Raw genomic sequence first — 288,358 nt, forward strand, 5'->3', positions numbered from 1 at the left:
TACATATGTATAGAAATGAACACACATACATATACGTATGTATACATGCCCACATATTATGCATATGTCAAACAATAGGCTATATGATATATATATAAATGACTTTTAACTTTTTTAAATTTCTTGCCTGCTAGAATGGGATTTTCAGGAGAACAGGGATTTTGCCTTGTTCACCTTAGAGCCTCAGTACTCAGAACATCATCTAGAAGAATGTACTCAATAAATATAAGAAGTTTGGCGTTGCTGGGTGCTGAGTGTTCCCAAGGTGGGAGATGAGGCTGGGAACCAATAGTAGCAGAGGTGGTGGGAGCCTCGGATAAGGGCAGGGAGCTTGGACCTCCCCCTGGAGATCAGGAAGCAGGCGGGGGCGATGAACGGTCATAGTTATGCCTTGGAATGGTCGTCCTGCCCATTGGGAGGGCTCTGGACTGGAGGGGGTGAGACTGAAAATCAACCAGGGTGAGTTACGCCAGTGCAGGCTAGAGATATGGTGAAGGGTTGCTTGTGAGGGTGGGAGGCAAGACTGATGGCCAGGGTTCTGGGGGTGAAGATGCCATTCACTGAGCTGGAGAGTCCCAGAGGGGGGATTCTGTTCTGAAGGTGTCAGTTCAAGGGGCTGTTGGGCATCCTAGTGGAGGTGTTCAGGAAGCTGGGGCCAGATGGGTCTGGAGCTTAGGAGAGAGCCTTGGGCTGGAGAGCGAGGTTGGGGTGGGGGCATGGGGAACATGACATCGTTGGCACTGGAGCCATCCTCCTCACTCATAATCTTCTTCAAAGCAACTTTGAGTGCTTAGTATGTACTAGGCACTGGGCTCAGAGCTCTAGGTAGATATTTTTATTGATGCTTCTCTGTAATTCAGGGTGTGCTGGCACAGGCCTCATAACCAGCTCTCTGGAGAAAAATCAAACCAACCCTGATTTGTAGTTTGTCAATTTCCATGGTATAAATACTCCAGTCATGGTTGATTTCAAGCTGCCAACATGTCACCGAATGTGGAGTTGGGAAGCAATGCACAGCAGCACACCATCATACAGTATTTCCACCACTCAGGTACTGTAGACACAGATGACCTCAAGAGTGTTGGTGATAGTAAAATGATGTAAACTTATAAGAATTGATGAGTTTGGAGTATTTATTACCGTTAAGTTGAATATCATTGTCGTGCGGGAGACCCTGCTCGCTGCACCATTTTTCAGGCGGGGCGGCCTGCGGGGTCTCTGCTCCCGTTCCCCACACAAGAACGCAGGATATGGTGAGGCCAAAAAGGAACACCCACGGAGCCATAGGTAGGGGAGTCATACCACTATAGTCTCACTGGAGGCTGGGCCCACCGGACACGCGACCTGCTGTCCGCCTTTCCGCCAACCGACTGACGACTCTCCTCCACTCTCCTCGACTCTGTTCCTCTACTCTCTTCCGCTCTCCTCCGCTCCTCGGCAATCCTCGGCTCTCCTCTGTAGCCGCAGCAGTTATACTAGCGGCCAATCGGCTAACCGGCAACAGCCGACGGCCAATCAGCCACAGCCGACGGCCATCCACCACTTGAGCCACCACCTTTCCACGTGAGGCCGAGAGCCTGTAAACTACTTTCTGGGGCTCTGTCCCCACAATTATTTATTTAATTGTAAGTTTATATAATTCCGTTTTTCACAATGGCTATTTTAACAACCAGCCCACAAAGTAAACTCCTGAACTTTAACAGGCACCTCTAGGGAGCTGGTATGAACTCATTCCAGCATCACATGGTGCAGATGCTGTCCTCAGGGATGTCACCCAGCTGTTAAGTGGGAGAGATGTGTATTCCTGCCCTTGAGCCTCAGTTTCCTCATCTGTAAAATGGGGACAATAAAACATATGTCCTGGGGTGCTGTGGAGATTTAGTGGCTAATGCTTGTAAAGCACCTGGCATACAGTAAGTGCTTGACAAGTGGGAACCACTGGTGTGTTATAGTTATTTTAATAATAGTAATGAACATGCACCCTGCCTTCAAGGTAGTCATTGTCGAGTGGAGTGAGGGGGCCAGTGATACAACATATACACATTCATAGGGTTCTGACCCAGGCAGAAAAGGAAGGCTTCTTGGAGGAGGCTGTATTTGAACTGCATTTGGCAGGTTGGGGAGAAGGGGCGGTTTATGAGGGTTGGGGGAGACATTCCTGCCTGATGGTCCACAACAAGCAGAGGAGAGACCCAGGATGCACGAAGATGAGCGTGACAGAGGAGGCTGGAGGTGACAGGACAGAGGCTGAACTTTCTTCTGAAGTCAGGGGGCAGCTACAGGATGGCAGGCTGTTCAGCAGGGCCTGATGGGATCACATTGGCCTCCGTGTGACTGCAGTGGGGAGGAGGGCCAGCAGGGGGCAGGAGTGGAGGAGGTAATGACCATGGTGGTGGCGGGGGATGGAAGCCCACCCATCTGGGCTCCTTCACTGTGCCTGGGTGGGGCTGGGGGTGTCCAAAGACACAGGCTCCCTTGACCCCTCCTCTCCTGCAGCTACTGGGGTGGAGCAGCAGAGTCCCCAACCCCAAACTGCTATTGTCCCCAGCCCTGCCCAGGCTCAGGTCCAGCTCCAGCCCCAGCAGCTAATCCTGGTGACACTGGGTCCCGAGGCCGGGGAGGAGCAGCCGGGCAGCTGGCCTCAATTAGCTGGGGAGCCGGGTCTGGACAGTGTCATTAGGAGAAAACCAGAGCCCGGCCATAAACTCTAATGAATGCATTAATGGAAGGCTTGTGTGCCTCAAAGGGAAAAAAAAAGCGGGTCTAAATAAAGTTATTAACACAGCCCACCTGTGTTCGGCTCTTGGCCTATATTGTTCAAATAGCCCATTAACTCCTGAAGCATCCAGTCTTGAAAGTGAGCCCTGCCTCTCTGAAGCAGACGTTTAACTGCGTTCATATAATTCAATTAGATTCCGCAGTCGTGGTCTAAAGGCATTTTCTGGGCTTTCATCTTGGTAATGGCCTGCAGGCCGAAGTGGGGAACAGGGGGTTAAAAAGAGCGGCTTGGAACCTGCCTTTTGGCCTGACTCACCCCATCATCTGGAGGGGCCTGCAAATGAGTTTCCTGGGGCAGAATGCATTCACCACATGCCCAAGCTCTCGAATGGTCTTTCGGGCCTGGAATTTGAACCCAGACCCTTCTGGTGTGTTCTCCGTCCAGGATCCAAGCCCCTGCTCCCCCCATTCAGCTCCATCCCCCTTGTCCCGTGGTCCAGCCGTCCAAAGACCCCTGACCCCACTCAGCTGACCCTATTAATAAAGAGTTAAGAAAATTCATTAGGAAGTGGGCCTTTTATAGATTCCGTTAAAGCCTTCTTCCTACTTCTGTCACTGAAAAAGGATAAAAATCCTTTTATCACTCTACAACTTGTTAATGCTCCACCCCGGGAGCACTTCATCTGTAATAAACATCTTCACAAAATATGCATCCCCAGGGAGGAGCCGTTAATTTCCTCAAGGCCTCACACATGTAAGGGGTTTTATTGCCTGCAGGTGCCTCATGATATTGCGTGGGCTTCTAATAAACGTCCAGTAAACCGCAGGTAGCGCCTCTGAGAGGGATGGGCCGGTGCACCTGTCCACAAAGGGCCTCCACACACAGCACCTCCACCTTCTGTGGCCCAGCCTGGCGCGGTCAGCTCCGGAGACCAGCCTGCCCCTCGGGACGCCTGCAGGTAAGTTCTTACAGCTCTCAGCTCTATGCGACCCACTCAGACAGGGTGGGCGAGCCAGGAAAATTCTGCCCTGGAACCCACACACCTTGGCGGGAATGGCAAACACACACAAAGGCGTTGCAGGCGTGTTCTCTGCTGTATTTCTTGGTTTCCTCTCCTTGTTCGCTGTGGGGGAGTCACACCCATTAGAATCTGCTGTGGAAATGTGATTAGCGACAAATTTGACTTCCCATTTTCTTAATAACTGAGATGGAGGGGAAAGAGAGCTTGCCTCTCTTAAGTGCGAGTCATAGGAAATGTGTTTTGCATATCTTCAGGGCAATTTTCGGGATGTTAAAAATAATTGCTAGAAAAATACATTGGCGCTCAGTCACTAGAAAAAAAAAGATTACTTAAGGAGCAGTTTTCATCAGCATTCCGCAAAGTAATTAGAAGTTTGCATTTAATAAATATCTCTCTAGTCTCCGGGATTCTTTCCAAGTTGTGGAAATTAATCGTGAGGTATGTGCTGGGTGTCTGTTTGCAGATAACATGACATGTGGCAGGGGGAGCTGGCGATGCCACCTCTGCTTTCGATGAGCACCCCCAGGCTCCTGGGGGTTCACAGAGGCCCAGTGGGAGGAGACTGGAGGGAAACATGGCTCTGAAGCCCCTTCCAGGACGAGGTGCCTCTGAGAACTAGAGGTTGGGGTGCTGTGGTCCTCCATCAAAAACAGAGTATGCTGCTTCTGGACACTTCCATGGTGGTGAGTCTGTGAAGTGTATGAGCCGAGGTCCATAAGGTGACTGGAAGCTTCGGTGAACTTGGTTTTTGTTCAGATCTGTCAATGCTGCACGTTGGAGTCCAGCTGCATGGACCTTGCTGCCTCAGCCAGGCTGCTTGGGGCCCGCATACTCCACCCCAGGGAAGCCGCCCAAACTAGGGAGAGAAAGGGGAGGACCACTGGAGTCCCCTCCTGTGACCCCGTGTTCTGCAGAAACACTGTACTGGGGCCAGGGAGGCTCCTGGAAAGAGGGGGTTCCCCAAATCTTTCTGGGAGCACCGAGGATGAAAATGGAGCTCAACTGTGTTTGCAGGCCTGGGGCTGTGGCAGGATCCAGAAGGCCCAGAATCCAGGCCATGGTGGGAGGTGGAGCAGGGCCTATGCAGCTGAGCCTTCAGGATGTCTGGGATGATAAATAACGACACCGTCATCGTGAACAGCACCTGTGATAATAGGTGTCCTAATACTCCTGAACTCTCACTTTGGGTCAGGGCCGAGCACATTAGGGTCAATCTCTGGAATCTTCCTAACTACCCCTTTATAGGTGAGTCAGCTCAGGTTTAAGAGGTGAGATTACTGGCCCAAAGTCACCCAGTGGAGGCAGGGGAGTTCAGGGTGGCCTGGAGCAGAAGCAGAGGGCTCTACCCATATCACCCCCTGGCATCCTCCTACCAAACCTTTGAGGGAAGGCATAGGGTCCCCAGGTTTCTGACGACAAGCTGAGGCTCACCTGGCCATGGGGAACCTGGCATGGTCCTGACATCTGCCTCCTTCCCTAGACCGGCTGTCCCCACCCCCCACATCTCTGGCTGGGAGGAGACAGGGGTCATTCACCCCCTGCCCCCACCCCTGCTGGTCAGCCTGGCTCGGCCCAGCAGAAGCCATAGAAGGGCCAGGGAGCCTGGAGTGGCTTCAGAGGCCTGAGGGACATGATGAAAGCCCTGGAGCACAGGACCCAGCCGAAAGGTTAGAGGAAGCGGGATTATTCCTCCCGGGGAGCGGAAGGCCCAGGGGGCAGGGGCCCTGGCTAATGGGGAGCACCAGATGCTGGCCAGCTGTTCTCTGTCTCCCTGGAGGCCCAGCAGGACCAGAAGGGCTTCTACAGCAGGAAGGGATTAGGGGGGATAGGAGAAAGAACTGGCTGAGGGAGTGCTTGGGGCAGAAAGAGTGTGGGAACTGACCTCTTAGGAGCTATAAGAAGAAGGATGACAACTAATGGGGCCTGGGGGCCACAGAGAGAGAGAGAGAGAGAACTTGGAAAGTTAGCCTTGAGCAACTGTGCCCTCCTCCTCTGTGATCATGATTTGAATTAACCCACTGCTCTCACCTACCTGGCCCTGCCTCATGGACCAGAGAGCCCACTACCCTCGCAAGGCTGGGGGTCTGAAGTCTCAAGCCTTGGACAGAAGCCCCTGAAGCCACTTCTGCAAGCTCACTGAGCGGTCGTGGGTCTGGCCCCATGCAGGCGCGGGACAGCCAAATCCAGAAATCAGTGGCCAAAGCCCCTAAAATGTCACGATGCCCCCACTCCCACACCTCATCAAAATAAACAGCACTAAACTGCAAAGTAAGTGTTAGGAAGGCGGGCAAAGTCCCAAGACGAATTCTTTGGTGCTTTAAAACAATCCAACTAAAATGTCTGGGTGTCCATGCTCAGCTGGTGCCCTAGCTGGTAACCCAGTCTGCTGCTGCTTCCGCCCTCAGATCACGGGACAGGATCACGGCCCTGGGGGGCTGGTGAAGGGAGGAGTGGGTGAGACCCTGGAAAGCCCTGCTCAGGGCTGGCATGGAGCTGGCCGGGCGGCTTCTTCCTTCTTGCAGACCTCAGACCCCACCCCACCCCACAGCACTGTTTTCTTGGTGGACTGGGTTCTGCTTCTGGATGGACATACTAGGACGTCCCTGCTCAGCTTCCTCCACCCTTTTCGGAACCCAGGGCTAGGGCTGTTGGATAAAACACAGGATGCTCCATTCCGTTGTAATATCAGATAACTGAGAATCATGTTTTAGTGAAACTATGTAACTACAATATTTGGGGCATACTTATACTAAAAAAAAAAAAAATTGTTGTTTATCTGAAATTCCAATTGAATGGCACATCCTGTACATTTATTTGTGACATCTCTACCCAGGGCCCCTTCCCAGGCAGTTGGGGGTGCCTGTTCCCTTCCAGATAGAACCTCCCGGGCTTTTCTCTGGCAGGAGGAACCCTGTTTGGAGGTATTGCTCTCCACATCTAGAGATGCCGTAATCACCCTTTGCAGTTGCAAAGGATAGAAAATGAATTTCCTTGTGCTATTTTTATTTCAGTATATATTTTTGGAGGGGGCTTGGGAGTTCCCTCCCAATGGGAATTATTTATCAGGGAAATGAGGCATTTTTGAGTTTGTTTGTAGTGAACACGGCAGTGCCTGCGGGCGGCCTCTGATCTTTGGTTTCTTTGGAAGAATATCGAAAACAGCCGATACCATAAGGGGAACTTTTTCCTCTGATGCTTCTGCTTTACGTAAAACTTGTTAGGACACAGGTGGATTTTTAAGGGTAAAATGCACGGGGGGAAAAAAAAAAGACAAAGTGCCAGCAAAAGTTCTTGGGGCACTCCTGGAATATGATTCCCTGGATCAATGGTATTTCATTTTTCAAATTGTCGCGGGCTTTTCCAAAAAATTATTTCCCAAAGGGCCATTGCATTTGCAAATGCAGAGACTTAGACAGGGCTTTGTGTTTCTTTCTCCCTCTCCATCTCTTAAGCAAAGACACAGTTGTTATAGACAAATTATTAAGCAGTCAGGGAAAAAAAGATGGACAGAACACGAAAAAGGGAAACAGATAAAAAGTAAGTAAAACGCATGCTAGGAAAAATCTTTATATTCGATAAAAATTTTTAGCATTTGACTTTATACCTTGGCATGCTATCCTAATCACAGTTAGTTTCAAAATGCCATAATTAAGACTTCAAATCTTGACGGCTTTTTCTCAATCTTTCCAAATATTTGATGGCATTTTCTCTTTCTCTCCTCTTCTCTCTCTCTCTCTCTCTCTCTCTCTCTCTCTCTCTCTCTCTCTCTCTCTCTCTCTCTCTCTCTCCATTTTGCTGAACTAGGAGAAATATTCCAATGTGGGAAAAGAATTCCAATGTGGGGAAATTCAATGCATTTCCTTTCTAGAACGGTATTTAAATGCAGTCAGGCCCTGCTCTTCAGATGGCAACATTTTTCAAAGATGAAATCCTAGCCCCAATTCACACCAGAACGACAGCAGAGGAGTTTACCAGCGTTCAGCCAAGCTTGAACGAGGGAGTGAGTCCTGTGTCACTGAGCGAAGAGGGGCCCAAACCTCAGCCTGTACCCCGTTTCCAGCTCCCATCCATCTTTTCCCCTCTAGGAGCATAGGCCCCAGATTGGAATCTTGGCCCCGAGCCTGGAGCTGGGAGGTGCGGCTTGATATCAATTACGGCCCAATTCCCGAGGTGCCATCAAAGAGTTAACTAGGATGTCCCAGTGCGCAAATGTGGGATAATTGGGAAACAAATTCTACAAACATCTTGAAAGGGGCAAAAGACCTTTGATCTTTCTATAGAAAGGCAGACATTACAGACGTTACTGCTTTTTGGGGTCTGCACACATCTCATACCAGGTTAGAGGATGCCATCTTTCTGAAAAATCAACCGACACCTAATTCCATCATACCTTAATTATCCTAACTGGTTTCGTATGTCCAAAGGCATTTTCCCCAAAGATTAGAGGAGAAAGAGGGACTGACAAAATAATTAAATATGCAATTTGCCAAGCGTGGGCAATATGGCTTTGAAATCACCTTTTCAGGAAGTTTTACCGCTTGTTCATGGACATGTATATTGCAGGCTTCAGACTTTATTTAAGCTCTTTTGATTGCTTTAATGGATTAATACCCGAGTGCCATCAGCCAGGAGCTGAGACCCAGGCTGTTTTTAATTTTGCAAATATTATGCCTGCTTCTTCTGGTGTTATGACAAAAAGAAGTATCTAGAATTTGCCTTCTCACTTAAAGCAACATGCTGGTCCCCTCAAATAATGGCCTGATGTCAGAATCTGCGTCTCAGAAGTGGTGTTGTCGGTTACAGGAAATGTCCATGGTGCCAGGGGTCTGTGCGGCGGGTGGCAGCGTTGGCGGGACTGGGCAGGCCTGTGTTGTGTGTGGGGCGTAGATCCATTTTGGGTGGCACTCCCCAAATGTGTCCCCGTCTCCGGACAGCAGGGCGCCTCTCAAAGCACGTAGGGGTGCAGAAGAATGTGCTGCCGCTCATGCCTCCTGACATGGGTAAGAAACATTCCATGGGGAAGGGGCGGTGCTCGCTGGGATTTGGAGAAGGTCTGGGCTTAGACTGCAGCGGCATCCGAGTGAGGCATCCGGAAACCGGAGTCAGCGTTTGCTCTGGGGGAATAGTTTGCATTCTGTAGTCATGATGGGAGAACTGCAGTTCCGAAAAACTTGGCCACGGTCATTGCACCGGTCCCATCTTTTGGCCAAGCTGGGTGCCCAGGGGGCAACGTCTTAGATCCTGGTCCAAGGACATGAAGGCAGGGTCTCCTGAGCAGCGGGTGGAGGGGGGGGAGTTGTCTGGTCTGGGACATCTGTGGGTACCCGGCAGGCAGGAGATGGCTCATTAAAGAGATGCAGAGTAGCTCGGTGCTGAGAGGGGTGAAAGGATAGGTGGAGAGAGAGAGGATAGGAAAACAAAGAGCCAAAAAGAAACACAAAAAGACAAAAAGAAAGAAGAGACTCGCATAGGGGCTCTCAGACACACACACACACACACACACACACACACACACACACACACACACCTACATTGCCTTTGAAGGCAGAGGGACAAGGCCTAATTGTCCTGGGGATGTGCATGGCGGCCAGGCGTTTTCATCGTTCCCAGAGCTCCCTAATGAGGCTGTGGCCTCTCCTGGTGGGAACGCAGCTCCCTGAAGTCAGCTTTGATAAAGCGGACGGACCGTCTGGGACGAGTTACCAGGTTTTCCTTTTTTTCCTTTTGAACCCTGCGGTGGTTTTGCTCTTTCATGGTAAACAGAGCGCGGCCAAAGTGGCCTCTGTCCTTGGGGGACACAGGCCATCCCACCTCCTGGGGGGCAGGGAGATGGAGGCCCTGGATTGGGGATGCTGGCCCAGGCCACAGGCAGTGGAGGAGGAGGCACTTTGCTGGCTTCCATGTTTAGATCTACCTGTCAGTCACGCTGGGTCCGCGGTTCCGTGTCAGAATTACCTAGAACACACCTCAGCAGCCCCAGTATGGCTGGCATCACGAGCGCACAGAGGCCTGTGACAGTGGTGACGATGACAATGCTGACCGCCCAGTGAGCACTCACTCTCTGCCAGGCCCCGAGCCCAGTGTTTGACAAGGACAATTAAGTGTAATAGCAGCAGTGTGCCCCTTTTACAGAAGAGAGAATGGAGGCTCCGGGAGTTAGGTGGCCGAGCAGTCAGAGGCAGGATGGGACCGGGTCTGTCCCCCCACAGCCCAGCACTTACCCACTGGCCTTCCTGAAGGAGCTGGAGCCTGCTGGCCCTCAAAGCCCCAGACACACCAGTTTTTCAGCTGCACAGTCCCTCCCGCATTTCTTGTTTCCCGTGTCTGGGCTTTCTGTAAGGCCACGGCCAGGAAGTCAGCACAACCCCAGTGCTGAGGTCCTTGTACCCCAAATGCAAAGTCCTGATTGTCCTGGGTAGCAGCTATGGGAGGGAAGGGGCATGGAGCCAGGTACTGTGGGGCAGGAGAGGAAAGGGCCTGGAACCTACAGCAGCCATAGTTGGCTGCCTGCTGGCCTCCAGGGACCCCTGGCGGATCCCCAACCCAGTGGGACTTGTCTTTGATCTTTGATGATTAAAACAAAACACCCTCTCAGGTGGTTCCTCCTAGTCAGAGGGGGAGGCCCCCTTTTCTGGTCGGCAGACGCTGAGCTGCCAGCGAGAGGCTGTCCCATCCCAGGGCCTTCACACGGGAGAGATCCTGGTTTCAAAGGCTGCCTCGGAGAGGGTCACCTGGACACCTGGCTCTGACCGGGTCAGTCTTGTTCTTGGCCTGGTGGCCTGCCTGCCCCACCCCCATCTGCTGGCCCTAGCTGCCTTCCTCCTGCCCCATCCCAGCCGTCTGCTCTGTAGGCTGTTCCCTGGGGCTGTTCAGCCTGCTCACCCTCTGCGCAGCTGCCCAGAAAGGCAGGCGGCTGGTATGCCCAGTGGCCACGTCACTGCTGGCCATTCACCCCTGATCAATGTGGTCAGCTTGGCTGCGAGGAAGGACCTTACCTTTATCCTAACTTGTGAAAAGAGAACCTCGATTAGAAGCTTTCACTCATTCCATCAAATGCCTGCTTCGTGCCAGGCCTTGGGCTGGTGCCGGTCAGAGAGACAGCTACGAGTGAGATAGATGTGGTTCCTGTGCTTGTGGAGGGGTTTCTGATTCTGATTAGCAATGGATTCTGTGCCACACGCTTCACAGCTGATTGGGACACCCCAGAGTGCGGCCCTGCCATGAAAGAGAGCTGAGGATAGGACCTCACACTGGTGTCTGGTGATAGCTCTGCCTGTGGGCCTTAGGGGTCCCGAGGACACTGGATGTTAGAGCAGTTGCATTCCCACTCCTTCACGCTCACGTCTGAACTGGCTCTTCCAGAAACTTGTGGGCAGAGCCACATGACGCCCCCGTTAGGAGCTGGAAAGTCAAGTATTCCTGTTTGTGTAGCTGGCAGAATGTCCTTCCCTTGTCCTAGCATTGACGTGCCCCTTGGACCTCTGGGCACATTTGTACAGCGTGAAATAGCAACAAAGGGTGGGGCACGTTCAGAGTGAAGGATTTCCCCCCCAACTTTTCATTACAAAAATATTCAAACTCATAGAAGAGTTGAAAGAAGAGTATACTGAATGCCCACATCCCCACGTCGTAGATTCCACACATGGAAACGCTTTACCACACTTGCTTTATCTAGGTATACACTCATCTATACCTCTGTATTTTTTGCTGTAAGTCTAAAAGTACGTTCCAGCTGTCATCCCTAAATATTTCAGCGGGCATTTCCTAAGAATAAGGATATTCTCCTCCTCAATGACCATAACACCACTACCCTTTGAAGAAAATTAACAGTAATTCTAGAGGGCGGGATTTTGATAATTGCTCAGGACGTAAATACTGGCATGTCACAGCAGAGCACTACTGTTTTAAGCTTCCTTTCTTTTCAGTGTCTGTAGGGGGCAGCTGGAGGAGGACGGAATGACGCTGTGCTTGCAAAGTCTGAGTTCTGAGGCAGCTGAGTGCTGGTGCACAGTAGGTGCTCAAGAGGTGTTTGTTGATTGAATGATCTCAGGCCACAACCCACCTTCCTGGGTCCTCCCTCAGGCTCCTGGGCCCAGAGGGGTCTGTTCTGACTCTGCCCCTGCCCAGCGGAGAGGGGCATGTGGGGAGAGTAGAGGCTTGAGACCTGGGCTGATTGGGGTACCCCCAAATCTCCAGCTCCCCTTGGGGCCATTGAAGCCGAGCTGGGATGAGGGTGACATATAGGGCCTCTTCAGGCACTGTGCAGCCCCTTCTTTCCCCCTGTTAAGGTGGAGTATTTTGATGTGTATCTGAGTATGTGATCACATACCCTCTGTGTGATGCTAGAAGTAGAGTTTGGTACAAAGGAATAGTATTCAGCCTTAAAAAGGAAGGACATTCTGGCACCACTATAACATGCATGGACCTGGAAGACATATGCTAAGTGAAATAAGCCATATACGAAAAGACAAATCCTGCATCATGTCACTTACATGAGGTACCAAGAGAAATCAGATTCACAGAGACAGAAAGTATAACAGTAGTTGCTGGCGGGGGATGGGGATAGGAGTTGTTGTTCAATGGGCATGAAGTTTTAGTTTTGCAAAATGAAAGGGTTCTGGAGATGGATGGTGATGATGTTTGCACAACAAGGTGAATGTACTTCACGCCACTGAACTGCACACGTAAAGTAGCTAAGACGGTAAGTGTTACGAGTGGGGTTTTGGTGCCTGTGACTGGTCTCGTGACAAGGTTCCATTTCAGAATGATGGTGCCCCCACTGCCAGGTGTCATGCCTGCTCACTGGCGCTTGCTAGAAAAGCTAGAATATTGTCAATCAGAGCAAATCTAAGAGCCAACGATACTTGGGAATATCAGACCCAAGACCCGTTTCTGAAATGCTGCTGCATTTGAAGTGAATCTCGTCAGCCTGAAAATAAATGGAGGCATTTTGTCAAAGGAAAGAACTTGATGAAAAATTGTTTTATGAAACCTGAATTTTGGCATATTTTCACATTTTGGTTTGTCAGAAGGCAGAGTAATAAATGTTAAACATGTTGTTTATTATTCACAGTTGATTTCTTTATGATGACAATTTTATTTTAAAGTTCGTCATAGAGTCCCTGTAAGAAGGGGTGGGGATTCTAGAAGAGAAGGGAGAGATATTTTACAGTTTATCCCAGCAGGACTATTGGGAGAGCAGTTTTTATTATAACAACAAAACAGAAAGGGGGGCCCAGGCCCAAAGCCCCCTCCCACGGTCCAGTCAGGGGGTTAGCTGGCATGCCGGCGCCTGTCCTCGGGCCCCTGGTTGTAGAGCTTGGGATGGCTGGCTGTGGTGGGAGCCTCTGGCTGTGCAGGCCCCGGCTTGCTGAGCCCCTGGGCACTGCTCCTGCAGGCTTTGTTCCCCAGGCTGATATCCAAGTCAGCCTGGGTTGCAAATTAAGGGAGCCGGGACCAATGGACCAAGAGCCCATGAGTTAGGCCTCCCTTCCTGCAAACCTACCACAAAAGCCATCCTAGGGAGAGAGGGGCCGATTGCATGAGTTTCCTCTTCTCTTACCTCATCTCCATGGTCAGTGGATGGAGAAAAGGGGTTGGGTTCCAGCTCCTGGTGAGCTGAGGGTGGTGGGACCCAGGAGGACACCGTCAGCTGTCACACAGCTGGCCCTGCCATGTATAGGCTGGGCAAGGTGCCTTCACTCCCAAAACCTCAGTTTCTTCAACTGTAAAGTGGGGTTTCCGTGTCCACTGTTGTGGGGTGTTGTGAGCTCCCATTTCCTGGGTGCCTACCCAGGTCTGGTGCTTTGGAGGTAATATTCTACCCAACCCCCTGCGTCCCGTTCTGATCCCCATTTTCAGATAGGGAATCTAGGATCAGAGAGAGGGAGCCCTGTTACCCAAATGGCTCAGCAGTGAGGGTGGCACTAGGCTCGAGTCCTGGATCTGTTTGCTCAGGACCTGTGCAGGAAATAGAGTGACTGCCCTGCTGTGGCCAGCTCCAGGTGGGCGTTCACTCCCCGTGAGGTGACCTGACACCTGGTCTCAGGACAGAGGAGGAAATGCCGGCTACCGTGGATCAGAGAGCCCAGCTCTGAGCAGAGCCTGAGGTCCAGGCCAAATGTAGGGATTTCCATGCAGGTTCTGAGAGGAGGGCAGAGAGACGGGCCCTGGTCTGGTGTCACACAGCATGCTTGCAGAGGGCCACCTGCCCACACCTTCCTGAGGCCATTGTGGGGCACAGGAGTCTGAGGCTGGGGCTGGGGTTGGGTGGGACTGGGGCGAGGCTCTCCCAACCCAGTAGTCTGCTCCCACTTTGGTCTCCACCTGCTCTGCTCCCTTTGGCATATGGTGGTGGTGAGGTGGGGGTGGTCGGAGGGGGGAAATGTGCCTACAACCTCTCCCCCACCCCCAGGGTATGTTGCCTTTTCACACTCTGCTTTAGCCCCCAGGCCTGGGCCAGTGGGTTTGAACACAGATACTGGCCAAGGCAAGCTGAGGGGAGTTGGTCAGGGGCTAGTTTGAGGTTTTTTTCTTAGATTTGGCCCAGAAACACATCTTGTCAACCCTCTGGGGACCTCAGTCACCACCCCTGCCGTAGGAAACACTTTTAAGTAAGTTGAAGTGGGGGGATCCGAGAGCACTGGGGTGGGGGCAGCTGACTATCCCTACCCCTCCTCACTCTGGCTGTTGGCAGAAGGGGGGGCAGCTCCTTCCCCTTCTGACCCGAAGCCTCTCCAGCCACCGAGAGGCCTCCAGCGGCAGCCGGATCCTCTATGAAAGGATAAGAATCACATTCTTCACTTTTTAAGTCGCACAAAAGCTGTATGCATAATTAATGTGCAATAAACGTGAGCGGCTGGAAATTAACTAAATGAAAAAAAAAAAGAATATGCTTAATTGTAAAAATTTAATTTTGCTTTTGTTCTTTTTCTTTCTTTCCCTCTCTCTCTCTCCCCATTCCCCCACCCTTTCCGATGTGTTATATTCTTCTCGGAGCCCTTCAGATCTCGCCGGAGATCATATTCTGAAGGGCTCGCCTCCTGACCTCTTGCCAGGGAGCTGAGGACGAGATTAGTTTTAAGCTGCAGCCCAGTCAGTTACTTTCAACAGAGGGCTGGAGAGTGCCCACGAGCGGGGTGTTATTGTGTGACACAAAGGAATGTTGTAATCATCCCTCAAGACCTTGCTTGGGGGACCTCTGTGCCTGGTTTTAAGAGCTTTGGTGGATGCAATTTTGAGAGTTGCCTTTTGAAACTCGGAGAGCAAGCCCATCATGGTATTTAAAATTCCGAATCATGAATCCGGTGGTTAAAAAGCCAAAGGACTAAAGACATTTCCATATATTCAAACAGAGGATTTTAAGCAATAACATCTAAGGCTCCCTTTCTTCTCCTGCTAACTTTTTAAAGGACAAGACCTTTTCTAGAGCATAAGATTGGGTGGCGAAATTTCCCAGTGGAAAAATTTATTGAACATTCTTATTTATTGTCACATCTCTTAATAAAACCCAAGGATTCAGCTTCAAGAAACAACCCATCCACTTGAAAGAGAGAAAAAAAAGAGTTACTATTTTTAAGAATAAAACACTCTATTAACAGATGCTTTAAAATATGATTTATTGCCCACACATAACAACAACAATAACTTAAAATATCAAATCCCTACAAATAAATCACTGCCGATCCCATCTCCTTACACGCCAGCTGTTTTCCTGTTTCTGCCGTCTTTCTCAGCCCTGGTCTATATCAGCAGATAATTTAAAAAGAGGCAGAAGAATCAAGAGACAGAACCCAGAGGCATCGAAGTTCTTCGGGCAAGAATTGTGTTTTCAGAACCTCCCAGTTTGTCTCGGACAGTTCGAAGCTGGCCCTTCTCAAGTCTTTCCAAATAGTAACCAACTCAGGGTTTTCCTTTGAGTCACTCCGTTATCAGATTAATTTATAACAAGGAAAGAGGCTATCAGTATGGTCACTCATGCTCGCTGCCACCTCTGCCCAGGTACCTGGTCCTGTTTAAGGAGAATTGCCGTCATCCCGGAGATGCCTGGTCGTCAGGGACCATGGGTAAGCCGTAAATAACCAGGTCCGTGGCTGCAGATCACGGGGGCTCCACCGAAGCCCAGCTGGCAAAGGCGGCTGCCTTTGGGAACAGGTGGCCCGCAGGGGCTGAGGCCAGACGGTGGGCCGCGGCAGCGGGCTGGTTTCTGTAGCAGCCTTTAAGCAGCAGCCTGGTTCCAGTCCGAGACACCCACCCAGCACTCAGCCGGGCCCCAGCCACAGACCTTAGCATTAAACAGGTTCTGACACTCCAAATCAAGGCCTGGTGGCCGTTGTCATAGGAATGCAATATCCTCTGGAGGTCTCCTTATTAAAAAGCCAAGTCTTGCTGCTGCTGTCTGGAATAGAGTTTTATTCCATTTGTATTGATCACGGGGAAATGTCTCATTCCCTGGCCGACAAATCTAGCCAGCAGGGAGGGACTTGGTGTTTGTTTCCACAGTGATTTGGGGGACCCTGTGCCGGAGATGCAGTTATGTTCATGAGGTGGTGGTGGGTAGTTTCTAGCTATGATGTGGAATTACAAATGTGGGATTGCCATGTGCAGAATAGAGCCTGCCAGGGGTTTCAGAAATTATCCAGGACTTTGGGCCAAGGGAAGAGACGTGACTTACCCACATAATAGGTAGTGGCACCTCTAGGAATCTGTCCTATAGGTAACACCTGTCTGTGTGGGAAAGGAAAGTCAACACAGCACTGTCTATAGGTGCAAATGTGGGAAACCATCTACACGTCCATTACAGAAGATCGGGTAAAAAAACATATTAGGCAGAAGCACGTTAAGTTGCCGTTTTTGTTGGTTGGTTAGAAGTGATTGGATATTGACAATCTCATATGGTTCAGTCTACTACATTTATTGAATGGAATAGCATGGAGTCTTAAAATAAATGAAGTAGAGAATGATCCAAATGTATCAGGAACTGAAAAAAGCAAGCTGCAGAATAGCGTACCTGTTATGCCACATGTGTGTTTTTAAAAAAGGAAATAGACACACATTTTGCCCGTATAAGGCTGACTCTGGAAAGAGACACTAGAAATTGTCCAAATTGGCTGCTTTGGGAAGAGGAACGGGGGTGGGGGTAGGGGCGAGGAAGGGTGAGAGCAAGGCTGGCTTTTCCCTTTATCGCCTCTATGCCTTTTAGATTTTATACTCTCTGTGTGTAGGGCAGATATAAAATAAGTTAATTAAAATTTCAAACAAAGATCAAAATACCAAGAAAGCCTTCATGACTAGGGGTGAAGAGTTCAGACTCTGGTCCGAGAATTCTGGGCTTCAAGTCACTTCACCTCGCGAAGCCTCAGTTTTGTCATCTGTTAAGGGGGATTATAATGGTGTTTACTTCATAGAGTGGAAGTGACAATTTCCTTGAGACGTGAATGGGAAAGGCTAGGCATAGTGGCACAGAGAATTTGGTAAATGTTATACGTTATGATAAGTGATATAGAAGTCATAACAGACAAACTTAAATCCTGACAATGACTTGCTTGGCATTTTCGTTTTCTTGGACAAACGATAAAAAAATAGCTATGTGTGTTGAGTTGGGAGTTGAGACCCTGAGTGTCATGTGGAACTCTGTTCGGGGGACCTTACACTGAATTTACAGGGTGGGTCTGATGATTTTTTTTTCTGAACGGGTAAATGGTCTTCCGCATCTCTGTGTACACAGGCAGGTGAACTAATAGAATTAAGCTTATTGGTTTAATTCCTCTGGGCCCCCTTGGCGAGGGGAGAGCAGCTGGATGAATATTTTAATTAAGCTCTGACACCCAGAAGTCAAAGTCCCCGAGTGGTCCCAGTGGGCAAGGTCGTACAGTTTGGGGTTTAATCAAGTTCGGTTTCAGAGTTCAAATTTCTTCCCGGACAGAAATATGTCATTAGGCGTCCAAGATTTCCACTGGAAAAAAAAAATACAAGTTGACTGTATTTTCTCTAGAGAATGACACCATGATTCGATTAGCCCCCTTTCCTTGACATTTTGCCCACTTTATTAACTTCTGCTTTGCTTTTAAGCAGGCAACTACTGTTTTACTTCCCTGAAGAAGCTCATAATATTATAATTCAAGTGTCAGGACAGATTAGGTTAAACGAACTGTGTAATTCCCGAAGGAAAACAAACTTCAAAACGGACGTGGTTCTCCTTGTAACATGTCATGGATTGCATTAGCGTTGAATGGGCGATTCTATCACCTAATGTGCTAAAGTTGGCTCAAATGTTCCCCACTCTGCAAGGTGAGAAATTACTTAGCTAACAAAACATTTCGTTTTCCTCCCTTTGCATTCTTTCTTTATGAGATCCTGAAAGTGACATTTTCACCAAAAAATCTCTGCGCTTATTTGTGAAAAATGTATATTAAAACCAAAGCCCATCAAATGGAAAGAAATCACAGATGGTTTTATTCACAAGCAGTAGAATTAATGGCCTCTCTTCTCTTTATAAATATTAGAAGCAGATGAGTTCATTACGATTTCACCCTAATAAAGAAAACCTGCTTGATTTTGACAAGACATCGACTTATCTAATACATCTCCTAAATAACAAAGCTACTTCCCGCCCGTAAAACACGGCTCGAAAACACCAGCTTTACCTGGACTGCTTCTAAATTAATGAAAAACACTCGAGTCCAAGGAGAGCAAAAGAAAGGGGGGGGGGGGAGTGGAGAGATGGAATTTAAGGGATTTTTGAAAATGGGACGGATTCTGAAAAGAGCGAGTTTTGAAATGTTTACTTTGCGGTGGTTTGAAATTTTTACATCTTTCAACAAAGCGCGGCAGAGAAGTGAAACCATCTGAAAGGGCTTTTGCAAAGAGCGATTCAGTACACGTTGGGTGAAGCTGCGGTTCTTTATCGCCGGCAATCTGCGCCCATCGAGCAGGGGAGCCCAGCCCTTTCCCCCTGGGCTGCTCCGAGCTCCGCGGCGGCCTCGCCTGGGCTTCAAAGCGCGGCTGGTGGAGGTCTGGGAGGGAACTGGACACCTCACTCCGGGGACAAGGGCACGGCTGCCTGATGTGGTCATCTTGTTAGTCATGGAAAGCCCGGGGTCTTTCTGTTTGTGCCTCTTTCAGCACTTATTAAGGAAGAAGTGGGAGGCTTTACGCAAAACTGCAAAAGATGTTTTTTCTCCCCAGGGCCCCAGCAGTTGGGGCCACGGTTTATCCATCATTGCAGAGATCTCACTGAGAAATGGAACGCGTCAGCCCTGCCCAGAGGGGGAGGATAATGAGCGGCACATGGGGCCTCTGTCCCAGGACCTTCCTGGCTTGGCTCCCATGCAAGGGCGTGGGTTCCTTGTCTGCAAACTGCCAAGGCAACGCCTTTGGGGAGGCGAGCCACATGGCTTAAGAAAAATGGCCCATCTCCGTGGTTTTGGTGTCCATTTCCACCATTCAGGACTCTCAACTCACAGTCCCAAACTTCCCCAGCCCTAGGACCAATAGGGGGCTTACACACCACAGAGATCCAGACACCTGCACAAACGTGTCAGTGCTGGGGGAGGGGGTGGTGAAGGTGGAGATACTCTTTCTAAGCATCTCCTTAAAAGTGAATGAATTCCAGTACCTCCACCTCCTCTCAGGAAACTGCATCTTTCTCGCTGTCTGTGTTCCCGTCCTCCCGGTGAGGGGCTGTGAATTCTCTGTCAGGCCCAGGTGCAATTCTGAGTTCTGAGATCATCAGAGTCCCTCCTTCAAGCCTCAGTTCCACAAGCATCAAACTTGTGGGGAGATTTTGGAGAAGCAACAAGTTTGAGCCAGGAGCCTATGATTGAAAGTCTCCGATAAATCCCTCCCAGCTGAGCCTGAAGGGTCTGTATTTGGTTCAAGCATGCAGGGACGGCAGGAAGGGGGGAGGTTTGCAAACTTCAAACAGGACTTGGAGTTGGGGGGGGGGGGGTGTTGAGTAGAGGTAGGAGGCCACCGACAGAGGGTTCAGAGTTAATTAAAGGTACTGCGTTCTAGCGCCTATAAACTCAGTTCAGCCCTCTCCATATTAAAGCACCAGCAACTCTGTGCAGGGGTGCCCTCTCACCTGGGGGTGAGCCTGGAAGGGGGAGATTTGAGCCGCATTTAGGATGGATATTTGCAGCCATCTGGAAGGCCCCAACCAGGGGGACTGTGCCTTTTCACCAGGAGTTTCAAGGGAGTCAAGACTGTGTTCAAAAGCCTCATTAAACATGGAGGGTCTACTGTCTTTCAGGCACTGGGCTGGGCACATCACGTGGGAGATGGGCCATCATTTCTCCCATTTTACAGATGAGGAAAGTAAGGCTCAGAGAGGCAAAATCAGCAGCTCCAGGGTATATGACTGGTATTTGGGAAAGGCAAGGTTGGAGCCAGTGTTCTTCAGCTTATGCCACTAGCCGGGGACTGGGGAGACACCAGCAAAGGACAGGTTATCGCTGCTTACATCCTGTCCTCACCTCAGCCCTGGCCCCTCGCACTGTCCTTGACATTCAATCAGGTGCCGGTGATGTCTAGCCCAGCAATTGGGGCTGGGCTTCCCCGGCTTCTCTGCGACAAATGGTTCTCATTTGAAAGAGAGGTTATAAAAACACAGGCCCAAGGACACTGTCAGGGAACTGAGGATTAATCTCACTTCAGTCAAAGACCATTTCAAATATTTTTAGGGGGATGGGGGTGAGCAGCCGCCCTGGTATTGGGAAGGAAGTCAGGGTTCGCGGGGTGCCCCTCAGGTTGGGGTTTGGAGGCACATTGTGATGTGGGCTGGTGGCGGTCGGGGGTCACCCCGTACCTGGTGAGGCCCAGTCTGACCCCAGGCGTTGCCTTGCTCCCCAAGTCCCTGAGGTGGGCCGCCACTCCAGCGTGGACGTTCACACAGTTTTCGATGCCTTGATTATGTTTCAGGGCGGTTTAAGTTGCCAAAAGGAAGGGAAGGATTAGACGCCTGGGACATTTTCATTTTCTGGATGGTGTCAAAAAGCTGAGTGTTTTTGCCTGGTGACTCAACCAGAGAGGGCCCTGAAGACCAGCGGGGGTGGGGTGGGGGGGCGGGGCCGCTGCTTCCTTGCCCATCCCTCCCATCCCCCCAGATGCTTGTGGGCTGCGCAACTGAGCCCCCATTCCAGCCAGGAACGAGAGGGTGCACCAGCTGTGCTCTAAGCCAGCAGCTTCCAAACCAGGTGGCCTGGGTCCCTAAAAGATAACGGGTTCTGGGGTACAGGTTGGGTCTGTGGACTCAGTGCCCTCTGCTGAGCTTTCCTAATAACCCCAATAGCTCTGTTGACTGAGAGCTCAAGGGGTGCCAGGTAGCTGCTGCCCTCTCATCTGTACATTGATACTGTGAGGTAAGGACTCTTATCCCCATTATATGACTGGGGAAACTGAGGCTCAGGGAGATGTAGGTGGCTGCCTCCGGCCTGGACAACAGTGATATGTGTCCTTTAACCTTCTCAGAGTCTTTTCAAAGGAGGGACTGTGGACTTCCCCCATTTTATGGATGTGTAAGTTGAGGCTCGGACCTGAGGCTCGGTGATATGACTTGCCCAAGCGTATGGGGAAGGGTAGGTGGAGTTGGGGGCTTGTGGTCCAATAGCCGAGGCTCAGGCCCCTCCAGCTGATCCAGATTCCAGAGTACTGCGAGTGTGGCTGGGCGCTGCCTGTCCTCCTGGGCTGTTCCCCAAGAGTTGGCCGGCACAGCAGGGTGGGACCCCCGAGGGCCTTGGAGGGGGTTCGCTGTGGGTTGGACTCTGTCCAAACAAACGCCCGCAGCGGGAAACCGTGGATTTATTTTTCCGACTGTAGGAGGAGTTTGCCGAGCTTCGTTTTCTCTTTGCAAGGTGGGAGAACCGCCAGCACGCGGTGGGGTCTCCCAGAGCCCAGGGAGGGCCGGCGCCAGGCCGAGCGCAGCAGAGCGCCCCCGCGCGGCCAGACGCCGTGTGAGCACCGGCGGCCTGGGCTGTGGGCAGAGAGGGGTCTCCTGCCTAATTGGCACTTTACAGCGACTCTGCAACGTTGAAAGGAGCTAGTAGGACAGTCCCCATTTCAGAGGAGAAAATAGGCAAAAGAAAGTGCAAGAGACCTCCTGGGTTCCCCCAACTTGGAAATTATTCAAAAGGGATTTGCCTCCCTGCAAAGTGCCTCCTCCTTTGGGAGCTGCAAGTGGCTGTCCCAGCCCCTGCAGGGGTGCACCCTAAGGAGCCCTGCCAGTCAGGGGAGTGGGGGGTGGGGTTGGCACCCAGTCCTGCAGCTCTGGCCAAGCCCACAGCAGACTCCTACCCCAGCAGGAAGCTCATGGATGCAGTGGGGCTGAAGCTTACTAGCTTGGAAGCAAATTCCCAGCACTTCAATTTTCTGGCAAATTCCAGACAAGGAGCACGGATTAAGCACCAGCGTGCACTAGGCCAGGGGCTCCCACTCTGGGTGGACAGGTCACCTTAGATCCTGTGTCGCTCTCCCTGCCCACAATGAAGGGGCCTTCTGGGGCCTCCTCATGGCCAAATGCCCTCTGCTGGGTGTCACCGGCTCTGTCCCGCACCCTGAGCCAAGCATGTTGGGGGCCTGACCTCCATTTCTCCTCTGGAAAGCCCTGGGTAGCTGGTTGCTGTGATCGCGGAGCCCCAGGGTCACACTCAGGGGAGGTGTCTGACCTCCGGCGTACCACCCTAGCACAGGACACTTCCTCCGGGGAGACATAATCCAGCTGCCTTCAGGCCCAGAAAGCACTGGAGCGGGCCGTACTTGGATTGGACGCCCTGAGGTCCTCTGGTTGGCTGTGTGCTTCTGAGCACTCTCTGGAGCCTCAGTTTCCACATCTGCTAAGTGGGGGAATCCCTGAGTGCAAGCCTGTGGTGATAACACACGTAAGGTATACAGCTGTTGTCCTCCACAAATGTTTGCTGGTGCCGTATAAACAAGTACAATACTCCTCCCCCTCCATTTGTTTACCCCTCACTGGGAACATCATTCACCCCAGTCCAACCCCCTCTAGAGCTCAGTGCACACCTTGTCTCCTCCGGGAACCCTTCTGTCACCTCCCAGGACGCCTCTCCAAGGGAAGGTACTGAGGGATATAAAAGCCATTTTTAAAGGATTTGGGACGATAGACAAAGATTCTTAAACAGGACACAGAAAGCACTAACCATAAAGGAAAAGACTGATAATTGGACTCTATTAATAACTTCTTTTTTTAATTGAAAAAATGTTTTTATTGAGGTGTAGTTGACGTGTAACATTAGTTTCAGGTGTGTAACGTAATGATTCAATATTTGTATATTGTGAGTTGATCACCACAATAAGTCTAGTTAATGTCTGTCACCATACAGTTACAAAACCTTTCTTCTTGTGATGAGACTTTTTACATCTACTCTCTTAGCAACTTTCGAATATGCAATACAATATTATTAATTAGAGTCGCCGTGCTGTAGACTACACCCCACGACTTCATTATTTTATACCTGGAAGTTTGTACCTTTTGATCCCCTTCACCCATGTTGTCCCCTCTCTACCTCCTGCCCTCCCCAACTCTGGCAATCACCAACCTATTTGTATCTAGGAGCTGATGTTGTTGTTGTAGTAGTTGTTGTTTTCAGTTCCACATATAAATGAGATCATGGTATCTGTCTCTGTCTGACTTATTTCACTTAGCATAATGCCCTCAAGGTCCATCCATGTTGTCGCAAATGGCAAGATATCATTTTTTTGGCTGAATAATTTTCTGTGTGTGTGTGTGTGTGTGTGTGTGTGTGTACACATTTTCTTTTCTCATTCATCCATCAATGGGCACTTAGGTTGTTTCCATATCTCGGCTATCGAAAGTCATGACAAGGTGTGTCAGCCCTCAGGAGCAGGAAGGGCACCTGTCATCTGGAGACTTACTTCCTGTATTTACAGGGACAGGAGAGTCAGGGATGCTTCCTGCTTCTGCTGCTTCTCAAGCGATGTTAACTCGAAATAATCCATATACCATGTGGGGATCCAGGGCAACCTGACAATATAAAAATAGACAACTACTATATACAGCGGGGGCCCCAAAAATGTATACACATTTTAAGAAAGGAAAAAACTGTATAAAAATTACGCTGATGGGAACTACTTTGAGCACCTCTTATAATTGCAGAAGTCAAACGTCACTTGTATTCATCTTTTGTATTGGTATATATTGAGTATTATAATTTTAATTGTGCTCGCTTTGGCAGCACATATACTAAAATAATTTTAATACAGTTTTTTCCTTTCTTAAAATGTGTGTACTTTTTTTGGCACCCTCCATGTTGAGGCTGTACTATGTGTAAGGCACATGCCAGCCCCTTCCATCATATGTTAATAAGAGCATTTAATTCTGTGAGATAGGTGCTGTTGTACCCATTTTACATGTGAGAGAGTTAAGGTTTTGGGGAGCTTGATAGTCACCAAAATAACCTAATTAGTAGAGGTCAGAATCAAAGTTCACGCTTTTATATTTTGGAATTGAAAGGCCACACACTCAGAGCTTGAATTATTCTGTTTACATCATAGAAAACAAATTATGATGTATCTGGTAGCATAGTTTTTTAAGATTTTATTTATTTACTCTCTACAAATAAAGAGAACAGTATGAAGTAAAAAAGTATAAATCCCTCATTCCACGTCTTCTTATTCCGCTCCCAGGAACATAGCTTCTGTGGAATTCCCTGACATTTTCTATGCACATATAATTATGTGGTGTTAATCATAGAAATCATAATAATAGCTCCACGTGTGCCAAAAAAGAGAAAAGAATGTGAACATGGGGGTGCATATGTTTTTTCGAATTAGTGTTTTGTCTTCTTTGGATAAATACCCGGAAGTGGGATTGCTGGGTCATGTGGTAGTTCTATATGAATTTTTTGAGGAACCTCCATAATGTTTTCCATAGTGGCTGCACCAGTTTACACCCTCACCACCAGTGCACGAGGGTTCCCTTTTCTCCACAGCCTCACCAACACTTATTTCTTGTCTTTTTGATAATAGCCATTCTAACAGGTGAGACGTGATACCTCATGGTGGTTTGGATTTGCATGTCCTTGATAATTAGTGACGGGGAGCATCTTTTCCTGTGGCTATGGTCATCTGTGTGTCTTCTTTGGAAAAATGCCTATTCAGATCCTGTGCCCATTTTTAAATTGGATTTTTTTTTGCTTTTGAGTTGTATGAGTTCTTTATATAGTTTGGATATTAATCCCTTCTCAGATGTATGATTTGCAAATATTTTCTCCTATTCAGTAGATTGCCATTTCATTTTGTTGATGATTTCCTTTGCTGTACAGAAGTTTTTTGTTTGATGTTGCCCCACTTGTTTTTTTTTGCTTTTGGAGTCGGATCCAAAAACTCATTGCCAAGACCAATGTCAAAGTGCTTATTGCCTATGTTTTCTTCTAGGAGTTTTATGGTTTCGGATCTTACATTTAAGTCTCCAATCCATTTTGAGTTCATTTTTGTATATGGTGTAAGATAGTGGTCCAGTTTCATTCTTTTGCATGTCCAGTTTTCCCGGCACCATTTATTGAAGAGATGGTCCTTACCCCATTGTATATTCTTGGCCCCTTTGTTGTACATTAATTGAATCACATCTGCATGGGTTTATTTCTGGGCTCTTTATTCTGTTCCATTTACCCATGTGTCTGTTTTTATGCCAACAACCTACTGTCACATAGTTCTGATTACTGTAGCTTTGTAACAGAATTTGATCGAAATCAGGGAGCATGATGCCTCCAGCTTTGTTCTCCTTTCTCAAAATTGCTTTGGCTATTTGGGGTCTTTTGTGGTTCCATACAAATTTTAGGATTGCTTGTTCTATTTCTGTGAAAAATTCCACTGGCATTTTGATAGGGATTGCACTGAGTCTGTAGATTGCTTTGGGTGGTATGGACTTTTTAACAATATGAATTTTTCCAGTGTTAATTCTAAGCGTTTATGAACATGGCATATCGTGTTGGGCACCATGGCTTCAGAGATGAGCTGGATGACGGCTCAGCTGTCACCCTTGTCTCTTTGTGGCCAGCATCAGGACTTGTTCAGGTAGGACTGCTGCTGGCCATCATGGTCCCTGGGGTGGTCACAGGCCTCACAGCACGAGCCACTGGGGTCCAATTTTCTTGGGCTCCTCAGCAATTGAGTCCAGTCCACTTGTCTCCCCACCTGCTTCGAGAAATTCATTGAGTATTTGCTCATGCTTGCTATTTTTCTAGGCCGGTGCTGGGTGCTCAGATTGAGTATACGTGTGGCTGGGGAGGAGGGTATAATAAATGAGACATATCCCCCTTCCTCCGGGAGCAGATGATAATCTAATGAGAGGATCAAATGACTCCAGTACCACCAATGGAGCAATGGCTCTAATGTTCAAGGTATGGAGTGGCTTGAAGGGGAGGATCATTACCTTTGCCTCCAAGGGTCAAGTAGGACATGACAGAGGAGGAGTATGAAGGGGGTCTTGATGGACGAACAGGAGTTTGCCAGGCAGAAAATGAGGGAAAAGCATTCTAAGCAGAGGGAATGACATATGCAAAGGCAAGGAAGCACAGAGTTTAGGGTTTGTGAAACCACAGGTAATTCAGCAGGGAGATTCATGGAAGGAGAGGCTGGGATGGGACATGGGGGTCAGACATAGGAGGGTGGTGTGCAGACACCTGAGGGACTTGGACTTCATTCTTAGGATGAGGGCAAAGCATTGTAAGTGGGGGAGTCTTGTTAGATGGATCTTGTTAGATGGCTGTGTGGAAGATGGATGAGAGGGGAAGATATTGGAGGCCGTGGGAATGGCTAAGGCGCTGATGATATAATCCAGGTAAAAAATGTTGACGGCCAGAACTAAAAAAGAAAGGAACAGCAAAAAGAGAAAATAGTGACTGAGTTTGAAAACAAATTTAGGTGAGAGAACTGTCCAGCAGGCAATGGGGTGATCATAGATGGCTCCAGGTGTGGGCGGGTAGATGACTCTGGTAGGGGCGATGGTGGAGAAGTCAGAAGGGGAGCAGTTTGGGGCTTGGGGAAGATGGCACATTCAGCTCGGGATACACTGAGGTCAAGGTGGGCCATCCAGGGGGCTGTTGGAACTATGTGGCTGGAGCTCAGGGAGATTGGCCAGCGACAGAGCTAGACGTAGCTAAAGACACAGGCTGCTCCCAGCTGCTGGGAGGTTGCAGAAGAGGGAGAGAAAGGGAAGGGTTGGGTTCAGGGAGCCCCAGAGTTTTAGGGATGAGCCAGTTTGTCTGGAAAAAAACAGGCAGAAGCAGGGGGAGAAGTAGGAGAGACAAGGCTAGGGTGCGTACGTGTGGGGTGGAGTGGGACTGGCTAGACTGTCAGCTCCTCGAGGACAGGGATGTCAGTGGGGTTGTCACTGCTCAGGGCCTGCATGTGGGAGGTGCTCACACAACGTGACTTGAATGGATGGACAGACGGATGCGTGATGTATCACCTACCTCACCATCCTCTCCTCACATCACAGAACTGCTGGTGGGATACTTTTCTGTCTCCCCGGGAAGGCCTTCCACCCCTTTGCCCACAGTCTCACCCTCTGTAGCAGATGCCTCTTGAGGGTCTAAACCTAAACCTGCTCCAGGTATTCTGTGATCACATACTTCCCTTCCCACCTGGGTCCGAGCTACCAGGGCAGAAGGGGTCACCTGACCCAAGCTGGCCAATCAGAGTCTATCCTGGAAATCTTGCCTCTGGATCTTCTGAACTGAGACTGTACACGTGGGTGGCTGTGTGCCACGTATGCTGGTGTGCAGAACACATGAGAAGGAGAGCCAGAGTGTGAGAGAAGGAGAAGCAAGCAGACACCCAGGCAGAGGCAGACGAGGCAGCGTGGGCAAGATAGAGGAGAAATAGGTGCTGCCTGTCTCTGGCCTCTTTGAGGCTTGGCTACGACCTGTTGGGCTCTGAGTGTCCTCCGGTTCTGGCCACTAACCCCACCTTGACCTAGGCTGCTGTGTGTGGATTTCGGTTTCTTGCTGCCCAAAGGCCCATGTGTGAGGTACCTACCCCTGGGCCCTGGGCATCCATCTGTCTGCCTTCCGAGTGGTGCTTTAGGCCTCTTGCAAACAGACTCTGGGTGCTAGATGTCACAGGCCACCACTTTACTTGCTTGGTGACTCAGCACTGGGAGGGACTCAGCACACGCTATGGGTCGCAACACAGAACCCGGGCCCAAAGACCCGCGTGTCACTCCGTCTCTGCTTGTGCTAAACGCCTGTGAACTTCCTCATTCCATCTTCCTGGGGTAAGTCACTGAGGGAGGCACTGTCACCATTCTGACAGGTGTTGGGTAATGAGCTGAAGGCACGTGGTCAGGAAGTGGCCGAGTCAAACCGAATCCGGCTCCTCAGACTCCATATTGAGTGTTTTGGGCAGGTTTCTCATGAAATTAATTCTCCATTTTTATTTATTTTTTTCTCCTGCTATGGGAAAAACACCTGAGAGATGCCAGAGGTGGGGGCCTGGGCCAGAGCCACTGACACTCTTTTGGGGACCCTCGTGGTCCTAATGAGATGAGCTGAGGGTTGTCCCGTTCTTGCCCAAGTCTGGCATGACAGGGCTGGAGGCAGTGACAGCTCAGACCGTGATGTCTAGCCCAAAAATGCAAAGGTCACTTATAAAGGAGGCAAAAGCTTTGATAGTGAAACCTGAACGAACGCGTCCTCACAGGAGCCGGCTGTGTGTCCTGGGGCCCTGCAGCCCCTTCCCCGGCGTCTGAAGTGGTGTCTTGCAAGCAGGTGCAGTGAGGACAGGGCTGAAGCCATGGGCGGCGTGTCCTCCAGCCGGCAGCCAGACGCTCTGAACCCTGCCCAGACACGGCTTGGGGGCAGGCCGCAGATGAAAGAGCCCCCTACATTCCTGCTGGTGACCCGCTGAAACGCATGCATTTCACATGCTTTTATGGCAACTGGGATTTTCTTCTCCAAGGAGCATTCCTGGGGGTTGGTGCAGGAGAAGGCAGGGCTTTCTTCGCCCCTCATGAATTGTTCTGGCTTGTAATCAGGCCATCTACACTAAACAGGGCAGAGGAGCCTAATAGGTCTTTCTAGAAGGGTGAAAGTTCTGACACTCTTTTGGGGACCCACTGGGGGGTTGCAGCTATCTGCTCCTTAAGCCTGTGGCTGGCTCGGCCAGCATCTGGGACGAACTGGAGACAAAGCTAGAGGCCAGAGCCTGGGGCATCCCTGAGGGACGCTTTCTCGGGTGGTTCAGAGACGGCAGCAAGCCAGGAAAAGGTTAAAACAAACATTTATTTAACAAATTATATTAAGAAGACAGACAATTACACAGTGAAACTTCCCTTTGCCAAGTACAAGAGTCACCTCAAATAAATACAGGCAGTGGACGCCGTCCCTGCGCGAGTGCACAGTGGCCTGTCCGAGGCCCCACACGGTGGCACGGCAGCTCACGCACCCTTTGCTGGGAGAACACTTGAGGGTCTCATGGTGGTGACAGCCGCAGCCACCACAGGGCTGCATTCAGAACAGGTGAAGAACGCTGGGCTGACCCAAGGGCCCAGGCGGCTGAGGGGGCGAGAGCGGGGGTGCCCGGCCTCCGCCAGGCCCCAGGGGTACAGTAGACAGTGAACCGAGTCAGATGAGCTCAGCTTTTGTGCACCTTGCAGGCATGCGGCTGCTTTATCAAGGCCCTTCTCTGCCCTCATGCGCAGGCTCCCTAGTTCTCAGAGGAGCTGCAGGCTGGGCTTCCCCACAAATGGCAAATGATGGGGCAGCCAGCAGACCCAGGGAGCCCTCGTCTGGGTAGAGTGAGCCGGGCAGGCGGGCTCAGGGCCGATGGCGCGGTGGTGTGGCGGCCCCAGCAGGACTGGTGGCAGCTGGGGTGTCCATTGCTGGACTTGAAACAGTAAGGTCATCGTGAGGCATGTGCTTATGTTGGGATGGCTGGCACCATGGGGCCAGATGGGACTTGGGTCCGAATCCTGTCTCTGCCACTTAACCAGCCTGTGCCTTTGGACAAATCTCAGATTCTCCATCTGTAACAAGGAACAAATAACATCCACTTCAGGGTATCTGTTTGTTTTCGGAGGGGCGTGACAGGAGACAACTGTGCTTAAGGTGCTGGCCTGGTGCCTGGCAAGTACGGTCTTATTCATGTTACTTGTCCCCTTGCTGCCTTTCTGAATGACACGAGGGGGGGACAGGTAGAGAAGCTGGCCCTCAACCAATGTCACTGGCTCCTCCCCACCTGCCACGCAATAATCAGGACGTCCCAACAGGGCGATGGGGGGCAGCTTGGGGTCTAACCTGCTATTTTGTCCCGCCTGCTGCCGCCAGGGTTCTCATCTCTCCAAGTAGAGAAGGACTGTGGCTGATATTAGTTCTTGGACTGGGGTGGGGAAGAAAGCCTTCTTGTGAATTTGCAAGTGAGCCTGGAGCAAGGTACTTACTCCTTACACCGTTGTGCCATTTCCAAGTCCTTTGGAGAGAGGTTTTGAATTTTTAGTGGGAAGAGAAGGCAAGGGGCTGCTGTGCTCTGGTTAGTCTTTTTGGGGGCGGCAGACAGCCGCTGCACTGGGGAGAGCTGGGGGCCGAGGGCGAGGCCGCTGCCCTTCACATTTCCAAGAGAAGCTGGTCCTTCCCTCCCCACCTGGCCAGAGGGTTCTTCCCAGAAAGAAACAAAAGGTCTCTCAAATCCTAGGTGTCAGTGAGAGCCCCACACAGGCAGGGTGTGTGCCCTTACACACACACACACACACACACACACACACACACCCCTAGCCTACTGTCACCCACACACTTGCTCATCCTCACGCCCCTCTCCCAAGGCAAAGACAGAGGGTTGGTTAGGAGCAGCCTAAAATCTACCACAGCCAACTTAACAGTCACCGCTGGGTTGTCTTAAGCTGCCGTTTATTGCCATGTTCACAGCCGATGTTACACCTCGGCTCAGCCTGCAATGCTGCGGAGGCCTCAGCTTGCCTGAGTCCACACAGGTTTGCCCTCCTGCAGGTGGCCTCCCGGGGATGTGAGTGAGTGGCTATGGACACCCTCCTTTCAGGGACAGCCACTCTCCCTACTGGGGCCATACCTTCTTGCTCCCTGACTAGGGTCCCACATCGTCATATTTGGACCTTCCAGAGCCCATCAGTCCTGCTGATTTCTGGTTGTCTGTCCAGGGAGAAGGGCTGTCGGGCGTTACCAGTCAGAAATAGTCACACAGGCGGGATGTGAAAAAAGGTCGGAGGAAAAAGTGCACAAACCAAATGAACAGAAGTCATCAGAGCTCTGCCCCCCAAGCCTGCTGGATGTCACCCCTCTCTGTTGGGACTTCAAGTTACACAGGTCACTTGGTTTTGAACCAGCCGTCCATCCAAAAAGCAGCAGTAGACACAGTTTCTCTGGGCCCACGGGCTCCCTCAATTCCCCAGAAACACAACGAGCTTATTTCAGTGGGTACATTTGGGACCAGTTGGTCAGCTCCCGCCTGGGTAAGCACCAATCCCTCACAGGGACCGCTGTCTCGACCTGAAGCCTCTTGGCCCTGGTGGGTTCCACAAACTGCCTTTTCCTGCCATCTTGCCGCATGGGAGGCACGGGAAGGCCAGTCTCACCAGGGACGTCCTCAGGTGTCGGGGAAGGTGGAGAAAGCGACCACCACCCTAATGCACAGAAATCAGGAGGTATCAAAATGAAGACCAAGGGGCGACCGAGGCAGGAGAACTGAGGCTCTGGAGACGGCAGGGCTGACGCAGGTCATGAGGTATTTTCTGCCCTGCCCCAGGTAGCCAGCAGCCACCCTCCTCACTGTGTTGGCTGGTTCCTCTTGCACCCCAGCCGCCCAGCTAACCACATGCCACCCTGGGAACTACAGAGAGGAGGGGCCAGTCTCCTGTGCTGCCTTCCTGGCGGGGGGACCTCCCTGCTCTCCATGGCCCACCCACATGCCAGCCTCCAGACACACATCAAACCTCCCATCCAAGACTCCAACCATCTGGTGACCACCAAGATGGGACACCGACATTCTGTGGAATCAGAACAACCCCCAACAGCCAGACAAGGCAGGCCACTGGGGCGAGTGCCCAAGCCTCAAGCAGGGGCAGCAACCCTGTTCTCATGGCAAACGTGCGTGGAGTTGAACTTGGCAGCCGGCACTGTGTCCGTTGGCCATTTGTGGCAGAAATGTCAGTTCTGGCCCCAGTTGGGTGACCTGGGTCAGATGGACTTTTCAAAACAACTGTTCCTGTTAGCAAAAGCCATCAAGACACAGCCTGGCTCTGAGAAGCTGGGTGACCACGCGTCCGTGTCCCTCTGGCGCTGGGTACTGGCTCACAGAGCCTCTTCACCTGACGCCCCAGGAGGGCCTGTTGCTGTGGTCACCGGATCAGGGCCCTGGGCCAAGGCAGTTGGCAGAGCTGTTGGCACGTGGGTGTTACAGAGACGAGCCCTTTGGGAGGAAGGGGATGACCACAGCATCCTGGGCGGCAAAACTCACATCCAAGCAAGAGCAGGTCGTTCTGCCCTCTCGCCCAGACGGCAAGTCCTCTCTGCGCCCACAGCCGGGGCGTGCTGCTCCCCGACGTCAGGACGTCCAGTGTGTGATCGAGTGATGAGTCCAAGCCAGGGAAATCCACAGTAGGGCAGGGACCCATGCGCGGGGCCACCTGGGCCATCAGCTTCTTCCTCCCGTGTTTCCTCAGGGTCTCCATGTAATGCTGGGGGCACTTGATGACACTGGCGTGAGGACTGCTCTGTGGCAGCCCCGGGTCTCGGGCCATCGGTGAGCCCTGGAGGGTCCTGTGCAAAGCCACTGCCCCCTCAAGGTCTCCCAGGAAGAAAGCAATGGCTTGGTGGCAGGCGACAATCAGTGAAGGGAGCCGATGGCGTCACTGGGCGGCCTGAGCAATTGTCTGGGGCCCTCAGGTGTGACTCCCGTGCTGGGTAGGGGTTTTTATAGGACGACTGGTCATCACACACATACGTTGGGAGCCGCTGGTCACTACAGCACACAGATTAGTTGAGGTTATGAACAGCGTCCCCAGGGAGGTGGGGTCATGTCAGGCAAGCCAGTGACTGAGGATGGAAGAGCTCAGCTGCCCGGAGCAGCCCCGCCGGGGTGCTCAGCCGTCTGGGCAGATGATGCGCCTTCTCCCCGCTGGTGGAGGCTGGGTCCTCAGGATTGGGGGATCTGCTGACACCGGGTGGGGCTGGGCGGGAGCCTGGCAGCGGCGCTCTGCTCCGTGCGAAAGCTGTACTCGTACTGCAGGAGGGACAGAGAAGCACAGTCAGCGCGTGAGGACACCAGGGAGGGCTACTCCACGCCTCAGGCCGAGCCCACACAGAGGCCCTGACGGCACCTCACTGGGCACCCCCGTGTGGAAATGGCTGCCCCGCAGGTGTGCACGGACTGTGCGTGTGAGCTGGGCAACTGCACGTGTGCAGACACGCCTCTGCAGGTAGCTGGCTAGTGTGACGATTTGTACCTTTCACAGTCTCTGCCCTGCCTCCCGCAAGGTGAGACCTCAGTACCAGCGGCAAACATGCTTGAGCTGACCGCGTGCCGGCTGCACGTCCAGCGCCTTCCTACCTCCCATGACCCAGCAGCCAGTCCTCATCGTCCTACGGTGACAGGAGTCGCACACTGGTAAGGGGCAGGTCTGGGACTCCACCCCAAACCTGACCAGAGGCTGGCTGCAGCCACCAGGCTAGGGGACCCTCTGACTTGCCGCTCCACTCAAGTGCCTCTGGAGCCCTTGATGAAAGACACTGGGCGACACAGGACATGGCCGCCCATGCTTTCCTCACTAAGTTCCCCGAACCACGCCCTGAAGGGCATGTGAACATGCTGCTAGCTGACGCGGACGGGGGCACCTTGAGGACAGCACCCACAGGCCGCCCGCCTGAGCAGGTGGCGTCCGGCGGAGCACACCTGTGCTCAGCTCGGCCTGCTGCCTGCACCGCGCCGCCGCTCGACCCTCACCCCTGAGGCCTGAGCTACCTAACCGATCCCCATCACGAAAACGAGTAAAGGCAGGTTCTGAGTCTGATGGAAATTCGGAGAAGGGGCAGTACCTCTGTTGGGGGGACGAGGGACCTGAAGTTTGCCTCGAAGGGCAGATGGCATCTCGACACCCATGTGTCGGGCAGGGCAGGCCATGCCAGGGAGAAGAGTGGGCAAAGGGGAGGTGTGGTGAGGAGTGTGGCCTGGGGGACTGCAGGCTACCCGGCTGGGCAGTGGGCACTGCAGGCCTGAGGCAGGGGCCAGGAGTCACGTGGGGGAAACAGCCTGGAACTCCACGCCAAGGCATCCATGTGGTCCTATGGGTTTTAGGACTGAGAAGCTTAGATTAGGTCAGTGGTTGTTAAACATTTAAAATAGTATTTGAAACCTTTTCAGCAGAATTGTAATAAAAAGGGCTCCCCTACGTAAAGCAGCAAAGTGGAGCTGCTTAGTTGCACTCGGCCACCACCTGAAGCCATCTCCTCGGGGGGTGTGGGGAGGCAGGCTGTTAGGAAGATGGTAGAACTATTCCAGCAGGAGGGCAACTACCAGGCGCCCCCTATGGGGAGGGCTGCAGACCGCAACCCTGGGCTCCGGATGCCTCTGCCCACCCCCTCCTGCCAGGTGTGCTGGCAAGGCCTGCCCAGCACTCCGCTTCCAAAGTGGGCTGCCCGCAGCAAGGAGGCACTTCCGGGGCCACGCTGACAGGACAACAGCTAAGGGTTGAAGGGTTTCAAGCTTATCTATGTCTTGAGCTCCCTCTGCCTGCCAGTCCCACAGGACTGAGCCAGGATAGGCAGAAAGATCGGGGCTGGGGTTCAGTACGGGGGTGAGGCCTGGATGGGTCCCTTCTATGTGTGAATAGCAGAAGGCAGCAGCCTCAAGCAGCTGCTGGAGCCACAAGGCCCAGTGAGGCTGATGATAGGACTGGGGTCCTCACAAACAGTATCTGTTTCCAGAAGGGGTGGAGAGGGAAGGCCTTGATGTTGCAGGGTGACCTCAGGCAGGTCTTTTCTACTCTCTGAACCTCAGTGAACTCACCTCTAAAGTAGGGTCACATCAAGAAATCAGTGTTGGTAGGGATGTGGAGAAAGGGGAACTCGCACACACTATTGGTGGGATTGTAAATTTGTGCAGAGAAAACAGTATGGTCCTTAAAAATTAAAAATAGAACTACCTTATGACCCAGCAATTCCACTTCTGGGTATTATCTGAAGGAAACAAAAACACAAACTTGAAAAGATACCTGCACCCTATGTGCACTGCAGTATTATTCACAATGGCAAAGACAAGGCAACAGTGTCCAGGATGATGAGAGGATAAAGAAGACGTGGCACATATACACAGGGGCATATTACTCAGCCATAGAAAGAAGGAAGTCTTGTCATTTGCGTTAATACAGATGGACCTTGAGGGTATTATGATGAGGGAAATACTTAAGTCAGACGGAGAAAGACAAATACCATATGATCTTACTTAGATATAAAATATAAAAAAACAAAAGACACAAAAAACACAACCAAGTTCATAGATACAGAGAACAGACTGGAGGTCGCCAGAGGCAAGGGGTAGGGGGTGGACGAATGGGTGATGGAGGCCAAAAGGTACAAACTTCAAGGTATAAAATAAGCAAATCATGGGGAGATAATGTACAGCATGGTGACTACAGTTAATAATACTATATTGCATATTTGAAAGTTGCTAAATCTTAAGTTCTCATCACAAGAAAAAAAATTCTGTAACTATGGTGACGAATGTTAACTAGAGCGATCATTTTGTAGTATACACAAATGTTGAATCATTATGTTGTATACCTGAAACTAATATAATGTATGTCAATTATACCGCAATTAAAAAAAACCAAAAACAAAAAACTAAAACGGAGATTCTCCTCCCAGGGCCCCCTGAGGGGGGGACGAGCTCCAGCAGGTTAAGGACCCACACACCCCTGGCCTTAGGCAAGCACTCACTGCTCATTTAATGGTTACTTGGGAGAATTAAAGCTGCCCCCAGCCGGCTCACTTTCCTGCTCTCTAGTGACCAGGGCACAGGCCAGGGCTTGGGGACTCCAGTCCCAGGGGGCTGGCAGAGCAGTGCAGCTCCAAAGTAGGCGGCCTTCCGGAAAAGTCCTGGACAATACCGCCACCTGGTGGCTGCTCTGGGGCATCACAGCAGAAACCTGGCTACTTCACTGGCTCCATCAGCACCCACCCCATCCACCCTGTTCTGAAAGCCCCACGAGTGTGTCAGGGCAGGGTACACCTGGGCAGGGCACCCTGGGGCCTCAAATGGGCAACACAGGAGGGAGAGAAGGCTGGGGGAGAGCAGATGAGAGGATTTCTGCCAGAGGCTGAGGGTGGTCACCAAGGAGTACCCAGGGGGACCCAAGGCTGGGGAGACGTGGAACCAGGGATAAAGGGATGGAAATTGGAAGCACTTGGGAAGTAGGGTAGCTGGAGTGACAGATGTGGAGATGTTTCAAGAAAAGCACACAAGGTCAGAAGACAAGAGGTCGGGCCTGGCACTTAGGGTGAGGACCAGAGGGATGGGCCTGGGAGCAGAGGGAGGACCCAGGACCTCAGCAGGAGCAGTTCTGGGTGGGTGAAGGTTCCAGAGAGAGGATGGAACCTAGGGCAGGAAATGCAGGCCTGAAAGAAGCTGTCAACAGCAGGCTGATAGATCCCCTGGGGTCCTGTTAAAATGCATTTTCTGACTCAGGTCTTGGAAGGGGCTCAAGATTCTGAATTTTCAACCAACTTCCAGGTGACATGCTGCTGCTGCTCTGGGGACCAGTTTGGTTCTGTGGCCCAATCAATGGGACCTGGGAGCAGATGTGGAAGGGAGTGAGCAGAAAGTGAAGGGCAGGGGTGGGGAGGTGGCCAGGGTGCATCACTTTGGCTGTTCTGAGAGCACGTCTGGAGCAGCAGAGGTGAGGCACCTCTGAAATGAGGGAGCAAGTCCAGGGCCAGGCCCCCAAACCATTGTGGGCTGTGTCACGTCTCCTTTGGAGGCTTTGCTGTGTCCTGCTATGTAGGGCTCTGGGCCAGGTTCCTGGGGGCCGTGGGGAGTACATGGGGGGGGGTGTCAGGCTTCCTTGATTTGTTGGGGGCTTGTCTGTACAGAGAGCCCATGAAGGGAGATGGTGGTGGTAGCTCCCAGATGGCCACAGCCAGAAGCCCGGGTCTTCTGCAGACCTGGGTGCTGGCAGGAGTGGGCCCAGAAAAGGGCGCTGGGCTTTCTGGATGGCAGGCTGGGCAGGAGACGGAGGGGGAACAGGGCATTTCCTAGCCTGGGCAAGCAAGGGGCTGACCAGGGATTGGGGGGAGGTGTGAGGCCAGCCTTTGTGGCCAGGAGTAGGGACAGGGTCACTGAGGAAGGGGGGCCTTCGACGGGCCTTCAAGGCTGAACTGCTAAATTCCTATTTCTCTCACAGCCTGGGACAGAGGGAGCCAGGGAGAAGTCACAGAACACACATGGCCTTTTCCTGACTCTCAGCCCGAGGAACCACCGCCCCCTGGAAAGGGCCAGGCACCCGCAGCGCACAGATTGCTGTCCCCTCCGCCCCCGCCCTTGGATTTTTCCCTTTTTAGGTTATATTGGCTGGAGAAAAGCATGACTCCCCCCTCTTGTTTTCTCTAACTCCCCAAATGAAATTTCAACATATGTCCCCCGACATAATCCCCCTTAGGCTGCGGATAACCCTTCCCACAGACCTGTCCTCTGCCCGGATTGCTGGCCCCGAAGTGTTTGCCCAAGAGACTAGGGCCGCTTCTGGAAGCCCTTTCACTCCCTTGGGCAAACAGTGAGTACCTTTGAAGGTGGATTTGGGACCATATCTGTTTACTCAAGACATTAGTCTCTTGCATAAGGAAAACCTGCACTCGCGTACAAACAGCAAATCCTTTTTGAATTAAAAAATTTTTCAATTAAAAAGCATTTGGGTTCCAGCGCGGAACCCAGCTGAGTGGCACCGGCCCTCGGCGCCCTCTGGTGGGCACAGGCCGTCATCACAGAAGCCTGGCCTGGGCGGCCTTTCCAGGAAAGAGACATCACTGTCAGGGGCTCCCTCTGGGGTTTTCCCAGGGGCTTGGGGATGGGTGCCTGTGGCGAGGAGACCCTACAACTGACACCTTGCAACTGTCGCATCAGACCTCTTGAACCACAGTGTGCAAGTGCCAACATCCAAGAGCCTTTCATCAGTTGGGGCCAGTGTCCTGGCAGTGGGAGATGCTGACCATGGCTTTCAGCTGCACCTTGGAGGCCGAGTCACGTTATCCCAACCTCAGTGGCAAAACGGTGACGATCAAACACCGTCCCCACCCCCACCAGGCCCAGTCACAAGGGTGTTGTAGGAGTCACCTAAGACAATTCATGTGAGGCACCTTGAGACTGAAAAAAACCAGTCTCGATGCATCAGAACCAAGGGTTTTAACCAAAGGCAGGGATGCCTGGGCCCTGCCCTGGGTGGGGGTGGCCTGGTCTAACTGGCACGGCGGGGCAGGCATCAGCGTTTGCCTGAAAACTTTCACCAAATACAATGGACGGAAACAGACAAGCCTTTGCCCTCCCATCCCTACTTCACTAGTCCAGTGACCAAATCCATCAGATGCCCCAACGAGAAAGGAGGGCGGTAAGAGATTGTTTCCTGCACCCATGCTTTCAGAGGCGGAAGCTGAGGCCAGGGGAGGCCTCAGACGTCCCAAGGTCACAGAGGGAGCCAGCGCAGGGCTGCACTGGGCCCACGGGCTCAGCACTGGCTCAGCAACAGGCATCAGGCAAGTGTGTGCATCGCCCTGTCAAGCAGGTGCAATTTGGAGGCAGGGGCAGAATGACAGATGTGTGCCAACACAGACTGGCACTTCGGTGGGTCACAGAAGAGCCTGGAAGGGCGAGGCAAGAGCAGGCCTGTAGAGGCCCACACTGGGCCTCAGGGGCCCAGCCAGGTGAGGACAGGTGGAGGGGTAAGACTCAGGCCAATGAGAAGAGCCTGATTCAGGCGTTGATTGACACTGAAGGGTGGGCTCCGACAGTCATGGAGGGTCCCCGCACAGTCAGAGGGAGGTGGGCGAGGCTCTGAGCAGTGGCCCCGCCTACCCCATAGCCTGCCTCTCCCAAGCCTGCCCTGCTTGGCACCTGCTCTGGCCCCCCATGACACCTGCTCTGCTCACCACCCGTGGTTCAAACTCCTCTGGGAATCGTGCCTACAGGCCGCTTCCTCTCCTCACTCGAGGGCTCTGTGTCCTTCCACCCGTCTCTGAAGCCTGGCTGCTGGAACTCAGGCCCCTGGGGGAGGAAAGAGGCAGGTGGCCCTGTGAGGAGTGGGCTTAGAAGGGCCCCAGGCCACCACTGTGCAGGCCAACTCCACATGCTGGGGGAGGGGCCGTCCAGCAGATTTCGAATACATCCACCCTCTGAAACCACAAGCTCCTGAAGGGAGACTGAGGACCACAGGGGGGGACAAGCCTGGGGCACATGACACCTGTGGTCTGAGTCGTCTTGTGCTTTCCCGTGGGAATCCTTTTTCATACTTGGCTTATGAGTCCACAAAGACACCTGAACAATTGGGAAAGGACGAAAACACCGGGGGCCTGACACACATGTAGAACCTCTTTGCTTGGAGGAGGGCTCTCGGAGCCAGAACTGCCCTCCCTCTCCCTCAAGGAGGTTCTAGAATTCCCCTGAGCTCAGGAGGATGCCTTGTGCAACTCATTTGGTGAGAATGGGCCTGAAGCTCAAGGCTCGTGGATGACAGCCCATGACCCCTGTGGTCACTAACAAGGTGACAGCGGTGGCAGAAACCTCTAGGTCCTGAGTCAGAGTGTCAGGACCAGATCCTCACGCCCTGTGAAGCTGGTACTGCTCTCCTTCTCACTACAGGTGAGCAAACCGGGGCTGAGAAGCTGAGCGGCCTGACCAAGGCCTCCAGGTGTTGGGACACAGCTGGGAGGCACCTTTAACCACCAGTCAGTAAGGATGCTCCCGCTTGTCCCATAATGCCACCACAGAGGGACCAGGCGGCTCCCACACACCCTTTGGGAAGCCCCTTCTGCTGCTGTGCTGGCTCTCCCGCTTGGGTTCATGAGCTGTAATCTGAGCAGCAGCCCAGGGGTCGTGAGCCCGGAGCCCCGCCCAGGCCCACTGCTGGGTCTCACCCTAAGTGAGGGGTTGAACAAAGGCCCTTCTGAGGCCCACCTGCCAGGGGCAGGAACCACGTCTCTCTGGGCACAGCCCCTGGCATGGAGCGGGCCCAGAGAAGGGCTCCCGAGCAGCTGCTGCATGAGTGCAGGACCATTGCCGATTCACTCAATACTGAGGCACCCACGTCATTTTGTCCATCCTCATCAGTGCACCCCCCCTTTCCTGCTCTAAACCTGGTACTCCCAGGAGGGATGGTGACACCTGCTGCCCCACTCTCAGGGCATCCTCGGCTTACCTGGGATTTGGATGGAGCATCAGGGAGTGGTGACATGACTCCTACGTCCACACCCTGTGGCAGAGCCCCCTCCTTGTCCCTGGAGGTGGGAATGACTTCTGCAGAAACCTTTCCTGTGCATGGTTTCTAGAATCCCCCTGCTAACCACTGTTTCCTAAATGTGCAGGGGCCAGTCCCCTCTTTGTGTCTTTCCTCATGCTGTTCCCTCAGGGGCACTCTTCCTGCACTGAGTAGCTAGGCCCTATTGTCCCTTAAGGCCCAGCTAAGGGGCACTTGTTCTGGGAAGTGGTCCACCTCCCTAATGACCCCCCCCCCGGGAGAATTAATCACAATTCCCTCTGGGTCCCAATAGCACTTTCCAGATCCTCCTCAAGTGCAGGGTAGGGAAGGGGTTTAGCCATTTCTGTAGCTCCAGAGCCTGGCAGAGGTTGTGGCCCAGAAGAGATAGATGAATGAATAAACGAATGAATGGATGGGTGGATGGACGGTGCAGGATAGGTGGAGGGGTGAGTGGATGGAAGAGTGAAGGGACAGGTCAGGCTCCGAGCATCGCTTAATGCAAAGGGGAGAAGGTGGCTAACGTAGCGACTCAGTTCTTAGGCAGGTGGGAGGTCATCCTAGTTCTCAGTCTTTTGCAGAAGCAGCAGTGTGTCCGTCCAGCCCTGGGTCCCCTGAATTCACACAGCGCTCTGTGCAGGACAGTGTGATTGCCTCTATCCTGGGTCCTTAACTCATGCATGTAAAGTACTGAGTCCGGGGCTCGTCCACGCCACCCCGAGAATGGTGAAATTATGAGTCTAGGTGTGATTTGTATTAGTGTCTCTCTGTACAGACCGTGTGCAAGCTGGAGGGTCACACTTTGTTGGACTGAGTGGTGTTTAAAAATAGTTATAAACATTGAAAAGTTTAGAGACTGTGCATAAAATACTAACATTTTCCAGCTTTTATTTAAAAAGCAGGGAGATACGGCACTTCTGGGCCTTCATTCTTACACAGCAACCACCGGCCTCGCACAAGTACACCGAGGCTGCCGTCTTTACAGAGGCTCCCTGGTTAGCCACAGTCCCCACCCCTCCCTATCAATTGCCCAACCAGGCTGAGTGCCAACTGCCATTTTATTACTGCGATTGTATTTTGTGTGTGAATGTGTGAGGTGAGGTAGACCAGGTAAGCAAGACAGTGACATCTTTCTTGTACCCATGGCTATTAGAAGTAGGAAAATGAAAGACAGGCTGAGGAGGCAACACATTTTAAGGGAAATGGGGCACAGCACCTGGTAGCATTTATCTTGACTTCAGTTTTGCATGAGCAGCTATACACCTCATGATGGTGTCCAGGACTGAAGACTGCTGCGTGACTGACAAGGATCCAGAAGGTGTCTTGCTATCCCTGGCCCCTCCCTATTGCAGGGTTGGCCGGTCCTGTGGGCACCTGCGTGTCCAGCCTGTCTGCTCTGTGTGAGGGCTCTGGGCAGGGCTGGGGACTGATGGATGCCTTTGCTGCTAAAACATTTCTTTGTCCGTAAAACAGCGTGGGGCTCACCCCTCCCTGAGTCAGCATTTCAGAACTTCCCTGAATATCACCTTAAAGAATGGATATTTGCATTTTCCCTCTCCCAGCTTAGGTGCAGAAAATACTTAAAACAACACCACTTCCTGGCACTGATTTCTGGGTGGAAAATCAGAAGCTGCAGGGTCACTCTGGGAAGGTGCCCTCCCCATTCTTTATCTCACCTTGATGCTTAGTTTTTACCTACATGCCAGGTAACCTTCTAAGAGTTCCATTTTGGGGAATATTGCTTTAAAAACTGGGGGATGAATGTTCCGAAAACTATAAGAATAGAAAAACCCTTTTATGAAGGACTTGCCTAAGGCCGAGTATTTATCTTAACTTCAGTTTTGCATGAGCAGGTATACACCTCATGATGGTGTCCAGGCCAGGTAATTCTGTCTGCCAAACATCCTCTTTGCCTCAGCTTCATTTCCACGGGCCCAGCCTGGTTCTCTCATTTGTATGATGAATGCCCTAGGCCACTGTGGGAGCAACCTGTGTGGTGGCTGCCGCTTGGCCGACGTCGCTGCTGACAGAACCAAAAAGCGTGGATGGGAGCGGGGCCTCTGAGACTCTCAGAATTAGGAACTCTATTAATATAATCTCCCCTAGTAATATGTCTGTGGAGGAAAAATACGATCATCTCAATAGATGATTAAAAGACATTTATCAAAAGCCACCATCCACTCCTGATAAAAACATTTAGGAAAAGAAAGATCGATGGCTAATTCTTTAACATGATAAAAAAAAAAAAGAGGCACGTCTATATATAGCAAGCCAAAATGTAGCATTATGGGTTAATAGCGAAATTAGAAACTTCCATTAAAAACATGGATAAGACAAGGAGGCCCAGTGACCTGAAAGTGCTGGCCAGGCGCAGGCACCAGTAAGAGGGACAAACACTGGAAAAAAGGAGGCTGGCATCGGTGTCTGCAGATGGCACAACTGCCTGCCTGGGAAATAGAAGAAAAGCAACTGAAAAATCTGTCAGAAACAATAAATCAGTGAGAGAGCCAACTCCAAAAATAAAATGCAAAAGTCAACAGATTCTTGATATATAAATGACAGAAAATAAAATGGAAGAAAAGATTCCATTTACAAGAGCCACAAAAACATAAAACACCTAGGAATAACCTAAAAAAAAAAGTGCAGGATCTCTACAAAGAACACCAACCCATTCTGCTGAGTGACATAAACAAAGACCCTTCATCTAAAATGCCAATCAGTTCCCTATTAACCTATATGCGCAACACAGTTACAATAAACATCTAAAATGGAATTTCTGGAACCCTCTTCCCCCAAAAAAGATTCTAAAGTTCAGCTGGAAGAATAATCATGTGACTATAATTAGAAAAATTTGGGGGGAAAGGAAGAATCCTTTTGCTGCTAAGAACCCTATCATATAATAAAGCTTATTATAAACCTGTGAATCAAAACAATGTGGTAATAACAAAAAGAGCAGAGTCAAGAAAAATGTCCATTGATCTACTTACATATGGAACTACACCATCCTGCGCCACTTAACAATTGGAAGACATTCTGAGAAACGAGTCACTGGGTGATTTCATTGTGCGAACATCATGGAGTGCCACTCAAACCTAGATGGTACAGCCTGCTACACACCTAGGCTGCATGGTACAGCCTACTGCTCCTCGGCTACAAGTCTATACAGCACATTACTGTACAAAACAGCACGAGATTAAATTAAACACAAGAGAAAATGATGCAATCAAGAGACACGGTAAACCTGAGCTGTATGAGGAAGCTGGTATAACACAGCACACTGTTTGACAGCAAACTTCATAAGTAGAAAGAGCACACGCTAAAATAACGATTAGTAGTAAATACGCAAAGCAGTAACACAATCACTTATTATCATTACCAAGCCCTATGCACTGCACAGAACTGTATGTGCTGCACGTTTATACGACCGACCGTCAGAGCGGTAGGTTAGCTTACACAGCATCACCACAGACACGTGACTGATGCCTTGTGCTATGACTTAGGACAGCTATGACGTCACTGCGCCGATAGGAATTTGTCAGCTCTGTTATAATCTATGGGACCATCGTTGTATATGTGGCCTGCCGTTGACCAGGAAGTCATTATGTGGTGCGTGGCTGTATATGATAAAGGTAGCATTTAAAATTCACTGAAGAAAGTATCAATGTTAAGAAGACAGGCTGATACTTTAGGATAAAATAAATATAGTTCTAGTTCCTACCTTCTAATAAATTTGAGATGGATTAAGTAATTAAAACAAATTTAATATTTTAACATATTAAAATACAGAAAGGTAGGAGAAAATAGGAATGAATATTTTCTTTCATCTTTTAAGTATGATACGAAGCCCAAAATGAACAAAACTGCCCATGAAAATTTTTAAGCTGTTGTAAAACTGGAACACATCATTAACAAGGTGAAAAGCCATTGGTTAGTGCGTGTATGTGTTTGCATTTGAATATGGGACACAGAGAAGATTGTTATAAAGAGCATAAAGAACAATTAAAAATGAATAAAAAAGCTAAGGAAGCCAATAGAAGAAATTGGGCAAAGGGCACAAACATAAGAGATTCACAAAAGAAATACAAAAGGACAAAGCATATGAAAAGACGTTACCTTTAAATACCAGGGAAGCTTAGCCAGAGTGAGGAGGTGGGAAATAGGTGTCCTCACATGCGGAAGGTTGGGAGTGTTATGTAGGCACACCTTTTTTTGGAAGGCAAAATGGTATAATAATATTTTTTTAAAGAAAGACCCAGCGGAGCAAAGACACATGTACAAGGAAATATACTGCAGCAGTGTAATAAGGAGTAACTGGAAACAACTCAAAAGTCAATCAATAGTGGATTGCTTAGTAAATTATAGCCTAATCATAAACGGGAACAGCGTCTAAGTCATCAAAAGGAATAGATCAGTGCGAACTGACATGGAAGGACGTGCAAGATATACTGGTAAGTGCAGAAGTAAGGTACAGATTATGTATGGTGTGAGCTGTGAAACGTTTGTTTGGACGTGTGTGTGCGTGTGTGTGTGTGTCCCAGGAGTGGACAGTGGGGAGCTTGCACATTTCTGAAATGTCTGCATTTTTATAAACATGTACAACCTTTGAACTCAGGGGGGAAACACTAAATATTAAAAAAAAAACACTGATTCTGATTGGCAGGGTAGCTGCTTAAGATGACAAACTGCCCAAGAGATCTGCCACAACTTACAGGGAGAGGACTAATCTTGTCGGTGGCATAAATGGTGGCCCCTAAGCTGTGGTCAGACTCCTGAAGAGCGTCTGGATGAAATGGGGGCCCCAAAGCTACTTCCCATATTTAAAAATCAGGTTAACACTTCTTTTGTTCCTTCAGAAAGGCCATCCATAAAAGTAATTCACTAGGTTTCTCTGTTTTTGACTGAAATTATCTCAACGTTGTGTTAGCTCTGTAAGAATCTGGATGTCTTTCAGCAATATAAAGAAGGGAAGCACAACGGGTTAACTTCTATTTATTTAACTAACTTTTACTTAATAAGCTAAGCATGCAGATTTCTTTCCTAAAACATTTCAGCTTCCTTACTGAAAAATAAAGATAAAGGGGTCTGGGTGGTGAAAATAAATCTCACAGGTAGGGAGAAAGCAGCTTATTTCCTGTTGCAGTTTACAATCTGACCACTAGATGGTGCAAAGGGACCGCACTTTTGGTGACAACTCCCTCTATACAATTCTTTAACGGTAATAAGCACAATGAAAGCTTTCCAAAAGTCGAGAGAATGAACAATTGTGCTGGGATATGAACATTTTGCTTTTATAAAATTGGGACTCTGCCATTTCATTACTGATACAAAAATCTTCTGCCTTACTTTCTTCCCACATATGCAGGTCCCAAATCCACTCTAATCTTATATATTTGAAGGGGCCTGCAGAAAGCAGCCCATGAAAAGCGGATGTCCAAAAGTTGAATTCAAAAATTCTTTTTACCTCGAGCTGCCAAATGTGTTTCCATTTATTTCACCTCAATGCCGTGACGTAAATGCTAGTGGAATCGGCCCCAAGCTAAATAAGCAATAAGCCCCATTTTTCAACACACAAACACATAAAGATGTCAGCTCAAACTGTTTACTAATTAACACTTAAAAAGACACAAATTAGATATGCGTGGCTAAGAGCAATTATAATCAAGACGAATTTCTCTAGTCATTTGGGAACTGAAAAAAATGCCTAATTGCTGGAACCAATGTTTTAAAAACTGAAATCACGCCAGTTAGCAAATATGTTCATTTAAAGAACATTCCACGTGACTACACTCTTGAGGATTGACTACAAACATGAGAACAAGGAAAATATTTAGGTATAAAATTAAAATTTTAAGCTTCCTTAGATTTATAACTTCTTCATTAAATACGTCTGCAAACAGCAGCCCATAAAAACCTGTAGCAATTAAGTGGTTAAATGAACTGCCTCCCTTGTCAATTTTAAGGGAGTGATTAATATTAGATCGTCCGTTTACTAATTAGACTCTCCCTTGTCTTTCAGCTTTAAAGTCGAGTGAAAATGGAGGCTGTCTGTTCCACCAGCAAGCGGGGTAGGCTAATGACACTTCCCTTGCTAGGTCTGAGCGCGGCACCCACTGAAGGGAGGTGAGCATGGTGGTTTTCCGCGGGGGGTGGGCAGCCGGTGCGGAAATGGCTGTGCAGGACCTAGAAGGCACTCTGGGTGCCGTTTCATCACAGGAGTTGTTGGCTCCTGTTTTTAAAAGGCTTGCGGGTTGTTATGCACTCAGCATGAGATCTACCACCAGCAAGGCCACTGTCATTCTTTGAGACAAGGGACAGCGATCTGTAAGGGAGGCAGGGTGGGGTGGTGGGCAGGAAGGAGGGTAAACAGGCCCCTGTAAAGGTGAGGAGACGCGGGGATTCTTGCAGAAGCTGCGGCCTGGACTGTGGGGATGGCGAGCTCCCTTCCTGGCTGCGAGGGGGAATCCATCACGCGGAGAAATGCGGCGACTGCTTACAAGGGAAATAAAGAGCGGCAGAGACGGAGAATATTTATATGACCATCTCCTTACTCGGAGAGAAGATGCTTCATCACAGGGGTCGGCTGCAAAATTACACTTTCCCCGACTCCTGAGCAGAGAGAGCCTTTTGTTTGGGCAACCGGGAGGAAAATATGGCCTTCACGGGGACACAGCCCCAGGAGCACCGCCACCCGCAGAGCCAAACCGGCGGCTGCCCAGCCCCCAAAGGGGGCGGGGCCAGAAAACCTCCCCAGAGCTGCCCCAGGGACACTGGCTAGCCCCCTGGTCGCCTCCCTATGGGGAGAAGAGCAAAATCTCACTTTCTCAAGCCTGGGACTAATTTTTCTCAGTAAAGCCCCTGCTCTGAGCCGCGGATGGACATGGGAGGCAGGGGTCATGGCTGCAAGAAGACGGAGCCAGGTGGATGGGGGCCGCTACCACTGTCGAGAGCCAGGCACGGTCAAGTTTGAACTTACTAACCATGGCTTCCCTCATTTTCAACAACCCACACCACCTGAGATTATTTCTGAGTTGTGAGAGGTTTCGCCTTTCCAGTGATTTTTTTTTCCCTTCAAAATCTGTTGGATAGCATGTACATTGATTTTAATCATGATCTTAAAACATGACCTTAAACATGACCTTACTTGGCTACTTCATGAAACTTAACCGAGTGCTGCCTAGGCCACATCTACTGGGGAAATCCTACGACCCGTGGAGCAGCGCTTGGACCTGGGGGTGGGGTCACAGGCCTGCTTGAGGAGGTGGAAGCCAGGGCACCTGCCCAGCGTGGAACTCTGGCGGCAGACTTGGCATGCCACCCCAGCCTCCAGACTGGAAAACTGCCCTCTCCACAGCACCACGTTGCCTCCACTGTCTACAGCCCACACTGTCCCTGCAAACACCTGGTGTCTAAGTGCCTGACGTGGCAGGTGGCTCTGCGCCACGTGCCAGCCACACTGCCAGCGAGCCTTGGCCTCTCTTCCTGCTGCCAGGGCTTAGCCTCACACGCTTCCTGGAGCTCGTCAGGGTTCTGTGGGGCTGGAGGGGCACTGCCCACCCACAACTGGGGTGAGACCTCCTCTCTCTCTGTTATCAGTGGCAGGAAATTCTGGGCGTGACAAGCTGTGGGTCCCTGCTGCGGTGGGGGCACCTGGGACAGCTCTCCTGGGCTGGCTGCTGGAGTTCCCACTGGTCTCAAACTACCGAGCTCAAGGCTGACAGGGTGATAGGCTTCGTTCATGGAGTGACCTGTCCCAGAGGCCAAACGGTGGTGACAGGTGCCGGCTTAACTCAGAAGCCTCCTCAGGCAGTACAGGCAAGTTAAAGCGGGCAGGAAAGCAAACCTCCCCCAGGTCTGGACAGACAACACCATGCTGCCCCTTAGCAGCATGCTTCCTTGACCACTGGGGATCCCCCCCCCCTTCCTGCTATAAACAGTGCAGAGGGATCAAGGAGGGGAAACACTGGACCAGCACAAAGCAGCCTCTACAGATGCTGCTGGGCTCTCCCACTGCTTAGGGAGGCCCTGGGGGGAGTTCCGGATGGGCAAGGAGACATGGTGCGGGTCATGCGTCTGTCCCCTGAACCCAAAGGCACAGGCTCGGGGGGTGGGGGGGAGGAGGCTTGGGTTAATAGTGTAAAATACAATGAAGTAATAGGTTATAGTGAGCAAAGAAAACTGTCCAGCAGAGCTCTCCCTGCCCCCAGGCCTCTCTCCAAGCCCATGGCCCATCCCTGCCTCCACCAAGGGCAGCCAGACCTGCTGGGAATAAAAAGGAAAATCATCCTGACTAAGGAGACAGCAGCTGCTCAGGGCCAACCCACAGGCCTGAGAACCCAGCCAGGGGGCCATGGGCACAGTTTCTCTTCGGCCTCCAGCTCCACCAGCAAGGCTGGGTTCAGAGGCAAAAAGGAGCAAGTTCTGGTTTATTTATGGAGAAAATTCTCTGACGTCGTTGCAGAAGAGGGAACCGGTTCACCAAACTGTATGGATATCAACATACTAATCACCATTAAATGCACGCGGATGGCTGGTGTAAGTAACATGTAAATTCTCAGATTAAATGCGAAACTCCACAGCACTCTTGACTGCTGTGGTATTGGGGATGGTTTACAATATCCCCTGCTTACTGTCTCCAAGCTCTCCCCATTTCCCCACATTTTAATACCACTTCTATTTCCTTCAACAGAGAATACAGATGTGTGGTTTTAACCCATCACTAAAAACAAGAAATAAAGCTAGGCTTGGTCAACCAGGATGTCACTGCTTAGCCACCACACAGAGCAGCAGGCCACACTGAAAAGGGGCTGGCTTTACACTGGTTCACAGCCCTTCCTGTGGACAAGGAGAACAATCATGACAAAGCCCATGACAGCAGCAGCTAACTGGCTGAGCAGCAGCCAGGGCAGACACTGTTCTGAACCATTTACATGACTGTTTCAGTCAAACCCCATAAATGCTACAGGGTAAGCATTTTTATTACGATCCCGATTTTACAGAAGAGGAAACTGAGGCTCAGAAAGGTTAAACAGAAGAGCTTAGATTCACGCCCAGGGTGCCTGACTGCTGAGCCTGTCTGCCCTGCCAGGCTCTGCTCAGAGCATCTGACCTCAAGACAATATAGTCTCACAAAACACATTTTTGGACCAGATTTTAGTCCTCAGAGTGGGGAACAGAATGAAGGTTTCTGGTGGTTTCTACCACAGGCACCAGGCTCTGCACTGGGGCCCTCTCCCACTTTACCCCATCCTGTAACTTGAAGGCCCAGCCAGGGTCAGAACCCAGGTCCACTGACCTCCCGTGCCCTGTTGTCCCCACCAGCCCCTTAGCGGGACACGGAGCCACAGACTGTGAGTCACAATGGAGAGGATTTGGAGTGTGACGTGCTAGGTCTCAGTCTTATGTTGGGCGAGTTACTTTACCTCTCAGCGTTTCCATTTCTGTTCCACGAAATGGGGAGGAATGACGCTCACTTGTTCTGCTTGGGGTGAGCACCAGCGACACTGCAGGTAAAGCCGGGAGCCCAGAGCTGAGCACACAGCAAGCACTTACACAAAAGGGGCTACAGCTATGGCCCAGTGAGCCATTTGCAGGAGCGAGGGGAGAGAAGGCACAAGGCTCAGACAGCTGCGCCGGTCTCCAGCATCTGCCAGCACGCCACACCCAGCCCACGGCAACGGACACTTGTCTGCCAGCGCTTTTTCATATATTCATTTAGTAGTCATGAAAAACCCCAGGTTCTACTGTGATCCCCGCTTTAAACAGAGAGGGGGTGTGACTTGCCCCCTGCACCCCCGGCAGTGTGGAGCTGGGTTAGACATCTGTCTGTATGACCTTGTCCATCCTAAATGGGTCACAGGCCATGCCCCTGCCTTACCACCTGCAACCAGAGCAGGCCACCTTCAGAGGCCTTCCCACACACGCACCGAGTGCCACCCTATGCACCAAGGCGGGTCATGAGCACGTGGCCGTGGGACCATCCCCGACTAACTTGCTTTTGGGAAGGGCTGACATGCAATTCTATGTGCACGTCTCGGTCTTCCTCATGTGGTAGCCAGCCATTCTTTTTCCCGAGTTTGCAAACCCCCCAACCTACAGATGACAATCAGGTTGGTTTTTATGATTTACTGAAAATCAAAGACAAAGGGGGACTTTTTTGTCTTATTTTTGCTGTGACAGGTTTAGAAATTTGTTGTGCTACATTGATTCAATTTTCCTTGATTTCAGCCATCTTTCAATAATGCAACCTGCTTCTGCTGGCTGGATATACAAGAGAAAACCCAAAGGAACTGAGAATATTGAAATGGTTCTACCATTTCCATCTTTGAGACAAATGCTCCTCTCAGAGGAGAGCTGGCTGCAAGCATGTGACTGTTTAACAACCTTCTATACATAAAAGACGACACGCACACTGGAATGCTGTCTTATGAAAACAGGGAAAACACCGGCACATCTGACCTCCAGTTTCATTCCATTATCTCAACTCTCTTTCTTCAGAGTTGTCACATGTACTCCAATCTCGGATTGCTTTCCTTTTTATTCCGAAAACATCCAAACTATTTCGAACCAGGCTGCCAAATGGGGTCTGGCTTATCAAGCACAATAGAATGTAGGACCCGTCCTCTAAATCATGAAGAGGCACAGACATGTGGCAAACCCCTACTGGTGGCAAATAAAACAGAAGGAGGCAGAAAAGTTCACTCCGTGCCCACCCCCCACCTTCCCCCTTCTTTAAGCTAAGACATTTTTTAAAAAAAAAGCAGAATCGATTGTTCCATCTGTCACTGGAAACCTTCTGACTTAGAAAAGATAAGGAGATGTTGATCATATTTATATGACTTGAACTTATAAACACATTAAAAGTGAGTTTCTTTTTCTAAGCAGTAAGTTCGAGTAAAATGAAAGTGCTTTTCTCAGAAGGGTACCCCACACCTAGGACCCTCCTGTTCCTGGAACCGATCCCTAACGGGAATGAGAGAGCCTGGGGTGAGCAAGCGATGGCCCAGACACCCCACCCCCCACCCCCCGCTCCCACTCTGGGTGGCTTGCTTACCTCCTTCTCAATTTCTGCCAGAGATTTGATGGTGATTCCCAAGAGATCAAAAGGCTGCATCTGAAAAGACAGACCAAGTCATCCTTTTAAAGGGCTGGAAACGCTCCTTCATGTTGGCTTTTATGCACAACAACTGTGAAACTCACACCACCCTATGTGACCTAGTGTTTTCTCCACCCCTTTCCATGGAAACCCGTCAGTGTGACCCGTAGTGATTAGTGAGGGTAAATGGACACGTTACCAGGAACACACTTCCAGAAAACCTGGCTGTCAATTGGGCTGGTCCCTTCTGGTGGAGACCCCTGATTACTCATGTCTACAGTGCACAGGAGAGTCACGGTCCTCCTGAAAGACAGTGTGTGTCACCAATAACTTCTAGTCCCCACCCATGTGAAGAGTCGTCTGCTCTCTTCCTGCAGCTGTGGGGCCAGAGCTGCCCAAGGCTTCACCAGAGGACAGACACCCTGACTGCTGCCTGAGGGTGGTGGAATGCGTCTAAGGAATTCCAGAAGGCGAGCGGATCTCTCGTCCGGGACTCTGAAGTATCCAGGGAAGGAGCTGAGGGAATTCCAGGTCTTTGCAAATGCAAGGTGGATGACGTAACTGCCCATCAACTATCATTTGAGAAAACAGTAGTAGTGAAAAATAACACTGCATTTTAATGGGTGTTTCTGTAATTTCATGAAGATGGGGACTTTTTCTTAAAGATGCTAGCTTTTCAACAGACAGAATAAAAAATCAAATACACATGGCAACTAGAGTCAGCGGGAGGCCCACAGATGCCTGGGCTGAAATGCATGGCAAGAGGGCAGCGGAAACCCTGTCTCTGAGGCCCCTGGCCTGAGTCCCCTGTGGGACACTGGCGCTCTGCATGCCCATGAGAGCAGCGGCCCTGCGCCTCCTGTAGCCCAGGCCAGCGGCTGGCAGCTGGATGAACAGGTGAAACCTGACAGTCTCCTACAAAAACACTGCAGGGCCTTCCTGGTTCTCAAGTGCAGCCCAGTGGCGGGCCAATAGGGCTTTCCTGTGAAGCCGGCTCCGAAGTCTGAGGGCCCAGACTGAAAACGGGGTTCGGCCTCCTCATGATGCAGCGGTAGGTTAAATCACATCACTTCCCCTCCTGTTAAAGAGCAGTGTGGGCGGGTCTCCTGGCTGCTGGGAGGATTAAGAGAGAAGCGCAGGGAAGCGCTGGCTTGGCCCGAGTCCGTGCACCTCGAGCACTTGCTGAGTCGGCAGCACCCCGGTAGCAGCGCATCAGTGAGGGCCATCTTGGGACAGGGCCACCAAATTAGGCGCTTGGCTTGCAGGGCTGCGCTGCCAGTAGCCACAAAGCAGTTTGGCTCTCTCCTGCTGCCAGCCCGAGTGGTGTGAGAACGGGGCCGCCTGCCCGCGCTGCCCAGGATCCAGCAGAGGTCCAGCTGTTGTATCATTAGGCTCTCACTGCCCCACTAAACTTTCGCGATTGGAGCTGGTGCGCAGGACAGAACAGCCTCTCCAAGGGAGCAGGCAGGAGAGGCGCCAGCGTCTCCATGGCAACGCAGCCAAGTGGAGTCTGCTGAAGTTACTCATGCCCCGCATGTCACGTCAGGAGCATTTTTCAAGATTAAGCTGCTTACCAGAAGGGTTCAGAGGAGGCCTATTATATTTCATGAAAATGGAAACTACAGAGCAGGTCAAATCGCAAGCCGGGTGGTTTTAAGCTGGATCCAAGAAAAACACTGAAGGATTCTTTAGCTGGTGCCAAACCAGGGCCTTCACGTTTATTAGCTACTCAAAGAAAACTTCTGCAGAAAGGATTTAAAAAAAAACAACAACAAAAAACCAGCAACCAGTCTATTAAGCTGACGTGGGCCAGGCCTGCACAGCTGAGGGAAAGCCACTGCCATGCTGGGGGGCAGGCACCATCTAAGGGGGGGGCCCTGGCGTGCCAGACACGGCCTGCAGCCCCAGTCCACAGCCACCCCACACCCCCTGTGGTGGGTGCCTCCCATGGTCTGAGTTCTGGCCTTCAGGCCCAGCCAGCTTCCTCAGTCCCTCGGTCACTAAAAAGCTGGGGGGCCTGGCTTGGGCCTTGGTTTGCTCGCACGTATCATGGGGTCAACGCTGGCCTGCCGTGAGTGGACGCCCGCCGCTGTGACACACCCTGCACTTGCAGGGTCAGCCCTGCCAGATGTGGGCCTCGGTCGTAGAGCAGAGAACATGGTTATCACGGAATGCGGCAATTAAAATGGGAAAATGAGGCAGCCTCCTTTCTGCAGGACGCTGTCATTGTTACATAGAAAGGAACAAGAATTATTAAGCTGAACTTGGAAACCAAGAACATTTGCAACCAGTGAAGTTCAGTCTAATAAAGCATCACATCTGAAACAAAACGTCTCAGCTGCATCTGAGTTGGTCTCTAGTCTATCTCGCTCCCGCCCTGCTCCTCACCTGTTCTTTTTCTTTCCTTTTCAAGCACCTCCTATGGACAGCACCAGCTGAGGGGCCCAGAGAGGAACACAGTTCCCAGGCAGCCCTGTCACCAGCTGCAGGGCAGAACATGCTGGCAGAAGTGATTCCAGTGGAGGCAGGGGTGGGAGGGCCACCTGGGAGAACCCGGCATGCCAGGCAGAGGGAGCTCAGGCTGGGGGTGGTGGAAGGGAAGGGGAATCATGCATAAAACTTACACTTTCTGGAACACAGGAAAACTTCTCTGAAATCATAAAAGGCACACCATCCATTGCTGCAAAAGAAGAAAAAGAGAGAAAACGGCATTGCAGACACCATCGGTGTTTAGTAATTGAGACGTTGACACACACAGTCCAAACGAGTTTGGTGGCTGGACATAGCTGACCTGCGCACAGGTGAGTGGGGCCTTGGGGGAGGGGTGTGCACAGGTTCCATCCCTGCTCCTGGGACACACACCTGCTAAGGGAGGCAGATGCTTTGCACATCCCTGGAAGAGCAGGCAGTTGTGTAGACAAGAGCTGTGGGAGCAGAGAAGGGCCCGGAGCCCACCCTAGGAGCCTGGCCTCTGACCTGTAAGTGGTAGGAGCCACCGAGGGGCTGATGGCAGGACAGAAGTGCACGAGAGCTGAGAGGGGAGAAAGATGCATTCGGGAGGTGGGCAGTAGCAAGCTCGGTACACATTCTCTCAGCTGAGAATATCACATCCCAGGCAGTCGGGCTCACGAGAAATGTCAGTTTGGAGGAAAGAGTGATTTTGGAGTCAGACGGACTGGATTTGAATCCTGGCCTTGGATCTGGGCAAGGTTAAGTTACATTTAAGAGGATGGCCTGGCCTGCGTGAAAGGGGAGCCTGTGAGCTGGCGGTGCGTGCAGTGCCTGCCCAGCGCCTGGCACAGAGCACGTCCTCGCCCTATGGGGCTGCACAGCCACCACTGTGAACTCGGTCCCAGTTCTGGGCTTCCGGGGCTGACTCAAGGCTCACCAGTCTTCTTGGTTTTAATAGGACACAAGAGAAAGGGTGCAAATGGATCCCCAGCAAATGCAAACATGGGGGTGGTGGGTGTCAGTGGCGCAGTTCCCTTCCATAGCCCTCTACCCACTGTGTCCCCAGCTCATCGCCATCAAAGGCACATGGCAAAAATCACGACCTGGTGATGTCTCTGCTAGCACGTTTTCTCTCAGGACAAGTGTGCTTTATGAATTCTATAATTCAGAGGAGGATTCTAATACCATGTTGGTGCTGGAAACCTTGGCACCGTGAATAGGTCACATCTGACAGAACGCGACGTGGGGCACGCCCAGTGTGAAGGCCTTGCAGCCTTGGGGCCTGGCTTCTGTCAGGTCCATCTGAGCAGTCGGGACCGAGCAGAGGCCAGGCCTGGCCTTGCTGCTCCGAGCCATTTGGGCCGGGACCTGTCACTCAGCAGTTGGCCTGGGGCCTCACCCTGAGGGTAGATGGGTCTTCTGATAAATTGTGGTTTTAGGAAGAAATGGAGTGACAGAACAGAAGCCTTGGTCAGTTCCCTGGGAAATATGTTCTTTGCTTCCCCCAATATCTGAAATGGGGGTTCCTCTGGTACACAAGCAGTGGATAATTTTTTTTTCTCAGTCCTAAGAAAGAAGAGTCACAGAAGCAGAAAAAAGAAAAGCAGCAGGGAAGGAAATAAGAGAAAAGAAATCTGGGACAAATCCTCTCTGATCAGCAAGCTGAGCCAAATGGCTCATTTTAAACTATGTTTCATAATTTACTGCAGGTAAGAAAAGAGGGAAACTTTCGCTGGTAAGTCTGAAGAAAGAGAAACAGCACAGCTGGCCCCAGCTGCTGCAGTGGACACCTCCTCCTTTCTTCAGAAGGCTGCTGTCCAAAGCGTGGCCACCAGCCCAGACACACAGACACGTACCTGTGGTCTCCCGTCACAGGGGCCCCTGCAACCTGCCGGAGTTCCTGGAAGAGGACGGGCTAAGGGCTGGGAACAGTGTCACACTTCCCCAGAAAGAAGGGAGGGAAAAAGCCCAGAATCATCTTACACAGTATGTCACACATTCAAGCGTACTCGTGAAATCTGAGCTCCTCATTTACACGCATGTTCATTTACAGCTGGAAAAGCAGTGAACAGAAGATACTCAAAAGGCCACCACGCCTTCTAGACACGAGCAGGACCAGATCGCACCCAAGATCCAAGAAGAGGCCCTGCCCCCTTCCCAGCTCCTGCCACATGGCTTACCCGCCATGGCACTCTGACTTCGTACCCCCTTCCTAGCGCCACAGACAAAGGCGGGAATGTGGCACTCGCAGCATTTCTGATCATTTCAGATTGGGAACGAGAGGCTCAGAGAGGTCGGGGCCTGCTGAGGCCACACAGGTAACAAGCAGTGACTCCACAGTCCATTAGGTAAAAATGGAATTTCTGAGAACAAATCTGCTGCTCCTTCCACATCAGGGCCCTTCAAGGTTTTGACGACCATTATCACGCCCTCCCTGAGTCTCCTGGTGGCCCTTCTGTAAACTCCTTCTCACCAGACCTGTGGGCCCAGAAGTCTGTGTGTGCTCGGTGTGCTAGAACAGTCCAAAGGCAGACCCACGACTGCCTTCTCCCCGGTCGTCCCTCTCACCGCCAATCTGGGGCCCTCCTCCTGGCCAAACCAAGTCGAGCGCTGGAAGCCACAGCTGCTTTACTTCTCTTTTAAATTCCCAAAGCTGACCCTTCCCCCCTAACTGTTGTCACTTGCCATAGCTGTGTCACTCTCTGCTCTCTGCACACACGCACCTCCTTCCCGGCTTCTCTCTGCCTCCTAGACACATGGCAGGGTCCAGGGCAGGGCTGCCTCACACGCCCCATGGCACTGGGCTCAGGAAGCATGCTGACCGAATGCCTGGTGGGTAGTGCACACATCACCAAGCGGAGAACCCCCGATTGTTCACTCACCAGGCTTTCTGCCTTTGGTGTTTTAAAGACCTTATTAGTGTTTGGGGCTCTCCATTAAGATATGGCGATGAACTCCCCTCTCCCTGGTTACAGCAATTTCTATCTAAATGTCAACATATGTTTAGAGAACTTGTGATTTGAAAAGGTGGTAAGGGGGGCGGCCCGATGCCTCAGTTGGTTAGAGTGTGAGCTCTGAATAACAGGGCTGCCGGTTCGATTCCCACATGGGCCAGTGAGCTGCACCCTCCACAACTAGATTGAAGACAATGAGCCGCCCCTGAGCTCTGGAGGGCTGGCTGGATGGCTTAGTTGGTTAGAGCGTGAGCTCTCAACAACAAGGTTCCTGGTTCAATTCCCACATGGGATGGTGGCTGTGCCCCCTGCAACTAAAGATTGAAAACGGCGACTGGACTTGGAGCTGAGCTGCACCCTCCACAAACTAGATTGAAAGACAACGACTTGGAGCTGATGGGCCCTGGAGAAACACACTGTCCAATATTCCCCAGTAAAAAAAAAAAAAAAAAAAAGAAAAGGTTTAAGATGACCTGCAAAGGCCTAATTTACCCGCAGGAAATGATAACCCGGGAGCCACTAGGGTGGGAGAAAGGGAAGGAGGTGGCTCCTCCCAGCCTGAGGCTGGCAGTCACACCTGTACCCCAAAGGGAGGAGGACAGGAGGGTTTCCATGGTGGGGTCCTCACTGGCATACAAGGCCCCGCACCCCTCACCGTCCCCCTTCACAGGAAGCCCTTTCCCTTCACCCTTTATGTTTACAGCCCAGCCGCCCTTCTGGGGTCTGCTCTGAGTGTGTCTCCTACAGGAAGCCCTCCCTGAGGCCCCTCTCCTTCTCTTCCTCCTCCTGGGTGTGCCCAGGCCATGTCTTCCCTCCTGGCACTCCAGGAGTGAGTCACCTCTGCATTCCTGTGTCCCTGTCACCGGGCACGGCCCAAAGGGGCTCCGTGGTTGTGCTGGAGCATGGAGGTGGCTGCTCCCCACAAGAGCATCCCTGGGGACTGGGTGCTCCAGCCTGGGGCACATGCCTACCCCCCTGCAAGTCTGGTGAGCTGCTGCCTGCCGCCCACCATTCTGGCTGGTGGGGAGAAAAGCCTTGGGTTTCCGGAAGAAGTCTGGGAATCATCTCCAGGAATCGGGAAGATCTAAGCAGGGAGGCGTGTTTTACTTTGTTTTGTAATTCTGGTAATTTATCGAGGTAAAATCCACATAATATAAAGCACAGAGTGCACAGGTCAGTGGCATCTGGTCCTGTCACAATGTTGAACCACCACCACGTCCCTCGAGAGCCCAAACACCTCCCTCACTGCAAGGAACACCCAGTTCCGGTCAGCAGTTCCCCCCAGGAGTATGTGTTTATATCTCGCCTTCCAACTGACAGTCATGTCTTTGAAAAGAAAGATCTAGAAACACAGGACTGGCTTTCTGGACTGTGGCAGCCCGGCCTCCTGGAGTGCTATGCTCCTGCCTCACTGGTTATGACAGGGGCTGGGGAGCAGTGGGTTTGCGCAGGTTGGCTTTAAATATAATTGAGGAGAAAAATAAAAAGACCCAGAAAAAAGTAACTTACAAAACTTGGATATTAGCAAGAATAGCATTTTTTATGTACACATATATATATATAATATAAAAATAAACTTATATAAATTAAATAAATGTACATTGCATCATATAGAAATGTCTGTTTTACATAGTTTTGTAATATTTATTTTTGTATTATATATCTATCTTTACACACGTGTATGCATATATGCACACACAACACACACCCGGGGCATTTTCAAAAGGCCCTCTCTTAGCTTCTACAAGAGACTAAAGGAAGGAGAGTGCACAGCCACCCCCACCACGGCGGGCCTTCCCCCGCCCTCCCTTCCAGAGAAGAAGTCCTTGCTCCCAGACCTGGAGAACCTGGAGAATGGTAGGGGCTGAGTGAGGGCTAATCCCCCAAGTGAACAATCAAAGTGTTTGGTTAAGGCACACCTGATCCTCAAGTAGGCTCAAAGGCAATTGCTTCACGGAAACACTTCTTGAGGAGGCGGAGGAAAGAAGGCAAGACGCGTAATCATTGCAGGACCGTGACAAAGGCAGCCTGTCTGGAGAGAAGGAAGAGGCATCCCCCAGACTGTCTAAGAGGCAGCCTTCAGGACTGTGGCCTTGCTCGGACCCATGCCCAATGCCTTCCTGACGGGGCTCAACGGCAGAGGAGGGGGTGAGGAGAACCCCTGGGACCTAACCCGACCTCAAGAAGGAGCTGCCTGGTGAAGGGAGAGAGAGAGGACCTTTGGGACAGATTACACTTTATCTTAGAGCTCATGGTCGACAGGCTCAGTCAGATGCTCCTCATATTCTTCCAGAAACAGAAGGAAAGAAAGCGAGTCCATAGGATCCTATGGGAATGGGAGCTGGCTCACGAGGAAGAGGACATTTTCATCCATGTGTGGAGTCCCTTAAAGGAGGCCAGAGTCCCCAGGACCCAGTGAGAGTTTGATGAACAGATTATCTGCCAGCCAAATTTCATTTATTTAAAAAAAAAATTTAGTATATCAAAGATTATGGAAGGCTGAAAGAATGTGGATTTTAGCAAAGCATTTGACCCAGTTTATCCTGTCACCCATGTGGGTAAGATGGATAAATGCAACTGGACAACGTTCCGGGTAGGAGAACCCATAACTCGTTGGACTAGATGCCCAAGTAGCTGGTTAACAGAAGGATGTTGGCCAACTAATCACAGAAGGTTGATTAACAGAAGGATGAAGGGTCAGTGACCTCAGTGAAGACGTGTGTAGTCTGCTTACCTAGTATATGGCTTATGGGGAGTCAGGGAGGACAGTCTATAAACTGGGTAACAGAGAAATCCAATAAAGACCTTAAAAAGTTGGGATCGTGGGCTAAATTGAACAGATGGAATTTACTAAAGGTCAATGTGAAGTCCTGTACTTTAGGTCCAAAAACCCCATCTGCATTACACAGAATGCAAGGGATATGGAATAACAGCAGAAGATATGAAAAAGACTTGTTTGTAGTTGAACACATCATAACAGGGGGGGTGGATGCCATCGTACGTCACAGGGCTACAGTCCTGGCGCCGGAGCCCGGGGGTCACACTCAGTCTGCTCTGAGCTTTAGTGTGGAGTTCAGTGCCGGGACCATCCTCAGAGGGCCATCCCAGGGGCCCTCCAAGGAGGCCAGACCACCTGAGGAAAGGAGACAAAGCCATCAGGCCTGATGCTCAGGAAGGCAGGATCCTGTCCATTTTCGTTCGTCATCACCCCCACTCAGGACCCCAGAGTCCAGCACTGTGCCCAGCACATGGGAAGTGTAGCAAGATGGGGGCTCTGGTCCAATAAGAGAAGACCTGAAGGACTGTGACCAAATGTCTGCACATATTCTCAGAGCTGTCACAGGAAGAAAGGCTAGAGGGACGGGGCTTGGTTCAGAGGGAAGACGTGCCCTCCTCCAGGGAAGACGTGAGGAAGGACGAGCAGAGCTGGCTGGGTGGCCACGTGTCGGGGAGCAAGGGAGGGATTCTGTGTTTTGAGTGGAAAGCTGCTCTGTGGAATTGGTAAACCCCTTTCTAATTCCATAAGATCCACTTGTACTCGCCTTATCTAGGCAGCCTTTCCATATTTTCAGATATCTAGAGGTTTGTCAAACATTAAGTCTTAAAATAAATGGCACACATTTTTCATGAGTTCCAAAAGAGGGTTCATAAATCACCTCCACTCGGGCTTCTCGTGGGGGTCGGGGGGGGGGCACGTTTTCTTCCTTCCTTTCTTTCCCTAGCTGAAACAAGTATCTTGTTTTGTCTTCATTACTCTATTAGCGCTGAGACTGACACTCCTTCTAGCATTCAGTTTATTGCCAATTCCTACTACTCAGAGTGACACACGGTGGAGAAGCAGGAAATAGAGCCATGGGTGACAGGCCCCTGCTTTCAGGGAGCCACCATCAGGAGGCACATTTTCATCCTCAACCTGCCTTCCCAGTCAGCCGGGGGTTTGTATGGGGGTTCTCACACAGACACTGCATGACCAATCTGTGGTCACAGCCCAGAAGCAGGGACAGAGCCTGTCCTTTCCTCATTGGTTCCAAAGGGGGCATTCCTGGAGCACACGACAGTCCCCTCCAAGGCCCTTTGACTCCCAGTGTGACATAACAAAGGCTCCCCCAGACCCTGGAGGTAACAAAACTTCTCTCCTAGCCCAGTTTTACAAAAGAGAGAAAAGGAAAGAAAACTGACACTTACTGACCACACATCAAATAACCCTCAAAATGATCACTGGCAGGTTATGCTTAGGGCAACTAAGGCTTCAAGGGGTTATGTAGCTTGAGGGACCCATGACTTGAGCCCAGAGTCCAGCCTGTGGTGACATTGCATAGGGTGGCGGGGAAGGATGGGCCTCAACTCCACCTCTGCAGGTGGCAGATGTGTGGCAGAGCGGCCGCCTCACCTCTCTGAGCCTTAGTGACCCAGTCTGTAAAATGGGATAATACGACACTCTCTCAGGAAGCTGCTCTGAAAGTGAAAGGAAATGCAATCGGACAGGAGAGGCCAAGCGCCTGGCCTGCAGTGAGGGGTGCTCAGCAAGAACTCTGGTTTTCACTCTGACCAAAAGCCACGCGCCAGGCAGGTTTCCTGTTAGTACCAGGACAGAGTTTCCTTTTCTTTCTTTTTTAATTTTATTTTTGGTGGCAGTTTTAACAAAACGCTGATCCGCCAGCAACCTACAGCAGATGAAAGCAAGGAGGTGCCCCAGGCTCCGTAGCGCAATTAGCATTCTCCTAAACAAACGAGCTTCAGCAGAGCTGTAATTAAGCAGGCCTGTAATTAAGTATATGCCCTTTATCATAACGATCATGCTTAAAAACGGCGTGATGCATGGGACTCTGTTATTAATGCTGTAATCCCAAACTCAAGTGTGACTACATAGAAATCAGGGTGTCAGGCCTGTCACCGGAGTGTTTGTAAAATACATTAAAGTGAAAAACCAGGAAACAATGAGCTCATTCAACTGTTCTTTTTACAGTCAGGCACAGCGAGTCAAAAGGACTGTGAATGCTTACAGAATCTGCAAGGTTTAAACAAATAAAGCTCTAATCTGCTACTGTATTAATACCACCCCCCATTTTAAAGGAAAAGGCGGGGGTTGATTTCCTTTTTTCCAGCTGACCCGAATACCTGCCTTTGCTGTTCTTGGGGGAAGTAGCCCACTTTGCATGCTGTATTTGTTTGGACATAAACTTGGACTCTCTCGTGCACAGACAGCTCTGCCATGAATCTGTGGGAACTCTGCCTGGCAATGGGCTAGGGTTATAGCTCCTGCGTCTTCCTTCATACGAGAACTATAATTTTACTTGCCAAGGCAGTCCCTCAGAGCTGTCCCTTGATTCTCCCCTCCAAACACACACCCTCAGGCTTCTGTAGGTTCTACCCAAACCCACTGCTAACCAGCTCCCATGGGCTCTGAACCCAGGGCCACCCCATCTCCTTGGGTACCCATAGTTGCTCAGAGCTGCCAACCCCTTCCCTCACTGACATCTCAACAAGGAAATGCTCCCATCAATGCATGCATTAATTTCAACATGCTTGATAAAGAGAGCCAGAAAACCATGGGGTAAAAAATGTAAAATTAAAAAAAAAAGAACTCCATCACGAGCATCTCGAATGTTATCTGCTTACAGTTGTCAAGCGGTGTTAAGTGAACTTGAGTCATGGTACCTCAGAAGTACTTGCAGAGATGATGGTGAACAAGGCGTTTATTGGCAGGTAGTCATTCTCAGGATAAAATTAAACGCCACTGGAGTGGAGGGAGGCCTTTCTTGCTGTCTGCCTGCTTGGGGCTCGGAGCTGTAAATAACCAACAACCCGGCCCTGCTCCCTTTCCTGCGGCGTTTCAAAAGTCCTTCACAATTTGTATGGGGAAAAATGCCAACAACTCAAGATCTCAAGGCCATTTTTCAAAACTCATTTGCAAACCAAAGCACCAAGCCCGTTCTGCATTCTTGGTGACTTCACTTTGGGGATATTCCTTGGAAGATATTTGTCGACGCCTCCAGAGCTGTCTGCTCAGTGACATTCCAATTGAGTTTACACAAGGCCAACCACTTCCTTCTAGATCCCCAAAGTAATTTGTTTTGCCACGTTATTCATAAGCCGAAAGGAGTGATTTACCAGCATGGTGAGAACCTCCTGAGTCCCATGCATGGGAGGTGGCACCGTGGGGAGGAAGAAACTGGCACCAGGGGCAGATACACGTGAGCACCTGGCTGGGCTCAGCCACTTGCTGGCCGTGGGGCCTTGGGCGAATCACTTAGCTTCTGAGTCAGACTTTCATCTGTCAAAGAAGGATGATCGTGCCCAGTCCACAGCACGGCTGAGGGGTGAACCGGCAACCGAGAACAGACCTGCACAGCCCAGCCTGCAGCACACGGCAGTGACGGCTGCAATTCTTAGGGCAGGCAGGCAGCCGAGGCTTCTTCCAAGCAATGGATTCAGGTCGGGTCCTCTGCCCTCCCCCCAACACCCCCACCCCCGCCCCGACTTAGGACAAGCGTTTAATCTCTGTGCCTCTCTTTCCTCAACTGTAGAAGGAAGGAAATAATAATACCTGGATTGCTATGAATTTAAAATGAGATAAAAAACATAAAGCCTTCAGTGCAAACTATTAATAACTGCTCAATAACAGTGCTCATCATTGTTATTATTATTACTGCACTAGGGGACAATGCTTTTCCAAGACAATAGACCTTTGCCATTTCTAACTGCTTTTACATAAAAACATACATGCAGCCACATTATATTACTTAGCGTGTGGGCTGTGAGTGCCAATCCTGAGGCTTTTGGCGGTACGGGGGCAGGGCCTGCCAAGGAAGACCTCAGTGGGTGCCCTGGGCCACGGCTCTCCCTGCATCTGCCATCTCGGGGGTTACAAGTCAAGCTCACCTGTAGCAGCAAGGCCCCAGCTGGGCCCGGCTGCTTCCTGTCCCCTGGAAAAGAGCCCCAGAAGCAATGTGGAGAAAACTGCCCCTGGTGTCAGAAGTTCATTTGCCAGGTTGGTAGGAGATGCCATATTCTTCAAAAACAAAGGTGACTTCACACCACAGGCGAATAGTCTCAGAGCTTCTATTTGGCATGGGCAATTAGGAAGTCCCCTACCCCCACATTTCTCATTTCTCTGTCTGCCCATCTCTACACAGAACACCTGCCAGCAACTGCCACTTTTGTCCTGTGGGTCTCTTCACCTTTCCACACCCCCAGTATCCTGGGAGGAATCTGAGGGCCCTCCAACCCTCTTACTTGTCCCTCAGAGCAGCCCCCGGGGGTCAGGGGGGCCTTTGCAGCAGACCGCCTCCCACAGGCTCAGGGTGGGTCTCTTACAGCTCTGGACCTGGGAAGGCGGGAGTCCAGAGGGCTGGGCCGCGAGCGGCTGCCCACGTTCTACAGCCACGAGAAACTCCAAATACACGAACAAGAACATTCTCACCCTGCTACAAAAACGCTTTTCTAAACTTCCTGTTATTTAATGGATCGGGGCAGAGAACAGCTGCATTTTGCTCAAAGTAAAAATAAAATCCACTGCCTTCCCACTGTACGAAGGATGAGGTGGAAACACCTTCCCACATGACCTAAAGAAGTCATCTAAAGATGGAAGCAGAAAAATATAATCAGGAGGGACGAGGAAATGGACGGAACTAACGTGGAGTTAGAAGATGTTAAGGAGCGATCACGTGCGGTGTCTTCCGGGCACTTGACCGGGGAGACACCACTCGTGTTCGGGGAAACACCCTTTGCCCACACCCTGCGCCCTGCATCCAGCTACCTCAACCTACTCACCCTGTTCTGACTGAGTTCTGCTTTCTACTCATGATATGCCCCTCTCTTGGCTGTAAGCTCCACCCGGAGAGCCCATTCCTGCTCATGAACCCCGAAACCAGCTGCAACTTCACCCTTTTGGGGAGCTTTCTGAACGACTGCTCACTGAATCAGCGGTCTGTTCTCCCAGGGCTACTGTGCTCTAGTCCCAGCGTCTTTCCCGATTACGAGCTCCCTGCTGGCCTACGGTCTGCAAGGATGAGGTGAAGGAAGACCACGGCCATTCTTTCATTCAAAGGTGAATGAATGGAAGCCACTTTCCAGAAGAAGGCTGTTTTGTAGCGGGAATTCTTTAGGACTCTGTGAAAAAGGGACACTCCAATTCCTTTTCTCTGATTCCATGATCAAGAAGTAAGCTTTTAATTACTTGTTTATTTGCCCAAGTACCTTAGCAATAGGCTACAGGCTTGAGTACCACACAAATTGGGAAGGTATCAACTTGTTATAAATTTCATTTAAGATTTGAAAAGAGACTGTCCACAGGTTAAAAAAAATGGTACGAAATGTGACATTTTGGTACCACATCACAGAGAGCTCCTGACCTTGATCAGTGGAATCACGTTCCCCGGGACCTGGGCATACCCAATTGAACTTGAAAATTTAGCATGAGGGCTTCAGAGGTAAGGCTCGAGCCCTGGGGTCGGGGGTGAGCCCTGGAGGGGCAGCCACTGTGGGAGAAGCTGCTGGAGCTGGCCACGGGCTTCTTCCTGCCTAGAGTTGCCAAGTGATTCCAAAAGACCAGTCACAGTGACAGACAAGCATGGGCCAAATAAACAGAGAGCTGCTATGGAAAGTCTGAAAGCAACCTAAACCCAATTTACGTTTATGTAAGATTGCACTGCTTGTGCGCACTTCAGCCGGGTTACAACTTAATAACAAAACAAATTGAAGAGAAAAAAAGGCATTTCTATGTCTTGTGTTTTCCTTCTTTTACAGAAAGCTCAAATACTGGACTTCGCGGTTCAAAACCAAAGGCCTGGCCACCATCGCCCCTCACAAAGCTAGACTTGTTGTACCTGGTTGAGGTCCGTGGGCTCCAATGGCCCCCATGGAGGGGCGTGGAATGACAGGAGATTACAGAGTTAATGCCGTAGTTGCGCTGTGGCTCAGGAGTGCACACACCAAACATACACACACCAGTACATTTCCTACGAGCAGAATTTTTCAAGAGAACTTTTCCCTGAGAAATAGCTTCTCTTGAAAGCAGTACATCCCCTTCCCAAAACTCGGCTCCAATGGACATGCTCTCTGGACCAGCTTGAGACAGAACTGAGGCCTCACCTGACACCCACTTTGATTCGGAAACACCATGGGGCGTGCTCATTTTTATCTAGTTGCCGTGTCTGTGAAGTACAATGCCACAAATTACCCAGATTTCAGATTTAATATTAACCTTTAAAGGGCACGTCACAAAAAAGTATTCTCTAAATATTGGTTGTTAGTTCACTTTGTAAGTCTATCGTGGGAAATAGGTGCGAGGCTGCCACCCATCCCTGACTGTACCTGTCATCTGACAGTAACTCCTGCCACCTGACAGTAACTCCAACTGAACTCAGCAGTCCCACAAGTGAACAATTCAGCCATCCACTCTAACCGGGCGCTAAGCTCAACCTTAAGATTTAATAATAGAGCCTGCTAATATCACTCTAATTTCTAGAGCTGATGAACTTTCAGAGGCAACATGAGCTGAAATAATGAGCGCAGAGATGACAAGGAATTTTAATCCAAGGTTCTTTGAACTATCCAGTATAATAAGCACTTGTTCCTGTCTACAATGGGCATATAAAAAGGAGAAATCTAAATAATAATTGCTGTAATTATCTTAAAAAATATGCAGAGATTAAGGGTGATTATGAAAAGCTGTGTAATTGTTCCCTGAAATCATCACTGATCAAGTGGCATCTTGAAATGGCCGCTGCCAGGGAACTTTTAACACTGAACTCTATGCGGGCACGGAAATGTGACACTTTGGCTTTCTCCGTGTAAAATATTACCCTGTGTTTACGAAATTGTTTTTCATCATTTCCAGCACCCTGGCCTGCATTTTAAGTCCCCATACCAGTGCCCTGAAAAGGTTCCAAGACGCCCTTAATGGGATGTGTACGTCATTGTGGTTCAGAGCCCCAAGTTCAACTTGTTATTTATTCAAATAATTAATTACTCTTGTATCCATCGAGCAGTTTGTCATGACACATTAATGACTTGATAGACTTCTATGAACTGGTGAACACAGAACAGCAGAGCGTTTTTATCGTCATTTAATTTTAAAACGATCCTGTGTGAAATTATCTAGTCGTGAGTGATGGGAGCATAAAGAACAGACTCAGCAAAGCCCCTTTTGGATCATTGCTTTATTAATGGTAACGTCAGGGAAATGAAAAATGCTAACATTGTCATATTCCGCTGCTGGGTGGAGATGAATGGCTGGGGGAGTGGGCGAGGGTTCCAGGAGCTCACTGCCAGGACCATGCAGCTCGTCCTGGCGCCCCTCCGGGCGGGCTCAAGCTCTGCACACCCACGGGCTCCAAGAAATCACCTCCACGCCCAGGCTCCCTTTTGAGTTTATGGCTCTCGACGTCTATTACTTTGTGTGTGTGGTCTTTTTTTTTAGCTTGAATTTTCCACTAGTGATATAAAGCACCCTCACGAAAACATTTCGCTTTATTGCTTTGAACATTAAACGTTATTAATCCAATAGAAAAACGTTAAAGATATTGCTGTCACCTTTAAATGTGAAATGATATTAGGCGCTAAAAAACGCTGGGTTAGTAGAAAAGACGTTCCCTTAGTTTCTTTCAAGTCTTGAGATAACTGTGCTGGGTTGATGATAAAATAATATTTCTACATGGCTCACAGCACAACATCTGCTTAAAAGAGACTTCCTGTTCAGCTATTCTTTTATATATATATATATATATATATATATATATATATATATATATATATACAGCGAAAATTGTTTCTCGATTGTTTTAATTACAAACTTGGGACTCAATACAAAGGACTCCCCAGCAGTGTGATTCAGAGACAATAGATGGCAGGAGATCCCTGGAGAGTCACAGCCAGGCCTGCAGGCGGAACCGTGGGGGTGCCTGCCAGCCCCCACTCAGGAGGATACAAAAGGCAGCAAGGCCTTGTGCCCGCCCTCTTTGGAAAGGAGAAAGGTGGATTTCTCCTCCCTTCCTCGCTTCCTGTGTCTGTTTCCCTGATCCCAATGCGTAGCTCTGCCACCCGCTTGGATGTCCAATCTGGGGACCTGGAGCAATGGGGACTTGCCCAGGGCTGTCATTGGTCTCCAGGCCTTTACATCCCAGAGAGGAGGGTTGGTGGTGGTAGCTCACACTTACTTAAACTTCTGCTCTGTGCCAGGCCCTGGTCTAGGTGCTTTCTCTGTGTTGACTGACTTCTCATACGACCCCTTGAGGGAGGTATGTACCACCACCACCACCACCACCACCACCATCATGCCCATTTTACAGAGGACCCTCAGGCAAAGAGCAGCTAAGCGACCTGCCCAGGAGCACACAGCTGCAAGAAGCAGAGGCAGAATCGAACCCAGGGAGCCTGACTTTCCTACGACTCCATGGTGCCTCTTAACTCCATCCAGAGATCTCTCCAGAACCTGGCCCTCCTCCCCTCTGCACTGCCCTAGCCTCCAGGGGGGATGCCCATCCCTCTGGCCCTGACATTAACTGCTCTGCTCGGGGCTCCACACCCCTCCAATCACTCTCTCCTCCAGAAGGGGATGTGGAATGTAATGGAGCGGAAGCAGCTGCTTCCACAGGAGATGGAAAGCACAGCAGCAACATAGAGCATCGAGGGCCTATACTGGCACAAATGAAAACACACCTGATGCGCTGACATAGGGGTGTTAGAATTTTGAGGATAATCAGATCAAAGGACATGGGCAGGTGAAGCCAGAGGTTTGGTGGTCCATTTGGTGGAATGCCTTCCTTTTTCAGGTGGAGAAACCTGGGCCGGACTGCCCATGGCTTTCACAGGGACATCTCCAGCAAGGTGGCAGCAAAGTCGGAGCTCAAACTGCTTCTGCCCAGGGCCTGCCTCATTATGCCGTGAGAGTGGGTCCCCACCCAGTGGCAGGAAGAGCCTTGGCAAGCCAATGAGACCAGGTGGAATTCTGCCATATTTAGAGGCAGATTAATTTGGGAGAGTACAAGGGGGGGGGTCCCTCAAAGAGACAGGAGGGCACCCTCCAGAGCAGCTGAGACCTAGTACGCGAGACTGCAGATGTCACAGGCAGGGCAAAAACAGTGGTTCCAAATGGGAGCCCCACATGGAAAGTCCAGGCAGATCACCCAAATCACAGGGGACACTGCTTCTCAACCAGGGCAACTCCTCTCAGGAGGCCAGCTCACCGAAAAGAAACTCTGACAAAGAAACTCTGACTGTAGGAGTCCTGTCTCTCTGGACAGCAATCTTGTCCCTCAAGATGACACGCAACCCTGTGGGAGAGCCCAGATGAGGGAGGAAGAGAAGGGTGAGCACCGGTGAGCTCCACCTCAGCGCTTTAAAGATGGATCCTCAAAGCTGGCCCCACCCTCCAGGAGATACACCCTTTCTCTCCAAAACAGGTTCTCAACCTCCCAGGTGTGTCAGAATGACCTGGGATGCTTGTGAAAAATGCAAATACCTAGCCCCAAACCTCTGGATACTTGGGCGGAGGGACTCTGGGACAACAGCGCCACGAGAAACTCTGCTCTAAGCTTCGGTAAGGGTTTCATGGTCCAGATGACTGCAAGGGCCTCAGGGGGACAGTTCTGGGAAGCTTTGTTTGCACAAACAGGACTGTTACCCATGAGGACTAACCACAGCACGGGCAGGCATACTGTCGTCCTGGGCACAGCTGTCACTTGGTGAAAGCCTTGGACTTCGTGCCAGGCCCTGGGTTAGACCCTACCCTGTGTCACGGCCCTGGGAGGCCAGTGGGATCAGACCATCTTATGGATGTGAAGGGCAAGGAAGCCAGGCTTCCGGTCAAAGGGCGGCCAGCACTGGTAACCATGACTGTCTAGCTCAGAAGGCGGCGTCATGACACTCCGACATAATCTCAGACAAGTTGTCAAGAAATATCAGTCCCAAAACACAACCAGCTACTCTCCTCACTAACTGAGTATTTATCACTTATTATATAACCTAACCCTGGGTTTCTCTTCAGTCCAGACATTTCATGGACTGAGCCTCTAACACTCACAAGATGAAAGGAACCCAGATGGGTCCTTTGTCTTTCTCTGTATACGCAGTGAGTTTTCTGAGTACTCAGGGTTTCTATGGCTTCTAACTGCAATAGCAAGACAAAAAGATAACAAATTCAGGTAGCTTGTGACTGTCTTTTCTGGAATCCAGACAGAAGGCTTCTTCTTTTTCTACCTAACTCAAATTGAGCTCTTCATGTTTTGAAGCTAAGGAACATATTTCTAACTTTTACTGGATTCCTGACTTTCTTCCTTAAGTCTTTCTGTGCTCCTCGAGTAATGACTTCTAGCCACTTGAAAATCTGCCCTGAATTTTTTCAGAGGGACCCTTTAGTCAGAATAGTGTGGACACATTTCGATGGAACCTAGCAGCTGAAAAGGACACATAAGTTGTTTCTCTGCCACGAGGCTTTCAGGGCTGCTGCAGTAATGAGGGTGGACAGACTGCAGGCCACAGCTAGAGGGGACCAGCATGAAACACAAGGCCCAATTGGAAACCAGGGGCCTGTTTCTAAAAGTACTTTCTTTAAAGCTCCAGGAGAGGGGGAATATTACATAAAATTAAAACAAACAAAAACAAACCACACCCCTCAGGGGAAATAAACCCTGCAGGGAGGCAACGCTATAGGTCAGTGTGGAGTGAGGATGCTGGCAGGCAGGGAGCAGCTTTGAAATGAGAGGAGACAGAACTCAGAGACCCAAAGTTATACGAACCACAGAGCGAACACCTGTGGCGCTTCGGAACTTTCCTACGGGGCTGTACATCCATTATCTCTCTCCTTCATCCTACTTTCCTCCCTGTGCCCCACGAGGCTGACCCTGTTCCATTTTCACCATGACAACACCCGGGCCCAGAGGTTTACTGGCTTGCTCAATGCGACCCAGCAGGCCAGTAACAGAACCGGGCGTTGAATATGGGTCTCCTGATGGCTATGTAATCATTTATTGGGTCAGTGGAAAAACCATTTGAGCAGAGCCCTGGAAGGGACCCCAGAACCCAAAGTTAAAGGTTGCCTCTCGGTGAGAGAATGCTCAGGGCTGCTGGTCTGGGTTCTCAGAGGACACGGGTCATTAACAGGCTGCCCAGTCTTTATTACGAAAGAATTTCCAAATCCTCTTTTGACAGGCACGCTTTGAAAGCACACCTTTTTTTTTCTTTCTTTGCTTGTTTTTATTGTTTAGTTTTGGCAGAAAGGGGGCCAGCCTGGTGATTGGGGCTCTCAGCTTGATTCCATCCAGGTTGGACACGTGCCAAATCGTGATTTCATTTTTCACTGAAGGTTGTGAAAACACAAGGTGGCTTTCAATGTTCTGCCTGTAAAAGCTCAAATGGCCAGGAGCTAGGGATGCTACTCTAACACACCTCTTTTCCCTCTGTAGAATGAGACGGGACACTTCCACATGTCCCTTAAGTCCACCTGAGGGTCGTCTGGGGTAAGATGAAACGCAGAGAAGGCAGAAGTAGAGGGAGCTGTCCTTAATGCCTGACACAGGCTCTCCTTTGGTACCTGAGAATATAACATCGTGATGCTTACTGCTGAAAATCCCAAAGGTCATGACGCGAAATAATTTGTCACTTTGTCACTTGTCAAGCTGGAGTTCCGTGAGCGGGGTGTTTGGCCAGTCAGTAGGCCTGCCAGCCACTCAGCACGTGAATTTCATCCCAACTGGGCTACTCCCCACTTTCCTCCTGAAAAAGCAGTAACTTCACTGAAGTGATTGTTTCTTTATTTAAAACAAAAACTGACTCCACGAAAGAGCCAACTGCTGGTTCTGGAAGGGAATGGGTCCCAATGGTCTGAAAAATGAAGGGGCCTAGCTGGTGGTGGGGGTGCGGAAAGGAGTCTGGGATCGATTACAGAGTGGAATGTGGCTGGGGGTGCAGCTGGGCTCTGCTCTTGGAGGGGGCGAGGCCCCCGTGTCATGGTGTGGAAATAAGAACGGGGATTCGGGAGCGAGGTGTGGCCAGGGCTGTGACGGCGAGAAAACTGCTCCTCCAGGAAGAGAGGAAACTTCAGTGAGAGTGAAGAGCTGGTTAACTGGTGGTGTGAAGATGTTAGCAGAAAGCACAGGATTCTCGATGCTTCAGGATAAAAGCAGAGAGCCGGGAACACGTCCAAGAGCAAAGATGGTTTGAGAATTTTAAGAGGCCTTCTTTTCCTCTTTTATTTTGTATAAATGGACATTAAAGAGGGACTCTATCACCCAATGCTGCTGCTGGTGAAACAATGACTAACAAGGCTTTAGAAGCTGGTGGAGGAGAATGGTGACTGGATCAACCAATGTTCAGTGCAGACGAACTTGGCCTCTGTGGGAGACAATGGCTTTGCAAACCTCATATTCCAGAAGGAAAGAAAGCTTCCGAGTCAAGGTGGCCTAAGAACAACTGATCCTTCTCCTCCCCAGCTCTGTAATGGTCTTTACTCTTCAGCCGGGCTCATGCCAGCATTTAGGACATCCTGAGGTGGGGAGCGGGGGGGCAAAGATGGCAACCTCGGCCAAGTACACCGACAGCCTGATTAGAAAAACCCCGAGTTTTGGCCCAACTCTTTTTACATAAACTCACAGTTAAAATTATTAACAGTGATGTAATATATGGAGGAATTTATTTTAGTGACAAAATTTATTTAAATAACGTATAAATAATGTTGAATTTTATGTATAGAATCATTAGTTCTAAAGATTCATCAAATTGGTTCACTTTTACATTACTGCATTTTGTGAGAGAAATTATGTGCTAAAGGACTGTTTTTAAATTTGGGCATTTGGAAATATCTTGGGAAAACATTTATGGCCTAATTACCCTATCGGGAAGAGATTTTCAAGATGACTTCTCAAAGTTTATTGTTCTAAATTCACCCACAACAGCAAAGCCATAACATGGAGCATGAGAGGCTCAAAAATTCACCCCACCCCAATTATTTAGTTGGGGGTTTGGGGATCTAATAGTATGCAGGGTGCAAATGAACCATGTCCATATCCCCTGAAAACTTATCTTGACTCTCAAATGCCTTTGGATATGGCCAGGGCCACCGTTCCATTTGCCAGTCCCCGGCCACTGTGGTTTTCACAGTTACAGAGACTGGGGGTTCAGGGGAGCAGCTGCAGAGTTGTGAACAGTGCCCAAACACGGAAATTTCTTCCAGTAATAATAATTTTAAAAACTACTTTGTCCCACTAGGCTTTAACTGACCAAATATCAGCGTGGGGGAGGGAGGAAAGAGGCTGCAGCAACGTGCGACCTGGTGGTGAGTGAGTGGGTACAGAATTTAAGAGAACAAAGTGCCGGCGATCGGGGAGCCTTTGTAGTTGTGGGGACCGAGGGGCGGTGCAAACACGTTTTAACAGCCAAACTCCTCCTTTCACACATGTGTAAAACCTTTGGAATTTCACTGGAAAAACTTTATTTCGAAAGTAATCTTTGAAGTTTGGAAATTAAAGCAGGAAGGCTATTTCTCTAAAGAGAGATAGTTTCAAACTGCTGAAGGGACCAAAGGAAGGTGCTAATGGGTGCTAAGTGGCACCAAGGAAGTTTGAGCTTTACTTTACATGTTCGTCTTTCTCTTTTAGATTTTCCTGGATGGGACGTGGGACATGAGACATTCGTTTCCTCTCTCTTAGGGCCTGATGGACCCTCACCCTGGGCCTGGATGGTAACCAGGTTGGTGATGATTCAGAGATAAAGGGGGCCAGAGGGTGTGCATGTGTGTGTGATGTGTGCAAACATGCATGTGAGGATGTGCATGCATGTGTGATGTGTGCAAACATGCATGTTAGGATATGTGTGTGATGTGTGCAAACATGCATGTGAGGATGTGTGATGTTTGCAAACATGCATGTGAGGATGTGCGTGTGTGCAAACATGCATGTCAGGATGTGCATGTGTGTGATGTGTGCAAACATGCATGTGAGGATGTACGTGTGTGCAAACATGCATGTGAGGGTGTGCATGTGTGTGATGTGTGCAAACATGCATGTCAGGATGTGCATGTGTGTGCAAACATGCACGTGAGGATGTGTGTGTGTGTGTGATGTGTGCAAACATGCATGTGAGGATGTGCGCTGTGCACGTGCGCGCGTGTGTGTGTGAAAATGTGGCATGGCAAAAAGAAACGCATGAACCTTGTAGGTGAGCAGAGGCCAAGCCTCTGTGACTAAACACCCCTTCCACGCAGCTCCAGGGGACACGAGTGCCAGTGCTGTTGGGAACGGGATGTGTTCACAGTCCGAGTCGGAGGAGAGGAAACAGTCACTGAAATTTCTAACCTCAGAGCTGAAAATAAAACTCAAACTTGAGAACACAGCCGGGGCAAACGGTGCCTCCGCTACTCCACCTGAGCACTCGAGTCCCTTTCCTGCCCCCGCCAGGCCCCTGGCCCACCTCCACGCAGCTGGCTTCCTTCTTCCTTCTCCCTTCTCCCCTGCTCATTCACCTGGCCTGCAGGGCTGACCCACCAAGTGGGCAGGGATGCCCGGGGGACCAGCTGTTCTGGGGAGGGCTCATAGGGAGGTGGCACTTCCATGGGGTTTGTATATGTGACACCAGCACAGGCAAAAATGGATGCTCAATAAAAACCTGCTGAGTTGAAGAAATCGGGATTTTTGTCATCCTTGTGTGTCTGACGGCTGACAAGGCACTTTCAGTGTGTCTTTTCTTCAATTAGTCTTTCCCACAATCCCCACTAGACAGAAGAGTGACCTGAAGCTCAAAGAAGGTGAGTGACTTGTCTTAGGGGCAGAGCTGGGACTTGAATCCAGGCCATTTAAAATGAAACCATGTCCGATAGCCACTCCCCCTCTCCCCGCAGTATTAGCAGGTCACTTATCCCAGAGAAAGAACTGGACTGCAATTTGCAGAAATGACTGGAAAAGAAAGATTTGTGAATTTGCTAAGCATTTCACAGTTCCTTTATTTTTGGCATCAGTTAGCAATTATCCTTGAACTTCCCTTCTTCCCCTCTCCCCAAGATATTTTAATTACTATTCCAATGACTTCAGCCAAGAAACTCACCCAAACCCAATGCACCTTGGCCCCTGCACCCCACACCCAAACATACGTGTCAGACAGAAAGGCATGGGGGAAATGGGCTCCGACAACGCTTTCTTTCCTCCGCTGATTGAAGCACTTTCCACTTATTAACCCAGCACAGAGAGGCTGAACAGAGGCCTTGTTATTTCCAGCAACATTCGGAACATAACCAATTTCCAGTACAGCCAAACAACCTGGAGGCCCCGTGGAGGTTGGCTGCCCCAAAATCACCAAACAGACTGTGCTCCAACGGGGAACATGCCTCTCTGGCTCCCAGGCCAACTCCGAGGGCCCATCCGCCTGTGCACACATGAAGCTGAGCGCTGGCCGGAGTAGATGCACTAGCGGGAAAGCATCCCAAGGCCAAGGGCAGGGCCTGTTTTCTTCGCCTTTTATGGCCCAGAATCAAGCAGAGTGACCAGCGGGGAGGAGGGCTCAGGGTTTAACAAATGACTGGCTGAAAAGCCTGAGCCTGAATACCGGGAACTGTGCCGGGTCCATTTTTTACAATGCAAATTCTACTTGGGAGCCCTGCTTGTGGGTACATGTGCAAACCTGCATGTGTGCGTGGCCACATGGGTGTGCATCTGTGTGCACATTCGTGACGTGGAGATCCTCTGGGGCACTCTCCTTTTTTCATCTACCAGAAAAAAGGAGGGACCTCTGTTGGTCACTGATACCCCAAGCACCTGAAGAAGCCTTTGACAAGTTGAGCCCCCCCCCGCCTCCCACTCGTCCTGGGGCTGCTGGGAATGGGGTCTTTCCACACAACTTCCGCACGACCAGTAAGGGGGGCTGAGGAATGACTTTTATAACCGCCAAGCCCACGACATTCCAGGTGTCCACAATCAACCAAGCTGCATGGAATTTACACAGAGACTCAGCAAACAGCTTGGGATCAATCACACGACTCACGTAATCTGCTCTTTATATGCACCTGGCTTTTCATTGCTTACCTGTCACCACAGGCTGTGAGTTCCTGCTCATCTCTAAAGCTAAATCCCAAAGATAAATAAATGCTTTCAAAGGACAATGTCCTGGGCACCCAGCCCAGGCCCTCCAGAGTTTTGTCTCTTCCCACCTCTCTGAGGGAGAGGGCAGTCCCACCCTGGAGGTCCCCTTTCCGCCGCCTGCCCCCAGCGTGTTTGAACTACTGCTGCCTGTGAGGCTGGGGGTATAGGCGTGATTGAATCCACTTCTCTCAGAGCCTTGCTGCGGTCTGGTCTCCATGCTCCTCCTTGTAGCACTAAAGGACTGACGGGTGCAGCCAGTTCTCAGAATCACCCCCTCAACAGTGCCCACTCCCTCACCGGAAGCAGAGGGGTGGGTCCCTTTAAACAAGTCCCCTCACTGTTCTGCAGTGGGAGCACCTCCTGTGGGCCAGGCCACTTGACAAGCTTCAGCTCATTGAATCTTCACTGTATCCTCTGAGGAGGCTTTTCCTGCCTCCATTGCTGTTTCTACAATGGAGGAAACTGAGGCCCAGAGGGTGAAGGGCCTGGCTCCTGGTCATAGTTTGGGGGGGGAAGGCAGAGCTGGGGGCCACTAGGCCTCCCAGGCCTCATGCTCCTCCTCTGACCCCTGCCCTTCCAGAGAAGCAAAGATGTCACCAATGAGGACTAGGCCACACCCTGTGGTAGACACAGGCATTTACGCCCAGCAGCACCATAGCCTGTCACCATGGCGCCTAGTCACCGGTGGGAGAAGGCCAGAGAGCTGAGATGCCCGTGCCTTATGGTCCCCACCCCCACCCCCACCCCTCACTTCCTGTTTCATGTCTGCAACTACAAGGCCTGCAGGGTGTCCCTGGGATCGTTCAGCTGCCCTAGTGACCTCGATTCCAGGTGCCATTTCTCTGCTTGGGTACCAGCCCTGAGCAAGGGACAAATGCCCTTCCAACCTCAACCACACCCAGGACAACAGAGTGTGGAAGTTAAGAGTAGATGCTGGACCAGCCTGCCTGAGCTGTGTGACTGTGGGTAAATCAACTAAGCTCTCTGTGCTTTCATTTCTGCATCTGTAAGCTGGGATTAATGACCTATACCTCTTAGGGATGTTTTGAGAGTAGAAGAGATGGTTTGGGTAAAGTGCTCAGAACAGGGGCTGACACTCCATAAATGCCAGCTAAGTGTTATTGTTATTATTATTCGCTTCCCAATCACGAAAGAAAACGACCAATGTCTGTTCTGGAAACCCTGTCTCTACCCCACCCCCAACCCTATAATAAGCGGTTTCCTGTAACTAATCTTCACCCAGGGGAGGGAGCAGGACCGGGAGGGAGGGCGTCCTAGATCCAGGAGACTGCCATGACATGACAAATAAGCTGCAGGCTGACAGTGTCTCCAAGACATATTGGAGTTTACTTTGTCATTTGGGCTTGCCATCTGTGCCGCCGCGATGGGGGCTGGCTTCCCAGGCTGCTCTGGGAGCAAGAGGAGAGTCCACTGGTCCCTGGACAGATCTGCAAGCTCAGGCGGCCATTAGTTAGGCTGTATAATGAGAGGACAGGAAACTCGCCCCTCGCCTCCCTGGGAGCCAGGCCTCCCTTCCCAGGGAGGGCCCTGGGTCGCTGCTGTACATGCTGCACGTCCCCAGCAGAGCCCGTCGCCTAATGAGCCTTCCTGCCCGCGCTTCTCCGCAGCCTCTGCTGGGGCCCAGGCCCAGGCTGTCAGCCAGAGGGGAGACCGGATGGTGACATGAACTTGACGGCAGAGCCCTCACAGTCAACTCTGATGTTACACACGCCAGGAGGCCGGGGGTACATACTGATAGAGCCAAGCACTGCCCTCATGGAGTGTGCAGTCTAGGAAATGAGAAAGAAACTTAACACTAAGAGCAGCAGAGTGTGAAAGGTGATGACAGAATTCTGTGGAAGGCACAACGGAGGCACCCTGGGGGTGATTTACTGTGTGACGTTGGGAAACTCACTAAACCTCTCTGAACCTCAGGTCCTCGTTTATAATACCATGTGCTTCCCAGGGTGGTTGTGAGGATTAAATAAGTTCATACAATGGAAGTGATTTCACTCAATAAATACTAACTGTTATTGCTAAAACCAAATAGACACAGGTGTCACTTGCTTCTCCATGGCAAGATTGGTCAAGAGAGGACAGAAGCCAGTTGTTCTCATTGCAGGTAACGCCACACAACTCACCCCAACCTGAGCACAGCTGCCCGTGGGACTCAGGGCAGGAAAGGTAGGAAGTGGCTAAATTTGCCTAAATTACAGGCTGTCCTTACTTTTAACCATGAAGAATGACTCTCTGCCTTCCTCTGGAAATGAGCCTTAGCAAGGAGGTACTATGGGCATATTCACTCTCATCCGAAACCACGTTAATGACAGGAAACCAGGGAGGCCGGGCCTGTCTGTCAGACAGACAGCCTGAAAGAGAACGGCCCGCGGATCTCTGTGGTCCCATCTGCCAGGATCGCTCTGTGGACGTCTGCGTTGTGTGCCTGCGGTCACCCAGCCTTCGCCAATGACCCACTTCAACAAACTGAAGAGCGCATCTGATTTCCACAGTTTGTATTTCAATTTTCATGGTGGTGGGTCATATCCATCTGGTGTGTGTGGGGCCCCTCACTCTCCAAGCAACCACTGACTGCCCCCAGGCTCTGCCCCACACAGGGCATGTTACCAACCAGACTTGTTCTCTGGGCTGGGCACACAGCAGTTCTCAGTAACTGTTTGCTGCACGACTGATGTCCCTGTTGAATTCTCATTGCCCCTGTGTGAGAGGTATAAGTTTTCTTGCCACAGATAGGAAAGCAGTGAGCCTGAATGAAAGCGTCTGCAATTTATGGGATCGCGCCCAGCCTGGAAGGAGGGGGTCTCCAAAGCCCCTACCCCCTCTCTACGCCATGCTGCCTAGTGTTCTTGTGTGTGTCCCTGGAGTATCACCAGGGAATGGGGGAAAGCTTTCAAAGAGCACCTCCAATGATCAAAGTAATTAAAAGAAAAATGAATTAGTTGGTGTTTCATGATGAACTCTAAGAACAGAAGAGTCTAGTAGCAGCAATCAGCCCCTTTAATAACAAGATAACGATGTAGCAAAGAAAGATTGAACTGAGCTGGACTTGGCCCCATGTGCTGGGACTGGGGAAACTCTGAAAGCAGAGCTCCTGCCCACAAGGAATGGGCAAAGGGGATGCAGGGCAGCTGACGTACCTATGGAGGGCGCTTGAGAGAGGTGTGCTTATACTCAGGTACAAAGGTAGGCTGGAGGTGGTCACAGAAGGAACCAGAGGAAAGCAGGGATGGCTTCCAGGAAGAGGAGGGGTTAGTGCAAGTCCGAGGCTGGGGAGGATCTGGATGGGGAACAGGAAGGCTTTCTGGGGCAGGAGGAAACCAAAAGGCCTGAAGAGGAGCCATGCTTGGCCAGAGCAGAGGGAGGAGCGACAGAGCCCATAGCCAGGGTCTGGTGCCCCTGCAAAGTGCCTGAGAGCCATCATGGGACAAGAACATTATGGAACTTAAGGCCAAAAACACGAAAAGGAACAAAAAGGGATAATTTTACTTTGATGAAGAGTAAAACACACAGTCATAAACCTTCAGGGCCTAACACTACACTAAAAAACAAAATAAAAACAATGCTCAAAAATGATAATGACATAAGAAGAAATTTACAAAACAATAAAAGTTACCATTCTTTGGCCTAGGATGGATGGATGTATATGTGGCTATGGATATGGATATATCCATCCAACCTACTTGATCAAAGAATGGTTTTGTGTGTGTGTGTGTGTGTGTGTGTGTGTGTGTGTATCTCAAACATTGTGCCTTACAGAAAGAAGACATATTTTTCAAGTGTGTATGTGTGCGTGTGTGTGCGCGTGTGTATCTCAAACATTGTGCCTTACGGAAACAAGACATAGTTTCAAATGTCAATGGGACATTTAATAAAACTAAATAGATAGTAGGTGACAAAGAATGTCTAAATACATTCTAAAAAATAAAAAATTATACAGGCCACATTCTGTGACCACCGTGTAATAAAATTAGAAATTAATAAGAAAAGGTTAAACAAATCTCAATAACTCAGAAAAAAGTATTTTGTAATATTTGAGTCAAAGAGGCAATCAAAACTAAAATTACTATACATTTATAAATGTGAATACTATGTATCAAAATAACATCTAAAATACGCAAACATTTATATAGCTTTAAATTCTTGAATTAAAAATAAAAAAGAACTGAAAACAAATGAGGTAGCCAACCCAAGAAGCTATAAAAAACAAAATAAGCAAAACCAAATTAGAAAAAAGGAAATAAAGATAGAATTAAATAATGAAACATAAAGCAAAAGCCTAATGCCTTTATGAATAAATCAAAAACTGGTTACTTGAAAAGATAAATAAAACAAATCCTTAGCAAGAATAACCAAGAAAAAGGGAGAACAAAATAACATTAGGTATATATTTGACTACAGGTATATTAATTTTAAAATCAAAAACTCTTAGGCACAATTCTGTACCACTAAACTTTAAAATTTAGATGAAAGGGATGACTTTTCTTTCAAAGAAAATGTAAATGACAAAATTGACTCAAGAAAAAGCAGAAAACCTGAAAAAATATCAATCACTGTGAAAGAAACTGAAATTGTCCCTTTTCCCAAAATAACCTTAGCTCCCTCAAGGGCTTCCAGGTCCAATTAGTTTTTATAGGGAAATTTCTTTTCATCCCCCCCTGCCCCCACAAGGAACAGAAATTACAATACTTTAAAAATATTCTTATATTTGAAAGAAATAAACTCCAAGTCATAGATCACTGAAAAATAATATCTTCATAAGCACTGAGCCCAATCTCACCTATGTTATAAAACACATAAAATACCAAAATCCTAACTTACATAACAACAGCTCAAATCTGGTACTATACTTAAAGAATAATGCACCACAGTAAAGTAGGATTTATTTCAGAAATATAACAATAATGTCCTAAATGCTAAATTATCAAAATAAAATGATCTGTGTGAAAGTTAAATGAGAATGAATACAATATTGTACTGATAGATTCAGAAGTAATTTTTCTATGAAATTGAAATTAGTGCCTGAATTTAATTAAAAAAACAACAACACAACAACAACTCCCAGGAAAACAGGACTAGAAGAATCACTTCTTTAGCATGATCAAACTGTCTCTTCTAAATTACCAGCCTATCTCAGACTTGATGGCAGAGCACTAGAAACATCCCCACTGAAGTCAGGCTCCAGATAAGAATGCGAGCTATTGCCACTACCGTTTGCTGCTTTGGATGCTCTGGCCAATAATACGAAGCAAGAGAATGAAATGAGGTATTAATGTTATCAAAGAGACAAACTTATATCTGCAGATAATGTTGTTTTCTACTGAGAAAACCCAAGTAAATCAAGGAAGCTACTGGAAATAACAAGTGTACAGAGAGGTGGCCAGATACAAAATGAATATTCAAAATCCAACAGTATTAAAAAAAATTATACACACTCACACACACACACACACACAGACATACACACACACATATACAATTCCTAGTTAAAACAGAATGGGCAAAGCAACAAGAAAAAAATTTTAAACCTAGGAATTAAGTAAACTATAATACTTTACCAAATGACATAAAGGAACAGTTGAATAATTGGAAGAGTTAGATTACATTTCTAGAAGGAAAGATTAAGTATTTTGAACATGACCATCTTCCCTAAATTAGTTATAACTTCAATAATTTCTCAATCAAAATCTTGAAAGTATTTTTCTTTGGAACTTAAAGTGATTCTAAATTTCAACTGGGTAAAAATTCAGCTAGAATTTCCAGAAACATTTTGAAAAACAACTACAAAGAATAATAAGACAGGATATCAAAACATACACATTTATAATAACTAAAAGTGTGATCTTCCCATTAGAATATACATTCAAGTCAGTGGAGCAGGACACAAGCCACAAAATATATCATAGCAGATAACATGAGGGCAATATAAGATTGTTTTCAAATGAAAGATTATTTAGTAAGTGGTGCTGGGACAATGATAAATAATTTGGAAAAACATAGTTAGAGCCTTAGGTCATACGTCAAAACAAATTACAGATGAATATTAGATTTAAATGTTAAAAAAAGAAAAGAAAAAAGAAGGTGTCAGAATATACCATGAGATAGTAAAGTCCTTTCTAAAATGTGATGGTAAATGCATGAAATACAAAGAAAAGCAAAATTGAAGGTCAAACCACAAACTGGAAAAAAAAAGCAGTAGTAATATGAGAGCAAAAACAGACCTTTTTCCATAAGGAGCTGCTACAAGTCAATAAACAAAAGCCAGACTTCAACAGAGAAGAAGCAAGGTTTGAGCAGGTGGGGAGAGGGTACAAATGGCCAATCAACAGAGGGAAGAGAACCCCTCACCAGCAGTCAAGGAGATGGAAACTAACAGTAAGATGCCATCTCATCTTTCCAACTGATAAGGATTTTACAATAACAGCAAGTTAGTAAGGCTGAAGGGGAGGATTTGAAATTCCTTGCATATGTGGAGTGTAAATGGATTCAACTATTTTGGTGGTAAATTTGTCATTACATATCAAAATGCTTCAATGTGCACACTTACCCTAAAGAACAAAGATTTATCTGAAGGAATGTTCACCAAAGTATTAGTTTTAAAAGTGAAGACAATGTAAGTATCCAGTCACAGAAGACTGGTTAGATAAAGGACATTACATACTTTTATACATAAATGTATATGGTATAGGAACAAAGTTGAAAGAATTACCCTAGAATCGTGTTTCTCTAGATAACGGGTTACGAATATTGATTTTCTTCTCTATACTTTTATGTATTTTCCAACTTATCTAGAATGAACACGTTAAACACATTACTTTTATAATTCAGAAAAGTCTGTGTCTGTTTTTTTACTGTTCTGTCTAGCAACAAACTTTTCCTTTAGGTTCTTATACTAGGAACTGCTGAGTCCCACCAGCCCTGAGGCAGAACTTTCTGGAACACCTCTGTTCCACCCGTGGGAAAGGAGAGGAGGGCAGCAAGACAGACCACCTGGCCCAACAGCTTCATTTTGCAGCTGGGAAAACTGAATCTCAGAGAAAGGAAGTGACTTCCTGAAGTTTGGAGGTGGTTCAAATAAGCCGTAAACCCCAAAGAGCAGTGCTGTTTCTACCACACGGGAACACCTGTGAAAATCCCTGAACTGACACCCAACTATCCCAGGAGAATTCAGCTCCTGATGACTTGAAGATTAGCTACAGACACTATAGAGGTCAATGTTTCCCAAACTTTAGGACACAGTGTCTCTTGTCCTAGCTTTACTTACTTTTCCCAGTATAGTCATTGAATTTACATTTTTCTTTACATCTGAAAACTCACTTTTTAAATTTTTTAAAAATTAAAATTCACTTTCACTTTTTAAAATTTCATTTTTTCGGAAACTCATTTTTTTTTTTTTTAAGAGGGCGCAGCTCACAGTGGCCCTTGCGGGGATCAAACTGGCAACCTTGGTGTTCTTAGCACCACGCTCTAACCAACTGAACTAACCAGCCACCCCTGAAACTCACTATTTAAAACTCTAAATTACCATTCCTGAGTATGTGGTCCCACTTCCCTGTGATAGTCTGACCGTCCCCTCCCACTGCCACGGAAAGGCCGCCCTGGGGAAGAGGATGCACCCCTGTGCACCGACGTTGACTGGGCTGGATGCCTTGCCATGTCTGACTAGAAGCCTGCAGAGCCACTGGGCGTTTCTTCCAGGTCTCTTGCTCTTTCTCTCTATCCTAAGACTAGCATGTTGCAGATAGGGGCTGCTCCTTCAGCCTGGGTCCCAGAATGAGAAGACACAGGAGCAAGATCCCACCCATCTGCAATCACCAACTTGGAACTTGAGTGACATACAAAATGGTGGTGTTGTCAGCCACTGTGATTTGGGGACTGATTTGGGGAAATGTGTGTCATTGCAGCAGAACCTAGCAAAGACTGACTTTATTCTTATTCCAAACAAGGCTCTCCTCTGGTAGGCTATTATGGGTGAAATAGGACAAAAAACCCTAAAATGGCCATCCACATCCATGCTCCCTCATGGGCACACGCCCCATCGTTTGGGACACTGCCACAGCCTGAAGAAGCGAGCTGATGGGTAGCAGACGCGACATTGATAAAGCAGCAGCTCTGATGAGAGGAGACCAGGGACATACGGATAAAATCCAGAAAGTTCTGGATTCTCCCTCAAGAGCTGTAAGCTGCACCGTCAATTTCATCATTTGCTGTCCTCATATGTGCGCGTTACTGCTTTAAAAGTACACTTTGCTTTTCAGACAGATCCAATATTCAGAAATGTTAAAATGTGTAGGGAAAGTATGTCTAAGATTCAAGGGATGTTGGAGAAGCTTGAGGTAGTCAAAGTCAAGGAGATGACTGTGCAGCCAGCTGTTTCCCCAAGCAGTTGGCTTCATTATATATTTAACCCTACGGCTATTAATTCTTGAAACAAAATCCACACTGACCTCTTAAATAGAAAAGATCGTACCTACCTTACTGCTTAATAATCTAGATACTTGGTGTAATGGGTACCATTCAGCTATCTGGAACTTTCAGTCAGCTCTATCATGCTCTAATCATTAATGGTATACTTGTTTGGCGCAGGTAAATTACATTTGCATATGTAAATTATTCCTAAAAACTCTGTACTATTAATGTTATCGCTAATTACATAATAATAGTTACCAATTTCCACACGGATCAAACTTACAGTTTTGTAGCTATTAGGGAAATTGTGCTTTGTAATTAAGATAATCCTCATTTCCAGATGCTAATTAACTATATAATAATTAGTCTCATCCACTAATGCAAATTAAGGATTTTCATCTTTATTGATAAAGGAGTTGCTTCTTATCGGTTAAGGAAAGATAGCCCCAGAAATCTTGCAGAGAACTACTTTTCCCCCTCTAAAGGTTAAAAGGTAAATCCATTTTTATCAGTCTCATTTGAGTATGCAAATTAGATCTGATTAATCGAGTCAAAGATAAATGTGCTAGTCTTATTTCAGGACAGAATGTATAGCTTACTGGGTTCATCTCTTTCCCCCTTATAAATACTCAGATAAACGGGGTTCATAAGGCAGGAATCTTCCTAATGGGGGTGATTCGTCCATGGTCAGAGGAGAGTGTTGCGATACACGTGTCTATTACATTGCCTTTTGTTTGCCCTTCAAACATCATGGGAGCATCTTGAAATAGCTGTGTCTTCATGGTTCAGCCACAATGGGAATGAGCGAGAATAAATTTTTGTGAGTAAATACAGAGGAAAAAGGGAAAGCCACCTTCGCCTGGATTATTAAGTTTTCTGTGCTCCAAACAGAATATAAACTGGCACCTCCCATCGTGACTAATGAGGGCTGCCTGGGCGAGAACAGAAGGGCTGACAGCCAGCGAGGCCTAGTTGGCAGGCCCCAGCCCAGGCCGTGCCGCATTCATCATCCCCTAAACCAATCCACCAATTCCGCACCACCATTTGTCATTAATTATGCTAATCAGCCCACCATTACTCTCTGATGACACTGTAGCTGTTATTAGCTAGTTATGGCTTTTCAAAAGCACAACTTATTGTGTATGCACGGGCTGTGCGTGCAGCAGCCTACAGGGAAGAAATGTCCAATTATGAGAAGAAGAAATTTGCTATTATCTTTTTATAACAAACCAATTTGGTAATTAGAAAAGTCTCTGAACTCATAGGTTCTTTTTTCCCCTTAAAATAACTGAAACTCAAAAATCTGCTTTTCAATATTTCTCTGAAAGAAAAAGGAAATACCAACAGAGATGTTTTGTGACACGTTTAAAAGTGGGGCCTGGGGGACAACCACACCCGTGCATGGGGCACACAGAGATTCCTGTTAGGCTGGATTTTTTCTTTCTAGTTTTGAATTAGCAGGGCCACCTTATTACGTATATTTCGGTGGCTACGAATGCCTGAAAGGTGAACGCGCACCCACGTGACCATTACAGGTCACTTATGGCAGATCGAAGCTGTTCCCAGGACGATGCCAGACCGCACACCCTCCTTGGCAGAGGCTTACAAGAGAAGCAGAGCAACAGCCTTCGTCAATCCTCCCATGCCCCACTGCCACCGCCAGGAGCGTCAACGCCAAATGACCTTCGACATGTACAATTTGGCCAAATTAGCACATGTCCTGTACTTGGTTTCAGGGGGAGAGAAAGGATTGGTCTCAATATTGCAGAAAAATGGAACCCTCTGGAGTCAGCAGCCAGACCAAGTCCTAGGAGATCTTTTCCGAAATTTAGGGCTTGTCAGAGGGACTTACACTGACCCTGGGGGGTCAGTGGGGTTGACCCGTGGGCTCTCGTCCAAACCAGGCACGAGTCCCAAGTTGTTGTGTTCAGACTGGAGTCTTTACCACGAGTTTTAGAAGCTTAGTCTGTATTAAGAGCTCATTAATATCATCAGAGTAAATGGGCCTATTAAAACATCTTTAAGCAATATCTGAACATAAATCTCCCTAAACTATATTTAATGACTGTACTTAAGATACATTATATGCAAGTCTTAATGAGACATTAGATAGCATTTTGAAGATTAAAATGAGAGAATCCATATAAAGTCTGTCCACTTAATGTAGCCTTAAGCTATCCTGATGAAAGCATTACTACCAAATTATTACTGCATTAGAACAAATATTTTTAATCATGTCTGATTTACGCATTCTCCTGTTCATAGAATTTTCTTTTTCACAAAAATATATTTTGATTCTACAAAAGAGGGTATGGGAAAAGTTTCAAATTTCTGAAGTACTATGGAGGCCAAGCAAACGGAGAATTTAGTCGATACTGCTTCTTGGAAGTTGCTCTGGGCTCCACATCGCATTTCTTTAGGTTTGGTTTAACTAGTCACCCTAGTTTTATAGGTAGTTAAACATACTGACCTTACCATTACTATTAAACTTCCTTTAAGACTGGACTAGCTAAAAAGTAGAACTTAACCAAAAATACTCTGAAGACCAGAATATAGTCAGTACAATCTGTATGACACTGGTGGCAGTAACACCTGGGCCCTGTGGAAATCTCACATTCCCAGGCAGTAACTGCCGCCCTGCATGTGCCCCACCCCCAGCAGACACAGACGGACAGACACCCTCGGAGCTCGCCCAGGGCTGTGATCTTCTGTCTGTCTGTTTCCACAGTGAAATCCTGCTTCTATGCCAGCGCCCCTCCATGAGAGCAATCAGTGTTGCTGATGGAAGGATATTAAAAAAAAAAAAAAAAGTTTGACTCCCCCAGGGCTAAGGGAATTGAACCTTTTAAACAGATCCAAAGCCGCCTCAAGTCTGTTCAAACAAGGAAGGCCTGGGGGACAAGATGTGGGTGGGAAGGTGCATAGGACTGAACTACCCGAAGCGAGTCTTCTGGCCGTATAAAGAGCTGTGTCTTTCTGTACAACGGATTCTACTATGTTTAAAATAGAAACATATATCCCTATGAAAATCCTGGTAAGACTTAATACACAGTGGCCCTTTTTGAAAACAGGTCAAACTGCAGATTATATACATAAAATATTTTTCTTTATATTTATCTGCTTTATTTAAAATACTACACACCCAGCCAGGATTTTTGATGCAACAAAAAAACTATCGCGTCCCACGCCTAGGAAACCTGCATCAAGATAACAGCCCTACGATCCCATTTTGGGGTGCATCCGCCTGGTCCTTCATATCCCACTACCAGCTGAGCTGCAGAGAGAATGTTATCTGAGACCAGGATCAATGTCACCTGGTAACACGCACAACCTGAGCTTGTATCTGGTACCAGCACGAGATGCTTTAAAAAACCGGCACTTTGGAAAATGCTAGAGACGAATTATTTATTGAAGCTTTGGAGACTCTTTTTTGGATATTTTACTCCAAAGTGTAACCACCTTTTATAAATGCTATTCAATTATGAAAGACTTCTGGGATTATGTAAATCAAGACAAGTCAACCGGTGACACCTCTCTTAATAGAATGAGATTAGCTAGTTTTTTTTCCCTCCCCTTCAAAGAAGAAAAGTAGCATAATTTCAACACTCTGGTCATTAAAGGAAGACCCTCCTTTAACATGCAAAATCGGTAGCAAAAAGCCTATTTCCCTTTGCTTCTCCCAGATATTCTCTCCCCAAAAAGGACTACTTCGTAGTACAATTTTGCATTTTTAACTGCATGAATTAGGCATTCTTCATAAATAACAGCTATGTTCTATACACAGGAGCTCCTTTTTATTAGGGACACAGTAATGAACAATGAGCAATGTGTTCTATTATTCTTTGTCAAATCACAAAATGCTACATTAGAATAACTGTGCTGGTCAATGTAATATAGTAGATTAAATTCAACTTCTGTAGAAAAACCACTGTAAAACAGCATGATAAGAAGGCTATAAAAAATTTAATTTTACTCCAAACTCCATCACAAAAAAAATGGTGTGAAAAGTAATTTTGCATAATCAGTACACGCCATCTGGAACAATTAACCGATTTCTATAGAACTATGAGGATCAGTCATATCTGCTTATTAAAGATCAGAAATTATACAAGTAATAAATCCTTGAAAAAACTAAGCGTACTCCCGCCTGTCAACGCTATTTTAACTTCAAATACTGAAGAACGCCTGATAAGGCTGAAAAGAAGAGATTAATATATGCAAATTACATCCAGCATTTAAAATCCCCACAACTGTCTCCGGTTTTCTGTCCCTTATTGCTGCCTTTATGTTTTATTCATACACCAACTCACCTGTCACTTCATAAGCTATAATATTATGGGGGTATTATTAAACAGCATAAAGCCGTGCTTTAATTGGAAAGCTTCATTGCATTTTCCAATTATTTGGAGTAAATTAAAAGCAGATGCACATAGTTTAATAAGGAGTCTAATATCAGTTCCGGGAAATCAAAATTCATTGTCATTACTATGCTGTGATAGTTTTGCAAACTGTACTCAATTTTGGAGGTTTTCAAAAGAAAATCTGTCTATGCAATCTGTTAATTGTCATTCGGTTAATAACTGTTTAAATATCCAAACTACACAGCAGCTTCCTATTTTAAAAAATTAAACTATGGGGTTTATGCAAGCAAACAAATACCGCGTGCCACTCCTGGGCTGGGCTGACTTCTCAGATTCGCCTGTGCACCTTGAGACAATGGAGGCTGGGAGAGACCTACCCACGCGGCTCAGCTCAGCCCGGAGGGGAGGACAAAGAACAGCAGTTCTTGACTTCTGCGAGCACCAGAGGTTGCAGCACGATCAGACAGCTCTCGGTGGAAAAGGGCAGAAGCCATGTTATAAATTGTGTTTTCAGAGGTCTGCGCTGCTCAGCAAAAAATTAGCTTCCAAAGTTTTAATTGGTCCGCCTAAAATAAATCCTTTTAATGAGTGAATTAACTGATTCAGGACACAAACATGGAAAAATCAAAGAAAACAAATGTCGTGAGCAATTTGTTTTAAAAAAATTGACCCCTGAAGGGCCATTTCTTTACTGGTTCGTGACCCGGGGAGTGGAGTGGTCCCAAGGCTCTGCAGGGGCTGGTCACAGTGCCTACAAGTGGATTAAAGTGCCAGACAAAGGGCTATATTCTAAGCCATTATGGATTTAAAGAACTAAATCTTAAAGGTTAGTCTTAGTAAGGAATCTTGCTCACAGATGGAGTTACAGTACAGCTCTGCAGCTACAAGTTGCATACATACAAATACATGTAGCTAACAGCATTTACAAATGAAAAGTCACAGGTACACTCCAACTAGTGCACGTAACCTTTTCGTTTTTATACTAAGTGACAGACTTTTTCAAATCCTAGGTGTGTAAATTATAATAGGACAAGCAGTAATTGACTTTTAAACTCCACCCACGGCGAGGGCTACAATTAATCTGTTTTTAGCATAAGAACTGCTGCTCTGCAAAGTTCATAACTTGTAGGCTCTTTTCTCTAATCCAATTAAAACCGGAGAGTCCTTCTAACAGGTAACAGCAGAGTTTACTCTTCATCTCCCGTTTCAAAGGGCATAGTGGCTAACACCCCAATCATCCAAGGGCAAGCCCCCCGCAGACCAGAGAGAACACCAAATGCTTGAACACTAGAGAGCCTTCTGGCAAAACAACCAAGAAACTATGCTCAAAGAGGAAGATAAAAGCAATTCTTGTGCAGTGATCCAAAAAAATAGCACCTCTTTTTCCCCAAAAATTACCTGTTTTAATAAGTAGACACACTGAACCAACTGATCCATTTAATTATCTGCAAAAATGATGAATCAAAACAACAGTTTGCAAAAATAAATGACTAACCTCTGATTAAAATGTCTGTCATTAAATCCAAATAAAAGGCACCATATATATATATATATATATATATATATATATATATATATATATATATATATATATATATTTAAACGTAGGCAGAAGAAAGGAGCAATCCCTCAGCATCAATAGATAGTCCCACGTCCTGCCATAAGGCGGGGCATCTAAGACAGTTTACTCTCTCAAACCCTGAGAAAGGACGCTCCCAATGCATGGTGTGTCCTGCGGCTGCAGGGCCAGCCTCAGTGCAGGCCTGAGAGGCTGGGGGCCCTTGGCCTGGCAGCTGCTCTGGAGCTGGGGACGTCACGATGTGCTCGGCAGGTGGTGTGACTTTTATTCATGTACCTTTAAACCAAGCCCGGGCTCACAGCTATGTAAGGATTCTGAGGCAAGAAAAGGGCTTTTTGTTTGTTTGTTTTGTTTGTTTGTTTGTTTGTTTGTGTTGTTAAAGGGTCCTGGGACAGAAGGTACAGGAAAGAAAGAGCTAGAAACCAAAAAGCAAAGGAGAAAGAAGTGAAACCATTTAGATGGTTGAGCACAGATACTATCCTTTTTCAATGAGAGCTGATTCGATGAGAAGGGGCAAGTCTGAGCAGGTTGAGAAGTTCTCTTTAAACCTGAGTTACCCAGCAGCAAACTAACATCTCAAGTGATTACTGATTTCTGAACCAGAATGGAGGGTTTGCCTTATATGATGCCAAAAGGTCCCCTGAGCTGGACAGGGTCCTTCCAGGTGAGTTCCCTTCTGGCTCTACATTAGTAGACCAGCTGCCCGCTTTCCCAGTTGCATTTTCAGGTGTGTGTGTGTGTGTGGGTCAAACTGCAGAGTGAATAAGACCAGAGCTTCCTGGGAACAATAGTATTTATGACAGTCATATCAGCTACCCTTTCTTGGGTGCCCACTCAGTACTAGGCACTTCATGTCCATTAACTCTAATGCTTAAAATTATAGAAGAGAAAATGGACTGAAATGTAAAGTGTCCAAAGTCACGCAGCTGGAAAGGGCGGATACAAAAGGGTGGATTTAAAAAATCAATCAAACATCCCTGAGCAGCTCCTGTGTACCAGGCCCTGGGGTGGGCACCGGGCACACACTGGTGAATGTGACATCACCAGCCTACCCTCCCAGAACAGACCTTGCACTCCAGCAGAGAACTGAACACTGAACAGGACGTTATAACGAAAGAGACGGAATTGACTTTTTTAGAATTGGGAAACCGATCCGACAGCCAAAGTTTTACAAGAAGCATACATAGCCAAGAGGCTTATGGCCAAAGAAGCTGCCCATCTTGGGTCTAAACAGGCATGACCACCTTTGGCAAAAAAAAAAAAAAGATGAGTGACAACCGTGCAATTCAAGAGTCAAAGGACCCTCTGACAGGAGTGACACTGGCATTTTGTTAGCCCAGGGCGTATTTAAGGTAAACACCTGAGGCAGTGGAACATAAAGCTGGGTGTGTTTATTGCTTCGAGGTAGCAAGCGATTAAGTACTAAGTGTGTCACCAGAAGTGATGCCGCAGGCCAGCGAGGCAAGCTTCACTCCTCATTCAAAATTATGGATGTTGCCTCGCCAGTGGATCTTGGGATGGTTGGTGCCATAAAACAAGTCAGGCGGGAGAACCCGCTCTCTAACAAAGGATCTCAACCTTGGATGGGAACTCCACATCACTCATTGTCTTAGAGACAATCAAAAGACAAATCGGAGGGATAAGGAGCCTCCTCTCTGGGATGTGTGACAAATACGTTCCATCCAAACTCTAGGCTGGAGCACTGAAGATTTAAAAAACAAAAACAGAAAGAAAAAAAATCAGGTTAGGACCATCATTTGGCCCATTAATAAAAACAGGGGGAAAAGCTTTGAGTATTCAGGACACAGACACCAAGTGTATGACAATGGATGGATTCAGGTATTCTTGTCCACAGGAAAGGTGGTTTCGTTGTTCTAAAACAGATCAGAATTGTTTCTGTCCTGTTAGTGGTTAGACGCATTCATTCTGACACAGAAGGGAGGGCACTCATCTTGCGTGACAGACAAAGGATAACTTTTGATCTCATCTCCAAACCTTGCGTGGCGTCCAGCTTCTCTCCAGGTTTTGCCAACACTTCCACCTTTACTCATGAAGCCATCAGGAATTAAAATATGCTAACCTGGAATCTGTGACTTTTGTCCTAAGTCAGCAAGGCTGGAGCTCGGCCACAGGGGCAGTGGGAGAACTCAGGGAATTGGAACCAGGCAGGAGGGGAAGCCAGGGCTGGGAGCTGGCGGGGACACACAGGTGTATATGGCTCAGTAACCTCGGGCTGGGTTTCCTCCAAGGCTGGCGTCTTAGGAGGTCTGAGCTAGAGAATGAAGCTTTAAAGCAGGGGAGCCACTAAGGTGACTGTCCATTTAAACAAGAGCCCTGCCACGGGCAGGGTCCAAGAGGGCAGGGGCAGGGGGCGGAGAACAACTGAGGTTCAGGCCCAGCAATGGAAATGGTGGGCTCGGGGTGCTCACTATTGCCATAGGGCTAAGAAAAGGCCACGGCAAGGGGACGTTCAGGTGCCCAGAGCTCCCCCAGACAAAGGTCTCCAACAGTAAGACCAGCAGTAGCCCCACCTTTAAGGTTCCTGGAATATTCCCTTTTCAGTTCAGGAAAGGCACTGACAAGGGACGAGAGGGAGGGGCTGGGGAATAATTACAATCATAGTCACACATCTACAGCCCTTTCTATGACCAGGCATGATTCTAATCCTTACCACAAACCACTGTCACCCCATTGAACAGATAAGGAAACCAAGGCACAGAAAGGTTAAAGCGCCTTGCCTAAGGCCACCCAGCACTAAGTGAGGGGGCTGTGTGCTCACCCTTCAGTACTCTGCCCCCAAACAGCCCGTGGAGCCACAGCCACTCTGTGAGATGCCCCAGGGACTAGGGAGTCGTCATCAGTCAATCATCAAAGGCCTCATTCTGATGAGGTGCCAGCGATGATGGGCCAGGAACTGTCCGAGATTTAAATAATGCTGAGACCTCTTCTACCGAGTGAGTCCCAGCATAATTCACGCCAGGTACGTGTGCCATTTTCAGCTTCGGTGTGACACATGCGGGGAAATGGTCACATGCACACTGAAGCGTCATCCTCAGCACAGAGATATGGAGCTTAGGTCTGGAGTCGGAGCCCTGGGTTCGAATCTCAGCCCTCCCACTTATTAACAGTGTAACTTTGGGCAAATCACAAGCTCTCAAACCCTCAGTTTTTTCCACCTATAAAAATAAAATATTTATAAAGAAAAAGACATTTATAAGAGATGTTTATTTTACAGGGCTTGAGCATGGGAGCCCAGCAACACTGGCAGCTGTGCTGTCGCCATAAAACAGAAATGATAAGAGTAATAGCATAAACCCTAAAGATTTTTGTAAGGTTTTCTTGGTAAGGATTTGTTGGGATTAAATGACCAAATGCATGGAAAGTGCTTACCACAGCGTCTGGTACATGGTAAGTGCTGGAGGAAGGTTAGGTATTACTAAAATAAACTAACGTAATCCATTTTCATAAAGGCAAAACAACTCTGCTCCCTAAATGTGTTTAAATTAAAGAAGTTGCCCTAATTATATCATTTTTCTCTCTCAGCTGATAGTCTATTGCAAGACAGACAGAGATAGAAATATAAACAAGAAGCTAATTTGATGTAAGCTGCCCCTGGGCAGGAGTGTTTGGAAAACCAGACTACTTTATTCACATCCGAGTAAACCTCCGGAAAAATGCAAAGAGCAGACGAAGAGCTGGGATTAAGTGTGTTCACTTTGTTTTCAGCATTTCTGCAGCTACGCCTTCAGAAAGGACCCTGCTGCTGGGCCCAAATCATGCTGCCTGCCAGGAAGGGAATTATGATGGGGGCAATGGGGGACCTATATCTGCTTAAAAATGAGACAAAGAAGATAAATACACAGGGAGAATGGTGTCAGAAAGTTGGTTTTTCTCTAGTTGTCCTGAGATCTTCACAATCAAGGCAGTGTTTGGATGGAATGTCTGTGAAGTCTGCCCTTTTGCTGGTAACATCCCAGGCACTCAACCTGCACAACACACAAGGCCCCTTCCCATATATCCTCAACCCTGGGAGGTGGGTGTCTTCCCTGCTACCTTGGCTACCAGCCAATGCCTGACACACAGGAAGTTTCCAGTAAATATTAGCTGAACTATGTTTCAAGTACTGATGTTGTTGACATTCCTGACACTGAAAGATGCAGGACATACATCCAGGAAGGCCTGGTGCTGCGCCTGATGTTACTGGGCTCGGCCGAGGGAGAAGCAGGGCCTGGACCCGGCTTTTCTGGCTCCCACTATGGTTCTTCCCAATGCTCCCCTGGCTGCCTCACTCGGAGTTAAGAGGGGGATATGGCCCATTAAACCAATGCCGCCTACACTGCCATGCTTAGAAACCAAAGAGAGAATGAAAGCACAGCAGGAGGTGGCCACCCTTTTAAGAGCACTGAAGTATCTGTCACCTAATAATGTTTTTATTTTTCATGATGACGACACTGGAAAAAGTCTTAACTTTCTCCTACCATGCAGCACAGGAAAAGCAGAAATGAAAACCCGGAGCAGCAAGCAGCAACCTCCCCTCCCCCCCCACACCCCCCAGGTTTTTTCCTCCAAAAAAACCAAAGGCACTTTGGAAGATTTTATGGAAGTCTCGCCTCATTCCAGGTACTTTTCTCCTTCCTGCCCCCAAGCCATCATTCTGTCACCTTCCTGAGAAGGCGCTCGTGGGCTGCTTGCCACAGAAAATAGCCCACTTCTAAGAGATGATGCGTGACAGAATGTCTCAGTTTCCAGGGGTGCCGAGCTGAGCCGCGTCAGAGAGCCTATTGCAAGTTTCTCTGGACTGAGGGAGAAGTTTTCTCTGAGCACCCAGAGCGCTCTGATTCCTGAGACGGAATCTTAGGTATAGAATCACGAAAGGAGCACAGTGCTGGGAAGATGAAGACCACGGCGGGCATGAGCCAGTGTTTCCCGAGTTGTAACTGTCCACAAATCTTTGGGCTCCTACTCTGATCAGAGCCCTGCACGGGAGGTGAATATGGAGAGAAGTGACATTCCTGCACTGCTGCTCGATTTACAAAAGGTGCTTACATCCCAGATCTTCACAGCAGAACTGGGAGAGTAGCGGTGGTTACTGTATTATTTTACAGGTATGGCTAACTAGCGATGAGCGACTTGCCCAACCAAGGCAATATCACACAGAGCCCTCGCACAGCAATACGGGAGTGCCATTCACATGTGTTGTGCAGTGCACAACCTGTGCGGCTGTTCACAGTGGCTCTGTGTGACAGCCACACATGCTTCTACCCCAAATGCCCCAGCAGTCATAGGCAGAACCTTCTCCCACAGGCTTCCCGTTGCCGTAGGGAGGAAACCTGGGGCCTGGTCACACGGCAGCTCGCAGGGTCTGCTGAGTGAACAAAGGAATAAATAATGGTCTTCTCTTTGCCTTTAATTACATCCTCCTTGATTCAAAGGGGATCGAAGGCAGCCCCCGTCCTCTCCAAACACAGTCTCTGCCTTCTCAAGGCGCTCATAGTTGAACTCTCTACAACATAAAATAGTGTGGGAGTAAACCTAGCTGGAAGAGAATCAGAGAAGCTTCGTGTAAGAGGCAGTTTGGAAACAGGCCTTCAAAGACGGGTCAGCAAGAGGAGGAGGTGGGGCAAGCTGGGCCATCGGACTGGCAGGGGCAATTGCACAGACACAAAAGTGAGGACACAAGGAAGGGAGAGACCCCGGCTGGTGGGCACAGGTGAAGGGAAATGGCGAGAAGACACTAGACAGGTGGAGACTGGCCACCAACAGCCTCAACGCAGGCAAGGCAGGTGTGGTCTGAATGAACGCAGTGGGCTGGGGCGGAGCCTGAAGGTTTGATCTGAGGAGCTGTGCGTTGGGGAGAGGAGTCTGCCACCTGGGCAACTGGACCGAGGACAGAAAAGCCCGGCCCAGGGACACAGGCGTGTAAGGGCAAGGCACCAACACCTGGAAACTGCCAGGCCCAAGCCCCGCCAGCCCCGTGGGCCCTGCCCTGTACGTGGGAACACCCAACAGCTCATTTTCGAAGCTCAGCTCCAGAAGACGTGCTGGGAGAACTGGACAAGGCTATGGACTTAATCTGTGGTATGATCTGGATCCCAGCTGAGGGGTTTTGGGGTCTCTCTCTCTCTCTGTGAAATCCTAGAGGAGGCACTGGCAGAGCGGAACACCTCCAAGAGGCGAGTGTTCCCCCAGCGGCCTGCGTGTCTGCCCGCACACGCTGTTCATTAACTTCGGTGACACAGCTACCACAGCAGATAGTATAAAAGCATATCCAATTAGCTGGGCCTACATGAGTGTTTGCACTCTTAAATCTTTTGCATTTCGAAAGGGTTAAAGCTTATTATTAGCATATAATTTACAGTCCTTTCTCCCAGGAAAGGAATAATGCACAGTAAATGCCACATTCATTTTAATAATACATGTTACAGTCTGTGCCCAACATCTGCACAAAGGTAAAGGAGACAGATTTTTTTGACATGTCCCACTCTGCCATCTAAACACAGGCTTTTTGTTTCTTAAGTGACGGAAGGTTTAATCAAGAAAGCAGGCAATTCATCAATCGAAACAAGGCAGCGTGTGTGCTCCTGACAGCACACACATGGTTGTGTACAGAGCAAACCTGGCCACCTGTCAAGTGCACCTTTTACATCAGGATATACAAATACACTGTGTGATCAATTCCCCATCCACTCCCATTCATTTCTTCTTTTTCTTATTATATTTTTCTTTGTACTCGATGCTATTGTCAGTCAGGGCAAGAATAGATGGATAGACAAGGAACGCGATGGCTGCTAGGGGTGATGATAACAATTTATGTGCCTTTAAAGTGACTTATTTCCTCCTTGATTTGAGCACCATTATTATAAATATTTTTTTCACTTCATTCAGGAATTTCCCCCCTCTGCTATTATCTGTGGCTGCGTCAAACTGATGTCCCTCTCTGGGATCCTTGCCATCCTCCCCCACGCTCACCCACCACCTCTCCAGCCAGCCCTGGGTGATTTTGAAGCCTCAGTGGAGGGCGAAGGAGGCAGGCTCTGAAACACAGGCCACGTGAGTCCACTGCACACAAAGGCCAGAGGGGGATGTCTGCGAATGCACAGGCTGACCAAGACCACCCCGGGGCTTCCAACCCAACAAGCGGCTCTCCCTTATTTGAGGTTATCGGTTATCAGTCACTCAGCCCGTGCATGGGCTGACGCTCGCCCAGATACACAGGGAAAGGAGAACCACGGGCATGTACACAGAACACGGGCACACATTCTGTAGCGTGACACCGTACACATTACCCGTGGAGCAGCTGCTGCTGAGAACACCTCACACAGAAACGAACCGCATTTTCTCAAGCACCCTCTTGCTACCATCTTTGAGCCTTCGTTTTCCAACCCGGCAAAGCTTCATGATCATTACCTCTTAAGTTTATTTTCCATTTTCTAGGTGAGATTTTTTTTTTTTTTTTTTTTTTTTTTTTACCTAATTGAAAGATACAAATAATGTAATCACTATAAATGAAAGGAAAATACGTTTACAGTTGTTTGGTATGCTGCAGATGAGTTTTTAAAGGATCACTTATGAAATATACAGATTTTTTTTCCATAATAAGATGAAGAGCTGGTGGCAGAAATTTTATCCAACTGGATGAAATATATAAATCATGAATTTCATAATACTGATAATTAAATGTCCATCTTCCAATTTAAATGAGGACTAGATTAAAACTGCATGGAGAAGGCTGATATTCAGAAATCATTAATTATTTTTAATTGCTCTGCGCTTTCCTGGCCTGATGTCAGACTGACACGGTTCCTACACGGTTCTGTTTCAGATAAAATCCTGCTTGACTCGGAACGAGGATCGTGGGCCAAACTCACGAGTGGATGGACTCAGAACATGTCCACGCTCACATGTTTCCTGGTGTCAAACATCTTGAAAGGGGACTGGTTTTTAAGAGGGAACAGCTGTGGAGGGCAATAAGCTGCCTTTTTCCAGCAATCAAAAAGAAAACGGAAAAAACCAACAAAGCTAAAGGCGGGGTAACTAACCCCCGCCCCAAGTCGGCCAGGTTGGTTCTAGGTTGTGGCTTTTGTCCTGTTGTAACTGTGTGCCCCTTTCACTCTCGAATGTGATGATGTGGGCAATAAATTATATGGTCAGCCTAATGCTGACGGATAAATGGAGATGTCAGCAAGGCAACCTGCCTGGGCCCTAAAGGGAAGGAGCCCAAGCCCCACAGCCCCTGCACTGCGAGGCCTCGGGCTCATCCTGAATTCGTGGGGTGTGTGAGACTTTTGGTTTGATTACACGCCAGTTTTAATTTGCATTGGTGCAATCTTACTATTTTATACTACTATGTCAATTTTTTCCAAAGGGAGAAAAGTAAGTTTTCTTCGGTAAAAATTCTTCACTTGGTGATAGAAATCAGTTTATAACCACTACCACCAAAACAAAAGACTACCGTGTTTTCCCGGAAATAAGACCTATCCCGAAAATAAGCCCCAGTTAAGATCGTCAGCCAGATGGACGCATTTAGTACATTATGACGATGTTCCAGAAGAAGGTGACATAACTGTATTTGAATAAGTATAGATTGTTGTACAGGAAAAAACAAGACATCCCCTGCAAATACACCCTAATGCGTCTTTTGGAACAAAAATTAATATAAGACCCGGTCTTATTTTTGGGGAAATACAGTATAGGACCCAGTCTTATTTTTGGGGTTTCCCTTACCTACAGCCAACTGTTCATTAAGTAAAACCTGCCATAAGACCGACAAGAGGCATCCCAGGTTAGAGAAAGCAGTCCTGGGCACCTCGTGGCTGAGTGCTCCTTACTGGAAGCTTCCCACACAGGTATGTCCCTCAGGTTGGACAGGAGGTGGGGAGTTCTTGCTCCCCAACATCCCCCGAGGTCTCTAGTTCCTAAGGCACTGACGCCCACCCCAAGAACATTTCTGAAGAAACGTGATGGCAACTCCCAAATATTACTCAACTCCCAAATATTTTAGGGGTTCAAACACGAGCAGAGTCCCCAATACATAGGCATACAGGTGGTCCTTACCAAACTCACTGAAAAGCAGCTGTTCTGTTGCTCACAGCATCTTACGGGGCCTTCTTTATGAGAACTACTCCTTTTAGTGAATTCTGCGAGTCTCCTCCCGAGCAACTAGCTTGTCTTTACGGCATCCATATGGCAGTTGTCCTGACTCACAATCAAATCCAGAATCCCCTTCATGTAAGAGCCCACCCAAAGCTGCACCCTACTTTTCTATCCTATTTTTTCATTCACTCTTATTTTTTTCACTTCCATTTTCATTCTGTTACATGTATTTCTGGAGCTAACAAAAATCTTTCTGGAATAGGTGGAATAGAAATGAATGAATGAATGGTCAGTCATCTAAAAAATTTCTCAGGAAGAAAAGTGCCGCATGCCATCAGTTGGGACTAAAATAGGAGACTTTTCGTGAGAGATAAGATATTCTTCAAAAGAAAACTAACAACCACCAAGAGAGATGACGAGGAAACTTAGGAGTGGGGTTTGTGGCAGAATCTAGAGAAATGAGCGTGGTCCCGAAGAAAGCCCTCCCAGGAGGCAGGAGCCTAAAGGTACATAACGAAGGGGAAGCATCCGTTGAACATCACTAGGAAAGCTGCCCTTTACCAAAAGGAAGAACAGCGTAAAAAGTCATTTAAAAATCAAGTTTGGAGCAAGAAGAGGAAGAGCAGGAGCACCCATTGCTTAAGACTGATGACAAAAACCAGGCGTTGGCAAACCTTTTCTGTAAAGGGACAGATAGTGACTATTTCAGGTTTTGTGGGCCTCATGGCCGCTGTCACAGACACTCAGTTCTGCCATTGTAGTGTGAAAGCAGCTACAGACAAGTTGTAAAAGAACGGGCAGAGATGCATTCTAAGAAAACTTTTTTTTATGAACACTGAAATTTGACTTTCATATACATTTCACATCACTAAATATTGTTTGTTTGTTTTTAATGTTTTTTCAACTATTTAAAAATGTGAAACCATCCTTAGCTCACAGGTCATATAAAGATCTGGCCGCAGGCCCAGTTTGCAGACCCAAATACAGACCCAGGGAGCCAAACCAGGCACCTACCATTTTATTTCTATCTCCTCTTTCAAGGAAAACTGTCCTCAAACCCTAAGGACAACATGGTGATGGGGGATTTGAAGAGCAAGAAAGGCGAGGGGGTGGCTCGAGCAGCCAGGTGCTTTCACACTCAGTCTGCGTCCGTAGGGCACCAGGAGCAGAAAAGACGCTGATGGAATTTTGGTCGCTGCTCTTTGAGGAATGTCAGTGGACAGGGGGTTTCAGGGGACTGGACAACAGGGAAAACATCACACTCTCCAAAAGGGGCAACAAGAAAATTAGCATATGATGAGTCAGGACTGTGAGTACGCGGAAAAGGCACAGTGATCACGGGGGCCAGCCAGGCTTACAGGAACACGCCAAACGAACATCAGGTCTGTATTTTTTCTCATTACAAAAGCAATACATGCTATCGTAGAAAAATGAGACACTGCAAAGAAACAAAAAGAAGAAGAGAGCAGGCAAGCCCAGTGACAACCCCTGTAAACCACTTGGCACGTATCTGTTCACACTGCAAGTTCTGGTTTGTCACTTCGTAACATTTATGCACATTTTTGTTTCTAAGTCATCATTGTTTGATGCCTGAAAAGTGAAGGCCATTGTGTAGATGTCGCAAAATTTAACCATTTGCCTTTGTTTTGGACATGAAGGAGCTCCACGCCCACCCCGTTTTTGGAGCATTATTTTTAAAAAGCAGCAGTGCTTCTCCTTGTGGATAAATCTGTTTGCACATCGGTATTTTCTAGAAGAAATTCCCAGAAAAGGAAGTCTGAGGAGGACAGGTGTGCTTCATGGCTATTTTGATTAGGGTACACGATGGCAGAGCAAGGGACATAAGTTTCTCAAGATTTCGGCGTTCAGTCAGTAGAAGTTCCTCACCCCACTTCTGTGGGCAACAGGAAACTACTGGCTGGACTGTGCAGAATGGTTGTCACGTTTTGGCAGACAGGATGCATGGTACCCCAAAAGGCTGGATGGATATGAATGCACAGGAAGAGAGAGCCCAGAGATGGACTGGGCTCACTGGAGGTGGTGGCCCCAGATGCTGGAGGTGTTGAGGCAGCCGGTCGGGGTGCTCACCTGCCCCAGAGTCATAGGGGGTATCCCTGGGCAGGGTAGACCCTGGGCTGACTGGTTTCTTTCCTCCCTCCCTTATTTCCTGAATGAGTCTGGCCCTGGGGACAGAGCTACATACTGTCCCCACTGATTTCTGCAGCAACTCTGAGCAGTGTCTTTCCCTTAGCAGGTATGGTAGAGGTGAATGGTCTTAGTGAAAGGTACAAGAGAAGAAATATATTAACAGGTACGTCCTTGGGAAAACATTTAAAAGTAAATATTCCTCTAATAAGCACACATACAAATTAAATGTGGGCTGCTCTTCAAAATTCTAATTACACTGTTTGGACATCTACTTATCTTAGGAAGAACTGCAAACTAAGGGGTCAAATGTTTCCAGGAACGAGCCAGCTTTGCACCAAAGGCTCAGTTCCTGAAGTCTGCAGTGAGCCTGTGCCGGAACCGGTTCGGAAGCAGAAGTCTGATGATTCATTTCATTACCAGCAAAGCCCCAGCTATCACGGCATCGGGCACGCAGCAAGAGCTAGGGCCTAGGGCACACTTTGCCTTGACTGCTTTTGGAACCAACCACTGAAACCTTAACTTCACAATACCAAACTGAGATGTGCCACTTAGTGCCAAATACTGTTCGTACGGGGTGGGGGTGGCCTCTGCTCCCTTCCAGCCAGGACGACTGGCAGGCGGGCTGCTGGTGGGTAGGCGGGCAGGCTTCCCAGCTGCACCATGGTTGCCCAGTGCTGAGCTTGCAGGCCTGACGGAGCCAGCGAGTCCTGCAGGGAACTTTCTGGCAGCGTCACAACAAAGCAGTCCTGGACCCTGGCAGAGCAATTTGGTGCTTGCAGCCTCCGAGGAGGCCTGAGCTGCCTGCTGCTGTGGGCTGCAGCCTCAACTACCTCCGTTTGGAAGATAAAATCCAATTGACTGCCATTTACATAAATGTAACAGGAAGTTTCTGAATGGCTTCCCCTGTGTCTTGAGGCTGTTACCTCGGTATTGCTAAACTAACAGCTGAAATGAACCCAGACAACACCTCATCAAAGCCAGGGGGCGAGGAAGCAGTGGTCCAGAGGCAGACAGGAGCATTCCTGCCAAACCAGAGGAGATTTCAGTCTGTGGGCCCTTTTCTGCAGAAACGTCAACAGCTGGGAAAGCCATCAGAGAAGCCAGGGAAGGGGGGGTGGGGGGGAGCCGAGCACTCTGGCTGGAAAAAGATTTGCAAGCTGGAGGAAAAAAGTCATCTGCTTTGACTGAGCCTTCCTTATGTGCATTCGGAACGGGGTCGCCCTGCTGGATTTCACAGACCTGTTTTGCACCACTCTGCCACTGAGCATCTGGGGAAATAGTCAGCTTTTCTACAAAATAGGTCATCTTTCCACACTTGTTATGCTCCTTGTCGACTCTGCTGAAATAGCCACAGCGCAAAAGCAATTCTCCCTGGAGATGCTTTTCTTAGACATGTTCCCTCCACCCTTTGGGAGCCTGACTCCTGGAAAGCAGCCAGGGACGAGGGGTTTGAGACCATCCCTGCCCTTCCGTCTCCCCAGCAGGTGCGCCACCCAGAAACGGAACTGGCTTTTGCTTATACTTCCAACCCTATTAGGGAGTGATCATAACAAGGAAAACTAACACTGACAGGAATTACACCATTGTTCTATTTCATCTATTTAGCGACCTGAAGTTGCAATTTTTAGAAAAAAAGATTACCTTTTAAATAACAGATTCATTATGGTACATGAATGAATGCCATGTTCCCGTGTTCAAAGTGTCACTCACCATTAAGGGTGTGGGCTGGTAAGTGGCACCGATTTGCCACTTCCCCTTAGATACAGACACCCCTGACTCGAGGCCCAGTATAATGGGAGGCAAGTTTGTGGGTTTCCTCGGCTCTTAGCAAGTCACCTGCCTTGCCAGGCACCTAATGAATCTCAATTCTGTAATAAGGCTTGTAAGTTTCTCCTCCCTGGGTGAAGGTGAAAAGGAAAACTGGGACTGATGAAGTTCCTTCCAAGGTAACACTATCAATTTCAAGGCCGACTTCAGAAATCATAGACTCATTCGACAGGGGTGTGAGGGGGAGACCGCCAATGTACCCTCTGGCCACAAACCTGCCTTTGAGAAATGAGAGGTGAGGACAGACTTGGGTATGGGAGGTCAAGGGGACTGGCCTCCGTTCTGTGCTGCTTCTGAGTCCCCATGGGAAACCTGCCCTGGATTTGGCAGGGAACAATGCGCTGACTATTCTCTGGAAACCTCCCTTCAAGCTTGTGAAATCCACACATTGTTTTTCATCATTAGTTTTAAAACATGCGGAGTATTTGGCCCTTCTCTAAGTGCTTCAGTGACACAAAGGAAAGGGGAGGCCTGGTCCCTAAGGCACCGGGCCCCTTGCAGGGGAAAAAAGAGAGAGGTAAGACGGATGCCATCAGAAGCCAGGAAACAGAGAGGGAGGTAGTGCCAGGACACAGTGGTGGCACTGGCTGTTGGCAGGGGCCCCACGTACCTGATATGGCATACAGATTGGAGTGCTGGTACTCATAGTCAGCCCGAGTGCTGTTCCGGCCTCGGAAGGTAGCGGGGAGCGTTAGTGAGATGTGCCTGAGGAAGAGACAGAGGAGACAGGAGGTTACAGGGAGCCTGGAGCATTCCCCAAGGCTCAGAAAGCCCCCGATGGCATGGACTGCCCACAGTGGTGTGGAGCAGGACTTCTCCACCAGCTCGAGTCCCCCCCAGGGAATTCAGAAGTTTCCAGACAATAGTGGCCACATTTTTTCACACCAGGAAGACCATCCCGGGCATACCCAAGGTACTTCAAGGCAGTGGGCAACTGAATCCAGGTGTCTGCCCAGCAGGCAAACTACACCAATGGGACCAGAACACTCAGGCTCTGAACATGAGCCTTGGTTTGTTCCACCATCTGGTTCCATTACCCATCCATCGGCTCCACACCTGCCCTGCAGGGCCGCTGAGGATAAGAGCAAGGGAAGCACATTGAACGAAGGTGTTGGGTATTATTGTTCCCATGGGAGCCCAGGAAACTAATGACCACTGAGATGGGGATGGCACACTCCTCTGAATTGCTTGTCTGCGTGTCCCCCTCCGGTGGGAGCACACAGTAGGTGCTCAGGAAAGCAACTTCGATGGACCAGCATGTATTTTATGGCACAGGTGTTGGCCATTAAAGCTCACAATGTATACAGAGCATAAGTGAGTATTCAATGGAAGCAAATAATCCATTTGGTGTGGTCGTCAGCTGCTTTTAGTGAATGTAGAAAAGCAAGAGTAAAATAATAGGAGAAATATTTAAAACCTAACAGGTCTGTGGGGAAAATGACAACAAAAAGACATCTTCTTGGTGTGAGAGGGGGTTGGTTTGAAATAGCCTGAGCTTTGGCCACACTCAGTCATTTCTAAAAGGGAGGAATTATTTACTACACAAAGAAGGCTTTACTTTTCACACATTGCCTTTTTCACACAACAAACGGGACCTCCTAGAATAACTCTTGTACATAGACTCCTGGGAGGGAAGGTTCTCCAGGCGTGGCCTGTTCCCATAGAGCCAGGAGTGAGCAGGAACCTCCCGGGACGAGACCAGCTTTGAGGGGCATCTGGTTTGCTGGCTGCAGAATGAGCACTGATGGCTGTGCCGCCAACCAGCCTGGCCGGCCAAGCAGCGGGGCTTTACTGAGCACCGACTGTGTGCTCAGAGCTGCAGGGGAACCAGCAGACACAAAGCACACGGATACGTGTCCACTGGGCAATCTGACGCGTGTGCAGCGAGTATGCACTGGCTGCTCATTACTGATGCCAGCTCAGGGTCAGGGTGAGTTCCCCGAAGGAGGTCTCAGGCCACATACAGGGGATTAAGGTGCAGGAACAAATCACTGTGCAACATGACACGCTCGTAGGGGAATAAAAACTGAGTGCTGAGTGAGCACCGAAGGAAGGAACAACACATTCGGAAAAGGGGACACTGCTTCTAGTGACACCTTCTCAGAGGAGAACATGGACATTAAAGGAGTAAAAGGGACTCACTGGGTAGCCAGGGAAAGCTGACATTCTGGGGTAGCGGTGGGGTACACATGGGAAAAGAAGCTGGAAAGGCAGGCTGGGGCCAGATTGGAAAGGACACCAAATGCCACACCAAGAGGTTTGGGCTCCGTGCCCCAGTCTGAAGGTTCCCATCTCTGTTCCACCCATCCTGCACAGACGAAGGTATAAGAGATGCCTGGGAACTTGCTAGCAATACAGAAGCACGGCCCCGACCTGGGTGAGTCCGGTTCTGGGCCTGGGGTGCAGCCCAGAAGTCTATTTCTAACAAGCTTCAGCAGTGACTCTGAGGCCTGGCCATGCTTGGGAACCCGAGCAGGTAAGGAGCAGCTGCAGAAGGGTTTCCAGCAGTTGATCAATGCCTCTGACCACAGCACTTAGTCGGTGAGGCTGAGCAAACACAAGAATGAATTATTGACTGCGGTTGTGGTTGAGCAGAGCTAAAATGATGACAGGTGACCCTGCAGCGAGTGTCACCATGTGCCAGGCCCTGGGGTATGCAGATCTCACGCATTCTCTTCCGGCTCCTCACATCGTCCCCTACAAGGGGGACAGGGCTGGCTATGTCATGCAGGGCCCAGTGCAAAACGAAAAGGTGGGGCCCTGGTTCCAGTGTTGTAAGAATTTCAAGATGGTGACAGCAGAGCATTAAGCCAAGCGTGAGGCTCTTCTGCGCATGGGGCGCTGTGGGAGTGCACTGGCCACACAGTCAGGAAGCCGCCTGGGGCAGGTGCTGTCACTGCGCCCACTGCACCAGGGAGGAGATTTCCAGGAGCCAGGGGAAGACTGTGCTTCAGGGCTGCCACACCCTAAGATTTCTAAACCTTGAATGGCCTAAAAAGGTACATCCCACCTACGGACACAAAAACACCTGTGCGCCAGGGGCCGGAGGCACCCAGGAAGGCTCACGGAGGGGTTGGCAGCAGAACTTCAGAAGACAGGTGGACCAGGATGACGGCCAAAGAGGCCAGCCAGGGCTCAGAGGAGAAAACGGGGCCAGCCCAGCTATTCCGTGGCCGAGAGAGTGCCTGGCAGATCCATGGGGGACTCAGCACTCAGCAGCGGCAGGACAGGACAGGCCAGCCCGGCTTTCCCGGAGCTCAGCCTGCAGCAGGGGGCATGCAAACATCCACAAAGTTACAGGACACTTGCTTACAAATGCGATTATGCGTGGAAAGCAGGACGACTACAGTGCTGTGCAGGGACTCTGAAGGCTTCCCCAGGACTGTGGGTGGAAAGGTGAGGATGGGCAGGTGGGAGGGGGGCAGCAGGGAGGGGCGGCAGCGGCCCGGAGGCTCAGGCCTCCTAAGTGGCGGGAAGGGTGGCTGAGGGAAGACCTGGAAGGAGTGGGGATGGCCAGGGCCTGAAGGCCAGGCAGAGGGTGTGGGACCGGGGGACCAGGCTGAGGAGGACTTAGGGCTGCAGCTTTCAGGGCCCTGGAGTCAGTTTTGACTTCATCCCGAAGGGCTTTGAAGCTGGGTCAAGATCTAATCTGCAATTTTGAAAGACTGCCTGTGTAGATGCCTGATCACTGCACTGTACACCTGACACTGAAGCTGAACAATAATGAATGTCAACTACAATTTTGTATATATATATATATGGTTACAAGAAGTGGAGTACAGCATTAGGAATAGAGACAGTGGAAATGTAATGGCTGTGTGCGATGTCAGAGGGGTAGTAGATTGGGGGAGGGAGGTTATCACTTTGTGAGGGATATAAATGATAAATGTCTAACTATTACATTGTTTTGTACACCTGAAATAAAAAAAAGAAAGAAAGGGGGCCGGCCCAGTGGCTCAGGAGGTTGCAGCTCCATGCTCCTAACTCCAAAGGCTGCCGGTTCGATTCCCACATGGGCCAGTGGGCTCTCAACCACAAGGTTGCCAGTTCGATTCCTCGACTCCCGCAAGGGATGGTGGGCTCTGCCCCCTGCAACTAAGATTGAACACGGCACCTTGAGCTGAGCTGCCTCCTGGATGGCTCCGTTGGTTGGAGCGCGGGCTCTCAACCACAAGGTTGCCAGTTCGATTCCTCGACTCCCGCAAGGGATGGTGGGCAGCGCCCCCTGCAACGGCAACTGGACCTGGAGCTGAGCTGCGCCCTCCACAACTAAGACTGAAAGGACAACAACTTGAAGCTGAACGGCACCCTCCACAACTAAGATTGAAAGGACAACAACTTGATTTGGAGAAAAGTCCTGGAAGTACACACTGTTCCCCAATAAAGTCCTGTTCCCCTTCCTCAATAAAAATCTTAAAAAAAAAAAAAGGAAGGAAGGAAGGAAGGAAGGAAGGAAGGAAGGAAGGAAGGAAGGAAGGAAGGAAAGAAAGAAAGAAAGAAAGAAAGAAAGAAAGAAAGAAAGAAAGAAAGAAAGAAAGAAAGAAAGAAAGAAAGAAAGAAAGATTGCCTGCCTGGCAGAAAGTAAGGGAAAAAAAGCAAAACGAAACTGAGATGTCAGAGTGACAGGAATGGAGCAGCGGATAATGATGGAGAGCATGAAACCGCCAACACATATTTAGTACCTACTGTGTGCAGACCCTTAACAATTCCTGTCGAAATGACCAGCTGCAACCCTCTAACCCAGGGGTGTCCAAACTGCCTCCCGCGGGCCACCTGCGGTCCGCAATCCATTGTTAATTGGCCCACAGCAAATTCCAAAAATATATTTAGTTTACTTAAATAAACCAGGTGAGGCAATACGTACTTCACCTTGAGTGAGTAGCCCGACTGTTTGTGTATTTTACCGCATATGGCCCTTGGTGAAAAACGTTGAAAAAAGTTTGGACACCCCTGCTCTAAATGAACAGGTTTGGGACAAGTGTACGGCACATGGACTTAAGAAGAAGGATGTAACAAGAAGGCCAGGTGCCTGGCTTCTCAGCTGCCCCAGGCCCAGCACGACTTCCGGGTCTGAACTTCCTCACCTCGCGGGACCTCCGATTTGGCCTGCCTGACCACACCCTGCACCTATAAAGGCATCTGGTTTGCTGGCGGCAGAGTGAGCACTGATGGCCGTGCACCTTCCTTGGCCTGTTTCTCTTTCTTCCTCTCAGATGGTCCTTCCTGGCACCTCCTCCAACTGTGTAACGGATGCTGTTTGCAAAGGTTCTGGACTAGCCCCCTTCTCAGTCCACACACTTCCCCTGGGCAGCCTAATCCACATGCATGCGCAGATTTTAGTCAGCCTAGCACAGCAGTGCACCTCTCTAGACTGTCTCTTTCCACTGCTTACTTATCCCTCTCTCAGGAAGAAGAAAAGTATTGTCAATCTGCGACTATGCCATGTTTTATTCATGTCCACCCTGATTCTTTACCCACGCTGCTCCCTCTTCCTCGAATCTCCGCTTCTTCCTTACCTGTGCTCCAAACTCCTATTTATCCTTTAAGACCCCACCTAAGCAGCCCCTGTTCAGTTGCACCTTCCCTGGGCTTGTTCCAGGCTCGACTGGGTACCTGGACGACCTCTATTACTCCCGTTATCACAACATGTTACTTGTTTGATACAAGCCTGTCCCCCTAACATGGCTGTGCCCTCCTCGTGGGCAGGGCCAAATATCATCAATTTTGTACCCCATTTTCTAGGATGATTTCTGCCCTCGAGTAGACAATTACTGAACATTGCTTGACCAAATCAAGTGTTGAATCTACTCCACGAAAACCCCTGGGTCCTTCTGTCACTTCATTTCTGTATGTGTGTGTTTGTCCATTAGACTCGAGGCTCTCTGGGCGCCCCACTACACCATGCATCCTCTTCCTCTCTGCTATGGAGGAAAACAGGCACCATGTAACAGGAAGTCAGTGGTAGCAGGGACCAGGAGTTAACGTGAGGCAAAAAAAAGAAAGTTTCTGATCACATACAACAGACAATGTGTGGTGAGTCGGTAAATGTAACATTAAAAGCAAATTTAAGCTACAAGCTTGACGGTATCTTTCACAGACTAATTGCTCAATAGGAACCTGTTGGACTGAAATCAAGCTACCAAAAAGCTATAGTGGCTGATGCAAGAGTGGGTGTGGGGCAGCATTCAGAGAGCAGGAAGAGGGACTGGCCCCCGACCAGAGAGCATTAATGAAAAAGCGTTCCCCATGCCACAAATAGCTGCTTTTGCATTTTCATTTCTGTTGTTCCTGGATACAGGGAGGGGCTATGGGTACCGGAGGCAAATCAAGGCCTCCAGTTAACGAGAATGAACAGTTGGGCCAAGGGACAGATCACCTGTGGTTAAATCGAACAAAACAGTTACCTGCTGAAAGACGTGGCCCAGGGGTGCTGCAGTGCCAGATCAGCCTGAAAGTGACAGACACGGGCCTGGCTGTGACATCAGCTGAGTCTCAGCACAACGAGACGCTAGTTCCCTGGTGACTGACAGGGACCCACCTGCCAGGCACTGGGCTGGGTTCCTTCACATACATCACCTGCCTAATCCTCTCAGCAACCTTTTTAGACAGTAATAATTATTTTCATTTAACCGAACAGGAAACTGAGGCCCTCAGAGAGAAGGCTGACAAAAAGAAAGCCAGGAATGAAGGAAAAGGTTCGTTTCTATATCTTCAGAAAGCTGTCATTATTATCTGAAAGTTGTCCTGATGTATCGTCTTGGGTCACCAGGTACATGGAGTGAGCTCACCCAACCAGGTACGCACGGTCCGTGCTTTAGACACCGGTGATGCCGGGGACTCAACATGTCTGCTACTCACTAGCTCGGTGACCCTGACAGGTCAGACCCGCTAATATGTATACAGGGAAAAGCAACATACAGAAGTGGACCACCCACGGTCTGACCACATACCCAGCGGCGGGGGCAGAGCAATGGTCGTGGTTGAGAACACGGACCCTGAAGTCCGCCCAATGGGTTCAAATCCCAGTCCTAGCACCAGGATACGCTGCCTCCCAGTACACACCTTGCAGGCCGAGCCGACAGCATAGAACCTGGCATGCTGTGAGCACGCAGAAGTATAATTCTATTTTTGTCCACATATAATTCCTATCCTGATTCTCCCCATTCTTGGTATAATTTTAGAGTCCTGCTCATGAGGGCCTTAGTACAGGGCCGTGACAAAACCCACTGGTGCCCTCCCTCTGCATCAGAATGAAACCCAAACTGCCCCATGGTTGCGAGGTCCTGCCAATTCCAGTCCAGCCCCCCTCTCTGACTTCATCTGGTTCATGCACTCACATACTTCAACCTCGTCAGCTTCTGTTTCGTACCTCTATCCTCTCATTCTCATTCCTGCCTCAGGGCCTTTGCACTTGCTGCTCCCTCTGCCTGAAACACTCTGCCCCCAGCTCTCCAGAAGCTGGCTCCTCCAAGACAGGCCAGCCCTCAGATCCCTGCCCTGCCTATGTATCTGAGGAAGTACCCTGCCTCCAGTCACTCTGTCATAACTCACTTTCCTTTCTGCAGAGCCCTTCCCAATCTATAGGACAGTCTGGTTTATGTGTCACCAGAATATGATCTCTATTACACTTTCTCTTTCCACCATATTCCCAGTGCCTAGAAGAGTGCCCTCCACACAGAAGGCACTTAAAAAACATTAGGAAGAACCCTATAAAATTACCTAATGCCTGTCAAATGAATGAATGAATCTGATTCTGACTTATAATTAGAGATCATTTTGGACAACTTATAGGAAGGCTTCCCACATGTCTCCTCATCCCTGGAACTGAACTGATTCATGGTTTGGGAACTGCAACTATTTCTGATTCACGGATACTTTCATATAAACAGTAAATATATCCATCATGGCACTGCTTATAAAGCCAAAAACTGGCATAAAATATCAAATAATAGGGAACTGGCTAAAAAATTATGGTACAACTATCTGATAAAATATTTTACGGTCATTTAAAATATTTTAAAAGACCGTAATAGCCAGAGCCCATGCCTATTACCATAGTATCTAGTGAGAAAAGACATAAAATCCTTATTTTCACACGGGGAATTGCGATTGGTTAACGCAATACTCTTTAGCTTCTTTCCCACAACCTGATCATCTAATGAGATTAAAGGAACGTCCCACGCATGACACTGGGCGTTACGAGAGGAGGAGAGGAGGAAGAAGCCTTCAGGAAACAGGCTCTACCAAGCGTGGCACCTAGAGCTGAAGACCTGGTACCACCCACGGTAGGTCTGGGACCCCTGGGACCTCTGGAACAGGGGGCTGATCATCAGAGACCAATAATTTCTGCCACTTGACTCAAATGATGGATTATTATTCCAAAATCTGTTTGGTAATTGGAGAATTCCAATTAGAATAGCCCCTAAAGCTTGGGGGCCTTTACCAAGCTTTCTTCTCTGCCCCCCACCCATGGAGCCGCCCAGAGGAGACAGGGCACACCTTGCTGAGCTGTCACTTCTCTCTGCAGGAGGGACTGGCTGTTCGGTAACAAGTAGGTCAGCGTCACACATGCTGCCGACCATGGCTCCGCTAACTAGATGCTGAGAGAAATATCATTTTTCCCCCAAGTCAGTCATAGGCACCTTATTCAATTAACATGGCCACGAAGCTGCAGACGGCTCCATGGAAAAGCCCTTCAGTTATAGAATACATTTTATTATGTGACAATAGTTGCCAGCACGATTTATTTCCTTTGATGGGATTCTGCTTTTTTCCTTGTTAATTTAAATCTGTATTTTCTAGTGCTGATTCCAGGTCTGTGTGAATTTTTAAAATGTTACCATTAATCTTCCGGACCCAGGGGCCACATATGAAGAAGACGGATCTCCCCGGGAGGCAGCGAGGCCTGCTGTCCTCTCAGACTGTCAGAGGGCAGCATCGAGAGGTCGTGGCTCATAAGGCCGAGGCAGACGCATGGTTAGAGACAGATGGCACTTTTATCTCCCACCCACCCCCACACACACACACGCACGCACGCAACTAAAACAAACTTTGTGATGTGCAATTACAGCTCCCACTCTGTTCCTTGAGGCTGATGGTTGTATTAAACCACCCTCTGGGGCAGCAGGTTTCAGGTTGTGTTCCAGGGGCCTCCGAGGGCTCCCAAGACTCTTTTAGGGAGCCGATACGCCCACAACTATTTTCATAATAACACTAAGACATCGCTTGCTTTTTTCACTCTCAGCCTCTCACACGCGGATGGAAGAATTTCCCGGAAGCTGTGTGCCGTGATGATGGCCATTGCTCGATGTCTGCTTGTGTATTCTTATGCTTCACATGTTTTCAGTTTCAATTTCCAACAAGGTAAATATGATAAACGTCACCCACACAAACAAAAGCTCTTTGGAATCCTCAATTTTTAAGGGTATAAAAGTCCTAGTCCAAAAAGTTTGAAAGCCACTGTTCTGGGACAACGTGTTAAATGTAACTCTGCAAAAGACTGAGTTGTGAAGCTCATGGGATTGGGCGAAGCGTAGCAAAAAAAGGAAAAAAAGGACTGGTCTTATTTATATTCTTAACTAAAGGAAAATGTACTTATGGAAAAAAAGTTAGTAAATTTTCACAAGTGCAAGAAAGATAAAGGATGAGTTCAATTTGTAAAGACCAGGCAAGTAACTATTTTTAAGAATTTAGTCCAAGAATAAAGTAATCTGAGGGGTTTGCTTTTACCTGCTATCCATTTGCCTGAACCCATGAAGGGTGAATGTCACAGCTACAAAATGTTTGTCCATTCATATAAAGGAAAACAGACCACAGCAGGAATAAAAACATAAAATGATTCAAGAGATTCATGGGACTATTCTAGAGAAGAGGAAAAGGAAGGGGTAAAATGATTAAGTCCAGAGGCCTAGGGTTTGATACTTTTTATTTAAATGCATCTTGATTGGAAACTCATAGCATGGCAGGAGAGTGGCCGCTGCCTACACCGCCAGCCAGTGAAGAGAAGTCAGACGTGTCCTCTGGTACAGACGTCGTACTGACTGAATCACGATGTCCCTCATAAACAAGCCACCTCCAAGTTCCCTGACAAGCCCGGGATGCCTTTCCTTAGTGGCAATGATGAAACCCTTAGGGAACACAACTTGTGTTTGTGAGACAAAGTAAGCAACTCAATACAGAGGAATTACATTTGCTTATTCACTCTCACTGGTACCGTGTGTCCACGAAAATAAGACCTATCCTGAAAATAAGCCCCAGTTAAGATCGTCAGCCAGATGGATGCATTTAGTACGTTATGACAATGTTCCAGAAGAAGATGACATGACTGTATTTGAATCAATGTAGATTGTTGTACATGAAAAAAATAAGACATCCCCTGAAAATACGCCCTAATGCGTCTTTTGGAGCAAAAATTAATATAAGACCTGGTCTTATTTTCAGGGAAACACGGTATGAAGAATCAATAGTTGAAAATATTTAAAAGATTGAAAAAGATTCAAATGAAACCAGTGACGAGTCTAGCCAGCCTCCTGTCACCGAAGTTGTATAAAAACTAATGAGAATAGAGAAAGGTAACGAAGATTCAGAAGATCATCTACCAAATAACGAGCATGCACATGACACGAGGAAGGGGAAGGGTAATTCACTCAGTCTGCCTTTTGGCCAACACCCAGTCTAGAAATACAGAGGGTGTCAAAAAAAAAGTATACACATTTTAAGAAAGGAAAACTGTATTAAAATTGTAATACTTAATATATGTCGATAACAAAAGATGAATACAAGCCACGTTTGACTTCTGCAATTACAAGAGGTGCTCAAAGTGGCTACCATCAGCGTCCAGACACTTCTGATTACAGGGAATTACTGCTTGAGCAACGTTGACCAAAGTGTCCACTTGTGTACATTTTTTGGCACCCCCGGTATATATCCTCATGAAAGCCTACAACAATGTCACACGACAAGATGAAAACAACATTACCTCTGGAAAAATAATTTACTGCAAGATGTAGAAAAAAGTTATCTGCATTAGGAATAATGTAGAAATACAATTCCAAAAACTGAGTTAGTAATATCGTGGATAAGACCCTCAACATTTTCCAGAATGCAGAGAGAGAGAGAGAACACAGAGGCGACAATGGTGAAGTAAAATATGATAAAGATGGAGACCAACCTAAATATTCTAGGTATTAGAAAGAAATCAGAACAATTAAGAGAAGTAACAAGTGTAAAGCTTGCTTAATTAAAAAAAAAAAAAAACAAAAACAATGAAAGAGAGAAGAGAATAGGGCTTCCAACATTCTAAGCAAAACCTGTGGAGACTCACAGCTAAATCAATCCTGATTTCAAGACTTAGTGTGTAAAGCTACCGTAATCAAGACAGTGTGGTACAGAGAGTCCAAAAATAGACCCACACATGATAAATTGATTTTCAACAAAGGTGCCAAGACAATTCAATGGAGAAAGGGGAATCTTTCAACAAATGATGCTGGAACAACTGGATAGCCACATGCAAAAAAGTGAACCTTAATACTTACCTCGCACCATATACACACACACACATATAAAAATGACCCAAGAGACTCACAGAATCTCTTGACAAGGGGAAAGGGAAGGGGTAAATTGTTAAGTCCAGAAGGCCTAGGGTTTGATAATCCTCATTTAATTACATCTTGATTTAACAGGTATAACATGACCTCTTTTAGAAGGAAACACAGGAGGAAATCTTTGTGACCTTAGGTCTGGCAAAGATTTCTTAAACAGGACATAAGAAAAGCACAAATTATACAAGAAAACAAAACAAGAAATTGGACTTCACCAACATTTAAAAGGCTTGTTCTTCAAAAGATACTGTTACAAAAATGAAAAGGCAAGCCATGGCCTTGAAAAAAATATTCGCAAAAACACATATCCAACTTATAGCTAGGATATACACAGAACTCTTACAACTTACTGGAAGACAAACAACTCAATTAAAAAACGACCAAAAGATTTGAACAGACACTTCACTAAAGAAAATATTCAAATGGTAAATCAGCATGTGAAAAGAAGTCCATCACAGGTCACCAGGGAAAGGCAGATTAAAACCACCACGAGATATTACTACACATATTCTAGAATGGCAAAAATTAAACTGACCAACACCATCAATTGCTGATAAGGGTGAGAAGCAACTGGGACTCTTAGGCATCGTTGCTGGGAATGTAAAATGGTACCACTTCAGAAAACAGTTTGCAGTTTCTTAGAAAGTTAAACATATCCTATCACACAAGCCAGCCACTACACGTCTAGATTTTTACCCAAGAGAAATAAAAGCATATGTCTATGCAAAGATTTGTATACAAATGTACTGAGCAGCTTTATTTGTAATAATAAGAAAAAGCTAAAAACAAGCCAAATGTCCAATAACGGGACTGGATAAACATGTGGTCTAATACTCAGCAATAAAAAGGGAACAAACTATTGGTACACGCAAGATGGATAAATCTCAAGAAAATTATGCTAAGTAAAAGAAGCAAGATGAAAAAGTATATATGGTATGATTCCATTTCTAGAAAATTCTAGAAAATGCAAACTAATCCTTAGGGATGAAAAGCAGATCAGCAGTTGCCTGAGGAGGGAGGATGTATTACAAAGGAGCACAAACTTGCGGGGAGGTAGACAGATTCATCATCTTGATTTTGGCGATGGTGTCACAGAGGTGGACGTATGTCAAAGCTCACCAAACTGTACTTTATATATGTGCAATTTATCGTACATTGAGTATACCTTAGTAAAGCTGAAAATACTTTCCTGATCCAAGGAAAACCTAAATAAAACCAACACGGTGCACAGTACTCCAGAAAAGGCAATGAAGACAGATCCACAGGTAGATGGATCCTGGCAAATACCGATGGTTACTTCAGACTTTTCCTCCGTCACACTACATGCCCGGAGACAATGGAGCCACAGAGTTTGGACGGAAAAGAAAGTCATGAATCAGAAATGTCATACTCCTTCGAGTTGTCTTTTATATGTGAAGATGACAGCAAAAAAAGATCATTCATATCCCTTTCTCTGGAAGAAATACATCAGAACACGCTCCAGATGATTCAAAATTAAGACTTCAGAATGGGGCGATCATGGGACAAAAGGACTGACGTTTATTCTTCCCCTCTGGGAATCTAGCCTGAGGAAATAACCTGAAATGCGGGCAATGACTTATTGAAGATAAAAAACGATAAAATAACATCAGCTGACATTTTCACAGGGCTTACCCTTCACATGCATCACGCAATCCCCACCCGGGTCCTACAACAAGGCTCTGAGATCATCTCCCGTTGACAGACAGTCTCAGAAAGGTTCAGCAGTTTGCCTGAGGGGCCACAACTTGGATTTGAACCCTGATGGGGAAAATTACAAAATTCAGCTCTGAATCATCACGTTCTCCTCAAAAACTGGAAAGAACATTATACAATGTCTGATTCGGAATATCTTGCGGCCATAAGAGGATGTTTCCAGGTTTCCTGGGTGGAACTGAGGCACGGTGGTTATGATGGGATGCTGAGTGAGGAACTTGGGATGCAGATGGTGTGAGGAGAGTGCTTTGGGGTAGAAGAGGCAGGAACCGGTTTCCTGGTGAAGCAACACATAGGTGAAATGTTCATATAATGAACAAAGAGAAGGAATGAGCCCAATACTTTTATATCGACATGACCAAATCTCATAGAACCAAAGGAAAAAACAAACAAAACCAAGCTGCAGAATGACGTATAGCACACAGACACCACATAAACAATACATGTGTACGGTTACACATGTACATATATGTCACAGCAGAAACAAGACGTGCGGTCTGTGCCAGCTCAGCAGTGCAGGCCCTGTGCCAAAGGCAGGGCTGGGACGAGGGACAGTGCTCGTGCTGTGGACAGCACAAGTCTCTGAGAGGACAGCGTGGGTGTTCCACCACTGCTCTTTCATCTTCTTTTGTGTGTTAATTTTTTTTCCAATGAGAACGTACTTTTCAATTTATTAGGAAAACACAAGATGGCAAAAACTAGGAGAAGAATTCTTCTCAAAGTGGTTGGGAGCATTAGAAGAGCAAGTGTGCAGGAAGGCATCCAGCACAGCTCTTGGTGCTAAAGGAAGGTCTTGTTTTCTAGATACTATGTCAGCTGATGGGCAAGGATCAGCGGTAACATTCACAGGCAAGTAACAGAATGGAGCTGGGGGCGGAATCTGCAGAAGCCACAATCCTGACTTAAGATGGTCAGGGGGAGACAGAACACAGCGCATGGCTAAATGAAATTCCACTTTATTCCTGCAAAACACCGTTGGGAAGAAGTCATCTGTGACACACAGCTTCTGTGCCAGGTGTAAGGACATGCTTAATGAATGCCATTTAATGAAGAAAAAGGCTCTTATAAAACACCTGGCACAAGCAGGGCGAGGGAGTCACAGGAAAGAGGGCCTCTGCACCTGCTGGCATTTTAATAAGCACCTTCGCCAGCATCAGCTCTCCAAGGCTGGTCAACGGTGTCAGAACGAGGTCCCTGACCATTGCCCACACTCACTGACAGTTTAGGGAAGGTTATTTCTTAAGGACCATATGGTCAGGTATTGGATCGCCCTGGAAGGTAATTAAAATACATCATTTTCCGCCGAAGGGCCTGACCAGCACTAGCCCCCTCCTCAAAGACTTCACAGCCAGGATTCCTGCTCCAGGTCCCCTGTGCTTCCAGACGGAGGAGATTCTGAGGTAGGGTCCAGATCTCTGAAGACCCAGCGATGCGAGAAAATCTTGCAATTTTTTTCTCTATAAGTTGGTTTGACTAAAACAGAAACAAAGTGATTCTTAACCACTTTAAGCTCTAACATACTTTGAGGTGTGGCTATTTTTCTTTCCTCATTGATTTTGGAGCCAACCTCAGAAAGAAATCGACATGTGCAAACTTTGCTATCATTTCTCATGGTCTGATGAGACTTTTGTTTTGTTTTATAATTGACACCACCAAAGTCAAGTGAGGTTTTACAAAACCCAAAACAGACCAATTTCCTCTACAATGATATTCATTAGCTTATAAACTTTCTATGCCCAGACCTGAAACTTAACTCCAAATATTCCCAATGAAACAATGCCCTTCAAGGTAGACGAACCGTGGTTATCAACAGGCACACAAGGCTGCTATAATCGGTATGTTGTGACAAATTCAGTCCAAATTCAGTTTTTAATTGAGCTCCTACTATATGCCAAGTACTCTGTTTGGCACAGAGATAGTTTTAAAAGAACAATAACAAATGATAAATGCATATTACTAAGGGAAAGACGCCAACCCGAAAAGCTACAGACTGTATGGTTCCAACAATGTGACTTTCTGGAAAAGACAAAACTATGGAGGCAGTAGAAAGATCCGTGGCTGCCAGAGGGGGCTGAAGGAGGGATCAATAGGCAGAGCACAGAGCATTTTTAGGGCAGTGAAAATATGCCTTATGATTCTATAATGATGAACATATGTCATACACTTGGTCCAAACCCATAGCACGAACAACACCAACAGTGAACCCTAAGGTAAACTATGGACTTTGGGTGACTATGAGATATCCATGTAAGTTCATCCATGGCAAAAAAAGCAAAACAAAACACAATTCTGGTGGGGATGTTGATAATGGGAGATGACATGCACATGTAGGGGCGGGGGTGTAAGTGCAATCTCTGTACCCTCCCGTCAATTTTTGTTGTAAACCTAAAATTGTTCTAAAAGAATAAAGTCTTAAAGAAAATGAGACTCCTATCTTTCCCCTCTGGGAATTTATCTACAAGTGCACTGAAACATATGCATAAATCCTCTATGTTATAAAGTAAAAGGCTCCAAATATTTTAAGACACACCAAATAAGAGACTATAAGCAATGGCAGAAAAACAGAAGAAAACAACAAACATCTGTTGAGCACCTACTATGCACCAGGCGTTCCACCAGGCCCTATGATGTGTCCAGGGTCATGGCAGCCACAGTCCCACCTGCCAAGAGGGAGAAATGCAGTGGGGCAGAAAAGGCCTCAGCAATGAGACGGGAATTCAAGAGTCAAGACAGACCTTAGAGATGTCACAGAGTAAGATACCAGCAATGGAACCTTCTGGAGTCAGAGAAGTGGGAGATAACTTCTGACTCGGATGGTCGGGAGGGGCTTTCTGGAGGAGGGGGACACTGAAGGGCCTGTTCCTGTCACCATCTGTGACCATGACAGTTGCCACTTCCTGAGCACCTGTGCTACTTACTCTTCATGTTTCACATTCCTCTCTACTCTCCACAAGCAGCAAGGTAAGTTTTATTCTACAGATGGGGGAGAGGGGATTCAGAGAAGTGAAGGAACGTGCCCGAGGTCACATAGCTGAAGAAACTGGCTGAGCTCGGATTTGAGTTTATGCTTTTTCCACTATGCCATGTTGCCAAGACAATGCCAGCACAAAGTAAGTATAAATGCAGACTTGTTCATTTTCCATTCAAGCAGCCCATTTGCCATGATCAATAGAACGTCAGCCTACCAACTTGACGGTGTAATGAGTTTTCCTCATGGACAACGCGGACGCCTACACCCCCTCAAACAAACCACTCTGCCACGGACACGGAAAAAAAAGCTGCCACTGGAAGACTAAGGAAATCACAATTCCAAACTCCCCATGTTCCTAAACACAGGGCTTTAAAGTAAGTGCAGCTCGACAGCATATGGCAAATCAATTACTAGTTTAAATCTTAAAACAAAAACATGGCAAGTGTGGTGCAGAAATAATCCAGAACAAGGGTTTGGTTTCGATTACAGTGAGCCACTCGGGTTTTGAGTACAATTAATCATCATTCCAGGCAATGGGAAGCCATATTGACACTTATTCCTAATTTGAATATTTAATTAGGGTGAAGTTCTTCATCAAATTATCACAGAACTGGGAGAAAGCCTGGAAGACTTACACAATTACTATCTTAACCCCTTACCAGCTGCTCACCTGTGAGCACAGCAATCACTGTCTCCGCTCTACAGGGGAGAACGCCTGCACCCCCAGGCTGATTTGTCAGAACTCGGAGGGGACTGTTGGTGATTGAAGCTATAGGTGGGGCAGAAAGGAGCCAAATGGTGGCAAGAGAAAGGTCTAAGGGAATGGACCGCTCATGCCCGAACTAAATTCTGAAACAAACCCTGGACAAAGGCAGAAAGCACAAGCAAGAGTGCCCACTCACTGTATGCCTGGCGTGGCACATTCATATACTCCCCATTTTGTTCTCACGACAATCCTGCAAAGAAGATATTGTCATCCCCATTTCACAGAAGAAGAAATGGAGGCTCAGAGGAGTGATATGACTCGCTTAAGGTAACTGCTTGGGAGTGGTGTAAACGTGGCCAAGGTACTCATCGTGCACACACACACATACACAACTTGCACTCACCAAAAATAATGACAAAGAGAACACTTAAAAGTCAACAAAAATGTATTCAAAGCTGTATTTTGGGTTTTCTGCATTGTGCAAAGAAATTGGGGAAAAGGGAGCAACCAAAACCCGGGCTTCCTCACCCGGCACTCTACAATTTAACTCTTGGATTCAAAATGTACCATTGAGTCTCCAAATTGGGGAGCCTCTCTGATGCTGTGGCCAGCAGCTCAGGAGAACGGGGCAAGGTGAGAGGCAGCAGTTCAAGGACACAGCCTTGTATGGCCAACTTGAGACATGGTGTGGCCATCCAGACCCTCCCAGGGGTGGCCACTCTACTGGCGTCCCAGCTGAGGGGCCGGTCAGTCATAGGACAAGAAAATGTGAATTTCTTATTTTTTTCAAAGTCGTAAGCGATAACGTTTCCTTAAAGTCCTTTTTGTTTGCTATATGAAAAGATTTTCATTGACATTTCATAGATGCCATATGATTCTGAATGACCAACAATTACACATTTTTCCATGCAATCTCCCCCAAGGCCCCCAGGACACGACCAAAGGCTAACTTCACACACTGCACTTGGCCATGGTAGGTCTAAAGATCATTCTGTTTCCAGACTCCACTGAGATGCTAAGAATGAGGGACAGACATCCTGATGATGGCTTCAGATTAGTAATTTTCTCTTAAACACTTGAGACGGGTTCAATTTCCCTTTCGTGGAAACCGTCAAAGCTGCATTTGCAACGGCCACTTTTAGTGGGAAGCTGATCACCGGACAGAGGGAAAGCGTGGCCCCACGCAGCCCTGCTCTAGGACCTCTTCCTTGGCTAGGGTGGCAGCAGGAGACTGGGAATCCATCAGCCCTGCTCTAGGCTTGCTTGTTGTGGGAGCAAATGGGAGATGGGAACTTTGAAACTTTCCTTTGTATATTACATTAATCCATATAAGAAAATCTCTTTTAATGAGGAGTGATGTAGTTACAAACTCTCCAGAGCCATAATTAGAGCAAACTAATTGAAGTTGTGTTTTGACACACTTTCCAAATTCACGGGTGCCGGATGACATATTCACAACACTGCTGCCGCACAACCATGGCGACGGCAAAATCATTAGGCTAATAACACTTATTTGCATTCTTATCATGCCGGCAGCTCTCCCTTAAATACTGTTTCTACTACTGCTCCTTTGCTGTAAGTTTCCACTGAAAGATATTAACAGTGATTATTAGTACTTTAGTGGAGTTTGAATGTTATAGAATAACAACACGCATTAACATATACATTGAATGCCGACTCTTTCCTTAACCACCATTGGAAGGTTTGGGGGCTCTTCCTTGGCCCCCACCCACAGCCCGAAGGTGACGACAAGATTTCAGCTTCATTTGGGACAACTGCTCAGGGCCCACACCCAGTGGAATCTGAAATCAGGGTTTCTGAACTATTCTGTTTCCAATGTTTGGCGAGAAAAATCTTTCCTTTTTCTTTTTAAGTACATTAAAATGAAATAGTTAAGGAGAAATTTTTTCCAAGCAGTTAAAAAAAAAAATCAACAATTTACAACACGGCCTTTGGTAATACTACTAATGAATTCCAGGAGGACGTGATTTAACCACTCTGTCGCTACCCTCTCGGTGATTAAAGACAGACTTGGAATAACTAGAATGTGAGAAAGGCCACTGGGGTGGGGTGGTCCTCATCTGTCGATATGGAGGCCCTGCTGGCCACCAACAAGGCCAATTTTTTGGATGTTTAACTCAGACACTCACACACAGAGAGGAAGACTCGACAGTTCTAAATAATGGTTATTAATGACTCCCTCCTCTCAAGTGACAAATTACTTCTGAAATTTAGAATTGAAGAGGTATGAAGAGTGAATAGAACATGACATAACATGCCAGCGGGCAGAGTTCCCTTTTACTCTATGAGGGAGAAGGGCAGGGCCTGGAAAACAATTAAGGTCAAGGGTGGTGACCACAGGCCATTCTGCCTTACCCTCTCCCCCCTGCACCCCCCAGGTGGCAACCTGCGCCTTGCTCATGTTGGTGACCAAGGGCAGTAAAAGTGCTTCTTGTCTCACCTCACGCTGGAGCGCGTAAAATGCTAGGTACACGCCACCAGGAGGCCAGACCCGGTCCCAGCTCTGCCTCTCCCTAGATGCTCAGCCTCAAGTCACTTCCAAGGGTCCCTCGCTGGAGCCTCTGGGTTGGGTTACACAGTTGCTCTGATTCTGAGCGTCTATAAATATCTTGGGATCAAGAAAAACAACCACCACATCATTTCCCATTCATGATTCAAAAGAAAATGAGGGCAAAAGATAGTACCGTCTTCACAAAAAATGCACACTTGTGTTGAATTCAAACTATTCAAATATACACTTCAGGATGGATGTTTAATCTCAACCTCGGAAGATTTAATTGAGTGAAGAAAATGCTTCCTTAGAAAAATGCCCAGGACTGAACGCCTTTAAAAGCTTGAGACTTTTTGGTTTCTTAAATCACCATCCTTGTACCAATCTGCTATTTTTCAAGTCACTGATTACTTAAAAAAAAAAAAAAAAAGGGAAACTAACTTTCATAACTGCAGCAACACTCCAAATCATGGCATTTATTCACTACATTTAAGTTTTATTACACTTGAACCCTGCCATGCCAAACCACCTACCTCTCATATAAAAGAAATGAAGAAAAAAGCCAAGTCTGGGGCCGCGGGCACCGCACTTCCATTCCAGATGATCTAGTCTAATCTTATAAACTGAAATATTTAAAGAGTCTCTAAACCTCACTGACCCTACTTTTAAAAACAAGGAACATATGGGCACAGCTAGCTTTTCATCTTCTTCCAGCCTACTAAAATATCCGCTTTTCCAAAATTCAAGAGGAGCGAGGCTGCCAAACTCAGATTCATAAAAGGCTGCATGCGTGAGAGCGCGCGGGGCAGGCAGTGAACGGGCCTGGGGCTGAAAACAACAAAACCTAACAAAGAACCCAAGGTGACATTCTCCTCCTCGCCCAATCTCTGAAACTGGGAGAACAATTTGCTTACAAAGTAAAGCAATGATTGATAAGGAGGTAGAATGTGGTCCATGGTCTGGAATAGTTCACGGCTCTGTTTGGTCCGGGAAGTGCCCACCCGCTGCAGGACGCTGAGGTCGAGAGTCCCCCCAATTCAGGAATCTTTAAAGCTCCTTGAAGGCAGGGAGGACGTGATGGTGGGACCTGGGTCCTAGTCCTGGCTCCTCTAAATCTTAATGCTCTAACCTGGGATAAATAAGTCACCACCTCTCCAAGTTTCAGTTTTCTCATTTGTTAAAACGAGGATCCCACGATTCTCCTCAAGGCATGGTTATAAATATGAAAACAACATACATAAAATGTTTACATAATGCCTAGCACAAGACTGTCAGAAAACTGCAGCTGAAATAATAATGATGATAATTGTATTTATTCTAATAATAATAATTATTAATATTATTACTCAACTGGAAACAAAACATCTGCTGTTCAGGAAGGATGCTCAAATTCAATGCTGCCCTCCCCACGGGCAAAAGTCCTACCCAAATAAATTCAAAGGGCCTTTTAAAAGTTACGGCAAGCAAAGGATTTTGTTTAAATATCCAAATTAATAATTGAAACCTTGCCTTGAAATAGAACAGCATGGGGGTAGGGTGGTAAAATCCTGGGAAATATCGCTTGTTTAACACCCATTTTTACTTTGTTTGGCGGCTAGATTTACACTGAGAGATCCAGGTGAAATATTCCACTGAGCTACCTGCAAATAGACTGTCAGCTTCCACTCTGATAAAAGGTAAAATACCCTCCTCTAAATGGTCTGGTTCACAAAACCGACCCTAAAGTGAACTGATAAATCTGTTCTGACACACAGAGAACTATTTTCATAATCCTGAAAAAGGCCTTTCTCCAAACCCCAGAGCTTAAACCAACTGCACAAAGAGCTCTCGTACACTTGAGAAAAAGGCATAGGAGGAAATCATTTCACATTTATAACCCTGCTTTCTGGGACCACAACAAGAGGCACACATAATCACCAGAACCACCGAGAAAAATAAGACACAAAGTCACAAAAATTACAAAGATAACACATTTACAAGCAGCAAATACCTTGTCAAAATCTGATGTGTGAGACTGAAAGCCAAGAAGGCCAGTTCAGAGGTGGGAGTTGTATTGACGAATAGTCAATTCTTCATTAAATAGAAGCTCTGACTTCCCAAGAAGCCACATTAAAAATTAATATCAAAAAGTGTATTGCTCAGCCTAAACTCATCACTCATATCCAACAACACTAAACTGCATTCTAATGAAATTTTGCCTTCAAAATGACTCTGACACCAGAACTGAGTTTGATACCATTACAAAAGCAGTCACAGCTCTGTGACACAAGCGTTTTAAAGATATTTAACCAACCTTCCTGTGTCGGTCTCTTTCACACCATCCTCCTAATCACCGGAATAAATCAAACTCCCTCTAACCCTGCTTAATCATGGTCTTTGAAGCCATTTGAGGGGGTCTGTGATGCTGGGACCCTGTCATGTATGGCCTGCACATGTTTTCCTGGTCACCATCTACGACTCAGTGGACTGGACCCGAGCCAACATTTGCACGTCTCCCCAAAAGAGGGAGAACGCAGACCGTGTCGGCGGCTCCTGATCAGAGGAGCCCGTGGAGGACGACGGCTCCCCGGACACGTGCACGCTCTGCCAAGTCCTTATCTTTCAGCTGCTGGGCAGGCGTCTGGAGAAGCTGCATGTGAAGGCGGCTGGGACACCTGTGTAGCTGTACCCCAGTCACATGCTCAGCTCCTGATGGAATGATTCACACCCTGGGACCATAAGTGGGGACTCTGGGACCATAAGCATTAGGGCACAGGGACAGTCTGCTTACCTGAGGTAGCTTATCTGCTACCAAAGGTAGCTTACCTGCGTGGGGTCAAGTCCTAGCTCTGACGCTTAGCTGTGTGACCCTGGGAAAGGAATTTAACTTTGATCTAGGTTTTCTCATCTTAAAACAGAGGTGATAACAGTATCTGACTCACAGAGCTGTTATGAGGATTAAATGAGTTATTATTTGTAAAGCCTTTGAAACAGTGCCTGGTGCCTAGGAAATGCAATATAAGTCTCTGCTGGTTGGCTGGCTGAATAAATGAAATGACAGATGGATAAATGACAGATGATACCTGGTCCTATGTATCCAAACCAGCTCACTTCATACATTCAATAAATATTTTCTGAGTGCCTCCTATGTGCCAGGCACCTAAAATTCCAAGGTCCCTGCCATTTTGGGGCCACACATTTTTCACTGAACACTTACTGTGAGCATCAAATGAGATGACACGGTTGAAAGTATTTGCTAACTTTCGATGCACTATTATCGTCATTGTTATTGCTGTGTGACTAGCCTTTTCTGAGGCTTTAAAGGAGAAAAAGGAATGCGAGAATCCGCGTCATCAATAAGCCAGCCAATCTGGTCCTACGACCAAACAAACACACGCAGCAGGGGATGTGACACGCCATGTTGTCTGGCGCAGGCGACTGGAGGAGAGGAAGAGGGACAGCAACAGGGGCCAGGCTTTCTGGATGAGGCGAGGGCTACACCAGGTGTGCAGGGCGCACAGGACGAGCCTCAGCATTGGACCCCGGGCTGCCTCTCAGGAGCGCAGGCCTGGCACGAGGTGAGGCACACAGCACTGGCCAGAGAGAGACGCTCTGGAACGTGCACGACGTGCTCAGGAGCCAAGAGGAGATTCACCTGATTAACGCGAGATGATGTGGGGGACGCGTCAGACAACAGGAAGCCAGTGCAGGTTCCACACAGGAAAAGAACAAGTGCAAGTTTGGAAACCCCAACGGGATGGCAGGCAACCTACTAGGACTTTAAAGTTATAGGCACAGAATGTAAACGTGGGCTGATTAAATAATACCTGAGTCCAGGAAGCCCAATCTCTAACCTAACTCTGATTTCGTGTTCAGGTCCTACCCTTCCAGAGGTGTCTTCTCTGGGTCACCTCTGGCTGTTGGTACTAGCGACTAGAGTGGGTGGAAAGCAGCACTTGCAGAGTGAGGATAATTCAAATGCACAGTGCCAATGCTTGTGTTCCCTGTGGGGGAGGAAAAAACAACACCTACATTCCAGTCTTTATCTTAAAAGGAGTGTCACATCAAGGAAGGATATGAAAATGTGTGTCTCATCTCCAGAGTTAAACAAAGAAACAAAAATGTGTGTGGTTTCAGTGTGAGGGAAAAGGAAATCTAACTATTCCAAGTAAAGCCAGACACACATTCTGCCTGGACATGCCCTGCAGATGTGCAAGAGTCGGCAGGCCCCTGCTGGAACTGCAAGACCCAGGCCCTCCTTTAATGAGACCAGAGCAGAGCAAGCCCCTCCCGCAGGCTCACCGCCCCCACACCGTTTCTTGGTACGTTGGAAGTGGGGTCCCAAATCCAAGTCCCACTTCGTTTACTAAGGAAACAAGAATCATTGGAACCAGCCCTGGGCCTTGCCTTCCAGTCTGGTTTTGATGCAGGACACATACAGAATAGTCCTCAGAAGCGATGAATCTTAACATATAGCTTTCAACTCTAAAATATAATTCCCCCCAATCCTCGGGGCTCAGCCTTCTCCTGTGAAACCTATAAAAGAGGAGAAACTGCTGGGCCTTCTCATAGGCAAAAGCCATCTGTGCCAAACCTTCTGCCACTCGGGACGGGTGGCAGACATCTTCACAAGAAAAGGAGAACTCAGCCCCTCTGATCGGTGCAATTCTGGGCCTCTCGTTCAAGTCTTGCAACTATAGGGCAGGTAACAGATGTCGTCTGTGGTACGAAGACCATCTTATGATTGAACACTGACAGAAGGCAGCCTGAGGATTTTAGACTGTCAGCTTGGACAACAGGACTCCAGCCAGTGAGCTAAGGCTCCGACCCTGTTGCTGGCTTCTTCTGTGGGTTGATCCAAGTAGCAGAGTTGATCCCACATCGTAAGAAGGTGGGGTCAGCGAGGCTAGGCCAGAGCACGGCGCCTCCTGGGCTCCTGACAGTGGATGTGACGGGGATGAGCTTGGGCGTGCATGGCCTGGATTCCCGATCACCACAGCCTGGTGTTGTCTCTCCTTTAGGAAGAGCCATTAACCTTTTAGATGACAGCCCCGCGATCAGAGTGACAGAATGATTTTTGAGGTCAGCAAGGATCTATGTTCTCAAAACCTGACAACGACATGCAAAAGTTGTGACTGAATCCTGGGGTCCCCAAGAGGAAGACTAAATGCATGTGACAGATCTTCTGCAATCAAAATGCCCCATTTCCCAGAGTATCTGTCACAGATTGATAACATCCACGCAAAAAGTTAAGTACAATTATGTCTGTCACTAAGAAACATACTTTGGAACCTGTGACTGACAACTTGCTGAAAGCTGACAAATCACCGGAAGCTTACCGGAACAACTCAGAGCAGCGCCACGCACCCGACAAGCGAAGCTCATCCCTCACTGACTCCGGGAGAGGCTCCCGGGAGGCCACACCTCCCAGGCGGACGCTGCGGGACAGGACTCAACAGCTGGCAAAGGAGCGTGCGCTCTGTGGTGGACGATGACACTTTCTCCCGGGAGAGGGGCAGTGTCAGTGGAGGGTCCCAGGACATGCCCACGGCCTGAGGTCTGTGCGGCGCAGAGTTCAGGTGCAGCTTCTCCAGCAGGACACTGGGGACAAGCCTCAGCACCCCAGGCCAACGGACAGGGCAGAGTGGAGCTACCAGAACCACATGTTCCACATTTTCTAGGACAGCCGGGCCCATGTCCACCCACATACTCAGGAGATGTCCCAGAAATTCCAGCACCTTGCAGTCCAGACTGCTTATCTCAGATGGACTCCGAAAGGGACAAAAAACACTTGCTGACAGCTCATGCATGCCAGTGCTGGGATGGGGACACGGTGCCAGCACTGCCGAGGCCGCCCTGTGCCCTCATTCCTCAAGAAGGGGCCACTTCGCCAGTGCTGGGATGGAGACACGGTGCCAGCACTGCCGAGGCCGCCCTGTGCCCTCATTCCTCAAGAGGGGGCCACTTTGCCGTATAAGCCTCCTCCCCTGACAACGGCTCTGGTGAGCAAGAAGGTGATGGCTACAAGTCGGGTGACGAGGAAGGACTGAAAGCCATGTGAGCAGGCCTTGGGGACAAATGCCCTCTGCTCTATGCCCTCCCTGCCCACTGGAGCTCCCAGGAGTCACCCTTGGCAAGGCGCCTGCGACCCGAACACTCAGGTCTGCTGAATCTGAGCTTCTGAGGGTGGGGACAGGGAATCTGATACATGTCTTAAAAAAGGCTTAGGAAGAACGACTGAAGGTCTCAAAAATCCAAATACTGTTTGAATATTGCCCGCAATCGGGACTCATGGCCTCTTCAGTCGGCTTCTTCAGTGCCATAGAATTTTGACTTTGGGGAAGTTTTCTTCGTTCATCTTTAAAAACGTTAAGCCCAAATCTATGTCATTGTAACTTCAGTCCACCTCATCTGATTTTGCCTTCTGGGGCTCCCAACAACCCACCCCACCTGGAAACACTTCCACGCATTGACCACTTCAACACCCGAAGCCAGCGGCTGTATCTCTACTCAGGTCAAACCTCAGCAATTCCTCACACTCAAATTCAATGCCTGAGTGGGGTCACTTTTACAAGGTGGTGCGTGGTGGTGGCCACGACCCTCTCAAAATGCCTGACAGGTGTGGGACACCGCCTGGTGGGATGGCCCCACTGTGCAACCAGGCTACATCCCACACACCCAAGCTCGTACCCAGCCCGGTTATTTCACACAAACCACGGCTATGCCAGGTCTCCTCAGTTGGGTTCTTGGGCAATTGATTTCTGAACCTCAGGAGGCCCTGTGCGCTTTCACCGTCACCTTTCATCTGCTGGTCCAGCTGTAAAGGAGATGGGGAGTATCGATTCTGTCATGCAGCACATCAGCTCTCCCTAATGACTCTTTGTCATCTGCAAATTTGATAAGCACGCTTCTGATGTCTTTATCAAGCCACTGGTTCTACAGTTCAGCAAACCAGGGCCAGCAGTTCACCAGGCACCCCCTCTTGGGATGACAGAACCATACATTCACCCACACTCTGGGGCTACTGGGGCTCCATCAATTGTGAATTCACTTGCCTCCCAGAACTTGTCCAAACCTTGGTACCAGCAGCCGCCAAACCTTTTCTTCCCGGCAGAACCATCTGTGAGACCCGGTAGGTGAGACAGGTGAAGGGAGCGGCTCTGGTTGAAGCAGGAAGGTGCTCTTCCATCTGCACTCTGCCCCAAGGCAGCAGCACAGAACAGAATCAGAAACGCCTGCACCAGGCAGACTCGCAAAGCTGAGGCCAGCCCGGAAGTGACAAGGGGAGATGGGACCGTGCCCCAGCCCCCAGGCCTGCCCCATCCTGATGAAGTAGGTGGGCAGAGGATGGAGCAGCACTGACACACAGAGAGACAATAGAGGCTCCAGGAAGAAGTGCCATGCCCTTCTTCACTTGGAAATCTCGAGAAACGTGTGCAGAGATGTCTGTGTATGAGACAGAGTCGCTGAATGAGAAAGAGGCCCTCTACCAAGACGTCTTCTCCTGCCTGTGGCCACAGATGTCGCCAAACACTGCGTCCAGTTCACCAGATACGGCCGAGGGGCAGCCTCGGCCTCTCCAGGGGCCTGTCCTTTCTGAAGGAGGACTGTTTCTGGCCCCATGACTAGCACTCTCTGCAGAAAGGAAACGGGCAGGAAGCACTCATTCCTGGGGCTGTACCTGCCTCTAGAAAGAGAAGGCAGTTTTGCTAGGACCATGAGGTCCTCAGGTGATGACACATCATCTTTGAAAAGGTCCACCAACTGCCCCTTTTGTCTGAAATAAGCTGAGGGTCACAGCTCTCCAAAAAAAACAGCAGGGAATTCTTTGAAATATGAGTGGCAACATAAGAAATGGAGGCAGAGCACACGATTTTAGCTTTTGAGACAAAGGCTCAAGCTCAAGAAGGCAATAAGGTCTGCTACTGGCCCCTCCCTCGTTCCCTTCCAGTTCCCACAGGGGATTTGCTGGGAAAATGGCCTGCTGCCCACGGCTCAGGAACCCCGGGGCCAGTCCTCCCGCCGCTGCCTCCGACTCTGGTCAGTAGAGGGCGATGCAGCACCATCTTCTCACTCTAGCCTTGGCTTTGCAACTTGATCCTGGCGTCCACACAAAGACCTGGCTTGAAGAAGTATTTCTCATGTGTGTGGTTTAATACGACATGAGAAAGAAACAGCAAAACACAACATTGCTATGATATGATATCACCTATGTAAAAAGTACACAGAAGAATGACTTGAAGGAAATATAACCAAGGTTCTGCGCCTTTGCTCCCTGGAAATGGGATTTCTGTCTTCATTATTTTCTATACTCTCAATGTTCTACAAGCTTATATTACTCTCACAATCAGAAAAAGACCCAGGAGTGCTCAAGGGCTTGGAGTCGTGGGGGCGGAGGGAGAGCAGCATGAGGCCCTAGGCTGTTGGAGACGCATTTGTCCACAACGGAATACATGCCTAGTTCGGAGCTGAGCTCTGGGAGGTAACAGGCACTGGACATGCCCTCGAGTTCACAACTTGACCGCAACACAAAGTGAGGCATAACAGCGGAGAAGTGCTCAGAGAAGAGAGTCCCAGACGCATGGTGTTCAGGGAAGGCTTCCTGTGAGAGGGGGCATTTGAGCTGATATCTAAGGCCCGGATGTGAGACACATCCACTGTACAGGGGTCCACACAAGCAAAGAGACAGAAGCATGAAACAGGAAGGTAAGAAGAGGCTACCAGTTTAGCTTAAAGTTTGAGGCTCAGGGCTGGAGAAGAAGACAAGAAGTTGTGGGGACCCACAGAGCCGCCACTGGGAGCACAAGCATCTCCCACAGCTCACCACCAGCGAGGAAGCTGCCACATTTCTCTGCTGGCGAGATTACAGAGACCTGAAGCCTCAGGAAATAAAGCAACAAACTCATCATGTCATAAATCTTCAATGGAAAATTTGAATAATCGGCATTTCATTTTTTAAAAAAATCAAAGATATTGGATAAGAAAATAATACAAAAAACAAAGGAACAAAAAAAAGCCCTGAAGAATTAGGAGGGTCACATAGGTGTACATGCCACCTGTAAATTACCGCCCGCGAGGGGAGGAGAGCTTGGGACAGACAGGTGGTTTTTACTGGGAAGCATTAATGTAACATTCAATTACCCTACTGCATACGGGCTGACTTAACTCAGCCAAATTAGAATACATTTTATATTGACTACTTTGACATTTGTTTTATTTGGCGAGTAAAACAAAACTGACCCAATTTCCTTGCAGCCATTGTAAACCAAAACTGTACAAGAGGTTATAAAATATATAAGCCTTATAAACACTTTGTTCTGATGCACTACCTCAGTTCCGCCCGGCGCCCTGTGGCCTGTGATCCTGGCCCGTCTCACTGCCATCGCCAGTGACTGTGCCTCCCACTGACCGGCAAGCTTCTGGAGAGATCACTCTTCCTGCTTTAACCGGGAGAATCAGTGCTCTTTCCTTATCCAACAGAAAGATAAAACCTGCCCTGAGGCCGTGCCCGGTTCTAGGCCTTTCCAGCCACATGATGTTAATAGGGAGCAGCTCCAGGGGTGATGAGTCTAAGCTGATCCTGAGCACAGGTGATGGGCCTGAGATGATTGTGAGCACAGGTGATGGGCCCGAGATGACCCCGAGCACAGTGATGGGCCTGAGATGACCTGGAGCACAGGTGACGCAGAGGTGACACTGATTGCAGCTGTGACAATGCTCTGGGTAGTGACAAAGGAACTGAGCTATGCTAGCCTGGGACTCCTAAGCCAGACAGACCCTCAACTGCTCGACCTGCAACTCTGGGTAGCTCATTAGCTATTCATATCTTTTCAAACCAAAGTGAACTGGAAAACTGCTTCTAAAGTTTCAGGCGATTCCAGGGGTAGTTAAGTTTACGTACCACTCTTGGTTTGTGAAACTGTCAGGAGAAAGCCCAGACTGTCTTTCTGAGGGATGCCCTGAAGGACAGAGTCCTCCGAGCTGCTGTTATGACAGCGCGCCTTTCCGAGGGAGGCAGGTGCTCAGCTCGCGCAGCGAGCAGCGCAGACAGCTGGCGTCCACACCACTCTGTTCTCTGTGCCTCCCGGAGGGCACGGTGGGGGCTGTGGAGAGCAGGAGGGGAGCCCCCCGTGACTGTTTGGTCCTGTTCCCGACAGATTCATCTCTATTTGCCCACGTGGAAGCTTTTAGATCCGTTCTCATTTACGTTACATCAATCCCCACGTGATGCCGCCTCGCCAATTCTTGTTTTATTTATTTTGTAATCCCTCTCTCGAACTTAATCCATCACTGCTGTTTGTTCCTCGTCCTCCAGAACTGTACTAGTGACGCAGATGTTTTTTTAAATCTGACAGCATCCTTTCCCCATCTGCTTCTTGCAGAAAGTATCCAGACCATTACCACCTCTACGACGACCGAAACCAGCTGCAGAGCGACCAGTTTACCCTCCCAAGTTTCTTTGTGGAAGCAATTATTAAAGCTAACATCCCCTGCAAAACTTCTCACTATTCTCAGGCCAACACGACTGATTTCTTAGTTGTAGCTCATTGGGAAAGGAAACAATATGAAAATGAGCATAATTACTTACCAACCCTCCTGGGTTTCAAATGAGTTGCTGGCCAAGGCAGAGAAGGAATTCCACCTTCTTACAGCCAGTGTGCCGGTGTCTGTGTGCAGCTAGGAGCTCTTTAGAATAGCAAGCCAATTTAAAGTTGCATGTTCTATTTCAGGAGCCTTCAGAACATGTACAAAATGGAATACCAAATGGCTTTTACATTCAAGTAATGCAAAGGTTTCTAATTGGGTTTTTAAACATGTCCTCCCGAGGTGTATCGCTTCGGCACCATTTCAGCAGATATCAAGTGGAGGTGTTCTGAAATGCTGTGCAGTGGGACCCAAGACCACGTGACTGTAAGATGCATGGCAGCACGAGATGCCACTGACAAGGCCTCACCTGGGGAGGTTGGGGGCTGGGGTGGAAGCAGCAGATGACTGGGATGGCGTCGTGGGTTGAGAGGAGTCATGATTTCTTGGTACTCTGCCCATTCGATACCAGATCCCCATGCTGTTCAGTTCCCTTTAGGAGAAAAGAGAAATCTTCATGGCGCTGTTTAGCACAAAGCACTTACCTGGGTGACAAAGCAAACCAACTCCTTTAAAAGAGTCAGAGCCTCAAACACCAGGGAATCACTTCTCATCTACAAAGATCGGTTATATCACCTCCTCTGTGCTCTGGGTGCCACAGTTCAGAGCTGAACGTGAGGGCAACTGTCCCAACTAGGTGAGCCTTTATGACATGGTCTTCTCCACCCACCGGAGCTTGTCTTCCTACTGTACTTTGACATTTCCCTTGTTTCTCAGTCTTTAAAATTGTTTTTATTTTGCCATTTAATTGTAGGTGTTCACATGACAATCCACTTCAAGTCCTTTGTATGGTTTGGGTGAGATAGAGCAGTGGGTTTTAACTCCCAGGGGAATCAGCCTCACCTGTTTCTAGGACATGCCCCAAGTTCTGGATAAAGCTCCTTACTGCAGGGATGTCACCTACAGGTGGCCTCGTTCTCAGGGTCAGCTTGGGAGGTATCTTCAAACCACGAAGCAGGTGCCCCATGACAACAACTAAGAATGGACACAAAAGGGCCTGACAGATGCCACCTCAGGTTTCCTGTGACTTGATAGGCCCAGCTGCACACCACACAGCTACAAGCGTTTATGGGACAGTTTGTTCTTAGAAATTATAATGAGATTATTTTAGCCACATCCAATTTACAACTTCTCAACTGCCCCAAAAAAACTGCATCTTGGGATATAGAGGAATATCATCTCTTCAAAATATGAAAACAGGGTGGCCGGTTTTCTCAGTGGTTAGAGCACAGAACTCATAACACCAGGGTCGCCAGTTTGATTCCCATATGGGCCAGTGAGCTGCGCCCTCTCATAACTAGATTGAAAACAACAACTTGACTTGGAGTTGAAGGGTCCTGGAAAAATACACTGTTCCCCAATATTCCCCAATAAAAATTTACAAAATATGAGAACAGACTTGTTCAATGGATACTTCCAGTAGCTTCTCAGTCTACTATAATCACGTCTTATTAGATAGATGGCTGATTCCAATCGGCTGCACCGACTTCACCACATCTCCATGGTGTCTCTCCCCCTCTCCCTGGCAGGCCTTGGAGGAGCTGTTCCCATTTGAGGTTTGTCTCCCACAGCAGACAACCCAACCCTTGCAAAGTAACATGTGGAGTTGGGCATGTTTTTAAGAGAAAGTGACTTAGAGTTCTGAATTGAGTTCTCTTTCCTTATTGCCTGCCTCTGGAAAAGAATTTTTGCCCCAAAATGAAACAAAAATAGACTGTATTTAACAATCTTTTCAAAATGATATAAAAGAAAGAAGATTCTAGTTTTGATCATCAAGATATATGGTAAGAATCTATTCTTTAGAATTGGTTACATTGGTTAAAGTGGTATAGTTTATAACTAAAAACACACATAGTAACTGAAATTAGACTTTAAAAATTCATCATTAAATTGTGGCCTTCTACAAGTCGTATGTAAATGGCTGCTTCTAAGATACCTGAAGTATGGTTATGCTCTTAACTACTTCCTACTCCTACTCACATAAATAATTTAAACCATGGTACAAAACAGGGTTTTTGAGCACGAAGGAAGAGAATGAGCATCGAGTCCTGCTCAAGGACCACAAACTCCTGAGATTACTAGCTGAACAGTCTAAACAAACTCCTGTGCACCAAAATGAAAATAATCTCTATTTCTGTGAGACCAGCTGCCCAAGCAAACACCACAGCCCCTCTATTGCCCAGTCTGTGTCTAACTTACCGGGAAAGGCCCTGGGTTTGAAAGAGAAGGGTCTGGGCTCGAAGCAAAATAGAGCACAACCCAGACCCAGGAGGCTGACTTCAAAAGCCAGTAGGAGCACGTTTCCATGGGGACCCACAGGGACAAGCGAGATGCCTGCACAGCCGACCAGGGCGGCACACAGCTGAGGGGCTGAAACCGTCGGCCACACTGAGGAACTGGAAAGACCCGAGTTTCAGTTGACTGAGAATAATGAACATCTATTATCCTTTGGACACCCAGCATCCATTCACCTCCCCGCCCCATTCTGACTCCTCATTCTTATCCCCTGAGTTTCAATGAAACTGACCCCAATTCCTGCTCAGCAACGGTAAGAGAGAACATTTTCCAGGTAGCAGTGATGGGTTCAGAGTGCACATGACCCCAGTGAGATCAATCAAGACCAACGAGACTGAATTCTAGAACTTCTATGTGAATTATCGAGAACAGAGACTTGCTCTTTGCCTCGGGACTTGAACCTGGAGAAGTAGGTGAACAGACGGCACCACTGTTTCTCCACTAGGGGAGAACATGTCCAGGGATGGGGTCCCCCGTGAGGAATCAGAGCAAGGAGCGAGGGGGAAACTAGACCCCAGTGACGTCCTCTGACCGCCTACTTCCAGCCACACCTGAAGCCAACCTGCTCCTGAACTCTGCTGTTGTGTCAGCTAACAAATTCTTCCTCTTGCAGAAGCCAGCTTGGGGTGGGTTTCCTGTCACTTACAATCAAAAGAGCCAAGAGGGAAATCCTGAGATTCCCTGTACTTAGTATTTATGAAGCAGCTTCAGAGCCAGGCCCGTGCCCGGCAGTGAGGCTACAGGGTGAATAAGACACAGTGGGCCCAGCCCTCAGCAGTCCTCTGCTTGTCGGGGAAGACGAACATCAGACCAAAACACTGTCCCCCAAATTAGCACATGGTCATATCAAGTTTTTCCCCAAATCAGAACTCTCCAATGGCTTCCCGGTGCTCCTGGAATAAAATCCAAACCTCTGTCGTGTCCTACGAGGTCCTGCCACTGCACCCCTCATCCCGACTCCTCTGCGCTCGGCCATGCAGCCTCTCTGGGCTGCGTTTGCCCCCTAACGTGCCATGTTCATTCCCACCGTACACTTGTTCTCCTCTGCCTTCAAATCTCTGCATGCTGGTTTCTTCTTGACCTTGAGTTCTCTGCTCAAATGTCACCTTCCTGAGCCCCTAGCTGACATAGCCCCGTTCATTGCTGTGTTTCATTTCCTTCACTAGTTGAAATGGTCTCATTTATTTCCTGTTTGTTGCTCGTCACCCCTAATACAACACAAACTCTATGAGAGCAGGCTCTGGTTTGTCCGAGTCACCACCACGTCCAGGGTCTTGGGCCCAGTGGTCACAAAGGAGAGAACACCTTGGCTTTCGGCCACCTGGGAAGGCCCTGAGAGCCTAAAGGACGAGCACACGGAAGGACAGGGGAAGGAAAGGCCTAGATGGAGCGAGCAGCATGAACAAAGGCACGGAGGGGTCGGTGGTGTGGCGTTTCAGCCTGGCTGTGGCACATGCAGGACGGGTGGAAACGAGAGCAAAGGTCGAAAACCTCATGGGCCCCTCAGAAAATCTGAGGGCTACGTCCCCAGAAGTGACCTGACCGACCTGAGTCCTCTCAGCAGAGAGAAGAGACGAGATCTGTGTTGTAAGACTTACCCAATAAACGTGTACTGAGGGGGCGCCTGCTTGGTCCGGCCCATGATCCGAATGTCGCAAATTGCAGCTTCAGTTGAATCCCGTGGGATAAATTTAATGCACAGCCTCTTCTTTCTAAAAGCTACTTCCTCTGAAGGAAAAAACAAGAAAAGGTATGAGTCTTCCAGAGATGCCAACATCTCAATTCTGAGCACTATGGCTCCCGTCACATTCCTTCCCCAGCAGCGGAAATGACCGGTCATCCTAGTGGCCCTACAGGAGGGCCGGGCTCTACCTTCCTGCCCTCCGCAGGGCCGCAGTGGACAGACTGCGACTGCAGAGTAGGCACCAGTTCCCATGCTCTGCGTTCAGGACCCAACCCCAGGCATCCTCTGCAGAGAAGGCACTCCCAGGAGTACGTCTACCTCTGTAAGGAGAAGCAGCTTGGAATAAACCCTGGTGCTGGCTCCTAAGAGCCACAACCACAACCAGCTCAGCGCTCCAGCCGTCAGACACACACATGCGGACACCCTGAGTATTATTACATTTTACTATCTGGACTTTCTTCCTTTTTACTTTTCACTATAGAATTTTCAAACATTCCCCAAACTAGAGAGAACAGTAAATGAATCCACATGTTCCAGTCACCCCGTTTCAACACTGTCAAAAATGGACAAGCTGTTCTCACCCACACACACAACTTAGTTCTGCTGGAGAATTTAAAATGAATCTCTGACACCATGTCTTGTCACCCGTCAATATCTCAGTAGGCATCTATGGCAGACAATTGTTTTAAACATGACCACCATGCCGTTATCATTCCTAACAAAATGAACAATGATTTCTTACTATCATACAACAGACGGTCTATAGTCAAGTTTTCTCCATTATCTCAAAAATGCCATTTAACTGTTGGTTTGTCTGAATTTGGTTGTTAGGTCTTTTAAGTCTCTTTTACTGTAACAACCTCTCCACTCTTTCTTTGTCTTCTGGGCACTGATTAGTTGGAGAAACTGGGTCATTCCCCTGTACTTCCTGTAAACTGGCAGTTGCAGCTAAAGGCTGTAAGGTTCAGGTTAGATCTTGTTAGGCAGGAACAATTCACAGGTGGTGCCTGCACCTCCTATGGTATCACGGCACGTGACATGGCGTCCAGCTATGCCACCCTTGGCTTCCGGTGGTGTCAGCCTGGTACCTGGTTATAGAGTCCCCCAACACCCATTCTCTGAGCAGTGTTTACTTCCCCCGTCATTGTTGTCTAGATCCATAATTTCACAAAAGATTTCAAAATGGTCATTTTCAAAATCTGTCGATCCTTCTGCTTTCATTAGCTGGAATTCTCCTATATAAAAAATAACTTCTTCCTCAACTACTTGATCTCTCTGAAATAGGCTTTGTGTAGGGGAAAAAAGATAAATACATGAGTCACTTATCAAGTCTTAGAGTAATGAGTCAGTGCACTAGCAACCTCCAGTGGTGACCAAGAAGGTATTGGTTTGTTCATGTGTGGTTTTCAAACGTGAGTTTCAGTCAGTTGCAGTTACTCAGTACATGAGTCAGACGGAAACTGGGTTGAAGTCCCAACTCTGCCATTTTCCAGCACTATGACCTTAATTTCTCTTAGCCTCGGTTCCATTATCTGTAAAAGGGAGTTAATGAAAGCCCACCCGGCAGGAGCATAGGGTGGGTGAAACAGGATAAAACGTACACTTCACTTAGCCCAGTGCCTGGCACATAGTAAGTGCTCAGGCAAGAACAGCCATGAATATCCTTAACATCATTATTACACGGAAGCCTCCAGCACACAATTTACGTCAGGGTTTGGCATTGGCTTTCAAGACCTTTTGGTCCTGGGGCAGGAAATAAGCACATACAAATCCGGGAGCAGAATGAGGCGCGGAGGCTGACGTCACCAACAGGAGATCAGAATCAGGGGAGGTGTTTGGTTGTTGTTGGGGAGGGGATTATTTTTAAAAGAGCCAGGTGGAAGCTCAGAAAATTTGTGGGTTCTTTTCCTAGGCGAGGAAACTGAGGGCTAGGGCAGACCTACAAGCGATGAACAATAATGTCCTGAATCCAGACCCCAAACATTATACCCAACAAGGCAGAGAGTGTATCCTGGGGGAAAATGGCCTGAGCAACCCTGCACCTTCAAAACTATTAGCTGATAAGATCAGGCCTTTGAAAGTATGAAGAAGGTGAGATTTGTCCTCAAAGGAAACGAAAATGTGGATATTTTACTTGCTTTTGCTAGGCTGCTCTTTGCTCTATTCCTCCATCCAGGCAACTTGGGGTAAGAGATGGCGCCACTAATTACACATGCTTAAACAGGCCTAGTTTTAAGTAAACATATTATAGAGTCAACAGAAATGTGTTCAGTCACGCTAATGAACACAGAGGAAGGACACAGCATTTTACCAAAACAATCTTCCACTTTTTAAGTACTATATGGATTGCAACAACTGTATTTTAAATGAATTACAGGAGTCTCATCTTTTTGGCTGACTTTATAAAATCAGGTCCTTAAATGCACTCAAACTGCATCACAGAGCTGACTGACCATACATAGGTTTATCTGGTCAGCTTGGGCTCACCTGTCCCCTGGGTAAAGGTTCCGGGAAATGATCGTATGACCCGAAATGAATAGGCTAGCCTAAACTCACCCTCCTTGTGTGACAAGAAACCTGTTGAAGATACCAGGACAACCTCAGGACAACACAGCGCAGCAACCAACATGCCCCTAATTACCGGGAGAGGCTTCCCACCCAGGCTCACCCCACAGCAGCCACACCACAGGCCACGCGGGACTCAGCCCTGGGCCTCCTCACTTAACTGGTTCAGCAAATTGAGAGGAAAATGCAGGATGGGAAATCCCTTCTGGCTCTACAGTGTACTAATAGAAAGACATTATAAGTCAATTCGTTGTCAAAAGCGAACACCAATGTAAATTTTAAAACTAAGAAAAACACTGAGAAAAAGTGGGAACTTGATACAAGTCTATAGGCAATTTTAGTTCTTCAGCAGACACGTCATTAAGAATAAGCAAAAGCAGCAAGCAAACACTTGTGAAAATGTTCAGTCTTGCTAATAAATAATGAAGTGAAAATTAAATAAAATTAGCATAGCAAAACTAAATAAAAAATTTAAAACCTATGCAGGCAGGCCTGTGAAAAACAGGTACAAGTCTGGATCATTAGTGGCACTGTGAATTGGTATTTCTGGAAGTTAATCTGGCAAGAGAGTAATAAAGCTTATCTTTATTGAGCCCATCCTCTGAGCAAGGCCCGGTGTATGGTGGGTACCTCAGGTGATTAAAAGATAAATTAAACATGGATCTTGCCCTCAAAGAAAGAGATAAGTAGCAAAGACATGGATAAAACATATAAATGGTTAAAATGCAAGCTAAAAACATCATGAAGTAAACAACATCCCCCCAATTTACAGATGAGAAAACCGAGGCCCAGGAGGGTCAAGTCCTACAGTTTGTAAGTGGCAGAGCCAGACTCAATATCATGTGAGTATGGCTCCAGAGCACACGTTCTCCACTATGCCCAGCTGCAGTTTGTCCCAGTGGAGGTAAAGATGGGAATTCAGAGGCAGAATCAATCACTCCCTTTGGCTTCCCACCATTGTAACTCACATGTGCTTACTTCCCTCCATCCCTTCAATAAATGTGTGCTGTGCCTGGTGCGATGAAAAGCAATCAAGAAGGCAGACCTCCAAATGATAATAACCCTGACCATTGATGTTGTTAGGCATCCTTGTTTTCAGGACCAGGTTACCCGCGACACTAAGGTCCTTGAGGGGAGGGCTGGTACCTCAGTCATCTTTCTGTCCCACAGCCTGCAGTGCTGACTAGGCACTCATCAATCTTAACGGCCTTGGAGAGGAGAGCTTGCTTCAAACTGGTATCTAGGGACCAGAGGCTGCCTGATGCAGGTGGGAGAACTTAGGATCATCCTGAAAGATGCGGAGGATGTGGACATTCAGAGTTATGGGAAAGGGCATTTCAGGCAGGGAAAACAACAAAGCAAATATGTAGAGTTAGAAAAGAAAGGGGTATAGAAAGTGAACAGTGGGTGGCTCAGTTTGGGTAAAGTATAGGGTGCTTGTAGATGAGGAATATGTTTGTAGAGGAAGGTTGGGGATCGACCACAGAGGGCCTAAACCCAGTAGACTCAAGTACTTGGAAACTTATCACAAGGAAATCATTCAAAATCTACACTACAGCCAAACTGATGTACAGATTCAACACCACTCCTATCAAAATCCTAGCTGGTTTCTTTACAGAAATTGATAAATCTTAAAATTCACCTGGAAATTCAAGGGACTCAGAAAAAAAAAAAAGAAAATCATGGGACCCAGAACAGCCAAAATCATCTTGAAAAAAGAGAAACAAAGTTGGAGGAATCATACTGCCTGGTTTCAAAACCTGCTACAAAGCTACAGTACTCAAGACTGTGATACTGACATAAGGAAAGACAGAGATCAATGGAAGAGAACTCAGAGCCTAGAAACAAACTCTCACGTTTATAGTCAACTGATTTTCAACAAGGATGAGACAATTCAGTGGGGGAAAGAATGGTTATTCCACTGGATATTCACATGCAGAAGAATAAAGGTGGACACATAACTCATACCATACACAAAAACTAACTCAAAGTGGATCAAAAATATAAATGTAAGTGCTAAAACTATAAATCTCTTAGAAAAAACATAGGCATAAATCTTGGTGAACATAGATTAGGCAGTAGTTTCTTAGGTATGTCACCAAACGCATAAGCAACAAAGGAAAAAAATAGATAAATGGAACTCCATCAAAATAAAAAAAACTTCTGTATTTCAAACGACATCAAGAAAGTGAAAAGAAAACCCACAGAAAATTTTGCAAATCATATAATTGATAAAGGATTTACATCTATAATATAGTTGACCCTTGGACAACATGAGGGTTAGGGGGCTGCCCCCTGCACAAAAATCGACATATAACTTTTGACTCCCCCAAAATTGAACAACTAATAGCCTACTGTTGACTGGAAGCCTTACCAATAACATAAAGTTGATTAATACATATTTTGCATGCCATATGTATTATATACTATATTCTTACAATAAAGCAAGCTGGAGAAAAGAAAAACGTTATTAAGAAAATCATAAGAAAAAATACATTTACTGTATTTATTGAAAAAAATCCATATATAAGTGGACCTCTGTGATTCAAACCCATGTTGTTCAAGGGGCAACTGTATATTAAAATATTCTTACAACACAGTAATGAGAGGACAACCTAATTTAAAATGGCAAAGATGAGAACAGACATTTCTCCAGAGAAGAGCTCGTACAAATGGCCAACAAGCACATGAAAAGATGCTCAACATCATTAGTCATCAGGGAAATACAAATCAAAACTTCAATGAGAGACCACTTGACACCCACTAAGATGGCTAGAATAAAAAAGAATGACAATAACAAGTATTGGTGAAGATGTAGAGAAATTGGAACCTTCCTACACTGCTGGTAGGAATATACAACGTTGTTGCTCCTTTGAAAAACAGTTTGGCAGTTCCTCAAAAGTTAAATATAGAGTAACCATATGACAGCAATTCCATACCTAGGTAATGAAAACATGTCCACACAAAAATTTGTACACGAATGTTCATAGCAACATTATTCACAATAGCCAAGAATAGAAATAACCCAAATAGCCATCAATTGAATGGATAAGCAAAATGTGGTACACCCATATAAATGGAATATTTGCCAATAAAAAGAGTGAAGTACTAACACACACTACAGTATGGATGAGCTTTGAAAGCATTATGCTAAATGAAAGAAGCCAATTAAAAAGACCACAAACTGTATGATTCCATTTGTATGAAAAGTCCAGAACAGGCAAGTCTATATAGAAAGTAGATTAGTGATTGCCTCGGGCTGGCAGTGGGTGAGAACGTGAGGGTTGGGAGAAATGGAAAGTGATTGCTACTAATAAGTACAGAGGTTTTTTTGGAGGGTGATGAAATGTTCTAAAATTGATTGTGGTAATGATTGCACAACTCTGTGAATACTCTAAAAACCACTGAATTATATGCTTTAAATGGGTAAATTGTATGATATGGTACGTGAATTATGTCCGAATAAAGCTGTTACCAAAAACCTCTCATATATAAATATATAATACAAACTTTATCTGTATAAGGCGCTTAAACACGTGCTCTTATGGAGTGACATTCTGGTTAAAAGTGTGGCTGGTGTCAGACTTGTGTATTCCAGTTAGTCCCCTACTTCTAGATGTGTGACCTTGGATAAGTCCTTTAATCCCTAAGTATTAATAGTTACTGTGCCTCATTTATCTCATATGTGCAATGGGTTTAATAATACCCATCTCCAAATAGGGGTCTTCTGAAGATTCAATATATCGAGTATGTAAAGCATTTATCACAGGGGTTAGCATACAGTAAAAACATACTAAATATCAGCTATAATAATTATTAGGTAATATACATAATAACAAACAAGTAAAAGCAAAATGTCCAAAAGCGAGGAGACTATTAAGGAAATAAAAATATGCTACGCAATGGCATCTACTTGTTTCAGTAAAATAGCAGCCAGGTGGGGGTCTGCATAGAGATGGAAGTTCCGGTCGGTATGAAACGCTAGCAAGAAAACAGCAAAACACAGTGGGTCCAAGACGGGGCTAACTATGGAAAACATCAAGTATGTATGACACAGAATGAGATACAAAATTTCATAAATAAACCGTGTGTTATAAAGAAAGATTCTCTGTATTTGTTTCTGATTGACTGCTTCACTATCGTGGGTGTCCTAAAGTTGGTAAGAGTAATTACAAATGAAATGGGTTAAGCGATATTACATCAAAGCGAGGAGGCTTCCCAGCACTGGTTAGTTAGTAACTGACGGGCCCGACAAGAACCGGAAAGCACTCCAGGACCCTGAAGGAGCTTCCGATCCGTCGTCAGCCATTCACTTCTGCTCGGTTCTGCTCAGGGCTCAATGTATTCGCGTACAATGAATCCTGTGTACTCTACCCTGCAGTTCTCGCGCTGGCTTTTCTTGTGAGCTCCAAGAGCTAAAAATGGGGACATTATTGTACTTATATTCCCTGGGCGTCTTTTGATTTTTTCCCCTTTTGCTTCTGGGTCTTGTGCCAAGCTTGGCTTCGGCAACACCAGAGGGTGCACTAAGGACGAGTTTGCACCAGTTTCTTCGTCCGTTCCGGGGTGACCGATTCAGCAGGGAGCCCCGTTCTAAGAGAAAAGCACACTCTGCTCACTTACATGGTACTAACCAGAACACTGCAAACTCCTTGGAGAACCAAGTCAGACATGAGTCAAAAGCTGCAGGGTTTATTCATGGGCATGCGGTAAGGACTCCTAAAATGTTTCCAAAGAAAAGTGCACATAAAAAATATCTTAAAATACACCTGGAGGAAGGAAAGTCTCATTGTGATGAGTGGTACCAAAGGATGACTCACGTGTGTCCACCGTCTCCTGAATTGGGATGAAGCCCACAGGCAGCGTGTCCTTGATGTCAATGAGCTTCATATCCACTAACACGTTCCCTAAATGACTCTTGGGAAGAAAGAAAAGAGATACAGACTATTAATCTGAACATGCCTGTGCTGGGTTTGCCATTTTGGCTTCGAGACGGCATATTTAACACAATGACTCTTGCAGCTTTACGACAGTAGGTTAATTAGAGTAGGTGCCACTTAATGCTCCCCAGCGGTCACACAGGGACTCAGTGGCCCCCAGGAAGGAGCTTCATCTGCAGAACCTCAAAGCCACTCACTCACTTGGACTTGGCCTTGGTTAGACAGACCAGCAACCCAGGAGACGCATGAGACATAACCCAGCAGAGGGCAGCTGTGCACAGGTCCTGGGACCAGGCTGCCACTCAGCCCAGAGCACCAGCTCTCAGGCCCAGCAGGTTTTAGGCAGTCGTGTGGGGGAGAGAGCTGCAGCTAAACCTAAGAGAGAACCAATCACACTCCTAAGTGATCGCCAGTCTGCATATCGACACGCATTTTGGTTGCTAGATACATTCTGTAAAATCCCAAGAATAATAAACTAATTCAGAGTGAAAAGCCCTGTTGCCTCAATATTACACATCTTCTAAAATGACATGCACCAGGGTCTCTTAAAGTTTCTATTTAGTGGTAGTGTGGGGGGGTCCACAGTGCACAGTTTCCATAACCAGCACAAAAGTATCTTCTGAAGACGGCACATACCACGCTGTAATTGCGACAGAGAACTCTCTGCAAACACGCTGGCATGTGCAGCTGCATTTCAGGTTGGAAACAAGCTCTAAAGATACCTATCCTACAACTTAACTATGTGAGGCCACCTCAGGGAGTTCATTAAGATCTTCAGAGTCATTTGCAGCTTAGTTCCCCTCTCTAGCTACAGCCAGTTAAGGAAAGACTTATGGCTTCCGATCCCAAACCTCTCCTGTTAGGATGCACTTTGCACGCCCATTTCCCAGAAGCTCCTCATCCCCAGAAGCCCCGCACGAGCACACTGTTTCCTTGTTCTGCGTTCCTGGACAAGCCTGTCCGTCACTCCGGCCTCCTGTGGCCTCCGCACTAAGTCCTCAGGCCTTGTTGCCCTTTGCTCAGAGAAGGGCTTGCATCTCCCTTTCCTCTCCCTGCACGGGAGGCCAGACCCCCCCCCCCCAATGTCAACACTAACTGTGAGAGCCAGTCAGGGAGTTGTTAGCATCTAAATCTCCTGGCACTCTCTGTTTTCCTTCATTCCAATGTATCATGGCATATTTGTGAGGTTATTCAATATCTGTCTTCCCACTAGAGTTTAAGAAGCATGAGGACCGAAACTCTGTTACTACTGTAAATCCAAGCGTAGCCTACTTCTTGGCACACAGTAGGTGCTTGATCAATATTTGCTGAATAAATTAATGTTTCTTGGTACATTTTTAACGGGGTGGGCCCCTCAAAGTCAGAAATCAAATTGGATTTGCTTGGATGACAAATCTAAACTATATCAACAAACACATTAAAAGTATATTTAATAAATACATTATAAACTGAAAGTACACAAATGAAATAAACTCTTCAAAATTTAACTCTGAAGATCCAGGTGTCAGGTGTAAACTATGATCGCTGTTTTTACAGCACTGTTGCCACAAAACTGTTTCTCTCAGAACCACCGTGTTGGCCAACAATTTTATATTATTACATCCAGGTAGCTGGGCCTCAGGAAAACAACACACCGCACGGCACAGCAAGTGGAAAGTGGACCCTCACGAATGTGGAATAAATCTCTGACCGTGCAGGAAGGGTTTGAACCGTTAACCTAGCTCGCAAACATCAGCTGCTTTCAGAATCGCCTCATCTAATCTATCATAATTTTTTTTCGTGGCAGTTGTGTTTCCATGTCATCACTGCTTTTCTGCATTGAGAAATTAACAACTGGGTATGTTTCCCTGCCCCGGAGATAGATGGGCATTCATCAATATCTTTCTCAAATGTCTTCTGCTTGACAAGTTGGGTTTTACAGAAGTCAACTGCAAACCACTTAGCGACCTCACCCTCCACAATCTACAACTGGCCCTGATCATAAAACCAGAACATCAGCCGTGCGGCCATTAAAAAAAAAAAAAAAAAGCATCCAAGAAGCCTCTCGTGCATACAAAATGGGAGGCTGCACTGTCAGAGCTTCCTGCCGTCCAAGTGGGGTCCCTCTGCGCATGGGGCTGCTGCTGTCCTGGGTTTAATACAGGAGGTCTGCGACACCATTAATTTTGCGAGTTCCTCTCCCTTCCCCCATCCCATGCTCCCTTTCATTTCCTCCTCATAAATATGAAGAACGTATTCCCAATCCTTGTTGAGCAAATGATTCATGCCAAAAGCCCAATATGCACTGACTCAGGGTATTTATATTGTCTCTGGTAGCCAGTATTTGCTAGTATACTGTAATTATTTTTGACAACCTTGCATTTAAGGTAGCCACAGATAACCAACTTAATATTCAAATGTTCATAAATCCTTCTGTTTAATATCCTCCCTACCTAATCTATGTACATTATTATTACAGGTAATGCAGAAAGTACAGGGCATGAAAAGTGCAATTAATCTCGATCCTTCCCCAGGAAGCAATGTCACTCCAAAGCCAGGTTTCTGTATTAATAGCATTATTGGGGGAAAGAAATTTAGGTTCCAAAGGAGTCTCCCAAAACTCCTACACTGGGAGTCTCAAGTCACCTAATTAAGATTCTGTCCAGTCTTGAGATCCCACGTCCCTCCTTTACAGTTGTAAAAAATCATGCCGTGCGAAGTCTTGGCTCTGACAGCAGGGCCAGCACACACTGGCTGCAACAGACTAAATTATGCCTCATTCCTGCTCTATTCCTGGGCTAGCAAGTGGGCCCCTGCCACTCCTTGAAATGGGTCCCTTTAGCTCTCATGACAGGATCCATTCATTCTTTTTCTGAAAACAAAATGCACCTATTTCCTATACTGCTTCAAAAGAGAGGTGAAGGTTTCTCCCGCTGCCCTTACCCTATCTTACATCCCTCATCACGGCCCACCTGCCACGCCCAGCCCTCATGGACTGTGATACACAAAGTAGACACTCAATAAACATCTCTTTAATGCTTAATAAATGTTGACTAAATCAATGCATTTTCTAGAATACGCTCACCTAGAACACCCCAAATTAACAAGCCCCGGTGACTTCTCTCTGTCATTTATAGACCTGTCACTCTCCCCACACCAAGGGACTGGGGACTCTTCTGGCCTAGAGTACCAATAACCCACAGCCTTTGGGGGAATGCAACAAAAACAGGCATTGAAAACGATCAGCGAGATCGCGGCTGTCCTCTGAGGCCATAGTCGTGAACTGAAGCCTCTTCAGTCAGGACAGGTGAAGGCTGAGCAGAGATCAGTAATGACACCGTGACACCACTGAGCAGAGCGAGGGTGTGAACATGAGCTGTTCAAATCCTCGGGAGTTTGTCCACACAGCCCTGAGCGGCAGTGAACACACTGACCTTCTGCCAGCGGTAGCCAGCGGACAGAACAGAGGTGACAACAGCTAAAAATATAAATAGCTTCAATAAAAGGTTTAGGTAAACCCCAGGGACAAATAGGCAGGGAGTGTGCTGTGTAGGAGGGAAGGATGGGGTGGGGGGGGGCGACCCAAACTTCGTGAGCCCTCTGTCTGGAAGGCAACCCGGCCTTCACACCTGCCCCTCGGTGTCTCACAGGCTGCACAATGAGCCCCAGGGACCTGCTCAGACTCCTGACATGCTCCGCTGCCGCCTTCTGGCCTGGATGGAAAAGATTTCGTGTTTCGTGCCAGGCCTGTCCCTGCTCCCCTGGAAACTTTGTACTTAACAAGTCTAGGTTACTCTCGTATTTGGGGGGGAAATTAAAGCAATGACTTCTCCCCCAGTTCTGAATATGCTAGGAATAATTTTCCCAACAAAGACTTCTCAACAAACACAGGAATGACGGGGGGAAGGCAGTGACAGCCAGAGACGTGTGTGCCTGTCTACATCCAGGAAACGCTGAAGGGACACAAAGACCCCATGTCAGGACCATGAGCTGTGAGGGCATGTGATGGGGAGAAAGACTGTTACTTTTCCCTTTTCATGCTTCTCAATGAGGACATCTGCAGGGTTTTTTTTTTCTTTTTAAACCTGGGGCATATATTACTGTTATAATAAAATTAATAAAAATATTTCAAAAAACACACAAACACCTTTGCATTAGAAAGAGACAATGACATTTAGGCCAAAAATAAAATGTCACCCACGCAAATGAAAAATTTGACTGCTCTCTTATTTGGGTCTAGGGAAGACAGGTGACCTTGGACAAGCACAGAAACTCTCTGTGGAAGGAGCTAATACTTCAACTGTCTCAGGATGGAAGGGGTATATTTACAGGTACCTAGACAGGCCTCACATACAGTGGATATTCAGGAAAGCTATTTCTCTTATTTCTAAGCCACCCATTAAAACACTATTGGAAAAGCCTTAGTAGGTATCTTTCAAATTTCCTAATTTATGGGCCCAAGTATTAAAAACAGCATACCAAAAGAAATCTATACATGTGGTGGGCGCCTACCTGCAGAAACACAAAATGTCATAGGTCATGTAGCGACTCAGAGAGAAAGTCAGTCATTTTGGAAACAAAGCCGTATCTGTGGAAAGGGGTGACCATGCAGTATCTTTCTAGCTATGCCTCCATTTGTTGGTCAGCTTTAAATCCCGCTCCACTGCAAAGTTCTCACATTCACACTACCTGGGCTTTGTTACTTGGCGGAAAGGTAGGCAAATGAGAGCTGTGGGAGAAATTTCCTGGTTTCCTCCTGAGAATACATTTTAAAGGCATTCACTCTCCACTTCGGTAACTGGTTAATAATACTGTTAATAAATGAAACACAGCATTAGCTGCTGACTCTACCCAGTTCACTAGAACCTTAGATAAATTCATATGGCAGTGAAAATAAACCACCACAAAACCTGAGGAAATTTCAAACAGGAAGTAAATGACTTGTGCTCGCTCAGCAAATGGAAAAGCACTACTACACTTACATTTTCTTTGGAAAATGATCTTGTGAAACACAGGTATCTGGTAACCTTGGACTTAAATAAGCCGTCTTTCCAGAGGTCAGCATCCACACCATCTGCTGTCTGTGCAACCTACATCAAAGAGACAGAGAGAAGGGCTGCAGGTAAGGCAGGATGGAACAGAGGTGTGCGCCAGCAGCTTCTTCGTACCTGTGCCAATTAACACTGGCCCGAACTCTCATGGCATCTCATTAGTTTATTTCACTAGGCCCTGGGAAGAGATTTTCCAAAAGGGGAAAAGGGAGAATGTGTGAAAAATACAACTTCTAAAAATATTGTCCCTGGGGATACCATTGATTAAAGACGTCCTGACAAAAGTGGTTCTAATGAGAAAAGAGCAACTTTTGTTGTAATGGACCAAGAAGGGATTGGATAAGTCAGCACATTAAGTTGCTCATTACCACTTACTCGGGGGATGGTACGGGGTGCAGAAAAAAGTCCAATGGGGTGTGAAATGCTACCTGAGAGGGGCATCGCCTGTGTAGAGACTGACACGGCTGCCTGCTCCGGGACCCTGGGGCCAGCCAGGGTGCCGGGGCTCTACTGGGGTCTGGGAGCAGGTGTCAGGAAATTTCGCTCCTCACTGTGTCTTCTTGGTACAAGCTCTGCGAGTGGTACTCAAGATCAGAAACTGTATCATGATACAAAAATTAAAAAAGATTCAGGTACTTGTTTATAGTCTCACTAGGAAGCCATTTGCTCGTGTACACCGGTAGAAATTTTGCCCTAAGAAGTATTCAAGGATGAAGCCAGCCTTGATTGGAGTCTTAAGGTGCCTGTGCACCGGGCTGCGGGGTGCGGGGTATTAGTGTGAAGGTTCACGCATCGTGGGAAAGAGTTTACAGTGAGGCCAGCGAAGAGGAGAGAAAAGACTGGGTGAGGGCGGTGTCCCCCACTTCTTCCACACTGCGCTATGAATGGCTGTCGGGGCTTGGTCTGCTTTGTCACTCGGCAGGCCTAAGGTGACAGCATTCTCCGATGATTAATCAACCTTCCACACCTTGGCTGGCACCCTGAGGGGGCACACTGGGAAGGCTGAGGGAATAGCACCCCATGCGGGGTGAACTCTGAAGGGTCTTCCAACAGCCTGCGCGCTGCTGTCTCCCCAGCCGTCCTTGTGAGGTTCAGACGTTGGGATGCAGTCCTTGATCTGACAAGCTCCCGGCCACGCTGGCAAAGTGCTGAAAGCACCTCTACTCTTTACACAAAAAACTGCCTGGATTCAGCCCCATCCCATGTACCTGCTCACAGCACCCCAATTGCCTCTGTCACATGGACAGGCCAGGGACGTATGGGGGCTGCTCCGCCAGGAAATTCCCAGGGCCCCCCACAGCTGCATTCTCTGAGGCTGCCTCAGAAAAGCCCACAGGCCAATCGGCAAAACAAAAATGCTTTCCCCCCCCTCCCAAATCCAACAATTATAAATGAGCAAATGTAACAAAGGGAGAAGAAAGGCCCTTGTGTTAAATATGCAAATATGTTTGACCTGAAATCTGAAGGAGGATTGGTATGGGGGTAATTTCAGGAACCGTCCTCTCCAAGTATGTCACCCCCACAGAAAGAAACACAATGGAACAGGATCAGACCTCATCAGCATTTCCCCCCATAATGTTCATACATAAAGTTTCCTGGAAAACATGAGATTTAAGGCAGTGGCCCCAACTCTCCACCACCAAGGATCCCTTTTGTTTGTTTCCTCCCATGGATTCCATGTTTTGAAAGATTTTTTGTTTTCCAAACTCTACGTTTAGTGTATTTCCTCAATTCTAGGGTGTAGTCACTTGGGAATCACCTGTGGACTTGCAGAAAACGCCTTCAGGAAAAAAAGAAATAGTATCATATCAAAATGGACAATCAATGTTAAGATGCATCCCAATTTCTGAACCACTAAATTGTGAAAATAAAAAATGCTATAGGAACAAAGAAATAAGGGAATCTTTGTGGTTTCTCTATAATAAATGCATTATTTTTGATGCATTAAAAAAATAGTATGCAGAACACTCGAAGTCTGTGGAACCAGAGGCTGGGACCTCAGGAGGAAGAAGCTGTGTCTCTGACCTTCCACCAGAAAGGAAGGGGGTTCAGAAGGGATCCCTGGATATTTGGAAATTCCACTGAGGGGTGGTGTGCAGCCTAAATCAGAGCTACTGTTTCCAGGGTTTGAAAATAACGATTTCCTCCTCTCACCATTGCTAGAATGTTCCTTTTTCTGAGTGAGAAGACACCTTGACCTGACAAAGCGGCCAGTGCAGGAATAATGAGGGCAGTCGGGCTGCCCTCCTCACAGGGCCTCTCTGTCCCGGCAGTTACTCTCCAGCCCGGGTATGAGAAGCAGATAACCGGACAACCAAAGGCCCAACTTTGCCCTGAGGCCACAACTCGTTTGCAATGAAGTAAAAATGCGTAATGCCCTCCAACCCCAGCCAAGGGAAGGCGAGGAAGGAAGAGAGACTGTGTGTGTGCGCGTGCACACAGAATGCACAGGGCCCAAAGCGTGGGCCCCGAGGGGCTCCATGAACCGGAGCAGGGAGGAGCAGGCCCTGGGTTCTGTTTCATCAGGAGCACTGATGAAAGCACAAGGAAGTGCCTGGGGGTAACAAGACCTGGCATTCCCAGCCTTGCCCCTGTAGCAATATTGACATTGTACCCAGAAGCTTCTTTCCAATCCAGTCACATAAAGGTGCTTACTAACCCAAACCCAAATGCTTCCCACCCCAAGATAGATGGGCTAAGAGGAGCTAACGACCTATAAGATTAATTACGTGTGATGCGCGTATCTGCACGGGGCGCCCCTACAGAAGTTCTCGTCTAAACTCTGACCAGGTGACCCCGGCAGCCAGTCTCCGATCCCGAGATGGGAAGTGTGGGTGGGGGGCTTCTCCCGAGGGCCCTGTGGGGTTAGAGGAGATGATGTGTGTGCAAAGTGCCTACCTCAACGCTCACCAGGGAGCACCCGCAAAGCCAGTGCTAACATTCTAAACTAAAAACGAGGACATACATTGAAACAAATATTGAAAACGATGTCCTGCTACATCAGGATTCAAACGTCCTCAATTGTCACAGGGGGGCCCAGCTCCAGCCTCCGGCCTTCTGGGGTTCCTAACCCATCTTTGGGACTAGATCTGGTCCCCAAACACAAATCACATGCTTGGGAGATTAACATTTACCGGCCTCTGTTATCCACAAGGGCGGCTCCTGTTCTGATTGCCATTTAGCCCCAGTGCATATGGGCTCAATCAGACCTCGTGGAAGGAAGGAAGGAAAGCAGCAGCCATTCAATCAGACACGAGATGTGAAAAGCCACAGACCCCGCTCGCCACCCAAGGAAGGTAAGCAGAATTTTTAAAAATGGAACTTTCAGGATTTAATACCTTGAGTGGAGGGTGTTCCCTCAAAATCAGCACTCTGTGAGGCCACTTACACATTTCAACAATTGGGCCACTTATTTTTTTGGTTATCTTTCTTGTGCCTACTTTCTTTCCCAGATGACTGGAGTACGATCAATGCCACGGCTGTCGGCAGTGCCCCTAGAGCGTGTGTTACAGGGCTTTACACTCACACTCACTCGCACATACACACTCACACATACACACACATTCATACTCACACACGTACATATTCACATTCACACACATACACACACACACTCATATACATACCCTCACACACACCTTCACATAGGCACACACACACACTCCCTCTTCACACACACACACACACACACTCATACCATCCCTCTCTGGCATCTCCTTGGGTTCAAGAGTCGCCTCTAAGGAGGAGCAGATTGAACACATGGGTTTCTCTCTCTTCTCTGTTGATATTCTTCTAAAATGACAATCAAGTGGAGAAAGCATAAACCCGCTAAAATAAGGAGCAAGAGAGGCATACAACACAAGAGAGATGCCAACAAATGTCTGGCAGTGTGGAAAGTGGGAGGTACAGCTGAGCAGAGCGGAGGGGATGACATTTAAAGGCCTGGAGGGGCTAATGATTCACCCCTCAGGGCGGCAGGGCCGAAGGCCACCAGATACCATGGACCCCGGGGTGGAAGGCAGGGCGGGTGCGGAGGGCGTGGTGGGAGTGGAGGTGGGTGGATTCAGGGCTGACAAGGCAGACTGGAACAAGCTCTACAAACAAAGCAGTTAGACTCCCAGATCCCCACCCGCGGATGTGTTTTCTGCAGAAAAGGGAACCAGGAAGGCTCAGGACTCCAGAACACCAGCCTGGTTGATGGGGAAGGAGGTGATGGAGGAAGTGAGGCTCCAGAGTGAAAACGGGGTTAACTATGCACACTGAATGGTGGGCCCCCTTCCCTGCCACTACCAGGTTCACCCTCGTCCCTGCTTCTGGCACCTCGACAGCCAGCTGAACCCCCTAAATGCCGGACAGTGAAGGAGACGTCTCTGGAGAAACTAAAGCGCGCCAGAGAGTAGACTTTGGAGGTCTCCTGCTACAGAAGCTCAGTCCTACTGCATCACCCTTCACCCTGTGAAACCCACCCCACAGATCCAACCCCACCAGCTGGCTCTCCTCACTCCGAAATATAAGCGAACAACAAGGATCAGCAGGCACTGCGGCCAAGTCCCAAATACGACAGCCAGGGCCCGAATTAGAAAAAGGAAAAGTGGGAGGTAGCACAGATAACATGAGGAAACAATGAAAGCTAAGGAGCAAACAACCAAACCTACAATTAATATTCTCAGAGGGATGAGGGAACATATTGCATCCACCAAACAAGAATGGAAGAGCATGAAAATGTTTTTAAAAGGAACAATTTAGGAACAATACAAAGAGCCTAGAAATATAAAAGTTATAGATAAGCTATAGGATCAATGCAGCATTCAACTAATGTAATTTCCAGAAGGAAAAATAAAAAATGGAAGACAGGCCAGCCTGGTGGCTGAGGCGGTTAGAGCTCCATGCTCCTAACTCCGAAGGCTGCTGGTTCGATTCCCACATGGGCCAGTGGGCTCTCAACCACAAGGTTGCCAGTTCAATTCCTCGAGTCCCGTAAGGGATGGTGGGCTCTGCCCCCTGCAACTAAGATTGAACACGGCACCTTGAGCTGAGCTGCCTCCCAGATGGCTCAGTTGGTTGGAGCGTGTCCTCTCAACCATAAGGTTGCTGGTTCGACTCCCGCAAGGGATGGTGGGCTGCGCCCCCTGCAACTAGCAACGGCAACTGGACCTGGAGCTGAGCTGCGCCCTCCACAACTAAGACTGAAAGGACAACAACTTGACATGGAAAAAAGTCCTGGAAGTACACACTGTTCTCCAATAAAGTCCTGTTCCCCTTCCCCAATAAAATCTTAACAACAACAACAAAAAAAAATGGAAGAGAACTGAGCCTCCATATTAATGAGGTCCTGAGTACTCAAGTACAGAGAATGAAAAAGTCTCGCCACGAAGCAAAACCACAGAGAATCCCACCAAATTTGGGATAAAGAAACCACCTTTAACACTTGTAGAGAAATAACAGGTCATATACAAAGGCAATGACAGACACACAATGCTGTACGTTACATCCCCATGACTTAATTATTTTATACCTGGAAGCTTGTACCTGTTGACTCTATCTGGTTTTTATAATAAGAAAAACAACAATTTAAAATACTTCATTTGATGAGGTGAGAAAGGAAGATTTGGATTGAAACCTGAAAACCAGTTCGTAAATCGGCTACCCATCTAAGCTGCCTGGAGAGGGCTGTGCAGTAGATCCTTGGAGCTGTCAGAGTTCTTCCGGGTCAGAACACAGCGCTTCTTGCCCGACAAGACGCTCTTGAAAGACACGACAGCTAACCCACCAGATTCTTCAACCTGTTCACACCCTGGTGTTTTAAGAGAGCCCACCCACAATTCAAAGATGTATTTGGCAGACAGAAAGCAATCAAAGGGGCCAGGAAACTCTGCAGACAGTCCAAAGGAAATATCTGGTTGACACTCTGAATAAGAATGAAGTTCAAAGGGTCCTTGATGGCTTAGCTCATGCACTGTGGAAACACACACATGCCCAGGTCAGACAGTGGCCAACCATGGAGCGACGTAAACTCTTTAATCGGAGCAGCGTGGGCACAGCAAGGAGGCAGGGAGTCTAAGTAACCACCCTCTAGACTCCTAACAGGAGGTGTGCCCTAAATGATCCCTACAGTGAAAAGAGCCATTTGACTTATCCGGCGACCAGTGGAAAAACTCTAGGCTGTTTTTTTGGGGGGGATACGATTTCATTCACATCCTCATATCATTTTACATCCCGAATGGAGAGCTCAAGTCAGCCACGGATCTTGGGCTGAAAACGTCTAACTTTTTTTAGCAGAAGAAATGAATGGGTGTCTCTGTCCCTGGGACTGCTGGGTCTCCCTCAGTCCTGCGCATTTCGGGGACACTGACCACCCACTCCTGGTTGGGCCTCACTCCTCCCTGGGCCTCTGTGACACTGCACCACCCCTCACACTTGTCTTTCCTAAACCTGCCTGGTGACTTCCCGCCTCTCTGGCTTTGCTCCTGTTGCTCCCTCTCGAATCTCATCACGTGGAAGGTTCTCATCACTTGGGTCCTGCCAAGCCTCCCTCATGGTACCAACCAGAAGTACACTCTCTTCTTTCAGGATCTTCTTTCCCCTCGGCTTCTTGCATTAAACCTTCTTTAATATGGACAAAACCATATAAATGTTTTGTAATACAATTATTTGATTAAAAAAATCGGCGAGACTTAAAAGAATAATAATAATAAGGGTGGGCTTTCAAACCCTTGCAAATGTGCACAAGGAAGAGGGTTGCCAGAGAAAACACAGGACACCCAGTTAAATTAGAATTTCAGGTAAACAACGAATAATTTTTTTCAAATTTAAGAAAATTTCAAAACTTTCAGATTTAACTGGGCATCCTGTATTTTTATTTGCTAAATCTGGCAACCCGAACCAGGAGGCATGCACTAAAGCTTTATTTAGTGAAAAACGAGAACAAAACTAAAAGTTGAGCAGCAGGAAAATGCTGGCGTAGTGCATTCAGCCTACATGGAACACCACACACCAGGGACTGAGAACATGTTAGACCTATACCCACGCATCTAGAAAGATCTAAATAACATGTGCATCGTTCAGTAAAAATAAAGCAAGAGCTTACTGCAAGATCTAACTGATATTAAAAGTACAAGTTACGATTTACTTCTATAAGTCATTTACATATGCAAATATAGAGGCAAAAGGAAGAAAAAGGCAAACGGTTGACAGTGGCCAGTAGAAATTAGGGGTGTGGTTGAAAGGTACTTGAGCTTTGGCCATGTTATTTGAGTTTTTAAGGTAAGAAGATTTTTGTACTCCTTATTTAATTAAAAATAAATACAGTTTTTAGCAAAAAGAAAAAAAACAAGTCTAGAAGGCTACTTCTAACCTGTTAGTAATGTGTAGGATTAGAGGAAAGGTAATATTTTCACTCTTTAGTTTATATAATTCTGCATGATTTGGATTTTCTGAAATGAGTTTTTACAAGTTTTAGAATGTCATAAAGATATTTTTAAGTAAATAAATAAATACATAAAATAACGGCAGGGTTCACTGATACTCTCTCCAGATCCTGGGAGTAAGAGAGGAGAACTTCATGACAGAAGACATGTCTGCTGAGCAAAGAAGGAAAGAAAACAGAAGCAGCTGTGCACAGCTCGTCCTGCAGACGGCCTTCTCGCTGTCTCTGCTAACCATGGCCAGTGTTTCGCAGTCCTTTCCTGGCTGGACTCTGGGATAATCCATGCCTCATACTGCCCAATACCTACTCTCCTGGACCAGGGCAGCAGGACAATACAGCAGGTTAAAACACCAGCTTTGGTACTGGAAAGATGTGAATTCAGATCCTGACTTCACCACTTAGTAGCTGTGCGACCTTGGCTGAGTGCCTCAACCTCTCTGAGCCTCAGTCTCTGCCTCTGTCAATGGAGATGGTAGGTTCTATCTCACACAGTCGTAGCAATAATTGAAAGAGACAATGCAAATACAGTGCTTTGCCTAGCACCCAGCATACAGTAGTAATCACTTAGTCAACAGTAAATATTGGTATTAGCGTTATCAGAAGCACTGCTTCCCTCCCATGCCGGGGACGCAAGCTGACCTGGCTTTACATAGAGACTTCCCCCTGCATGTGCAGTCATCTCTCGGGTGCAACTGATGTCTTCAAGCCACAAATCTTTCCTTTTCTTTCAGCAAATATTTACTAAGCACTCACGATATGGAAAGCACTGCCCCGCACACTTCAGCACACACAAATCTGAGTCAGGCCAACAGGTACGGTGAGGGTACAATGCAGAGGCAGGTGACCTAGGTTTGATCTCAGCCATGCACACCTGTTGTGTGATCACAAGAGGAGCAGCAGAGCTCCCTGAGGCCCTATTTTCTTATTTGTAAAATAAGATTATAATGTAATTTGACAGGGTCATTGTGCGAATTAAATGCTGCGTGCTGGGGCAGCTAGCACGGGGCGGACACAGCACAGGCTGGGCGTTACTGGGAGCCCCGGCGGGCCTACCTGAGTACCCTAAGGAGCACAAGGGCTAAGAGTTCAGAGATACCAAAGCACCTCAGGGCGCAGGAGAGGACAGGAAGGGCAGAACAAAGGCAGCCTTAGGTGGGAAGCACCAGAAAGCATCCACAGGCAGGAACGAAGCTTAGGAAGAGCAGCAGGCACGCCCTTGGAAGAGGCAGGGTCAGAAAAGCCACACGTGGGAAGAGCTGGGCTGGCTGGACTGTGGCCAGTGCAGGGCGCGAGAGGAGAGTTAGGCCTCACCCTTGGGGTAGAGGGAGCATCTGTGGAACTGGGAGCAGGAGGAAGAATTCTAAGCGTGGTGCTTAAAGGAGAAAACCTAGTGCTGAGAAGGGAGGGACTGAGTTTCCTGGAAAAGGCGACGTGGGACCAGAACAGGGAGCACCTGAGCTGGGGTGGCAGCAGACAGAGAAGGAGGTTGCAAAACATGAAGCAGAGGCAGAATCAAGAAACTACCTAACAGGCTGTAGGAGGGGGACAGGCAGAGGAGCCCCAGGAGGAATCTGGCCTCCCTTTGGGAATATTCCAGTTGAGTGTCAGCCAGCCACCATATGTGGGCTTGTCTACCAGGCAAGTGGAAGCGTGGGCCTGGCGAAGGAGAGGCTGAGCACAGACTATCTGTGGGAGGGTGGCAGCTCGGCTCCAGCGTGGCTGGGACCCAGGCTGGAGGAGAGCCCAGGGAAAGGCTGGGGCCTGGGGGTATGCTGGGTGTGGGAGAGATCACCATAGAAGGGGAGACTGGAGAATGGGTGGCAAATAGGTGAATCACATTTAAGGAATAAGAGTGTTTTAAGAAAGAAGGACTAGAGAAGACTATCTGATGACCTAAGAAAATGCTGCAATAATACAATAAGAAAATATAATGCAATACTAAGTAAGCATGGTTATGAAACAGTACATACAAAAGAATTCCATTATTGCTACAATACACACACACACACACAATTAAAAGGATATATGTATGTCAAAATGTTAACAGCATTTTTCCTCTAGTGGTAGGATATGAGTCACTTTTACTTTCTTTCTTGTACTTTTCTATATCTTCTAAATTGTCTACAATGAGCGTGTGTTAGTTCTGTATTCAGAAAATGAATATATTAAGGAAGGAAGAAATTGGTCAATGGCGTCCAAAGTTGAGACAAGGTCAAGAAGAATAACAATTAGGAAAAAGCTACTGAGTTAGGAGCTAAGGGGTGAGTGGAAATAATGAAGAGAAGATGACAAGAAGAAACACCCGCGGGTAAGAAGGGCTTATAAAGACGGTGCTCAAGAGGCTGGTGAAGTGACAGGGAGGAGGTGGCCGCATCTGTTTATTTTTAGGAACAGAGGGCACAGCAGCAGGTTTATGTGGAGAGGAAGGAGGCAGAGAAGGCGAGAGAACAAAGGGATTTACACAAGAGAGGGATTAACAATCAAGAACCCAGGGAGGAAGAAGTGGAAATGGGCACTCACCTGGGAGGCCTGCTCTTGGGAAGCAAGAGAGCCACCCAACCCGAAGGAGCTCCGCCCTTTGACACCTTTTTTCTCACTTTCTCCCTTTTGTCTGGGTCTGTAAATTACACGAAGGCAGCGGCTACATCTGACATTCGTGATTCCCAGGGCCTGCACAGAACCTGCGAATAAATGAATGCTTCTCTTCCTCTGTTCCATCTCTAAAGCTTGAGGAAATCTCCTCTGAGCCCAGGAGATGGGCGTAAGCAAGGGAGCATGCCAGCGGACTGAGCGAGGCTACAGAAATGCTCACTAACAAGCAAGGGCACCGGTCTGAAAGATTCTGGAGACCCCCAACGTTGAGACTCCAAGACCTCAAAGTGCCTTCTGAAGAACAAGAAGGAAGTTCTTCTATCAAACCAATCAACTGACCTCATGGCAGGCCCAATTTTCGGCCATGATTTCTGAATGCAATTCTTAAAGCTATGAAAACAAAAGGGGTCTAAGATCAGGAGGCCGCATCGGTGACAGACGGCACGGGGCTGCCTTAGCTGGGGCCCTAGCAGGATAGGGTTAAGAAAACAGTGAAAGCCAGACCAGGGATTAGGAGAAAACGCATGGACCCTGGACCCTGACCTTGCGTGGCCTCCCCTTGAGGACGGCCCCTGGCCGGCAGGCTCCCGCTGCCCCAGGTGGCTGGCCCCACCTCTGCCCAAGCTCTCCACACACACCACCAGAGTGGGTAGTGCAGCTTCCTGCTGGAGCCAGCCACCTCAGACATGGGCCAGACTCGGGGCTTCTGGCTGCCTTTAACACAGGGGCCCTGAAAACCCAGCAAGACAAGGAGGGCAGGAAGAGTTAATGTGATGGGATTTAAGAGAAGACAAGTTGAACTCACGAGCTCATGAGTCATGCTCAATGACAGGAGGCAAGAAGCAAAGGAGATGAACTGCACTTGTGACTAAGTCGCCCTTCTTATTTACTCTCTTACTCAGCTCTCAAACCACACTGCCAGCGGTAATTGCATTTCAATTCATGTTTAACACAAACATAACTTAGCTGGATGTTGGCATCCAATATCCCAGACACAGAAAGGCAAAACAGAAAGGAGCCAGCTAATTCATTTCAATAACCGTACTCGGCATGCCCGGTGGTGCACTATGCACCAGGCTCCGTGCTGGGTACTGGAGGTAAAGCTCTGTGAAAGACACCGTTCCAGGGGCCTCACGATGCAGTCAGAGATGCAGGCTTGCTGGAAACGCGAGTTAAAGAGTGGTAAGAGCTGTAATAGAGCAAAGTAAACGCTTGATCACAACTCAAAGAGCTGGAACAGCGTTCCACAGGGAGAGGACCTGGGGTGTGGCACAGAGGCAGGCATGGGAAGAACACATTTGAAGAACTATATAGAATTCAAGGGGACAGGATGAGGGCTAGAAAGGTAGGGAATGGCAAATCAGAGTAAGTCTTAGATTCCAGTGAAGTCCATGCCTTTGATAAACACCTCCTGAGTGCTAGCTGCTAAACATTCCGTAGTTAGTAAAACGATGAATTTGCCTTTCAATCTAAAAACAGAGAGCCAGAGGACAATTCTAAGCAGGTGAGTAATCTGAACTTTTAGAAAGTTTCCACTGGCAATAATGTAGGAAGGTTAGAATGGAGTTAGGGAGATGCACTGGGCAACAATTCCATAAGCCGTAACAAAGGAGACTGGAGAAGAGAATTATTGAATATTTGCTTAGTCAACAGGTCAATCCCTGCTTAAACCCTTCCCCTCTCATCTGGCCCTCTTTGCAAATACCATGGAATCTGCAATCACATAACGTCCTATCACATAAACCTTACAGACTTGTCATCCTAAACCATGATCCAAAGGGTCATGAAACAGCCAAGACACCCGGGTAGGGTGGGGGGGGCTTGGGATTAGAAAGAATAAAAGAATTCAGTGAGGCTGTTGGACATGAGAAAAACATATTTTTGTAAAAGTTAGCTTTCCTCTAAACAAACTAAGCAGCTTCCCATCTTTTCTGAAAGCTTTAAGACAGTTGACAGAATGTGGGAGTTACCTGTTCCCCGACAATTTCAGGGAATGCTACCTTAAGACAATTTGGGCCTAGTGCTTTTGTTGGAACTGGTTCTCTAATGACTTTTCCCATTTCATCCTTTGATACAGGTTTGGTATTGGATTTCTTCTTCTTAAACAGCAGGAGCAATGACCTAATTCATCAAGATTTTCCATTTTAGTCACTAGGGCTACACATAAGAGCTGTGCATATACGTCAAATTCTCTTATAATTTTCAAATCTCCTTATACCCTTTACTGTCCTTTTCTCAATCTAAATTCTGCTTATATTTATTTTCTTTCCTTCTACTATGATAGTTGCCAGAAGTTTATCTATTTTGCTTTTTACAAAGAATCAATGCTCATTTAACAACTCTCCCTTAGATCTATTTCTCCTGTTATCTTTATTTCCTTCTGTGGGTTTGTTTAGCTAGTTGAGCTCTGGGACACTATCAAGTGGTCTAATATACATGTAATTAGAACCTCAGAGAGAGGAGAGGAGAAGAACTGTTTCAATAATGCCCAGAAACTTTCTAACTTCAACAGCAGCAGAACATACATTCTTTTCAGGTGTACATGTCCAAGCTGGTGCTGATGAACTACAGTCCACAGGCCAAAGTCGGCCTGTAGCCTGTTTGCATATAGCCTATGAATATACAAATGGTTTCTGTATTTGTAAGGGTTAAAAGCATCAATATGCAGTAGAAACCACATGTGGCCCACAAAGCTGAAAATATTTACTATCTGGACCTTTACAGAAAAAGTTTGCCGATTTCTATTTGAGGCCATAAAACTGAGTTTGTTCTCCGATGACGCAGAATTAAATAAGATGTCAGTAACAGAAATATATCTAGAAAATCCCCAAATACATGGAAGTGAGACACATACATCTAAATAACCCATGGGTCAAAGAAGAAATCAAACGGGAAATTACACCATATTGTGAATTGAATCAAAATTAAACACAACATAAAAAAAACCAAAAAACTGAGGGAAGCTGCTAGTGCATAGTTTAAAGGGAAATTCATAACATTAAATGCTTATGTTAGAAATGGAGAGGTCTCAAATTAATAACCAAAAATTCCACCTTAAAAAACCAGAACATTAAACCCAAAGTAAGCAGAAGAAAGGAAATAATAAAGAGGAAACAGTCAAATAGAAAACAGGAAAATAAGTAAGACCAAAAGCTGGTTCTTTGAGAAAATAAAAAACTGAAAAAATGTCTAGGAAGCCTGAGGAGGAAAGAAGAGAGATGACACCAATGATCATTATTGGGACTGAAGGGGAGGCTACCCTCCAGGTCCTAGAGATATTACAAAGGTAGGGAACCGTTATGAACAGCTAATCCTGGGGTACACAAGCGTTTGAACTTCATCAAGCTTTAAAACTCTTGCTTTTCAAAAATACTGTTAAGATAATGAAAAGGCAAGCTACAGACTGGGAGAAAATATTTGCAAAACATATATCCAACAAAGGATTTGTATTTAAAATATACAAAGAACTCTTCAAAGTGTATGATAATCAACCCAATAAAAATGGGCAAAAAACTTGAACGCACACCCGAAGAAGATATACTAATGGCAAAAAAAGCACAATTTTTTGAAAAAGAGAAAAAAAGGAAGGCAATTGCTCTATTAGATATCAAAACATGTTTTGAAAACATTATGCAGAGTGAAAGAAAACAAGAACTAGAATGATTTTTCAGGACGCTCATAATATAAGCCCTACCCCAAAAATAAGTGCCAGTTAAGATCGTCAGTCAGACAGACGCATTTAATACTTCCGTTGCAACACACGACGGACGCATTCAATTATAAAATAATAATATTAATATGTAATTAAATATAAATAATATTATTGACATTAATACTTAAATGATAATATAAATTATAACTAAGTATTTGTAAATACCCAAGCGGGCACCTTTGGACAAGAGGTAAACGCCTATGTAAACAGATGAACCCGAGACCTATTGCCGAATGACCAACCGTAGTACAGATGCAACACTTGAATAACGTGGGCACTTGATAACAAACAAACGTGGTTGTGCCTAATATGAATCTTCATAATTCAATATGTCATGTGTCATAATGGATGTACTTAATGCACTCGTGTGAAATAAAGAAACATTTTCTGAATTTTGGTGCCTGCAATTTTTTGTCGCTTTTTTTGTGGACCATCATTCTTAACTGTCATCATTTTTGTTGCCACCCCTGTCTCATAAGTGTTCAATTAATACTTGATTTAATGGTAGATTTAAAGGGAATAATATTTTGACCCCCAGACAAGATGAGTGCAAAAAGAAAGAGCTATTCCGCTGAGTACAAGATAGGAATCGTGGAGGACTCCCGGGGCATGAATCTTACGGCTTTCTGCAAAGAGAAAAAGTTGGCTCTCCAATGGTCCAAACATGGCGAGCAGAGTACCATAACTTCAGTCAACAGGTGGACGAGGGAAATGCTAAGAAGCGAAAGTTGTGGATCAGGTCGGCAACCATTATTTCCTGGCTGGAAGACATCATCTGTGAATGGATTGCTAACAGGAGAGCAAAGGCTTTGGTTGTGCACAGAGCTGATAGTCCAGCATTTGCCCTTGTAATGGCACCACAGTTAGAAATATCCCCGGAAGAATTCAAAGCATCACAACACTGACTGGATGGCTTCCTTCAGCAATATGAACTGTCTAAGAAGATGGACAATACTGTTCAAGCTGGAAGATACTGAAGGTATTAAACGTGTAGTTGCATCTAAGTCCCTTTGATGGCATCGACTTTTCTAAATACCAACTCTCCAACATGATTGCTATGGATGAAACTGCAGTGTGTATGGGCCAAGGATCTCCAATGACAATTGATCAGAGGGGGGCCTCGTCAATCTACATTCCCTCCACTGGTTACGAAAGTGCACGTGTTACCTGTATTTTGGCAATTCATCTGGATGGAAAGAAAGCCCCATCTCTAATCATCACTAAGGGCAAGAAAGGTAAGATTGAACGTGTTTCAGGCATTTATGTTCTTGAAACTGAAAAAGCCTGGTGCACACAAGCAGTTATAAGAGGGTCGATTTAATGCTTCCACTTGTTTTGCGAGGTTGCCTAAGAGGTCTCCTAGTCTGGGATTCAGCCAGCACTCCCCGCGCTAAAGACATGAAGAACTTCCTTGCAGAGAGAAGAATAGATCAAATAATGATTCCTGCAGGAATGACTGCCTCTCTCCAGACTCTTGATATTGCAATAAACAAGCTAGTTAAGGACCATTTGCGCATGGAAGTCAATGACTACATTGAAAATAGAATGGAGAGAAATCAGCGTGGAAACTTTGTGAAGCCTCGCCTGCAAGAGGTCGTGACTTGGGTGAAGAATTCATGGGATAAAAATCACTGACAACTGTGTTGCCAATGCACTACGAGCAGGCTACCTGGACAAGAAGTGTTCATTTAAGGAGAGCTCTGTTGCTGGACATGAGAGATTGCAGGCTAATACAGGAAATGGAGTCGCAAGAAATTTAAGCCAGAATTCAGGGTTTGGAGAGTTATGACGATGTTCCAGAAGAAGATGACATGACTGTATTTGAATAAATGTAGATTTTTGTACATGAAGAAATGAATAAATGTAGATTGTTGTATATGAAAAAATAAGACATCCCCTGAATACAAGCCCTAATGTGTCTTTTGGAGCAAAAATTAATATAAGACCCAGTCCTATATTCGGGGAAATAAGGTAAATTGGGGGTTACCAGGGACTGGGGGACTCTTTTGGAACTACACAGAGGTGGTGGTCGCACAACATTGGGAAAGTCCTAAATGCCAGTGAATTGTTCACTTTAAAACGGTTAATTTTCTGTTATAGGAATTTCACCTCAATTTTTAGAAAATCAAGGAACTGCTAAAACTTCAAAAAAACCCCATATGAACCAATAACGGAAACAGTGTGTTACTGTAGAATAAATAGATTAATGAAAAGGAATAGAACCTAGGGATAGTCTGGAAAATTCTCCTTTTTGGGCTCAAGCAAATACCATTCTGCAACCAGAATTCCCCCTGTAGTCACCAGACTGTGTCCTAGTCAGTTGATGCCACAGGCCTGAAGCTACAAGCAAGATGTTGCAACACTGTCCTAATGTAGCATTTAGATTTAAGCACAAAAGCCAGAGTTGCATGTTAAGGGCATGATTTGCTGTTAGTGGTACAGTTTGACCTAATTGGGGTGCTTTTAATACCCCTGGCCCTGGGCCTGCTGCGGTGTAGGTACAGGCAATGTTTACCGGCCTCACATGCCAGCCCTGAAGGCAAGGCGGAACCAGCATTCCGGGCAGGCTCCAAGGATCAGCTCTCCCCCTTCCCCCACCCCCAACTGGGGGGAGGGGTTTGGCTGGAGGTCAGCGGGGGTCAGAAGGAGGTGGCAACACAGCTTATTTTTTTTTGCCTCACATACTACACTTTGTGCATAAATGCTCTACCCCTAACGGAAAAGAAGCTGCTGAGTTCCATCTTTGGGGCAGGAAATAAGCTTTTAACCAGACACAAACCTGTGATATATGCAGGGATCTGGTTACTGAAGACAGTAACACATCAAACCAATGGGTAGAAGATGGTGCTCAGAAAGTGGCTACAAATTTGGGAAAAAAGGTGGACACCCCGCACCCCTCCCCACACTATACTCTAAAATAAAAACTTGGATGTTTAAAAAGCCAAATGAACAAAATAAGATGAAGTATTAGCTAAAAATATAGGATAATATTTCTATAATTCTGGGGTAGGCAGATGTTTTCATGTCTCTCTAATTAAATTTTTTTAAAATAATTTAACAGTTAGAGATAAGTTACAAAAATAACAAAGAATTTCTGTGTACTACCCTTCACCCAGATTGTTGAAAATGTTAACATTTTACCACATTTGCTTTTTCTCTCCTTTTCTCTCTTCTATATATGGAATATATATACTAATATGTTTATTTATGCCGTATTCTTCAGTGTATCATATCAAGAGGCACATGACATCTATTTGTCTCATTACCGGTAATGTTAACCAGTCACTTGCTGAAGATGGTATCTGTTTAGTTTCCCACTTCTTTTGTAACTAATAAGCATTTTGTGAGAGATACTTTGATACTATGTAAACATACTACTTCTCATAAAACTTTTACCTAGTAGTTTTAGCATCTAGACATATGTTTTAAAGCAGTAAGACCAAAAAAAACTGACAGATGTGACTACTCAAAAACTAACAACTAAAAAGTTTGATAAAATGAACAAACAGCAACAAAGTTTGATAGTATAAACAAAGTTACAATGATGGACTGAGAAAAAGATATTTGTAACACATATAATAGTCAGAGTCAATAAAAAGAATACATGAGGAAATCCTACAAATCTATAAGAAAACACTAACCAAATGAGCCAACTATAAAAATAGCAAATTAATAGAAAATATACAAATGACCGATAAATATGAAGAGATGCTCAATCTCATTGCTAATAACAGAACTGAAAATTCATACAATGAGGTCCCAGTTTGGAAAAATAAAAATAAGACTGATAATAAAGAGTGATGGTAAGGATGAGGGTAAAATTATAAACTGGTAAAGCATTTTGAAAAGCTCTTGATAGCAACTACTAAAATTTAAAATGTACATATCCTTTTACCCATCAGCATACACCCAGAGACATAGGTACAGGGATACTTATCACAGCATTGCTTTTCAAAGACCAAAGAAAAAATTAAATTTTCATTAGCAGGGCAGTATCTAACAAGCTTCTATACAGGGGGAAAACAGCAATTAAAAAGAATGAGTTTGATATACATGTCATGACATAGAAAGATTTCCTACCTATATTATTAAGGGAAAGAGGAAAGTCAAGGAATACTATGTATAGCGTATGTGTTAATAATAATAACAATAAACTAAAAGCTGCATCACTCACGTTCATGCAAGGCACTGTTTTAAGCACTTTACGAACATTAGCTCATTTAATCTTCAGCACAATTCTATGAGGAAAGTTCTGTTAATAATCCCCACTTTAGAGACAATGAAACTGAGGCACTAACATGTAAAGTATCTTGACCAAGGTCACACAGCTTGCGTGACCAAGGTCACACAGCTCATATGCAGCAGAGCCAAGATTTGAACCCAAGTAAGAGGGTTCCAGAGTCTATGCTTTTGATCACTAAACTATACAGTCTTTCTCTATTATATAAATAAGCATTTGCAAACTCATTAAAAAAAATTGGAAGGATACAGACCGATGTGTTAATAACAATTACCTGTCACTGACACAAAAAATTGCTTTACAAATAATCAACAAATTAATTAGTAGGTCTGGTTGCGACATCCCCTGGACTTCCGCCTGCTTCAAGAACCAGAACAGATTCTTCCTTCCCGTCTCACCTGCCTGACTTGGAGATATCTCATGGATTCTTTCTTCCCTTCAGTGGTCTCCATCTTTCAATAACACAGCTCACTACCCACAATTCTCACCTCCAGCCACATCTCTTCCCGATATGCGCCATCCCTCATGCATACAGCCTCTTAATACTATAAATGCAGACCGCAAAAGTTGAGAAAGGTGCCCCTGAAGCACTTTGAATCTTGAAGACATTAAGAAGTAATTGTCAAGTGTTTTACAGCACGCAGTACCATATTTCTTGCCTATATACATAATAAGGGTGAAACATAAATGTTTAGGAAATATTTCTGACAGGCTTAAAAATACACAGATTCTCTAGTTAACCCTGAATTAAAATAAAATTAAAGCAAGCCAGGACTTCCACTTCCAGGAATCTGGAATAAGATACAGTTTTTCCTATTACTCCCGCTAAGTACAACTAAAATTCCTGGACATTATATGAAAGAAACACAAGTGAACTCTGAAAGGAGAGGGCAGAAGGCAGAGAGCTAGGGACTTTGGGACCTAAGGAACACATGATACTGAGATATCTGGGTTTCCACCACCCCCACCCCCAAATATCCCAGACTTGGAGCAAAAGAAGCTAGCAACCCAGAAACAGCAACAGACAAAAACAGCCCCAACAAAAAGCCTGTTTTCTCTAGACAATAACATATCCTTTGGACAATAACAGATCCACTCCAGCCAGACACCATAGAAAACACTGTGCCCCACCCCCTCCCATGCCAACAGAGCCAGAGTGAGGTGCCTAGACTTCCCCCCTCATCCAGCTGTCACAAGGCCTCCCACATCTCTGACAAGGGGGCGTCAGGGAAGGCCAAGCAGGGAGCCAGGACTTTCATCCCACCAGGCAGTCCTGAGGCACCCTTTCCTCTGCCCTGGACCCTCCCCGCAGGGTGACACTGGAGAGGCCTGGTGAAGGCTCAGGACTTTCACCATGATACTGAACAAGGTCCCTCCCCAACCCTGTGACTCAGTGGAGGCCACAAGGGAGCTGCAACGAGGCAGTCCCACCAAGGAGGTGTAAGTGGAGGCGTAGTAGGGAGTTAGAACTCCAACAGCCACCCAGAAATAACAAGGAGCCCCACCTCCCTGGGTGTCAACAGAAGCTAAGTGGGGAAATTGATCTTCTACTCCTACCTGGCAGTAAAGAGATGGTACCCCTTCCTTTTCCTGCCAGAGCAGTGTCAAAAGAAGCCAGCTAAAATAGAAGGTTTAAATAGGATCCAGAGTCTCATAACATAATGCGTATCCAAAATTTCCAGGTTTCAATCAAAACTCACTCATCAAAGAAAACCACCAAGAAACAAAAACATCTCAAACAGAATATAAAAAGAAGACAATCTAGAGACAAAATCAGGATGACAGACATGTTAGAATTACCTGAAGAAAAAAACAAAACACTTTAAAGCATTCATCATGAAAATGCTTCACTGAGCAATTATGAACATGCTTGAAACAAATGAAAAGTAGAAAAGTCTAAGCAAAGAAATGGAAAGTCTCAGAAAATAAATAGAAAATATAAAAAAGAACCAAATTGACATTTTAGAACTGAAAAATGCAATAACTGAAATAAACTTAATGGATGGACTCAGCATCAAAATGGCAGAGAGAGAAGAAAGAATCAGTGAACTGGTAGATAGAATAGAAATGACCTAATATGAACAACAGAGAGAAAATAAACTGAACGAAAAATGAGCAGAGCCTCAGGGACCTGTGGATTATAACAAAAGATCTAACATTCCTGTCATCAGAGTTCCAGGAGAGGAGGAACAAGGTGAGATTGAAAAAGTACGTGAAGAAATAATAGCTATAAACTTCCTGAATTTAACAACAGGCATAAATCCACAGAGTCAAGAAGGTAAGAAAGCTCCAAACAGGATAAATCCAAATAAATCCACATCAAGACACATCATAATCAAACCTCTGAAAAATTAGGACAAAGAAAAATTTTTGAAGACTTGAGAATGGAACACTTTACTTATAGGGGAACAACAATTCGAATGATGGCAGATTTCTCATTAGAAATCACAGTGGCCAGAAGGAAATAGCACATCATTTTTCAAGTGCTAAAAGAACTGTCAACCCAGAATCCTATATTTAGTGAAATACCCTTCAGAAATGAACAGGAAATAAAGACATTCTCAGATAAAGGAACACCAAGAGAATATGTCGCCAGCAGACAACTCTAAAAGAATGGCTAAAGAAGTTCTCTAAACAGAAAAGAAATTATAAAAGAAGGAACTCTGAAACATCAGGAAGGATGAAAAAACATAGTATGCAAAAATATGGGCAAATACTTTCCTTCTCCTTTTGAATTTTCTAAATTATGTTTGATGGTAGAAGCAAAAATCATAACACTGTCTGATGTGGTTCTAAATGTATGTAGATTAAATATTTAAGACAATTATATTATAAACAAGGGAGGGTAAAGTGATATAAAAGAGAGGAAGCGTTCTATATTTCACCTCAACTAGTAAAATGATGTTACCAGTAGACTGTTAAGATACACACACACACACACACACACACACACACACACACACGTCTTACCTAAAGCAACCACTAAAAATGCTATACAAAAAATACACTCAAAAACACTTAGATAAGCCAAAATGAAATTCTAACAAATGTTGAAGTAACCCCAAGAAGACAGGAAAAAGAATATGGAAACAAAAACAAACAGAATGAACAGAAAATAAAAGATAAAATGGCAGGTTTAAGACCTAACCTTAAGGCCTAATATCAATAATCACATTAAATATAAATGATCCAAATATACCAATTAAAAGACAGAAATTTGCAGAGTCAATTTAAAAACATGATCTAACTATATGCTATCTACAAGAAACTTATTTCCAATATAATGTTATAGGCAGGTTGAAAGTGAAAGTGTAGAAAAAGATATATCATGAAAACATTAATTACAAGGAAGCAGGAGTAGCTATACTGATTATCAGATAAAATAGACTTCAGAGCTAAGAAAATTACCAGACAGAAAGGAACATTATCTAATGATAAAATGGTCACTACACCAAAAAGACATAGCAATCCTGAACGTGTATGCACCAGACAACAGTTTTTCACATATGCTGAAAAACATATGTGAGGCAAAAACTGACAGAAGTGAAAGGGAAATAAAATAATTCCAAAATTATAGTTGAAGCCTTCAATACTCCTCTCTCAAAAATTGATAGAACAACTCAACAGAAAATCAGTAAGAATCCGGAAGAACACAACACTCCCAACAAAGAGCATCTAATAAATATTTAAAGAAAATTCCACTCAGTAACAGCAGAATACACAGTCTTTTCAAATGACTGTGGAACATATGCCAAAATAGACCATTTCATGGACTATAAAACAAACCTCAACAAATTTTTAAAAATTGAAATCATACAGAGTGCGTTCTCCAAGCACAATGAAATCAAACTAGAAATCAATAACAGAAAGATTACAGGAAAATCTCTAAACGCTTAGATACTAAGCAGCACAATTCTAAATAATCCATGGGTCAAAGAAGAAGTCTAAAGGGAAATTAAAAATACATTGAACAGAATGAAAATGAAAATAAAACATGTGAAAACTTGTGGGACATAGCTAAAGCAGTGCTGAAAGGGAAATTTATATATAGCACTAAACGTGTACATTAGAAATGAGGAAAAGTCTCAAATCAATAATCTAAGCTCCTACCTCAAGAACTTAGAAGATGAACAAAATAAACCTAAAACAAGCAGAAGGAAGTAAATAATAAAAAGCAGAACTCAGTGATATTGAAAAGAGAAAAATCAATGAAACAAAGCTGTTTTTTTTGAAAACGTTAATAAAATTGACAAACTTCTATGAAGACTGATAAAGAAAAAAAGAGAAGACACAAATTACCAATATCAGAAACAGATTATTATAGACTCTGCAGACATCAAAAGGATAATAAGGGAATGCTACAAATAACTCTATATACATAAATTTGACAACTTAAATGAAAAGGATCAATTCCTCAAAAAACTACCACAACCTACCCAATATAAAATTGGTTATCTGAATAGACCTATAAGTGGTAAGGAAATTGAATTCGTCATTTTAAAACTTCCCAAAAATAAATCTCCAGGCCCAGACGATCTCACTAGAGAATTCTACCAAACATTTAAATCCTATCTAACATTTTATTAGCACTAATTCTATACAATCTCTTCCAGAAAACAGAAGAGGGAACACTTTCCAATTCATTTAATGAATCTAGTATTACCAAACCAGACCAAAGGTACCAAAAAAGAAAACTAGAGATCAATATTCCTCATAAATACAGACACAGAAATTCTTAACAAAATATTAGCAAAAAGAATTCAGCAATAAAGAAAAAGAATTATACACCATGACCAAGTGGGATTTATTCAAGGGATGCGAGGCTGGTTCATTATTTGAAAATCAATCAATGTATCCCACCATGTTAACAGGCTAAAGAAAAAAAAAATCACATGATCATATCAGTCAACGCAGAAAGGGCATTTAACAAAATTCAACACCCATGAATGATAAAGATCTTCGGGAAAACAGGAATAGAAAGTATGGACAAAAAAGGGGCCACATACTAAAACAGACAAGCTCAGCGGAGGCCTGCATGGCAGGCACGACAAACTCAGAGACCGAAAGTAACCACACAGGATGGTCTGAACATAAAAATTCCTAACTAAAAGGGGATCATAGCAGGTAGTCATATCCTAGGCCTGTAGCTTCCTTGACAAAGGTCAATCTTTACCTTAGGTGAGCCTGTCTATTGTCTTTTTGCATCTAAGACAACATACCTTTGAAATGTCAGAGGAATCTTCTTTCCAGACCCTTCTGGGCACACCCAACACCAGAGCACAAGACCACCGAATGCCTCATTGTTATCTCGTTGTCTGAATACCATCTCTATAAGCTGGAAAATGTTGATTATTAACTATCCTGTACCCACCAATGTGGATTTCTCCATTTTACTTTTTATCTAATCCCAGAGATTTCCCTGCTTTGCTTTCTCCCACCCCCTTAATCTACCACCAATGGATTTCATGTAACCCTACTTACATCTCCTCCTTTGATTCTAATGTATAAAATAAGCTGCAAAAACTGCCATTCTTAATCCATTGAGATTTTGCTTCCCGGCAATCTGGTGCAAATAAACTCATAAAAGTTCTCTATGGGTTTGGACATTTCTTAAATTGAAAAAAGGAACTTCCTGGGCGCGGCTGGATGGCTCAGTTGGTTAGAGCGGGAGCTCTCAACAACAAGTCCGCTGGTACAATTCCCACCATGGGATGGTGGGCTGAGCCCCCTGCAACTAAAGATTGAAAATAGCGACTGAACTTGGAGCTGAACTACGCCCTCCACAACTAGATTGAAGGACAACTACTTAGAGCTGATGGGCCCTGGAGAAACACACTGTCCTCCAATATTCCTCAAAAAAAATTATTTAAAAAAAAAAGAAAGAAGAAAGGAACTTCCTCAATTTGATAAAGAGCATCTACAAAGAAACCTAATACTCTACTTAATGGTGATAGACTGAACGTTTTCCCTTATAATCAGAAATAAGGCAAGAGTGTCTACTCTCACCCTCTTGTGGTCTACATAGAAAATCCTTAGGAACATACACTAGTAAGTTCAGCAAGGTCTCCAAGTTCAGTAAAGACAAACATATAAAAATCAATCACATTTCTATATAATAGCAATGAACACATGGACATCAAAATTAAAACTACAACTCCATTTTACAATTGCTCGAAACAAAAAATAAAGCTCTTAGGCTTACATCTACCAAAACATGTAGAGGGCTTTTCTGCTGAAACCTACAAAATGCTAGTGAGAGTAATCAAAGAAGTACTAAATAAACGGAGAGACATACTATGCTCATGAATTGGAAAACTCAAGGTAATAAAGCTGTGAATTTTCCTCACATTGATATACAGATTTAATGTGATCTTGCGATTTATAGTAAGAAATATATATCTGGTCTTCAGTTCACCCAGGGCTCACAGCCCCAAGCCCTTGGGATTTCCTGGGTAATTAGAGCAATGGGAGCATCTTTTGTCCTTTGTTCTTGAAATCACTTGACAGTTATAAAAATGAAATGGGTGTCTTGTTATTCATAACAAGCCCCTTTCCACAACAACTGGGTTTATTTAATGAGGTGACTTTTTGGCGGTGGGTTGAACTTTCCTTGATTTCTAGGGACTGGAGTTTGAATCGATCACCAATGGTTAATAATTTAATCAACCATGCCTAATGTAATGAAGCCTCTGAAAAACCCCAAAAGGATGGGGTTCGCAGAATTCCTGAAGTAGTGAACACGTGGAGATTTGGGGAGACTCTCATGCTGGGAGAGAGGGCATGGAAGCTCTGTGCTCTTTCCACGTACCTTGCTCTATGCATCTCTTCCATCTGGCCATTCCTGAGTTATATCCTTTTATAATAAACCAGTGATCTAGTAAATAAAATGGTTCTTTGAGTTGTATGAGCCACTCAAATTAATCAAATCTGAGGGGTCGTTGTAACCTCTGATCTATATAGCCAGTCGGTCAGAGCACAGGTGACAACTTGGACTTGCAATTGGCATCTGAAGTAGGGACAGGGCAGTCTTGTGGGGCTGAGCCCTTAATGTGCGGAATTTGATGCTATCTCCAGGCAGACAGCGTCAGAATTGTTGAATTGTAATAATACCTACAGCTGGCATCTGAGAATTACTTGTTGTTGGTGTGGGGAAACACCCCCACATCAGAACTGGGTTTAAAAATGCTTTTACATATTAATTGCCATTTAAATTCCAGCAAAATTTTTATAGATGTAGACAAGATTATTCTAAAACTTACATGGAAACACAAAGGAACTTGAATAGCTAAAACAATTTGTACAAAGAAGAATAAAGTGGGAGGTATCATTATATCCACTTGCAAGACTTACAGCTGCAGTAACCAGTGCGGTATTGGCAGAGAGCTAGACATATAGAAAGGAACTGAGTAGAGAGCCACCCCAATATGCCCAATTGATTTTTATAACAGTTCAAAACCAATACAAAAGGAAAGGTTGCCTTTTCAACAAATAGTACTGGAATAGTTGTTCACCCAGAACAGGGAAAAAAAGAACACTGACCTTATATAAAAGTCCACACCTTATATAAAAATTACATCAAAATGTACTACAGACGTAAATGTGAGATGTAAAACTATAAAATGTACAAAAAAAAAATAGGAGAAAATCTTCAGGATCTAGGACTAGGCTAACAGTTCTTAGATTTGATACCAAAAACATGATTGATAAATGAAAAAAATTGATAAATTGGACTTCATCAAAATTTTAAACTTTTGCTCTGTAAAAGGCCCTGTTGACATAAAAAGACAAGTACAGACTGGAAGGAAATATTTGCAAGCCACATAACCAACAAAAGACTCATACCTAGAATATACAAAGAATTCTTAAAATTCAACAGTAAAAAGCGAAACAATTCCATTAGAAAATGAGTAAGACACAAAGTGACATTCTATTGAAGATACAGCCATGGCCAATAAGCACATGAAAAGCAGCCACTAGAGTAACACAAAGAAGACCGACTGAGCTATCGCCACACACCTATCAGAATGGCTAAAACAAAAAATACTGACAACAGCAAATGCTGGAAAGGATGTGGAGAAACTGGATCATTCATGTGTTATTGGTGGAAATGTAAAATGCTACATCCACACAGGAAAGTAGTTTGGCATTTTCTTAAAAAACTAAATATGCAACTACTATATGACCAGCAATTGCACTCTCTGGGACATTTACCCAGAGGAATGAAAACTTATGTCAACACAAAAACCTATTCGTGAGTATTTATAGAAGCTTTACTCATAATAGCCCCAAATGAAACAAACACAATGTCCTTCAGTGGGTAAATGGTTAAACAAATCATGGCACAGGCATATCAATGAACACTATTCGGCAATAAAAAGTAACAAACTATTGATACATGCAATAGATTCTCCAGATGAATCTCCAGAGAATTATGCTGAGTTTTGGGGGGGCGGGGGGGGGGGGGGAAAGGCCTATCCCAAAAAAGAAATGTATGATTCCATTTCTATAACATTTCTGCAATGACAAAATTAGAGAAATGGAAAACAAATTAGTGGTTGTCAGCGGTTAAAAAGGAGGTTAGCTAATTCCTAGAGATAGTTCTTAAGAGCAAGTTCTTAAATGAACATTTGTGACATGCAAACCCACCAATCCTGAGTCCTTATCTCCACCCACCTCCTTTTATCAGCTCCTTCAGTCTGGGACACTATCCCAGGTTCAGGTATCTGACAACACCTATAGCCCAGAGCCGGCTGCAATGATTTAGACCAGACAGTCCACCTTGCCTCGCCTTGCCTTTCTCGTAGAAACCATGGTAAAGGCTGTGGCCCATACTTTCCCCCGGCTCCCTGCCCCCGACCCACCCTGGTGCTTCCCCATGTGGCCCTGCATGCAGCGGCGTGCCCCGTTCTCTTGGGAACTGTGAGAACAAACTGTCTTCTCAATGGCAGCTGTCTCCTGATCTGTTGGCATCACCACACCTGAATAAAAATGAAATCCCAGGTATTTAAAAACAGAAATGTTCTGTGTCTCGACCGTATCAGGTTCAATGTTGTGATATTGTATTAGATAGAGTCTGCGAGAGTTTACATTGGGAGACAGTGGTAATGGGGAAAATAATATCTCTCCGTATTATTTCTTAAACCTGCATTTGAATCTACAATTATTTCAAAATAAAAAGCTTAACTGAAAAAAATGAAAGAAAAATTAAAGCAAGTTCTCGTTTCCATTAATCCAACTAATTGAGGTTTCACTGTTAGAAGCCTTTCTAAATAGGTAACAGGAAGTCTCAGTGACCAGAAGGACATACCAGAACACTGTATTGTTACCCATCAGTCCTCTCCACTTTGCACTTTGCAAATGAACCAACTATGGAAAAAGTCATTACTCCAGTCTTTGGGTCAAAACCCAAATTCCTAGTGGGGGAGAGAGAAGCCTAGAGGGAGGCCACGTAAGCCACTGTTTCTGATAGGACCGTCCTACCAGCAGCCACTGTTGGCCTCTCGCACCCCTCCTGGAGGCAGGGCACCGGGCTAAGCATGAGTAGGCCACGTGTGTCTTCTCTGAGGCCAGGGCCCTGCAGGCCGAGGAGGAGTGGGCAGGGAAGTTACCCCAAGTTTGCTCGCCCGGGCCACAGGAGACAAGGGGCCCCTGAGCTGGTCATAAAAACACTTTCCATGTTTTCAGTAAATATTTTCTAACAAAACAAAAGGGAGGAATACCTGGTGCCTTTTATCAAAACAAGCTCTGGTTCTGAAAATAAACCGAAGTGTGAGGCGGGACTTAAGTTTGGTTACTTCTGAATTGGGCGTAGGCCCTGGAAGGCAGAGCTGTGTGGGGAGGGAGCCCGAGACAGCAGGAAGAAGCTACTGCCCTTGCTTCTGCACTAGCTTCACCGGGGCCGAGCTGCAGGCAGGGCAGCTCCAGGAGGATCTGGGCCGGCAAGGTCCTCTGGCCGTGAGGAAGAAGGCTGGTCTTCCTGCCCGGTTCTGGGGCTGCCCCACCCCCACACTTTAGCTTTCTGGAGAGCCACGTGACAGCTGTGATCAGACTGGACATACGATTATGTCCCACATTTTTCACTTGTTATCAACCATATGTTTCTAATAAGATAATCTTCACATGTTTTTTATGTGATTTTTAAAAATTTCTTCAGCACTATATAAAAATACCAGCTTGCTTGAATCTGCATCGGCATTTAGAAGAGTTTTTTTCTTTTTCTTTTACCAGTTTGATGAGTGAAAAATAGGACCTCACTTGCAAGTTTAGGATTTTAAAGTTATCCGTCTCTGTAATACAGACCAGTGGTCCAGAGGAGAGCCGGTCTCTCCTAGTACCCCCAAAGCCCCTCACATTTGACAGTTCTAGCATTTGAAACTTCCAATTATTTAGAAAAATCCCAAATATATTTAGGGCATATATAAATTACACAGATCCAACAGTTTTTAAGAAATGGTTTGTTGTGCTGAGAGAGGGGGAGGTGGGGGAAGAAGGAAAGCAGAAAGAAAGAAATGGGAAGTGGAGACTTAGGGGGTGACTGGTCCATGAGCTGCCCGGGGTTGGACCATTTGGTGGTTAGAGGACTCGACTAAGGCAGGCTTCTCAGCGCGCAGTGACAGGAAGGAACAAGAGCTACCCAAACATGACTTCCTGGCTTCTCTCTGACCAGGCACTGGATGCCACATCCTCTGCCCCCTCGTGGGCCTTGCTTCATCAGACAGCCCCTCTCTCCTATACCGTCAGCCCTCCCTCACCGCTGGTTCCTCCCCACCAGCTCCTGAACACGCCCAACACTTTCCAACTTTAAACAAAGGAAAAAAGCCCTGTGATCCCATGTCATACTCTTGGTACCACCTTCCCTCTACCCTCCCTTCTTTAAAAGCCATCTGCACGAGGCCTCCAATTGTCACCTCCCATTTCTACTGTCCTCTTCCCAGTCCACTCCAATCTTGCTTCTGAGCCTGCCACCAAGGTCACAAACACCTCCTTGTTATTAAACCCAATGGGAACCTTTCAGTCTCATTTTACTTACTCTTTAGGCAACTTTGAACATTACTGACCTCCCCTTCTTCTAGAAATACTCTTTTTCCTTCAGTTTCTTACTAATTTTACATCTACCTCTCTGGATGCTCAGCCCTGGTTTTCTTTTGAGGGCCTCATTCACGTCCACCCCCCGCCCCCAAGCTGCCCAGCATGATACTCTGGTGTCACTCGGGTCCTTCCCTTTCTCACCTCTGCACCATCTCCCAACAGTCAATCTATTTCTTCCATGAAAGAGCAGGTATGTGTCCCATCCTGTGTCCCATAGCCTTCAGATCCATCCACTTCTTTCCACTTCTACTGCTACTGGCTCAGGCTAGCACCCTCTTACCCTACACTAACACAGAGCCTCCAAGCTCATCCACTGGCTTCAGTATCTATACTGTCCAATTATTTTCCTTGCTGCACACAAGTAAACTTTTAAAAATCTACGACCCTGTTCTCCTTAAAGTCCTTTAATGACTTCCACCACCCTCAGAGTAATAGCCAAACTCCTTCATGCGGCTTACAAGACTCTGTTGTGACCTGGCCTCACCCATCCGTCCATCCTCATCTCTCACCTATGGGACCCAACCTTCCAGAACACTGGGATTCCTAGTGCCTTGCACAATAGTAGGTAGTCAGGGGATATTTGTGAAATCAATGCATGAATAAATAAGTGAATGAGTAATGTCAGGAAAAGTTTCACTCAGGAGCTATTCAAACTGCATTTTGAAGGATGAGTACAATTTTACCAAAACAGGAATCTTGGAAATATGGAAAAAGTAGGCTCAACAGCACGATAATACAAAGTTCATACTTACTGTGAACGTGAGAGAATGAGAGGTTCAGTGAGGCTAAAAGGCAGTAAATAAACGTGAGACTGGGAGTTACACTGGAGTCAGGTCTGCCAAATTAAAGAATTTGGATTTTTGTCCTGTATCTGGTTATCACACACGAGAAGCCTCTTGGGGCGAAGGTCCACAGCCACCCCTGAAGCAAGTGTGTGCATCACCACGCAGGCCCTTGATCTTAGAGTTACACCTAACTGTGAGAAGTACCAGTGACACGAAGTTGGGTGCAAGCCTAGAGGGACTCCCTCCCCCCCAAATTTATTTTACTCACACTCACTTGAGTGAGAACGGAAACTGACAAAATATCACAACCTTTCTGGAAGGCAATCGGCAATATTTATGAAATTTAAAATGTGAACACCTTGACCCAGTAATTCTAACCTATGAAATTACTCTATGGAGCCAAGATACGTACACATATACAAGGATTTAAAAAAACTTATTAAAAACAAAATAAAAAAATGGAAACAAACTAAATGTCATTCAATATGGGATTATTAGCCAAATTTTGGTACAGTTAGATAATAAAATAAGCATTATTAAAAGGGTGAGATATACCTACCATGTTTCCCCAAGAATAAGACCTAGCTGGACAATCAGATCTAATGCGTCTTTTGGAGCAAAAATTAATATAAGACCTGGTCTTATTTTACTTTACAATATAAGACTGGGTCATATAATATAATATAATAATATAATATAATATAATATAATATAATATAATATAATATAATATAATATATATCCGGTCTTATTTTGCTATAAGACCCGGTCTAATATAATATAATATAATACCGGGTCTTATATTAATTTTTGCTCCAACAGACGCATTAGAGCTGATTGTCCAGCTAGGTGTTATTTTTGGGGAAACACGGTATATGGATTGATATAGACCTGTACCCACAATATATTATTATTTTAAAAGTTACGAGAGTATGAATAGTATCATCCCGTTTTAAAAATGTTTCTAAAAAAACAACCCCCACACACACACACATCCCTAGAGACTTTCTGAACTTTAAATCAAGAGAGGCTGAAAAACAACAGGAAAAGCCAGCACAGCCCTTCCTGAGGCAGACTTGTGGCAACTCCATGCAGAGATGATTTCAGAATGACTTCATTTAGACCAGTAGTTCTCTATATGCGGCCTAACTATATAATATCGGACCAGCAGTATCAACATCACCTGGGAATTGGTTAGAATGCAAATTCTCAGGCCCTACCCTAGACCTACTGCAGCAGGAATTCGGGCCATGGCACCTCCAGAGGATTGAGGCCCACAAAAGCTTAAGAATTCCCCACCTGGACGTCTGTGAGCAGCCACTGAACTAGGGAACAACCTGTCACTTCTGGATCACTGTGCCAAAAAGACTCCTATGTGTAGGGTGAGGTTCCTCAGGAAGGGAATGGAGGAGGTCTTAGACTGGAGTGAGGAAGAAGGAAAAAGTATCCTCGTCTCTCTGAGGACAAGCCTCAGTTTGGCCGGGACTCTGCAGGTGGCAGTTCTAAACACCACTCTGGGGCTCTCGGGTAGGAAGAATGAAGGCAGCCAAAAGCAAGGCAGAGGCTGGGCAAGTAGAGACACTTGGCAGGTCTCAGGGCACGGAAGGGAGCAGTATCTACAAGTAAGCTGGAGGAGGGGGTCCCTGTTGTCATCATCTGGGGTTTAGCAAGAGAAATGGAGAGATCTGCAAAGATCTGAAAGATGAAATAGCCTGTAAGGACTTCTCTTCATAGCACTTACCACAATTTTATTTCACATTTATTTGTGGGATCATTTAATTGTCTTTCTTCCCCTCTAGACTGCAAGCTTCATGAAAGCAGGAAGAGTATGATTTCAATCACTACTATATCCCCATCTCTTAGCTAGCACATAGTAGGTACTCAAAAAATAGGTTGGATAAGTTAAAAATTTTAAATTAAAACACTCTGGAGTGTTTGATTATGCTTTCTCTGTATTATTGACTTTTTATTTTGTTTTTGCCCCAAAAAAGTATATTATCATGTGAAAGTACATTACTAAAAAAGTGCATTATCAAGGAATGAAATGTCCTTTCTGGAAAGAAAGAGTCATTTCATAAATACAGTATTGTGGCTTTAGTATCTGGGTTGTAAACACTGATTTAGAAAGGCAAAAGGATTCAGGTGAAAGGTAGGCTGTATTTCCCTGGAAATACACCCAATAGTGGTCATCGGTGATGTCCAGTTGGATGCCCTTAGACACCGTGACATCCCATAGTGACTTGGAAATCACAAGATAGTTCTGTGCACAGGAGTTTCAGCATGAAGTGTTTCCCTGGCAGTATGACTCACTTCAGACTGACCATCCACAGATGACAAAAGAGCATGTACTACCGTCAGCAAACACTAGCCATCTACGACACAGCGAGCGTTGCTATCCCAGGCGCTGTGGCATCACGAGGACACACGAGACCCACCCACCCTGATGGCAGGAAGTATCATCAGCTCTCACTCCAGGACCTGAGCGTGTGGCTATGGAACGGAAAGGGGAGGCTATTGCAGAGTGGACTGCAGAAATCGAGACGATAAATGGAGTTTAGCCAATAGGCCCCAGCCCCCTAGCGTAAGAAGCTTCCCCTGACCTGGAGAGAAGATAAGTTATAAAATTAAATTTTTATAAGCAAACATTTGGCATCTTTTACTTCAAGCAGCAAGAGGGCCTATGCTCATTTTACTAAAATGGGCCTATGCTCATTTTAAAGTGGTTGTGCTGCCCCGGGTCAGCGGTCCATCTGGTGCCGAGCTCGGGGTACCGTGTTCACAGTACTTAAGGTGACTGCACCCAGCGAGGGATTAGTCCTATGGCAGATGTGACAGAGCGGCCTCGCCACAATGCACAACATACAGGACTTCTCACCAACCGCAGTTCCGGCTAAGCACCGCTGGGGCCCGGTCATCCTAAAACGCCTTACATTTCAGTTTGGATGTTGACTTCTCATGAGACTCTGGGTAAAAGGAATGGGGAGTTGGTCTCCTCCCCCCATTCTCCTTGAACTCAGGGTCAGACCTCTGGGGAACCAGCTGCTTCTCTGAGAAGAGTCCAGCGGTCAGTACAACGAGATGACTCCGGCTCCCTCCCAGAAGGGGCTTTCCGAGGGAGCCCGGCCACTCTCCATCTCGGCACGGAGGCTGGGTAATTGCCAGGCTGACCCCTGGAGCCTCTTGCCCTGCTCACCTTTCACTATAATGCACGGCACAGCATAATCATGAAATGTGCTTATTAATTTTACTCATTTGACACTGCGCTCTTCTGCCCTGAGCTAGATGTTAGGAGAAAATGATAGGGATAGATTCTGCTCCTGTCACACTTACCGAGACTTTCGGAAAACCAGACTATCCAAGGCCAAGCATTCAAGAGGATCCCAAAGGTACAGCAGGATGTGAAAAGCACAGATCACCAAAAGAGCACAGCAAGGAGACGGGGAGACCCATGCCTGGGTGTGAGCCCCCCGAGGGAGCCCAACAGGAGAGCGACCTGGGGCCAGTCCTCCCAGAGACGCCGAGCGCCAGGCCCTGCCCCGATGCATGACGTGCCGCTTCACATCTAATTCATCAAAAGACACTTTGGCTTCTCAAATCAGGAAGTTTTATTAGCTTTCCCAAGAGTTTTATGGCACGAAGCCATACCTAATGATTCTATTTTATGGCAAGTTATACATTCAAACAGTGCTTTGAAGTCAGGCAGCGGGGAAGACTCAAATCTTTGTCAAAAAAGATTCCTTCATTCTTTCACTTTTAAAATGTTTATGAGCTTTCAAATAGTTGGGAAAGTGGTGTGGAGCGTTTTAACAGGCTCCTCCTTCCTCACACAGGACCCAGCGCTGGCTGACCCAATACATACTGCACTGTTCTCTGTGGGGGCTGATTCTGCCCACCCCCTCCTCCTCAGGACACGTGGCCATTTCTGGACACATTTTTGGTAGTCACAATTGGGGGGGAGGACAAGGGTTGCTACTGGCATCTAGTGGGTAGAGGCCAGGAATGCTGCTCAACTTCCTACAATGCACAGGACAGCAGCCTCACAACACAGAGTTATCTGATTATCTGGCCCCAAATGTCAACCGCACCAAGGTTGAGGAATCCAGCCTTCAGGCTGGTTCTGGACCAGGCATCGCATCCCTCCCATTCCGGGGACATCAGACACTAATCTAATCACCATGGCAGGTTTTTTCAGTGCTGGCTACCGAGACTCACATTCCTTCTTTTACTCTTACGTATTCTTGGTACAGACTTTCAGTGAACAAGAATAAAATGCTGTCATAAACAAAATAAGGAAAGGGAAAATAAGACCTTAGAATCTCAGAACACAGGAGACAGGTCGCTGTTATTAAACCTAATGTGACTTCTAATGTTACTCTGTATTTTCTAAGCTCCACCCAAATCAGAATTTATTTATTGAAACAACAAAGTAACCAATTCCAGCCGTTAGTACTGCTGAACACCACACAGATGTCTGCGGGAAAGAAGGCAAGTTCTCCAAGCTGTGGTGGTGTGATCGGTCAGAGCATTGGACTTGGGGGGGGGTCTGGTCCTGACGCCCCACTCCCAAGGTGGGGACTCTGTCACTTCACTGCTCAGAGCTCGGGTTGTCCCAGTCAGCAAAGTGAAGATAAAGCTACTTGCCCTCCCAGTGCAATGGTTGAGAGCTAAATGAGTTCCTGAGTAGGAGATTATAAAGAGCTGTACAAACGTATGGTGATACATTTATGATATTTATACATGTAGGACAATCTATGACAACCACCAAGGGTATGTCAGACTCTTGGATCCTTTGTGTGAAATGTCACAACTAGAAGTGACTTTGGAAATTAATTAACCCAACCCCTTAATTTTACAGAAGGCGACTATGAGCCTCACAGAGGTCGAGGGACTCAGCCACGGAAACAGCCCCGATGGGCTCAGCTCTTCTGACTCCCAAACCCGGACATTCCCCACACCTTCCCATTGGTGATGCTTTCCCTCCCTGCTTAAGTTCCTAGAGGAAAGAAACACATCTTACGCATAAGGTTCAGAGAGTCTGAACACAGGAGACAAATATGTGTTGAATCAGTGAACAAAAGGTACAAAGTAGGATCCTGACTTACTACATCATAGCCTGCTGGGGCTCGGTTCCGAGAGGCCACCACCCCCACTCCCGTGATGGGATCCATTGATGTCTCTGGCAAGGCTTCTGAAAGGTCTTTGACTTCAGGCATGGTGGATTGGTCCTGGTTCCGAAAAGGGAAAAGAAAGCACAAAATTCAAACTACATTTAAAGTGAACAACACAAAGTCTCACACACAGAACCAGACTCTTGGGGTGAATATCCTGAGCTAAGCTCCATATACCTGAACTGGCTAAAGGAAACCTGACTTTCCCTGACCCTTACTTTAGATCAAGAATTCAAAACAGTGTTGGCCCCTGATCGTCTCAACTTAGCTCTGACCACTGAGCTGACAATAGTTAATGACGACTCGTCCCTGCTCTGACTCAGACCCAAAAGCAAAGCACTCTCAAATCTCCCACCCAGCTGCCTGGCTTCTGAATAGATATCAGTAACTTTTCTGAGGAGAATCAGACTCGGCTAAGTCTAACCCCACCTTGCGTTTCTCTCTCTGATACTTTTTCCTTGTGGAGGTGCAGACTTCCAAACCCACAGCTTCTGCCACAACCAAGTGTGGACTGTTCAGTGGCAGAGCTTTGCAAACAAGCACATGGATGAACGAACGTCTTCTGGGCACGGAGGCAAAGGAGTGGCATTCAAACCCACAGTCCACAGCTCACTAGCTGGTGGCTCTGAGCAAGCAAGGAGTCACGATATTGACAGTAGCAGAGCTGTTGTGAAAACTAAGAGTCATGTAAATGAATGGCCTGGAGAGGTCCCTGGCACACAGTAGACACTCAACAAAAGGCAGATGAGACTGGCGGGGTCTGGATTACACAGGTCCGGTGTAACTGACCAGAAACATGGTCGGCACCATTCCCGACAGGACTGGCAGGTGCCTTTGTTGTGTTTAATCCCACAGGTCATGTGGGCATTTACTCAAAGCTAAACACTAACAATGACCATAATTCTTGCTGGACACTTTGGGAGAAAGGGAGGGGAAAATAGAATTATTATTCTGCTGCTGACTGCCTCTTGATGTGACCAGAGGAGACAAGTACGATATAGAAAGCACTGGGTCTGGGCAGCTGGGTGGCAGTGCACCAGAAAGCAAATAAAAAAGGTAACACCTTATGTAAATGACTTTTAGTACTTTTAAAAGGACAAGCGGTGAAAAAGAGCAAGTTAAATTCCATCTCCTTCTGCAGCAATTAAATTCCACCGGCTGTAGGTCTGCCAGATCTCTCAAGGCTGGTTACTGCTTCTAAAGCAAACCAAACACCCTGCCTAACCAGGCAGGAGGGAGGCATATTCTTAGTTCTCAGCCTAGAATCAGAAAAGGCAGAGGCTATTTACAATGACTGTGCCGCCTAAATAGGAACAACCAAAATGCCGCATGCGAGTTACTCGTGTGATCAGTACCCCCGGACCCCACAAAAGTTCCGGAAACAGACTTGTCAAATGCAGTGGAGCCAAGTCTCCAATCAAGGCTAGGAAGCACCTGGCAGCACCCACAGTTCAGAGCCTGCTTATGACAAAAGCCAAACTCAGTTATGCTTTACTTAACTCTACTGAAAACAAGCTTCTAGAAGCCCAGGGCAGGGCATGGGATAGCATGCGGCATCACTGCATCATTTTCTATTTTCTAATTTCTCCTACTAGGCAGGTTTATCTGCGTAAAGCACAGGGCTAAGTGCTTCCCGCACACAGTAGGCATGAAGCAAATATTTATTGAATGAATATGCACGCACACCCCAATCAAGAAGGTTCAGAATTAAATCTCTGCACCAGCCTGATCCAAACACTGACCAAAAAAGTATCTTCACTTGGAAAATCCCATATTATTGGTAACATGACAATAACATTGCTGCAGTTTGCAAAATATTGGTACCTGCTGTTGGTTACCAAAACGCTTTGCAATTAACAACTCATTAAGAGAATGTACGAATTCTGCCAGTGCTAAAATATCACGCTGTGAATTTAATAAAGAACATGCGAGGTAAGTTTTTTTTTCCTTTTTATTAAGCTAGTAGTACTGCCTCTACTGTCTATGAGAGAGGGAGGGGGAGGTAAGCAGGGGAATAGAGAAGAAATATTTTATTTGCTGATAGATTCACGTCCTTGGGTTACAATATCCTCCATGAGGTACTGATGACAATGGCTCTCTTTTGCTCTGAAGCACGCTATCACGTGCAGTCGGGTAAATTCGCTCTTACAGCAACGATGCTGCTCCCAGAATGCACCAGACAGCAGCCCAGCAGCAGGTTCCAAGATGGCTGCAGGCCGCCTCCGGCTCAGGCAGACAAAGGAGCCGGGGGCCTGTGCCCGCCCTGCAGGATGGGAGGATGCTCCGAGCCGAGCTAGCGCGGAGCATCTCGCACGCCTTCTTCTTTCCTTTCCCCCAGTTGCCATACCCTGGGGATCAAGGCAGCCTTTGTGAAATACAGACAAATGACTCCTTGCTACGCGGGGCTGAGGCCAGCTCGGCGGTGGAGGAAGCACCACCACCAGCAAAGGAAGCTTTTAATGAGAAACGCCCAAGATATCCATGGCAGAGGCAATCACTCAAAGCAGCTTGCCCTGAATTACATATTTCTGACTGCAAATTACTTTTAACAGCGTCTCTACCGTCACTTCAATTGACCTTCCTAACAAAAGGCCATTTATTAACTAGCACTCCATGTTTCCTGGGCTGTGTGGAGCCTGGAGCCAGAAGGGATGGCACCTCCGAGTATTCAGCCGCCCAGGGTCACAGGCCAGGCCCCTGCCGAGGGGAGAAAAGGCCATTAATGCCGGCCTGCAGAGCAAATCTGCCCAGGGAGGGAGCGCAGGGGGGCAGGGTGTTTAAGACCAACATTAACCTGTCTGGCAAGAGGCAATACTGGGCTAAAACAAAATGCCAGGGCCTACTTGCGACAACCCCTGGTTTCCCCCCACCCCACCCCACGCCCAGCAGCTCCTCACCAGCATTCACCTCTATCTGAAAATCCTAACTACACACAACACATACTAACACACCTCTGCTGCATTTGCACAGAGCTTTGCAATTATCAAAAAGCTTTCTCAGGCTCCTCGATCAATGCTCATATGAAACCTGGGAGGTGGCTGGGTCACATTATCCCTGTTTTAGAGGAGAAAAAACTGAGGCCTGCAGTTCCCTGACACCACGCAGCTGGCAGATGGCAGAGCAGAAAGGGACCTCTGGCCCTCGGCGCTGCCCCCGCATTCCCTGACAGTGTTCAGGGAGAGGCCACCCCATCCGCCATCCGATTGAGGAAGCAGTTTCAACACTAATTATATTTCAAATGCCAAAGCTCTTCTTTCTCTAGCCATAGCCCAATAAGTAAACGAGGGGGAGAAAAGTATAGAAAGATAAAAGTAACATGGGATTAATTTTCCTCACACCGCCGTTTCAAGATTCAACATTTCCCTCATAAATAATTTACAACAATAAAAATGAGCTAAGGCCATGTTTGTGTAGGACGGAGGTAAATTTAGGCCTAATGAGGGAGATCTGAGCACTGCACAGGAGGGAATAGGTTGATGTATGGCTCCGTGTGAGCGCGATCGACAGCACACAGGGCTCCATTACCAACTGCACGACGCAAGGCCAACCTGAAGGAGGGGGAGCAATTTGGGAAACTTCCACCATCCCAGCTGTGGCTGCAAGGAGGGTCTCTAGAGTGAAAGCCAAAAGTTGACCCAGTATTTGAGATGGTAAAATGACAGAGGGTGAGATTACTCAGCACTACAGGGCTGAGCCAACCTGAAACTGAATGGGTTCTCAGTAAATGCCAGGTAAGGAATGAAGGTGGTGGCAGCACCTGGACGTCACATCTCTTGAGCATGGGGAGAGTGCAGTGGCAACACTGACCCTGAGCTAGTCCTCATTTCACCTTGCAGGTCATCTGGTCCCAATCCCCATCCCAACCTCTACCTCCAACGTGAGGCCAGGCTCTGCTGGGTCATTTGCAAGGCTGGGGGCTGCAGAGCCTCGCTCTGGGCAGCTGTTCCTGCGTCTGGCCCAGGAGGATTTCTCCACAAGGCGGGAGTGTGTGAGTGTGAGTGTGTCTGTGTGTGTGTGTGTGTGTGTGTGTGTGTGCGTGCTGCATGTACATACTAGGACTCAATGGGGTCAGTTAGGGTGTGACGTGTTTTCCAAGCCAGGAGGATTCTTTTCATGCCATGTTGGATGAATACTATGCAACAAAGCTGGGTGGGAGAACACCCCGCTTCCTGCTTCTGCCTGCAATGCTGCAAACAGTGCCTGGGGGAGGCCCCAACTCCAGCACTGCAGCACCTCCCCAGTGCTGTCATCCCAGGTTCACAGAGAAATGAACTTGAACTATAAAGCCCCTTCATACAGACAGCACACTGCTCCCTTGTAGATGATCAAAGAATTACTACAACAGTGCGCTTAATCCCTAAAAGTCAGCAGTGCTGGGCTTAACTGATGCTGAACATTGTTTCAGAATCAAAGGCGCACCGGCCCCAGCCTGGGAGAAAACTAAGCTACTGTATCACAGTTGAAAACTCAGGGGAACTTTGATAGCATCTCTGTTTAATTTCCCCCGCCCTGTGAGCCTGGGGTTTATCTCGTTTTATCAACTCCTGTACTGAAATCAAAACTCAACTAACAGAGCTCAGCCCTCTCTCCACCGAGGCCCTTCCAACAGCAGGGTGGGGTGCAGGCTGAGGAGTTTAAAGTGCTTTGAGGGGGCAATAACTGCAGGGGGCAGGGGGCGCAGCCTTCAAAGGAGGTGTAGCAGGAACCATAACTGGGCCTCCCTGCCGGCTCAGAAGCAGCGCCAGCACTGCCCACCAGCGCTGAAGGCGTGACTCGAATACAACTTTCAAGGAGAGTAATTTCAAAGTATGGGGTGGGGGGGGGGGCAGGTTAAATTGGGCTACTGTAATTGAAATGACAAAATCTGTGGGTTAATTAAGTCCCTACAGAAGGGCGAAATTGCGGATCGGCTTGTTTGAAATCCAAAGTCAAGGTCACAAAAGACATAAAGTGTCCCACAGCTACCAGCTGGGGAAGAGCAGTGGATAAATATTTCACTCGCCGTGGGAAACGGCCTAAGAGCAGGGTCTCGACTAAGAACAGCTGTCCCCCAGTAAAGCTGCTGCTATGGCATTGGCTTTGCCTGTTTCCCAGTGGCACGGGTGGTCTGCAGGAATCTATGCCCCCCTCTGTTGCCCCATGATTACTGGCAACTTTCTGCTGACAAATCTTAAGCAGAGGACTGTCCCGTCCCAGTGGGAGGGAGCCCACGGCTGGGCTTCCCCAATGTACACCACGACCCACAGAAACATACAAGCCAGGCCACCTCCATGTAGCCATGACGCAGAGACCTACCTCCGCAGGAGACTGTGAGCTGAGGCCAGGGTCCGTGCAGCACCCAGGCGAATGGTCAGCCAGCTCTCAGGGCCCCTTGGGAGACGGTGCACAGGCTGAGAGGCGTCCACTGTGGAACCTCAGGATAGCATCCTGGCACCTCCTGCACTTTGGTCTGGACCTAGCGACCAGTCAGAAGCCAAATCACTCTGACAAACTCTGTAGAGTATGGTCAGGTGGCAAGAGGCCACAGGCTGCTGGTAAGGCTGCTAATACATTAGGAAACTAAAGCAAATATTTTTCTAAGCTCTCCTAGATCACAAAGAATTTTCCAGCGAGGGAGCTAACAATGGCAAGCACTTCCTTTTTCCCAGTAAAGATCTGTTGCCTCTACTAGAAGAATGGTGTGTAAATGCATCCATTCTGTCTGATCTATGCTTAGATTTTTATTAACCCTTTGATTACCAAACAGACTGCCCATAAACCATGTGAGGCAGGCCTGGGGTTCAGGTTGCTATAGCCTGTACAGTGCAGTTCCAGATCCCGGAATTCACTCCCACAAAATAAATCCGGATCAAGTTCTACAGCACTTTGGTAGCCAAGGGCTGGCCCCTTACAGGCCTGACTCTGCAAAAACAGGGACCACGGCGCTGGTGGGGGCAGTGGCATTCTCCTATGCCAACTTGCCCACAATGACTACAAATAAGGGTCATCTCTGCCCACTCCCATCAGGTCTTGGTCCCATATTATCCCCTAGAGAGGAGGAGGGAGGAGGACCCCAACAGAAGGCAGATACCCTACCAATGAAAACCATCCCAGGAGGCTCCAAGAGCAATGCTCTCTTGATGTCCAGTGACAAAAACAGAGTCATGCCCTTGCCCTGATGGCCACAGGGTCTGCAGCGAAAAAAATGCCAATATGTCATCTCAATGGTGGGCACATAGGCTCCCAAGCCAGAGTCATCAGAACACAGGTTTCAGGTCAGCCAGGCATGTCCGTCCCCCCGACTTTCACATGGGTCTTGAGAGTTTCTTTTCATACTTTCGGGCATCTAATCATTCTACCTGTATGCTATGACTTCCAAAATACCTCCACAGCCCGGAGTTTTCTACCAAGACTCAGAGGTGTGTATCTAGTATCCTGCAGGCTGTCATTACCTGCATGTCCCATTCACACCTCAAAATCAGCTGATCTTGCCATCCTCCCCTTAAAGCATCTCCCACATTCCCAGTACCTAACAGGACCTGGCACATAACAGTCCACAGACATTTATGGAGAGCCTTTGTGCTGAGCAGTGAGGGAGGGTAGGCATGAGGAAGATGGAAAATCTGAACTCTGGGGCAGTTGTTCTCAAATTCTAGCCTGTGTAAGAGTCACCTGGAGAGTTTGTTAGAACAGATTCTTGAAGCCACTCCCAGAGATACTGATTCCATGGGTCTAGGATGGAGCCTAAGAAGCTGTATTTCTAACAAGTTCCAGTGATGCTCAAACAGCTGGTTCACAAGCCAAACTTTGAGTACAAGACAGGAGGTACTCATTAGATGTTTGATGACTGACTGACTGAATGAATGGAAAAAACCTGAAGGTAATCATCCCTGGGGAACAGCCTCAGAAGGAGCCCCCCACCCCGTCTCTCCCTCTGCAACACAGGCCACCCAGTTCCTCCCCTGTGACAACCATCCCACCATCCCATATCTGGGTCACATCTCCAATTCTCCCTAATTGCCCAGCCAGACAGGTGCTGTCACTGAGAATCCTGATGTTGTCCAAGGACCTGGTCCTTGAACATCCCAGTGCACACATGCGTGCACACGCACACGCACACGCACACAGCCTTGCCTCTGTGAAGGTTACAACACACTTTCCCTAGAGAGCAGAGGTGTTATGTCCACCACAGTGCCTGGCTCACAGTGGCTACTCAATAAATGGGTTACGGATAGATGGATGAAAGGAAGGATGAATGAAATCCTATCATCCTCTCGAAACTGTCCATGTTTTATTGTTGATTATGGGCCCTCCCTAGGGCACATAAAGCAGGCCCATGCAGGACAAACAGCACAATTCCAGGGAGAGGCCATCTGCAGAGGAAGGGGGACGGGACGACAGCATTCCCGGCAGTTCCAGAGGTGGGTCTGACTCAGTTCAAGCAGGCTGGATGAGAGCCTGGCAAGAGCCAGCGGACCTCCAGGCTGGCTGCACAGAAGACTCCCCTAAGGAGTTTGTAAAAACTACGGCTGCCCATTCCAACCCCAGGGTTCTGATTTAACTGGTCTGGGGCCAAGACTGGATCATGCCACTGTAGTGGGTGATACAGCGCCAAACAGGACTGGAGGAAGAGGCCGGAGGAGGACATATCCTGAAAGAAAGGGACTGCAAATGAAGAGATCCATCCTTCTCCCTCATGAGTCATGGAAACGTGAGAAGAAAGCTGCCACTTGAGCTGGCCTCCCTGAAAGATGGAGGGTGCAGAGTAGTGAATGTATCGCGGGCAGAAGACACGGCATCAACAGTGGCGTGAACAAACACGGACTGTGGGGGGAGCTGTGAGTAGCAGATGGGCTCTGAAACAAGTTAATGGAATGCTTAAACAAACAAACAAACAAAACAGTTAAAAACCTGTCTGCACTTCACTGCGATTTCTAAGGTCTAAGCAATGCCAAACATCTACAGGAAGGAGCACCCCACTGATCGGAAGGAAGAAATTTCCAAGTCTTCTGTTCATAGTTCCTCTCCTGTAACTGAGTGTTTCTCAAACACAGGCCACTTCCTGCAGACCCCCCCGTCCCCCCCTCGCCCAGGGGCCTCCTTATGGTAGCAGCTCAGTGAGGGTATGGGAGGTAAAGCAGACTACAAACTCTGGAGTCAGAGGAGCTCAAGCTTGAAGCCCAGCTCTGACACTTACTTACAGCTGTGGGACTACGGGCACGTTAACTAAACTGGGCCTAAATTTCCATCCCTATAAAACTGGAATAATAGACGATACTATTTTTTCTACAGGGTTATAACATGTATAAAGAACTTGTAGAACTTGCATCAAAAGACACAATCCACAGAGTGAAAAAGACAACTTGCGAAATGGAAGAAAACGTTTGCAAACCATGTATCTGATAAGGGATTAAAATCCAAATCTATAAAAAAATTCCTATAACTCAACAACAAAAAACCGAATACCTCAATGAAAATAAAGGGCAAAGGACTTGAACAAACATTTCTCCAAAGATGATATTGAAATGGGCAACAAGCACATAAAAACATGTCCAGCATCACTCACTCATCATCAGGGAAATGCAAACCAAAACCGCAAAACGAGCAATCACTTCATATTTGTACTCATTAGGATGGCTACTATCAAAAAACAGAAAATTAGTGTTGGCAAGGATGTGGGAAAATGGGAACCCTGGTGCACCAGTGGTGCAAATAACAATGCAGCTGCTTAGAGGTTCCTTTAAAAATTAAAAATGTAATTTCTATATGATCTGGCAATTCCACTTTTGGGTATATACCCAAAAGAACTGAAAACAGGATCTTGAAGAGATATTTGTAGATCCACATGCATGGCAGCATTATTCACAAGAGCCAAAGGTGGAAGGAACCCAAGTGTCCATAGGCAGGTGAATGGCTACGCAAAATGTGGTACATTCATTCAGCGGATTATTATTTAGCCTTAAAAAGGATTCTGATGCATGCTACGATGGGGATGAACCTGGAAGACATGATGCTAAGTGAAATAAGCCCATCACAAAATGACAAATACTACATGATTCCACTTACAGGAGGTACCTAGGGTAGTTGAATTCATAGAAATAGAAAGTAGAATGAATGGTGGTTGCCAGGGGCTGGGCGAGGGGTAAGTGGGAGTTGTTGAATGAGTATAGAGTTTCAGTTCTGCAAGATGGAAAGTTCTGGAGATCAGCTGCACAACAGGAATGTACTTAATGCCACTGATCCGTGCAGTCAGAAATGATTAGGATGGTAAATTTTGTGTTATGTGTATTTTACAACTTAAAAAAAAGCATCTACAATTGTGGTTCTCAAATTTCAGCAAGCGTTAAGTACAACCCGAGGATTATGTTAAACATACAGATTCTGGGACCCTTTCCCCAGATATTCTGATTCAAGGTCTGGGTTCGAGGTCCTGGAATCTGCATTTTCATAAACATCCAAAGGATGTTTACCTCATTAAGAATTCATTTATGTCTCTTTTCTAAAGGCTCAAGGGATATTCTGTTGAACATTTTGTTTTGCTGATCAGTATTTGCTTTTTAAAAAAGTGTGTGTGTGTGTGTGTGTGTGTGGAACAATCTCGTGTTGTTGATTCTAGCCACAGACCCAACAAGATGGTCCTCCAGTCCTCAGGGAAGTATGAGCTACAAAGCTCCAGTATGCGACCCCTGGGCTCCAGGCCCACGGGCCTCTCACATTTCAGCCTGGACAAGCTCTGCAGCTTGCCAGAAGCGTGTCAACTAAACCAAACACATGCCCACAGGATGTCCCCAACAAGGAGGTAATGTCAAGCACACCCTGCAGTGTCTCTGCCTCCCAAGCAGCTGGGGAGAGATCTGATGCAGGCAACCTCACTGCAAACAGTGCAGACAATGCAAAGAAACCACAATTCCCAAGGGCAGCCCAGCGAGCAGAAGCCCAAGGAGAGCCAGCAGGCCAGTGAAACGTTGGCCAGGGAGGGCCTCAGAATGAGCGAGAACAGCCTGGGGGAGAGGCTGCTCCCTTAAGGAACCCAGGCCTCTCCTCCCACAACCTAACTAGCAAAGGAGACTGCTCACTCAACCGCAGCCAACTAAATACAGTGTTCTCAGCCCACCACATCCAGCCATGTAGTCATTTGTTATCTTCATCATCGTAATAGCACCTTTGACATTTCCCATGCTTGACTCCAACACCATCATTACTTTCCAGTGTGGCAAGGATGTTGCTCTTTGAGCATGAAGCACTGAGGACTTCCAACCCGCTAAGGCAGAGCACCCAGGACATCAGGATTCTGCTGCTCCCCCCACAATCAGAAGAGCTGCCATGAAACTGATAGAGATTAACTTTCAGCCCCCACTGCACCCCGTCCAAGACCCTCAAAGGGGATCCAGCAATGTGTTTGTTCCTGTGGTTTATGAAATGGACAAAAGCAAAATATTCTTGTATTCTTGTTTTATAGTTCCTCCCCCTGCATACAAATGGTCTGAACAACAGACCCCACAAACAGGTGTGTGGCTGGATCCCACTTAAATTTAGTAAGGACCCCCACACACTCCCACACTCTACGATGCCACCCGCATTCACATACATTAGCTCATTCTTAAGCCCCTTTCACAAATAAGGAAATGGTCATTCAGAAAGGTTGCATGAGGTTCCATGACTTGCCTAGGGTCACCCGGGCTCCAGGAAGGAGACTGAGATTCAAATCAAGCCCCGGAATCCAAATCAGTGTTCTTTCTACTCTACCATCCTTTCCTGGTTGTCCTGAGACGAGCTAAATAATAATCACAAACAGATAGGCACTCTGGAAAAAAAAAAAAAAGAAAAGAAAGAAAAGAAACTACTCTTCTGATTAAACAGTTAACAAACCATTAATAATGACCACTAACTTTTATTGACCATTTGCCCTGTGGAAGGCATGCATCTAAGCTCTTCCCTTGCAATATTTCATTTACTTCTTGTCGTAATCCTATGAGACAGAAGTCATTAGCCTCACTCTGCAGATGAGGCAACTGAGGCTCAGAAAAACTCATTAATTTGCCCAAGAACAGAGAGTGAGTAGGAAAACCAAGGCTTAACCTGAGGTCTAATTCTAAAGCCCTTGCATTTAACCATCACGCACTATTCCAGCTAGAAGTGGGGAAAGCCCACCAGCTGGATGGGCGCAGGGCAGGGAAAATGCCTTCAGCATAAATCAGGAAGGTGGCCTAAAAGCTGGAAGGAAGGAATGAAAAATGTGGAATAGAGATGATTCCAGGCTCAAGTGAACCAATAATTGCCATGTCAACTGCTTCTCGTGGGTCTTGGTGGCCCCGGTCCCAGCTGAGGCCCTATCTCTCAGAGGCCCCATTTAAATATTCTATGTATGGCACAATATCTCAAAGTACCCCCACACAATATCTCAAAGTACCCCGCACAATTTCCAGAGAGCAAGAAAGGTGTCACCCGTCTCCTGTAACTAACCTTCCAAATACATTGAGTTTTTCAGTTAGTCGAGGCTTCCACAGAGCTTATCTCCTAACTTTCTAAGGCTTTTCTGGTGCAGCTGATAAGATTTTCTAGCCCTGTTAAAATGAGATGAGATCCAGCCAGCTGTCGAGAAATGTACAATGAGATTATATTGAGAAGGAACCACCAGAGACAAAGGCCGCTAAAGAGGCACTGGCCTGCTGTCTGCTTTTGTGGCAGAAATCTGAATGGGCGCTCGTTCTTGGGGTGGGGGCGGGTAGCAGAGAAGAGGCAACAGCCGTTTGCCTTTTGCCCTAGCGGGGCCTTCCTCTGTGCCTTGCTGAAGAGGCTGCTCAGGAGCAGGGAACAGAAGAGTCGCATCTTTAATGGTGAGAAAGGCTGATAATTTAGGAAGAGTTGTGTGTTGGTAACAAAGGGGACAAAGATACTCATGGCTCTGCCTTCTTCACCTGGGCCTGTCTCTGGGGATTTGATGCCCCCTGGTGCTAGGCCACACCTCTCGTCCCAGCCCCTGACTCCGGGCCTCACTCGAACTTAAGTTCCGGTGGGGTGCTCATCAACACGCCCCCCATCCTTCCAGGAAGAATACCCTGGGTTTCCAGTGCCCAGGCCAGGCACCTCACCTTGCAGACAGGTGCCCTGGCATTTGGGTGCCCTCTTTGCTGTGCCCAGGTAATAGATGAGGCCACACCCCAGATGATGCCCGAGGCTCAGGTGCACGCTGGTTTGCACCCACGTGGCCACAGAGAGCTGGACCCCAGGCCAGGCCAAACGACTGTCCCCTGTCTACGCCAGGTGGCCGCGGCGGCCAGGGCACAGGTGAGCCGCCTCACCTCTCACACAGGCGGAGTGGTCTCTAGGGAGGCCCTCACCTCCCCCGGCCCTGGGGGCGCTGCTTGCACTGGGGTCCCCGAGCTCTGTCTCGCCTGCCCGCTCAAGGCCAAGCCGGGACGCGTTGCCGCAGCGCGCAGGGCCGGGCAGAGGCCGCCAGGCCTGTCCCCGCGGCGGGCCGGGCACGGAGCCCGCAGGCCTCGGCTCAGCCCGGCTCCGCCCGCCCGCCCGCCCCTCGGCCCGGGGCCCGCGCCCGCCCGCCCGCCCGCCCGCCGGGGCAGCAGGGCCGGCTCGGCCGAGCCTCGGCAGCGCCCGGCCCGCGCGGCCTTACTTAACTGTTCCCCGCTGGGGCGGCGGCGGCGGAGGCTGAGGCGGCGGCGGGTCCCGGCTCCGTCTCACGCAGAAGCAGCTTCTCATCGCCCGGGCGGCGCGGGAGGGGCCGGGCCCGGGGCCCAGGCGGCGGGGCCGGCGCCGCAGCTCGAGCGCGAGCCTCACCGGGAGCGGCGGCGGCGGCGGCGGCAGGGGCGGGGCGCGGCCTGGCGGCGGCGGCGACAACAACGTCGGCTTTCCCTCCGCGGGCCGCGGCGGCGGGCCGGGCTCCGGGCCTCCCAGCTCTGGCGCTGGCTCCGAGGGAGGCGGCAGGCGCCCCGGGCTGGCTCGGGCGGGAGGAGGGAGCGGGAACCCTGGCGTCCGGAGCTCGCGCCGCTGCTCCGGCCGGCACCCCGCCTTTCCCTCCGGCCTCACCCACGGCGGGCACGCCAACCCGGGCCTCACCGAGCCCGCAGGCGGCCCCCAGTCCAGCCTCAGACCCCCGGGAGCCCCAGGCCTCTTGGAGGCTGGGACGCCAATTATCCCCTCCCCCAAGTCGGTCTCCTGCAGGGACCCGCAGCCCGCTCAGCACTCCTAGGCCTCACTGTATCCTAGACCAGTCCTAACGCACTGCCTCAGATCCCTGGAAGCCACCAAGTCTCTTGGAGCCCTGGATAACCGTTACACACACACATACATACATATATACATACACACATACATACACACACACACACACAAGTGGGCCTCTTGCAGGAACGCCTCGCCCACCTAGCCCTCCTAGACTTTACTAAACCCCAGGCAAATCCTTCAGCTCAGCTCACTCCAGTTCAGGGCTGCCCACTGCCCACCTGACCCAATACAAGCTTAGTCAAGCCCCAGACTCCAGTGCTAATCCCAGGCCTCTCAAATTGACCCCAATCTCCTAGCAATTTTCCACCTCCCCATATGCTGGGCAAATGATTTGCCCACAGAGGCCTAGAGCCAGGGTTATGGGGCTGGCCTCAGGGAAGCATCTAGAGGGAGCGGTTTAAGCAGAGGTGCTGCCATACAGTGTACTTGGGAAAGGTACAAGCCAGAGGATTAAAAATGATGCTGGATGAGGAGTAGGGTCCAGAGCTTGACCCTCACTAGGATGAACTGGTAAGAAAGGCAAGGGCAGACCACGCTTAACCAAACATACCCTACATTGCCCCAGAAAGGCACCCCCAAGCGGAGGCCAGCGTGCTGTGTGAAAAGACTCAGGTCAGAAGTCTGGAGCATTTGGAGCAGAGGATGATACAGGGGTGCTCAGCATCAGTGTGCTAATGCATCAAGTCTCATTTTCACACATTCTAGGCTTTTCCAAAATAGCTGTTTGATCCTAAAGAAAAGGATGCCAGGCAGAATTGGCTGTTGGGGAAAAGGTCCTGTGGAGAAGCCGTGCAAGTATGTACATTCCAAGTGTCTCTGTCATTCAAATGCCACTGGTTCAGGTGGTTTAACAGGCAAGTTCTATCAAACAATTTAGGGACAGACATCCCCTATGTTATTTAAACTGTTACACACAGAAAAACAAACAAAAAAAGAAACAAACATGTTTCCATTTCATTTACCAAGTTTAGCATAACCCTGATACCAAAATCCAACAGAGACAACACCAAAAAGAGAACTGCAGATCTCTATAGAACACTAGCTCCAGGAGAATTTAATATATACTTTTTGCAGTCAAATAATTTGAGAAAGTGCTGCATGCCATTTATAGTCTACCTTTTGGAGAATCACAATAAGTATTAGTATATTAAGGTCTATATGAAGTCCAGGAGTAAAGAAACCTGTTTAACCTGGCATTTCCCAAACTTATCTGAGCCAGAACCAGAAGTTTACCAATTAATTTCCAACACATAAATCACTGCTATAGACCGACCCCCCTTAAGTATATAGTAGTTGCAAAATTACTACATAAAATTTTAGCAATTTGAATCAAGCTTGCTGTAAAACAAGTCAAAACGCACCATGATCAAGCAAGATTTATTCCAAAAGTACAAGGATAATTTAACATTAGAGAATCTGTAAATTCATCACATTGTTAAAGGAAAATAAATCACAGGATACCCATATTATTAACAGGATAGATGCTTTAAAAGTATTTAATAAACTTGAACTACTCACAATTTTTTAAAAACCTCTTAGTAAGCTACAAAGAAAATGTAAACTTCTTAACATGACAAAGTTTATTTATCAAAAGCCATCAATAAGCTTTTTAATGGTAAAACACTAAAAGTATTCTTATTTAAGCAAAAAAACAAACAAAACAAAAAAACACACCCCCAAAACAAAAAAACAAAACAAGGATGCCTTCTACAATTGTTAAAAACTGAAGCCAATGCAATAAAATAAGAAAAATAAGTAACAAATACAAATATTGGAAAGGAGAAGACAAAATTGTCGTTATTTGTTCATGATTTAAGTGCACACCTAAAAATAAAAATTGAAGAGAATCAACTAAAAATTTTAGAGATTTTGGTAAAGTGACCAGTTATAAGATAAGCATCAAAATTAATGGCTTTCCTAAATACTGAGGGGAAAGCCCTCTTTTCCATATAGAGAGATTTCCATTAGCATAAGACTCTTGGTCTCTCCATCCTGGGGAGCATGAGTGACTTCTCTGATTAGTGAGTTTGCAAGAAAAAACTGGACAAGAATAGATACTTGTGAGTTCTCTTTTTGGCTTTGACTGATTATGGGTAGCAAATATTTTTATGTTCTGTCCACCATGTGGTAAGTGGACTTGTTTCTGGGGCAGGAGATAGTATTGTCCAGTACTGCCTGCTCTTATAGAGTTAAATCTCTCCAATTCAGGGGGGAAATATAGCAAGTCACTTGGCAACAGCTCAAAAGCTATATCTTCCAGTCAGCTTTATTAGTAAAGAAGTTTATTTCCTATGTCTATTTCCTGTATCTATGCCTCAGTTTCTTCCAAACTCAGAAGAGGGAGCAAGGTATTATTTATAGGAGCCCCTAAATACAACATTAAATACATTAAATACCAGTAATTTCCATTTAGAAAGTATGATTTTTAAAAAAAGATTATATTCACATTAGCAATGAACGCTATAACATACCTAGGTATAACCTTAGCAAGAAATGGCAAGGCACATAGAAAGAAACTATAAAACCTTACTGAAAAACATAAAAGAAGTGCTTAATAATTGGAAAAACATAACAAATCCCCGGGCAGGAAATCTCAATATTGCAAAGGTGTCACATCTCCCCAAATAAATTTATAAATTTAGTAGAATGCAAATCAAAGAACCAATATGATTTGGGGGACGGGTTACAATGGAACATGATAAGTTATCTTGATAAATGAATATGGAAAAAAACCCAGGAAAATTTTGAAACTGATTAATTGTATTAATATTATAAGAATATTAAATTAATAATAACGAATATAAGATATATAAACGTTCCCTTATATTTTATTATCTGTTAGAGCAGTATTGTGCGCAGGAATATATACTTTTATCGTATGTTATGTTCCCTGTTTATGAATGCTTTAGTTTTGTCCACTGATCTATTTGTACATCCCTAATACCCTACTCCAAACTATATTATCTTGCCTAGACTATTTCAATAATTTCTTTACTGGTCTCCTGGCCTTGCTTCCATCCAAACAATGGAAAATAGCAACCAGAACGATCATTAAAAAATAATAAAACGCAGCAAGTCACTCAGTTGCTTAAAGCCCTCCAATGACTTCCCCTACAATAAAATAAAATTCAAATGCTCCAACCTGACCTACAAGATCTGTGTTGTCTGGACCTTGCCTGCCCCTCTACCTCTTAGCAGCTCTAGCCCCATTGGTTTCCTTTTAGATTTTTAAAAATTAAAGCCCTTTCTTCCCTGGGGGAATTCACCTAGAGCACGCCTCTCTATCTTTACAGGGCCTCCCATCCTTACACTCTCAGTTTCAATGTCACCTCCTTGGAAGCCTTCACCAGTCATCTATCTAAGTAGGTTCCTGTTGTTTTCATGTGGCATCAGTTCATTTCCCACTTATTACTCATCACAGTTTGTAACTACCTACTATTTGTTTACCTGCTCAACTGTCAGTCTCCCCACCAAACTAAAAGCTCCACAAAGGTACCTGTTCATCAAGCATAAATGTGCCACATGTAGTAGCCCCTCAGTAAACACTTGTTTCATAGACAATGTGTCAACATTTCATATGTGCATACCCTTTGTCCATGTCTAATAATTATCCAAAGTAATCAGGCAAGTGCACACAGATGTATGTTCAAGGATAATTATTTCAGCATCGTTGATAATGAGAAAATATTGGATATATCCTAAATGTCTAGCAATAGAACAGTGAGTGGTTTTAAAGAAAAGCTGTACTGACAGAAATATACCATAGTTATTTTGTTAAGTAAAAAAAAGCAGGTTATAGAACAGAATGTATTCTATCAGCCCATTAATTTTATATTTAATTGTGACTATTTATGTGCATTCATATAGGCATAAAATACTTGAGAAAATGTATATCAACATTAACAGTTTAACAGTGGCTATCTCTGGAGGGCGGGGCTAGAGATTTTTATTTTCTATTTCAGCATATATACATATTCTAGCATGTCTTCGAAAAATGCTGTTTCTAAGTAACAGAACACCCAACAATAGTGGTTTGACCAAGAGGCTCTACTTACTTTACAGGCCAGCAGTTCTCTACCTCAGTCTTCTTGTTACAGGAGAATGAAGACATTGAGAACACATCCTTCCATCCTTTGCTGACATTCTCAGATGGCTGCTGTCTTTTATGCTCATGCTTGTTGCTTCATGGGCACAGAGGCTCCTGTAGCTTCAGATGTCATGGCCTCCTCTTTCATGGCAGGAAAGGAGGTGGGAAGCAAAATCTTCCCCAGAAACTCCCCTAGCAAACCTGTTAAGGTCCCGTCGGCCAGAAATGGGTCACATGGCCACTCCTAACTGCAAAGGAGGGTAGGAAATGATTCTGTCCATCACGGTCACCTCCTGAGGCTGGTCAGATTGCCAGGTTAATAAAAAACCACCATTTCCTTGTAAAATACTGTGGCGGTTTCTCAAAAAAAATTAAAAAATAGAACTACCATGTGATCCAGCAATTCCTCTTGTCGGTATATATCTGAAGGAAATTAAAGCAAGATCTTGAAGAGACATCTGCTCCCATGTTCATTGCAGTATTAGTTACAATAGCCAAGACATGGAGACAACCTAAGTGTTTGTCGACACATAGATGGATAATGAAAATGTGGGAGTATATACAAAGGAATATTAGTCAGCCATAAAAATGCAGTAATTCCTGCCCTTTGTGACAACATGGATGAAGCTTGAGGACATTATACTAAGTGAAATAAGTCAGACAGACAAAGATAAATACTGTATGAGCTCACTTACATACGGACCCTAAAAATACCGAACTCATAGAAACAGAGAGAAGATTGGTGGTTGCCAGGAGTCGGGGTGGGGGCAATGTGGGGAGATGCGTGGAGATGGTCAAAGGGCACAAACTTCCTCTTATAAGATGAATAAGTTCTGGGGTTCTAATGTGCAGTGTGGTGACTATAGTTAATAATACTGTATTGCATATTTGAAAGTCGCTAAGAGAGTAGACCTTGAAAGTTTTCACCACAAAAAAAGTTTAAAAATGTAACTGTGTGAGGTGTTGCATATATTAACTAACCTTATTGTGGTGATCATTTCACGATAGTCTATATGTATATCAAATCGACATGTTGTATACCTTAAACTTACACAATGTTGTGTGTCAATTATAGCTCAAAAAAACTGGAGAGAAATGAAAAAAATCACCGTTTCCTTATCAGGGAGGAAGGCAGTCAAAATGTAAACACTTTTACATAATGAACATATATCACCTTTATAATCAGGAAAAAAATGTCAGTGTATTTCAGGCGTAAGGAGACCCCAGAGCGTGTCCAATGCCTCAAACAGTATTTGTCCTGAAAGAGGTGGGTAAAGTGTGGCCAATAGTTTGGAAAGCAGGTCCTCACTGCTTACCAGGTCTCACCGCGCAGGTCAAGCACCAACTCGGGTAGCCTCCTGAACCTGAGATTTCTACTGCTCACGTTTCTCCTCCGTGGTCCTCTTTAAAATCTCTCTCAATTAAGAAACCTCATCAGTTATCCACCTTGCTGGCTAGACAGAACTGTTCCCTGGTCTGAAGAGTGCTGTGGTCTGATCTGTGCTCTCAGATTGAACACAGATGTTCGTAGGAGCATGAGGCAGGCAGGTAGGATTAACATGCTTGTGGGGCAGGTGTGTAAATGTGGCTGGCTCTTTTTCACAAGAGTTTGACTGGAAGGATGTGAAAAATAAACACAGAATAACCACAAACAGTGCTGTTGAAACCAAAAAACCATAACCACGTGCAGAATTGCTTTTATTACGTGGAGGCACCACATAATGACAGACCCAAGTTGTAATTCTTTCCATACCCTCCCTCATCAAGAGAAGCTTGCCTCGAAGAGCTGACACAAAGAAGACACTGAAGAAAAAAGCCACTTCCTTTCCTTTAGACTATAAGCTTCATGAGGGCAGGCACCATAGGAGTCTTATCTCCAGGACACAGTAGGGACCAGACAAACATTTCTTAAATGAATAATGTCAGTTCTCAATAACCATTGTTAGAAATCATGATAACTTCCACTCACAGGGCACGTCCTCTGTGCCAGGCCCTTCTGCATAAATTATTTCACTCAGTATCAACATTGATCCTGTGAGGCAGCATTGTGTAGTAAGTGGGGGTTGGAGGCATCAAACTCCAAAGCAAATGCTTGCAACTTAGTTCTACAAAACTCTTGGACAGGCTTTCTGGAGTCCTGGAGAACCTTCTGATGATGGAGCCCTGCTATTCTACGGATAACAGTGCTCCTTCAATCCTTCACTGGGAGTCCTGGCCAGGCTACTGGATTTAGAGATGAACAATGTCATTTTTTCCCCTCAAGACGCTCACAGTCTGGAGGGGATTCAGGTACTGTTGGTCCACGATCACTTGGTTGTTAGGAACAGAAACGCACTTAAACTAGCTTGGGTCAAAAGAATTTATGGAACAAACGAGGATTCTCATGAAAGCAGTAACAAGGCAGGAAAATCCCAGAGCTTTTCCAGGGCCACATGGCTTCCTGTTACTCCAGCTCCTTCTGAGTCTGCCTCTGTTCTCTGCCCTTTCTAACAGACCACTTTTTCCTTCTCCTTCCTGTTCACAATCAAACATGGCGGCCCTCATGGTACCCTCAGCCCCCATCTATATCATGTGACCCGCATCCAATGACAAGCGTCTCTAAGCCCTAGTTCCAGACAGATGGGGAGAGAATCTGATATGCCCAGCAATGGTCAGGCCCAAGCTGGACCCAATAAACTGGGCTACAGAGCAAGGTCACACCTATTTACCTACTCCCATGTGCCACGCACTGTCCTTTGCAAATATTTTCTCCCAATCCATGACTTGTGTTCTTATTCTCTTGATGCCATGGATTTTTAATGGAGAAATTTAAAAATGCAAAGCCAAGAAGGTCACCCTCTATTTTCGCTGTTTGTTTGTTTTCTTGTTTTGCTTTGTACCATGTCTTCCCTGAGGTACTAAGCCTTGGGAAAGAGGTTTTAAAGAGGGAAGAAGCTCAGGTGGAGGTGCTAGAAGGAATTACCAAGGAAAAAACACACTGGGTAATTTTTCAAAATATTTATCAGTGGCACAGGTATCATACTACGGTGCGAAGTAATTTGCCCAAGGGTATCAATTCACATAGTCAAATTGCTGTTGTAACGGTGAGAATAGAAATATTCATTCATCCAGGAAGAAGCTACCAAGGAGAAAGATGTACCCGTGGCCCTTGAAAAATGAGGAGGAGTCAGTACGCAGGCAAAGGACGAAAGTTGTGCAAATATGCAGTTAGCGGAGGGTGAGAGGTTTGCTGGAGCCGCTGTGAGGGGTGCATGGCTGGGAGGAGAAAGAACGAGGTAAGTGGTGGGCAAGACCAGCTGGAAGTGTCTGGTAGTGAGGACCAGAATGAGGGCCTTTGGGAGCCACATCCCACATAATTTCATCCAAAAATGATTCTAAATACCAGCCTTGTACTCATGACTTCCAAATTTATATCTCTAGCCTGGTCCTGTTCCCTAAACTCGGAACGTGTATACCCAACAGCCTACCTGACGTGTCCTTGAATGTCCAGTAGGCATCTCAAGTGCGACATATCTGGACCTCAGCTCCTTATCCTCCCTTCCAAACCTGCTCCTCCCTCAGTCTGCCCTGTTTCATCTGTTGGAAACAATGTCTTTCCAGTTGCTCAGCCAAAAACCTGGGAGCCATCTTTGCTCCCTCTTTTTCTCTTATACCTCACATCCATTCTGTCGGCAGTAAGGCTCAGGGCAGTAAGGGAGGTGCCTCTAGTGAGTTTATTTTTATTTGTGTGGAAGAAAGTAGAGCATGTTCCATCGGAAGGATGCATACAAGTTGACCAGGCAGGAAATGGTGGGGTTGGGACACAGGAAGGAAGTGCTCCAGGCAGAAAGGACATGCGCACAGGGCACAGAAATAGGAGATGGCAGGCAAGGCAGTCTGACTTGAGTGGGACAGGTGAATTAAGACTGGAGATGCAGGTGGAGTCTGGCCAGCTCCTGCAGGTCCTGTCCACGGTTCTCTAGGTCCCCCAGCTCACCCTGAAGGCTCCATCCAGGGCCTGTCACCATCAGTCACCAAGGTGTGTGCCTGCTCCTCGTGCACCCACCCAGACTTCCGCTCTTTGCCTTGTGACTGCCCTTGGCTCTCAGCATTCTGATTCCTAAACCTCTGTGTTTGGCTCTGGACTATGGCTGCTGTCATTCACCCAGCTCTGTAGCCTCTAAGTACCATTTCCTGAACCAGTGCTTGTCAATAAGACAGGAAGTGCAAATAGAGAAATGAGAAAAAGAAGGACAATGTGGCATTATAAGAGCAGAATTCCATTTCCATCTGTATGTTACCACATCACAAGAAAATGGCTGGACATACTGAATGCGTGTAGAATGTTTGGAATGCTCTGGCTTAAAATGCAAGCTACACGATGAGCACAAGATTCATCTGAGGGGCCCTGAAGGGAAAGACACCTCAAACAGGTAAGCAGTTATTACAAAAGATTGCTTGTATGGCCATCAGTTGAGAGGGACATGATGTGAGCATTAAGATATCACACTAAGAGAAGATAAGCAGTGATTTCAAATGTGACTCCCAAACTGAAAGCTTCAAGGGTGTTCTTTGAATGAAAAGTGGTAATTTGCCTCAAGCAGCTTCTTATACAGGCAACTCTGAATAATAGGTCCACAGTGGGTCATGGCACAGACTCACTTATTTAATGATAAAAGATTTGCATGGGCAATTCCAGGAAGCCAAACAACACACAGTGTGTGTGTATACCCAGCTAGTGTGTCTGTGCGTGCGTGTTGGCCATGTTTCCGTGTGTGTGATCTGTATAAAGTGACCAACTCTCTTTTCTATGAAAGGAATGTTCTTTGTTGTGCTATTATTTCCTTCTGACTTATAAATATTAAGATGCCCATTATTTTATGAAATGCTGATGCCAGTATGGACTTCTGAGACACAAATAGCTCTTTCTTGGTTTCCAAATTATTGTGGAAATTCACCAATCCCGAATGCTGGGAATCAGGGCCTCCCTGATTAAACATTTGGTTTTGAACTCTTAACTCCAGCCTTGACCTGAACATCCCTTCAGGATACAACTTTCAGTGTATTTTGTTCCAGGAGGTAAATTTTGCATAGCACTTAAGGCCACAAGTGACAACTTCAAAAGGGGAAGGAGTTGGGTTACAATTTCAGAGCCTTGTCAAAGCTGGGACTCCCCCTGCTCTCATGATGCACGTTTTTCACACAGTAACCAGGGTGCCAATTTGAAATATAAATCAGAATCTATTAGTATCTGTGGCAGAGACTTCTGGGGCTCTGCAATGTATGTGTGTGCTCCTTTACATTTCCAAGCCTCTCGGATTAACTTGGCCATGTGACTAGCTGTGGCCAATGGGATGTGAGCAGGGTGATGTGTATTACTTCCAGGCTAAGGTGGATAAGTATCTGGTGTGCCTTCCCCGTTCTCTCCTCTTCTTCTACCTGTTCCTAGGGAGATGCCATCAGGGTGACCTTGAAGCTACAAGATGATGAAGCTACAAGATGGAGGCAGTCTGAGTTCCTAAGTTGCCATTTAGAGGACATCCTCCAGACACAGAATAGATAGTTATGTAAGAGAGAAAAGAAATAAACTTTTATTATGGAAAGCCACTGAAATTTGAGTGCTTATTTGTTACTGCAGCATAGCCTATCCTATTCTGACTGACACACCACCTTGCTAAAATACCCACCAGTGCCATCCCATTGCATTCAGAAAAAGATCCAAAATCTTTTCCTTGGCCTCTGAAGCCTTACCTGTTGCGCCCCTGCCTACCTCTTGGCGTGCCTCTTTTGTCCCTTGCTCCCATACTCACTCTGCTCCAGCCACACCAGCCTTTGAAGGACCAAGCTCACTCCCAAACGCACCAAGCTCTCTCTCACTATAGGGCGTTTCCACTGGCAATTCTTTCTGCCCGCAATACTCAGCTGCCATGTCTTACTCCCTCTTGACATTCATCTCAATTGAAATGACTCAGAGAAACCTTCCCCCATGACCTGAGTTGAAAAGCCTCCATTTGTCACCCTGTCTCATCATGTTTCATTTTCATCCCAGCATTTATCACTACCTGGTATTTTCTTTTTCAGTTAATTGTTTGTTTGTTTGTTCCCTATCGTGCCCATCTTGTTTACCACAGAATCCCCAGTGCCTAGCAAAGAGCCTGGGGCACAATCAGGGCTCAATAGATACATGTTTGTTGAGTAAATGGATGAATGAACAAAATGGTGCAGCGCTGCCTCCTCTGTCTGCCCAAGGAGTTAACTGTGCCAAGGATGCAATGGGACAGTGTTCCTGTTATTTCTTCCTTCCCAAAACAGTGACTTACAATAACTGCAACTGTTTAGTCTGCTCACAGATCTGGAGGTTGACTGGGTTTTGCTAGGCAGTTCTCACTTGGGATGTCTCATGAGGGAGATTCAGGTGGTGACTGAGGCCTAGGTGATTCTAAAGACCTTCTCACTCACACGTCTGATTCATGGGCTGGGAAGACTTAAACATCTGGGGTTTATTCCACTGATCAGCTGTGTGACTTTAGGCAAGTTACTTAATCTCTCTGAACCCATCTTTATATGTAAAATAGGATCAGAAATGATACCATCTGTCACTTATTGAACACCTACTATGTTCCAGGCACCATGTCTGCTAAACTCTTCATGTGCCTGTCTCACATAATCCTTACAACAACCTATTTGTAGATGTTCCTATTATAGGACCTACTTACTTTAGAGATGAAGACACAGGTTCAGAGAAGTTAAGTGTCTTGCTCAAAGGTATATAGCTAATTGTGCCAGAAACTTCTAGTTACTGTGGTACATTGAGCCAATATGGGAAATCCCCTCTCCTACTCTACACACATTAAAATACTATATAAAATATAACCAAAATATGTAAATGCATAGCTGAATTCAAAGCCGAGAAAGAAGAAGCCCCAGGAACCAGACAAAGAGAATTCAATCTTGGGAAGGTGAGCAGGATCTGAGGTTGAGGGGCTCCCTGGGCAGGGGCCACATTGGGTCTTGTGAGTGCAATGGACTGGAATGAGCTATGTGCACACAGCCTCCAGCCCAGAGAGGTGCTTGTTGAGAGAAACAGGCACCAGAACAACTCAGCCCAGGGCTCTCGAGCCACCGTTTACCCCTGAGCAGCCAGAGGCCCCAAGACCTTTAGCAAAGCTGGAACATCAAAGTGACATGGCTAAGTCAGGCCTGGAGCAGGGGTTTGACATGGCCACCTGATTCCCTGCCTGTGTCCTGACCATTGGGCACTGTCGTTTTACTTAAGCATTCAACTTCAATAAACCATCTCTAGACACCTCTAGTTGTCCTGTCTAATTAGTATCTACTCCAAAAGTCTGTTAGGACTGACGAAAGGTAAAGAAGAAAAGGGAAACCTTGGAAAGTAAACAAAGCACTTGTAAATCAATGAAGGGTCAAAGACAAAATTACAATGGCCATTGGAATGCTTGAGTTAGAAAACATTCCTTATAAAGACTTGTAGACTGGAGCCAAAGCCACAATTTGAAGGGGACTTTTACCCTCAAAGAAATCTGTGGTGGAAGAATCAGCCTGCAAATAAGGCTACACAGCATGACTTAGGTAAGAAAATAGGGCAAACAGAGAAATTGGAGAGAAACAAAGGAGCTAGTTACAAACTCATCTCCAGATTATGGTGAATTCAAGAAGACATCATCATGGAAATTAGAAAGTACCATACTTACAAATAAATGAAGACGGAAACTCTACCTATCAAAACTTATGGGGGGGAAATGCTGCTCACTGGTCTGCGAAAGAGGCAGAAAGACTTGCCACGCACCTAGGCCAAGAGTGGGAAAGAAAAGAGGTCCCGAACATAGGGCTGCACTGTGTTCCGGTGTGAAGCCTGGCGTCATGGAGACGGATCCTGGGACATTAATAAGCAACCTCATCTGGGACCAGAGAAAGACCTTGGGATCTCCAGCGGAGGCCAGCTTCAGACTGCTCCATAGATACAACCAGGGACATGTGGGACCCCCCCAGGGGAAACAAGCCCTGCTTATGATGAGTTTATGGACAATAAGGACAAAGCACACAAGGAAACAAGCCACCAAGAGAAAGACCTCATGGGTATATATCCAAGGGGCCACTTGTACCTTAAGACCTGGAGATAAAAGACCAACCTGAAACTGCTGTGCATTCAAGCCTGTTCAATGAAATAAGGGGAGGAATGAATACAGAAAACAAGAACAGGAGAAGAAGGGAAATGGACAGGCTAGTGTGGGGCAGAGCTGATATTCAAACCCAGGTCCACAGCTGAGCCAAACCAATGCTGGCACTTAGTGTCTGTGTGTTGGAGGAAGGGTGGGGGACAAAAGAATCTGTTCTGACCATCCCTTTTCCATTTTTTCCCCAAGAAAAAGTCTGCTCCCTGGGTGAGAAGTCATCAGTGTCCACTGTCTCTCAACTACCACTGATTTTCCAAAAAGAATCAATCCAAGTGATCAACCCCATTTATCACAAGGCTGATGGGTGTGATTAAGAAAGTAAAGGTTAGCTACCGCCCTTCAAGGTAACTAGGGCCTGAACACAGATTCTCCCTCAAAGCACAGGAAGTATTTTATGATTTCATTCATTCATTCATTCATTCATTCATTCATTCATTCATTCATTGTTTTTTTAACCGAACACCATCCCAAGAATCCTGAGAGCAATCAGGCAGACCTCAGTTCAAATCCCGGGTGCTATAGCCTTGACCAAGGCCCCGAGTCTCTCTATGTCTCAGTTTCCTCAACTCTTAGCTGGGGCTAATAACAATCTTCTTCCAGGCTCGAGGGAGGAATAGAGAAAATGCATGAAAAGCACTGAGCCCCGCCTGAGTGGTGGCTCTGGGTGTGCGGGTCACCTCTGCCTCACTGCTCCAGGGTTCAGGGCGCACATTTGTTTCAGCTGGAAAGAAGTGGGTGGTGAGCGAGAGGAAGTTCAGTGTCTGAGGGGCTGGCTGTGTGCTCAGATGGGGCTGAGACAAAGCGGCTTTCATGATGACACCACCTCCCAGGCCCTTCTGCTTCCTCCTCTCCCTGCCCCCACTGCGGATTCTGCTCAGTCCCATTGTTTTGCTTCTGTATCTGATTGTGTGACAGTTTTAAAGACACCAACATGCCACAGCATCCACACTGAAGCCAGCCCAGCCTCAGCTGCTGTCCTCTCACCGTCATCACCAACATATGTTTAACCCGCTGTTCTTTCGCTTTTGTAAACACACTGTCTTCTTTCAAATCTCAAATTAACAGGATCCTTCCCCTCTCCTTTCAAATCCCACTTCCAGCCACATGCCTGATCAGGTTTCAGATTTACAGACAAACACAACAGGACCCACATGCCCAGAAACCCGGAGGCGAGCAGAGCCCGGTCCTACAGGCCCCCAGTCTCCCAGACCTACGACGTCCTGGATTACAGACTAATTTAGACACACTCACATTACAGTCATGCTGACACAGAACACTGCCGAGGTCTCAGGAACACAGGCCTACCAAGACCCAGGAGTCCCAGCCTGAGGCTCACTCACAGGGACAAAGTCCCCAAAGGTTAGACTTTCAAAGTGCCCAAAGGCACAGACACTGACACAGAAACACAGGTGTGCGATCACATGGTCACAGGGACTCACAGCACAGCTGTGCACTCACAGGCGTTGTTGTGGGCTGAACTGTGTCCCCCCCAAATTCACATGTTGAAGTCCTAACTCCCAGTGTCTCAGAATGTGACTGTCTTTGGAGATAGAGGCTTTAAAGGGGTGAGTAAGGTAAGATGAGGTCATGTGAGTGGGCCCTAATCCAGTACAACTGGTGTCTTTATAAGAAGAGAGTAGGTCACAGACACACACAGAGGGAAGACCATGTGAAGACACAGGGAGATGAAAGTCATCTACACGCTAAGGAGAGACGTCTCCGAAGAAACCAACCCTGCCTTCAACTGGAGCTCGGACTTGCAGCTTCCAGAACTGTGAGAAAACACATTTCTGTTGTGGAAGCCCCCTAATCTGCAGTACGTGGGATGGCAGCGCTAGCAGGCTCATACAGACTTGGAGCCCAAGGGACACCTGCCCTGCTCAAAGTTCTGCCCCACACGCCCCCTTCACAGCCTTCGCACACGGTTCCCGAGTCAGCACACCCCATGTGCACAGACCCGAAGCTGCTGAGCCCGACTCCCCATGGCCCCTTCCTCAGCACAGAGACTGAGTTTTGGCCAGTCTTCCAGCATCACCACGATGCAAGAGGAGAGGGCCCCCAGGGACTTCTTCTACTGGACAGTGAAATTGTGGAAAATGCGATAATGATAATGGCTCACACATATTCGGTCCCAATGGTAGGTTACCAGAGCTGTCCAACAAACACTTTGCTGGTATAAACTCAACTACCCTTTGAGGTAGGTACTGTGATCAAAATCTCCATTCAAGAGATGGCAAAACTGGGGCACAGACAGGTCAAGTAATTTGTGTGAGATCACACAGCCAGCAAAAGCAGAGCTGACACTTGAACCAAAGTAGCCTGGCTCAAGCCTACCTTGGAACCATGGAGCAATCTGACACCAGGAGCAGAGACAGGGCCAAATTACAGAAAAGGTCAAACACCTGGCGGAGAAGAAAGTGAGCCAAAATGCTTTCCCAAGGCCACAGAATTTTCTTGGGTCTTGAAGTTCTAGATGAAAGCCTGTACTCAAGGCTGGCAACAGACTTTGCAGGGCCCAGACAAAAGGAAAACATAGGCCCCTTGTTCAAAAAGCAGGGGGAAAGGCAATATAAAGTATTAAAATGTAAAATTTTTTTCCCTTTCTTCAGTGGTCTCCCTCTCAACTTATGATAACATATTATTTGCTATTTAATGCCACTCTAAGAAAATACAATTTTAATTTAGTAGCATGAGTTTTACTTTATACTTTGCAATGCCACTTTTCAACGCAAATATAAGAGCATTTAACTTGTATGCAGAGTTAACAAAATTTCACACAGACACATATTTCGCACATATTTCATTCTTCCCAGAACGGTAAGGAATGCTGCACAGAACTACCTCCACCGTTTTTGTTTCCCCCACTTCCTGATATTTGCACGTTCTCCTACCACGTCCACCTGTAGCTTCCTGATGACTATAAGGACGGAGAGATGAAGGAACTATGCTTGCTCTGTCTTTCCCTTTCCTCCTATGTCATGGTTTTCAACTTGAGTGCCTGGCTGATACAGGGAAGTCGCCTGAAGAAGAAAGACTACAATAGGGGTGCACGGTAGCTCATGTTTCTTAGAACACCATTGCCTTCTTTCTATGTTCCAAGAAAAATTCTTATTGGAAGGGGAAGTGTGGCCCCTTGGCTGTGGGCACCCCACTTAGCCATAAAAATAACACACTTACCTTCTAATTGCTTTGAGTCTCACTTGGCTTCCGTACTTGCGGGTCCCCTGGAATTCGATGCTTGTGGGGCATCGCAAAGCTGATGTGCCAATGGGGAGGCAAGGAACAGTGGACTAACATTGTGCAGGTCTCCCCTGCTCACAGGCATGCTCCACTGACCCAGTGGACTTCACCTACAAAACACAAGTTCAAAGATACAATTATATATTCAAATACACAATCATTATGCTGTACACCTGAAACTAACATAACATCGTATGTTAATTGTACCTCAGCTTAAAAAAAAAAAAAGATAAAATTATTAAGAATTTCAAAATGAGAACAGCAAAGCACTAACCCAAGCTCTCCTGAGTGTGCGTGTGGCTGCAGGGTCACCTGCCTGTGAATCCAGCCCTGCCTGGCCTGCCCATGCTGTGGCTCCCACAACAGCCTTGGTTCACAGCTTCTCCTCCCTGGGACTCAGCTGCTCCCTCTCCGAAAGAGTATGGCCCCCCCAGGGGCCCCTCCCCGGCCAGTGCTTCCCAGATCTGATCTAGTTCTGTGCCCTGTGTCAGAGATTGCTCAGTACCTGGAAGTCTGTCTTTTCAGCTGACCTAATTTCAGGATGCCGGGGTTACAAGGACATATTCTCTGCCTGTTTTGAGGAGAGCTGAGAGTGTCTTAGTCTTCTCATGACAGACTTCCCTGTAATCCAGTCACTTCAAATACCATTTGTAATCCCCCCATCTTTACCTGTGGCCCAGACCTTGCTTCTGAGTTCCAGATGTATTCACCCCGCTGTCTGCAGGACGCTTGCATCTGAATGTCCACAGATATCTCAGGCCCAGAGTCACTCACTCATCTCCTGTCCCAAACTCCCACTTACCTACCACCTTCCTACCACCACCACCACACAGGGTCCTTTCTTGCAGTCTCAGAGGCTGCTACTCTTAGTCCTCTTTGAATGATCCCTTCGAATATTTTTATACATGTATGTGCGTATTTTATACATTTATGTCTATAATTTAAAAAAATGATTGTGTATGTTTCTGTTTCTCTTCTCTACATAAGAAGTGTCCTCCTGCTTTTTTGCCACTTGTTTAATTCACCCAACAATGTGTCTTCATGGTATGTCATGGATTTGTCTCATTCTTTTAAAGAGTTACTTCGTACTCATAGCATGGCTATGCTATGGTTTATGGAGTGAATCCCCTGCTGATGGACATTTAGGTTTTTGCCATGTTTTCACTCTTCCGAACAAGACTGCCATACACATCGTCACACAGGCCTCTGTGTGCACATGTGCAAACATTTTTTCCAGGGGAGATACTAGCAAGGGGACTTGTCTTTCAAAGTGGTTGTGCCGATTTGCATTGTTACTGGCAATATTCAAGAGTCCCTATGTTCACAGACCTCACTAACATTCAATATCAAATTTTAGTTTTTCGCGTGTGCCAATCTATGAGTGAAATATAGTTCATGGTAGTTTAATGTTTTATTTCCTTGATTACTAGTGAAATTGAACATTCCTCAAGTTTATTGGCCATTTGAATTTCCTTTTCCATAAATTGACTGATTTTATTATTTGCTGAGTGTTCTACTGGGCCATTTGTCTTTTTCTTATTGATTTGTTAGAATTCTTTATATATTCTGGATGCTAATCTCTTATCTGTTATATAAATTGCAAATATTTTCTCCCAGGCTATCGCTTGTTTTTCGCTTGTTTATGGCGTCTGTTGTCGTTTAGAAGTTTTACATTTTAGAATAGTGAGATCTATCAATTGTCTCTTTTATGCTGCTTGCTTTTGGCCAGTCTGTTTTCAGCTGTGACACTGTGAGGCAGAGAAACTAGTAAGCAGGAACACAGGCCCTCCCTCTGGTGGACAGATTAGACTTTCTGATCCTGTTTCTGAGACAGTAACTTCAATAGACTTTTACAGAGGATCTCAGACCTAACTTGGAGTGAGGGGGAAAGACTTAGGGAGCAGGTGCTACGAAAAGAGAAGAAAGATACTCTTTCTTCTATGGGGAGATGGGGTCTTAGAGTCACTGCATGTTAAAGGTGACTTTATTTTGTACCCTCTATGCTGGTTAAGCCAGACATATGGCTTCTAGTCCAAGTTCTTTATGATCTGGCCTCCTTTTTTCACTTTTATTGTGTACTCTGCCCCTTCATGTAAACGTCATTCCATTTACATTGAATTCTTTACCAAACCAAAACCATACTTTCTGCCTCCAGTCCTTTGAATATGATTCTGGTGTTCAAGAGACAGGAAAAAAATAATGATGGTACTTATTCTGAGCCAGGCTCTGTGCTAAGCTATTTGCATAGCATCTTATCAGTCAGGATAAGCCAGGGTAGGCTGCAGTAACAAACAACTCCCAAATTCCAGGGTCTTACATCTGCCGAAGTCTATTTCTCACTCATGCTCCCTGTCCAGGGCATGATGGCTATGGCTTGGCAGCATTTTTTCTTTCTTCCAGGACCCAGACTTCTGGAACATTTTCTGTCTGGAACATTGTAGGTTGTGGTCATTTTTTCAGCAGGAAAGAGTGCGGCAAAGCACAAAGTAGCTCTTAAGAGTTTTTGCCTAGAGAGACACGTCACTCGTTTCCACATTTCATTGGCCAAAGTAAGTTGCATGGCCAAGACTGGGGCTGGGGCATTAGTGACCAATACAATTATCTACCACAGTCTTGACCCTTCTGTTCACCACATATTCAATTCCCTCTGTCGCCTACATGTAGAACCTGTTCACCTCTCGGCAAACAACCCGAAGTCCCATCCATTCACTGTTCAAGTTCAAAGTCCAAGATTTCTGGATGCTACAGAAATTTCTCTTCTCATAGAAAACGGCAAACTGGTTCCATTTTAATTCAGAGATCTATGAACCAATAAAGCCAGCAACCTCCCACCCATAGGCCCAATACACTATGGTGAAATGAGATGGGGCAATTGCAGTTAAACACTTTCATTGTGAAAGGACACGAATAGGAGACACCTGGCAATCACAACTCTGTAGATGCTAAAATCATTCTGGACACACATTTCAAGAGGTCCATTCCCCAGACATGGGGAATGTTCCTTGACTGGGCTTCAATTCCATCTTCTGGGAGGAATGCCCCAGTCCAGTACTCTCTGTGGCTCATGGCTCTTTCCTTTTCTAAGACTGAACCATCTGGAAATCCACTTTTATGGACCAGAATATCCATAAAACATTGAGTTGAATATTGGTAATTTCATATGACACAACCTATCCTTTTCCACATATGATAAGAACATTGGAGAGTTGGGGGTTGAGCAGATTTCTCAGCCTTTTTTCTTTCCACGAATGATTGGAGGCTCAAAGGTGGGGTTAAGGCTTAACCCCAAGAGATGGTGGCTACAATTGTTCTTAACAAGGAAGCTATCAGTGAACAATAATGTAATCGGCTAATTATCTCATTGAATCCACACAACTTTCTAAGATAAAAGTGTTTATGATCTCTATTTTATAAAGGAAATTGAAGCTCAGAGAGGTTAAGTATTTTGTCCAAGGTCACACAGCTAACAATGTCTTTGAGTGAGAAGTCACATTTAATTGCACTGCTATATAGTCATACCTAGGAGATACTGCAGGGTCAGTTCCAGACCACTGTAACAAAGCAAATACCGCAATAAAGTGAGTCACATGAATTTTTTGGTTTCCCAGTGCGTGTAAAAGTTATATTTACACTATTGTGTAGCCTATTAAGTGTGCAATAGCATTATGTCTAAAAAACGTACATACCTTAATTAAAAAACACTTTATTACTAAAAAATGCTAACCATCATCTGAGCCTATTGGAGTAACAGCGTAGATAGACTTACTTGAGGCAGGTTTGTCACAAACCTTCACTTTGTGAAAAACGCAGTATTTGGGAAGTGCAATAAAGCAAAGTGCAATAAAATGAGGTATGCCTGTATTGCTCTCTCAAAAAGACCAAAAAAAAAAAAATTAAAACCTTCTACCATCAGGCTACAGAAAGGCTGGGAGCTGAGGCATCTGAGGCATCTCTCTGATTCCTTGTGCTTAGTTATAATTTCCACTTTGTTGTGCAATGGTATTTCCATCATGGAACACTGAGCTTCAGCTCTCCTGCCAAGTTTTCCCATGTTTTTTCAATCAAACACCCAAGAGAGGAAAACTAATTGGCCCAGGCATAGGTCATAGGTCACTGGCCAGCCTATGATTGGCTCTCCCCAGTGATTGGGCCAGACATTCTCCCCTGGTCAACTAGCTCAGGCTAAGATTATAAGATACAAAACATGGCTTCTGAGGCAACAGGGCATCAAGGGAATGCATTTTGTCTCTCATAAATACTGTGTTTCGCCGAAAATAAGACCTAACCAGAAAAAAAGCCCGAGCATGGTTTTTCAGGATGACATCCCCTGAACGTAAGCCCTAATGTGTCTTTTGGAGCAAAAATTAACATAAGACCTAGTCTTATTTTCGGGGAAACAAGGTATCTGTACACATGCTGCTCCCTTTGCCCGGAATCACCAAGTTTTAGTGACAGCGGTAATGCAGCTTAAGGAACACTTATTACATGTGCTGTGCTAAGTATATTTAACCTTCGTAACAACCATATGATGTAGGCACCATCATTAGCCCCATTTTAAAGATAGGGAAGCTGAGGCTCAATGAGAGTAAGGGACTAGCCCTCTGACTCACACCTTAAGCTTGAAGGCTGGCACTTCTGAATGAAAGCACTTTACTGTACTGATGGCTCCTTTCCTGGAAGACTTCCCTGATTTCCCCTTATTGAAGTGCTTCTCTTTACTGAGCACCCACAAACCTTTCTCCTGTACTTAGGATCTGAGCACATTTTGCCTTGTGCTATGTCTGAGGGTTGCGTGGGATTCATCTCTGAATCTTCGTTCGTTTGCTCATTCGTTCATTCATTCATTCATTCAATGTTTATTGAGTGCCAGGCCCAGCGTAAAGCACTAGGGATACATTTAAATTGAGTCTCTGCTTTCACAGAGTTTATTGTCCAGTGGGGAAGATAGACATTAAACAGATAATGACATCAATAATTATTTAATTACAATTGTTATAAATGTTATGAAAAAGTCCGGGGGGATGTGAGCATTTATAACAGGGGATCTGCCTCTAGAGGATGGGGGGGGGGGGGGCGGATACCTCTGAGGAAGCAATATTTCAGTTGAGTTCTGGAAGGATAGGTAGGAACTGGCCAGGGCAAGAAAAGAGGTGTGGGGGTGGGGACAGCTTTCACAGCAGAGAAAACAGCTGGAGCCAGGCCCTGAGGCTAAAAGAAAGTAGTAAGCTGAACCTGGCACAGTGGCCCAGGAGTGCAGGGGAGGAGGCGGCCAGTGCACGCCTGGCACTGCTGTTTGGATGCGTCTCCCCGCTGCATCCATGCTGCCAGCCCAGCCAGAGTCTCCTGGCCTTGGTTGCAGGAGCTGAAGCAAGGGGTTGCAGGCATTTTGTCTCTGGCAAGCCAGCAACTGGAAGCACTGCTATTCTCTGGCCATAGCCCATGCTCCTGGGTCAAGAGGAGGGAGGGAGCAGAGGACGTGCACAGCACACTTTTTATATATGTGGGGCCATAATATTTAAGTGTCTTGGCTGTAAGCCTGCGACTAGGTCCCCCGACAGCCAAGCCTTGCTCCGCACGCTCTAACAGCTGTCTGTAAAACCCGTTTATGGAGCCTCCATAAATTTCCCAGCTGCTGCAAACAGGGAAGGGGACAAAGAGTCGCAGGGAGGGAGGCGTGGGAGAGCTGCAGCTTCAGCGTCTCTGCTGGCTCGTCCTCTGGGCCCTGGTTTGCCCCCTGCCCACCGGGGGCCACCTTGCCCTAAATTCTTTTATTGAAGCTGATCTTAACATCGACCCCGTGGGGCCTAGCTGGGCAATCCAGCTCGGCACGGGCGCAGGCACTTTCAAGATTGCAGCAAAAGGTACAGTAAATCAGAATTAAGTGTCATGATAGTGATTTGAACTGACACTGTTTTCACCTTGTCCATTTACTGGGAAATATATAACAGGAATAGATTGAGCCTGTCATATTGTACCTGAAAAATACAGCTGTTAGGGTAGGAAAGGCAGCTGGCACCAAGGCAGTCCCAGTGGACGCTGGGGTATATGGGGGGGGGGGCTTCTTGTCAGTGTCCCATTGGGGTGAAAGCTTATCTGGGAAACACTGAGAACCAGATACAGAGACCCTGTGGCCAGTTCCATTGTCCTGAGAGCCTGAAGCATCCAGACTACAGAGTATTTTTGAAAACTTTCTATGAAGTATAACATGGATACAGGAAAGTGCACAAATCATATCACCTGATTTATCTTCACCAACTGAATACACCCATGTACCCAACACCCAGGTCAGGAAACAGAACAGAAGCCCCTGATGGACCCTGAGCCCTCCCTCCTCTCACAAGGGGGATCATTATTCTGATGTCTCAAATTATGGATGGATTTTGTACATGGCATTTTAATGAGGGCATTTTGAAATTCCCCCTTTTTTGGCCCCCAAAGAAAACAGGAACCTTTCAGTTTTAAAATAATTTATAAGGAATATGAGCAACAGATACCCTCATCTCTCTTCCTGGAACTCCCCACGGGATCTTGGCCCTAGATCAGAGGCAGCATTCAGGGAAGGAGGGGAGAAGAATCTGGGATGGGTATGAGACGGCCTGGGTGGGTTAGGAGTCAAAGATGCGCTAACCTAATGGGGGAAGCTGAGGCTCAGGACGGCGGTAGGATGAGGAGGGAGTGAAGGTCAGGGAGGAGCTGAGACTCAGAGATGGAAGAAATTTCAGGATTGGGGTGAGGTTCAGGAATGGGGGTGAGGGACTTGGTTAGGGTCAAGGTTGAATTGAGGGTCAAGCTCAGGGCATATTTAGAAACTGGGTGGAGCCATGTGGGAGGGGTTCAGGGAAGGTGGGGGTGAGAGGGTCTGATGGGCCCCAAATTTACATGCAACAAGCTGAAGTCCTGGGGCCAAACCGCTAGCAAAATGCAGAGGGAGGCAAGCTCTCTGCAGCCAGGGCGGAGGCTGCTTCCCTCTCCGTCCTCCCAGCCCCTGGCACTCAGAGGCGTGGGGTGGCTCTGCCTTCCTGCCCTTCCCTACTGGAGATCCCCATTCTCCCATCCGGCGTGAAGAGGTCAATGGCTACAGCGCCACCAACAGGTAGCCTGCAGTATTACTCTTACTGCTCAGAGCTCTGGCTCGGGCTTTGCATTCAGATTTGGCCACCACCTTCCGCCTCCTCTTTCCTGCTGGACCTTGAACTTTGTCCTGAAGCCACTCTTATTGGCTGGGGCTTGAACCCCTGGCATAACCCATGCCAGCTCCCATCCCCCAAAGTCACAACTGCTCCCTGACTTTTTGGCTGCTGGCTGGGGACCGCCCGTGAACCTGTCACCTTGGTGCTGCTGTGTACCTGACTCTCAGTGTCGTCCGTTGTTGAAGGACACCCTCAGGAGGAGCTATCCCTCTCAGGTGAGGACAGCTGTCCTTATCAATCTCCACCTTTAAGCCAGTCCAACCTGCCACCCAGCCAGGTAGCATATAACTTAGATCATAGAGCTGCCTTTCTCACACAGGAGGCCCCTTATTTCCTTCCGGTCACTTCCTTTCCACCCACATCCACATCCTGACCCCATCTTCTGTTAATGCTGCGCAGGGGGCCACTCTCTTTGCTCTGCCTTTGGCCTTCAATACTTTGACCTTCAGCCTTGTGTTCTTTCCATCTTTGGCCACATCAAGAAGGACTTGTCCTCAAGATACTACTCACCCTCCCCGTGCCCTGCCCCCACCTGGGAGTGGACTGGTGTCTCTCTGTGTAAGGGCAAGACAAGATACGTCCCGTCCTCTTGGCAAGACCTTCCTTGAGCACCTGTCTCCACCCACATTCTCGCCGAGGCATCATAGTTGCCCTGTTTGATGTCAGTTCCCCACAAGACTGTGAGCTCTGTGAGGGCTGGAATGGTGCCTGTCTTGTGTAGTCCCCGGACTCTCTCAATGCCTGCCACAAAGACACCATTTTACAAATATCAATGGAATGCTTGGATGATGAATGGCTAAAAGCACAGGTTTGAAGGTAGGGAAATTTAGAGTTGAATGCTGACTCCTCTATTTAGAGTACCATTTAACTGCTGTTGGCCTCACTTTTCTCATCTGTAAAATGGGATAATATCACCTTACTCCATAGGGCTCTGTGAGGACTGAATGCAAAAATGCATATCACTATTTGGCGCCATGCCTGGCACATGGTAAGCACTCAGTAAATGGTACTGGTTATTATTTATATTTTTATCTCACTATGGCAACAACCACTGGTGTTTCTATTCCTAGAACCACTTGGTTCCAGCATCTTCCACACAGCCTCGGAGGTCCTACATTGCCTTAAGTGGGCATTTGCTTATAGCTTTGGGCTACATGCTTAAGCCCCCCTTGGGCTCACTGGAGCTTCAAAATCAAGGCCCCTTCCCTCTGATGCCCAAGGACCCTGACTTCTCTGGAGAAGGCCTGTCCTCCCTTCATGGGGCCCTCTCTCCCCATCTGCTGGGCATTGACCTTGTCTCTCGGTCTCCTATAGGCAGCCCAGGGTCAAGCCTGGGGAGCAGTGTGGCGAGGGGAACCAGAGCCTGCTAGCCTGCCCCGAGAGGCTGCAGTTCTGCTGATGAAGGGCCTTTATCGACCTCTCTCTGCAGACACTGGCTGCATCATTCACACGCCCAGGACGGGAGCCCATCCATCTGGGGCCCGGAACATGAGGAGGCTGGGATTTCTCATTCTAGGGCGACACGGAGTTCACATCAGGAAATATTAGTCTGATGAGTTCCCTGCAAGTGGAAGGACTGTCAGGCATTAATCACGGGCTGCAGGGGAGGCAGCGCTGGGCCCTTGGTCCAACTCCCCAGGGTCTCATCTTTTCTGGGAACTTCAGAACCTTCCCGGGCTTGAAGACAAGGATGGAAATTACCCTTGAAGTACCTCAGGCTGCTCCCTATCACATTCTGAAGCCTTTCTACATAGGGTTAGAGCCCTTTGTGAGGACTTGAGCAGGTGGCTTCACTCCGAGGCTCAGTTTTCTTGTCTGTAAAATGGGATGGGGAGTGTCTCCCTCACCAGGTGAGGACAAAAGGAGATGAGGTATGTCAGCTGCCCAACTCAGTGTCCTGCATACGACAGTCCCCTCCCATCTCGGCCCTCCCCTGTGCTGGCCCCTGTTCACAGCTATGTCCTAGGGTTCCTGAACAAACTCTGTCCTCTCCAGTTTCTAGGCTTTGGAATGTATCATTGGGACACCGTGGGGACCTTCCCCTCCACTTCCTGAGCCCAGGAAAGGGTGTCACCCAAAGGCTCCATTTGAACAGGAGGCTGCCTAGAGGCTGGCCACAGGTTTCCTCAGGGTCTCGCCTATGGATGTGTAGGGGGATGGAGACATCTAGCCCCCTGAAGACTTCATGAGCTCAGACTGGAGTCCTATGTGGGCTGGGCAGGCTGCCATGAACGACCTCGGCTGCACTAGCTACCGGTTTCTGGGGCTGGTCTGCTACCCAGGGTCGGGCATTGAGTGTGCCCAGCACCAGCTGAGCCCCCCTGGGAGGTCAGGTGCCCTCTTAGTCCCTTCCCTGGTAGCCAGAGCCCTCTCCCGACCAGTCTCTGCTTGTTCTGCTTGGTATGGAAGTCTGCCTCCAATTGCTGAGGATCACCACCGTAGGACCCCCACCCCACAGGCTCACCCCCTCCCAGATGGCTGGGTAGACACCTCAGGAGCCCTGAGGGCTTTCCCTGCTGCTCTTGTCTCCGTAGTGTGTGGCTATGAGAAGCCACCGCCTTTGGTATTCAGGGGCTGCCCCACGAGGCAGGGTGACCGCAGAGGCGAAGGTGGCCAGAGCAGCGGGTGCCGAGCCAGGCATATTTTACAGCTCTGCCCAGTTAATGGGCTCTATGACATTGCTGCTCCAAACAGCGGCCTTGGAGCAGTCTTAAATCAGGGGCCACCTGCCAGCAGCCCCCATCCTCTCCCAGATTAGCTGTCCTGGGAGGGGAGCATTGCCAGGAGGTTTGGGGCTCTCCTGGCCAAGGGCTGCAGATGACCCAGGAGTGCCTAAGCCAGATTTAGCCAAGATGTGAAAGCCTAGGTCAGGCAAAGGCACAGTGTGTGCAGGCACACACACATGCAAGAGTGTGGTAGATGTGCATTTATGCCCTTGCGCCTGAATATCTGTAATGGTGTGTATGTGTGTGACTGTGTAAGTATGTTTGCGTCTGTGTATATCAACATGTCAATGTTTGAATGTATATGGATTAATGGATATATATCTAAAGATAAGTGTGTATTATTGTGTGAGTGTATCTGTCTTTGTATGTCCCATTTGAGTGTGAATGTATGTGTGTCTCTAAAACTATTATTGCAGGTCTGTTCATGAATGTTTCTATGTGACTGTTTCTCTGCATGTATCACATAAACATGTGTGTGTTCCTCTGCGTGAGTGTGCATTTGTATGTGCAAGCACATCTATGTATATGTGTCTGTATCAGTGAACATCTACATCATTTTATTCAATAAGTATTTATTATGCGCCTACTATGTGTTAGGCTTTGCTCTCAGTGCTAAGGATACAGTGCTGAATAGACAAAGTCTCCACTTTGAGCATGTTACATTCTAGCAAGGAAGAGAGACAACAAACAAATAAGCACTAAGAAGAAAGTGAAGTTGGTGACTGGAGGGGACTGGGGAAGACATCTATATAAGGGGGCAAGGAGGGCTTATCAAAGTGTGAACTACAAGAAATCCAGGTGAAAACCTAGGGTAAAAGTGTTCAGACATCAAGAACGGCCTGTGCAAAGGCCCTGGGGCTGGAGTAGAGTGAGTGGGCAAGGGGCAAGAGGAGAGGATGGAAGGCAGAGAGGGCCAGACCTTGGAAGGCCTTAGAGACCTCGGTAAGGAATTTAGATTTTGCTTCAGGAGTCAGGGAGAGCTTTAGGCAAGGGAATGGCAAGTTCTGATTTAAGCCTTAGAACATTCCCTTTGGCAGCTCTTTGAGACTAGACTGTAGGGGAAGGAGGAAGCCAGCACGAGCAAGGAGGAGTGCAGGTGAGCAAAGGCGGTGGTGAGGATCAGGGCGGAAGCAATGGAGGGCGTGACCAGTGACTGGACGCAGGACTTATCTTTTCCACAACTTTTATTTTGAAAAAGTTCAGCCCCACAAAAAGTTGAAAGAAAGGTGTCGTTTTAATAGACACTAGCTTGGGCAGATGCGTGGCTCAGCTGGTTAGAGCGTGAGCTCTGGGCAACAACGGGGCTGCCGGTTTGTTTCCCACATGGACCAGCGAGCTGCGCCCTCCGCAACTAGGATGAAGTCAGTGAGCTGCCACTCAGCTCCCGGGTGGCCAGATGGCTCAGTTGGTTGGAGTGTGGACTCTCAACCACAAGGTTGCCGGTTCGACTCCCACAAGGGATGGTGGGCTGCGCCCCCTGCAACTAACAAGTGGCAACTAGACCTGGAGCTGACCTGCGCCCTCTACGACTAAGATTGAAAGGACAACAACTTGACTTGGAAAAGTCCTGGAAGTACACACTGTTCCCCAATAAAGTCCTGTTCCCCTTCCCCAACAAAATCTTAAAAAAAAAAAATAAAAAAAAAATAGACACTAGCTTCATCAATTGTTAAAATGTTGCGACATTTGCTTCTTCCCTTCTGCCCCCACTTGAGAGTTAGTTGCAGACATCACTACATTTCACCCGCTATGATCACTGCCAAGAGTTTAACACTGTCATATCTAATATATTGGTTATATTTAAATTTTCCCAATTATCCCAATTCTGTTGTGCCAGAAAGCAAGGGTGTCTTGCAAGACTGGTGAGGACATGTCAAAAGAACACAGAAGACAGCTTGAAAGAGATAGCCAATTTTGAACAATTTGAACACAAAACAGAATAATGACAATAATGGATTATAGCACATTGAATTAAGAAATGACCCATGAATCCATACCAATACTCAAGAAGTCAACAGGAAGAAAAGTTCTTTATAGAATAATGTAGAATAAAAATAGAATGATGAAATTAGAAAAACAATAGCATTTTGCAATCACCAATGTAATAATTGATTCAAATAAGGCTCACAAATGAATGTTAAAATTGTTGGATGAAATGCTGGGCACGCAGAACATTCACATAATTTCAAAGTATCAGTCAACAGATTACTTTTCAATTTCAAGTAGGAAAAGTTTCCTTTACAAAGGCAGAAGCTGACAGACACCCCTTTAACCAAGGGATCAGACTTAGCATTGCAGATGGTGGGATGTAGGACATATTTTGAACGTAGTAGACCTGCCAGGGGTTGCCCTTGGATTGAATGTGATCAAAGAGAGCAAGAAGATTCAGGACGAACTTCCAGATTTGGGGCTTAAACAACTGGTTCAATGGTGTTACCATTTAAACTAAGATGGGAAAGATTGAAGCACGAGTCTGTTGAAGGGGAGAGAATCGAGCCATCCATGCTGGGTCTACCCAGCTTGAGATGCCCATACAGGTGGAGTTGTTGAACAGACACTTTGGTCTATGAATCTGTAGCTCTTAGCCATGGTTAGGAGTAGAGATGGAAATTCAAGAGTCATCAGTGCACAGGAGGCCCTGGGTTCGATGATGTCATCTAAGGAGGAAGTCAACTTCTATAGTATTGAAATCTTTTTCACGATAAAAATAGCTTTAATTTGTCTATTATATGATTTATACATATTTAAAAAGAATTTTTAAAAGTATAAGTGTATAAAGAACAAATGAACAATTCTTGAAACCTAACCATTCACATTTTGATTGGTCACGCCTGAAAACACCTTTCTGTTATTCGGCTTTCACACACACGTTTATACATAAATGGATTATATCACCCATGGTATTTTTTTTTTCATGTTTGAAAACACTTTTAAAACACTTTTTAATCATACCCCCTTTTCCATCTCCCTGATCCTTCCCTAATATTCCAACAACCAAGGTTAAAATCTGGTTTGAATCCTTCCACACGCTTTTACATGCCCATGTAGTCACATACATATAAAGCTTGCAGATCATTGTTTCCTTGACAGCATAGATCAGGTAACATATATTTAATTTCTCAATTAATGATGTTGTGAAAACCCTTTCAAGTGAATCTGTTTTTTTAAATGGTTTGTTCTATGGCACAAGTGTGTCTTGATTTAAACACTCCTATTCATGGACTCTGTCTAGTTCTTTGGGTACTACAAATATTTTTGCACTAATTTATATATTCCAGCATTTGAGTACTTCTGTTTACTTCCATGGGACAAATTCTTACTAGTGGGTTGAATGTGTATTTGAATTTTTAATATATTTTTTTTCCACATTGCTTTCTAAAAAGTCAGTATCAATTCTCTTTTTTTTTACCAGTTACATATGAAAAGATACTTTTCCTTTCACCCCCATCAGTAGGAGGTGTTAACATTCTTTTGAATTTTTGCCAATCTGATGGGCAAGGAGTTACTTCAATTTGCATTTCCCTTAATACTAGGAGGTTGAGCCATATGTTTATTGGCCATTTGGGTTTACTCTTCTATGAGCCTCTTCTTACCCTGGGAACATTTTTCTATTGGATGCTTTGTCTTTTTCTTAACAATTTGTAAGAGCTAGAAATTAACTCTTTATCTGTCATATACATGGCAAATATATTTTCCCCAACTTAATGTTTGCCTTTTAACTTTGTTTATGGGAATATTTAGCCGTCTAAAAAGTTTAAATTGTATGTCATTAGAGAGTTCCACCTCCAATAATGACAGAATACCTGTAAAAGATGATCTCTCTGACAAATAACAATTATAAACTCTGGAAAGAAATATTTAAAAGGCTATGTAAAGGTACTGAAAGTGATCAAAACCAGGCAGAAATTGGAGAGACCAAAACTTGGATGAAAGAAATAATACTGAATGAGTGTCTCATTTTTACATCTTTGGGGCTAAGGGCGGGCCCCAGGCAGTGCCATGTGAGTGGGCTAAAATTTGGATAGAAATCTACCTTCTTACTTTTTGAGGAATCAGAGGACAAAATTTGGGGCTTCCATAGTAGTAGGAAAGTGAAGGAGGAAATCCCAGAAAGGAGGAATCCATGGAGGGGGTGTTCCAAATTCTGCTTATAAACTTCACTCAAACCTCAGGATGTTTTCTGAAGTATGAATTCAGTGGAAAAACTGAGAAGCCTAACTATGCTGTCTGAACAGAGATTCCAGCTGTGCCCACCACAGGGAGAGTGAATTTGGAATTTGAGTTCCATTAATTTCACTGCCTGGTAAAATAAAAAACCAACAGTCTTTCAGAGGATAATAATAGAATCCAGAGCCTCTATAACTTATCATTGACAGTATCCAGGATATAATCCAAAATTACTAGACATATAAAGAAATAGGGCAATATGACTCGTATTCAAGACAAAAGGCAATCGTGGAGAGCAACCTCAGGGTGACCCAGATCCTAGGATTAAGAAGCAAGCATTGTAAAGTAGCTATTATAACTATGTTCAAAGACATGAAAGAAAATATGCTAGTATTGAATGATTAAATAGAAAAATTCAGCAGAGAAATAGACTATAAAAATAAGCAAATGGGAATTCTAGAACCAAGATGTACAATTTAAAAAAAAAAAATTGACTGGATGAGATTAAATTTTAAGTAGTAAAAAATGATTAAAAAAATAGACTCTAGGTTTCCTGTCACAGGTAAAAATGTTCCCCTCTAACAGAATAGAATAAAGAGCCCCAAAATACTTCCCAGCTATATGAGAACTCAATACATAATAAATATTTTACCTCAGTAAGAAAAAAAAAGGTTAGTAGTTTTCTGTGAATTCAATAATCCTATGCCAACACCATATCATTGGATTCTAGTGGCTTTACAGTATATTTTAATATCTATCAGGTAAGATCGACTACTTTAAATATTTTTTGGCCACTCTCAGACATTTATTCTCCCACATAAACTTTATGATCATTTCATTCAATTAAAAATGGTACTATAATTGGAATTACATAAAATTTATACATTAGTGTTGGGAGAATGGACATTTTTATATTAAGATTTTCCATCCACCTGCATCCTTAGTTAATTGTTAACTTCTGCAGATTCAATTAAGGGCTCATTTTTATTCAAAAATAAAGATTAATGACTGAAAATATAACTTTTAAAAAAGATAGTCAAGCTCAAGATTGTAGAACCAGCAAGTGGGTTTTCTCTGCCTACTCTTCATTTTTCCAGTTCATCTCTTCATATGCTCAGTTATCTCAGCCTTAGTCCCCTGACTCATTCATTCATCACAACTTTTGATGGATCTGCTATGGTCTTTGCTGTTTTGAATTTGGCTCTGTTCAAGATAACGTTTCCTTTACCCCATTTTTTCCCACCCCCAACAAAACCATTTTTACATTCCTAAAAATATATATTAAATATATTTTAATATCTATTTAATAAATATTAAAATATATTTTTCCATACAAAAATATAATATATATTTTCCATTTTCATATTATGTTTTAAGTTTTTAAATAATTTTTCATAGTTCAATGGTTAGGGAGATTGATAAGAGACTTTATTTTATATATTTCTGTATTGTTTGAATAATAATGAGCACATTTTTTTTTGGGGGGGGGGGAACAGTATGTACTTCCAGGACTTTTTTCCAAGTCAAGTTGTTGTCCTTTCAATCTTAGTTGTGGAGGGAGCAGCTCAACTCCAGGTCCAGTCGCCGTTGCCAGTTGCAGGGGGCACAGCCCACCATCCCTTGCGGGACTTGAGGAGTTGAACTGGCAACCTTGTGGTTGAGAGCCCACTGGCCCATGTGGGAATCGAACCAGCAGCCTTCGGAGTTAGGAGCACAGAGCTCCAATTGCCTGAGCCACCGGGCCGGCCTGAGCACATATTTTTTGAATAACTTAAAATAACTCTTCTTTCAATAAAATGAATATATGTGTGAATCTGATTAGTGATTTCATGTTTCATTACATTATCGATACTGTTTGTATGTCTAAAAGATTTAATTTTAAAAAGTGAAAAAAGACTAGTATATACAATATATTCAATATAAAAAATATTAAAATTTTTTTCAGACAATGGATAAAATTACAAAGGGGGAAATAAATGGCATCTAAAATTCCACTAACCAATGATAACCACTTCAGTTTAATTTTTTGGTCTATTTAATTCCAGAGTATTTTCCTGTTTTCCATGTATGTACAGACACACACATACAGACACACACACACATACACATATACGGTTGGTTATATATGTATAATGTATATGCATCTAAGATGTGAGGATATAGCTAAGATATGTATGTATATGTATCTAAGATATGTGTATGTATCAAACACACACACACACACACACACACACACACACACACACCCCAAAATGGGCTTCTACTGTTAAATTGCTAATGATGGCTTTCTACGTGATATATCATGAACATCTTTCAATTTCCAAACATACACATCATCATTTTTAGAAAATGGATAGATTCCTTTATATGGATGCATAACATTTTAGTTAAAAAGTCCATTTTATTTTTTGACAGTACCCTTGCTAATGGACATGTAATGTAGATTATTTTCAAATTTTCACCATTGTAAATACGAGTGTTTCCTGCTTTTCAAAAGTTCTCTTTACCCCTCTTCGCTTGCATGAAAGATCTACATTAGTACTACCTGGCTTTGCTCACCAAAAGAAATCCAGAGAGGATTTTTGCTTTTACGAAAAAACGGTGAAAAGTGGAAATAGCGTTCAGTATTTGTTTTGCAACGAGCGGTTAGAGAGGCACCACGTACCCCCCGTAGAGCGCGGCACTGCCAAGCTCCTCCCGGGGGAACTACACTCAGCATCAAGTCGCCGTAGCTTTGAACTGTGTCTGTCAGCATCTGTGCTTTATCTCAATTTATTTTGTGCTTCCGTTAGCAAGATGTGTCCTATGGTAATTGCTTCTTCACTTTACGCCATTTCAGCTTAGGAAAGGTTTCATAGGAACACTCCACTTCCACGTAGCGGGGGGAGCCTGTGCCACTATGAAGTTTGCTGTCTTGTCCTTCAGCAGCCACAGGCAAATTCTTAGAAGTAATTTCTAGGATTCCCCACCTTGAGAAACTCTACCAACAGGACAGTGGGGTTGGAGAAGTGGCCAGTGGGGGCCAGAGGTCTGATCATCTGCCGATCCCAGAAAATTCTGGGTGGCTCAGGGTATTTGCCTCCTTGGGACAGTCAATGCTTAATGAGCATCAGATAGTGGTGGGTAAGAGTGTGGCCCAGAAATTCGTTCTCCAGACTTTCAAATATGGAAGAAAAAAAAAAAAGGAAAGAAAAAAAAAGAAAGAAAGAAGAAAAGATAAAATACATTCCAGGAAGTTTATGCTTATTTTTTCATACAATCCTTACAACAGCACTGAGTTTGATACTATTATTAGACCATTTTACAGAGAAAGATGGAGGATCAGAGAACTCAAGGCATTTGTCCAAGGTCATTTCTTGGGGTTTTACTGGAGGTTGCGCTGCCATAAACAGCCTAGGAGAACCCTGGAATTACGAGCACAAAGTCAAGAAAGACACTCAGGATCCATCCAGATATATGAGGAACTAAGATTGAGGTGCTCTGGAATCTTCTATCCAGTGGGCCCAGGAACATGGATGGATCACTGCATAGACCCAATGGCTCACTCTAGTACCCTCTTCTGGAGCTGTCCCAGGTGGTCCTGGGGATTCTGTCCATTGATGACTCCTACACATGCTCATTGGCACCCACTGAAAAGCTGGCCCTGCGGTGGGGTCCAGAGATGGGCCAAAGACAGACCTCACCTGAGGAGCTCCCAGCCTGGTAATGAACACCAGCCAGAATTCACTGGTCTCTCTCTGATGCCAGCAACTTGGTGTCCATCGGCCAAAGTCCCTTCCAAAGCCCTGTGGGATGGCAGTGTTTGCCCCTTTTGCAGACACAGATGCACAGAGTCTCACGGCTGCCATTCCTAGAAGGAGACCCAGTGTCTCCAGGTTCACCTCCAGCAAAGGGGACCCTGGGGGAAGGGCTACTTAATGATGAGGCCCAACTCTTTTTCCTGCTGCCACGACACACAGCACCAGGGGAGGTGGCTGTCCCTTTAGCCCTCTGAAGCCCCCTCCTCTATGGCTGCTCTCCAGGCACCTAGGACAGAACTTCCCCTTAGTCTTGCCTGAGCTCCTCAGACAGCCACAGGGAGGAGGTGAGGAAGGCCTGGCTTTGATTCCCCCTAGAGGGACCTCCTCCCAGGGCCCCACCCTGACTTTGCCGCTGTACCATCCATGCTTTCCTGACCTCCGGCCCCAAGGGCTGGCAACATCACAGGGCCCCAGTGTGAGTTTCCAATGCTGCCATGACAAATGACCACAAACTTAGTGGCTTAAACAGTACACGTTTGTTATCTTCCAGTTGTGGAGGTCAGAAGCCTGAAATGGGTCTCACTGGGTTAAAACACAGGTGTGAGCAGTTCCTTCTGGAGGCTCACAGGGAGAGTCCTTCCCTTGCCTTTTCTAGCATCTACAAGCTGTCTGCATTCCTTGGCCAGTGGCCGCTTCCATCTTCAAAGCCAGCATCACATCTCTGCCCTCTGCTTCTGTCGTCCATCTCCTCTGACTCTACTACTTCCTTCTTTCCCTTATGACTATTGTGGTTACATTGGGCCCAGCCCACTCACCTCAAGATCATCATTAGCCTGACCGCTTCGGCAAGGTCCCTTTGGCAGGTGGGGTAATATATTCACAGGTTCCGGAAGTTAGATGTTGACATCTTTAGAGATCATTCTGCCTACCACCGCCCCCAATTCCTGGTTTGTTTGCTTAGTAACCTTTGTTGGTGCTTTTTGGAGAGAGTAACAGGGTCAGGGTGGGTGTGAACAGCCAAAGTTGGAGGTCAGAGCCACAGTTAGGGGCCAGAAATAGTGGAGAGGGCTCCACTGTGCAAATCAACCCAGGAGAGTCTGCCTGGACACCCACGGAGATACTGGGGGAGGTGTTCCACAGCATGTGGGATGGAAGCTTGAACTCTGATTTTAACATAAAGTAAGTGTTAACCTTTGGGTATGTGGGTTATAACGTGCCTACAAAGGACATTGTGACTGTGAATATGTTTATATCTGTGCCATTTGGAACTACTGTGCTGGACTCATCTAACATGATACTTTGTGTCAACCTTACATCAATTGCTTCTTCTCTCTCGTTTACTCAATCCCTCCAGTGCAGCTGGATCTGATTGTCTCCCTAGGAGATCTCATCTGCATAAACAGCTTGGGTCACTACCTATCCCTGGATATTTGATCTGAGCTCAGAGCTGTGTTTACAAGTGTCTACTAACATGGTCTCTTCGATGTCCCCAAAGATGAACTTTCAACATGTCTAGCTGAACTTACTTTCTCCTATTGCCCCCCGTTCTTGGCCAGGATTCTCAGTAGATGGCTCCACTATCTTCTGACATATACAAGCATGAAACTAGGCATCATCGCTGGATCACCATCTTTCTCCCCATCTCTTTATCCAACCCAGCGAGAGGCCTGTCAATGTGACTTCTAATTGCCTTTTATCCATTGTCATCTCCCCATCTCCACTGCCACAAGTCTAGTACCACAAACCTTTGTTTCCCACTGCACAGCTGCAGTATTCTCCTAACCAGCCTCACTGCATCTGCTCTAAACCTCCTCCCATCCCATTTCCACTCTGCAGTCAGAGTGACACCGCAATTTAAAAAATTCTATCGAAGTATTATATGCAGTGGTTAAATACGATAGTTCTCCACCCCCTAACTATCCCATGCTCCTAACCCTCATCCCAGAGCCAACTTCCAGCTCCTTTAATTACTATTTACAATCTCTCTGATCCCTTTCAACAATATGCCTCCATTTGTTTCTTGATATGTATCTTAGACAATATTAATTGAACATTAATTTCATGATAGGTGAGGGTTTAGCTCATAGAAAACATAATTTAAATACTGTTCATTACAGAGTCAAGTAGTGGATTATGATTATATTTTCCTTTTCGAATACCATTTTCTCTCTGGAATTTTCACCCGCACTTTCCCTCTTGTGCTACTTGCCATTGTCACATTTCCATTCATTTCCAGCCTCCCCATCCAGTTCTAGGTTTTATTTCTTCTCCCTTCACAGGAGATTCTATCTCTAGGTGGACTGTTTCCTCCTTAGATCTGCTGTATTGCTTCTCTTCTGTTGTTTCTCTCTGCTGTTTTTCTGGGCTGGCCCATCATTTCTTGGACACGATGTTTTCCTTTTCCTTGGTTTATTCTGTTATTTGCTGGAGCACAGTATCACGTAATTTCATTTAAAAAGAGTGCATTGGAGGTGAATTTTCTGAGATGATCTTTCTTCTAATGTCACATGGATCGACAGTTTGGCTGGGCATATACATTCTAATCGAAAATCTTTTCTCTCAAAACTTTGATGATATTGAAAATATTACATCTAATGTGGTTAGGGAAAATTTGATTCTATTGTGGTACTCAATCCTTTTTTGGTAATATGTATTTTTCTTTCTTAAAGCTTTTAATGGCTTCTTTCTGTTTGTGGTGTCCTGACACTTCATCACAAGTTCAATATGTGGATATTTATGTATTCATTGTTGTTGAGCATTCAGTGCGTCTGTTGATTTTGGAGACTAAGATCCTTCAGTTGTGGGAAATTTTCATGGATTATTTCTTTGTTAATTCTTCCTCCCACCCCGTTCTTAAAATTAATTTTTTTCTGGAACTACCATTAGTCAGCTATTGAAAACCCCTAGACAAATCCTTTATTAGTCTTATTTTCTTCTCATATTTTCTGTCTCTTTTACCTTTGTCTTACATTCTGGGAGATTTCTTTGAATTTATCTTGTAATTCTACTGAATTTTTTCATTTGAGCAATTCAGTGTTTAATTTCTCAAAGTCCTTTCTTATTATTTGATTGCTCGCTGCATTCTCTGTGTAGCGGTAGGGTTGGGAGGTATAGGAGTCAATGGCTTTATCTGCTAGCTTTCAGTTAATCCCCTTGCTTTAAGCCCCACGTGTCCCTTCCACCTTCCTTTTCATGTGGCATCTGTGAGACCACGTCTCCCAGGTTCTGGGGGATCAAATCCTTTGGTAACGAGAGCCCCTCTTGGCCTGCACTGGAGCTGCAGCCCCCTCTGAGCTGCTATCTCAGCACCTCTCTCCCATCCACTGTGTGACTTCCAGAAATTCAGCAAAAGGTGTCAGCCCACAATATATCTCTTCTCCTAGTTCTTGTCATCTGTATATCCTGTCTTTTTCTTTTTGGTCCTTTTGGTGGCATCTCAGGAGAAAAAGGAGACAAAGCACTTTGAAATCAGCACCCTTAAACAAAGGTCCAGGGCGATCTGCGTGAAATGCAAAACAGATCACATCACCACCTTTCAACCTTACTCCCGCCTCAATTTTGTTTAAACCCTAGAGTGGTTCCCTCTGCTTCTTGCCAATGGCCGGCTAGGTTCTGCTTGTTTTTCCCTGCCTATCTCTTCAGCCTCATCCTGCTTCTTTTCCCTTGTCTGCTTCAGCTACGTTGGCCTCTTTCTCCGTCTGCCCCTTAACTTTCTGTTGAAGTATAACATACACAGAGAAAAACGCATGTGAGTATACAGCTCAAAGAAGTTGAACAAACTGAAAGCACCCATTGTAACCAGTACCCAGAGCATAAAACAGAAAATCAAACTCCAGAAGCCACCTTTGTGTCCTGTTCCCATTACACCTTCCCAAGGGTTACACTGTTCTCTGGACTTCTAACACTATGGGTTAGTTTTCCCTGTGTTTGGACTTTCTGTAGACGGGATTATCCAGTATTACGCTTTTGTTCTGCCTGCTTTCACTCATAAATATATCCATGCGATTCATTCATGTTGAATGTAACAATCATTTGTTTATGTACATGTTCGCATAGTTCCCCAATGCCTGACTCTACCACAATATCTATTTTGATACATTTATCTATCTTGCTATTTGTAGGCATTTAGGTAGTTGTGAGTTTTTGACTAGTATGGGAAGTGCAACGCTGAACACTTTAGCACATGTCTTTGGTAAACATTTAGGGTGGTATACCTCCAGGATTGGAGTTGCTGGGTCACTGGATATGGACATCGTCAGCTTTAGAAGACAATGACGAGCAGTTTGCTAAAGTGCCAACATACATCTCACCGGCAGTGTGTCAGAGTTGCTGTTCTCTACATCCTCTTCAATACTTGATATTTTGTCTTCTCAATTTTAGCTATTCTGGTGGGTGTAGTGGTATGTTATAATTTTAGTTTTCATTTCTCTGACGACTAATGAAGTCTAGTACCTTGTCATATGTTTATTGGCCTTTTGAATATCTTCTTTTGTGAAGTGTCTATTAAAATCCCTTTCCCTGTTCTTTTTTTTTAAATGGATTGTCTTTTTCCTATTGATTTGTAGGCTTTTAAATATATACATATATATATATATTCTGAACCCAAGTTCTTTGTTAAATACGTGAATTGTAAACATCTCCCACTCCTTTATGTAACTTTTCACTTTCTTGTTGGTATCTTTTAGGAACAGAATTTCTTGATTTTGATGTGTTCAATTTACAAATTTTTTCTTACATAGTTAGTTTTTTTGTGTCCTGTTTTTAAGATGTATTTGCCTACTCCAAGGTCACAAGACTGCTTTCCTATGTTTTCCTTTAAAACCTTTATTGTTTTACCTTTCACATTTTGCTCTGCAAATCATCTGGAATAGATTTTTGTGTATGATGTGAGGTGGGAGGAGAGATACACTTTTTTTTCAGAGGGATATCCAATTGACCCAGCACCATTTATATATTAAAAAGACCACCCCTTTCCCACTGGACTACAGTGTTACCTTTGTCATAAATATGGTAATTGTATACGTGTGGATCTGTCTCCAGATTCTGCCCTCTGGTTTCATTGGTCAATTTGTTTATCCTTGCACCAATACCACACTGCTTAATTACTATAGCTTTATAAAAAGTCTTGGCATCCAGTGTGTGTCTCTTTTTCAAGGTTGCCTTAGTTGTTCTTAGGCACTGGCTTCCTTTTAGATGCATGTATTTGCCATGTCCCTTCCAACCCCAGGGCCTTTGCACATGTTCCTTTTGCTGAAACACTTCCCTTTTCTCATCTTTAGGTTAGCTCTTACTGTTCAGATCACGTCTTAGCTGTACTTCCCCAGAGAATTCCCTGAACTCCCTGATCAGATCAAATGCCCTGTGGAAGCCCAAATAATGCTACCTGCCTCTCATTTATAACATTGCTCATAATCTCATTTTACATTTATTCTATGGTTATTTAATCAATGTTCCTTCTCTAGTCTGTTGAGCTCCACAAGGAAGGGAACTATATCTGCTTTATTGATTAATATATTCCCAGGTCTTGGCACGACTAGTTGTTTAATCAAAATGTTTGAATAAATGAAGGAAAGAGTCCCTTATTTATGGCAGGCTGAGTGTGTATTTGTGTTCATGTGTGTCTTTGTGCGCACTTGTACCAGCAAAACTTTTGGGTATGTGCATGTGGGAGCAATAACAAGGAGGCCCCCTTAGAAGCAGCAGATCAGGGGTGATGGACCCCTCGTCGCTCCAGTCCTCCTCTCTCCTCACGCCTCCCTTTCTCTTTCCCACCCCTTCTCTCCCCACCCTGCACTGTCCAGCATCCCTAGCAGGCCTCTCGCCTTTCAGAGTGGCTGGAGGAAGACGCTGGTCTCCAGCTGCCTCCGCTCGGCTGCCCTTGTGCAGTTGTCTGCCAGTTGTGCGCGCCGATTACTATGAATGCCACCATCTGGTACGCCACGTGGACATCATAATCTTTTCTTAATTACATTAGCAGCGCAATCAGTTACTGCATTACAAGGCCGGCGATGAGCTTTTAAATCTTGGTGGAAATCATAAATAATTGCACTAAGTACCAGGCGCCAGATGTGTGTGCCAACTTTGGTTGCACTAGATAAATAGTAACCTTACAAGAGTGTTAGACAGCAGGCAGTCCGTCCGGCCACCAGGCCATACCACACCTGGGGCCCTGCTGCAGGAAAGCCCTCACCGGCCGCGCACCTGAAGAGAAGCAGGGGAAGGACTCTGAGCGTGCGGGTGCTAGGGAGAGAGAGGTATTCTCAGAGCCAGAGAGGGTGCAGGAGGAATGTGGAGAAAGACAAAGGGAAAAATGAGGTGGGTGGATGTGAAGGGGGAGACAGAACGGAAGAAGAAAAGCAGAAGGGGAGGAGAAGAGGACAGAGGCCCAGAGAGAGAAAGGGAGAGACACACACGGAACGGCTGAGACCCAGAGAGAGTGCCAGAGACAGAGAAAAACAGGGGTGAGCAAAAAGTCCCAGGTGAGTGGCGAGACTGAGAACAAGGGGAAGGCCTTGTTTCAGCCGACCTTCTGCTCTTGGCCAGCAGCTGGGAGGGACCCCAGGGACTAGCTCAGCTACTCGGGGCAGCAGACATATGGTCAGAGGGTGGATGAGGCCGCAGCCTGGGCTTCCAGCATGCACAGGGCCCTGGGAAGGAAGCTCTCCTCCTCTCGTCTTACTTCTGAAAAACCTCCCGAGTCAGAGAGGGAGAAGGTGGGTCACAGAAGATCCAGAGGAAGGAAGCAGCTCCTGTCTGTGAAGAGGTAGCCGCTGGAATTGCTTTAAGTAGACAGTAGGCCTAGGATTAGGGACGTCTGTCTGAGTCTATCAGATATAAGTTATCTCTCACTTTCAAGTTGACACATGTATGACAGGTCACAGTTAGCCAGGTGAAGAGCAGGTGAAAGATGAGGAGAGTATTCCAGGACAGGGGCAAGAGCATGTACAAAGGCCCAGAGGCAGGAAGAACCTTAGCATGTTTAAGAAGCAGAAAGAGAGCAGATACGACTCAAAACAATGGTGGAAGGTATAGAACTTGAGGCAAAAATAGAAGGAAGAGGTGTTAATTGCTACTCACTCCTGAAACTTTACCAAAATGGACTTTAACAGAATTTAAAGATAAATCCACAGGATAAAAAAGAACAGGAGGGGAAACCAAAGCAGACAAGGGTTATTAACTAAATTTTGGAAGCTAGAAAGAAGATGGATGATGGTGACTGACTTGCAGATGCTGACACCTAAGCGTGCCAACTAGGAGCAAACCAACTAGCCTCATGAAGGCGGGAAAGGCTCAGGGGTGGAAGGCTGGTACTTCTGAAGGGGGATGGGAAGGAGTAACATGGGCAGACAAGTTAAAACCTCATTCAGCCAGGGGATCAATCACCTCCCATCACAAGTCAAGATAGGAAGTGTACCTTCTGAGTGGTTGACTGGGGAGGCTTTGGATTTGGGGTATTAGCTAAGGACAGAGTGAGGCCAAGACTAAAAGTGGGAGGATAACAAATGGAAGAACGAAAGGACGAGATGTCTACCCTGTCCTCCCAGGTTGCTCACAGGATGCTGGCTGTTCAAGCTGTCTGTATGCCTCCTTCTCTCTCAGGTCAGGAGATTGGAGAATTCTTTTCTAGGGCAACTGCCTGGCACGAGGGAAGAGTTCTACAGAGACCATCAAAGGCCCTCCAAGAAATAGCCAGTATCTGCCTAATCACCCCTGGGTGAGCCCACCCAGGTGCATAGAGCTTCCAGTCAGCTCTGTATGTCATTTTAACCATGAACGGCAGCCAATTACTACCAGATACCAGCTGGAACCCTCTAAAAGGAAAGACCAAAGATTCAGGAAAATAGGAAAAGGCAATTAGAAGGAAAGAGAGACAATATGGGGAGCAGGGAAATATGTAAATAAACACCTATAAGTAATATCCTCTGAAAGATAAGAGAAGGCAATGCAGCCATAAAATAAGATGAAAATGCTCTCTATATATTTTGAAAGGGACTGTTGAGAGAACATAAAAGGGTTGGAAGATAAAATTAAGATAACCCAGAAGTTAGAATGAAAAGACAAAGAGAATTTTAAAAAATAGAAAATATGAGAAAATTAGAACATCAGTCCAGGAGTTCCCACATCCAAATGACTGGAGATCAAGAACGAGAGAAGAGTGATGAACACACAATGGGATTTATAGATGATGTAATACAGAATTGTACACCTGAAATCTATGTAATTTTACTAACAATTGTCACCCCAATAAATTTAATAAAATAAAATTAAAAAAAAAAGAATGAGAGAAGAAATAAAATCAATTCAGGAAGTCTGGAATGACGCTAATAGGTGTTCTAGAAAGAAAAAAGACACAAAGAGAAACTAGAATAGAGAACATTAGCAAAGAAATAGTACAAGAAAATTCCCCATAATTAAAGGACATGAATTTGCAGATTGAGAGGGAACACTCCAGCCCAACGAAAAAAGACACACAATTAGGCATATTATTGTGACATTTTAGAGCAGAGCACTAAGAATAAAGAGAGATCCTAGAAACTTCCAGAAAGGAAGAAAGTTGTATACAAGGAATCGGGAACCAGAATAGTGTTAAACTTCCCAATAGCAACCCTGGAAACTACAACACATGAAGCAAAGACTTACAAATTATAAGGGATAATAATTTCCAACCAAGAATTCTGAATCTCATCTAGTCATCACTTAACTGTGAAAGGAGAATAAATACATTTTCAGATATGCAAGATGTAAGAAAAATATTAGCTCCTCTACATTCTTTCTCAGGATGCTATTAGAAGACACGCTAGAGCCAAATGAAGGAGAAAATCAAGAAAGAGAAAAGCATGGGCTACAGGAAATGAGATCCAACAGAAAGGCAAATGGAAAACCTGAAATGGTGAGAAGGAAAGGTGTCTTGAGGCAGGCCTTGAGAAAAATCACCCTGGACGATGGCAGAATATGGAAAGCCACAGGAGGCTGTATCCACGGGGGGGGGGGGGGGGGGGGGGCGGGGGGCGGGAATGCAATGAGATTGCTTGATGAGTTTGACGCTATTGGGAGGAGTTGTAGAGTTTATTGGCAAGTTTGAGGCTGAAGTGGTGAGCCATAGAAAATATCTATAAAAAATGAAAAATATAAAGCAACTATTAACTCTGGGAAAAACAAAAGTTGTACCAAAAAAAAGGATATATTAATAGTACACTACATGCCTCAGCTGCGGTCAATATCTTCATAGTCCTAATTATATAAATATTGAATATTCAATTAACAAAAATTGTGATGTAACTATTTGGAAGGATGGGAAGAGGGGAAGTTTAGTGTGATGTAAAAGAACTAAATCCTCATTTATTTTACTAGAGAGACAATATATTTTTCTTCAAAAATGTGGATCTAGCCACATAAACAATTGTTTTGAAATATAGTACAAAGGTAAATAGCAGAAGATACACACACACACACACACACACACACACACACACACACACACAGTGTTTCCCCAAAAATAAGACCTAGCCAGACAATCAGCTCTAATGCATCTTTTGGAGCAAAAATTATTTTACTATAACATAAGGTCGGGTAATATAATATAATATAATATAATATAATATAATATCAGGTCTTATATTAATTTTTGCTCCAAAAGACACATTAGAGCTGATTGTCTGGCTAGGTCTTATTTTCAGAGAAACACAGTGTGTGTGTGTGTGTGTGTGTGTGTGTGTGTGTGTGTGTATCACCTAAATTCTATTGTGGGATTTAAAATGTGCATAGGATAAACTGCTGGGAAAATTGAACTAAAAAACAAACTCCTCAAATAACCTATCCATTTAATGCACTCCTGTCCAGGCTGACCTCACCTGTTCTCAATGAGATAGATTTTGCCTTTGTATTTTTAAAAAAATTTTATTCAGACAGACCTGGGTTTGAATCCCATCTTTGCCACTTACTCACTGTGAGAAAATTGCTTCACTTCTCTGAGTCCCACTTTACTGAATGATAACGTGAAGAGATTCCATCTCACAGGGTTGCCGTGGGGTTCAGTAGGATGGATTGTATAGCACTCGGGCTTGGTACTGGGACATAGTTAGTGCTCAAGAAATGTGCTGAGAGAAACCCGTCACCCGCATTCCTGGGGTTTCCTTCCACGAGGAGGGGGCTCCGTCAGTGTAACACCCGCAGCCTCTCAGCCTGCTCACTCCGTTCTCCCTGTGGAAGGGGAGTGACTTGCTGGGTGGGTGAGTTCAGGATGAGGAACTGGGCATGTGCAGCTCAGCCTCTTCCTCCCCCCATTCTCCGAGCCAGTTGTCCACAGGAAACACCCATTCTGGTCGCCTCCTCCAAGCCATAAATGTGCAGGCGAGGATTGATCCTCAGGGGAAGCAGGTACCATGTGAGTGAGTAGATCAACTCATTCAGGGGAGGGTTACTCTCTGGTACCTTGGGCCCAGCACCTAGGGAACGGAGGGGCACTGGGAGCAAATTCATACTCAAGGACAGGCTTGTGGTGGGGCCGGCATCAGGTTGTTTTTCCTGGCAAGTGGCTGTGTTTATACAGGCACAGGCCACAGCAAAAGTGGGTTATGCTGGGACATTCAGGCCTCAGGGTAAGGGCTGCTGCAGTTCGACCTGGGGTACACAGTGCCTGCTCCAGCGTGGGCTGTGAGGCTCTCAGCAGATGCCAGCAGGCTGTGGGGACTCAGTGCCCAGGCATAACAGAGGGGATGCTTTGATTACAGGGAGAACAACTTCCGTTTATCCATATATGGACTGCCTTCATTTCTTTCTTTTTTTTTATTTAATTTTTTTATTGGAGAATATTGGGGAACTGTGTTTCTCCAGGGCCCATCAGCTCAAAGTCGTTGTCCTTCAATCTAGTTGTGGAGGGCGCAGCTCAGCTCCAAATCTACTTGCCGTTTTCAGTCTTTAGTTGCAGGGGGCACAGCCCACCATCCCATGTGGGAATTGAACTGGCAACCTTGCTGTTCACTGCTCCTACTCTAACCAACTAAGCCATCCAGCCGCTCCTAGACTGCCTTCATTTCTTATTGCTGTTGTAGCAAATTACCACAAACTTAGTAACTGAAGGCAATATAAATGTGTTGCCTTATAGTTCTGCAGGTCGGAAGTCCACAATGGGCCTAAACTAAAATGTTGGGAGGACATGCTCCCTCTGGAGGCTCTAAGAGAATCTATTTCCTCCCCTTTCCAGCTTCTAGAAGCCCTCTGCATTCCTTGGCTTGTGACCCCTTCCTCCATCTTCAAATACAACAGTGTAGCATCTTCCAATCTCTCTGTCTCTTTCTCTGCTTGTGTTGTTATCTCAACGTTTCTTCACTCTCGTAAGGATCCTTGTATTATATTTAGGGCCCACTGGGATAATCTAAGCTGATTTCCCTGCCTTCAGATCCTTCATTTAATACATCTGCAACATCACTTTTGCCACATAAGGTTCCATAGTCATAGGTGCTGGACACTCTGTCTCTAAGAATTACGTTGTCCAGAAAATTAAGATGCGTAGAGAAAAGCTTACTGCAGACTATCAGATCAGGAGCAGTGGAAGAAAGAAAATGATGTAAAACAACCTCTCGAAACTGGAAGAAGAGAAAGCTTGAGACCTTGGGACCAGTCTGGATGGATATGAGAGGGCAAATGTGATCTTGAAGGAGGAATAGACGGATATGGAAGAGAAAGGTAGATACACGATGTCTTAGCCGTGACTACACCAGAAATGGTGATTGAGGAAATTTACCAGAGCAAGAGAAGCAAGATCTGATAGAGGAGACTAGAATGATTCTCCCCAAGGGAACCATATCCAGGAAACCATTGGGAGATGGCCTTTCTTCTCTCTCTCTCTCTCTCTCTCTCTCTCTCTCTCTCTCTCTCTCTCTCTCTCTCTCACACACACACACACACACACACACACACACACACACACAAACATACACACTATCATTAGAGCAATTGGGAACTCTCCCCTTAGACACAGGGCGTCTAAACCAAGGAGTTACAGAGAATCCAGACAAATTGGAGAAGGAAGAGGAAGAAGATCAGCACAAAATACAAGAAAGATCACAAGGTGAGTTTCAAGGTGATAAAACCATTGCAGCTGGAGATCAAGCTATCCTTGGCCCCTGAGAACCGGCCTGATCAACCTAAGGAAACAGGACTCTGCGGTGGTGGTTCATAGTCCCGGCTGCACATTAGAATCATCTGGGGAATCTTTTCAATCTAGTGATGCTTGAGCACCACCCCAGATCAGACGAATGAGTCCGCAAGTGACTGATGCTGTTGGGCAGGTCTTCTCAAACTTGAGTGGGCATAAGAATCCCCTGGAGGGCTTGAGGAAACACTCATTTCTGGGCCCCACCCCCAGAGTTTCTGATCAGTACTACTGGGGCGGTGCTTGAGACTTTTGAATTTCTAACCAATTCCCAGGTGCTGTCCAGGGACCCCACTTTAAGAACCACTTTTTCTAAGGGAAGGCACTGCAAAGGTAAGACGGACAAAATGGGGGCCGGGCAGGACAATGACAGATGGAGGCACGCCTAGGTTAGATGATGGAGAACTGGATGATGCAGAACATATGCTGGACAGAATCATCTGATTTAGGAAGCAAAGATGGGGCAAGATTTGTCTATTCAATGGGTGCTTTGAGCACAGCCAAAGCTTTCTGATTTCATTATCTCTCACTCTGGGAGATACCACAGGATAAAAACAGTGCCTCCTGAAAGGAGAATGGGAACACACAGGGGCAGGAAACTGCGGGGACATAGTCCACAGTTGTAGACAAAGACAAAGTAAAAAGTCTCCTTCGAAGTCCAAAGTGGTCTGTGCCCTAGAAAGCACATGGTAGAGGCCTTGATCCTCACTGGGACCCTGCAGCACACGTTATAGGCACTTCGGTCACAGCTCCAGCTCAGTCATCACCTGAGAGAAATTCCGCAGCAAAAGCGAGGTGTGCAGATGAGGACGCAGGCTTCCTTAGAACAGTGGTTCTCACGCTTCACTGAATATTAGAAATACCTGGGTCTGCAACCCAGACCAATCAGAATTTCCAGGGGTGGTACCCAGGCATCCATATCTTATAAAACTCCCCAGAGAATTCCAAAATACAGCCAAGTTTAAGGACAGGATCTTGCTACTCAAAGAGTGGCCCCTGAACCAGCAGCCTGGGTATTAGCTGAGAGCTTATTAGAAATACAGAATCTCAGGTCTTACCCTAGACCCACTGAATTAAAATCTGCTTTGTATCCATATCTCTAGGGAGATAAAAGAGCATTTTGTATGCACATAAATGTCTGAGAAACACCGCTCCAGAAGGCAGGTTTCTCAGGCCTAAGCAGTTCCAAAGCAAGAGGCAGAAGCAACAGGAGCTGGGGCACAGCTCCGAAAACCTGCTCCAACACACCGTGGGGGCTGTGTCATGAGAGAGCGCATACGTTCAGTTCATCACAGGAGTTCCAGAAACACGAGGCTCCATGAAACAATGCTGCAGGGAAAGGTGGTGATCTCCACCAAAATTTGCCAAAATGTTAACAGTGGCTACCTTTAGGAAGAGGGATAGTGAAGCAGGAAACTTTTTTGTTTTTTGGTTTTCTGTATAATTTGAATTTCTTAAGTGTGTGTGTGTGTGTGTGTGTGTGTGTGTGTGTGTTTGTGTGTGTTTTGGGACTTGGTAAGATCATGTTGATGCTGAGATTATGGGATATTGTTCAATATTTTCTTTATTAAAAAATCTAATAAATGGTATTTTTTAAAAAGCAATATACAAACCAAAAGTTATTAGAAATACCAAGATGAATTTGGCAAAATCATAATCTTAATAGGATACCTTAATATTATTGCATTGCTTTGTCTTTGTCAAATCAAGTAGGCAAAAAGAAATAAAAATATCAAAGATATGAATAACTTCATTAATAAAGTTATTTACTAGATATAGTTCAAAATCTGTAATCTACATATATCATAATCTTAACACATTCCACTTAGCATTTTTTAAAAATGGAACATTTTTTCTAACTCACAAAGGAAATGTTAATACCTTGCAAAATTTAGGAAGTTTAAGCCACATGAGGGCAGAGAACATATCTGCCTCATTACCACCGATCCTTAGTGCCTGGCACAGTGGCTATTACAAAGTAGGTGCCCAGTAAATATTTATTGTTGGAAGAAGTTTACATGTTCTCCTTTAAATACAATACAATGAAAAGTTCATAATGAAAATCTGAACAAATAAAAAGCTGAAAGCATTTGGAATAGAAAAGAAATTCCCCATCAAATAATCTTTAAAGTCAATATATTAATTGCAACTCAACAGGACTTTTCATGGAAAAATTAATATGGAAAATCAATTGTACATGAATTAACTGGATAAATATTAAACACAATCTATTTTTTGTTCTACAAGATTTATAACGTTATAAAATTATAGAAATTTAAGTGGTGTGATATTAGTGCAGGAAAAGACAATTAATAGATAATAGAACTGAGTAGAGAATTCAGATATAACCTATCCATTGATTTATTAATCTAAGTAAGATACAATGTCAAATGCATGAGGGAATTATTTACCATTCAATAAACGATACTGGGACAATTGCATCCCATTTGGAAAATATAAAATTAGATCCTTACCTCACACTATCCATAAGGAAAAAGTTCCAGTGGATTAAAGTCCTAAAAGCAAAACACAAAACAACCATGTTAGAAGAAATATAGGAAACTGTATTATCAATTTGGGGTACGGGGAGCTTCTTGTATAAAGCACAAAAACCAAAAGCAATAAATGCAGTTTAATAAATTTGACTACACCATAAGCCATAATTCTGTGAGTTAAGTAACACCACAAAAGTTTCTGAAAAATGAAAAACATGTTAAAAATATTGACAACCTATTTAAGAGACAAAGGATTAGTATCAAGAATAAAAAATTCTTACAAGTCAATAAGAGAAAGATGAACAATCTAATAGAAAATGGACAAAAGATATGAACAGGTGATTCACAGAAAATAAAATACAAATGGTCAGTAATTGTATTTTAAAAATGTTTGTTTAACTAGTAATCAGGGAACTAACCACAAAGTAAAATAGAGATACTATTTTTCACTCATTAGTTTAACAATTTTTTTTAAGTTCAAGTATAACAAGTGTTGGCAGGATAGGATAATGGATTCATACATTATGAGAGGAAATATAAAACGTATATGAAAATGTACGTAAAATGGCATTCCCGCTTTGAAGGGCATTTGGACAGGACCACAATGAACAAATGCACACTCTAAATATAATATGACAATTTCACATCTTTTTTTTTTTTTTTAAAGATTTTTATTGGGGAAGGGGGGAAGGGGTACAGGACTTTATTGGGGAACAGTGTGTACTTCCAGGACTTTTTTTTTTTTTTTCCCAAGTCAAGTTGTTGTCCTTTCAATCTTAGTTGTGGAGGGTGCCGTTCAGCTTCAAATTGTTGTCTTTTCAATCTTAGTTGCGGAGGGTGCAACTTAGCTCCAGTTGCCTTTGCTAGTTTCAGGGGGCACAGCCCACCATCCCTTGCGGGAGTTGAACCGGCAACCTTGTGGTTGAAAGCCCACTGGCCCATGTGGGAATTGAACTGGCAGCCTTTGGAGTTAGGAGCACGGAGCTCCAACCGCCTGAGCCACCGGGCCGGCCCCGACTATTTCACATCTTTGCTTCTACCTTGGAGAAACACTGGCACACATTCCTAAGGCAGCTTGCACATGATTTTTGATTGCAGCATTCCCTATAATAGCAAAACCTGGAAATAATCTAAGTGTCCATCAAATGGAACGTGGTTCAATAAACTATATTAAATCCATACTATGCAATACACTGCAAGAGTTAAAATGAATCAGTTTGATGTATAGATATTGACAGGAAAAGATGCTATTACTGACTGCAAAAAGAAAGATGCAGAATAAGGTATGCGGCATGATGCTCTATATGTTTTAAAAATAAATCCACAGCAAAATAAACTATACTTTCTTTAAGTTCATATGTATGTAAAGCCCTAAAAAATCTCGAGTGTCATTCAATATGGCAAACTGAGATGAGGTGGGCCCCCTTCTGCTATCACCTAGAATCTTCCTGGAAATCTGTATAAAATATTCCACATTTTCAAAATACAGACCAATGCATTCTCCTTCTCCCCTCCTCTCCCTCTCACGCACATAAATACTCATAAATGAAAATGCCCAAATGTAAGAAATAAAGAGGGATATTTTCAAAAGCTAGAGTTGTAGGTATACAAACTGAAGTTTAACCCTGAGGTGAGGAGACCAGATATTAAATAATTAATTTGGAGAAGGTTTAAAACAACATGGAATTAAGTTTCTAGACATGGATAACACGGACAGTGCGGGAGGGAGTGGTTATCAGATCCCGAAACAGTTTAGAATAAGGGCATGGATATTGATTACCTTTAGACTTTGGTAATTCAAGAATACATTATAAAAATGTAAGCATACCTCTGAAAGCAGAGAAACAGATGTTAAAATTTCCAAACTACTGGGGGAGAGAAAAGGTGGGGAAGGAATAAAGAAATATGATTGATCAAAAGAAGGCAGAAAATGAGGTGAAAAGAAATAAAGAAAAGGCATGGCAAACAGAAAGCACAAAGTAAGATGGTAGAAATATATGCTAGTATTCAAAATAAATATAAGTGGACTAACCCTGCCAGTTAAAAGACAAAGACGTTGAGATTAGGGGTGGGGAGAGGGAAGTAAACAGCTATGCACAGAGTAAGACTGTCTCAGAAAGACTGAGAATAAAAGAACAGAAAATGTTATGTCAGAGAAATGTACTAAAAATAAAATTTAAAAGCTGGAGCAGCTATATTAAGATCTGGCAAAATAGATTTGGAGGCAAAATAGATTTTGAGGCAAAAACACTAATAGAGATAAAGGGTGATGTTGCATAATAAGAAACAATTAACCACGAAGATGTAAGAATCCTAAACTTGTACGCACCTAACAACAACCTGAAAATACATAAAGCAAAACATTACTAAAATTACAAGGAAAAGCAGATATATCCATAAGCATAAAGGGAGATTTTCAATGTACTCTCTTTTATTTATGTCAAGTAGATGAAAAATAAAATTAGTAAGGATAAAGATTTGCACAACCCAGTTAACAAGCTTGAACTTACAAAGTTGTTTAGAATACTGTACTCAAAATTTAGAGAATAAGCAATCTTTTCAAGCATCTATGGAACAGTTAAAAGACAACCAAGTACTAGATCAGGCTAGTCTTTGAAAACTCCAATATCATGCAGACCACATACTCTGATAACAATGAAATGAAATTAGAAATCAATTGCAAATAAATTGCTAAAATAACCCCATTAATTTAGAAAATGAAACAAAAATAAAAATATCATACCATGTTTCCCCAAAAATAAGACCTCGCCAGACCATCAGCTCTAATGTGTCTTTTGGAGCAAAAATTAACCTAAGACCTGGTATTATATTACATTACATTATACCCGGTATTATATTATATTATATTATATTATATTATATTATATTATATTACCCAGTCTTAAGACTGGGTCCTATATTAATTTTTGCTCCAAAAGATGCATTAGAGCTGATTGTCCAGTTATCTTCAGGGAAACACGGTATTTTAAAAACATATGGGAAGCAATACTGAAAGAAAGTACTTTAAAAAGATGGAAAATCAATGAGTTAAGCTTGCAGTTCTAGTAGTTAGAAAACAGATACTAAGTAAACACAAAGGACAATAAAAATGAAAATGAAATAATAGAAATCAATTAATTATAAAACAAATTAGTAGTAAAGAAGATTTTAAAAGACCCTAAGATGATTCTTCACAAAGATAAAAAAATATACAAACCTCCAGCATAATTTGTCAAGAAAAAGAACAAATAAACAATATTAAGAAAGAAAAGGTGGGAGGGACAAAACTTATAATAAACCCGAGGAAGACACTACAAAGAATTTTATAACTATAAATTAAAATTTTGAATGAATTCATAGATAAAGGTAATTTATAAAACTGATCCAAGAAGAGAGGATAAACCTGAACAGATCTTTAATCAGTAATAAAATTATATCAGTATTTTAGACTCTACCCCTGAAAATAAAATTATTAGGTATAGATGATTTTATAAGTGAGAGTTATCGAAACTTCAAGGAATAGCAAATGTTTATCATTTACAACATATTTTAGTGAGTAGAAAAAGAGGGAAAGTTCCTTAACACATTTTATGAAGCTGGTGTAACATTAATACCAAAACAGACAAGAAGGCTATAAGGTCTGCATGTTATAAGACAGTCTTATTTGTGAGCATAGATGCAAATACTAAACAAAGTATCAAACAGATTGAGTAATAAGTAAAAAACAGGGCAACACCTTATAAAAAGTAGCAATTATTTGAGAAATACATGGATAATTTAGCATTTAAAAATATTAATGTAATTAGCCCAGTAATATATTAAAAGAGAAAAATCCATATTAGCATGTCAACAAATGTGAGGGAAAGCATGTGATAAAACTGAATGCTCACATATGAATAGTTATCTAGGGAACAGAGGGGAGTTTATCTGGTCTCATAAGGGATATTTATTGGTCAAAGGGTACAAACTGTTCAGCATGGTGACTACAGTCAGTTAACACTGCCTTGTATATTTGAAAGTTGCTGAAAGAGTAGATCAGGTAAAATCAGGTTTTAAAAAGATAGGAACAGTATGCTATTATTCATGTCAACTTAAAACACACAAAAGAATTCTATGTGTTGTTTGTAGATAAATACTTATGTTGTAAACATATAGGAATGATATCCACTGACTGAAGGAGAGTGGTGTCCCTGGGGGAAGGAGGATAAGAAAAGGATTGGGGTGAGAGCAAGAGACTCCAAAACTCTGACCATGGTAAAATGGATGGATACCTGTTATATCATTTTCTGTATTTTTTTGTATATTTTAAATATTTCATAATTAAGATTCCTTTTTAAAGAAAATGTATTGGTTTAATATCCTCAAAACATTATCCTTATTGTACATTAACTACAGATGATAAGATTTTTCTATCTGGGAAACCCCAGATAGATAACTGAAAAATACTTAGAACTAATAAGAAACAGTGGTTATCCCTAGGGGTGGAATTATTGAGGTACTTTCACTTTCTAATCTTTTAAATTGTTTGAGTTTTAAAATGATGAACATGTATTACTTTTATATTCAGAAAACAATAATGATATTTCCATTTTGAAAATTAAATAAAATGGAGGGGTAAAAAGTCAAAAAACTAATAAAGTTTGGTAAGGTAGCAGCTTATAAAATAAATGTGGCAGCAATACAAATTTATAAAGCAATATTGGAATAAAAACACAATTCAAAAAAGCAACTCAAATTATTAAATAACCAAAAAAATGTGCAGACATATGAAGAGAACCATAAAACTTTACATAAAAGGAGACTTGAATAAATGAGAAATGTACAAGAATGGTAAGAGCTGATATTCTGCAGATGTTTATTCTCAATGCCTACACACATACACACCACAGCAATGAAGTCATTCTAATCATTCTATCTTTATAAACCAGCGCTTTATACTTAATGACAATTAATGAATATATTTTCATATCACTAAATATCTTGTGACAAAAGTTCTTAATCTTAGCCACATGGATTCCTAGGGAGTCTAGGGGGTCCTTAAACTCACTGAAATTAAATGCAAGTTTTTCTGAATGTGTGAATTTTTCTGGGAGAGTATCCATAGCTTTTAAGAGATCCCCAAGTGGCCCATTCTAAAGAAAGACTAAGAACCACTATTATTGATCTTTTTTTTTTTTTTTTTTTTTTTTTTTGGTATCAGCTTTATTGGATATAATTTACATACCATACAATTCACCCATTTTTTTTAATTTTTATTTTTTTTACAATTCACCCATTTAAAGAGCACAATTAAGTGCTTTTGGTATAGTCAGAGTTGTCCAACCACCACCACAATCAATTTTAGAACATTTCATCACCTCAATAAGAACCCTTTAATGATCATCTCCCAAACACCCCATCGCCCCCAGCCCTCGGCAACCACTAATGTACTTTCAGTCTCTATAGATTTGCCTTTTCTGGACATTTCATATAAATACAATATGTAGTCTTTTGTGACTGGCTTCTTTTCCTTATTACAGTGTTGCCCAAGTTCATCCATGTTGTAGCGTGTATCAGTACTTCCTTTTTTATGGTTGAATAATATTCCATTGCGTAGATACAGTATATTTTCTTCGTTTACCAGTTGAATGACATTTGGGCTGTGTCCACCATTTGGCTATTATGAACAATGCTGCTTGGAACCTTTATGTAAATATTTTGTGTGAGCTTATTTTTATACGATCAGCAATCATCTGTCTTTCCTTTTCTGTCAACCATTGATTTAGATTTGTACTTCTCAACCCTTTTCCATTGTCAAATTCATAAGGAGGAAACTTTAATTAATTAAATTATGTTGATTAATTGTTTTAGAAATTATTTTAATTATCAGCTCGTGTTAATTTATGTGATTATATTATTATAATTAATAAATTGATGTGTTTAATTAACCAATTAAATAAGTTTAATTTCTTTCTAACGAAAGAAATGAAATACTAAGGTTTATTCCTTAGAGCTGGACTTTGGAGGGCCACAAAGCATTGTAACATGTGAAATATTTTGACCCCAAGAAACAATCACACTCAGTGAGAATGCATACTTTAGAGCCTTTGCACACTTTCCTCTATGGGGTTGTTCTTACTGTGTATTTTTTAGGAATACGTCGTATGTTAGAGAACCTGGCTCTTTGTGATATAAGTTGCTAATAATTCCCCAGTTTGTAGTTTCTTGATTTTTGGCTTCTGATGGTTTTGCCTTACAGATTTTTTTTTTTTTTTTTTTTAATGTAGTTGAGTTTATCAATAGTTTTATGGCTTCTGGGTTTTGGTCATAGTTAGAAAGTCCTTTGCCATTCCAAGATTATAAAAACATTGTTCTGTGGCTCATGGTCTCATTTTCCACATTTCAATCTCTGACCCACCTGTACTTTATTTTGGTGTGAGGTACAAACTAGTGTGGACAGAAAAGGGGCCATGTAACTAAACCTGACAAGCTCAGGGGAGACCTGCATGGCGGGAGCTATGGACTGAGACCAAAAGTAACCACACAGGATAGTCTGAACATAAAACTTCCTAACAAAAAGGGGATCATAGCAGGTAGTCATATCCTAGGCCTGTAGCTTTCTTGACAAAGGTCAATCTTTACCTTAGGTGAGCCTGTCTATTGTCATTTTGCATCTAAGAACAACATACCTTTTAAATATCAGAGGAATCTTCTTTCCGGACCCTTCAGGGCACACCCAATACCAGAGCAGAGACCACAGAACCAACCCCTCATTGTTATCTCGTTGTCTGAATACTATCTGGGTGTGCTGTAAAATGTTAATTATTAACTGTCCTGTGCCCACCAACATAAAAGAAGTGTCTCTCCGTTTCATTTTTTACCCAATCCCAGAGATTTCCCCGCTTTGCTTTCTCCCACCCCCTTAATCTAGCACCAATGGATTTTATGTAACCTTCTTATGTCTCCTCCTTTGATTCTAATGTATAAAATAAGCTGCAAAATTGTCATTCTCTGGAGGATTTTCTCCATCCGTTGAGATTTTGCCTCCTGGCAATTGTCACCACTTTGGCTCAAATAAACTTATAAAAATGTACTACAGGTTTGAACATTTCTTACTTCAACACTAGGGATCCAACTTTTTCCCCCAGATGACTTTCCAATTATTTCAAGACATGTTATTGAATGATCAATCTTTCCTGCCCTGATTTGAAATGCTATCTCTATCATACACTAAACTACTGTGCATATTTGGGTCTAATTCTGAACCCTTAGTCTGTACCCCTGACCTGCCTATATATACTCTACTTATTGTAGCCTTATAATACGTTTTATTACTTAGTGCTCTATTTCCCCCTAATTTCTTGACATTTAAAAACTTGGTATCCTATTTTGGTTTGTTCATTTTTATGTGAATTTTAGAATCATCTGGTTTCATTAAATAATACTGTTGGCATTTTGGTAAGATCCCATTACATTGTAAATGAATTTAAAAAGAACTGATATCTTTGTGTCTTCCACGTAAGAATGTGAAGTAACTTTCCATTTTTAAAGTCATCATTTGTTATCCTCAGTATTTCAAAATTTTATTCACATATATATCACACATTTCTTATTTTGACAAAATACTGAGTATTTTAAGTATCAAGAGTGTGTATATATAGATAAACATATTCTTTTTTTAATTTTGTACCCCAACCACATTATTGAACTATCTTAATAATGGTTTTTCAGTTGAGTCTCTTGGGTTTTACAGCTATACAATTATATCATCTCATCAACTGCAAATAAAGATAATTTAATGTCCCACTTTCTTATTTTCATACCTCTAATATCTTTCTTTAATTACATTGGTTATTTTTTTCAGAACAATTCTAAATAATAGTCCAATAATGATATTGGACATTTCTGTTTTATCCTGGTTTTAATGGGAAAGCTTTTAGTGTTTTTCCCATTAAGCATAATGCTGTCTTAAGGGTTGAGATGAATCTACTTTATATGTTAAAGAAATAACTATCTCTTCCTAGTTTATTAAATGTTTTAAAAATTAAGAATAGATATTGAATTTTGTCAAATGCTCTTTTAGTGTTTATGAAGATGATCTTATGATCTTTCTCCTTAGACCTATTAATATGATGAATTATATTAATAGACATTTTCCCAATGAAATTTTATTATGAAATTTTTCAAACACATACCAAAATTGAAAGACTGTTACACGAAACAAGCATATATTAACCACCCACATTCTACCATTAACATGTTACTATCTGTGTTTTATCACATAATGGATATAAATTTTAAAAGATATTAATAGATTCTATGAGATTTTAAAATATTGAACCACTCTTGTATTACGTAGTAAACACTTGGTCATAGTGTATTAATTTTGTTTTTAAGCACTGCTGTATTTTGTTTGCTATTTTAATTTGGATCTTGTATCAATACTCATAAATGTACGTACATGTCATATGTATGTACATTCTGTGTGTCTTTGTTTCACAAAAACAATTTGAATAGTAAAAAAAAATGTAGGCACTAAAACAGCATTTGTAGTGCTGGAATTATCTGTCCCTCAAAAAAACCAGTAAAACTCCCCTGTAAAACAAGAAGGTGGGTAAATCTTTAACAGAATTTTCTATTATTTCCTCTATGGTAACTTGTCCATTTATTATTTCTTTCTCTTCTGGAGTCAGTTTTGATAAATTATTTTTTTCTAATAAAAGTATAATTTTCTTCCAGTTGTCAAATGTATTAGCATAAAGTTGAGTAAAGTATCTTTAAAATGCTTACAATTGTTTCTGTATTTATTTTCTGATTGTCATGTGTATTTTTACTTTCTCATTTTTGATGAGCTTACCAAAACACTGATATATTCTTGTCCTCCCACCTTACCCCCCACCAAAGAACTAGGGTTTAACAGTGCTATTTTTTTTCTTTTTTCTAATTCATTGGTGTCACTTTTTCTTTATGATTCTTTCCTTGTGATTTTTGAAGGTCTATGTTTTCTAATTTCTTGAGTTAAACATGATGCATTTTTATTCATTCTTTTTAATTATGAATATACGTATCAATGGCTATGACTTTTCCTCTGATCATTAGTTCTATCTCTATCTCGTAGTTCTAATATTTAGGATTATCACTCACTATTTTTAAAATGTTTTAAAGTTTGGGGTTTGACTTCTTCTTGACCCAAGAACTGTCTGAAAGTTCTAAATTTTATTGGCAGTAAAAAAATTTTTGCATTTGAGTGTTATTAATTTTTAGTTTTACTGTATTGTGATAGAGAATGTTGCCTCACTATTCCTACCTTTGTTTTCTTTTTGAATTCATATATGGTCAATTTTGTGAATCAACAGGAGCACTGAAAAGGTATTTACAGTCCCTGTTATAATGGTTAGTCAGTTAGTCAATGTAGTTATTTGTTAGACTTACCTCATTCATTATGTTTTTAGGTGTTTCATATTATTATTTTTTATGTATATGTCATGAACTTAGGTGAATTAAAGCCTTCTACTACTAATTTGTCTCCATTTGTTTCTTCTTATATCTCCTAGGGCACAGATATGCATAAACAGTGTTTTCATTATGAATTGCAGCATTTGACATTATTAATTGCTCACCTTTATATATCTTTTTTTATGGCTTAGAGTATCATTGATTCACAATTATTTAGTTACACTGTATTGCTAGGATTAAGGTTTTCCTAATTTTTCTTCAATGTGAAAGAATCCTATTAATTTGAAAAGTGAAACAGTATTTTATTGATGTTTTGATTTGTATTTCTCAGTGTTAAGACTTAAGGTTTTCTGATCATTTGCATTTATCTATTAATGAGTTATTAATGTTCATAATAGCTAATAACTACGTTCATAATAGCTAATAACTATGAGCTAATAACTGGAGATGGAGAATAACTGGAAATAACCTAGATGTTCAACAATAGGAGGTTAGATTTATAAATATCAATATATTAAAATATATTAATATAATGAAATGATAATAATTACCACTTATTGTACTTTACATACTTTATGTCAGTTTATTCCTATGACAGTCCTGGAAGGTCATTGATACCATTTTTAATTGATTCTAAGATTTCATTTTCATATATTGACATACCTAAAATTGACTGCTTGTATGTCATAGTTTAATTGGCAGTGTTTTTTTCTTCCTCAGTGGCAAAAAAAAAGGTAATTCCTACAGCTGATGGCATATTAGATTTAATGGAATATGTTATTTCCCGTTTCATATATGATGGTACTGAATCTCAATGATGTTAAATAATTTGACCAAGGTCAGCCAACTTAAAAATGCCTAGAAGCATATAGATCAAAATGTTAAAATAGTTCTCTCTGGGTGGGAGGATTATAATTCATTTTTTCCCTTTTGCTCATTCATATTGTATGCTTTCTTCAATATGTACATTTAACTTTTATAAAAAGAAAAAGTGGAATTGCTTTAAAAAATGGAGAAAAACCCCATTAGATCCCCAGTTCATACTTTTCATCAAAATAAATCCCAGCTAGATTAAAGAATTAAATATAGAAAATGAGAGAATTCCAGTTAGACTGTGATTGTGGCAGCACTATAGCTTTCTAAAATTAATACCAAACATTTCCTGAAAATCAATAGAGCAGCAAAAGAAAAAAAAATCCATAGACAATCTCTTCAATGAAACTAAGTGATGAAGATTCTCCATGACTCCAGTGTCTCAATATGGATTAGACACATTTCAAGTGCTCCATAGATACATGTGTTCATGGCTACAATCCTGGATCGTGAATGTCTAAAGATTAGGGCATTGCCTTAAACAGCAAGGCCCACAGAGCAATAGGAAACCCAGGGACGTAGGCAGTAAGGCTTTTTGATTCCGGCTTAGTTCTGAGAAGCGAAAAAACAGTTCCACCGGAAAGACCACCATTTGAGTGTTTCATAGCAACAACGGAAAATATAGGGAAAGCCACCTGTCCACCTCTGCCCTTTCCATAACAACCTCCTTCTAAGAATCTAGAAAAAAACATCTTTTTTATTGAAGAAATGAAGAGAAAACAATATAACTCCAAACAAAGGTTTTTACATGAAAAAAAGATGGAAATGGAAATAAACTAAATACTATTATTATAGATAAAGAGAACATTATTCTGGTAGACAAAGACAACATATGTGGACACAAAGCTAAACGAGTGGAAAGCAATTAAGAAAATATGAGAAGCTTTGAAAGAACAGCACATATCAGAAATTGAAGCACTCAGAAAAAGAGATGGCTGGAATACAGGAAAGTTTTAAACAATCTGATAGAACTGGAAAATAAAGAGAGGGAAAAAGCAATTCAGAAGTAAAGATTAAATGAGAAGGAATACAAGGGAGAGTAAACACCTTGACAGGAACAGAAAGGAAAACAGAATATATAAAACAGAGAAGTGAAGAAAATCACACAGAAATGAAGAATGAGACAAAAAGGATTTGAGAGAAAGTGATAGATACAGAAGTTAGGTAAAGGAAATTCAACATATGTATAATTTAAAGTCCTAAAAAACAAAGCCGAAATACTGAAGCAGAATATTTAAAAACTGAATTGCTATTTAAAAACTGAAATATAAGATTTGAATCTAAATATTGAAAGGGCACATTCTGTCCCACGAGAATTAACCCAGACTGGTCAACGCTGACAGTTAGCTTAGTGATATTATTGTTATTTGAAGAGAAAATAAAAATCCTTTCAGCATTCAGGTTAAGTCCAAGTTAGTGCTAAAGAAAAGAAAATCAGGATGGCATCAAGATTCTAGACAGCAACATTTTATCTTTTTAAAATGGAGGAACAGTTAAAAGATACTTAAGTGGGGAAATGGGCCAAAGATTTTATATCCAGGCAAACTCAAACAGAGGCTACCAATCAAATAGTTATGAGCATGCAAGTTCCCATGGATGGTGGGTCCACCTGAATTCTGTGCTCCTGGGGCATCACAAACACTCTACACAAATGTGGCAGTGAGGAACCGTGGCAGACACGCGTATTATGCACGTCTCCTCTGCTCCTGCATGTGCTCCCTTGTCCCATAAGACTTGACTTACAAAACACAAGTTCAAAGACAAAATTATTAAGACTCTCAAGATAGCAAAAGCAGAGCATTAAGCTCTGGGTTCCTTTGGAGTGCACGGCCCTGTGTAACTGTCAGGTTGCAAACTAATGAAAGCATGCCGGTGACACCCAGGGTGTGGTAAGGCCAGATCCCTTCCAACTTGTCTCCTTTCTCTGCTCTCTCTTCCTACAGCTCATTCTCCATCTGGAGTCAGTGGTATTCCTAAAACAAGGAATTAACCATGCCCACCTCCTGCTTAAGACTCCCTTCTCGTTGCTCTCTTTGCATTCATGAGACTATTCTACTGAGTTACCTGGACCTGCCCACTTTTCTCCTCTCTCATCCCAGCCTCTCCTGTCCTGCACCCATACTCCATGCACTGGCCAAACCATGCACTGTCCAAAACTGAATCCCAGTTCTGCACTCCACCTCCCTAATGGCCCCTTTTCCTGTTTTTCCCGTCTCAGAAACCAGCACTGCTGTCTCTCCGGGTGTAGAAACCCTGGGGTCATCCTTATCTCCTCGTCTCCCTCAGTCCCACATTCAATCTGCTCTGTCTTTCCCTTGAACCTTTACTTGCCAGTGTCCTTGACATTCTTGCCCATTTGTCCTTCCTTTTCCTCTGCCTTGTGATCTTCCACCCTGGAAGCAACCTGCCGTCTTCTTGCTCACATCCAGCAAGGAAGCCTTCAGGGAGATCGTCACAGGTGCGAGGACTGGTGCCTCTGAGAAATCAAGGTCTCCAACCTCACACAGGCCCACAGTTTCTCCCTTGTGTCTTTCTCAGAGGGCTCAGGGAAACTACCCCCGTCTACGGTTACTATCGCACTAGAAATTCACAATGAAAGGATTGCTACCGTGCCACATATGCTTGGAAATTTTAATAGCTAACATTTATATAGCACTTGCCATAATATGCAGGCGTGTTCTGTGGTAGTCTTTGCATGAGCTAATACTCATTCAAATGTCACCATTATAGAAATGAAAACAGCGAGGCACAGAGAGGTAAAGTGACTTGGCCAAGGCCAAACAGCTAGTAGAGCCGGGATTCCAACCCAGGAAGACAGCCTCCAGACCCCTGAACTTTGCCGCCTATGAAACTGAAGAAGTGTTTAGAAGTAAATGATAATAGAAACAGTGCCTGTCAAAACTATGGATACAGCTAAGAACAACAGCTAGTGGAAAATGTACAGCATCAAATAAATATATTTATCAAGAAATAAGAAAATGAAAAAAAAGAAACAAAAAATAAGAAAATGAAAAATAGCAAAAACAGCACAAAACAAAAAAGGAAAGAAATAATAAAGATATTAATGAAATAGTAAAGAAAAAATAGAGATTAATAAAACCAAACATTTATTCTAAAAAAAGCAACTAAAAAGAGAAGTTAATAAAAGTATTATGAAGAGCTAGATGTTAACAAATTTAATTACCTATATGAAATGTTTAAACATATAGGAAAACATAAAATGTCAAAATTTGTGCAAGAGGCAGCGAATTTGAACAGACATATAATTAACCTTGAACAGACAAATAAATATTAAAAAGACTGAACCAATAATCAAATATCTTCTCTTTTTCGCCCCCTTCATCTCCCAAAACACTTAGACCCAGATAGTTTTAGATGGTGCGCACATATGAATTCTACTAAACTTCTAAGGAACAGTTATTTTCTAATTCATCCACGTTGTTCCAGAAAATAAAAAAAACTCTCTGCCCAGCTAATTTTGTGGCGCTAAAATAATCCTGCTTCCAAAACCAGATAGGAACTATGCAAAAAGGAAAAATGAAATCCATCACAACAGCAACAAAAATTATACCGTATCTGAGAAGTAAACGAAGAATATAAGATTTCTATGAATTGAATTTTAAAAGTTGAAAAATTGACAACCCTTGGATAAGAAGACTCAATAGTATAACCAAGTCAACTCTCCCCAGATTAATTCATAAATTCACTGCAATCCCAATGATAAATACAGTTAAATGCATAGATGTGTGTGTGTATGTTCTTTAAAAAAGAGACTTGGTAAATCCCCAAAAACTATATTTAGTAAGGAAGGTACATAATGAATTAAGCCAACTTACAAAAGACCTACTAGAAAGCCATTGTAATAAACTGTAGCGCTGGCACAAGAATAGATAAATATATCAGTGGAACAAAATGGAAAACTCAAAGACCTACCTAATAGGGATAAAGGAGGTGGCACTGAGAATCAATGGGAAAAGGATGGATTATTTTGCACACGGTAGTGAAAACCGGCTCAATCTACTAAGAAAATTATAACTGGATCCCTGTTTAGCCTCACATACAAGCGGACTCTAGGTGAATTACGTACAAGGGTACTCTAGCTGAATTAAAGATCTCAATGTGAAGATTAAATATCAGGGTTATTAGAAACAAAAGTGGGAGGACATCTTTGGGCTTAGGTAAAGGCAAAGAGGCTTATTTAACAAAACTTTAAAAGCACAAACCATAAGGCACAAATTTAATGAATTTGATTACATCAAAATTAAGAAGTTGTGTTTAATAAAAAAATAATAATAATATGGGCCAATTAAGAGTGAGATGATAGGACTGAGGGTTTTTGTTTTTTTCAAAGTCTGGAACTGACAAGGAATTAACATCTAGAATATACAAGGGACTCTGTAAAGCAACAAGAAGAGGACATCAACTCCAATAGAAAAATGGGCAAATGATATGACAGGCAATTTACAGAAAAGGAAACCCCAAAAGCTAATAAGCACATGAAATGATGCTCGAACTCATTAGTCGTCAAAGAAATGCAAATTAAAACAAGATAGCACTTTACACCTTTAGACAGGCAAAAACTAGAAAGCTGAGTAATACCAATTAATGGCAGAACTGAGGAAGATAGGATCCCTCACACATGGCCAATGGGAGCGTAAATTGGTAAAGGCATTTTTGGAGAGCGGTCCCAAAGTACTTATGCAAATTAAGCACACACACCCCACCAAGGACCCAAAGACATTCTAACACTTGTGTACAATGTGAAATCTACAAGGACGTTCGCTATAGACTTATTGGAGGAGGAGAGATAGTAGCAATCTGGGTTGGCCCTCATTATTACTATAAAGGATCAGATATACAAATAACACAAATAGATCTTAAAAATATAGTACTGATTGAAAAAAAATAAGAGAATGGTAATGTTACACAACACCGTTTATATACATGATACATACATGCATCCCATGCATGAATCTTCCCAAAGCCTCCAGTGAACTGGCCACTGTTTGCTTGTCCATATCAGCATGGTGTCATTGATGTACTAGATCAATGCGATTTTTTGTGTGCAATCTGGACGCAGTCCAGATCTCCTTGGACTATTTTACGACAGAGGATGGGAGAGTTAATATAGCCCTGAGGCAAAAACCACAAAACTACAAATAACTATGGTTGTTCTGCTTCAGATCGTCTTTTCTGATCAGAGTAGAAAAGAATGAGTTCACCGAATCAATGGCCGCACACCCCTTACCTGAGACTTTATCAATCTGCTCTAGCAATACCATGGCCTACATGGCAGCTGCAATCAGGGTCGCAGTGAGTGACAGGCAGAATGAGGTTGTTTTGGGGGGAGAGGGGCTGCCTCAGAGAGGAGGGGATAGGGCAGTTCCTCTGTTCAACCTGGTCGGAAGGAAGAGAGTAGGGCACAGGCACAGATCCTATAGCTAAAATGTTTGGTGGCTGTGAGAGGAAGGAGTGGCCATGTGAGTGTCCTGTAAACAAGCTGGATGCTGCATGGTCTTTTATAACCTAATCTTGGAAATCACAGTGTCACCTCCGTCAAACGCATTTAGTTGAAGCTGTCACAAGTCCACCCAGATTTAAGGGAGGGAGGACATGGAGCCCACCTCTCAATGGGATAAATGTGAAGACGTTTGCGACCATACTTAAAATGGCCATACAAGTGCACCCACAGGAATGTTTATACACACACACAGATATGTACACGGATGTGCACACACACACATACACACACATTTAGGCCTGTCCTCAGAACCCCTATTTTGAGAGCAGACTTAGACAGACATGTGAACATACATGTAATACAGACACATTCATACAAGTACACCCATTGTCATATCTAGGCACACCTGTGCATACACACATGCTCACAGCCACAGGTCCTGCCCTGGACATGCCTTCGCCAACACTGCAGCCACCCCTGCTTGCTCCTTGCTCCATGCAGAGCTGAGCTGGAGGCCAGGATGGGCTGGAGTGGCCTTGCTGGTATGGGATGGGCCTTCTCTCCTCACCATCCTTCCCTTATGTCAGGGGCCTGGCAAGAAGGAAAACAAATAACCTTGCAGTGTTTAAATAAGCAAAGTTTTGTGCAAAGCAGAGGTTAATGTACTTTATTGTTCAATGTCATGTTTACAGTGGATTGGTGGAGGGAAAAATGTGATTAATTGCCCCGAAGCCCACGGATCTACAATTATTTGGTTGTTGTGAACAAATAAAGGACTACAGTATTCATCATATTCAAATGAGGCAGCAGAATAAATGATGGCGGGCCTGGTAGGAACAAAACCGAGGCGTGTTCCCGCACAATCGGAAGGCGACTGGCGCCTTGTCAACCAGACGCAGGGTGGTGGCGGGAGCTGAACCCGTTTGTCTCTGTACCGCCAGCAAGGGCTGGCCTGACCCTGCAGGTGCCAGCGTTAATTCCTGTCACACCTCGAGTCTCCATCCTTCGTGGTATGAAAACCAGGCGCCAATTTTGTAATAAAGACTTGTTTCCGAGGAGGCCCAGTTTGGGGCGGGGGCACAGATCTTCATTAGAGCCCCTTTCCGGGGCCGCGCTCGTTTCAGAGCACAGGTACTGGCTAAATGTGTCCGATCATTCATCATGATTTTGCCCTCCACTTTGTCACAGCGTGGGGATTTAAGGAAGATAGATGGTACAAGATGTTGTCTCCTCCACAGATGCTTTCTGCTCTGGTAAGTGTGTCCAATGCAGAATTATTTTGCCACTTTATTATTTCCTAGTGAGTGTTTGTCAGAGCTTCGCCTCTTGGAAGGAGCGAGTTGTTTCCTGTCACTCAGGGATGTCGCGGGAGCTGTGATGCTTGGCTGGGCTAGCCAGCCAGCTGGAACCCGGGCAGAGTCCCCAGGCAGGGCTGTGGGGGGGTCTGGGAGTCTGGACTACAGGGCGAATGTCAAATTCAACAGAAATGGGAGGAGGCAGGCTTTGGGAGAAGGCGGGGCTCGGGGGCTTCAGACACACTGGGCTGGGGGAGGTAAGGGGGCATCTTTCAGGACCTGGCCTGGCTGTAGGCCAGCCCGCTGGATGGGGAACTGTTTGAACCAGTGTCCAAAGGGCTGTAAGAGCCTGGCCTTGAGTTGAGCCAGCTGGAGAGGTTATATGTAAGGCTGGGGATCTGTGGGGCTACTGATGGCCTTAAGGCAGGGTGGCCAACTCTGGTGCCTATTGCTGACACCAGATGAGTTTCGTGCCCTGATCAGGATGGCCAAGGGGTCACAGGGTGACCAGCAGGGATGCCAGGTGGGTGAAGATCACATGGGGTGAGTTCAGCTTGAAGCCCAAATTCCATCCCAGAGTCCCAGGTACGCTTGGGAATATGGGAACGTCGTTCCGGCAGTGCTGGGCCACAGAGGAGTGGGGCCTGGAATCCGAAGGTGAATCTGGCCCCAAGGAGAAGCTGGGGTATCCAGGAGCCACCAGCCTGTCCTGTGGTCTTTCCTCACTTGTGTTTGTTCTGCAAGGGTCTCTCCAGTAGCCCGAACCTCCAGGGTACCCAATTCCCACTGCTACCGTTGGCTGGGCTTGGATGCCCTTGACTCTTGGGCACACAGGGGAGAAATTTCCTTTTTCTTCGCTTTCCCCATCAGTCTAGGCTGGGGTGGTGGTGAATCCAGAAGGAACTCTCCTTGGAGGTGTAGGGGAAACTTATGGGGACCAACTCAGGAGGAGCCCAAGCAGAGCTGCCCAGGGTGCCGAGACCTAGGGGAGGGCGCCTGGCCTTTCTCTGCCCCTAAGATGCCCCTCCGGGAGTCCACCTTGCCAACTTGCCCATGTCTCTCTGGAGGCAAGTGATGTCAGATAAAGAGCACAGTTTTGGAATCAGACGGGCCTGGGTTCAAAGCACTGATTAGTTATAATGTTTCCCCATCTGTAAATACAAACAATGAGATGACATCCTCCTTGGAAGGCCTGTGGCTCCTGGCACGTTGTAGGTGTTCTGTTAACTTGGATGTCCCCTCCCAGCCTCCTGTCTCTGGTTCCTGGCTGCTGAGGGTCCCTCATCCACCCCTGACCCGTTTCCTGTGTGCCCGGCTGGCTCTGCCCAGTGGTCTCCATGGGCATCCAGAGGGTCTGCAGTTGAGGCTGCCAAAGGAGGAGGCTGCCTTTCTGCCCCACACACTCCCCTGCCTTCCCTTTGTGGACAGCCCTGTAGGGAACTACCAGTTTGTAGGAAACTCCCCAGCCATCCCCCAGCTCTGCTCCAGCCAGGCCCTGGCTGGGCCCTGGGACGAGTCCCAGCCTGTCAGCAGTTGCAGGGGGTGGGGGTAAAAATGTGACCAGATCATTACTCCAACACACATCACCTCCAGGAGCCTCTGTGGGTGCAGGGGCCAGGCCAAGAGTCCCAGGTGATGGGCTTTCACGTACTGAGCCCCCACTTCCAGCTGGACGTGGCGCTGGGGCTCTTGCAACAGCTCCTCACTGGTTCTGAGCAGTAACACTAGGGAGAAGGAGCCGCCCTCACCCCCACTTTGCAGCTGAGAAAACTGAGTCTGCCGACAGAGGAACATGCTCGAGATCTCGTGGTCGTCGGTCATGGAGCAGGGAGGGACTGAACCTGGAGGTTCTGAAGTCTTAACTCCGTCATTGCTGACCCGATCACTCATCCACGAAGCAACCATGATTGACACCCACCGCATTCAATCAGAGTTCAGCCCCGCTCCTGATCCCCCTTTTTAAGTTCCACAGCTTAAACTCCTGGCTCCCCATTCCTGCCAGGGTTTCCGGTTAGAAACCCCAAATCTGCTGTGTGCAGTTTTATGTTTAAGAAATAGTTTTCTTTTTTTTCCTTTAGTTTATTAGGATTTTTTTTTCTTTGCAGCCTGTCTCCCATTCATTTGTTCGTTTATTCATTCGTTCATTCAGTCATTTGTTCATTAAGCAAACACTAAGAGCTCATTATGTGCAGTGAGTTCAAACCAGCAGGTGGTAAGAGCCAGTGAGAGGGCTCTTCAGTGAGCTCTGCCCTGAAGGTGGAGGCAGAGCTACCTGCAAGGTAACTTGTGAGGCAGTGGATGTTGGAGGAACCAATGGAGCATGGAAATTAGCTGTTTGATGGAGAGGGTGGGACGGGCTATTCACCACTCTGAGAGCCTTGTGTCAAGGAGCAGTGGCTGGGCCCTTCCCTAAATCCCCCAAGTGCTGCCCTGGGTTGGGTAGCATCCATGTCCACTCAGGACTGAGCCACAGCTTCTTCATGGCCTCCAAACCCTCCTCCTCCCTTCCTCTCTCTATTCTACAGCCAGAGTGAGTTTCCTTCAACACAGATCTAGTGATGTCACCCTCTATTTCACAAACCTCAGTAGCTCCTGTCAACCAATGGTCATTGGTACCAATTTAATGCCAACAGGGATCCCCAATTTGGGGTGCAATAAAGAGGGAAACTTTATTCAGGGCAAATAACTCAATTGTGATATGGCACAGTCGTGGAACAGCTAAATTATGAAGCAGCATGGCTGCGAGGAGGTCCTGGATCCAGGCCACTCTCCAGCTAGACAGCTCTGCTGTGCTCCACCGGCTCTGGCACAGCTAGGGAAATGTTGGGAAAGTACTCTTACAGCCCAAAGAGGAGCTGACTTATATAGACAGAAGTCCCCATCCCTGGTCCCTGATTGGCCCATCCTCATGCAAATAAAGACTCCAAATCTTTGTAGTTTGATTGGTCCAAAAGGCACTGTCCTGATTGGTCAGAATGGACCCACTCTGATTGGTGAAGATGCTGATGGGGCTATAACTGCACAGCTCTGATTGGATGGAGAAAGCCTCAGTCCTATTGGTTGAAATACTATTCCAAGAATTCCTTTATGAGGGCTGGTTCAGATGGCAGGAACACAGTGCAGGCAGGCAATTCAGTGCAGGCTTCTCCCAGAAGTGCAGTTCGCCTGACAGGCCCCTGTTTAGAAATGGCTGCTAGGCTCTGTTTTTAAATTTGAGCCCAGTTAGCCACCAGGAACCCTCTTAGTAGGCGTCTTCTTTTTCAGGGTCCACGTTCCCCATTGTCCACCTACTTTAAACCTAAACCTTGAACTTGGCCTAAATCTTCAAGGCCTTTTATGATCCAGCACCAATCTACCCAATGCCACCAATGACGAGCTTGACCTTAGCCTGTCACTTAGATTCTTTCTCTACCTCTGTTTCCTCAGCCACAAAATGGGGATAATAATAATACCTACAATGGCAGACTGCATTTTCCAAAGATGCCAGTCACTGTATACATCGCACAAGCTCTTCCTGTAAGAACCATTGACTTTTCCCAGGGGATGACGGGGACAATGTTCCCTCCCCTTGAACTTGGGTGGACCTTTGTCACTGCCTTGACAGACATGGCAAGGTGATGCTACGCAACTCCTGAGGCTAGGTCATAAAAACACCACGTAGGACCATCTTGTTCTCTCACAATGCTAACTCTTGGAATCCTGTGGCCATGCAGCCACGTGGAGAAGCCACTGTAGGTGCCGTGGTTGACAGTCGACACCAACTAGCCAGCCCTGTGTGTGAGCCATGCTGAAAGTCATCTACCCCAGCTGATGCTGTGTAGAGCCTTAGAGCAAAATATATGGCAATTGTTGTTTGAAGCCACTAAATTTTAGGGCAGCTTGTTACGCAGAAGATAACTTAAACACCTACTCCAGTCGGGTTGTTGTGGGTAAGTAATTGTATTAGTTTGCTTGGGTGGCCATAACAAAATACCACAGACTGGGTGGCTTAAACAACAGAAATTTACTCTCTCCCAATTTTGGAGGCTAGAAGTCTGAGATGAAGGTGTCAGTAGGGTTGGTTCCTTCTGAGACCTCTCTCCTAGCTTCTAGGTGGCCAGTCCTCACCTCCTTGTGACTTCACGTGGCCTTCCCTCTATACATATGTCAGTTAGATTTCAATAAAACTGGGGGGAAAGACTTCATCTCCAAATACAGTTATACTCTGAGGTACTGAGTTAGCACTTCAACATATGAATGGCGGAGGGGGAGAGATACAATTCAGCCCACAACAATAAGTAAATACATATGAAATACTTAGAACAAACCTCACACAGAAAAAGCACTTAATGAATGGCAACTGTGTTATTATTTCACCTGTTACCACCACTGACATCTATGGGGGCCTCAAGTCACTCCACCTACCTCCATCCATAAGGGACAGCTCTGGCTCCCCGGGCCTTTTCTTAGGGTCTCTCCTCGGCCTGCTGTGCCTAAATCTGTTCTCCATCTACTCAAATCCTTCCTGTCCTAGGAGGCCCAACTCTTTCTGCACCCCTGCCGTAGAATCTCCCCGGTTCCCCCTTCTCGTTCCTTTGCATTCCTACAGCTCATGTTGGGGATTGATTAGCAATTATTCTGGCTTGCCGTATATGAGAAGCTTTGGCTTTTTGAGCTGAGCCTTTGTTTGTTTTCCACAATAGGCTGTTTTTTTTAAAAAAATAAAAATATTAATATAACTGACTATAAAAATAAGTTGTGCTCAGTTTATAAAATTCAGACAGTACTGAAAGGTTTAAAGAAGAAAGTAAAAATCACCTAGAAGTAATGACTTTTAACAATTTGATTTGTATCTTTCTGGAATTGTGCATGGGTGTGCATTTTTTTTCTTAATTCTAGGACAATACTGATAGTAGGATGCACCATTGATTTAATTACATAAACTTCAGGGAGAAAAGAACAACTTTTAAACCTATATACAAATTGCAATGCTCATCCTGATTTCAGAAATTTAAGATGTGAAAAACACGTACATCTTAGAATCAAGAAAATATAAGTTTTTCAAAATGGGAATCTCTATGAATACTATTTAATGGCCTACTTTAAAAAAATCTGAACAACAAAGCTTGGCCATCTTTCCACACCAATAAATTAATACCCACACCATCGATTTTAATGGCTGCATAATATTCCATTAAATTGATAGATGATAATACATTTATTCCTCAGTGAAGGACATGACTTTTTCATTATCATTCTGATACAAACACATTTACAGACCCTCATCCTTATTTTCCTTAAGAAAAATTCCTCTGATCAGCATGCCTGGGCGGGAGAGTTGGTGCTCTTTGCCCAGGAGTTGGCTGCCACAAGCCACATGACCCCCAAGGACAGGAACCATCACTGAACCACGTGTGGGTCCTCCGACATGGAGTCCTGTCACTGAGCCTGATGCACAATGGGGCTCTGGGAACAGCCGACGCATGTCAATTTCCTAGTAGTAACCAGGCAGGAGACAGACCTCGCACGAGTATCCAGCCTGGAACTGAGCTGCGTAATTAACTCAATTTTCTGCAGTGAGATTTAAAAAAAAAATTAAAAAGCATCGTTTGGGGGGTCAGCCATGGTTTCAAATCCCACAGACTTAATCTCTTGGAGCCTCAGTTTCCCTATCTATACAAGGGAGATCGTGATTCCCCCTCGTTGGTCAGTGTGGCTGGGTGTCTGTCCTGGCTCTGTGCACTAACAAAGCCTGGGCACGGTCCTCGCAGACACCGTTCTTCCAAGAGAACCCACCCCTGGGGAGATCTAGAGCATAGCTGGGGTAGGGAGGCACCTGAGGGTTCCAGGGCATCTGAGAACCAGAGTGAGAATATCTGTGCCTCAGTGAACTCTGAGCCCCATAAATGAGCTTGGCCCCAAGTGGCACAAAGCACCAGAATCCTCAGTGGGTGGGCCTTTGGGTTTCTAATAAGAAGGTGAGAAGTCACAGGTGCCATTTGCTGAGTATTCATTATGTGCCAAACACCTACCAAGTGCCTTATTTTCATTTTCTTATTTTATCCTTCTTTCATGATGGAAATTACAGGCCCACTTTTGAGTGGACAAAACTTGGGCCAAGATCTCAACTCTGCCCACTTCCCCACCATCACCTCTCCCCTCCCCTCCCTGTCCCACTACCCAGTCCTTCCCCACTCTGCAAGTGAGCTTTTCAAGTCACCGAGCTAACTGTGACACTCCTTTGCTTATGACCAACTTTCTTCAGTTCAGAAAAAGTCCAAAGTCCTAAATATGGCATACTTGGGGTCCCGCATGGATAGCCTGGTTTCCCAAAGCCCTCCAGCTGCACTCACATCCCTCAGCTCCTTGTTCTCTTGGTTTCCACGATACACAAGCTTCCTTCTGCCTCAGGGCCTTTGCATAGCTCTCCCACTGCCTTTAGCTACTTAATCTCTACTCATCCCTTCAACTTCAGCTTAGATTCACCTTCTCAAGGAAGCCTTCCATGACATTCCCTCTCCCCAGGTGAAATCCTTCTGTCTTATTTTGTAACAGTTACACACCTATCATCAGTAGGGTGGACCACAGGTAATTGCCTATTGTTGACCATGTTGGACCTATACTCGTCAATTTCCTGTGGTACAACCTAGTAAGTACTTATTGTATTATGTCTTCAATGTTGGGGCCTCTGACATTTAGGAGATGCTTGCCATTTATACAACGCTCACCATTGGATCACACCAGCATCGCCCTTCAACACAGAATCGAACCTCAATAAATTTTGGTGAATGACTGATGAGGTTGCAAGTCGGGACTGCACCCCAGTCTCTCTGGGAGAGTTTAAGTAACTTGGTACCCAGTCTATACAAGCTTGGGCGCTGCCTGCCTGCCACTTGGCACCAGGCACGGGTTGCACACACAGACCAAGGGAGGCAGCCCAGGCTCTACTGAGTGGATGGCACTGGCCCACAGTAGCTGGCTCCAGATGCCACATGATCTGATCCCAGCTCTCCAGAACCGTGTCTGGTTTCACTGGGAAGAGGTCAAAATGGCAGCCAGGCTCATCTAGATGCAAAGGCCCAAGTTTGGGAGGCAGCACCTGGGTGCTGTCCCTCCCGAGTCTGGTCCCCCTGGCTAGGCATTCCAGCCTTGCAGCCTGAGCACTGTGGCCCTGCAGCCACACGGTGGCAGTGTTGGCACCAACTGGGCTCCAGAGGAGCAGAAGCCTCAGCCTGGCTCCTGCAAGATGCCCTTAGAGGCCGGGTCGCCATGTGCGCACACTGTGCAGGATGGGCTGCAAGTGTGTGCTTGTGTCAATGTGTGTGGGCACTTGTGAGGGGAGGGATAGCTGAGGGGGGGAGTCTGCATGCACAGGTACAAACATGTGGGTGTGCTCGTGTGTCTACATGCATCTCTGTTTATCGATGCATCTGTATGTCTCTGGCTCTGCATGGGTGTTACGTGTGTGTGTGTGTGTGTGTGTGTGTCTTTGTGGCTAATAGACTGTGTGTCTGAATTTGTGTGGTCTCTTTCTGCCTCTCTGCACTTATTCTTTAGTGTGTCTGTCTTTGCTTTGTGACTATGATGATCTAAGGGTGCTTCCGACTGGGTCTCTGAGTGCAATAAGGAGAGAGCCAGTAGTTGAGGGGCATGTGTGTCTGGGCTGTGTGCCAGGACACACCAAGGTTAGGCACCTGTGAGACTCAGCCTCCCCCTCCACTGGCCCCTGTCCCCCATGCATGACCTGCATGGACAGAGCTGATTCCCATTCCTCAGCCCCCGGCCTTGGGCACCCCTGTGAAGTGCCCTGTCCCTCTCTCTGCCCTTACAGCTTTCTCTCTGGTTCCTCCTCCACCAAACACCAGCTCCTGGGGTTCAGATATTTATCCAGATGGACCTGCCTGGCTCCAGTCACCCCCTGACTCCATAACCCTGATGGAACTAAACCCCTGCCCAGCACCCTGCCTCTCAGGTCTGCCTGCAGCCGGGCATGACAAGGTCCTGTCACACACATCTCCCCTCCCTGGGGAAGCTGCACCTCATCTCAGGTCAGGGTGGGTCCCACAGAGCAGACTTCAGGGCATGGTGTGTCTCCATCCTCAGACTAGAGGCACCTGGAGATGGGTCTTTGTCCCTTCCCTCTGACCTCAGGGCAAAACCATGCCTCTGATTCTATCTCCCAGCCCTGGAGGGAATGTGGGTACCCTGCCTCTTTCTCCAGGCCTCACCTTTTGCCCTGTGCAGGCATTTCACAGTATGAGTGCCAGCTCCCTCCCAGCCCTCCCCTCCCCCACCTGGCGAGGGCCCAGAGTGCCACGTCTGGACACCCTTCCCCCTTGGTTATTAATAATTGGGTATTAGGCGAGAGGCGACTATCGATTCCGGCGCAGGCGGCTCCGGGTCAGGGTAATTTATGGAAACACTGGCGTCCCCGGTGATAAATAATGAGGTGATCGCAGAGACAGGTCACTAGTGAGTGGCCTCCAGCCCAGGACCCTGTCCCCTAACACACAGGCTCATAAATGGAGCGAGAGTGGGAGAGAGATCCCGGATGGCTGTGAAAACAAAGGACACGTTGGTGGTGAGAGGCGCCGGGAAGACCCGGGAAGTGGAGCCACGCGGCACTGGGGGCCTTGCGGCGGGTTTGCTGGGAAAGCGGCAGGAATTCACAGAGAGAAGGACAGAATGGCAGACAAGAACAGGGACACAAAGCCAGAGACAGGGCTGGAGGAGAAGGCAGATGCGAGGTCAGAGAGACAGGCAGGGACAGAGGGGAAGGCACAAAGCTGGAGAGACTGAGACATGGAGGGCAACAGCTGGGTGCGGCAGGGCAGCGATGGGAGACCCCGGGGCAGAGGCAGAGACACATGGCGGTGGTTCCATAGGCCACCGTGTCGAGTGCTCACTAGGTGCCGGCTCTTCTGTGTTCTCAACTCAGCATCCTGGCAGCCCTGAGCTGTGATTGAAGAGTGTGGACTCCAGAGCCAGTGTGCCTGAGTTCAAATCCCAGCTCTACCCTGGTGCCAGCTGCATGATCTTGGGCTGGTCACATCACTCCCAAGCCTCCATCGGGAACTTGGAGCCAACATGACACCCAGGCCAGTGGCTGTGGAGAAGGTTAAAAAATCAACATCTGTGTCCCCCGGACCTGTGCCTGCACTAGTGGTTGTTATATAGGTGTCTTATTGTTGGTCCTGACTCTAGTCAATTTCATGCAATTCCATTTGATTTGATTCTCTTCCTTTTGATTGGGTGTCTAACTCACCATGAGTGAACCAGGAAAAATGAGATGAGATTTCACCAGGCAGCTTTGGGGACGCTCCCTGTAAGAGGTAGGGTTGGATTCGGGTCTTGAGGTGGAATTGGAAGGAAAGGTATCCCAGATGGCAGGCACCGAGGGACCCTTGAAGGTCTAGTACATCCACTATTACTAATAATCTCCCCCCCCATGTCACCCAGATTTCATTTGGCCACCTCCAGGGATGGGGAGCTCATTACCATCAATGAACTCTGACTTGAGAACGTCCTTCTTCAAAATCAGTCTCACGTGCTTCCCCCATCCCTCCACCTCTCCACCCATCCCAGGTCAGCCCTGCAGAGGTTTGAGTCAGCAACCGGAAGCTATTGATAGCACCCCACCCCCACCCCACTTTCTCATAATTAGGTACAACCACTCCCAACTTCTCCAAACATTCCTCCTGGGCTGGCCAACCAGTCCCCGCCCGGCACTGGCTGCTCTCCGGGGCAGCTCTGGCCAGGCTTACAAGGGCAGAGACAGGGATCTGCTACGTGCTGAGCAGAGCAGACGGGGCTGGACTGTTTCCTTTACCCTAGATGCACAGCGTTCAGACTGCTCCCCTGAGGTTTCTTGGAGAGACGCCACGGGCTCCTCTCCCTATCTCTTCTGTGATTTGTTTCACGTAGTAGAAAGTATGAAAACCCCTAGTGTACAGGCTGTTGAGAAGCAGTGGGCATTAACACAGTGTGTCCTGGGTTGGGATCCTGGCCCTGCTGCCCATTGGCCAGGTGACCTTGCACAGGTCATTTGACCCAATTTCCTCCAGTATAATAGAGCCTGTGTGTAAGGGGCTTAAGACCAGAGGAAAAGCCCCATTAGTAGTCACTGCTGTTGTTATTTCCTCCCCTCTCCCCCCTACCCTTTTCCCATGCACACTGCATAGCTTGGGACTCTCTCCTGTAAGTCATTTCCAACTATAAGAGCTCCCATGGGTCCCTGGTACATGTCTTGACATGACTGAGCTCATCTCTCTTTGCCCTTGTTCTGGAGCCAGCGTAGCTCTCTTCCCCTAACCCTGTGGGACCAGCAAAGCTAGCTCTACCTTCATGCACAAGGGACTGAGACCACAGCTGAACAGGACTGAGTCCAGGGGCATTCCACTAGAGACTCTCCCTGTGGACACAGGATGCCATATTTATAGTCACTTGGTTCTTTGTCCATCCCACATTTCCCCATGTCTTCTACAAGTATGTGCCAACTGACCTCATCACCCACTTTCTAAGAATCTAGACGCCTTCTCTCAGCCTCACTTCTCTGACCTCCTGGACCAGCCATCCCATAGATAACAACATGGGCCAGATGTGGCCTTTTCTTAGCAAACCCATCGCTCTCCGGGTTTACACACTTCCTCCTCTTGGGTGCTCACAGATCATCCCTTAACATTCCATTCCAGAGGCTTAACTGGGCTATGGAAACTTGTACAGCAATATTACTATTACTGATGATAGCAGTAGTTATTTGTTTTCCCATTTTATAACGAGGAAGCTCGGAAAGGTTAAATATGAGTAGCTCACGCTAAGAAATGCTGTTTGTTGGTCTGTACTCTTTTAATTCCCCTTTCTTCTGCCTTAAAAAAATTATATCCAAGGGATATAGCTGAGGATGGGTGACTGGGCCAGTGTGTGTGTGTGTGTGTGTGTGTGTGTGTGTGTGTGTTTTGGGGGTGTGGGTATAGAGGGAACTCTGTTTAGAATGATGGGCCAGGACCAGCTGTTATGTGGGGAGGGCACTGAATGTCAGGTTCGCCAGCCCGAGTGTTATTGTGGGGGCAGTGGAGAGTCAAGGAAGCCTTCTGACGTCATACCTAAGTGGCTGCAGATTAATCTGACAATGATATAAGATGAATGAATGGGGTTACAGGAGAGTAGAAGCAGGAAGATTAGTGAAGGGTCTGGGGAAATAAGGCAGGTGACAGGGAAGAGAGGACAGTGCCGGGTCAGCGGGAGCAGATGGAGAGGGGAGAAAAGGTTTGCGAGCCCACTCAGAGGCAGGACTGGCTGAATTTCAGTTGACTGGATGGGGTAGGGGTAGGAGAGGGAGGTCACACAACATGACTCCATCAACGGAGGCGTGATGCCGCCGTTCATAAGGAAAAAGCAGTTTGGCCCCAGAGTAAAGAGCAAGGGGCAGGTGGGGAATTCAGTGTTGGTCCTGTAGAGTTGAAGGGCCTGGGAGACATCATGTCCAGAGGGTCCTTGGAGACTGGGTCTGATGCTCAGGAGAGTGGTCTGGACATAGAGAACTGGAGTTGACAGAGCGGGGCTGGTGGTCGGAGCTGCTGGAGGGAATGAGGTGCCAGCAGAGCCAGTGCCAGCCCAGCATTGCCTGCGCCCCCTGAGAGGTGATGCTAGGTTTTCGTGGCTGCCTCCCCCGTGAGACTGGGAAGACTGCAGTCTTTAGGGCAGAGATCTGTGTTTCCACCTAGCCCAGAGCCCCCGTGCTCAGCACAGAGTCTGGTATCAGGTGGGTGTCGGTCCCTTGGGCAGGTAAGGAGGATGCAGTGATGAACTTGAGGAAAGCACAGAGTGGCCAGAGAAGGGACAGCGGCAACCAGTGGTGCAGTGGAAAGGGGGCGGGGGGAGATAGCCTGGATTTGGTACCCAGGGGCCATCCATCAGAGCCTCTGGGGGAGTGGAGGGGATGCACCAGAAGACTGTGGTTTCAAGAGGAAGTGATAGGCACCCACTGTGTACCCTTAATGTCCAATTGTTCCCTCAATAACCCGCAGTTTTTGGAGACGATGTGGACACAGCCTATGGCCCTGCTTTTACAGATGAGTGATGGAGCCAGGATTGAAGCCCAGACCTTTAAGGGGAAAAAAAGTCGTCGGCTGAGAGAAAAGTAAGGACACACGTGGACCCCCTACCCTGGGCCTCAGGCTGCCCAGGGTCCTTGCGCTTTCTGCTGCTGGATGAACCCTCTAGGTCTCCAGGGCCCCTCCTGGCTTTCTGCACTAAGCTCCCTGAGCTTGTCCCTTGTCCTCTCTGGACCCAGGGACAGCGAGGAGACAGCCTCATGGCAGAGGCAGGGTTGACACCAGGGCCATCTGACCAGGGCTTCCCTGCACCTGCAGGGAAGGACTTCCCTTTGCTCATGCTGAGGGAAGCAGCCAGGACTCAGCGACAAGGTCTTCCCTTCCGTGAAGACTTCCCACCGGCCTGGAGACGTTTGTCCCCTCCTCCTAGCAGCTCAGCCCTTTGTGCATCACGTTGTTCCCACACTGCTGGCTCCCAAGGATAACAGTTTGTTCAGGGGTCTGTCTCCCCACTCCCGTGCCCTGGAGCCCCTCACGGCAGGAACGGAGTCCCACCCATTTCCACGTCCCTGTGCACAGGGCCTGGCACAGAACAGGAACCCGGTCTACGTGCCCTGAACAAATGAACAAACGGAGACAGACGGATGGGTCCCCTCCAGGCCCTTCGGGAAGGGGCCGGCTGGGCCCCTGCCACCCTCAGGCCCTCAGGCCGCTCTGCAGTGCCTGTGAAAGAGGAGGGCTTTGCTCCCGACCTCCAACCACAGGGAGAATAAAAGTTTGTGAAATATTAGTTTAATAAGACATGCGACTACTATTAAGGATCCTAGCGGTCCTTATTTATTATTCATGGGGCCGCGTGATTTAGGGGCGAACGGGTCCGCGGAGGCTTCTGCTCCGCCGCCTCTCCTCAGCGCGGCGTCCCCTCCCCTGGGCTCCTTCCCTCTCACCTCGCCCCCCTCCACCTGCATGGCGCAGGCGCATCCTCCCACCCTTTGCGACCTGCACGGGGAGGGCTGCGACCACTGCCCGTAGGACCCCGGTGACCCTGCTGTTTTGTTCGATTCTCCTTAATATAGGCAGCCGGTCCCAGGCTGCCCAAGTCCAGCGTGCAAAAGCCTATGCCCAGCTTTGCGGAAGCCGCGCGTGCTCAGGGGTGGGGTGGGGGTTCCGTCCCTCTTTTACTCCATCCTTCTGTCTTCCTTCCCTCTTCCCTTTTCCCGGTGGGAGCCCTCTGACGGAAGGAGACCTCTGAGGACAGGACAAGTTGGAGATGGAGCGGTGGAGCGGTCTGTGGACAGATTGGAGAGCTGAGAGAGGACTGGGTTCCAGCTCTTACTCCTGCCCCAACTTGCTGTGTGACCTTAGGCTGGTCCCTTGCCTTCTCTGGGTCCCAGGGATCCCTCTAAAACTAGAGGTTGGAATGAATCATCAGCAAATTTCCCAGCTTTGCAGGGAGGAAGAGATTACATACAACGAAATGCACAGATATTAAGTATACAATCCTTGAGTATCAGTAAATGTACACACCCATGAAATCACCACCCCAATCAAGATACAGAACACTTGCGTTACCCTGTAACATTTTTTCTTGCTCTTTTGCAATCAATTCCCTCCTCCTACTCCCAAACGCAACCACTGTCCTGATTTCTTGGGGACAAATTAGTTTTAGTTGTTTTTGAACTTTGTATCAATGAAATCATATAGCTTGTACTCTTGTGATGTGTGTCGGTTTGTGCATTTTTCTTGCGAAATAATAATACTCCATTGTACGAGCATACCATGGTACATCATACACGATCATACCATCAACTGCTGGTGATCACTTGCGTTGTTTTCAATATCTGGCTATTATGAAAAATAGCTTCTATGAACATTTGTATGCAAATAATTTTGTGGAAATACGTTTTATTTCTCTTGGGTAAATACTTAGCAGCGGAACTGCTAAGTAGAATAAGTGTGTGTGTATCTTTTAAAGCAACTTTTAAACTGTTTTCCAAAAGGCTGTACTACTTGACACTCTTACCAGCAAAGTTAGTTTTCTGGTTGTTCCATGTCCTTGTCAACATCTGATATTGTCAGTCTTTTCAATTTTCTCCATTCTATTGGGTGTGGTGGTATTTCGTTGTGGTTTTAATTTGCTCTCCCTTATGACTAATGCTATTGATCGTCTTTTCATGTGATTATTGCCTATTTATATATTGCCTTTTGTGAAGTGTCTAAGTACTTTGTTCAATTTTATTTGTCGTTCTATTATTGATTTGTAGGATATATTTATCTATTAATACAAGGCTTCTGCTAGATATACAAGGATGGACAATTAAGTTTGTGAACTTGTTGCCATGATGTTGCTAACCTTTTTTGATATCAGAGGGATTATTCATTATGAATGTGTACCAACTGGACAGTTAGCCAAGTTTACTATTTGGAAGTGCTGAAAAGGCTGCGTGAAAAAGTTAGATGACCTGAACTTTTTGCCACCAATTCATGGCTCTTGCATCACGACAATGCACCAGCTCACACAGCACTGTCTGTGAGGGAGTTTTTAGCCAGTAAACAAATAACTGTATTGGAACACCCTCCCTAGTCACCTGATCTGGCCCCCAGTGACTTCTTTCTTTACCCAAAGATAAAGGAAATAGTGAAAGGAAGATATTTTGATGACATTCCGGACATCAAGGGTAATAGGATGACAGCTCTGATGGCCATTCCAGAAAGAGTTCCAAAATTGCTTTGAAGGGTGGACTAGGCGCTGGTGTCAGTTTATAGCTTCCCAAGGGGAGTACTTCGAAGGTGACCGTAGTGACATTCAGCAATGAGGTACGCAGCACTTTGTCTGGGATGAGTTCGTGAACTTCATTGTCTGACCTCGTATGTATGTTAATATTTTCTCCCAATCTGCCTTCCCTGTTTGTCTTAACTGTGTCCCTTGATAAGAAGTTTTTAATTTTGATAATGTCCAATTTATCAAATTTTTCTTTTATATTTCATGCTTTTAGTGTCCTCTTTAATAAATTTTTGCCTACCCTAAAGTCGTGAATGTATTTCCCCTATATTTTCTTTATACATGAAGCTTTTATGATCTATCTTGAAGTAATCTTTGTGTGTGGTGTGAGGTAGGGGTCAAGCGTTCTTTTTTGTCTTCCTCATAAATGTATCCAGTTGTTCCAGCATTATTTGTTGAAAAGACTTCCTACTCAGAAAATAGCCTTTCTGCCTTTGTAAAATAAATAAATAAATTGAGTCTATATATGTGAGTCTGTTTCTGGACTCCATTTGGTTCTGTTGATCCATTTGAAATACGCTGATGCCAGATCTCACTGTTTTGATTACTATACCCTTATAGTAAGTTTTAAAATCAGGGAGAAATGGGTGAAATGCGACTAAATCAATAGGTATTTCTTGGCAAAATTTTCTGTACAATGTCACTGCAGTTGCTAGAAAAATCTTAATTTTAAATCCGTCTTATGAAGGCAGCAGAGATGTACTTTGACTCTAAGCTGTTTATATTCTTCTTGTCATGTTTAATATGGACTGTTTTCTATATCTATGCTCATGTATTGCATGTGAATGCTTAACTTTATGCTCTGAGTCCATGAGTTGAAAACATGTTTTATTGTACATAAGTCTCTTTACTTTCTCAGGTGATTTATACTAAAATTTTTGAAAATTAATATTCCTCTACTTTGAATACATGACCTTGAGCTGTGGCATGCTGAATTAAAACACTAGTATTTTGCCTAAAAAAAAAAAAAAAAAAAAATCACGTAGAGTAAGTTCTCCAAGTTTATTTTCCTTTTACGAGATTGTTTAGGCTATTGTAGGTTCTTTGCTTTTCCATAAACATTTTAGAATCCATTTGCCAATTTCTACTAGAAAGCATGCTGGGATTTTGATTGGGATCTGAGTTTTTCTGTAAGTCACTCTGGAAAGGGTCTCAGGAGGCTACCTGGCCCCCCCGCCCTGGTCTCTGTGCCCTGTCCTGCTGGTTTGGCACAAGCTCCAGGTATTGCACTCTGAAAGCCTCTGTCCCTGAGCAGCCACCCTCAACTGCCCTCTCCACCAATATCATGCCTAAAATATCAGCATTCCACCCAAGAAACTGTCCTTCACTTAGAGGGTGAAGGCTGCGGTGTCCAAGGGACCTCAAACCCCAACCGGAGCCTGGACTCACCGCCCAGTCTGCTCCTGGGAGTAAAGAAACAAGAATCATTGCCTGGCCCACGGGGTCAGCTCTGCGTGAAATTTAAACCCCATATGTCACTAAGATATTTAAGGTTAAAATGTTATTATGTCTGGGATTTGCTTCAAAGTAATTGAGGGGAGTAGATGGTAGTAGAGATGAAACGAAACTGGTCATTAGCTGATAATTGTTGAAACTGGTTGATAGGTACAGAGTGTTCATTATACTTTGCAATTTTGAATGTTTGCAAATTTTTATGATAAAAATTTTAAAAACACACCATCTCCAGTGAGGCAACGCCCTCCCCCATCACTTTCGCCAAGCCAGGGCCTGGCCCCTGCTGCTCTCTGGCTAATGACAACCCCTCTGCCATCTGCAGCGTCCCCAGTGGCTGCTGCACTCCCCCACGGCCTGTGCCTCCCGGAGCAGACGCAGAGCCAGTGGGAGCATGACCTGGCTGTGCAGTTGGCCGTATCCGGGCCTCTCCTGAGGTGGTGTTGGCAGGTGGGTTTCCACAGCACCTCAAATGAGTTTCAAGATGATTGAACTACAACAGCTGCCACCCACAACCCAAAGCAGGGCCCCAGGCCAGCCCCAAGCATTGACAGCCAGGGAGGCTGGAGCAAAGTGAGCAGGGAGAGAGTTATCGGAGAGGATGGCAGAGAAGTGGCCAGGGAGGGGTGTGGTGAGCAGATCGAGTAGGGCTTCTGAGGCTATGGCAAGACTTGAACTTTTACTGGAAGTGAGGTGGGGCCCTCTGGAGGAGCTGAGAAGTGACATTATCTGATCTCTGTTTGGAAAGGATGCCTCTGGCCGCTGCATGGAGAACTGCCTGGAGGAACCCGGATGGAAGCAGGTTAGGCCACTGAGGTACCTAGGTTAGACTATGTGAGCTCGCACCAGGGCGGTGGCAATGACGGCAGTCAAGATGGTCTGGTTCAGGATATACACTGAAAGTATAACTACGGTTGCCTCATGGATTGGATACGGGCTGAGAGTCATGGAGAATGGCTCCAAGGATTTTGGCATGAACAACTTGCAAAATGGAGTTGTATCATTTGGGGAAGACGGGGAGGAGTGGGTTCAGGGAGGCTAACGAGGATGGTGGTTGTAGACGTGTTAGGTTCGTGGTGCCTGACACTGAATCGTGTGTGCTGAGCGGACAGCTGGACACATGAGCCTGGAGTGGGGGGTGAGGTCGGGGCTGCACAGTGCATGATGGGTGACATCCACATGATGGAATTTAAGACATGACAGTGTCACCTGAGGAGTGAGGGTCCCTAGATGTCTGAGGCCTGAGCACACAGATGTTTTAGGATGAGAAGAGGCGGAATCAGCAAAGGAAACGGAGGAGGAGCAAATAGGGAGACAGGAGAAGAACCCAGAGTGTCTTGGAAGCCACAGGAAGAACTGCCGTGTCACATGCTCGTGAGAGGGTCTGAGCAGACTGAGAACTGGCCTTGGACTGGGCAACATGGAGGTCACAGGTGACCTTGACAAAAAGCTACTTTGAGGACATGACAGAGTGAAAGCCTGGCAGGAGTTGATGCAAGAAAGGATGTTAGACTCCTCTCCCACTCCTTCAGCAGTTATTCCATTTTTTTTCCACGTTCCCAAGCCTCCTCCATCCTCCCCTCTCCACTTCTCTCAGGAGTCCTTCTTGTCTCACAGTTAGTGGGAGGAACAGAACCATGGGCCAGAGAGCTTCCATCTAACAAACCCACACTATCTCTTGCTCCTTCCTGCATCCGTCCTGCCTCAGAAGAACGCAGACCTCTCTTCCTTCCAGGGTGGCACCTCCCCTTGTGATCCACACCCTATTCCATCTCTTCTCCCCAGGCTTTACTCCACCAATAACCTTCCTTTTCTGGTTCCCATCCATCTTCCCCACTCATTGACATGTCCCGTCATTAAACATTATGCCCAAGTGTGCACTATCTTAAAATGTTTTTTCTTAAACATACTTCTCTTTCCATGAAAGCTCTCAATCTTTCTCTGCCAGTTTTCTTAAAATAGTCTACATGACACCCTCGTGGCCTCACCACCTGGTCAGGGCACGAGGGGGAGGGGTGCAGGGTGCAGGGGTGCAAGTGCTGTCACTGAGTCCGTTCTCCCAAAGTGTCACCTTTTCAGACAGGAGATGCACAGAAAAGGTAAAAAAGGGTGACATCTGGCTTATGAGTCTCTCTCTCAATTGCGGATCCTGGCACCCTGCTGGGTCCTTTACCTGTGCAGCCTGACTTTGTTTCCCACCTCTTCACTGAAGATGTCTTGGAAGATGCCTCATTGGTCTCTCTTGCATCCTCTCAGGGAATGGCCAGGGATAAAGGGGCTGGACATGATGGGGAAGGTCTTTACACAGAATGCTCTGACACAGCCCAGAAGCGCCCCCAATCATAGCCAACGCCTGCCTGGGTCTGACTGGAGTAGGCTGAGAAAAGGCACAGATCAAGTTAGAGGCTCAGGAGGAGGAAGGCTGCCAGCACAACGAGGGGGTGGACACCTTGTACTATGTGGTGCCCGCTGCATGGACAGGGCCAACGTCCAGCTTTCACTGAGACACGTGTGGCACTCACTGATCCTTTGCACCAAAGAAAGAAAGCAAATGCCATCCTGGGGCCCGGTCCAGGGACTCAGCACCAAGGCCTGGCCCTGAGCCCCAGAGTCCCCATTCCCACATGTGCCACAGAGGAATCAGCCGGAGTTAGAAGCCCAGAGCCCTGGCCCCCACGGCCCACACACACCAACTCGAGGTCTCATTCCCCTGCTCATCCTCCTCCCCCTGCCTGGAGAAGGCCAGGCTCAGACATGACTGCACCCCCAGCTCCAAGTCAGGAGAGGAGAGCTGAATATTCAGTGTCTGGGGAGACAATAAAAGTCCCAGGAAGAACCTGGCTAAGGCAATTACCTCTGCATAAATGCATATATTATTCATCCGTGGCTTTGAATATATAAATAATACTGATACAATTTGCATGCGTTAAAAGGAGATGTAATTACCCACTGATGCCTCTGAGCGCCTGGTACCCATGGCTGCATCCTGGGCCTGCTGCCCCGCCCCCAGTAGCCCACCTTTGCCCTTTCTGGAAGAAGAATATATCATGCATGGGTTTTCTGCAGTTGTGAGGAAACCAATCTTTGATGTCCTTGGGGCTTTGGTTGGAGTATGTTTTTTTAATGAACCTATGGCCTGCTGTAGCTACCCGACTTTATTCTTAAAAGTTGGGGCTATTTTAATATGATTATTATAATTGTTACCTTTTAAGTTGCATTTTTGGTTACATAAATAATGCACATTTATTGTATAAAATTTGGAAAATACAGCAAAGTTTGAAAAATAAAACCCCTTCGTTATCCCACTGCCCAGACATGAGCATAGCCCATATTTTTTTTTCCTGCCAGTCTTATTTTTCTATGCACAAACTTATTTTTTACAAACTCAGGATCATATTATGTGTTTTGTAATAACCTATTTTTATCTTTTACAATATGTCATGAACAGATGAAGAAATATAAAAGGCTAATAAATATGAAAAGACGCTCAACCTCACTAGTAATTAAGGAAAACACAAATGACAATAACAGTGAGATACATTTTCACCTATCACATTGCTAAAGATTTAAAATAACGATAATACCCACTCTTGGTGTGTGCATGTAGAAACAGGCTCTCTCAAACAATTGTTGCTGGGAAGAATGTAAATTGAATACTTTTTGGAAGGGTAATTTAGTAATATGTATCAAAAGGCTTAAAAATATGTGTGCCTTTTGGCCTCTGAAAACCCACTCCTTAGAATTTAACGAATCCTACAGATAGGAGAAGATACATTATAACAATGTGAATTGTAGTATTTTATCATAACAAAAAAATTAGAAACAACTTTAATAGTCCAGCCCTGGGAATTAGTGTAATAAGTTACGGTCTATCTACATAGCAGAGTCCCATGCAGCCTATTACAATGAAAACATACACACACACACACACACACACACACACGGACAAACACCCTATACAATCAAGGGTAAGTTACACCCTATACAATCAAGGATAAAAAGGTATTCCTGAAATATTATGTTGGGACTTATGGCTAAATGTGGTAGGTTAAAAAAATGTTATTTCTGCTTCCTCCTGAAACCCCAGTAAAAGGAAAGGAATGAAGATGACATAAACCCATGAGCATAAAGTAAATGTGAAAGGAGGTGAGAGATGTCAATACGTTTTGGGGAATGGAATGAAGACGAGGAGTTAGAAAAGCTGGAAGAGAAGGACATCATGAACCAGCAGAGAGGACGCCAACAATGAGTTCCCCAAAGCACAGCACCCCAGAAAGATGAAGGGACTGGGGGCATCAGCTTTCAAGGAAGACAGGGCTGAGGTGTGGGGCTGGACCAGGAGGATTTATTCAATCACTCATTCGACAAATATTGGGCATTGGCTATGCTCGATTTCTCCTTTCATGGAGACTGCATTCTAATTGGGGAGATTGATTACCGTGTTTCCCTGAAAATCAGACCTAACCAGAAAATAAGCCCTAGCATGATTTTTCAGGATGACATTCCCTGAACATAAGCCCTAATGCGTCTTTCGGAGCAAAAATTAATATAAGACCCAGTCTTATTTTCGGGGAAACACGGTAGGATTTGAGTAAAACACAGAGAATATCAGATAGTAATAAGAGCTCAGGAGAAAAATGCGGGAGAGAAAGGGATAGAAAGTACTGCGTGGGGAGGAGTGCAAGTTTAGAGAGGGGCCAGGGAGGCCTCCCTGAGAAGGTTACAGGTGAGTAGAGACTTGTAGGAGGAAAGGGAATAAGTCATTCAGAAAGCTGGGGAAAGAATGTTCCATCAGAGGGAACAAACAGCAGGTGCAAAGGCCCTGAGGCTGGATTGTCAGGAGTGTTTGAGGAACAGTAAGGAAGCCAGTGTGGAAAAGGCTAGTGGGAGATGAGGTCAGGGAGGTAGCAGTGGCCTGGATTATGTACAGATAGTATTTAAAGCTGCGAGAGTGGATGAGGTCACCAACGTAGTCCCCAATAAGGGTAGACAAGAAAACCGGGGACTGAGCTCTTTATCGTGGCAACACTTAGAGGTGCAGGAAAGGAGGAGGCATCAGCCGAGGGGCAATCAGAGAGGTAGGAGGGAGACCAGGTGAGTGTGGTGTCCTGGAGTTCAAGTAAAGAAAGTATCTCAAGTCAGAGAGAGTGACCAGTTGTGGCTTACGCTGCTGAAATGTCAAATAAGATGAGGTCTGAGAATTGAGGGTTAGCAACATGGCAGTCATCAGTGAACCTTAAGAGAGTCGTTTCACAAAAACTCACACAGACAACAGTTTAGTGGATACCAGAGGGTAAGCGGGGAGAGGGGGTGGTAAAAGAGGGATCAAGTACACGGTGATGAAAGGAGAACTGACTCTGGGTGGTGAACATACAATGCAATATAGAGAGGATGTGTTATAGAAATGTACACTTGAAACCTATATAATTTTACTAACCATTGTCACCCCAACAAATTTAATAAGTAAAAATAAACAAATAATTTCAGTGGAGCGGCTGAGGTGGAGGCCAGGTGGGAGTGAGTTCAAGAGGGTACAGGAGGGGAGGAATTGGAGCATGAGTTCAGATGGACCCTGCCTAATACAAATAGAATGCAAGGTACACATGAAAATTTAAACTTCTTAGCAGCCCCATTTAAAAAAGGAAAAAGAAACAGGTCAGATTAATTTTATTAATAGATTTTCTTTTTCTTTTTTTGGTCATTTTTTAACATTAAATTTATTGGGGTGACAATAAGTAAAATTACATAGGTTTCAAGTGTACATTTCTATAATACATCATCTATATATCACATTGTGGGCTTACCACCCAGAGTCAGTTCTCTTTCCATCACCATATATTTGACCCCCTTTACCGTCTTCTACCACCCCTGTCTTCCCCCTTACCCTCTGGTAATCACTAAACTGTTGTCTGTGTCTATGAGACTTCGTATCTTTGTTTGTCTTATTCCTTTGTTGCTTTCAGTTAATATGAGTGAAGTCATATGCTTCTCAACTTTTTCTGTCTGTCTTATTTCATTTAGCATAATAATCTTAAGATCCATCCATGTTGTCACAAATGGCAGTATTTCATCTTTTCTTATGGCACAGTAGTATTCCATTGTGTATATATACCACATCTTCTTTATCCAATCATCTATCAAAGGACATTTTTGTTGTTTCCATGTCTTGGCCACCGTAAACAAAGCTGCAGTGAACATCGAAGTACATGTATCTATACAGATAAAAGTTTTCAGATTTTGGGGGTAGATACCCAGGACAGGGATTGCTGGGTCATGTGGTAATTCTATTCTTAATTTTTTTAGGAACCTCCATACTCCATACTGTTTTCCACAGCAGCTGTACCAATTTACGTTCCCACCAACCGTGTATGAGGGTTCTTTTTTCCCCACAGCCTCTCCAACACTTGTCATTATTTGTTTTGTTGATGATAGCCATTCTGACAGGTGTGAGGTGATATCTCATTGTGGTTTTCATTTGCATTTCCCTAATACCTAGCTAGTGAAGTTGAACATTTCTTCATGTATCTGATGGCTGTCTGTATGTCTTCTTGGGAGAAGTGTCTGTTCAGATCCTCTGCCCATTTTTCAATTGGATTATTTTTATTGTTTTTGTTGAGTTGTATGAGTTCTTTATGTACTTTGGATATTAGCACCATATTGGAGGCACTGTTTGCAAATATTGTCTCCCATTCGGTTGGTTGCCTCTTTGTTTTGTTGATGGTTTCTTTTGCTGTGCAGAAGTTCTTTAGTTTGATATAGTCCCACTCATTTAACTTTGCTTTTACTTCCCTTGCCTTTGAGGTCAAATTTATAAAATCCTCTTTGAACACAAGGTCCATAAGTTTAGTACCTATGCTTTTTTCTATGTGGTTTATTGTTTCAGGTCTTATGTTTAGGTGTTTGATCCATTTTGAGTTAATTTTGGTATATGGTGACAGATAGCAGTCTAGTTTCATTCTTTTGCATGTGGCTTTCCAATTTTACCGGCATCATTTACTGAAGAAGCTTTTTTCTCCATTGCATGTTTTTGGCTCCTTTGTTGAAAATTATCCGCCCATATATATATATGGGTTTATTTCTGGGTTTTCAATTCTATTCCATTGGTCTCTGTGCCTGTTTTACTGCCGATACCATGCTGTTTTGATTATTGTCGCTTTGTAGTACAAGCTGAAGTCAGGGAGTGTGATATCTCTAGCCTTGTTCTTTTTTCTTAGGATTGTTTTTTCTTAGGAGTGCTATTTGGGGTCTTTTGTGATTCCATGCAAATCTGATTATTTTTTTGGTCCTATTTCTTTTAAAAAATGTCTTTGGGGTTTGGATGGGGATTGCATTAAATCTGTATATTGCTTCGGGTAATATGGACATTTTAACTATGTTGATTCTTCCAATCTGTGAACATGGAATATCTTCCCATTTCTTTGTGTCTTCTTCAATTTCTTTTAAAAACTTCTTATAGTTTTCAGTGTATAGGTCCTTCACATCCTTTGTTAAGTTTATTAATAGATTTTCTTTAACCCAATATATACAAAATATTATCACTTCTACATGTAATCAATACAAAAATTATTAATGAGATATTTGTATTCTTTTTCATACCAAGTCTTTGAAATCTGGTGGGTATTCCACCTTTACAACACATCTGAGTCTGGATAACCACATTCCAAGTGTAGCTAATTGCTACCATATTGGACAGAAGACAATTCTTTCAATGAGTTTTGCTACCTTATCTTCCAAATCGCTGATTCAATCCTCTGCTTCATCTAATCTGCTGTTAATTCCATCTAATGTATTCTTCATTTCAGTTATTGCATTCTTCATTTCCTACCAGTTCTTTTTTTATGGTTTCTATGTCCTTGTTTATGCTTATTATCTCTTTGTTGAAGTTCTCATTAAGTTCCTTGAGCATCCTTATAACCAGTGTTTTGAACTCTGTATCTGGCAGATGGCTTGCCTCCATTTTATATAGTTCTTTTTCTGGAGTTTTCTCCAGTTCTTTCATTTCATTCTTTTCATGTTTCTTTGTCTCCTCATTTTGGCTGCCTCTCTGTGTTTGCTCCTATGTATTAGGTAGATCTGCTTGTCTCCCAGTCTTGGCAGGGTGGCCTTATGTAGTAGGTGCCCTATGGGGCCCAGTGATACAGTCTCCTTCATCACCTGAGCCAGGTGCTTCAGGAGTGTTCTTTGTGTGTGTTATCTTGTAGTTGAGCCTTGACTGCTGTTGGCACCTCAGTGGGTAGGACTGACTCTCAGGCTGTCTGGCTGTGAGGGCTGGCCATGACCACAGCATACAAACTGCTGTGCAGGGGCTGACCCCATGGAGCGGGATTTGCCCCAGCAGGCTCTGGTGCCTGCCGAGACCACCCTTTGGGTGTGCCACTTGTGGAGCTAATCAGGTGGTAATGTATTATATTCTGAAGCTGACCACAGGGTGTGTTGGTTCTGGGGACTCTTGGGAGCGGCTAAAGTGCTGGCCAAGGTCAGCCACTGCCTGTGACCAGTCCAGGGCTACCTGGTAGGAGTTACAATGTGATCCACAGTTGGTAGATGCCTGTGCTACACCAGGAAGCACGTGGAAGAGGCCATACTGTGAACCAAGGCTGAATGCCAACAGTACCATGCCAACACTGCCTAGGGCAGCTCAGCTAAAGGCACAGGGCATCCCAAAAACTACTGGCTGCCCATAAGGCTCAGCTGCTACAAGGGCCTCAGGCAGTACACGAGTTGGGTGAGGCAGGGTCTCAGGGAATCACCAGGGTGTGGTGAGTGGTGTTTACTAGATTAATGCAGATTCAGATTTGGTGCTAGTGCTGAGCCTGGAGCCACTCAGCAAAGGCATAGGGCACACCGAGGCCAGCTGCTGCCTGCCGGGGGCCTGCAGAAAGACTGCAGGGTGAACCAAGGCCAGCTGCCTGTGGCTGAAAGAGCCTCTGGAGATGCATAAATTAGGTGTGGGGGGGGGTGTCTCAGGGA

General features: G+C 45.9%; 1 protein-coding gene and 2 long non-coding RNA genes across 10 annotated transcripts; 2 read left to right on the forward strand and 1 right to left on the reverse strand.

Moving 5' to 3' along the window:
* Positions 1-3,510: 3,510 nt before the first annotated feature.
* On the forward strand, positions 3,511-51,070 carry LOC141571187 (uncharacterized). 3 transcript variants are annotated; one of them, XR_016019378.1, is made up of 4 exons: positions 44,509-44,645; positions 46,214-46,317; positions 48,884-49,160; positions 50,422-51,070. It is a non-coding gene; the product is annotated as an uncharacterized LOC141571187 (long non-coding RNA). The 3 variants fall into 3 exon arrangements; XR_016019379.1 differs by lacking the exons at positions 44,509-44,645; positions 50,422-51,070 and adding an exon at positions 3,511-3,677 and having other exon boundaries at positions 48,884-49,386; XR_016019377.1 differs by lacking the exon at positions 50,422-51,070 and having other exon boundaries at positions 48,884-49,386.
* On the reverse strand, positions 15,332-198,137 carry MVB12B (multivesicular body subunit 12B). Of its 6 annotated transcripts, none has more exons than XM_074331024.2 (10): positions 197,480-198,129; positions 184,799-184,921; positions 149,785-149,892; positions 144,704-144,800; positions 137,233-137,362; positions 133,650-133,772; positions 103,804-103,898; positions 53,914-53,969; positions 51,248-51,307; positions 15,332-17,694 (listed from the first exon to the last, which is right to left on the reverse strand). In XM_074331024.2, the coding sequence occupies exons 1-10, from the start codon at positions 197,558-197,560 to the stop codon at positions 17,638-17,640; spliced, it is 930 nt and encodes a 309-aa protein (XP_074187125.1). In that variant the 5' UTR covers positions 197,561-198,129; the 3' UTR covers positions 15,332-17,637. The 6 variants fall into 6 exon arrangements, with proteins under 6 accessions (XP_074187125.1, XP_074187124.1, XP_074187126.1 ...); XM_074331023.2 differs by lacking the exon at positions 15,332-17,694 and adding an exon at positions 28,981-32,966 and having other exon boundaries at positions 197,480-198,124; XM_074331025.2 differs by lacking the exon at positions 15,332-17,694 and adding an exon at positions 28,981-32,966 and having other exon boundaries at positions 197,475-198,123.
* LOC148754950 (uncharacterized) lies at positions 67,720-75,616 on the forward strand. Its single transcript, XR_016019283.1, has 4 exons — positions 67,720-72,090; positions 72,901-72,967; positions 73,290-73,380; positions 73,895-75,616. It is a non-coding gene; the product is annotated as an uncharacterized LOC148754950 (long non-coding RNA).
* Positions 198,138-288,358: the final 90,221 nt, after the last annotated feature.

Source organism: Rhinolophus sinicus, chromosome 16, assembly GCF_057876585.1.
Source record: "Rhinolophus sinicus isolate RSI-liver-muscle chromosome 16, RSI-T2T, whole genome shotgun sequence".
Lineage (NCBI taxonomy): Eukaryota > Metazoa > Chordata > Mammalia > Chiroptera > Rhinolophidae > Rhinolophus > Rhinolophus sinicus.

Bases quoted from the DNA above. Each gene is read 5' to 3' on its own strand.
- MVB12B (XM_074331023.2), bottom strand. From the start codon at position 197,560: ATGAGAAGCTGCTTCTGCGTGAGACGGAGCCGGGACCCGCCGCCGCCT. The intron at 137,363-144,703 runs GTGAGTCATCCT...TTTTTCCTTCAG, and splicing joins TCAGGAGACGGTGGACACAC to AGGAAGTAGCTTTTAGAAAG. The intron at 103,899-133,649 runs GTGAGGCCTTGT...TCTCTTCCTCAG, and splicing joins CCAGCCCCCAACCTCCCCAG to GCACATCTCACTAACGCTCC.